Source organism: Leuresthes tenuis, unplaced genomic scaffold, assembly GCF_036924035.1.
Source record: "Leuresthes tenuis unplaced genomic scaffold, fLeuTen1.0.hap1 SCAF_9, whole genome shotgun sequence".
NCBI lineage: Eukaryota > Metazoa > Chordata > Actinopteri > Atheriniformes > Atherinopsidae > Leuresthes > Leuresthes tenuis.
The window spans coordinates 1464773-1723534 of record NW_027325363.1 but is presented as its reverse complement, the minus strand read 5'-3'; the positions used below and the strand labels follow the sequence as shown (position 1 = coordinate 1723534).

The following is a 258762-nucleotide window of genomic DNA, read 5'->3' as shown; positions in this document are numbered from 1 at the left end:
TCCGCTGCTCTCCCCCATCTGATTACTCACTCAGACACCTTCCAGGGGTCATCGGTCCCTACCTGAGCGATGTCGTCCTTGTACAGGCCTCTCTTCAGCCTCACCCAGGACTTGGGCTTCAGGTTGGTCACCTCTTTCACCACCTTCAGCACGTCCGTCATCTCCTTGATGGGAACCATCTGCTGGTTCCAGAAGCCCATCCTCAGGTTGCCGATGCCCTCGATGGCCGACTTCACGTGCGTCTGCTTGTACGACTCCACGTAGATGTAGCCTTTAACGTGGTCGGGCGCCACCACCGACTTGATCTGAAGGGGCTGCGGGACAAGAAGAATACCTCAGGAGTTACTCTGGTCCGATAAACTCTGATCCAACACGAAGAAGCAGCTGATAGGAGTCAGATTTGATCGTCTATACACATATAAAGCTCTTAATGACCGAGCTCCATCACATCTTAAAGATCTCACAGTTGGATATTTCCCCAACAGAGCACTTTGCTCTCTGGCTGCAGGTTTCCTTGTGGTTCCCAGAGTTTCTAAAAGCAGAATGGGAGGCAGAGCCTTCAGTTATCAGGCCCCTAAAAGCAGAATGGGAGGCAGAGCCTTCAGTTATCAGGCCCCTAAAAGCAGAATGGGAGGCAGAGCCTTCAGTTATCAGGCCCCTAAAAGCAGAATGGGAGGCAGAGCCTTCAGTTATCAGGCCCCTAAAAGCAGAATGGGAGGCAGAGCCTTCAGTTATCAGGCCCCTAAAAGCAGAATGGGAGGCAGAGCCTTCAGTTATCAGGCCCCTAAAAGCAGAATGGGAGGCAGAGCCTTCAGTTATCAGGCCCCTAAAAGCAGAATGGGAGGCAGAGCCTTCAGTTATCAGGCCCCTCTCTGTGGAACCAGCTGCCAGTTTGGCTTCAGGAAGCAGACACCCTCTCTACCTTTAAGATCAGGCTGAAACTTTCCTTTCTGATAAAGCTTATAGTTAGGGATGGCTCAGGTGAGCCTGAAACATCCCATAGTTCTGCTGCTATAGGCCCAGCCTGCTGGGGGAGCTCCCATGATGCACCTCTCCTCCCTCCATGTACATATGACATCATCGCTGTCATTAACTTGTGTTTCTCTCTCTCAGCAGGTGTCTCTGGCCTGGTGTTACGCTGCTTGTTGTCCCCTCTTTCCTGTCCTCTCAGCCCCAGCTGGTCCAGGCAGATGGACCCTTCCTGGTTCTGGTTCTGATGGAGGTTTCTTCCTGAGTCTGGTTCTGCCAGAGGTTTCTTCCTGAGTCTGGTTCTGCCAGAGGTTTCTTCCTGAGTCTGGTTCTGCCAGAGGTTTCTTCCTGAGTCTGGTTCTGCCAGAGGTTTCTTCCTGGTTCTGCCAGAGGTTCCTTCCTGGTTTTGGTTCTGCCAGAGGTTTCTTCCTGGTTCTGGTTCTGCCAGAGGTTTCTTCCTGAGTCTGGTTCTGCCAGAGGTTTCTTCCTGGTTCTGGTTCTGCCAGAGGTTTCTTCCTGGTTCTGCCAGAGGTTTCTTCCTGGTTCTGGTTCTGCCAGAGGTTTCTTCCTGGTTCTGGAGAGATTGGACTGAAAGGTTTGGGTCCAATCTGTTGGTTTCCTTAGCTAGGATATTATTTTTGAATTGGCTCCATATGAATTAATTGGATTATTTTGGAATTAATTAATTGGATTTCATTCAGATCTTTGGATTAAAGTGAAGAGGATTCAGACTGAGCTGAAGAGCGCAGATGTTTCAGCTCTTTGGATTAAAGTGAAGAACATTTGAGGCGCAGAACAAAGGAACAGATCCCAGAACAGAGACTGGAAGGGATCACGAAAACAAAGAGCTTTCTCTTACCGTGTCTGTGAACTGGTAGGCGATGAACTTCCTCATCAGAGCGATGGCGGTCGCTCTCTCCTCCCCGATCTGCAGACACCACACATGAGCTACAACTTTCCAGGCGTGTGCACGTGTGTGCGTGCACGTGTGTGTGTGTGAGTGCGTGTACACACCTTGCACTTGACCGTCCACAGATTGGGATCTCTGGGGACAGAAAAGAGAAATCATGCATGTCAGCGGGACGTCTGCAGGCGTCTGGAAGCTGATTGGTGGATGAGTTTCTACATACTTTACACCAGGAAGCAGCTGCTGCTGGGTGATGTCATCAGAAAGCTCGTCTGAGCCTCCGGAGTAACTGCAAACCACAGAAGAAGAAAAGGACAGTCATCTGCTGCTAAAGGAAAGGCTGAAGCCACTTTACTGGTGTTCAGCTGCGTCTTTACGCTGTTTGACTCGTCGTTTGCTGGAATTAACCTCAGATTATCCATTTAAATATCTGAAGAGATAGTTTGACTTACTTCTGTCCAGCCGGGGGTTTGGCATACTTCCTCATGTAGTATTCGCCCAGCGCCTCCTCTCTGGAGTCTCTGCAACACAACACACGGCCAGTCAGCCATTACTGCTCCGATTAAAGGACAAATCATTCGCTTCAGTTTCTCCTCTGATGTCCGAACATCTTTTTTCCAACAGCTTTGTGAAGCAGAGTTCAGACACAGTTCACTGTGAATTATAATCTGTTCAAAGAAAGAAGGCAGCTGCTGGTGGTTTGGATGCTCTCAGCAAAGAAAGTTTGTTTAGAGTTTGTGGGCTCTTCAAATGTTGAAATAAGAACGTTCAAATCAGCCTTAAAGTCCTAAAATCCCAGATGGAGACAGAGCCGGCAAAGCCAAGGCCAGAGAAGTCTGAGGGACGACCGCTCGATTTACAGGTGTGTTTAGAGGTGTGTGTGGTTCCTCAGGTGTGTTTACAGGTGTGTGTGGTTCCTCAGGTGTGTTTACAGGTGTGTTTACAGGTGTGTGTGGTTCCTCAGGTGTGTTCCAGGTGTGTGTGGTTCCTCAGGTGTGTTTACAGGTGTGTTCCAGGTGTGTTTACAGGTGTGTTCCAGGTGTGTTTACAGGTGTGTGAGGTTCCTCAGGTGTGTTTACAGGTGTGTGTGGTTCCTCAGGTGTGTTTACAGGTGTGTGTGTGGCTCCTCAGGTGTGTTTACAGGTGTGTTCCAGGTGTGTTTACAGGTGTGTTTACAGGTGTGTGTGGTTCCTCAGGTGTGTTCCAGGTGTGTGTGGTTCCTCAGGTGTGTTTACAGGTGTGTGTGTGGCTCCTCAGGTGTGTTTACAGGTGTGTTCCAGGTGTGTTTACAGGTGTGTTTACAGGTGTGTTTACAGGTGTGTGTCACTGCTTCATCGGGGCAGGGATCAGACACCTCGGCTTGTTTCTGTCGTTGTTCAACATGAGGAGAGAAGCTGAGCCAGTGAAAGTTCTGGGATCACAGAGGGACCGATAGGCCAAAGAAACACCCTCAAAGGCCCGTCCAACGGATCAGAACCATCTGCAGGAGGCAGGTGTGTCTCTGTCAGAGACGACTATCCACAGAAGACTTCATGAACAGAAACACAGAGGCTACACTGCTACATGCTAACCGCTAGTTAGCCACTGCTACATGCTAACCGCTAGTTAGCCACAGAAACAGGATGGACACGTCACAGTTTGCCAAAAAGTCCTTAAAGGAGCTGCAGAGTTCTGGAAAAAGGTGTTCTGGACAGACCGGACCCAGATGAACCTGCATCAGAGTGATGGCAGGAAGAAAGTGTGGAGACCAACAGGAACCAAGATCCACAGCATAGCAGCTGCTCTGTTGAACACGGTGGGGGGGTGTGATGGCGTGGGCATGTCTGGCTGCCGCAGGTTCTGACTGCCACAGGTTCTGCTGCCACAGGTTCTGGCTGCCACAGGTTCTGGCTGCCGCAGGTTCTGACTGCCACAGGTTCTGCTGCCACAGGTTCTGCTGCCACAGGTTCTGCTGCCACAGGTTCTGGCTGCCACAGGTTCTGGCTGCCACAGGTTCTGACTGCCACAGGTTCTGGCTGCCACAGTTCTGCTGCCACAGGTTCTGGCTGCCGCAGGTTCTGGCTGCCGCAGGCTCTGGCTGCCACAGGTTCTGCTCACTTATCTTCACTGATGATGGAGCTGCTCAATCAACTCTGAGCTGGATAGAAACATCTGATCTGCTCCAGTTCCAGTAAATGCCTCCAAAGCTTCATCCTGCAACCAGATAATGATCCAAACATCCTGCTGAGCAGCACCAGAGTTTCTCAGAGCTGAAACATGGCCGAGCCCGTCAGCTGGGGGCTGAAAAACAACAGTTTCCTTCTGGTGTGTGTTACCTCCAGAGGTTCTGCAGCCGCCTGGATCCGGAGTGATCGTCATCCACAATCATGTGGTCGATGTTGGATACTGAAGGGAGGAAGGTGGGTGTTGTGTTAAATTAAATTAAATTCAACTCGATTTTACAATGAAAATGAACAGAGAAGAACAAGTCTTACCTTCAGCCTCCTCTGCTCAGGACCAACCAGACAAGAGAAGAAGAGGAGAGCGCGGCGAGGAAAGAGGAAGGACAAAAGAGTAAAAAGAAAGTACAGAAGAAGGGGCGAGAAATCAGATTCCAAAGCAAAGGAGGCAAAAGGAGATAGAGCAGAGGTGAAGAGCATCATGATCACATGGGAGCAGAGTCAAGCAGCAACAACACAAAGCATGATGGGAGAAAGAACAAAAAAACAAGGTGATTAATGGTGACTGTGCAGCACGGAGAAGCATGGAGGCAGTGACGGGTCAGTGTGGTCGTACAGTAGAAACAGAACTCCGCTCGCCATCATCGGTGCCACAAAATACCACAAAACACTGCATTTAAGAAGCAGAGATCCTACTTTTACTCATGTTTCTGACCAATAATACAAGTTTAAAGAGGATTAAAAAAAGATAAGAAATAAGAAGACAGACGTTATTTTGTTTGGCATCTGCTCAAAGACTCCAACACAACAAAACCAGGCCACTGTTACCACGAACTGGACTCTAACTGGACTCTAACTGGCTGGAACTGGACTCTAACTGGCTGGAACTGGCTGGAACTGGCTGGAACTGGCTGGAACTGGCTGGAACTGGTATCTAACTGGCTGGAACTGGACTCTAACTGGCTGGAACTGGACTCTAACTGGCTGGAACTGGACTCTAACTGGCTGGAACTGGCTGGAACTGGACTCTAACTTGCAGGAACTGGATTCTAACTGGCTGGAATTGGCTGGAACTGGACTCTAACTGGCAGGAACTGGACTCTAACCGGCTGGAACTGGACTCTAACCGGCTGGAACTGGACTCTAACCGGCTGGAACTGGACTCTAACCGGCTGGAACTGGACTCTAACTGGCCGGAACTGGACTCTAACTGGCTGGAACTGGACTCTAACTGGCTGGAACTGGACTCTAACTGGCTGGAACTGGACCCTAACTGGCAGGAACTGGACTCTAACTGGCTGGAACTGGACTCTAACTGGCTGGAACTGGACTCTAACTGGCTGGAACTGGACTCTAACTGGCTGGAACTGGACTCTAACTTGCAGGAACTGGACTCTAACTGGCTGGAACTGGACTCTAACTGGCTGGAACTGGACTCTAACTGGCTGGAACTGGACTCTAACTGGCTGGAACTGGACTCTAACTGGCTGGAACTGGACCCTAACTGGCAGGAACTGGACTCTAACTGGCTGGAACTGGACTCTAACTGGCTGGAACTGGACTCTAACTGGCTGGAACTGGACTCTAACTTGCAGGAACTGGATTCTAACTGGCTGGAATTGGCTGGAACTGGACTCTAACTGGCTGGAACTGGACCCTAACTGGCTGGAACTGGACTCTAACCGGCTGGAACTGGACTCTAACTGGCTGGAACTGGTATCTAACTGGCTGGAACTGGTATCTAACTGGCTGGAACTGGACTCTAACTGGCTGGAACTGGACTCTAACTGGCTGGAACTGGTATCTAACTGGCTGGAACTGGACTCTAACTGGCTGGAACTGGTATCTAACTGGCTGGAACTGGACTCTAACCGGCTGGAACTGGACTCTAACTGGCTGGAACTGGATTCTAACCGGCTGGAATCGGCCCGTTTGTCTGAAGCGATCCGAGACGCTTCATCGATAAAACCGAACTGTGTTGCGTTTGCAGATCTTTGAGCTACCAGCCTCCACGTCTGCATCGTGCTGCCTTCACTGACCCTCTGAAGTAGGAAATAAGATAATAATAAAGCTCTGCTGGAGACAGCGAGTGCACGAGTCCACATTTCAAAGTATGAAAATTATCCTGGAAACCAGCGTTTTTCCCTACTCATCCACACCGGAAACAACTAGCTTTTAACCCTGTTCTTCATCTCATTATATCATCATCTGTTCTGATGGTTCTAGATGCATTTATCGGGTTTATTGATGCTCGTTCCACACGTTGTGTTGACTTCAGAAGATTTAATTGGTCTGAGTTTTACTTGATGAACAACAGGAAGCAGGTTAGAATCAGATGTGAAGCAGGACATGAACAAACATGCAGCTTCTTTTGTATGTGGAGCTTTGAGCCTGGATTTCTTTTGTTTCTACTGTACATCCACCCTCAGTGAGGCTGTGCACCATCATCATCATCATATAGAAGCTCCGCCCACGTGTTAGTGTCCAGACTAGAACTGCGACACGCAGTCGCTCATCGGCAGCAGACTCAGGCAAATGATCACACTTGGTTCTCTGAGCGTGGCGTCACTTCCACCAACACAAGCTCTGATTCTCTGCAGCTTCCACTCTGTTCTCAGCCGAAAGTGCTTCTTATCGGGTTGAATTAGCTCAGTCACACCTGGGTTTATTTGCACTTCACTGCTTTTTAAGTTTTTTTTCCGTTCATGGAGCCAATAATGGATTTGCCTTCGGTGCTTCCTCACAGTTCATTGCACACACAGAGATACGGCTGGGCTGAGATGAGGTGGGTTAAAACAGTTACCAAATGGATGGGACTCATGTTCCATTTGCTCTACATGGATATCAATGACAACATCAGAGCAGGAGAGTATCTGGAGGAGAATTACCGTTAACTGGAGACCACATGCACGACAGCGAGGGACGCCGTGAGACAGAGAGAGTTCAGTCAGAACAGAGGCGTCGCATCACAGCAGGAAGCTCTAACACACTCTTCAAACATCTCACACATCAGTTTCACCTCCCGGCTGCAGAGAAGCTGTTTCCATGAGCTTTTAAACATCCCAACAATCAAAGTCTGAGCTGCCGGCCGTCGCACGCGCAGCTGAACGTAGCTTCTTACAGATGGAAGACTGGTGAAAGTGTTCGGGGATGAAATCGAATAAAACGCTTCAACTGCCAGGTTTCACGCATCAGGACATAAATGATCAGGTTGTAAAGGAGCTACGGGAGTTAAGGACGACCTGCTCTCAGCAGTTCCTGCACACCGGGCCGTTTGGCCCGTTAATGCAACGCTTTCTTCTGCCTTTGCGTGACATTTAGAGCTACATTCAGCACTCAGTGACAGGAGGAGACCCTCCACCTTCTGTGCTGATATCTGAACGCCGTAGAAACGACACGGCGTGCTGTTAATAATCACGCCAGGAGAACACCTCACGTTTCCTCGCTCTTAAACACACCGACAGCGTTCTTCTGGACTGATCTGAGACCTGATATTCAACCCCGAGGTTAACTTCGGCGTGGCGCTGCACATTTAATCGTACTTTTATCTTCATCTTGACTTTGACTTCCTTCAACTGCACAACAAGATCGCCTGATTTATAAAACAATCACAGCCCAGCGGAGGCAGAAAAGCTCGTCCCGGGTTCAGAAACTCTTTGGGTTCAGGGCGAGTGACGTGAACCGGGAACAGAGCGTAAGCAGAGAGAGCTGCAGACTTACTGAAGCATCTGAAACGGTTTAAAGCACCTTGAATGGTGGCCTTGTGTACAAATTGTGCTCGACAAATAAGCTTGCCTTGTCTAATGGTCCAACATCAACCAGCACCAACTCTGTTTCCTGTTTGAGTCACTTAACAGGGTCCAGTTGGTCTTTTCTCAGAGCTGCTGTGAATTTATGGAAACTAATTTGGATGAGAGAGCAGCAGCAACACGGATAAAAGACGAACCCTAACCCAGAGTTTACAGAAAGGTGGAATAAATCATTGTATTAAAGCATTTCTTCACCTCAGTTTTACAGCCTGAAGCAGCGACTGCTCAGAGCGGAAACTAAACTTCTGGAAAGTTTAAACATAAGCTGCATTTTATCAGATTTCTGGGCTCTTAAATCGACTTCCCGACACGCACAAAGTGACCCGGCCCATTAATCTGCAGAAAACACACCAGAAAAACACAAAGTTTGTTTGTTAACCTGAGTGATGAAGCTGAATGATAAGTGGGCCGAGTCACTCTGTGCAGGAGGCTCTTAAAGCCCTGCAGCTCCTGAAGCTGACCACACATTAAGCAACATTTTCTCTGTCCATAAACAGCTCAAACAGTCCTGCAGAAAACTGCAGCAAAGACTGTGGTCCTCACTGAATTTAACCCTCAGGAAAAGAAGCAGAATGTCCTGAAGATGCGGCTTTTATTGGAAAGCAACACAAAGAGCTTCAGTTCTGACTGTCAGGTCCTCTTAAACCAGCGTGGAGTCCATTACTTCATCATGTCCTGATGTGTAAAACCTGAGAAAGTGCTCTTTATTTAACCAGATCTAACTTTAACACTTTTCCTAAAAGGCTCCCGTTAATCCAAGCTGCTAAAAGTTCCTTTAACCGTACTCAGAGCGCTACGTTTGGCTGAATTACTCAAAAACAGGATTTACTGGTACAAAAGCTTTTACTCTTCAGTCAGTTGGGTCTTAAACACAGCAAAGACTAAGTCAGCCTCACCTTTCTCCAGAATATCCTCGGCTCCTTCCTCCCACTGCTCATCCTCATCATCCTCGTCGTCCACATCTGCACAGAGACACAGAGGAAGAGGTTAAAGCTCCATCCTTCCCCGAACAGCGGCAGCCGGGTGCAGGAAAAGTCGTCCCGTCGCACCGGCTTCATCCAGGATGAAGCCTCCGTGTCTCGGTTTCTTCCTGGGACGATCGTCGTCATCGTCCTCTTCCTCCTCCTCATCATACTCCTCCTCGTCCTCCAGGTCCTCGCCCTCTTCTTCTGCCACTTTGTCGCTGCCCACAGGGCTTCCCGTCTCCTCCTGGCGTCACGACAAAAAGTTACTTTCTCTGATGTTGCATTAGATCCAGAACAAAGCATAAAACGTCCTAATTTTGATCAAAAAGCACCTCACACACACACATTTGAGCAGAAATCACACGTCATCAGATCCAACAGAATTTAACAGCACATCGGAGGAAAAGTTAGACAAACGTGTTCAAGCGGGAGCACAAATAATTAGTTTAACAGCCTTTTCTGGTTAAAAATATTGTCTTAAACCCAAGAAAACAAGTTTTGGTTTTAGCAAACTTATATTTATGTACAAGAAACGGTTGATTCGTCCGAATAATGTTTTATATGTCTGGTAAAATATGTCTTTATCATTCCAAACTGAGTTTTAATGTGGTGGAAAACTAAGTTTTCATCACAGGAGACTGGGAGAGACTCCTTATGGGAGGATTTAAAACCACACTGAGTCAGGACTTATTTTAAATAGCTGCTCAATCCAACTGTTGTTGTTGTTTTCCTTTTGAGTGCCACACAGATTTCCATCATTGTGATGTCATCACCTGATGAAAAAGCAGCATATGTCAGTCTAAAGCTAACTGCTGCTTTTAGCATTAACGTCCTTCCTCTCAGAAACAGTTTCCCTAACAGTCAACAGTTGAACTTATTCTGTAAATATGAGCTTTTTGTGAAAAGGTGACTTTTTGGAAAGGGCGCAGAAGTCGTGTTTGACGTCATCTGAGTTTATTCCAAAACGGAAGTCGGGAATCCCCACTTCAAATTAAACGCACTATCTCCTTCAAGTGTGCGTAGAAGTATTTTTCATCAACTCCTTCATCAATGCTACATTTCTCTTGGCAGTTTGATCTGCATGATAATCAGTAACACTGTCTATCTGGCTGGTTAGCACACCAAGCTAGCGGTTAGCATACCTCATTCTCCACCTCCTCGGCCTCGCTGCTTCGCTCACTCTGGTTATCAGAGAAGTCGCTGTCCTCGCTGTCAGACATCTCGACACTGTGGACAGACTGCAGCAACGAACGTGTTATTAAAACACCCGAATAACGTTTTACTCCCACGTGTAGCTTCCAGAAGCTAAGCTAGCAGCTCTGCAGCATCTTGCCACAACAATCAAAGCGGCCTAGCCAGGCATGCTAATCTGGTTAGCATAGATGTGGCGATTCTAATAGCTACAAAACAGCTCCAGTAAAAGGTTAGCTGGTTATCTCAGTGACTGCTACTTACCTTTCCCGAACACCTACGGTGGGTTTTATCCAGTTAGTTATATACAGATCTGAATATCAGCTTATTTTGATAATACCACACGTACTCTCTTAAAACCGCGAGATTTCGATGAACTGCGCAAAAGATCGCGGGTTTTGGGCTGTAGATAGGCCAACAGAAAGACTTGTCACTCTACTTTTTTTTGTAAGCCCTTTAACTTTACCGCGATTACGTTAGTTTATTAATTTATTGACTATTTTGTAACTATTTGTTGAGGATAAGCTCTAAAAATCTAAGCTTTGTTATGAAATCGGAGAAATCAGGAATTGTGGCTTTAAATATGCCGCCAGTTTTCGATGCACAGTATACTAAGGATCTGTCCCACTTTAAAGGAATTAGTTTAATTACCAGTAGTATTTCAGAAGCATATGCAAAACGTGGCAAATGAAAATAAAGAAATGCAAGAATACTTATGGGAACTGACGAGATATAATTAAAATTCATATACCTTTTTATAAATAAAATAAATGTTTCACGGCATTTAAAACTCTTAATATTAAATCAAATTTACTAATTACTTATGACGAAATTTCTTAGGTTAGTAAAATAATCAATAAGATATTTAATTAATGTTCTAAATCTCAATAATCCAAAAAACAAGGAGTGATTCCTCTTTCTTGCATCATATCTCTTTACGTCGCAACGCCACTACGCATTTACGTCACTCTCACAGCAGCCAATCATGTGCCGCGGTTCAAGGAGAGTCACAGTGCGCATGTTGACGCTGCTTACGGTTTGAAAAACACTAGGATAAACCCTCCATACTGTTTCTCCTTCGTGTGTTGGGCTCTTTACTTTTATTACTGGAGATGAACAGCGTCGGGGAGGCCTGCACCGACCTGAAGCGGGAGTACGATCAGTGCTTCAACCGCTGGTTCGCCGAGAAATTCCTGAAGGGAGACCGCAGCGGCGATCCGTGCACGGAGACCTTCCGGAAGTACCAGAACTGCGTGCAGAAGGCCATCAAGGAGAAGGACATCCCGATCGACGGAGTGGAGTTCATGGGGCCCAACAAGGACAAGCCCGAGAGCTGATGGTGGAGGGGTCACGTCTATTTACCTGTCCTGTCACACTAACCTGGAGTCGATGAGGCCCATTGAGCATGCGCAGAAGTAGAGAAGCTGCTGCTGTGATTGGGAGGAGACAGGTGTCAACTTGTGCTGAACAGAGACAGTGAACGAACAGAACTGCTGTGTTTGGTCTTGGCTTTGTTTTACAATCTGCTGCTTCTGTTTGTGAACTTAAGCGTCACATTTAGCCCCCCCCCAGGGACCCCAAATCCATCAACCGGCTCCTGCAGGGTCTTTGCAAAGTCCTCCGCTGCAACATGAGAGATGTTTTAGGGGGTCAGTCCGCGGGCGTGTGCGTTTCAGCGTCACTTTCAGCTCCATCGTGAGGTGTCGCAGGCCTTTTTTTTCCTCTTGCTCTTTGAGTTGTTTTGTTATTTTTGAAGCCGTCGATGCACGTGGTCGCACAAAAGCACGATCACGAGTCATCTAACTTTTACTTTTCTAGATTTTGCAGAAGAACTGGTTTGGTTTTCTTCGTGCCAAACAACCAGAACATTACATCACCTGCGAGATGTCGACCAGCAAAGATCCAGAACCAGAAGAAGCTCAAGAAGCTGAGCAAAGGGATGCTGCTTCCACTCAATTATGTGTCCAATTCTTTAAAAATGTTATTTATTTCCTATGATTTAAACTCTTTTTTTTAAAGCTTTTGAAGGGTGTGAGTTTGCTGATATCTCATACACTGAAAGATGAATGAACTCATCAAAGAAAATGATTGTCAGACATGTTTTAAGTGAACATAAAGTAATAAGTTAACTATGAAGAGATGTAGGTGCTAAAAGAGGCTGATTTCTGTCCCTGTGGAGCTGAAAATAAAAGAAGAAAGTGGCTCGTTCTGATCAATTTCATTCCTAATTAATGTAATTTCCTTTAACATCTTTTATTTTGTTTAATTTCTTCATGGAGTAAGATTTGTTTTTTATTGAAGCAGCTCTCAGGTCAAAGGTCCATTTTAGTTTAGTTTTCTATTAATTATTTTATTGGTGCTAATAATTTAATCAAAAATCTGACAAAAACAGCTGCTAATTTCAGACAGCTGGTTATAGAAAAGGGTTCTAAATGACCAGCATGAAGGTGGCTGTTAAAGGTGAAGGAGTTAAAACTGAAGATCAAATCAAATTCACATGAAAATCACAGAAAACCGATCACATCCAGGGAGACTCCTGCATGGAAAGACTCAGCAAAGATCGGGCGCTCTGCACACGCTTCACAACTCCAGAGATAACACAGACTGGTCTCCTAACTGGTTTCCTAACTGCTCTCCTAACTGGTTTCCTAACTGGTTTCCTAACTGGTTTCCTAACTGCTCTCCTAACTGGTCTCCTAACTGGTTTCCTAACTGCTCTCCTAACTGGTTTCCTAACTGGTCTCCTAACTGGTTTCCTAACTGGTTTCCTAACTGCTCTCCTAACTGGTTTCCTAACTGGTTTCCTAACTGGTTTCCTAACTGGTCTCCTAACTGGTTTCCTAACTGCTCTCCTAACTGGTTTCCTAACTGTTCTCCTACCTGGTTTCCTAACTGGTTTCCTAACTGGTCTCCTAACTGGTTTCTTAACTGGTCTCCTAACTGCTCTCCTAACTGGCTTCCTAACTGGTCTCCTAACTGGTCTCTTAACTGGTTTCCTAACTGGTCTCCTAACTGGCTTCCTAACTGGCCTCCTAACTGGTCTCCTACCTGCTCTCCTAACTGGTCTCCTAACTGGTCTCCTAACTGGTTTCCTAACTGGTCTCCTAACTGGTCTCTTAACTGGTTTCCTAACTGGTCTCCTAACTGGTTTCCTAACTGGTCTCCTAACTGCTCTCCTAACTGGCTTCCTAACTGGTCTCCTAACTGGTCTCTTAACTGGTTTCCTAACTGGTTTCCTAACTGGTCTCCTAACTGGCCTCCTAACTGGTCTCCTACCTGCTCTCCTAACTGGTTTCCTAACTGGTCTCCTAACTGCTCTCCTAACTGGCTTCCTAACTGCTCTCCTAACTGGTCTCTTAACTGGTTTCCTAACTGGTCTCCTAACTGGTTTCCTAACTGGTCTCCTAACTGCTCTCCTAACTTCTCTCCTAACTGGTTTCCTAACTGGTCTCCTAACTGCTCTCCTAACTGGCTTCCTAACTGGTCTCTTAACTGGTTTCCTAACTGGTCTCCTAACTGGTCTCCTAACTGGTTTCCTAACTGGTCTCCTAACTGGTTTCCTAACTGGTTTCCTAACTGGTTTCCTAACTGGTCTCCTAACTGGTCTCCTAACTGGTCTCCTAACTGGTTTCCTAACTGGTTTCCTAACTGCTCTCCTAACTGGTTTCCTAACCGGTCTCCTAACTGGTTTCCTAACTGGTCTCCTAACTGGTTTCCTAACCGGTCTCCTAACTGGTTTCCTAACTGGTCTCCTAACTGCTCTCCTAACTGGTTTCCTAACTGGTCTCCTAACTGGTTTCCTAACTTCTTTCCTAACTGGTCTCCAGCCTGTGAAACCTCTGCAGATGGTCCAGAACGCGGCGGTGCGTCTGGTCTTGGATCAGCCTAAAAGAACACGTCCCCCCTCTGTTCATTGAGCTCCTCTGGCTGCCCTTAGCCGCCCGCATCAGATCCAAGTCCCTGATGTTAGCTACAAAGAGCTTAATGGAACGGCTCCATCTACTTGAATGCTCCTGCAAAGGCTTCTGTCCCAACTGGGTCCCTCCGTTGGTCCCAGGATTGTCGTCTAGCAGCTCCTACACCACGCCTAAGACAATCCAAACTCTGTTCATGTGTCGTCCCACGATGGTGGAATGACCTACCGAGCGCTACCAGAACAGGGGCGTCCCTGTCTATCTTCAAGAAGCTCCTGAAAACCCAGCTCTTCAGAGAGCATCTCCTATCCCAGCACTTACCTTGTACTTCCCTCCCCCCTCTATCTCTGCACTTTATCTTTCTGCACTTCCTTCTATGCCTGCACCCTATCTCTGCTCTGTCCCCTCTGACAGAGTCGGACTCCTGGGTTCCTTCTATGGAGCTTATTGTTAGCTTTTTATAAAGCTGTTATATCTTAATTTGTAAGTCTCTTTGGATAAAAGTGTCTGATGAATACAGAAATATAAACTCTATGCTTGACCGAATAGTTCATAACACATTTTTCTGCAGTTATTTCAGTTTTACTCTGACTTTAAGGTCAATATTGAGAATCCTGGCACCCAAAAGAAAAGTAGGACCCGAAAATTAGCCAAAATTCTACAAGAAAAGGTCACATTTTGTCTAAAAATGGATTTGTCAACCAACATTTCACAATGATGTGGTTGATGATGCCCCTTTGTGACAACATCTGCACTTAAATTAACCAAATAACTGCTAAAACGTGAATAATAAAGTCTTTCTGCTCTTCCTTCTATGCCTGCACCCTATCTCTACTCTGTCCCCTCTGACAGAGTCGGACTCCTGGGTTCCTTCTATGTAGCTTATTGTTAGCTTTTTATAAAGCTGTTATATCTTCATTTGTAAGTCGCTTTGGATAAAAGCTTCTGATAAATACAGAAACATCATACCTGATTTTTATCCATTAGTCATGTTTCTGCTGTCCTTAGCATGGTAACAATGTAATGGTAACAATTTCTCAGCCAATTTTCATTAATTGGACTCATTTGGAATTGAATGCATTTGATTTGGTTGGAGTATGATCGTATTACAATGACTTATAGCTGTTATATCTTCTTTTGTAAGTCGCTTTGGATAAATACAGAAACATAACAAAAGATGCCAGTAAGAACAAAGAATGATGCGAATCCTCATGCTAACGACCCGCTGGCCCAACGCTTCAGGTTATTCTGAGTCTCAGAGGAGCTGTGGATCCTGTAAACATTCAAATACACAAGTTAGAAAAAACCCTCGACCGATAGCTTTAGCTTTTAGCCACAGCTGTGATTCAAAAGGACATTTAATCCTGTTGCAACAGGAGAACATCTACAGACGCTGTGGTGCAATCAGACTCAGTTCTCAGGAAGCTTTTACAGGGTGGAAAGTCGGAGGCTTGAGTCATGAGACGTTTCCTCTGAGAGCAGACAGCGGTGACCTCTCCGACTGCAGCTGTTATTCATGCTTAAAGGATTTTCTGTCAGCCACAGCTTCCCCTGCTTCCTGTCTGGAAGTGACAGCAGCGCACGTGTTGACTGAAAACGCAGAATGAGCCACTGAACGACTCAATTAGCATGAAACAAGACGAAATGTTTGATTTTGATGGGAGACATACCGCCTTAAAACAGCCATACCGCCTTAAAACAGCCTGGACTGAGTTCTGTGACCACCATCAGATATTTGGACTATTTCTGTCTGTTTAGTTAAAAAATCCATCCAAAAAAATCCCTCTTCTTTACAGACTGTGACACAGACTCCTCCTCTTTCCAGTCCCTCCTGCAACTAAAATCTAATTAAATTTCTCACTTTTGGACCTATAATAAGACTCGATCCTTGCTTTTATCTCCTCTTTACTCAGACTTATTGAAGTGTTTTAACTCAACTTATGCTGTTTGTTCATCTTTGTAAACTCTATATTTTTAACTGTGTTTTTATTTTAAAGTTACTATTTCAACATGAGCTATTTTATCGTATTTTATTAGGCTTTTTCTTAAAGTTATACGCTGTTTATTTTTCTATCTTTGTATCTTTGTGGCTCGGTGCTCACACCGATGGACAATTTAGAGTCATCAGATAACCTAACAGGCGTGTTTTTGGGGGGTGGGACGACGCCGGAGAACCGGAGAGAACCGGAGAGAACCCGGAGAGAACCGGAGAGAACCGGAGAGAACCGGAGAGAACCCGGGGAGAACCGGAGAGAACCGGAGAGAACCCAGAGAGAACCCGGGGAGAACCGGAGAGAACCGGAGAGAACCCAGGGAGAACCGGAGAGAACCGGAGAGAACCAGAGAGAACCCGGGGAGAACCGGAGAGAACCGGAGAGAACCGGAGAGAACCCAGGGAGAACCGGAGAGAACCGGAGAGAACCGGAGAGAACCCAGGGAGAACCCGGGGAGACCCGGGGAGAACCGGAGAGAACCGGAGAGAACCGGAGAGAACCCGGGGAGAACCGGAGAGAACCGGAGAGAACCGGAGAGAACCCAGGGAGAACCGGAGAGAACCGGAGAGAACCGGAGAGAACCCGGAGAGAACCCAGGGAGAACCGGAGAGAACCCGGGGAGAACCGGAGAGAACCCGGGGAGAACCGGAGAGAACCGGAGAGAACCCGGAGAGAACCCAGGGAGAACCGGAGAGAACCCGGGGAGAACCGGAGAGAACCGGAGAGAACCTGAGAGAACCCGGGGAGAACCGGAGAGAACCGGAGAGAACCGGAGAGAACCCAGGGAGAACCGGAGAGAACCGGAGAGAACCGGAAAGAACCCGGAGAGAACCCAGGGAGAACCGGAGAGAACCCGGGGAGAACCGGAGAGAACCGGAGAGAACCGGAGAGAACCCGGGGAGAACCGGAGAGAACCGGAGAGAACCCGGGGAGAACCGGAGAGAACCCAGAGAGAACCCGGGGAGAACCGGAGAGAACCGGAGAGAACCGGAGAGAACCCGGGGAGAACCGGAGAGAACCGGAGAGAACCGGAGAGAACCGGAGAGAACCCGGGGAGAACCGGAGAGAACCCGGGGAGAACCGGAGAGAACCGGAGAGAACCCGGGGAGAACCGGAGAGAACCCAGAGAGAACCCGGGGAGAACCGGAGAGAACCGGAGAGAACCGGAGAGAACCCGGGGAGAACCGGAGAGAACCGGAGAGAACCAGAGAGAACCGGAGAGAACCGGAGAGAACATGAGCAGGAGAACATGAGCAGAGATCAGACTAATATCTGAGTAATTCTGCAGATGTTCAGTGGATATTCCTGCTGCTCTGACTCTGCTCACGCTGTAAATCTCTCATTTCCCCTGCTTGATAAGCTGATGTGTTGGCAGCCCTGTAGCGCCACAGTGTTTATTAACGGCACAACAGGTCGACTCTTTGGTAATACATCATGTTGGAGGATGTTGGCTGCTTTTTAAAGGCTTATGTAAATATTTGAGAATCACAGATTATTCCAAACATGCTGTTTGGACCGGAGGCCGTCGGATCATGCAACCTCCCCAGACTGTTCCAGGCTGTTTCAGACTGTTTCAGGCTGTTCCAGGCTGTTCCAGGCTGTTTCAGACTGTTCCAGACTGTTTCAGGCTGTTCCAGGCTGTTTCAGGCTGTTCCAGACTGTTCCAGGCTGTTCCAGGCTGTTCCAGGCTGTTCCAGGCTGTTCCAGGCTGTTTCAGACTGTTTCAGGCTGTTCCAGACTGTTCCAGGCTGTTTCAGACTGTTTCAGGCTGTTCCAGGCTGTTCCAGGCTGTTTCAGACTGTTCCAGACTGTTTCAGGCTGTTCCAGGCTGTTTCAGGCTGTTCCAGACTGTTCCAGGCTGTTCCAGACTGTTCCAGACTGTTCCAGGCTGTTCCAGGCTGTTCCAGAAGCCTCGGAGCTGAAGCCTTGGAGCCTCGGAGCTGAAGCCTCGGAGCTGAAGCCTTGGAGCCTCGGAGCTGAAGCCTCGAAGCTGAAGCCTCGGAGCTGAAGCCTTGGAGCCTCGGAGCTGAAGCCTCGGAGCTGAAGCCTCGGAGCTGAAGCCTCGGAGCTGAAGCCTCGAAGCTGAAGCCTCGGAGCTGAAGCCTCGGAGCTGAAGCCTCGGAGCTGAGGCCTCGGAGCTGAAGCCTCGGAGCTGAAGCCTCGGAGCTGAAGCCTTGGAGCCTCGGAGCTGAAGCCTTGGAGCCTCGGAGCTGAAGCCTCGGAGCTGAAGCCTCGGAGCTGAAGCCTCGAAGCTGAAGCCTCGAAGCTGAAGCCTCGGAGCTGAGGCCTCGGAGCTGAAGCCTCGGAGCTGAAGCCTCGGAGCTGAAGCCTCGGAGCTGAAGCCTCGGAGCTGAAGCCTCGGAGCTGAAGCCTCGAAGCTGAAGCCTCGGAGCTGAGGCCTCGGAGCTGAAGCCTCGGAGCTGAAGCCTCGAAGCTGAAGCCTCGGAGCTGAAGCCTCGGAGCTGAAGCCTCGGAGCTGAAGCCTCGGAGCTGAAGCCTCGGAGCTGAGGCCTCGGAGCTGAGGCCTCGGAGCTGAAGCCTCGGAGCTGAAGCCTCGGAGCCTCGGAGCTGAAGCCTCGGAGCTGAAGCCTCGGAGCTGAAGCCTCGGAGCCTCGGAGCTGAAGCCTCGGAGCCTTGGAGCTGAAGCCTCGGAGCTGAAGCCTCGGAGCCTCGGAGCTGAGGCCTCGGAGCTGAGGCCTCGGAGCTGAGGCCTCGGAGCTGAAGCCTCGGAGCTGAAGCCTCGGAGCTGAGGCCTCGGAGCTGAAGCCTCGGAGCTGAGGCCTCGGAGCTGAAGCCTCGGAGCTGAAGCCTCGGAGCCTCGGAGCTGAGGCCTCGGAGCTGAGGCCTCGGAGCCTCGGAGCTGAGGCTTCGGCGGTTTTATTCTCGTTAGGTTCTGTAGCTTTACTCCACCCTGTCTCTTGACACATTTGGTGGCTTCAGATGGTGTCTTTTGTTCATCAGTAATACAACAAAACCCTGAAAAAAAACTTAAAGCCCAGATTAAGACTCACTGTACAATTATTCGTACTGAAGCAAACCCAAATGGAGCAGAAGGTAACCTGCAAACAGCCCATTTACTCTACTTTACTTTGTATTAGCTTCACTTCAGTAAAATATGAACCAAGAATGGACACACTACTGGTATCACTCTTGCATTTTTTAATTTGAAATGATGTATTAAAGTTTTCTCTTTGCTGAGACTGAATCTCTACATCCTGGTGTGCACTGTGCACTGTTAAATGTTAAATGTCACCAACAAATGCAGGAAGGGAGTCACTTTAATCACAGCAAGCAGCTGATCTGACAGATATTTTCTAAATAAATCCTACATCACCAGCATGATCCTTTGAGATCAGCCACAAACAGGCTCTGGAGACGATTGGTTCCCACACACATTTAACACACTGGAAATATTAAATCAGACTTTTATTTAATTAAGTACACATGGAAGTCAACCCATGATATGCATATTAAGCTGAGGCTCCATCCGTCACACGTCTGCATGTTGTGCTCCATCCATTTCATGGGGCAACAGGTTTAAATTATCCTCAGAATATGGTATTTAGTGCCACCAAAGAGCAGAATCAACCTGACCTCCAAGGCTGGGTAACCTCATGAGCATAAAAAACAGAAAAAGGGATTTAACAGGAACAAATATTCATTTTACCTTTTGGTCAAGCTCAAATGAACTGAACTTCATGTGTTAAAACTGCTTAATCTTACAGTCAGACTGTGGTCAGTTCGGATTACAAGCCTCCATCGACATGCAGGCGCTCTGTTCCCTCCTTTGCACACCTCCATATTATCCTTCCAGCTGTGATTGAACACCACTGAGATGCTCAGGCGTCAAATGTTCCCAAAGAGAAAAGCAGGCCACGAAGTTTCCACGAGAAGTCCTTCAACAATACTGCGAGTTCACCATGTTGAGCGTCGACAGGAGATCTGCGAGGAATGTTGTCACGTTGTTCTCCGTGAAAAGTTCACACTGACGACACTCTGATTCCTTCTGTGGAGAGAGACAGAAACACAGACATGTCACAGATACATGCTGACATTAACAGATCCTGATGGAGCAGAACATCAGAGGTCCTGATCCAGCCCTCAGTTCAGAGCTGACGTGTGCAGCATCCACATTTACGCCGATAATCACGTCTTTAGGGTCCTAGGCTGTTCCTACGGGAGTCTGATGCCGGTCAATAAATCAGAATCGAGCATTAAGACCTGCAGTGTGAATGTGAGTAAAACTGGGAAATAATGAAACCATAGAAACGACCACGAAGAAGCAAATCAAGACCAGGCAAATTATTTCAACCAAACACTCAAAACCCAAGAATCCAAACCAGAAAACAATGGAATCCAAAGTGCAAAAGATCCACAAATCCCACCATAAACTGAAATTAAATAACAGCCTTCACGCTGTTGCTGGGATGTTTCATGGTTCACCAACACATTTTTCATTTTTATTGCTGCCATCTTGCCTCACAAGAGTTGCCCAATTCCACAGGAGATGTGTGAGCTTGTTCCTCACAGTCCGTTTTAAAGTTTGATGACTCATTTGTCTCCCAGGATGTTGTTTTAATACAGAGTTCCAGCTGTTATTTTGTCCCATTCTTCCTGCAAACAGGTCTGAATACCAATAATGACCAAATTACACCAAATAATGTCCGAATTACACCAAATAATGACCGAATTACACCAAATAATGATCAAAATATACCAAATAATGACCGAATTACACCAAATAATGACCAAATTACACCAAATAATGATGAAAATATACCAAATAATGACCGAATTACACCAAATAATGATCAAATATATCAAATAATGACCAAATATACCAAATAATGATCAAATATACCAAATAATGACCGAATTACACCAAATAATGACCAAATTACACCAAATAATGATCAAAATATACCAAATAATGACCGAATTACACCAAATAATGACCAAATTACACCAAATAATGATCAAAATATACCAAATAATGACCAAATTACACCAAATAATGTCCGAAATATACCAAATAATGACCAAATTACACCAAATAATGATCAAAATATACCAAATAATGACCGAATTACACCAAATAATGATCAAATATACCAAATAATGATCAAATATACCAAATAATGACCAAATATACCAAATAATGACCAAACACTTTGTTTCCTTCTGCCGTTAAAGCCGCTCTGACTCTGAGGAAACCAGGTGATGCAGAGTTCCAGCTGTTATTTTGTCCCATTCCTCCTTAAACAGGTCTTAAGGTGTGCAGCAGTGCGGGGGGGTGGTTGTTTCTCTGCTGGGGACAGGTCAGGACTGCAGGCAGCCAGTCCAGCACCCGTACCTCTTCTTCCTCAGCCAGGCCTTTGGACTGTGGCAGAATGTGGTTTTCCATGGTCTGCTTGAACAATGCTGGGACGTCCCAGGAAAAGATGTGGCCTTGAAGGCAGCATATGTTGCTGTAAAATCTCAGTGAGCTTTTCTGCATTAATGCTGCCGTCACAGAAGTGGAAATGAGCTTTGCCCCCTGATCCAACCCCATACCATCACAGAGCCTGGCTGCAGGGACTGGTTGCTGACAGCAGGCTGGATGCTGCTTTTGCTCTTTGCTCCATTTCTTCCAACAAAGATGTGGAATACTGATGGGTCTGACCACAGCACACGTTTCCACCGTGTGACGGTCCATCCCAGACGCCTCCGAGCCCAGAGAAGTGGACGAAAGATAAATCAAATCCAGACTGAGAGCCAGATAATCCTGAGTAATGACGCCTGATTCCCACTGACTGGATCGGTGTATCTTAAATCAAAGTCAAAGCGAACTTTATTGTCAATCAAGCTTTGCAACAGTACATTGCAAGCAGACTGAAATTTCGTTTATCAAACTCCAAATGAGTTAAAATTTGACATACAACTAAGACATAACTGTATTGAGACTTACACTAGACCATAAAGTGCAGTTGATATCAGTAAACGGTAACATATAACAAGCAGCAGAAGGCCCTGTGGGGATACATTCTAGACTGTCAGTGTTTCAAGAGTCCATTTAGGTCATAAGGTCATGCCCTCAGGAGTGAGTTCAGCAGTCTGATGGCCTGTGGGGAGAAGCTGTTGCTGAGTCTGGTGGTTCTACAGCGCATGCTGAGACCGGCTCTCCTCATCCTGCGCAGAAGGTGGAGACGTTGCTGTGCTTTTTCGGTGGTCCATGTCAGGTCAATTGGTTAATGAACTGACCTCATATTGTTTAACCACTTGCTTCCTCTGAGTGTTTTGCAGATGAAGTAGGAGGTTTCTGCAGATGGACGTAGAACTTTGACTGATATGTGAACATCCTCCTCTGAACACGAACTCTGAACCATCAGAATCTAGAAGCTTGAAATTCATTGTGTTCTGTTGATACTCAGCGCCGTGAGGTTCCACTTACATTTGATTTTTAGATCCTCATGATCTAAGATAATAGCCAAAAAGAGTCTCCAGTCTCCAGATTCTACAGTTTCCAGAGTCTCCAGTTCCATAGTTTCCAGAGTCTCCAGATTCCACAGTTTCCAGAGTCTCCAGTTCCACAGTTTCCAGAGTCTCGAGATTCCACAGTTTCCAGAGTCTCCAGTTCCATAGTTTCCAGAGTCTCCAGTTCCATAGTTTCCAGAGTCTCCAGATTCCACAGTTTCCAGAGTCTCCAGTTCCATAGTTTCCAGAGTCTCCAGTTCCATAGTTTCCAGAGTCTCCAGATTCCACAGTTTCCAGAGTCTCCAGTTCCATAGTTTCCAGAGTCTCCAGTTCCATAGTTTCCAGAGTCTCCAGATTCCACAGTTTCCAGAGTCTCCAGATTCCACAGTTTCCAGGGTCTCCAGTTCCATAGTTTCCAGAGTCTCCAGTTCCATAGTTTCCAGAGTCTCCAGATTCCACAGTTTCCAGAGTCTCCAGATTCCACAGTTTCCAGGGTCTCCAGTTCCATAGTTTCCAGAGTCTCCAGTTCCATAGTTTCCAGAGTCTCCAGATTCCACAGTTTCCAGAGTCTCCAGATCCACAGTTTCCAGAGTCTCCAGATTTCCACAGTTTCCAGAGTCTCCAGTTCCATAGTTTCCAGAGTCTCCAGTTCCACAGTTTCCAGAGTCTCCAGATTCTACAGTTTCCAGAGTCTCGAGATTCCACAGTTTCCACAGTCTCTGGTTTCCACAATTTCCAGAGTCTCCAGTTCCACAGTTTCCAGAGTCTCCAGTTTCACAGTTTCCAGAGTCTCCGGTTTCCACAGTTTCCAGAGTCTCCAGTTTCACAGTTTCCAGAGTCTCCAGTTTCACAGTTTCCAGAGTCTCCAGATTCCACAGTTTCCAGAGTCTCCGGTTTCCACAGTTTCCAGAGTCTCCAGTTCCATAGTTTCCAGAGTCTCCAGTTTGACAGTTTCCAGAGTCTCCAAATTCCACAGTTTCCAGAGTCTCCAGATTCCAGAGTCTCCATATTACAGGGATATTGCATGTTATCTGGGATATGACGTAAAATCTGGGAAGACTGGAAACAGCTGGTGAGTCACACCAGTTTAATCCCTGCAGGCCAGACGATACCAAACAAGGTTGAGCAACATTCATTCAACTTTACTCACGTTTTGGAATTCAAAGCTTCAAAATAACAACAAGAAGATAAAAGACACAAACTAGAGCCCTTTCAGCCCAACTGTTGGAGCAGGCGTCCCATGTGCTGAGGAACAGTCGTTTCCCGACACAGCTGGCACAGGCTGGGGCCTCTAAACTACATGTGTTCCCCACTCTCTGCCCCCTCTTTTACAGATTATAACCGTTTAGAAAAGCAGCGTTTCCTGCGTGACTCATGAAAAAGTGAATTGCAGCTGTGTGGTGTGTGTCTAATTTAAATAAGCTTACCCCCATCGTGTAATTTAGAGTCAGTCATGGGAAATCAGACCGATTTTCAACGATAAAAGTGATCGTTTATGAGTTCAAGTGAGATTTTCAAACTGCTGCTGCTGAAATGTGCTCGATAAAACCATAGCATGTGCCGGCTGTTCACACCAAGAATGCCAATGGGAAAATAATAATGTAGTCATTAAGAAGTTGAGCTGAGTCACTGTTTCCATTCAGGACAGAACAAGTAATATTCAAAGCAGCACTTCAATAGAGCTGCATGATCCTACATGGTTAAAACTGGCACCTTCTGCAAGTAATTACAGGCTAAACAGTCACGGATGCAGCTCTGAACATGGCGCCGTGTCAGTGCAGCATTTCAGTGCATGTCGAGTTTCAGAACCAATTTAATCTTGATAAAACCCCCCAAATTCTGACTCCTGAAGGCATTTTTAAGCAGTCAATTGTTCAGCCGACCTGATGTTGTCTGAGCCTTTCAGGGCACCAGGGAAGCTGGAAGATGATCTTTCCAGAGTCTCCAGTTTCCAGAGTCTCCAGTTTCACAGTTTCCAGAGTCTCCAGTTTCACAGTTTCCAGAGTCTCCAGTTCCATAGTTTCCAGAGTCTCCAGATTCCACAGTTTCCAGAGTCTCCAGTTCCACAGTTTCCAGAGTCTCCAGTTCCATAGTTTCCAGAGTCTCCAGTTCCACAGTTTCCAGAGTCTCCAGATTCCACAGTTTCCAGAGTCTCCAGTTCCACAGTTTCCACAGTCTCCGGTTTCCACAGTTTCCAGAGTCTCCAGTTCCATAGTTTCCAGAGTCTCCAGTTCCATAGTTTCCAGAGTCTCCAGTTTCACAGTTTCCAGAGTCTCCAGATTCCACAGTTTCCAGAGTCTCCGGTTTCCACAGTTTCCAGAGTCTCCAGTTCCATAGTTTCCAGAGTCTCCAGTTTCACAGTTTCCAGAGTCTCCAGATTCCACAGTTTCCAGAGTCTCCGGTTTCCACAGTTTCCAGAGTCTCCAGTTCCATAATTTCCAGAGTCTCCAGTTCCATAGTTTCCAGAGTCTCCAGTTCCATCGTTTCCAGAGTCTCCAGTTCCACAGTTTCCAGAGTCTCCAGATTCCACAGTTGCCAGAGTCTCCAGATTCCATAGTTTCCAGAGTCTCCAGTTCCACAGTTTCCAGAGTCTCCAGTTCCACAGTTTCCAGAGTCTCCAGTTCCACAGTTTCCAGAGTCTCCAGTTTCCACAATTTCCAGAGTCTCCAGATTCCACAGTTTCCAGAGTCTCCAGTTCCACAGTTTCCAGAGTCTCCGGTTTCCACAGTTTCCAGAGTCTCCAAATTCCACAGTTTCCAGAGTCTCCAGTTCCACAGTTTCCAGAGTCTCCAGTTCCACAGTTTCCAGAGTCTCCAGTTCCATAGTTTCCAGAGTCTCCAGTTCCACAGTTTCCAGAGTCTCCAGTTCCATAGTTTCCAGAGTCTCCAGTTCCACAGTTTCCAGAGTCTCCAGTTCCACAGTTTCCAGAGTCTCCAGTTCCACAGTTTCCAGAGTCTCCAGTTTCCACAATTTCCAGAGTCTCCAGATTCCACAGTTTCCAGAGTCTCCAGTTCCACAGTTTCCAGAGTCTCCGGTTTCCACAGTTTCCAGAGTCTCCAAATTCCACAGTTTCCAGAGTCTCCAGTTCCACAGTTTCCAGAGTCTCCAGTTCCACAGTTTCCAGAGTCTCCAGTTCCATAGTTTCCAGAGTCTCCAGTTTCACAGTTTCCAGAGTCTCCAGATTCCAAAAGTCTCCAAAATTCTGACTCCTAAAGACATTTTTAAGCAATCGATTGTTCAGCCGACCTGATGTTGTCTGAGCCTTTCAGGGCACCTTGGAAGCTGGAAGATAATCTTACAGCTGCTTAGTTCCTGGTTAACATGCAGAAACTTGTGATATATTACACTGTGTTATCTGTTTGAAGGTCCCATGGTTTTCTGGATTATTTGCAGTGTTAAAATCATGTATTGCTGCCTTAAATATTAAGGTGTCAAACTTCTGCTCTGCAACTTTTCACTCACACGTCACAGTGATTGAAAAGTTATCCCGTTATAAATGTGTTTTTTGTTGTGAGTTGACCCTTCTCAGCTCCCCAAAGACCCAGAGAGACTGAAGCTAAAGGTCGAGGCTGTTCCAACACAAAAAGAGCACGAGTCTGAGCCTGAATCTGAGACGTAGGACTGCATTTTAGTCCAAACATCGAACAGGTACTGCTGGATCTCACGTGTTGTCACGCTTGAAAACGTAGTGTTTCTTAGAGCCTTTTCTTGTTTATGTGTCGTAGCTTCCCCTGAGTCCCCTTCAGCCAGATCCTCTTGGTCTCGGGAGGAGGTTTCCCCCAAGTTCAACTTCTCCCTCGCTCTGAGGCAGCTCATTTTTTGGACTCATGAAGCGTGTACAGCTAATCTAGAGTTACCCACCGAAGATTCAGAATCATGTCAATTGCTCTCTTTTTCCCCCCGTTTAATTTCTCAATTGATTTTATGTCCATGTGACATTATTGTGGTTATTAACTTGTGTTTCCCTGTTCCAGCAGGTATCCTTTGAATGGTGTTATGGTGTTTTTCCCCCCTCTTTTCCCTCTTTTCGGATGGACACCCTTCCTGGTTCTGGTTCTGCCAGAGGTTTCTTCCTGGTTCTGCCAGAGGTTTCTTCCTGGTTCTGGTTCTGCCAGAGGTTTCCTCCTGGTTCTGGTTCTGCCAGAGGTTCCTTCCTGGTTCTGGTTCTGCCAGAGGTTTCTTCCTGGTTCTGGTTCTGCCAGAGGTTTCTTCCTGGTTCTGGTTCTGCCAGAGGTTTCTTCCTGGTTCTGGTTCTGCCAGAGGTTTCTTCCTGTTAAAGGGAGTCGTTCCTTTCCACAGTCCCTCAGGCTCAGGACGGGAGATTGGACTGAAGACAAGTTTCGGTCCAATCTGTTGGTTTCCTTAGCTCGGATATTATTTTTGAATTGGCTCCATATGAATTAATTGGATTCTGATTACAATGAATTGAATTCCAATTGGCTTGAATTGGACTTTATTACTTAAGTTCCTTGAGATGATAATTGTTGTAATCTGGCGCTTTATAAATAAAACTGAATTGAATGTCCTTTCACAAAGAGAAACAGAGAAAGAGGAATTGTTGGTACAGATGTGTGTTGCTTCCTGCTCACCTGGTTGATCAGCGACGCCAGTTTCTTCAGCTGGACATTCACTTTCCTGGTTAAAAAGCGTTTGAGGCCGCTGAGCTCCAGCTCCTCGGTGAGGACTTGGATTTCAGCTGCATAACATTTCAGGGTGGAGACGGGGCAGTTCTGGTGGAGGTGGAGAAAGAGAAAAGGGTGTGACGGCACATTCTCTTTTAGCATCACCGGCTAAGTGTTGCTAACAGCTTGAATCAAGGAAAACACAAATTTATGACAGATACTTGGATACTTTTCTGTATCCAACCCTCTCTGGTCTCATATAAAATAAATAACCAGAACCGCACTCAACAGATCTGAGCTCCAAGAGTGAAGGAACCATATCAGCTCTGTTAGACTTTTTATTGACCATAAATAAATGTCACAATGCTACAACAGACAGGCCTTGTCTGCTTTCGAACAGCTGGGTGGCAACACCCATTCCAACATTCAAACGTCCCAGGTGAGTCCCTTCTTTCTGTTCATGCAATTTAAATGTTTAACACATGTTTACAGATAAGCGTTATTAAAGACACAAAGTCTGGGCAACTGGAGGAGGAGAAGCAGACCGCGGTGGTTTTTAATCACACACTCCAATGCCACTTGTTTCAACTTTCAACTAATCCAGGAAAAAAAGGCTTACAAACATGGACCGAAACGGCTCCATAACACGCACAAGAATCCAAAAGAAACGAAAGTTAACTAAAAGAAAGCAACTAAACAGCATGAAGTGGTCAAAATCGGTTTTACGCATGCCTATGTGCGTCTGGCACATGCGTCTTCGGGCTCTCCCACGTTGGTTTGTGGATGAAAGCTATATGTTCAGCTGTAAAAACAATCTCTACATGACATTTACTCCCAGGTGTGACCAGTTAGGTCCTTAAGATATCAACAGGCTGTATAAAGCTGTGTGTTTGTGCCAAATGCGCAAAGCCCATCCGCGCGATTGGAGCGATTACTCATAAATCACGTGAATAACATGAATAAACGTTTTTACTGCATTTTGTTGTGTTTTATACGTTCTATGCTGTCATTTCTCTCCTCTCCTATTGGCAAGGCAAGGCAGAGTGCTCGCAACTGTGTCCTGTGCAGTAGCCGTGATATCTGTAATTGCAATTATTACTTTTGCATATGATGACAGCGGGCAAAAGACGCATGGGCTCTGTGGAGAGCTCCGCTCCTGCTGGCTGCTGACAGCTCACTGACACTGTATTTCTGCTTAATCAGTTTCAGCCAGAGTTACATTAATATCTGTATTTTTATATTTGACATTTCAGGGGATTTTGATAATAGATTATTAAAGTTTGTTTGCGAGGCTGATATGCCGGCGCAAATACGCGCGCCGGCATATCAGCCTTCATTAGTGTAAAATGTTTTAGGTAAATAGGCTATTAAAAGGAACTGTCGGAATGGCGGTATGTTAAAAAAAAAAAAAAAACATACCGCCATACCGACCATAGGAGGAAAAAAGTGTCGGAATGGCGGGACGTTTAATAAAAAATTAAGTGTCGCCATTCCGACAATTGGAGGCCAATGTCGGAATGGCAGCATGTAACCCGAACAGCTAAGCTATTGCATAGAAATCCTACAATCAGATCCATATTTTGAGACAACAGGCTGCAGAGTTATTCTGTCGCAACTCCATCTAATATGAGCTGGAACTCGCTCGAGTCCTGGAGCACATTTGGCCGCTGTCCAGCTTCCCATTGAGGAATATGAGCTTCATCACACCAGCAAGCAGGAAGTTCAAAGCTGCGGCCCACCCTCCCAGGCTGTTAAAGGCTTTCATCATTCATCCTTTCGAGGCACGTGTTCGGATGCATTTCACCCTTAAGCTGAATACTTGACTAAACTGCCTTCAAACTTCATCGCCTCGGTTTGCCTGCCTGAACGTGCACACTTTGTAGTTTTATTGAGGGGATAAAGCAGCTGGCGAGCTTTGCTCCTTTGCCCGTGAGTGTGTAAACTGCAGATAATAGAGAGGAGATAATCTGTGGATAAGTGAAAACACACTCACCTCATAGTCCTGAATGGTGGGAGTGTAGAGTCTGCAGTCCATCAGCCTCTGTGGACAAACGCAAAGTTAGCTCCGCAGATGATGCTAATCAGCAGCTGCCTGGGATCCAGGCTCAGGGACAACACTTTTTCACATGTCTGCACTGTGTGAGTGTTACTTCTACATCAAACTTTTACATCTAGCATTAATATTTGCACACATTCAGGTTCCTGAGAAGATAAATGCCGCCCTGATATTTCTTCTTTCACTTCCAGGTGGTTGATATGGTAAAAAATGACAGTAAATTACAGTAAAAAGATTCGACATGATGAATTTCATCTATTGAATAGGAATTCTGCTGGTTTTTGTACTGCTGAACATGAAAATAACGCCGTAAACTAACACAATGCCACAGGTTTTCAATGGTGACTCACATTTAATAAGTGATTTTACTGTTACATGTCATTTTCTTGTTGTTTTTGGCACTTTTTCCTTATATATTATCTTCCTTTTGTTGTTTCTGTTGCTGTTTTACACAGAACAGACCTCTTGGCTACGTTTAAGTCTCAAAAACAACATGGATTTGCATCAAAATTTCCCTTTTTCAGATATATAATAATAATATTTGCACACATTCAGGTTCCTGAGAAGATAAATGCCGCCCTGACATTTCTTCTTTCACCTCCAGGTGGTTGATATGGTAAAAAATTACAGTAAATTACAGTAAAAATATTCGACATGATGAATTTCATCTATTGAATAGGAATTCTGCTGGTTTTTCTACTACTGAACATGAAAATAACGCCGTAAACTAACACAATGCCACAGGTTTTCAATGTTGATCACATTTAATAAGTGATTTTACTGTTACATGTAATTTTCTTGTTGTTTTTGGCACTTTTTCCTTATATATTATCTTGCTTTTGTTGTTTCTGTTGCTGTTTTACATAGAACAGACCTCTTGGCTACGTTTAAGTCTCAAAAACAACATGGATTTGCATCAAAATTTCCCTTTTTCAGATATATAATAATAATATTTGCACACATTCAGGTTCCTGAGAAGATAAATGCCGCCCTGACATTTCTTCTTTCACCTCCAGGTGGTTGGTAAAAAATTACAGTAAATTACAGTAAAAAGATTCGACATGATGAATTTCATCTATTGAATATGAATTCTGCTGGTTTTTGTACTACTGAACATGAAAATAACGCCGTAAACTAACACAATGCCACAGGTTTTCAATGGTGACTCACATTTAATAAGTGATTTTACTGTTACATGTAATTTTCTTGTTGTTTTTGGCACTTTTTCCTTATATATTATCTTGCTTTTGTTGTTTCTGTTGCTGTTTTACACAGAACAGACCTCTTGGCTACGTTTAAGTCTCAAAAACAACATGGATTTGCATCAAAATTTCCCTTTTTCAGATATATAATAATAATATTTGCACACATTCAGGTTCCTGAGAAGATAAATGCCGCCCTGACATTTCTTCTTTCACCTCCAGGTGGTTGATATGGTAAAAAATTACAGTAAATTACAGTAAAAATATTCGACATGATGAATTTCATCTATTGAATAGGAATTCTGCTGGTTTTTCTACTACTGAACATGAAAATAACGCCGTAAACTAACACAATGCCACAGGTTTTCAATGTTGATCACATTTAATAAGTGATTTTACTGTTACATGTAATTTTCTTGTTGTTTTTGGCACTTTTTCCTTATATATTATCTTGCTTTTGTTGTTTCTGTTGCTGTTTTACATAGAACAGACCTCTTGGCTACGTTTAAGTCTCAAAAACAACATGGATTTGCATCAAAATTTCCCTTTTTCAGATATATAATAATAATATTTGCACACATTCAGGTTCCTGAGAAGATAAATGCCGCCCTGACATTTCTTCTTTCACCTCCAGGTGGTTGGTAAAAAATTACAGTAAATTACAGTAAAAAGATTCGACATGATGAATTTCATCTATTGAATAGGAATTCTGCTGGTTTTTGTACTGCTGAACATGAAAATAACGCCGTAAACTAACACAATGCCACAGGTTTTCAATGGTGACTCACATTTAATAAGTGATTTTACTGTTACATGTCATTTTCTTGTTGTTTTTGGCACTTTTTCCTTATATATTATCTTCCTTTTGTTGTTTCTGTTGCTGTTTTACACAGAACAGACCTCTTGGCTACGTTTAAGTCTCAAAAACAACATGGATTTGCATCAAAATTTCCCTTTTTCAGATATATAATAATAATATTTGCACACATTCAGGTTCCTGAGAAGATAAATGCCGCCCTGACATTTCTTCTTTCACCTCCAGGTGGTTGATATGGTAAAAAATTACAGTAAATTACAGTAAAAATATTCGACATGATGAATTTCATCTATTGAATAGGAATTCTGCTGGTTTTTCTACTACTGAACATGAAAATAACGCCGTAAACTAACACAATGCCACAGGTTTTCAATGTTGATCACATTTAATAAGTGATTTTACTGTTACATGTAATTTTCTTGTTGTTTTTGGCACTTTTTCCTTATATATTATCTTGCTTTTGTTGTTTCTGTTGCTGTTTTACATAGAACAGACCTCTTGGCTACGTTTAAGTCTCAAAAACAACATGGATTTGCATCAAAATTTCCCTTTTTCAGATATATAATAATAATATTTGCACACATTCAGGTTCCTGAGAAGATAAATGCCGCCCTGACATTTCTTCTTTCACCTCCAGGTGGTTGGTAAAAAATTACAGTAAATTACAGTAAAAAGATTCGACATGATGAATTTCATCTATTGAATATGAATTCTGCTGGTTTTTGTACTACTGAACATGAAAATAACGCCGTAAACTAACACAATGCCACAGGTTTTCAATGGTGACTCACATTTAATAAGTGATTTTACTGTTACATGTAATTTTCTTGTTGTTTTTGGCACTTTTTCCTTATATATTATCTTGCTTTTGTTGTTTCTGTTGCTGTTTTACACAGAACAGACCTCTTGGCTACGTTTAAGTCTCAAAAACAACATGGATTTGCATCAAAATTTCCCTTTTTCAGATATATAATAATAATATTTGCACACATTCAGGTTCCTGAGAAGATAAATGCCGCCCTGACATTTCTTCTTTCACCTCCAGGTGGTTGATATGGTAAAAAATTACAGTAAATTACAGTAAAAAGATTCGACATGATGAATTTCATCTATTGAATAGGAATTCTGCTGGTTTTTCTACTACTGAACATGAAAATAACGCCGTAAACTAACACAATGCCACAGGTTTTCAATGTTGATCACATTTAATAAGTGATTTTACTGTTACATGTAATTTTCTTGTTGTTTTTGGCACTTTTTCCTTATATATTATCTTGCTTTTGTTGTTTCTGTTGCTGTTTTACATAGAACAGACCTCTTGGCTACGTTTAAGTCTCAAAAACAACATGGATTTGCATCAAAATTTCCCTTTTTCAGATATATAATAATAATATTTGCACACATTCAGGTTCCTGAGAAGATAAATGCCGCCCTGACATTTCTTCTTTCACCTCCAGGTGGTTGGTAAAAAATTACAGTAAATTACAGTAAAAAGATTCGACATGATGAATTTCATCTATTGAATATGAATTCTGCTGGTTTTTGTACTACTGAACATGAAAATAACGCCGTAAACTAACACAATGCCACAGGTTTTCAATGGTGACTCACATTTAATAAGTGATTTTACTGTTACATGTAATTTTCTTGTTGTTTTTGGCACTTTTTCCTTATATATTATCTTGCTTTTGTTGTTTCTGTTGCTGTTTTACACAGAACAGACCTCTTGGCTACGTTTAAGTCTCAAAAACAACATGGATTTGCATCAAAATTTCCCTTTTTCAGATATATAATAATAATATTTGCACACATTCAGGTTCCTGAGAAGATAAATGCCGTCCTGACATTTCTTCTTTCACCTCCAGGTGGTTGATATGGTAAAAAATTACAGTAAATTACAGTAAAAAGATTCGACATGATGAATTTCATCTATTGAATAGGAATTCTGCTGGTTTTTGTACTACTGAACATGAAAATAACGCCGTAAACTAACACAATGCCACAGGTTTTCAATGTTGATCACATTTAATAAGTGATTTTACTGTTACATGTGATTTTATTGTTGTTTTTGGCACTTTTTCCTTATATATTATCTTGCTTTTTTGTTTCTGTTGCTGTTTTACACAGAACAGACCTCTTGGCTACGTTTAAGTCTCAAAAACAACATGGATTTGCATCAAAATTTCCCTTTTTCAGATATATAATAATAATATTTGCACACATTCAGGTTCCTGAGAAGATAAATGCCGCCCTGACATTTCTTCTTTCACCTCCAGGTGGTTGATATGGTAAAAAATTACAGTAAATTACAGTAAAAACATTCGACATGATGAATTTCATCTATTGAATATGAATTCTGCTGGTTTTTGTACTGCTGAACATGAAAATAACGCCGTAAACTAACACAATGCCACAGGTTTTCAATGGTGACTCACATTTAATAAGTGATTTTACTGTTACATGTAATTTTCTTGTTGTTTTTGGCACTTTTTCCTTATATATTATCTTGCTTTTGTTGTTTCTGTTGCTGTTTTACACAGAACAGACCTCTTGGCTACGTTTAAGTCTCAGAAACAACATGGATTGCATCAAAATGTACTTTTTTCAGATCACTAGTTGCTGACTTCTGCCCCCTCGGCTAAACTCCCAAAACGAACCACACGTCCTATTCAAATCCATTACTTTAAACATCCTTCTGGACAGCATGAAAAATAAATAGATGTCATCTTTCTCAGCTCAAATGCATAGTTCTCTGAAGCATGACGGGTGGCTGGCCCACAATTATCGAGCCCAAAAGCCTTCATGTTAACGACATTATAGCGATTTCAATTAAAAATGAGAAAGAAACATTGCTGTGATCCATTGTAGAGGAAGCAGGGAAATGTTCAGAGACAAATGAATGATGGTAGGAAGATGTTTTAATCAAATAAATGAGGAAGAACAGGAAGAACAGGAAGTCTAAAGAGCCAAAAGAAAGAAAAACAAGAGGGAAGAGATGGCAACGGAGTAGAAAAGGGCCGAGGTGAGCAGAGGCAGCAGGTGAGTGATTAAGAAGAGGAAGGCCAACATCCAGGGGTGTCCAAACTAAACCAAAGAGCGGAAACAACACGTCTTACACAGAGGCTGCAAACTAAAACAGACACAACCTGAACTCCAACAGAACAGAACCAAATCAAGAGCAACTGAACCTGAGCGTTGCACAGAGACTAAAAGGCAAAGAATAAATCAGACCAAACTAAAACCCCAGAAACACAGCAAGAACCCACAAATCTGAGATTTTTGGTGATGGAATTACATTCAAAATAGGAGGTAAAAAGCTTTGAAAACTGTACAAAAACCAAACTGCTTCAATAATGGTTTGACTTTACCTCACATTTAAATCACAATATTATGTGTTTTATCAGTGCTATAAGGACAGTTTATTAGTGCTATAAGGACAGTTTATTCTTTAAATATCAGTCAATATTGTTTAACTGCAGCACCACTGAAGTATTAAAGTTTCTTTGGTGCCTAAATTGAATTTTCGGTCCGTTTGTACCGCCGCAGCTTCACCGTTAATATTCGTTAATATTCGATAATATTCGTTGATATTCGTTGACATTCGTTAATATTCGTTAATATTCGTTAATATTCATTGATATTCGTTGATATTCGTTAATATTCGTTGATATTCGTTAATATTCGTCGATATTCGTTAATATTCGTTGATATTCGTTGATATTCGTTAATATTCGTTGATATTCGTTAATATTCGTGGATATTCCTTGATATTCCTTGATATTCGTTAATATTCGTTAATATTCGTTAATATTCGTCGATATTCGTTAATATTCGTTGATATTCGTTAATATTCGTTGATATTCGTTAATATTCCTTGTGCTCCCTGTTGTTGGACCAGGCTGCAGATCCGGAAACATGGGCTGAGTTTAACTCTCCACCCCTGTCCACATACAGAACAATGAAGCCATTTTGTTGGAAGTTTTAGCTCTGCAAACTGCACCAAAAGCAGCGCACCATCAGCTGTACGGTGCACGGGTCAACAGGGAGGATGCATCGGTGCAGATATGGAGCTATGGATATGGAACATTCACAGCTCATTACCGGCATTTTCTTACACATTCACATTATCCTGTGAGCAAGAACTCCTCCTCCGATGTCTCAGCTGTCGTTTTCTGTGTGAGATTTATGAGGTTTTTAGTGGGATATGAACTGGATAAGTTGTAGTGTGGCTTTCTTTTTGGGTATTACCGAACCCAACATGGTGCAGGCCATGGTCATCTCCCACCTTGACTCCTGCAACGCTCTCCTAACTGGTTTCCTAACTGGTTTCCTAACTGGTCTCCTAACTGGTTTCCTAACTGGTCTCCTAACTTGTCTCCTAACTGGTTTCCTAACTACTTTCCTAACTGGTCTCCTAACTGGTCTCCTAATTGGCTTCCTAACTGGCCTCCTAACTGCTCTCCTAACTGGTCTCCTAACTGGTTTCCTAACTGGTCTTCTAACTGGTTTCCTAACTGGTTTCCTAACTGGTCTCCTAACTGGTTTCCTAACTGGTCTCCTAACTGGTTTCCTAACTGGTCTCCTAACTGGTTTCCTAACTGGTCTCCTAACTGGTCTCCTAACTGGTTTCCTAACTGGTCTCCTAACTGGTTTCCTAACTGGTCTCCTAACTGGTCTCCTAACTGGTTTCCTAACTGGTTTCCTAACTGGTCTCCAGCCTGTGAAACCTCTGCAGATGGTCCAGAACGCGGCGGTGCGTCTGGTCTTGGATCAGCCTAAAAGAACACGCCCCCCCTCTGTTCATTGAGCTCCTCTGGCTGCCCTTAGCATCAGATCCAAGTCCCTGATGTTAGCTACAAAGAGCTTAATGGAACGGCTCCATCTACTTGAAGGCTCTTGTAAAGGCTTCTGTCCCAACTGGGTCCCTCCGTTGGTCCCAGGATTGTCGTCTAGCAGCTCCTACACCACGCCTAAGACAATCCAAACTCTGTTCATGTGTCGTCCCACGATGGTGGAATGACCTACCGAGCGCTACCAGAACAGGGGCGTCCCTGTCTATCTTCAAGAAGCTCCTGAAAACCCAGCTCTTCAGAGAGCATCTCCTATCCCAGCACTTACCTTGTACTTCCCTCCCCCCTCTATCTCTGCACTTTATCTTTCTGCACTTCCTTCTATGCCTGCACCCTATCTCTACTCTGTCCCCTCTGACAGAGTCGGACTCCTGGGTTCCTTCTATGTAGCTTATTGTTAGCTTTTTATAAAGCTGTTATATCTTCATTTGTAAGTCGCTTTGGATAAAAGCGTCTGATAAATACAGAAACATATTTGCCTTAAAACTACACATTGGCTCTAAGAATAGCTGTTTTCCAACCGTTGCTGTCATCGTCTCTGGGTTTTCTGATCTCTGTTTTGGGGTTTGGTCCTCATGTCCCTCAACGCTGGCCCTGGGGGCCACTGCCTTCCTCGCAATATGTTAGAGGCGCCCTGCTTCAACACACCTGACTCAAATGAATGGGTCATTAAAGGGGCCTGCAGAGGCCGTTTGGGGCTGCAGTTAAGAAACACTTTCTCCTGATCAGTGTTTTAATCCTGTCTTGGGGTTTTTCTTTGTCCTCTGCCACATTGGTGTCTTTCTAAGCTTCTGTTCTTGTCCCTTCATGTTGGATTGTGTAACTTGAATTCCTGCAACTTACCCACGTTACACACCTGGGCTGTATGGTTAACAGTGCTGCAGCCTTTTTATCGGTGCTGTACTAGAAAAAGAAGCAGCGACCCCCTAAATCTGCTCAATCGTCCTTATTCCCTCTGCACTGAGCTGTAATGGCTTTATGGGTTTTTCCCTGATAGAATTTTATCAATTAGAGATAAAACCCATTTTCTAATGCAGCAGTGGGCATAATCCTAAAGTCTGTTGCTATGACATTAGAAAGTAACAAAAGGCATTATTGAGACCGTTTCTGTCCCCTCAGTCTGACCGAATGAATGCAAACAGTCAGGGTTCCTCAACCATCAGCAAGTTAAAGATGTTCCACCCCTTATCAGTGCCTTTGGCCTCAAACAGATCAGCTTGTCTTCATCAGCTGGGTCTGAATCAAAGGCCTTTAAGCTGCTGTCTTTCAACCATTCCTGAAAAAGCCAACTCTTCGTTTTAGCCAGTTACAGACCAATCTCCAACCTGATTTTTGTCTCAAAGATCATTGAAAAGGTTGTTTTAAATCAACTGATAATCCATCCATCTGCTCTCTCATGCTTGGCTGTGGCTGGGTTCTGGGTCTGAGGTGGGCGGAGCCTGCATTGCTCCTCCACCACACCTGTTCCTGATAGGAGCTGCAGGAGCAGCCAGTCCATGACAGATCCTCCCACTGAGTGGTAAATCGGTCTCTATATGATTCTTCGTATAATTCTCCAAGTGTCTCTGACAACTCCCTTTTCCTCTGGCGTCTACCTGCCTCGCCTGCTCCTCCCTCGTCCTGGTTTCCCTGCACCTGTCTCACCTGCTCTTCCCTCGTCCTGGTTTCCCTGCACCTGCCTCACCTGCTCGTCCTGGTTTCCCTGCACCTGTCTCACCTGCTCTTCCCTCGTCCTGGTTTCCCTGCACCTGTCTCACCTGCTCGTCCTGGTTTCCCTGCACCTGTCTCACCTGCTCGTCCTGGTTTCCCTGCACCTGCCTCACCTGCTCGTCCTGGTTTCCCTGCATCTGCCTCACCTGCTCTTCCTGGTTTCCCTGCACCTGTCTCACCTGCTCTTCCCTCGTCCTGGTTTCCCTGCACCTGTCTCACCTGCTCGTTCTGGTTTCCCTGCACCTGTCTCACCTGCTCGTCCTGGTTTCCCTGCACCTGTCTCACCTGCTCGTCCTGGTTTCCCTGCACCTGCCTCACCTGCTCTTCCCTCGTCCTGGTTTCCCTGCACCTGCCTCACCTGCTCGTTCTGGTTTCCCTGCACCTGTCTCACCTGCTCTTCCCTCGTCCTGGTTTCCCTGCACCTGCCTCACCTGCTCGTTCTGGTTTCCCTGCACCTGTCTCACCTGCTCTTCCCTCGTCCTGGTTTCCCTGCACCTGTCTCACCTGCTCGTCCTGGTTTCCCTGCACCTGTCTCACCTGCTCGTCCTGGTTTCCCTGCACCTGCCTCACCTGCTCGTCCTGGTTTCCCTGCACCTGCCTCACCTGCTCTTCCTGGTTTCCCTGCACCTGTCTCACCTGCTCTTCCCTCGTCCTGGTTTCCCTGCACCTGTCTCACCTGCTCGTCCTGGTTTCCCTGCACCTGTCTCACCTGCTTGTCCTGGTTTCCCTGCACCTGCCTCACCTGCTCGTCCTGGTTTCCTTGCACCTGCCTCACCTGCTCGTCCTGGTTTCCCTGCACCTGTCTCACCTGCTCGTCCTGGTTTCCCTGCACCTGCCTCACCTGCTCGTCCTGGTTTCCTTGCACCTGCCTCACCTGCTCGTCCTGGTTTCCCTGCACCTGTCTCACCTGCTCTTCCCTCGTCCTGGTTTCCCTGCACCTGTCTCACCTGCTCGTCCTGGTTTCCCTGCACCTGCCTCACCTGCTCGTCCTGGTTTCCCTGCACCTGTCTCACCTGCTCGTCCTGGTTTCCCTGCACCTGCCTCACCTTATCCTGGACGTCCCAGCCAGCCATCATCTACAGCCGACCTGCTCGCCTCGGATCCAAAGCGCTCTTCCCTCATTCCTCCATCTCATAAATAAGGACTTTTCACTCCCTTTGGATTATTCAGCTACATTACGGAGGATCGCTCTGACCCTCCACCTGCAGAATCCAACAGTGCCTGGATCCGACTGAGCCACCGCCAAAGTTAATAAACCTTTTCCCTTTGTGTCCTATTCAGTCTGCTTTTGAGTCCGGCTTGTGCTCACGCTGTGACAAACTGTGGTTTCTAAAATATCGCTAAGTAAATCAGGAGGGAGAGCTTCACTCACATCATCTGACGGTCTTAACTTTTACATTTACCTGCTGTTTAAACTATATTAGTACTTCATGAATACTGCTTCTGTAAGTATTTTTTTTCAAAAGCACTTTGTTATACTAAATAAATACAGTCGAGGTGATTTTTATCTGAGTTGAGGCAGAACAATAAAGAATTAGTTCAGTAAAACTTCAGTGTTGTGGAGAGCGCTCTTAATAAAGTGTTCCCATCTGGAAACAGGAAACTTGTGCTGCCATGTTCTTTTTAGAGAGAAGAGGCTTTCTCCTGCAGCCCTTCCAAACAAGCCGTCCTTGTTCAGTCTTTTTCTAACTGTGCTGTCATGACCTTTAACCTTTAACATGCTAACTGAGGCCTGTAGAGTCTGAGATGTAGCTCTGGGCTTTTTCACCTTGGGGTGACCTTTAACCTTTAACATGCTAACTGAGGCCTGTAGAGTCTGAGATGTAGCTCTGGGCTTTTTCACCTTGGGGTGACCTTTAACCTTTAACATGCTAACTGAGGCCTGTAGAGTCTGAGATGTAGCTCTGGGCTTTTTCACCTTGGGGTGACCTTTAACCTTTAACATGCTAACTGAGGCCTGTAGAGTCTGAGATGTAGCTCTGGGCTTCTTCACCTTGGGGTGACCTTTAACCTTTAGCATGCTAACTGAGGCCTGTAGAGTCTGAGATGTAGCTCTGGGCTTCTTCACCTTGGGGTGACCTTTAACCTTTAGCATGCTAACTGAGGCCTGTAGAGTCTGAGATGTAGCTCTGGGCTTCTTCACCTTGGGGTGACCTTTAGCATGCTAACTGAGGCCTGTAGAGTCTGAGATGTAGCTCTGGGCTTTTTCACCTTGGGGTGACCTTTAACCTTTAACATGCTAACTGAGGCCTGTAGAGTCTGAGATGTAGCTCTGGGCTTCTTCACCTTGGGGTGACCTTTAACCTTTAACATGCTAACTGAGGCCTGTAGAGTCTGAGATGTAGCTCTGGGCTTCTTCACCTTGGGGTGACCTTTAACCTTTAGCATGCTAACTGAGGCCTGTAGAGTCTGAGATGTAGCTCTGGGCTTCTTCACCTTGGGGTGACCTTTAGCATGCTAACTGAGGCCTGTAGAGTCTGAGATGTAGCTCTGGGCTTTTTCACCTTGGGGTGACCTTTAACCTTTAACATGCTAACTGAGGCCTGTAGAGTCTGAGATGTAGCTCTGGGCTTCTTCACCTTGGGGTGACCTTTAACCTTTAGCATGCTAACTGAGGCCTGTAGAGTCTGAGATGTAGCTCTGGGCTTTTTCACCTTGGGGTGACCTTTAACCTTTAGCATGCTAACTGAGGCCTGTAGGGTCTGAGATGTAGCTCTGGGCTTCTTCACCTTGGGGTGACCTTTAACCTTTAGCATGCTAACTGAGGCCTGTAGAGTCTGAGATGTAGCTCTGGGCTTCTTCACCTTGGGGTGACCTTTAACCTTTAACATGCTAACTGAGGCCTGTAGAGTCTGAGATGTAGCTCTGGGCTTCTTCACCTTGGGGTGAACTTGCTGGGACGTCCACTCCTGGGAAGATTGACAGCTGTCCTGAATGTTTTCCACTTGTGAATAATCTTTCTCTCTGTAGAATGATGGACTCCAGATAGTCTGGAAATGGCCTTATAACCCTTCCCAGACTGATGGGCAGCAGCAGCTGCTTCTCTGAGATCATTGCTGGTGTCTTTCCTCCTTGGCATCGTGTTAAACTGACAGAACTCCTGCTTTTATAGAGCTGCTCACACTGACTGAGGATCAGTTAATCAGAGCATTGATCAGCAGCTCCTGGCTGCTTTTTACTGTGGAAGCAATGAGGGTTCACTTAGTTTTTCACTCACCGCTTCTGTGTTTTGTTCAATAAATAATGTAAAAGTCTCAACTTTCCACTTGATCTTAACTATAAACTGATGTCTCTCCAGGAGTTAAAGTCGGTTTTTTTTTGCTGTGTTAAGGAATTATGTTTTAGCTTCTCCAAAGATATCATGTTACTGCTACTGCTTCTGCGTGTCTTTCAGATTAAGAAGCACAACAACACTCAATAAGAACCAAAGCGATGATTAAAACTCGTACCTCAGCAGCGGCTTTGTCCCGGAGCAGCTTCACTCGCAGGATGATGTCTTGGGAGCAGGGTTTTTGCAGTGGAACCGCGAGGAGGCACACAGAAAACACAACCACACTCACGAGAGCTGACCCCCCTCTCAGCATGGCACGAGCAGCAAAACCATCATCTGTGTCACATTATCCTTTGCAGACATCCTCAGCAGCGTCCACGGCTCATAGCTCGTGTGAAACGGCACGAGGGCTGGGAGGTTTGCACAATCAGAGGTCCGGGTGTGAAGCTTCACATCTGCATGGTTCTGTAATCCTGCAAGGTGCCAGATCCAGACCAACTGAGGGGTTCTTCAGCCACAGCTGGACAAAAGACAAAGCAGATCAGTTTATTCTCATCGAAATACGCCAAAGTGGCTGCAAAAGTCATCAAAAAGTTCAACTTCAGAACCTCCAGAGGGAAATAAGAAGCTGAATCCCGGAGGGAGAAAACTAAAATCCATGAGAGAAACCACTAATTATCCTTGAGTTCCAGTTAATTCGTTTGAGAAGCAGACGCATGGCAGCTGATGCCTCCCCCGTGCACGTGGGACTCGTGCACTCAGTGTGCAGCAGCAGACAACCGCTCTCATTTTCACTCTCATTCCACTGTCACTTTTCTTTTTCTGCTGCTGCAACCTCCCCCTGCTCGCTCCTCCCATTCCTCCTGCTCCTCCTCCCGGGAGTACGGGGGTTTGCCTTCAGTTACGTCACTTCTCAACAATTTCCTTCAGCCTCGAACTTTTGATTTCAGCGTCTCGGTTTCCTTCGAAGCACGGCCCTCAGATTCTGGATGTTGGCGTTCAGTGAAGGAAAAGCCATACACCTCGTTAATCTCATTTAGTCAGGCACTATAGAGCTGTCCAAATAAGGTTCTTATCAAAGAACAACAAGCGAGTGACAGAGAGTTACTCAGCATCCTCTCGCTGATAACAGAGGCTCAGTCTGGTTTGCATTTAACTGCATTTACTGAAAGCAGAGCAGCACACATCCATCCATCAACTTCAAATCAATGAATCAAGTTTTCCCTCCTTTTGCTTCCTTCTTTGTTCACCTACTCTGAGCTTCCTTCTTCCTCCAGTCCAAAGACGTCTCGTGGCCTTGACTGCAGTCATCCACACCCTCAGTCTTCCTTTATGTTGTAACTCCATGTTAAACCAGCATTTTTACACCGTTATCTCATAGTTATGGTTTGTGAAACGGCCATTTCTGTTTCCTACTCCTGTTGTTTTTCACAGAAAAACAGACTTTGATTCACAGCTGGACTCACAGCTGGACGAGCTACCGGGAACATTTGGTTCTGGAACAAGTTCGTGGTTTAAAAATATACTTTTATGACTTTTTCACCTTCCTTCGGTTGATAGAGGTCATCCATAAAACAATTTACCTCTCACCCTCAGTTCAGTCCAAATGTTCAGTAATAAACTTCACTGATTTATGGGTCTTATCTTGTGCAATTGATCAATAAAAACCTTCTTATCAACATCTTTAAGGCGGTTCACGGACCAGACTGGAGTCAGTTCAGTTCAAGTCAAGAAGAAATTATCAAGAAATGATGTTGCTGCAGCTTAAATGATCATTAAAGATATATTATAGCTGGACAACAAAAGGAAATAAAATACAAATCAGCTGAAAAACTAAAGAGACCTGCAGCACATCCCACTTTGTAATGTTTCCTTCTGCCAACACTCCCTCGTCCTTTACACTGAAACTCCTCCAGGTTCCCTGAATGCTTTCATGATATTCTGCTCTGTAGAGGCAGAAATATGCAGATCCCTTCCAGTCTTTCTCTCAGGAACTTTGTTTTAAACACAAACTGGAGCTCCTCTGAACATCTTTGCTGCTCAGACTGTCATGGAGGCTGATTTAGATGCATAATGACTGTAGTCTGTCTTTGAAATGATGAATATGTCTGCTTCAAATAGCATAATTAGATATTCCTTTCTTTTTAATGGTCATAAATCACACCACAACAGCTGTTATAAACAGCAACATAGTGCTTGTGTTTCCACTTCACTTCAAAACCAGAAAGATAAATCAAATCCAGACTGAGAGCCAGAAAATCCAGAGTAATGACGCCTGATTCCCACTGATTGGATCGCTGTTGTTTAACTGAACTAACCTCATGTTGCTTAAGCACTTGCTAAATTGAGTGATTTGCTAAATATGCAGATCCCTTCCAGTCTTTCTCTGAGGAACATTGTTTTAAACACAAACTGGAGCTCCTCTGAACATCTTTGCTGCTCAGAGACTCTGTGATGGAGGCTGATTTAGGACCAGATCAGGGTTAAAATCCCACTAAACTGCCCCCGTCTCAGCCTATTTTAAAATGTGTTACAGGCCTGAAATGATTGGATATGAATAAATTAGAACAACAATTTTTTTCAAAGTTTGATCAAGAAAATAAAAAGTTAAATACAGAACATTTTTTAATGTTTAACTGAGATGACATTTGGTTCAGTCTGAACTATTCTGCATACCCCCACAACAGTCCCTACATCCCTGCAGCTACTGCTCGCAAAACATGGTGAACAAAGTACAGAAATAGGCTCAAAATATTCTCTATTCATCCAACGACACATCTGCTAAATCCAAATCTGTTAATTTACCTTAAAAAAAACACCACATTTGCATTAAAGAAAGCAAAATAAATGCTCTTACCCAGAGAAAATCCAGCCAGGAGGCAGACATACACCTTTAATGTTGAAGAGTCGGTGTTTACCGAGTTCAAACCAAAACTGAAAGTGAATAAATGGCTTCAGAGATAAGCTAGCATCCCACAGTTCAGATTGGGTCTGTACCAACGCCGCCTTCGACCCACCTTAACACAGTCTGAAGTTACCTGACAGGATGTGCGTGTTGCCCGGCTCGCTGGGTGTGGTTTCTCAAGGGAAACGGATCAAAAATAGCATGTGTAAGGTGACATGCTGGCTGTTGGTCAAAGATAACAATCAGTCACTGGTTTCTTTAGAGACTTCAGAGGACTGCTGATTAATCTTCGCCCACAGGAATGTTTTTCTCAGTTTCTTTACATACCTTTAGGTTTTTGGACTTTGTTTTAAACAAAGCTGCAATGGAATCAGCTGCTGAGTTCATTTTAGTTGATGTCTAGACTCTATTTTGAAGGTGAGCCATGGAAGGTTTGTTCATCACTTGGATTTTGTCAGGAAGAGACAAGCAGGAGCTTCCATTTTAAGAAGCTATTATGGCAACAATTACGCCTCCTTCCTGTTCGGCCTTTAAAGTGATTTGAGACTTTAAAATCCTGATTTCAAGAGAACTTTCTAATCGATTCCTCTATCTGATAACTTCTGATCAGAGATTAAGTTTATACCCTAATTGGGGCTCTGGTTACCATGGTGACCAGCATTTTCAGACGGACATACAGTTAGCAGACAGAGGCAGAAATAGAGCTTCAAACAAACACTCACTGTGTGAAAAAGATCCGTTTTTATGACGGTGGTGTATCATCCCACAGCTGTAGATGGAGCCGAAGAGCGAAAAAACAGCCAAAGTCTCCAGTTCTACCGAATTCAAAGAGAACTCGGGCATAATGGGAATAGACTGGAATCTGTGTGGGTGCGTTTTTAGGGTGAGTTACGGTAATACGGGAAAAAGACAAAGGCGTCGATGTTTGGATGAATAAATCCCTTATGAAGGGGAGAAATTAAGAGCATAAAAGCGGTTTGAAACATGTATTCTGGATATGTTAAATGGTCAAAGTTCAGAGCATGTGGAATAAATGCAGCCAAACCGCAACAATCTGTGGAAAACTCCCCAAAAGAATCATGTAACTGAAACTGTGATTGTATAGTCACCTACGGGGCTCCATATCTCCTCTCTTTTTTGGATAAATTGCAAGAAAAAGCCACCCCACCCTAAACACACACAGTGAAAACAACTGCTTCTGCACCAAAGTTTTATTTTACGGAATGAGGATTTATTTATATTTCCCTTTTTTTTAACCAGTACTCAAACACATGATCTATCAGGTTTGTTACCAGCGCCCTGCAGAAACCTCACGTCTCACTCAGGGTCATTTTTGTGTTAAATATTACATAATTTTTTTAATTCAATACAAAGATTTATATAAACAGATTTATATTTGCTTATATTTCTTGACTTTCTGTCCCCCAGAGCACCGTCTAAGCCAAAGATGTCCAAAGTCAGTCCTCGAGGGCCGCTGTCCTGCAGGTTTTAGATGTTTCCCTGCTTCAAAACACCTTAAATGGATTAAATGGATCTCTTCAAAAGATCGTTAAGTCCTGCAGCAGCCTGCTAATGATGCATTGATCTGAATCAGCCCTCGAGGACCGGATGTGGACATCCTAAGCTGTGGATGTCGTAAAACTAACCTTTAACAGTGCGTTTTACTTTGATGGGAATGACAACATGTGAATATTTGGGTAAAATCTGTTTAAACTGATCTGTTGATGCACAACAGATCAGAGTGACGACAGAGACCGAGGTTCCTGGAAGACACCTACGTTAGCAGATTGTGTAAAGTACATAAATACGTACAGAAGCACAGCAACAGAAACATGTAGATACCTGCTTTGCCTGAAGTTAAAAGAAAACCTACCAGACACGTCATTTTAAACCAACACACGCACATACACACAGGAAGCATGAACCCAGGAGCTGAGGACACTGTGCAAAAAATACCAACTTTAAGGATATTAAGTGCCGAAAGGGAATAACGTCATAAATAAAAATAAACTAAAAAAAAAAAAGAATAAACATGGTTAAACAGATGTAGATTACAAAGAACCACAGTTAAACACTGGCCTCACACAGCCTGACACAGAATATCTTAAAAAACAATAGTAATACATTACATAACTGCATACAGCACTGGTTTGATACAGGACCTCCAACACGTCTTTGTTCCCAAGATCACAATCTTTAGATAAGTTCTTTAAATGCTAAGTCATTGCATCTACAGATAAAGTCCAACTTACAACCTTTAGATCGTCCTCACGCCCAGCTGTGGACACTCAGGATTCAGGGGTGGGACTGTCGTCTGGGATCACAGCTGAGGGATTTCTTTTTCTTTCTGTTTGTCTTCACACATTTTTAACATCAGGATTTTTACTGAAGGAAACATTCAAGCCCAAAAGAGTCTTATTTTTGTACTTGGCTCCTGTTTAAAGTGTCACTTGGTGTATTTAACATCATGTGGCATTTAAAAAGGGTGTTTAAAACCTGCTTTTACCTTCCACCAAAGATGTCAACCAATGAGTAAATGACTGATTTGGGCTTTACAGAAAATCCAATTCAAGCTCTCAGGCATTGGATTTATTTTTACTGTTTTATATACATTAATTATCTTTCTTTTATTCTAAGTGGAGCTTTATCTTCGGCTCTAAATGCTTGTTGAGTTTTAGTCTCGGTTATTGTGACAGTTGTACAGTTGTTGAGGTCTTGTGGGATTTGTAAAGCCATTTATTAAAAGCAGGGTGGCCTTAAACATTCACCAGACGCTGGAGCAGAGGATGCTTCAAGCCCCATGTTGGTAGAATTCCTTAAAAAAGATCAACCCTGCAGTTTGCATCATCCCAACATTTAGGGACCTTCGTGTCAATGTCACATTGGGCTGAAAACGCTTCACGTGTCCATCAGATGTGAGCTTTTTCACACGTGGAAGCAGGCCGTGCTTTTCCTTTAGAGAGTCCTTTAGAGAAACATCTCATCTTTTATCCACCCTGCCCTTTTGTCCACTCTTGTCTTGTGAACCGCTGACTCTTCCCTTTATAGCCTCTGGCAGCTCTGAGGAACAGGTGAAAGTCCGTTGACGCTCACTCTCCTTGCCATCTGCCCTTGTCCTGGTCCCTCAGCTCCAGCCCCACCCTGCAGGGTTTGGGTGAGGCTAACTTGGGCGGTGCTGAAGGAGGTTATTCGTCCACTTCCTGCAATCTGAAGGTTCACCGTGGTGGCGTAACTGGCCTTCTGGGTCCCCTGTTTGGTGGGAGATGAAAGGGAAAAGGGTGGAGGGGATGACCTTGAGGGTGGAGGGGAAGGCATTGACAGTGCAGGAGGTGTTGTGGTGACCTGAGGCTGTCTCTGGATTTGGTATTGGAGGTTATGGTGCTGGTAGGGGGCAGGTGGAGGGGAGGTTATTCCTGAGGTGGAGAAAATCAGACATGAGGAGGAGAGGTTTGGCTCATGGGAGGGCCGGGCTACGTAGGTACAGATGAGTTGGCTGCGACATGTACCCTCCTCCAGCTCTGGGTCCCCCCACTCAGAGAGGCTGTCTGATGGAGCAGGAGAGGTGAGGTGGGAGTGAGGAGACATGGGAACAGGAGAGGTGACGATGATGGTGGAAGTAGCACTTGTTTCGGGGCTATCAGATCCATTATATTTGCTTGAAAGCTCTCGTACGTCTGGCCAGGGCACACTGGTGAAATGCTGCCCACCAAGGGTACCCTTGCTCTGGGTAAACCTGCTCGGCGAGAGCGGGGACTGAGGCCCGGCTCGAGGGCTGAGACAGGATGGGGAGCTGCTGTCCGAGGACCACCCGCTCCTCGGACTAATCGGACAGGATTCCTGCTGATCAAAGGATCCTCGGGAACTACCACCAAAGCCGAGGGATCTTCGATTGCTGTTAGCCCAAGAACGGCGCAGTCCACTGGCATCAGTCCGGGCCGGACTGGAAGGTCCGTCTGCCAGGCTTGAGGAGAAGGACCTACGGAGGGTTTGGGAAGCAGGAGCACAGGATCCTGAAAGAGAACTATTCCCAGGGACAAAAGAGGAGGACGAAGAAGTGGGGAAAGAGGAAGTTGGTGAGCCTAAAGTGGACGAAAAATAAGGAGAGGAGGAAGTATATCGAGGGTTTCTAGGCTGAGGTACTGCAACATTATTTGTCCAAACTGACACCCCAATGGGAGGAGGGGAGAGGATCCGAGGGCTCACGCATGAAGAAGAATTCCCAAATGCTGAACTTGCAGAAGAGGCCCTTGGCATCTCCAAACTGAGACCAAGAGGGTTGTGGGAACTTGCACCTGCAACCCTCGTGCCACGAGGGTGAGGGGGTTTGTTCGCCATGGGGGAGGAGTAGTTATGTTGCGGAGGTGGAGAGCAGAGGCGGATCAGTGATGCAGGGGTCGGGGAAGGAGACGGCGACTGAACTCGTGAGCTGGGTTCAGATGCAGAAAAAGGCTGAGCTACACGGTTGTGTGATCCTGACCAAACAGAGTTATAGGTTGGGTGTGTTACTGTGGCGTTCGTGTTGCCGTTAACTACAGACGCCCTCTGTGGAGACCAACTGCCATCACCAACAGCACCACTGGTGTTATCCACATGGCCGACCGCTGCGGACAGTCCGGCTGCATTGTTGTTGTTTCTGTTTGCATTGTATGGCGAGTCGGTTTTGGCGTGAAGGAATGAGGGACGAGGGGAGGAGGAGGGAAAGTGAGGAGGCTGATGATGGGCCGGACTCATAGATGGGGAGGGAGAGCGCTGGGAAAGAGAGGGGCATTGGGACAGCGTGGGGGACGGAGAAGGACACGAGGACCGGAGGGTGGACGGCGGACATCTTGGTTGTTGGTACCCAGTCTTAGTGCAACCTAACTGGTCATAGGCAGGTGTGACGTTGCATTTCTGACCTGGAGGGAGTTTAGGAGATGGGGAGCGCCGTCGCAGGTGAGGAGTGGAAGAAGGGCTTTGGTTGACTGTGTTTGTGGGGGAGGCTGGTTGCCGCACAGTGTTGTTCTTAGCCATACTCTGACTGATGGACTGGCTGATGCAGGAGGCCGCTAAAGATCTGGTGAAAGCAGAGGAGACGGTGGTAGGGGAGGAACATGGAGGAGAGCGGATGGATGGTGCAGGGGAGGAAGGCGGGCCTGCTCTTGATGATGAAGGTCTTCCAGACGAAGAGTAGGAGGGAGGTGTTGGGGAGGAGGCTGGTGGGGCTCTCATGGAGGAGGGAGTTGGGGAAAGGCAGGAAAGAGCCATGGAAGTGCTGTTCGGGGTGGTGACAGGTGACAATAGAGGGGTGGGAGAGGATGCAGGGATGACCCTGAAGGGTGAGGAGCAGGGAGGTGCTTGGACTGAGGAGGTGGGGGCAGCTCGAAGAGGAGAAGGGGAGCGGTGTGTGAGGCTGGGTTTGAAGGCTGAGGGGACAGATGTCCTGGAGACAGATGGGCTGTTGGGGGATCCTGAGGCCCGCTCCGCTGGCTTCCTGGAAATGACAGAAACACACATTTATGTTTCTGTATTCATCAGATGCTTTTATCCAAAGCGACTTACAAATGAAGATATAACAGCTTTATAAAAAGCTAACAAAAAGCTAACAATAAGCTAACAAAAAGCTAACAATAAGCTCCATAGAAGGAACCCAGGAGTCCGACTCTGTCAGAGGGGACAGAGTAGAGATAGGGTGCAGGCATAGAAGGAAGAGCAGAAAGATAAAGGGCAGAGATAGAGGGGGGAGGGAAGTACAAGGTAAGTGCTGGGATAGGAGATGCTCTCTGAAGAGCTGGGTTTTCAGGAGCTTCTTGAAGATAGACAGGGACGCCCCTGTTCTGGTAGCGCTCGGTAGGTCATTCCACCATCGTGGGACGACACATGAACAGAGTTTGGATTGTCTTAGGCGTGGTGTAGGAGCTGCTAGACGACAATCCTGGGACCAACGGAGGGACCCAGTTGGGACAGAAGCCTTTGCAAGAGCCTTCAAGTAGATGGAGCCGCTCCATTAAGCTCTTTGTAGCTAACATCAGGGACTTGAACCTGATGCAGGCGGCTAAGGGCAGCCAGAGGAGCTCAATGAACAGAGGGGGGACGTGTTCTTTTAGGCTGATCCAAGACCAGACGCACCGCCGCGTTCTGGACCATCTGCAGAGGTTTCACAGGCTGGAGACCAGTTAGGAAACCAGTTAGGAAACCAGTTAGGAGACCAGTTAGGAGACCAGTTAGGAGACCAGTTAGGAAACCAGTTAGGAGACCAGTTAGGAGACCAGTTAGGAGACCAGTTAGGAGAGCAGTTAGGAGAGCAGTTAGGAGACCAGTTAGGAAACCAGTTAGGAGACCAGTTAGGAGAGCAGTTAGGAGAGCAGTTAGGAGAGCAGTTAGGAAACCAGTTAGGAAACCAGTTAGGAAACCAGTTAGGAGACCAGTTAGGAAACCAGTTAGGAGAGCAGTTAGGAGAGCAGTTAGGAAACCAGTTAGGAAACCAGTTAGGAAACCAGTTAGGAGACCAGTTAGGAGACCAGTTAGGAGACCAGTTAGGAAACCAGTTAGGAGACCAGTTAGGAGACCAGTTAGGAGAGCGTTGCAGGAGTCAAGGTGGGAGACCAGTTAGGAGACCAGTTAGGAGACCAGTTAGGAAACCAGTTAGGAGACCAGTTAGGAGACCAGTTAGGAGAGCGTTGCAGGAGTCAAGGTGGGAGATGACCATGGTCTGCACCAGGAGCTGGGGGGCATGTTGGGTCAGGTAGGGTCTGATCTTTCTTAGTAATGCAGTTACTAATAAACATTTAAAAAGGTTCTGACTTATTATCCAGTATCTGTGACAATTGGGTGATTAGTTGGACAAGTTTTACTATTATCTAAGCTTAAGATAACTTCCTGTTTTAACATGTTTTCACCTGCAGACTGACTGACATCACATTATATCTAAAGGAGTTTTCCGTCAGGTTCACAGGCTACAACAACCAGTGTTGCTACAGAGCCAGCTGTGCATGAGCCTGCTGAGGATCTGCTGTTTGCACATCCTGTGCAAGCTCATGTGTAAGAATATAAACTGTGTTCTGGATGGTTCTGACTAGATTTAAAGTGTCAGCTTTCAAAAAAGGCTCAAATCAATCAAAAAAGGCTCAAATCAATCAAAAAAGGCTCAAATCAATCAAAAAAGGCTCAAATCACTCAAAAAAGGCTCAAATCAATCAAAAAAGGCTCAAATCAATCAAAAAAGGCTCAAATCAATCAAAAAAGGCTCAAATCACTCAAAAAAGGCTCAAATCAATCAAAAAAGGCTCAAATCACTCAAAAAAGGCTCAAATCAATCAAAAAAGGCTCAAATCAATCAAAAAAGGCTCAAATCAATCAAAAAAGGCTCAAATCACTCAAAAAAGGCTCAAATCAATCAAAAAAGGCTCAAATCAATCAAAAAAGGCTCAAATCAATCAAAAAAGGCTCAAATCAATCAAAAAAGGCTCAAATCAATCAAAAAAGGCTCAAATCAATCAAAAAAGGCTCAAATCAATCAAAAAAGGCTCAAATCAATCAAAAAAGGCTCAAATCAATCTATTTCTTTGGATGTAGAAGCAGAAGAAACCCAGATCGCTCAGGAGGAAGGATACTGAAATGGAAACTATTTGCATCTTTTTTTAATTTCCATCCAAAAAAAGAGAGTACAAAGGTTTTCGAGTACAAAGGTTTTCGAGTGCATGTGTTCTGAAACGAGTCCGTTTGTCTCCTGCTCAGTGACTCACCAATTCCAGCAAGGTTCTGAAGAACATAAAATATCGCCACAGCATATTAGAGAAAAATTAGGCCTCAAAAAGGCATCAAAAGGCCAGGAGATTCTTCCAAGAATCAGTTCCAGCACCAGCATGAGTCACCAGCGGGAGCGAGGGAAAGAAGTTGGTATTTCTGGGGTTTTGAGTGAATGTGGAGGAGCTGGAGTTGTCAACAATTCAGCTCGTTTACATCACTATCTTCTTTTTTTGAGCTTGGAAATAAACCTTGAAGAGAGGACTGTCTGTCTTCATGTCCTGGATTTGGGTTGTTTCATTCCCTCCCAGAGAAAGGGGAATGAGTAACACTTTAATCTGTCTGAATGTCTGTGGCTGGTCACTTGTATAAGCAGACGGTCATAAAGGAAGAATTAGAAAACTAAACAGAAATCTATCACAGCTGTGAGTTTTCCGTCAGTCACACCTTTGAAAAAGCAGCAAAAACTCAACTCAGGGATTATTGCTAAAGCCAGATTTGCTGCTGGCATCAAGCCAAAACCATTTAGGAAAAAAGGAACCATATGGTTTTAGTTTTGGTTCCAAATGCAGTGAAGATGAAGACTTCTAAAGTTTGTCTTGAACTTTTAAACTTTGAAGTTGATGAAACCTGTCAGGGCTGGTTTGAGTTGAATTGAGTGTTGAACATCTGCTTTTTTAATTAGTGGTTAAACATTTTTCAGAATCTATGAATTCATCCTTTGTCACAGACAGGTTTAGAGACATAATTTAATGCAGTGCATGCATCTGTGTTCCTTTCTCATAGATATTCGTCATCTCGCCTCTTTATTTTCACGTCTGTCCTCATCTCTTCTCACATCTTGATGAAAGAGGCTTTGACTCAAGGGGAGGAATAAAGGATGGGTGGGCTGGAGCCTATCCCAGCTGTCCCAGCTAATGTTAACAGCTAAAGTTAACAGCTAATGTTAACAGCTAAAGTTAACAGCTAAAGTTAACAGCTAATGTTAACACTAATGTTAACAGCTAATGTTAACAGCTAATGTTAACACTAATGTTAACAGCTAAAGTTAACAGCTAATGTTAACAGCTAAAGTTAACAGCTAATGTTAACAGCTAATGTTAACAGCTAATGTTAACAGCTAATGTTAACACTAATGTTAACAGCTAAAGTTAACAGCTAATGTTAACAGCTAATGTTAACACTAATGTTAACAGCTAAAGTTAACAGCTAATGTTAACAGCTAATGTTAACAGCTAATGTTAACACTAATGTTAACAGCTAATGTTAACAGCTAAAGTTAACAGCTAATGTTAACAGCTAAAGTTAACACTAATGTTAACAGCTAAAGTTAACAGCTAATGTTAACAGCTAATGTTAACAGCTAATGTTAACAGCTAAAGTTAACACTAATGTTAACAGCTAAAGTTAACAGCTAATGTTAACAGCTAATGTTAACAGCTAATGTTAACACTAATGTTAACAGCTAAAGTTAACAGCTAATGTTAACAGCTAAAGTTAACAGCTAATGTTAACAGCTAATGTTAACAGCTAATGTTAACAGCTAATGTTAACACTAATGTTAACAGCTAAAGTTAACAGCTAATGTTAACAGCTAAAGTTAACAGCTAATGTTAACAGCTAATGTTAACAGCTAAAGTTAACAGCTAATGTTAACAGCTAAAGTTAACAGCTAATGTTAACAGCTAAAGTTAACAGCTAATGTTAACAGCTAATGTTAACAGCTAATGCGTGTATTCACAGCTGTAATTGTGCTTTTTTGGACATTTCACTGGACCTTTTTGATTGTGATTTTTTCCCAGGATGATTTCTTCATGATCAATGTTTTAATCATTTGTTTGATTTTTCCTGTTTTAAAAGGATTCTGCGGGTACAGCTAACATGCGTTCTGACCGCCCAGTACCTGTGGTCGCGTCCAGCGGCGCTGTTGGCGCTCCAGGAGTCAGACGAGGCCCGTTTGCTCCGAGCGGTCGGAAGGTCCGTTGGCCTCTGGCTGGTGAACGTTGGGAGACAGTCTATGAACTGGGGCTGAGTGGGTTCTGAGCTCTGAGCTGATGACCACGGATTGGCTGCCGCCTCGTCTCGGGCTCTCAGATCCTGCGGCGTCTCTGTCCGACACCAAGCCTGTGAAGGGTCAAAGGTCACGTGCAGGGGCGGACTCAGCGAAGGCGGGACGATAAGCTCTGCTTCTGGCTCCTCTGCACACATCAATCCCAGGACTTTGTTCTCACTCGACGGCTCATGGCTCTTCGGCCTTCCAGAGGTCCCCAGCACCGTGCCCCCCCCCTCCGCCAGGTGGAGGGTTTGCTCCCCACTCAGCTGTGGGTGAGACATCGGGGGGGTTTGGTACACTGCTGGAGAGGTTACCATCGTCACCACTGGCTCCCTTGGTGCATCTTCTGACCCTGAACAAACACTCTCATCTTTGTTTAAAACATCCTTGTCACCACTTTGTCCCGTGGAGATGTATTTCTGTTCATATTGAGCAGCTGGTGAGCCCTGGTTGTATTTGTCCTCTTCCTCTTCTCTGGAAACCTTCAACTGTTGGAAGCATTGAGTAGACACACTTGGCAGGTTGCTGCTGTTTACAGATATAAAGTCCTCTCTGGCTGAGGGAACAAATTGTTTGGCGTCCGGCTCCATTCTGCAGATAAAGAATTAATCAGAAGTCAGAGTAAATCTACAAATAGCTATAAATATATATACAAACATATACAGTATAAGCAAACATTGCAGGCTGTTACAGTCTGTGCTGCCAACTGGAAAAATGCCATATTTATACCTCTGCTGTGACATTTCAGTGGTCGGATAAACATCTGGTGCTTCGCCTCTCATGGGAGAAAACTCCCTGAACTCTGAGTCTCTACAATCCAGTGCAACTGTTGATGCTGAGGGGCTGTTACTGCTGGAAGGACTGGATCCCTGAGGTTCAGGCGGTGCTGCGATTTGAAGAGTGGACTCTGAAGAAGCTGAGTAGTCCGACTGGTCCTGATTGAGAGAGGGATTTCTCTGCAGAGATGCTGGACTTCCTCCAGATGTGGACTTTTCACTAAAACTGTCCACACTTAAGTCTCTGTCTTTGGACAAGGCAGAGATGAAGTCTCTGGGCCTGGAGAGGGTAAATCCATTCATCTGATAGTGATCAAACAGCTGGGGCAACGCCACTTTATCTTGTAAATCTAGAATGAAAGCAACAAACAATGGTTAAAAACCACCAAAAACTAATATGTTAGTCTGGCTTGACTGTGGTTTGGTTAAAGTCCCACTCCAGCTGTCTGTGTTCCACAAAGTTTTCCCACAAAAAAAGACCCAGATTACTTAAAATGGGTTGATGGTATGGCTACATAGTCAGGTGACCTGTCCCCGGTCAAAGCTGTCCCCGAAAATGTCCCCGATTTTGACACTGAATGGGGGGAAATGTGCGCAGACTCAAAGTAACGCCGATTATTACGGGAGCCATTGAACGCATCGCCAGAGACGGCGTCATATGACGCAAAGACGCAGCAGCGTCAACAGCAACAATCAGAGGCGGGAAAAAGCAATGAAAAGGAGACCAGCGGCCGCGATAAATAGTATGTTGTGTATTAACTTATTTATTTAGTGTGAACTGGCTGTAGACTTGGCTGTGAGTGTGAATATCTGTCATTAGTGAAGCTATAACGTCAACATTAGCTTAACTATTAGCTAAATATTGAATTAAACATTAGCTTAATTTATTAGCATGAGATTACCAGGTGATGACATGTTTGTGAACTGGCTGTAGACTTGGCTGTAAGTGTGAATATCTGTCATTAGTGAAGCTATAACGTCAACATTAGCTTAACTATTAGCTAAATATTAAATTAAATATTAGCTTAACTTATTAGCATGAGATTACCAGCTGATGACATGTTTGTGAACTGGCAGCAGACTTGGCTGTGAGTGTGAATATCTGTCATTTGTGAAGCTATAACGTCAACATTAGCTTAACTATTAGCTAAATATTGAATTAAATATTAGCTTAACTTATTAGCATGAGATTACCAGGTGATGACATGTTTGTGAACTGGCTGTAGACTTGGCTGTAAGTGTGAATATCTGTCATTAGTGAAGCTATAACGTCAACATTAGCTTAACTATTAGCTAAATATTAAATTAAATATTAGCTTAACTTATTAGCATGAGATTACCAGCTGATGACATGTTTGTGAACTGGCAGCAGACTTGGCTGTGAGTGTGAATATCTGTCATTTGTGAAGCTATAACGTCAACATTAGCTTAACTATTAGCTAAATATTAAATTAAATATTAGCTTATCTTATTAGCATGAGATTACCAGGTGATGACATGTTTGTGAACTGGCAGCAGACTTGGCTGTGAGTGTGAATATCTGTCATTAGTGAAGCTATAACGTCAACATTAGCTTAACTATTAGCTAAATATTGAATTAAATATTAGCTTAACTTATTAGCATGAGATTACCAGCTGATGACATGTTTGTGAAGTGATGTAATATTAAAGTAAGTATGACTGTTTTTCTGAATTGAAGACCTTACATAACATTATAAAAGTCAGTGAACATTAACATTATGACAGTTTTCATATCTCATTAGTGAAGCTGTAACGTTAACATTAGCATGAGATTAGCAGGTGATGTTCTGCTCTTATTCTACTCAGGCTCCTGAGGTGGATGAATGAGGAGAAAACTGTCACTAATTTTTTGATTGCTACCTTTTGTGTAATAAAAGCTGGTTAAGAAAAAGTACTTTTACCTGTTTTTCATTTCATAATGATAATGTTTGATGGTTTTTCACCAGTGGAATGAAAATGTCCCCGATTTTCATTTAAAAAATCTGGTCACCTCACAACATAGTTCTGCAAACCCCCCCCCCCACCCCTTCCTGCGACCCCGCCAACGCTCCCCTGGCGAGGCGCTTCAGAGCCCCGTGTTTACTCTGATGGTGCTAAGCAACAATAAAGTCTGCACACCAGAGACAGATTCTTACTGAGCTGCATCAGAGAAGCTGATGTGTTCAACCTGCCAGCAAGAGTGCATTTCTGATTTAAAGTGTTTAAAGTGACAGAAAATGAAGTCATCATTTGGAGATTTCCCTTTGCGTGACATGTCTGCTGTTCGTGTTTATAGCAGATGCTTCTATCCAAAGCGACTTACACTGATAGGCAGGTAGGGGGGTCTTGCCTGAGGACCCCTACTGGAGAAAGTACCTGGATTTGATGGATTTGAACCCAGATCTCCCACATGAAAGGTGGCAATCTTGCTGCTACACTATCCAGTAAGTTTGTGCGTTTCGTGGCGGCTGCAGCAGCCGTAGATGCTAGCAGTTGCCTGGGATAAAAACCTTTTTTTTTATTGAGCTAACTCCACATTTCATCAGTTCCTCACAGCACATGGCTGTAAAAAAGCCACTTCCCCAGCAGGCAGAGGTGGTTCCTGCGGTCTTTAAGGGGAACATATGGCTGATCTGACCTCACCCTAAACTGGTGCTCAGATGTTTCAAAGCTGCAGGATCGTGACATAGAAACATGTTAACAAGCTTAGAAGCTAGTGGAGGGGAACTTTAAAAAAGGAGAAGTCGTACCGTCTGTGAGGCTCGCTGCCCTCTTCATGCTCCCCTCCTCCTGAATCCCTCGGGACATCTGGGCCATGGTTTGGATCTGGTAAACCCTGCCTGATTGCTGCCTGGTTTGGCCCTCGGCTTTGGTCTGAGAGGGAGTTTTAGCTCCCCATGGCATGTCTGACTGACCGGTTTCCGTTTGATGTAATTGGGTCTGTGTTTGCCTCTGAGCATTAACCTGCGTCTGGCTCTGAGCTGAAGGTCCAGACGGCCTGGCTGTGACCCATGACTGGTTCCGTACAGTGCTGGCCCGTTTCTGATGCAGCGGCATCTTCATGGTGCTGGCTTTGGCGCTGTACATCTGGGCCAGTGTTTGGACCTTGCTTAAAATACGCTCTGAGTTCTCAATAAGGACAGAGTCCACCACTGGGTTTGCCTCAAATAAGCCGATACCAGCCACATCGGATGCCATGCCTTCAAACAAAACCCGGTTAGCGGTGACAATCCTGGAGTGGCGGGACCATCGACCCACTCTGATCTGACTGGGAAGGCCCTCCAGGTTGCCGCTGGTGTTGGCCGGCTCTCTGTTTGTGGTTCTTGACCAGGTGGCCTGGGCTTTGGTCGGTTTGTCGTTTTGACTTTGTTCTGCAGAGGGTTCTGTGTTTGGTTCTGTTTGGTTAGGCTCAGGCCCTGTGGCAACAGCATGGCTGCTTTGGCCTTCTCCCGTGCTTTTGGACACGAACCGATCTTCGTCTTCCTGTGAAATTCCATCTCGCTCCCCAGTAAATTCAACGCCTGCCTCCCCCTGCTCTCCTTGCTCCATAGATCCTTTGCAGATGTTCCCGTTTTTTTCCTGGACCTCAGGCTCCTCTTCAACCAGTCTGTTTGGATTAGATTGCAGGATTGCATCTGCTTTGGCTGGAGACTCCTCGTCTGGCGCCTCTTCAAGGACCGGAGGCTCAGTTGGATCCTCTGCTTCCAACCCCAGCGAGCGTTTTGCTTCATCACTCTCTCCATCACTTTCTGCATTTGGTGCAAGGGAAGCTGATGAAGTGAAAGGACCTGGGGGGGAACAGGACTCCCTGCCTTCAGGCTTGCTTTGGTCGCTCTCTGGCTCCCCCTGGTGTCCACCCACGGTGAAGCGCGACACTGAGTCTTTCACCAAGCCTGACGGGATTTGGGTGAAGCTGTTTCTCCTTCTCGGCAGCGCTCCCTCTGCCAGGTCTTCCTCCTCCTCGGACTCTTCCTCCTCTGCCTCTGCCGCTGCCTCGTAGTAACTCCTGATCTTTTCGATGATCTTCTTGTCTCTCTTGGTGAGGTGAGACCTTCTTGTTGGCGGCTGGCGTCTCTGGTTGGGGGCATGAGGAGGATCTGGGTTTCGGGGGGGGCTGGCGGCCTCTGTGTTCGCCTCTTCTTTGCTGGTTTCTGTCTGTTCCTCTGCTGAAAATGATGGAGGAAGAGTTGATGTTGGGGATGGACTCTGCTCATCCTCCTCATCAGAGGCTTTCTTCTCACCTTCTTCCTTTTCAGCCATTTCTTCTTCTCCTGGAGCCTTTTCCTCTGGACTCGTTGGATCCAGAACTTCATTTGTTCTGGTCTGACTTTGACTCGGTCCACTCTGGAGGCTGTCCTCCATCTCTGCTGCCCTCTGCTCATGTGTTGGGGGCGTTTGTTCTGGGCTGGAGGCGACTGGGGGCAGTGGGCAGGTAAAGTTCGGCTGCTCTGTCGGCGCCTCGTTCTCCTCGGGTTTGTCCTGGATCTGCTCCTGGAAGACAAAGTGAGAAAGTGTTTAAAAAGGACTCGATGGCAGTGACAGACGTACAGGGCAGGCGGCGTCTGCTGACCGTTGTGTTGGCATGGATGGCGGTGAGTCCCTCCCTGGCTCTGCTCTGGTTGATGAACTCCAGGATCTCCTCTGTGATGGACAGAGTGGGAGGAGGGCTGAGGTGGGACAGCTCCTCTTCGTCCTCTTCCTCCTCAAGTCAACAAAATGCAAAACACTTGATTTTAAAGTTCTGATGCCGGTCCATCAGAGGATAGACTTTAAGGTTCTGATGCCGGTCCATCAGAGGATAGACTTTAAGGTTCTGATGCTGGTCCATCAGAGGATAGACTTTAAAGTTCTGCTGCCGGTCCATCAGAGGATAGACTTTAAAGTTCTGATGCCGGTCCATCAGAGGATAGACTTTAAGGTTCTGATGCCGGTCCATCAGAGGATAGACTTTAAAGTTCTGATGCCGGTCCATCAGAGGATAGACCTTAAAGTTCTGATGCTGGTCCATCAGAGGATAGACTTTAAAGTTCTGCTGCCGGTCCATCAGAGGATAGACTTTAAAGTTCTGATGCCGGTCCATCAGAGGATAGACTTTAAAGTTCTGATGCCGGTCCATCAGAGGATAGACTTTAAGGTTCTGATGCTGCTCCATCAGAGGATAGACTTTAAGGTTCTGATGCCGGTCCATCAGAGGATAGACTTTAAGGTTCTGATGCCGGTCCATCAGAGGATAGACCTTAAAGTTCTGATGCTGGTCCATCAGAGGATAGACTTTAAAGTTCTGCTGCCGGTCCATCAGAGGATAGACTTTAAAGTTCTGATGCCGGTCCATCAGAGGATAGACTTTAAAGTTCTGATGCCGGTCCATCAGAGGATAGACTTTAAGGTTCTGATGCCGGTCCATCAGAGGATAGACTTTAAGGTTCTGATGCCGGTCCATCAGAGGATAGACCTTAAAGTTCTGATGCTGGTCCATCAGAGGATAGACTTTAAGGTTCTGATGCCGGTCCATCAGAGGATAGACTTTAAAGTTCTGATGCTGGTCCATCAGAGGATAGACTTTAAAGTTCTGATGCCGGTCCATCAGAGGATAGACTTTAAAGTTCTGATGCCGGTCCATCAGAGGATAGACTTTAAAGTTCTGATGCTGGTCCATCAGAGGATAGACTTTAAAGTTCTGATGCCGGTCCATCAGAGGATAGACTTTAAGGTTCTGATGCTGGTCCATCAGAGGATAGACTTTAAAGTTCTGCTGCCGGTCCATCAGAGGATAGACTTTAAAGTTCTGATGCCGGTCCATCAGAGGATAGACTTTAAGGTTCTGATGCTGGTCCATCAGAGGATAGACTTTAAAGTTCTGCTGCCGGTCCATCAGAGGATAGACTTTAAAGTTCTGATGCCGGTCCATCAGAGGATAGACTTTAAAGTTCTGCTGCCGGTCCATCAGAGGATAGACTTTAAAGTTCTGATGCTGCTCCATCAGAGGATAGACTTTAAGGTTCTGATGCCGGTCCATCAGAGGATAGACTTTAAAGTTCTGATGCCGGTCCATCAGAGGATAGACTTTAAGGTTCTGATGCCGGTCCATCAGAGGATAGACTTTAAGGTTCTGATGCCGGTCCATCAGAGGATAGACTTTAAGGTTCTGCTGCAGGTCCATCAGAGGATAGACTTTAAAGTTCTGATGCCGGTCCATCAGAGGATAGACTTTAAGGTTCTGATGCCGGTCCATCAGAGGATAGACTTTAAAGTTCTGATGCCGGTCCATCAGAGGATAGACTTTAAGGTTCTGATGCCGGTCCATCAGAGGATAGACTTTAAAGTTCTGCTGCCGGTCCATCAGAGGATAGACTTTAAAGTTCTGATGCCGGTCCATCAGAGGATAGACTTTAAAGTTCTGCTGCCGGTCCATCAGAGGATAGACTTTAAAGTTCTGATGCTGCTCCATCAGAGGATAGACTTTAAGGTTCTGATGCCGGTCCATCAGAGGATAGACTTTAAAGTTCTGCTGCTGGTCCATCAGAGGATAGACTTTAAAGTTCTGATGCTGGTCCATCAGAGGATAGACTTTAAGGTTCTGATGCCGGTCCATCAGAGGATAGACTTTAAGGTTCTGATGCCGGTCCATCAGAGGATAGACTTTAAAGTTCTGATGCCGGTCCATCAGAGGATAGACTTTAAAGTTCTGATGCCGGTCCATCAGAGGATAGACTTTAAGGTTCTGATGCCGGTCCATCAGAGGATAGACTTTAAGGTTCTGATGCCGGTCCATCAGAGGATAGACTTTAAGGTTCTGATGCCGGTCCATCAGAGGATAGACTTTAAGGTTCTGATGCCGGTCCATCAGAGGATAGACTTTAAAGTTCTGATGCCGGTCCATCAGAGGATAGACTTTAAGGTTCTGATGCCGGTCCATCAGAGGATAGACTTTAAGGTTCTGATGCCGGTCCATCAGAGGATAGACTTTAAGGTTCTGATGCCGGTCCATCAGAGGATAGACTTTAAAGTTCTGATGCCGGTCCATCAGAGGATAGACTTTAAGGTTCTGATGCCGGTCCATCAGAGGATAGACTTTAAGGTTCTGATGCCGGTCCATCAGAGGATAGACTTTAAAGTTCTGATGCCGGTCCATCAGAGGATAGACTTTAAAGTTCTGATGCCGGTCCATCAGAGGATAGACTTTAAGGTTCTGATGCCGGTCCATCAGAGGATAGACTTTAAGGTTCTGATGCCGGTCCATCAGAGGATAGACTTTAAGGTTCTGATGCCGGTCCATCAGAGGATAGACTTTAAAGTTCTGATGCCGGTCCATCAGAGGATAGACTTTAAAGTTCTGATGCCTGTCCATCAGAGGATAGACTTTAAGGTTCTGATGCCGGTCCATCAGAGGATAGACTTTAAAGTTCTGATGCCGGTCCATCAGAGGATAGACTTTAAAGTTCTGATGCCGGTCCATCAGAGGATAGACTTTAAAGTTCTGATGCCGGTCCATCAGAGGATAGACTTTAAGGTTCTGATGCCGGTCCATCAGAGGATAGACTTTAAAGTTCTGCTGCTGGTCCATCAGAGGATAGACTTTAAAGTTCTGATGCTGGTCCATAAAGCTCTGAATGGACCAAAATACCTCAGTGACCTCCTGACCCACTATGAACCTCCCAGACCCCTCAGGTCATCTGGATCCGGTTCTTTATCAGTTCCCAGAGTCAGAACCAGACCTGGAGAAGCTGCATTCAGCTTCTATGCTCCACATGTCTGGAACAAACTCCCAGAAAGCCTCAGATCAGCTGAAACTCTCAGGATTTAAGTCCAGGTTGAAGAAACATCTATTTTCAGCTGCTTTGGAATAAGCTGCAGTTTCATATTTTAACTCCTGATTTTATCTATTGTTCTTATTTCTTTAATTTGTTTAAATTTTAAATCCTGCTTTTTATTTCTTCTGTTTTAATGTATCTGTAAATCACTTTGTTGTTGAATTGTACAAATAAACTTGCACTTATGAGGATTAGAAATGGACTGAGACTTGATTTTACAGGTTTATCCTACAGTTTGAGTCTTTTTATCTTCCATATATATAATTCATTTTCTGATTTTAGGAAGTATTACGGAGGGTTCACCATCCTCTCGTCAAACTTTAACCTTCGGCTTCTTGCATTCTGCAGCCTTTGACAGTGAATTACCTCCGTCTGCAGGTGTGTTCGCAGCCTCGGCTCGCGCCGCTCAGCCTCCACCTCGATGACGGAGGACGCCAGCGTGCTGCTGCTGCCGGCCGAGCCCAGACTGTCGCCGTGGCAGAGCTCGCCCTCGCTGCCCGCCTGCTGTCAAAGAGCAATGTTTCAGGAAAGCTTCTCTAACCAAAGTACAGCTGCACCTCTCTCTATAAATGACAGATCAATATGATCATTAAACGCATTACGGTGTAAATAAAGAATGTGTTCTTCATGTTTTTTAAGCGCTTTCGTCCATTACTTTGAATTTTAGGAGGAAAAAAAGGAGAAATAAGGTGTTGGTTGCACTGAAATGTCAATGAACTGATGAGTTAATGACGAGGAAACAGAAGATGAGCAGAGAAATCCTCTTACTTTCAGAGCTGCCGGACCGTCCAAGCGGTGGAAAAGAGTCGAAGACACATGAAGAGCAGAGAAACAGAGAAGTTAAGTGATGCTTTGCTGCTTGGCGTCCAAACAACCATGAAGAAAAAACTGCTGCCAGAAACAACAACAAGCAGAGCTGAGGCGCTTTCATTTCTGAGCGCTGCTGTAAATAAAAGGCTTTCCTTTGACATTTACATCATTTTATAATTATTCAGCCTTTGTCTCACTTTCCAGATGGATTCTTTATTGATCCCGAAGGAAATACAAGCATTTCACTGCCTAAACACACACCAAAACTCCTATTGGCTCGTTCAGTTCCAAGGTTTTAATGAGACAACACAATAAATGATCCTCTGATCCTCAGCAGATGTTGAAGCTCAGTAACTCCAACCTCACATGATCAACAACACGACACATCACACTATTCACTGAACAAGAAGGGAGACAAAACACAGGAGCACTGAGCGAGAAACTAAGTGAACCCCTGATCCAGCAGCACCTGGCTGCTCCTTACCGTCTCAATTCCTGTGGAAGCAGTGGGGGTTCACTTAGTTTTTCTAAGTTTTTCTAAGCAGCAGTGTGATATTTCATGTATTCTTCTCAGTTCCTGTGGAAGCAGCCAGGGTTCACTTAGTTTTTCTAAGTTTTTTTAGTATTTCATGTATTCATCTTAGTTCCTGTGGAAACAGCTGGGGTTCACTTAGTTTTTCTAAGTTTTTCTAAGCAGCAGTGTGATATTTCATGTATTCTTCTTAGTTCCTGTGGAAGCAGTGAGGGTTCACTTAGTTTTTCTAAGTTTTTCGAAGCAGCAGTGTGATATTTCATGTATTCTTCTTAATTCCTGTGGAAGCAGCCAGGGTTCACTTAGTTTTTCTAAGTTTTTCTAAGCAGCAGTGTGATATTTCATGTATTCTTCTTAGTTCCTGTGGAAGCAGCCAGGGTTCACTTAGTTTTTCTATGTTTTTGGAAGCAGCAGTGTGATATTTCATGTATTCTTCTTAATTCCTGTGGAAGCAGCCAGGGTTCACTTAGTTTTTCCAAGTTTTTCGAAGCAGCAGTGTGATATTTCATGTATTCTTCTTAGTTCCTGTGGAAGCAGCGGGGGTTCACTTAGTTTTTCTAAGCAGCAGTGTGATATTTCATGTATTCTTCTTAATTCCTGTGGAAGCAGCGGGGGTTCACTTAGTTTTTCTAAGTTTTTCGAAGCGGCAGTGTGATATATCATGTATTCTTCTTAATTCCTGTGGAAGCAGCGGGGGTTCACTTAGTTTTTCCAAGTTTTTCGAAGCAGCAGTGTGATATTTCATGTATTCTTCTCAGTTCCTGTGGAAGCAGCCAGGGTTCACTTAGTTTTTCTAAGTTTTTCTAAGCAGCAGTGTGATATTTCATGTATTCTTCTTAGTTCCTGTGGAAGCAGCCAGGGTTCACTTAGTTTTTCTATGTTTTTGGAAGCAGCAGTGTGATATTTCATGTATTCTTCTTAATTCCTGTGGAAGCAGCCAGGGTTCACTTAGTTTTTCCAAGTTTTTCGAAGCAGCAGTGTGATATTTCATGTATTCTTCTTAATTCCTGTGGAAGCAGCGGGGGTTCACTTAGTTTTTCTAAGCAGCAGTGTGATATTTCATGTATTCTTCTTAGTTCCTATGGAAGCAGCGGGGGTTCACTTAGTTTTTCTAAGCAGCAGTGTGATATTTCATGTATTCTTCTTAATTCCTGTGGAAGCAGCGGGGGTTCACTTAGTTTTTCTAAGTTTTTCGAAGCGGCAGTGTGATATTTCATGTATTCTTCTTAATTCCTGTGGAAGCAGCGGGGGTTCACTTAGTTTTTCCAAGTTTTTCGAAGCAGCAGTGTGATATTTCATGTATTCTTCTCAGTTCCTGTGGAAGCAGCCAGGGTTCACTTAGTTTTTCTAAGTTTTTCTAAGCAGCAGTGTGATATTTCATGTATTCTTCTGAGTTCCTGTGGAAGCAGCGGGGGTTCACTTAGTTTTTCAAAGCAGCAGTGTGATATTTCATGTATTCTTCTCAGTTCCTGTGGAAGCAGCCAGGGTTCACTTAGTTTTTCTAAGCAGCAGTGTGATATTTCATGTATTCTTCTTAATTCCTGTGGAAGCAGCCAGGGTTCACTTAGTTTTTCTAAGTTTTTCTAAGCAGCAGTGTGATATTTCATGTATTCTTCTTAATTCCTGTGGAAGCAGCGGGGGTTCACTTAGTTTTTCTAAGCAGCAGTGTGATATTTCATGTATTCTTCTTAGTTCCTGTGGAAGCAGCGGGGGTTCACTTAGTTTTTCTAAGCAGCAGTGTGATATTTCATGTATTCTTCTTAGTTCCTGTGGAAGCAGCGGGGGTTCACTTAGTTTTTCTAAGTTTTTCGAAGCGGCAGTGTGATATTTCATGTATTCTTCTTAATTCCTGTGGAAGCAGCGGGGGTTCACTTAGTTTTTCCAAGTTTTTCGAAGCAGCAGTGTGATATTTCATGTATTCTTCTCAGTTCCTGTGGAAGCAGCCAGGGTTCACTTAGTTTTTCTATGTTTTTCTAAGCAGCAGTGTGATATTTCATGTATTCTTCTCAGTTCTTGTGGAAGCAGCGGGGGTTCACTTAGTTTTTCTAAGCAGCAGTGTGATATTTCATGTATTCTTCTTAATTCCTGTGGAAGCAGCCAGGGTTCACTTAGTTTTTCTAAGTTTTTCTAAGCAGCAGTGTGATATTTCATGTATTCTTCTTAATTCCTGTGGAAGCAGTGAGGGTTCACTTAGTTTTTCTTAGTTTTTCTAAGCAGCAGTGTGATATTTCATGTATTCTTCTCAGTTCTTGTGGAAGCAGCGGGGGTTCACTTAGTTTTTCTAAGCAGCAGTGTGATATTTCATGTATTCTTCTTAATTCCTGTGGAAGCAGCCAGGGTTCACTTAGTTTTTCTAAGTTTTTCTAAGCAGCAGTGTGATATTTCATGTATTCTTCTTAATTCCTGTGGAAGCAGCCAGGGTTCACTTAGTTTTTCTAAGTTTTTCGAAGCAGCAGTGTGATATTTCATGTATTCTTCTCAGTTCCTGTGGAAGCAGCGAGGGTTCACTTAGTTTTTCAATGTTTTTCAAAGCAGCAGTGTGATATTTCATGTATTCTTCTTAATTCCTGTGGAAGCAGCCAGGGTTCACTTAGTTTTTCTAAGTTTTTCTAAGCAGCAGTGTGATATTTCATGTATTCTTCTCAGTTCCTGTGGAAGCAGCCAGGGTTCACTTAGTTTTTCTAAGTTTTTCAAAGCTGCAGTGTGATATTTCATGTATTCTTCTTAATTCCTGTGGAAGCAGCAGGGGTTCACTTAGTTTTTCCAAGTTTTTGGAAGCAGCAGTGTGATATTTCATGTATTCTTCTTAATTCCTGTGGAAGCAGCGGGGGTTCACTTAGTTTTTCTAAGCAGCAGTGTGATATTTCATGTATTCTTCTCAGTTCCTGTGGAAGCAGCGGGGGTTCACTTAGTTTTTCTACGTTTTTCGAAGCAGCAGTGTGATATTTCATGTATTCTTCTTAATTCCTATGGAAGCAGCGGGGGTTCACTTAGTTTTTCTAAGCAGCAGTGTGATATTTCATGTATTCTTCTTAATTCCTGTGGAAGCAGCCAGGGTTCACTTAGTTTTTCTAAGCAGCAGTGTGATATTTCATGTATTCTTCTCAGTTCCTGTGGAAGCAGTGAGGGTTCACTTAGTTTTTCTTAGTTTTTCTAAGCAGCAGTGTGATATTTCATGTATTCTTCTCAGTTCCTGTGGAAGCAGCGGGGGTTCACTTAGTTTTTCTAAGCGGCAGTGTGATATTTCATATTCTTAGTATTGACACACAGCAGCCATCAGAGTTCCAGAACTTGAGCACCAACAGCGTTATTTCTGGAGCAGTGGCGCCACCTGCTGGCGGTTCATGGGAAGAGCAGAAATTCACTCACCGTTGGGATGAAACGCCGCCTCGATGTCTTTAGCAGGAGCTGGAAAAGAAGGATAAAGCACCAGGATTACCCGACACGACCTTACAAAGCTCCACAACACTTTTATTTCACGGAAAACAACGTTTTCGCTGCTTTTTGCACCATTTTTGACATCCCTGATGTGTCTCAGGTGTCTGGTTTCTGTGCTGTTTTCAGGAATCTGCTCCTTCTCTGTCCTAAAAAGGAAAATGCTCTCGTTCTTGTGAGCCTTCTTAAGCTGCTTGAGCTTAACCTCTGGGTGTCTGAGGCTGTTTTTGGCTTCTTCTCTGTACCTGACTGCCTCCTGGTGCGCCTGCCCGGCAGGTTTCCCTCCAGCAGCAGCGGCAGACTCTTCCTGGACTTCTCAGGTGTGTAGAGCAGCAGTTCTGGAGGTTCTGGAGGTAAATGCATTGAGGAGATTAATGACTGGATGTGCCACAGCTTCCTCCAGCTAAACAAAACTGAGATAAACTAAGAGAAACGACTGAAAATCACCACAGAGCTTCAGTCTATAAACCTAAAAACTACCAACAGAAACTTCAGGCTTTAAACACTTTATTCAGCTCTGACCTGACTGACGCCTGCCTCGGTGATAGCCGTGAATGTCGTCCGGTCGCAGAGAGGCAGACGACCTCCTCGGGTGGTCCTGGTCCAACTGAGGAGCTGAAACACAGGAAGTGATGTCATCCACCTGCGAGTGCTCAGAACAGCCAATCACAGCGGATTCACTCAGGCATAGAAAGGGTTCAGCTGAAGTGTGTGTGCATGTAAACTCACACTGACAGAAGGTGTCTCCTAGGACTTGTCTCGCCTGGAAAGAAAGAAATCATTATTAAGACCTCATTATCTGCTGAGTCAGACCTCATTATCAGCTGAGTCAGACCTCATTATCTGCTGAGTCATACCTCATTATCTGCTGAGTCAGACCTCATTATCTGCTGTGAGTCAGACCTCATTATCAGCTGTGAGTCAGACCTCATTATCTGCTGAGTCAGACCTCATTATCTGCTGAGTCAGACCTCATTATCTGCTGAGTCAGACCTCATTATCTGCTGCTGAGTCAGACCTCATTATCTGCTGAGTCAGACCTCATTATCTGCTGAGTCAGACCTCATTATCAGCTGAGTCAGACCTCATTATCTGCTGAGTCAGAACTCATTATCTGCTGAGTCAGACCTCATTATCTGCTGAGTCAGACCTCATTATCTGCTGAGTCAGAACTCATTATCTGCTGAGTCAGACCTCATTATCTGCTGAGTCAGACCTCATTATCTGCTGAGTCAGACCTCATTATCTGCTGTGTCAGACCTCATTATCTGCTGAGTCAGAACTCATTATCTGCTGAGTCAGACCTCATTATCTGCTGAGTCAGACCTCATTATCTGCTGTGAATCAGACCTCATTATCTGCTGAGTCAGACCTCATTATCTGCTGAGTCAGACCTCATTATCTGCTGAGTCAGACCTCATTATCTGCTGAGTCAGACCTCATTATCTGCTGAGTCAGACCTCATTATCTGCTGAGTCAGACCTCATTATCTGCTGAGTCAGACCTCATTATCTGCTGAGTCAGACCTCATTATCTGCTAAGTCAGACCTCATTATCTGCTGAGTCAGACCTCATTATCTGCTGAGTCAGACCTCATTATCTGCTAAGTCAGACCTCATTATCTGCTGAGTCAGACCTCATTATCTGCTAAGTCAGACCTCATTATCTGCTGTGAGTCAGACCTCATTATCAGCTGAGTCAGACCTCATTATCAGCTGAGTCAGACCTCATTATCAGCTGAGTCAGACCTCATTATCTGCTGAGTAAGACCTCATTATCTGCTGAGTCAGACCTCATTATCTGCTGAGTCAGACCTCATTATCAGCTGAGTCAGACCTCATTATCTGCTGAGTCAGACCTCATTATCTTTTGAGTCATATCTCATTATCTTTTGAGTCAGACCTCATTATCTGCTGAGTCAGACCTCATTATCTGCTGAGTCAGACCTCATTATCTGCTGAGTCATATCTCATTATCTTTTGAGTCATATCTCATTATCTGCTGAGTCAGACCTCATTATCTGCTGAGTCAGACCTCATTATCTGCTGTGAGTCAGACCTCATTATCTGCTGAGTCAGAACTCATTATCTGCTGAGTCAGACCTCATTATCTGCTGAGTCAGACCTCATTATCTGCTGAGTCAGACCTCATTATCTGCTGAGTCAGACCTCAATATCTGCTAAGTCAGACCTCATTATCTGCTGAGTCAGACCTCATTATCTGCTGAGTCAGACCTCATTATCTGCTAAGTCAGACCTCATTATCTGCTGAGTCAGACCTCATTATCTGCTAAGTCAGACCTCATTATCTGCTGTGAGTCAGACCTCATTATCTGCTGTGAGTCAGACCTCATTATCTGCTGTGAGTCAGACCTCATTATCTGCTGAGTCAGACCTCATTATCAGCTGAGTCAGACCTCATTATCTGCTGAGTCAGACCTCATTATCTGCTGTGAATCAGACCTCTTTATCTGCTGTGAATCAGACCTCATTATCAGCTGAGTCAGACCTCATTATCTGCTGAGTCAGACCTCATTATCTGCTGCTGAGTCAGACCTCATTATCTGCTGAGTCAGACCTCATTATCTGCTGAGTCAGACCTCATTATCTGCTGCTGAGTCAGACCTCATTATCTGCTGAGTCAGACCTCATTATCTGCTGCTGAGTCAGACCTCATTATCTGCTGAGTCAGACCTCATTATCTGCTGAGTCAGACCTCATTATCTGCTGCTGAGTCAGACCTCATTATCTGCTGAGTCAGACCTCATTATCTGCTGTGAGTCAGACCTCATTATCTGCTGAGTCAGACCTCATTATCAGCTGAGTCAGACCTCATTATCAGCTGAGTCAGACCTCATTATCTGCTGTGAATCAGACCTCATTATCAGCTGAGTCAGACCTCATTATCTGCTGAGTCAGACCTCATTATCTGCTGAGTCAGACCTCATTATCTGCTGAGTCAGACCTCATTATCTGCTGAGTCAGACCTCATTATCTGCTGAGTCAGAACTCATTATCTGCTGAGTCAGACCTCATTATCTGCTGAGTCAGACCTCATTATCTGCTGTGAGTCAGACCTCATTATCTGCTGAGTCAGACCTCATTATCTGCTGAGTCAGAACTAATTATCTGCTGAGTCAGACCTCATTATCTGCTGAGTCAGACCTCATTATCTGCTGTGAATCAGACCTCATTATCTGCCGAATCAGACCTCATTATCTGCTGCTGAGTCAGACCTCATTATCAGCTGAGTCAGACCTCATTATCAGCTGAGTCAGACCTCATTATCTGCTGAGTCAGACCTCATTATCAGCTGAGTCAGACCTCATTATCTGCTGAGTCAGACCTCATTATCAGCTGAGTCAGACCTCATTATCAGCTGAGTCAGACCTCATTATCTGCTGTGAATCAGACCTCATTATCTGCTGAGAGTCAGACCTCATTATCTGCTGAATCAGACCTCATTATCTGCTGAGTCAGACCTCATTATCTGCTGAGTCAGACCTCATTATCTGCTGAGTCAGACCTCATTATCTGCTGAGTCAGACCTCATTATCTGCTAGGTCAGACCTCATTATCTGCTGAGTCAGACCTCATTATCTGCTGAGTCAGACCTCATTATCAGCTGAGTCAGACCTCATTATCAGCCGAGTCAGACCTCATTATCTGCTGAGTCAGACCTCATTATCAGCTGAGTCAGACCTCATTATCAGCTGAGTCAGACCTCATTATCTGCTGAGTCAGACCTCATTATCAGCTGAGTCAGACCTCATTATCTGCTGAGTCAGACCTCATTATCTGCTGAGTCAGACCTCATTATCAGCCGAGTCAGACCTCATTATCAGCCGAGTCAGACCTCATTATCTGCCGAGTCAGACCTCATTATCTGCTGCTGAGTCAGACCTCATTATCTGCTAAGTCAGACCTCATTATCTGCTGCTGAGTCAGACCTCATTATCAGCCGAGTCAGACCTCATTATCTGCTGAATCAGACCTCATTATCTGCTGAGTCAGACCTCATTATCTGCTGAGTCATACCTCATTATCTGCTGAGTCAGACCTCATTATCTGCTGAGTCAGACCTCATTATCTGCTAGGTCAGACCTCATTATCAGCTAAGTCAGACCTCATTATCTGCTGAGTCAGACCTCATTATCTGCTGAGTCAGACCTCATTATCTGCTGAGTCAGACCTCATTATCTGCTGAGTCAGACCTCATTATCTGCTGAGTCAGACCTCATTATCTGCTGAGTCAGACCTCATTATCTGCTGTGAATCAGACCTCATTATCAGCTGAGTCAGACCTCATTATCTGCTGAGTCAGACCTCATTATCTGCTGAGTCAGACCTCATTATCTGCTGAGTCAGAACTCATTATCTGCTGTGAATCAGACCTCATTATCAGCTGTGAATCAGACCTCATTATCTGCTGTGAATCAGACCTCATTATCTGCTGAGTCAGACCTCATTATCTGCTGAGTCAGACCTCATTATCTGCTGCTGAGTCAGACCTCATTATCAGCTGAGTCAGACCTCATTATCTGCTGAGGAAGTAGTTGCAGTGATCGACTGAAACATGGTCAAACATGAATGTAAATACAGTAAATAAGGCAGAAACCGTTTTAAATCTGCAGTAATGAGTTTGTGTCAGCAGGTGGCAGCAAAGACCGACACAAACCTGCTGAACAACCACAGTTAAATACTTCTTTCCTCACGTTCTTCTCCAAGCAGAATACATGCACTTACTCTCTGGTATTCTGGCTTCTACTAATATCCCAGCAGCTCTTTCAAAGGCTACAGCTACCGCAAAAGTGATGCTTTTCGAACATGGTTCCACTATTACGGCTTTTTCTGTGTTCAGATTCAGTTCAGTTTTGTTTACAAGGTGATTCCCAAAGAGCTATTAGCTGAAAACTTGGCATATCTCAGCATGGTGTGCAGTGTGTCCTTAAAACATTTGAGGAAACTGGACAAGTGGAGGACAAAAGAAGAAGTGTCAGGCCTAAAAAACTATCTCCAGCAGATGAACAGGATCTGAAAGTGATGTCCTTAAGAAAGAGGAAAAAATCCAGCTGTGACCTGACAGGACCTGAGAGATGCATCTGGACCTTCAGCTGATCCATCTACTGTTGGCCCAAGCCTCATCAGAAATGGTCTCCATGGAAGGGTGGCTGTCAAGAAGCCGTTCTTAAGGAAGGGAAACAGGGAGAAAAGGCTGAGCTGTGCCAAATGACACAAGAAGTGGACTGAAAATCAGTGGCAACAGGTCTTATGGAGGGATGAATCCTCCCCAGAGCCCGGACCTCAACATTATTGAAGCAGTGTGGGATCATCTGACAGAGAACGGAACAAAAGGCAGCCCACATCCAAAGAAGAGCTTTGGGATGTCCTTCAAGAAGCCTGGAGAACTATTCCTGAAGACTCCTTAAAGAAATGACAGAAAGCTTGTCTCAGAGGGTTCAGGCTGTGTTGGAGAATAAAGGAGCTCAGACCAGAGATTCACTTTAAAGCTGCTCAGAACTGAGAAAAAACTCTGGTTCTGCCTCAGATTCTGGGTTTATGTTCATGTTTGATCATGTTTCAGTGAATCTCTGCAGCTGCTTCCTGTTTCTATGGAGAAATATAAAGAAAAAACAAATGGTTGCTCAAAGCTTCGAGCTGTCACTCACCATATATCTATCCATCCATATATCTATCCATCCATCCATCCATCCATCCTTATATCCATATATCTATCCATCCATATATCTATCCATCCATCCATATATCTATCCATATATCTATCCATCCATCCATCAATCCATCCATCAATCCATCTATCCATCCATCCATCCATCCTTATATCCATCCATCCATCAATCCATCCATCCATCCATCCATCCATATATCTATCCATCAATCCATCCATCCATCCTTATATCCATATATCTATCCATCCATCCATCTATCCATCCATCCATCAATCCATCCATCCATCCATCCATCCATCCATCAATCCATCCATCCATCCTTATATCCATATATCTATCCATCCATCCATCTATCCATCCATCCATCAATCCATCCATCCATCTATCCATCCATCCATCCTTATATCCATATATCTATCCATCCATATATCAATCCATCCATCCATCTATCCATCCATCCATCCTTATATCCATATATCTATCCATCCATATATCTATCCATCCATCCATCTATCCATCCATCCATCAATCCATCCATCCATCCATCCATCCATATATCTATCCATATATCTATCCATCCATATATCTATCCATCCATATATCTATCCATCCATCCATCAATCCATCCATCAATCCATCCATCCATCCATCCATCCATCTATCCATCCATCCATCAATCCATCCATCTATCCATCCATCCATCAATCCATCCATCAATCCATCCATCCATCAATCCATCCATCCATCCTTATATCCATATATCTATCCATCCATCCATCTATCCATCCATCCATCAATCCATCCATCAATCCATCCATCCATCTATCCATCCATCCATCCTTATATCCATATATCTATCCATCCATATATCAATCCATCCATCCATCTATCCATCCATCCATCCTTATATCCATATATCTATCCATCCATATATCTATCCATCCATCCATCTATCCATCCATCCATCAATCCATCCATCCATCCATCCATCCATATATCTATCCATATATCTATCCATCCATATATCTATCCATCCATATATCTATCCATCCATCCATCTATCCATCCATCTATCCATCCATCCATCAATCCATCCATCTATCCATCCATCCATCAATCCATCCATCAATCCATCCATCCATCAATCCATCCATCCATCCTTATATCCATATATCTATCCATCCATCCATCTATCCATCCATCCATCAATCCATCCATCAATCCATCCATCCATCTATCCATCCATCCATCCTTATATCCATATATCTATCCATCCATATATCAATCCATCCATCCATCTATCCATCCATCCATCCTTATATCCATATATCTATCCATCCATATATCTATCCATCCATCCATCTATCCATCCATCCATCAATCCATCCATCCATCCATCCATCCATATATCTATCCATATATCTATCCATCCATATATCTATCCATCCATATATCTATCCATCCATCCATCTATCCATCCATCTATCCATCCATCCATCAATCCATCCATCTATCCATCCATCCATCAATCCATCCATCAATCCATCCATCCATCAATCCATCCATCCATCCTTATATCCATATATCTATCCATCCATCCATCTATCCATCCATCCATCAATCCATCCATCAATCCATCCATCCATCTATCCATCCATCCATCCTTATATCCATATATCTATCCATCCATATATCAATCCATCCATCCATCTATCCATCCATCCATCCTTATATCCATATATCTATCCATCCATATATCTATCCATCCATCCATCTATCCATCCATCCATCAATCCATCCATCCATCCATCCATCCATATATCTATCCATATATCTATCCATCCATATATCTGAATTCTTTCATCTTCAGGTGTCCTTCTTTCCCTTCTTTCCCTCCTTTTTCTCATCCCTCTTTACCTTCTGTGGGAGTGAAGCCGGATGATTCTCGACGATCAGCCTTTTGAGGTAGTGCACCCACAGCCGCTTCTCCTCCTGGTTCTTCGTCTGCAGTGATAAAAGGATTAAAGACGGGGAAAGCAGCAACGTGGCGCATCAGTGTGGAGCGGCTGGACGCCGGCGCTCACCTGGACGACGTGCTGCTGTTTGGGGATGGTGTGGTCCGACACCCTGAAGCACAGCGGGTCCTTCAGAGCCTCCACCAGCAGCAGATTACAGCACTGGGATGGGAAAAAGGCAGAAACACAGGAGATTACAACGTGCAGATTCCTTCAAAGCATGAGTTCTGCTGCTTCCTGTGAAGGTAAAAGATGATAAAAACCTTCCTGAGAGAAGCTTTTAGAGCAGGACTGAAGGTAAAAGATGATAAAAACCTTCCTGTGAGAAGCTTTTAGAGCAGGACTGAAGGTAAAAGATGATAAAAACCTTCCTGAGAGAAGCTTTTAGAGCAGGACTGAAGGTAAAAGATGATAAAAACCTTCCTGTGAGAAGCTTTTAGAGCAGGACTGAAGGTAAAAGATGATAAAAACCTTCCTGAGAGAAGCTTTCAGAGCAGGACTGAAGGTAAAAGATGATAAAAACCTTCCTGTGAGAAGCTTTTAGAGCAGGACTGAAGGTAAAAGATGATAAAAACCTTCCTGTGAGAAGCTTTTAGAGCAGGACTGAAGGTAAAAGATGATAAAAACCTTCCTGTGAGAAGCTTTTAGAGCAGGACTGAAGGTAAAAGATGATAAAAACCTTCCTGAGAGAAGCTTTTAGAGCAGGACTGAAGGTAAAAGATGATAAAAACCTTCCTGTGAGAAGCTTTTAGAGCAGGACTGAAGGTAAAAGATGATAAAAACCTTCCTGAGAGAAGCTTTTAGAGCAGGACTGAAGGTAAAAGATGATAAAAACCTTCCTGAGAGAAGCTTTTAGAGCAGGACTGAAGGTAAAAGATGATAAAAACCTTCCTGAGAGAAGCTTTTAGAGCAGGACTGAAGGTAAAAGATGATAAAAACCTTCCTGTGAGAAGCTTTTAGAGCAGGACTGAAGGTAAAAGATGATAAAAACCTTCCTGAGAGAAGCTTTTAGAGCAGGACTGAAGGTAAAAGATGATAAAAACCTTCCTGAGAGAAGCTTTTAGAGCAGGACTGAAGGTAAAAGATGATAAAAACCTTCCTGAGAGAAGCTTTTAGAGCAGGACTGAAGGTAAAAGATGATAAAAACCTTCCTGTGAGAAGCTTTTAGAGCAGGACTGAAGGTAAAAGATGATAAAAACCTTCCTGAGAGAAGCTTTTAGAGCAGGACTGAAGGTAAAAGATGATAAAAACCTTCCTGAGAGAAGCTTTTAGAGCAGGGCTGAAGGTAAAAGATGATAAAAACCTTCCTGAGAGAAGCTTTTAGAGCAGGACTGAAGGTAAAAGATGATAAAAACCTTCCTGAGAGAAGCTTTCAGAGCAGGACTGAAGGTAAAAGATGATAAAAACCTTCCTGAGAGAAGCTTTCAGAGCAGGACTGAAGGTAAAAGATGATAAAAACCTTCCTGAGAGAAGCTTTTAGAGCAGGACTGAAGGTAAAAGATGATAAAAACCTTCCTGTGAGAAGCTTTTAGAGCAGGACTGAAGGTAAAAGATGATAAAAACCTTCCTGAGAGAAGCTTTTAGAGCAGGACTGAAGGTAAAAGATGATAAAAACCTTCCTGTGAGAAGCTTTTAGAGCAGAACTGAAGGTAAAAGATGATAAAAACCTTCCTGTGAGAAGCTTTTAGAGCAGGACTGAAGGTAAAAGATGATAAAAACCTTCCTGAGAGAAGCTTTTAGAGCAGGACTGAAGGTAAAAGATGATAAAAACCTTCCTGTGAGAAGCTTTTAGAGCAGGACTGAAGGTAAAAGATGATAAAAACCTTCCTGTGAGAAGCTTTTAGAGCAGGACTGAAGGTAAAAGATGATAAAAACCTTCCTGTGAGAAGCTTTTAGAGCAGGACTGAAGGTAAAAGATGATAAAAACCTTCCTGAGAGAAGCTTTCAGAGCAGGACTGAAGGTAAAAGATGATAAAAAGCTTCCTGTGAGAAGCTTTTAGAGCAGGACTGAAGGTAAAAGATGATAAAAACCTTCCTGAGAGAAGCTTTTAGAGCAGGACTGAAGGTAAAAGATGATAAAAACCTTCCTGTGAGAAGCTTTTAGAGCAGAACTGAAGGTAAAAGATGATAAAAACCTTCCTGTGAGAAGCTTTTAGAGCAGGACTGAAGGTAAAAGATGATAAAAACCTTCCTGTGAGAAGCTTTTAGAGCAGGACTGAAGGTAAAAGATGATAAAAACCTTCCTGAGAGAAGCTTTTAGAGCAGAACTGAAGGTAAAAGATGATAAAAACCTTCCTGAGAGAAGCTTTCAGAGCATAACTGAAGGTAAAAGATGATAAAAACCTTCCTGAGAGAAGCTTTCAGAGCAGGACTGAAGGTAAAAGATGATAAAAACCTTCCTGTGAGAAGCTTTTAGAGCAGGACTGAAGGTAAAAGATGATAAAAACCTTCCTGAGAGAAGCTTTTAGAGCAGAACTGAAGGTAAAAGATGATAAAAACCTTCCTGTGAGAAGCTTTTAGAGCAGAACTGAAGGTAAAAGATGATAAAAACCTTCCTGAGAGAAGCTTTCAGAGCAGGACTGAAGGTAAAAGATGATAAAAACCTTCCTGTGAGAAGCTTTTAGAGCAGAACTGAAGGTAAAAGATGATAAAAACCTTCCTGAGAGAAGCTTTCAGAGCAGGACTGAAGGTAAAAGATGATAAAAACCTTCCTGTGAGAAGCTTTTAGAGCAGAACTGAAGGTAAAAGATGATAAAAACCTTCCTGAGAGAAGCTTTTAGAGCAGGACTGAAGGTAAAAGATGATAAAAACCTTCCTGTGAGAAGCTTTTAGAGCAGGACTGAAGGTAAAAGATGATAAAAACCTTCCTGTGAGAAGCTTTTAGAGCAGGACTGAAGGTAAAAGATGATAAAAACCTTCCTGAGAGAAGCTTTTAGAGCAGGACTGAAGGTAAAAGATGATAAAAACCTTCCTGAGAGAAGCTTTTAGAGCAGGACTGAAGGTAAAAGATGATAAAAACCTTCCTGAGAGAAGCTTTTAGAGCAGGACTGAAGGTAAAAGATGATAAAAACCTTCCTGTGAGAAGCTTTTAGAGCAGAACTGAAGGTAAAAGATGATAAAAACCTTCCTGAGAGAAGCTTTTAGAGCAGGACTGAAGGTAAAAGATGATAAAAACCTTCCTGTGAGAAGCTTTTAGAGCAGGACTGAAGGTAAAAGATGATAAAAACCTTCCTGTGAGAAGCTTTTAGAGCAGGACTGAAGGTAAAAGATGATAAAAACCTTCCTGAGAGAAGCTTTTAGAGCAGGACTGAAGGTAAAAGATGATAAAAACCTTCCTGAGAGAAGCTTTTAGAGCAGGACTGAAGGTAAAAGATGATAAAAACCTTCCTGTGAGAAGCTTTTAGAGCAGGACTGAAGGTAAAAGATGATAAAAACCTTCCTGAGAGAAGCTTTTAGAGCAGGACTGAAGGTAAAAGATGATAAAAACCTTCCTGAGAGAAGCTTTTAGAGCAGAACTGAAGGTAAAAGATGATAAAAACCTTCCTGAGAGAAGCTTTCAGAGCAGGACTGAAGGTAAAAGATGATAAAAACCTTCCTGTGAGAAGCTTTTAGAGCAGGACTGAAGGTAAAAGATGATAAAAACCTTCCTGTGAGAAGCTTTTAGAGCAGGACTGAAGGTAAAAGATGATAAAAACCTTCCTGTGAGAAGCTTTTAGAGCAGGACTGAAGGTAAAAGATGAAAAACCTTCCTGAGAGAAGCTTTTAGAGCAGGACTGAAGGTAAAAGATGATAAAAACCTTCCTGTGAGAAGCTTTTGGAGCAGGACTGAAGGTAAAAGATGATAAAAACCTTCCTGAGAGAAGCTTTTGGAGCAGGACTGAAGGTAAAAGATGATAAAAACCTTCCTGAGAGAAGCTTTTAGAGCAGGACTGAAGGTAAAAGATGATAAAAACCTTCCTGAGAGAAGCTTTTAGAGCAGGACTGAAGGTAAAAGATGATAAAAACCTTCCTGAGAGAAGCTTTTAGAGCAGGACTGAAGGTAAAAGATGATAAAAACCTTCCTGAGAGAAGCTTTTAGAGCAGGACTGAAGGTAAAAGATGATAAAAACCTTCCTGTGAGAAGCTTTTAGAGCAGGACTGAAGGTAAAAGATGATAAAAACCTTCCTGAGAGAAGCTTTTAGAGCAGGACTGAAGGTAAAAGATGATAAAAACCTTCCTGTGAGAAGCTTTTAGAGCAGGACTGAAGGTAAAAGATGATAAAAACCTTCCTGAGAGAAGCTTTCAGAGCAGGACTGAAGGTAAAAGATGATAAAAACCTTCCTGTGAGAAGCTTTTAGAGCAGGACTGAAGGTAAAAGATGAAAAACCTTCCTGAGAGAAGCTTTTGGAGCAGGACTGAAGGTAAAAGATGATAAAAACCTTCCTGAGAGAAGCTTTTGGAGCAGGACTGAAGGTAAAAGATGATAAAAACCTTCCTGAGAGAAGCTTTTAGAGCAGGACTGAAGGTAAAAGATGATAAAAACCTTCCTGAGAGAAGCTTTTAGAGCAGGACTGAAGGTAAAAGATGATAAAAACCTTCCTGAGAGAAGCTTTTAGAGCAGGACTGAAGGTAAAAGATGATAAAAACCTTCCTGAGAGAAGCTTTTAGAGCAGGACTGAAGGTAAAAGATGATAAAAACCTTCCTGAGAGAAGCTTTTAGAGCAGGACTGAAGGTAAAAGATGATAAAAACCTTCCTGAGAGAAGCTTTTAGAGCAGGACTGAAGGTAAAAGATGATAAAAACCTTCCTGAGAGAAGCTTTTAGAGCAGGACTGAAGGTAAAAGATGATAAAAACCTTCCTGTGAGAAGCTTTTAGAGCAGGACTGAAGGTAAAAGATGATAAAAACCTTCCTGAGAGAAGCTTTTAGAGCAGGACTGAAGGTAAAAGATGATAAAAACCTTCCTGAGAGAAGCTTTTAGAGCAGGACTGAAGGTAAAAGATGATAAAAACCTTCCTGAGAGAAGCTTTTAGAGCAGGACTGAAGGTAAAAGATGATAAAAACCTTCCTGTGAGAAGCTTTTAGAGCAGGACTGAAGGTAAAAGATGATAAAAACCTTCCTGAGAGAAGCTTTTAGAGCAGGACTGAAGGTAAAAGATGATAAAAACCTTCCTGAGAGAAGCTTTTAGAGCAGGACTGAAGGTAAAAGATGATAAAAACCTTCCTGAGAGAAGCTTTTAGAGCAGGACTGAAGGTAAAAGATGATAAAAACCTTCCTGTGAGAAGCTTTTAGAGCAGAACTGAAGGTAAAAGATGATAAAAACCTTCCTGAGAGAAGCTTTTAGAGCAGGACTGAAGGTAAAAGATGATAAAAACCTTCCTGTGAGAAGCTTTCAGAGCAGGACTGAAGGTAAAAGATGATAAAAACCTTCCTGAGAGAAGCTTTTAGAGCAGGACTGAAGGTAAAAGATGATAAAAACCTTCCTGAGAGAAGCTTTTAGAGCAGGACTGAAGGTAAAAGATGATAAAAACCTTCCTGAGAGAAGCTTTTAGAGCAGGACTGAAGGTAAAAGATGATAAAAACCTTCCTGAGAGAAGCTTTTAGAGCAGGACTGAAGGTAAAAGATGATAAAAACCTTCCTGTGAGAAGCTTTTAGAGCAGAACTGAAGGTAAAAGATGATAAAAACCTTCCTGAGAGAAGCTTTTAGAGCAGGACTGAAGGTAAAAGATGATAAAAACCTTCCTGTGAGAAGCTTTTAGAGCAGAACTGAAGGTAAAAGATGATAAAAACCTTCCTGAGAGAAGCTTTTAGAGCAGGACTGAAGGTAAAAGATGATAAAAACCTTCCTGTGAGAAGCTTTCAGAGCAGGACTGAAGGTAAAAGATGATAAAAACCTTCCTGAGAGAAGCTTTTAGAGCAGGACTGAAGGTAAAAGATGATAAAAACCTTCCTGTGAGAAGCTTTTAGAGCAGGACTGAAGGTAAAAGATGATAAAAACCTTCCTGTGAGAAGCTTTTAGAGCAGGACTGAAGGTAAAAGATGATAAAAACCTTCCTGAGAGAAGCTTTTAGAGCAGGACTGAAGGTAAAAGATGATAAAAACCTTCCTGTGAGAAGCTTTTAGAGCAGGGCTGAAGGTAAAAGATGATAAAAACCTTCCTGAGAGAAGCTTTTAGAGCAGGACTGAAGGTAAAAGATGATAAAAACCTTCCTGTGAGAAGCTTTTAGAGCAGGACTGAAGGTAAAAGATGATAAAAACCTTCCTGAGAGAAGCTTTCAGAGCAGGACTGAAGGTAAAAGATGATAAAAACCTTCCTGAGAGAAGCTTTTAGAGCAGGACTGAAGGTAAAAGATGATAAAAACCTTCCTGTGAGAAGCTTTTAGAGCAGGACTGAAGGTAAAAGATGATAAAAACCTTCCTGAGAGAAGCTTTTAGAGCAGGACTGAAGGTAAAAGATGATAAAAACCTTCCTGAGAGAAGCTTTCAGAGCAGGACTGAAGGTAAAAGATGATAAAAACCTTCCTGAGAGAAGCTTTTAGAGCAGGACTGAAGGTAAAAGATGATAAAAACCTTCCTGAGAGAAGCTTTTAGAGCAGGACTGAAGGTAAAAGATGATAAAAACCTTCCTGTGAGAAGCTTTCAGAGCAGGACTGAAGGTAAAAGATGATAAAAACCTGCCTGTGAGAAGCTTTTAGAGCAGGACTGAAGGTAAAAGATGATAAAAACCTTCCTGTGAGAAGCTTTTAGAGCAGGACTGAAGGTAAAAGATGATAAAAACCTTCCTGAGAGAAGCTTTTAGAGCAGAACTGAAGGTAAAAGATGATAAAAACCTTCCTGAGAGAAGCTTTCAGAGCAGAACTGAAGGTAAAAGATGATAAAAACCTTCCTGAGAGAAGCTTTCAGAGCAGGACTGAAGGTAAAAGATGATAAAAACCTTCCTGTGAGAAGCTTTTAGAGCAGGACTGAAGGTAAAAGATGATAAAAACCTTCCCGAGAGAAGCTTTTAGAGCAGAACTGAAGGTAAAAGATGATAAAAACCTTCCTGTGAGAAGCTTTTAGAGCAGAACTGAAGGTAAAAGATGATAAAAACCTTCCTGAGAGAAGCTTTTAGAGCAGGACTGAAGGTAAAAGATGATAAAAACCTTCCTGAGAGAAGCTTTTAGAGCAGGACTGAAGGTAAAAGATGATAAAAACCTTCCTGAGAGAAGCTTTTAGAGCAGAACTGAAGGTAAAAGATGATAAAAACCTTCCTGAGAGAAGCTTTCAGAGCAGGACTGAAGGTAAAAGATGATAAAAACCTTCCTGTGAGAAGCTTTTAGAGCAGAACTGAAGGTAAAAGATGATAAAAACCTTCCTGAGAGAAGCTTTTAGAGCAGGACTGAAGGTAAAAGATGATAAAAACCTTCCTGAGAGAAGCTTTTAGAGCAGGACTGAAGGTAAAAGATGATAAAAACCTTCCTGTGAGAAGCTTTTAGAGCAGGACTGAAGGTAAAAGATGATAAAAACCTTCCTGTGAGAAGCTTTTAGAGCAGGACTGAAGGTAAAAGATGATAAAAACCTTCCTGAGAGAAGCTTTCAGAGCAGGACTGAAGGTAAAAGATGATAAAAACCTTCCTGTGAGAAGCTTTTAGAGCAGGACTGAAGGTAAAAGATGATAAAAACCTTCCTGTGAGAAGCTTTTAGAGCAGGACTGAAGGTAAAAGATGATAAAAACCTTCCTGAGAGAAGCTTTTAGAGCAGGACTGAAGGTAAAAGATGATAAAAACCTTCCTGAGAGAAGCTTTTAGAGCAGGACTGAAGGTAAAAGATGATAAAAACCTTCCTGTGAGAAGCTTTTAGAGCAGGACTGAAGGTAAAAGATGATAAAAACCTTCCTGAGAGAAGCTTTCAGAGCAGGACTGAAGGTAAAAGATGATAAAAACCTTCCTGAGAGAAGCTTTTAGAGCAGGACTGAAGGTAAAAGATGATAAAAACCTTCCTGTGAGAAGCTTTTAGAGCAGGACTGAAGGTAAAAGATGATAAAAACCTTCCTGTGAGAAGCTTTCAGAGCAGGACTGAAGGTAAAAGATGATAAAAACCTTCCTGTGAGAAGCTTTTAGAGCAGGACTGAAGGTAAAAGATGATAAAAACCTTCCTGAGAGAAGCTTTTAGAGCAGGACTGAAGGTAAAAGATGATAAAAACCTTCCTGAGAGAAGCTTTTAGAGCAGGACTGAAGGTAAAAGATGATAAAAACCTTCCTGAGAGAAGCTTTTAGAGCAGGACTGAAGGTAAAAGATGATAAAAACCTTCCTGTGAGAAGCTTTTAGAGCAGAACTGAAGGTAAAAGATGATAAAAACCTTCCTGAGAGAAGCTTTTAGAGCAGGACTGAAGGTAAAAGATGATAAAAACCTTCCTGTGAGAAGCTTTTAGAGCAGGACTGAAGGTAAAAGATGATAAAAACCTTCCTGTGAGAAGCTTTTAGAGCAGGACTGAAGGTAAAAGATGATAAAAACCTTCCTGAGAGAAGCTTTTAGAGCAGGACTGAAGGTAAAAGATGATAAAAACCTTCCTGAGAGAAGCTTTTAGAGCAGGACTGAAGGTAAAAGATGATAAAAACCTTCCTGAGAGAAGCTTTTAGAGCAGGACTGAAGGTAAAAGATGATAAAAACCTTCCTGAGAGAAGCTTTTAGAGCAGGACTGAAGGTAAAAGATGATAAAAACCTTCCTGAGAGAAGCTTTTAGAGCAGGACTGAAGGTAAAAGATGATAAAAACCTTCCTGTGAGAAGCTTTTAGAGCAGGACTGAAGGTAAAAGATGATAAAAACCTTCCTGTGAGAAGCTTTTAGAGCAGGACTGAAGGTAAAAGATGATAAAAACCTTCCTGTGAGAAGCTTTTAGAGCAGGACTGAAGGTAAAAGATGATAAAAACCTTCCTGTGAGAAGCTTTTAGAGCAGGACTGAAGGTAAAAGATGATAAAAACCTTCCTGTGAGAAGCTTTTAGAGCAGGACTGAAGGTAAAAGATGATAAAAACCTTCCTGTGAGAAGCTTTTAGAGCAGGACTGAAGGTAAAAGATGAAAAACCTTCCTGAGAGAAGCTTTTGGAGCAGGACTGAAGGTAAAAGATGATAAAAACCTTCCTGAGAGAAGCTTTTAGAGCAGGACTGAAGGTAAAAGATGATAAAAACCTTCCTGAGAGAAGCTTTTAGAGCAGGACTGAAGGTAAAAGATGATAAAAACCTTCCTGAGAGAAGCTTTTAGAGCAGGACTGAAGGTAAAAGATGATAAAAACCTTCCTGTGAGAAGCTTTTAGAGCAGGACTGAAGGTAAAAGATGATAAAAACCTTCCTGAGAGAAGCTTTTAGAGCAGGACTGAAGGTAAAAGATGATAAAAACCTTCCTGTGAGAAGCTTTTAGAGCAGGACTGAAGGTAAAAGATGAAAAACCTTCCTGAGAGAAGCTTTTGGAGCAGGACTGAAGGTAAAAGATGATAAAAACCTTCCTGAGAGAAGCTTTTGGAGCAGGACTGAAGGTAAAAGATGATAAAAACCTTCCTGAGAGAAGCTTTTAGAGCAGGACTGAAGGTAAAAGATGATAAAAACCTTCCTGAGAGAAGCTTTTAGAGCAGGACTGAAGGTAAAAGATGATAAAAACCTTCCTGTGAGAAGCTTTTAGAGCAGGACTGAAGGTAAAAGATGATAAAAACCTTCCTGAGAGAAGCTTTTAGAGCAGGACTGAAGGTAAAAGATGATAAAAACCTTCCTGTGAGAAGCTTTTAGAGCAGGACTGAAGGTAAAAGATGATAAAAACCTTCCTGAGAGAAGCTTTTAGAGCAGGACTGAAGGTAAAAGATGATAAAAACCTTCCTGTGAGAAGCTTTTAGAGCAGGACTGAAGGTAAAAGATGATAAAAACCTTCCTGTGAGAAGCTTTTAGAGCAGGACTGAAGGTAAAAGATGATAAAAACCTTCCTGTGAGAAGCTTTTAGAGCAGGACTGAAGGTAAAAGATGATAAAAACCTTCCTGTGAGAAGCTTTTAGAGCAGGACTGAAGGTAAAAGATGATAAAAACCTTCCTGTGAGAAGCTTTTAGAGCAGGACTGAAGGTAAAAGATGATAAAAACCTTCCTGTGAGAAGCTTTTAGAGCAGGACTGAAGGTAAAAGATGATAAAAACCTTCCTGTGAGAAGCTTTTAGAGCAGGACTGAAGGTAAAAGATGAAAAACCTTCCTGAGAGAAGCTTTTGGAGCAGGACTGAAGGTAAAAGATGATAAAAACCTTCCTGAGAGAAGCTTTTAGAGCAGGACTGAAGGTAAAAGATGATAAAAACCTTCCTGTGAGAAGCTTTTAGAGCAGGACTGAAGGTAAAAGATGATAAAAACCTTCCTGAGAGAAGCTTTTAGAGCAGGACTGAAGGTAAAAGATGATAAAAACCTTCCTGAGAGAAGCTTTTAGAGCAGGACTGAAGGTAAAAGATGATAAAAACCTTCCTGTGAGAAGCTTTTAGAGCAGGACTGAAGGTAAAAGATGATAAAAACCTTCCTGAGAGAAGCTTTTAGAGCAGGACTGAAGGTAAAAGATGATAAAAACCTTCCTGTGAGAAGCTTTTAGAGCAGGACTGAAGGTAAAAGATGATAAAAACCTTCCTGAGAGAAGCTTTTAGAGCAGGACTGAAGGTAAAAGATGATAAAAACCTTCCTGTGAGAAGCTTTTAGAGCAGGACTGAAGGTAAAAGATGAAAAACCTTCCTGAGAGAAGCTTTTGGAGCAGGACTGAAGGTAAAAGATGATAAAAACCTTCCTGAGAGAAGCTTTTGGAGCAGGACTGAAGGTAAAAGATGATAAAAACCTTCCTGTGAGAAGCTTTCAGAGCAGGACTGAAGGTAAAAGATGATAAAAACCTTCCTGTGAGAAGCTTTTAGAGCAGGACTGAAGGTAAAAGATGATAAAAACCTTCCTGAGAGAAGCTTTTAGAGCAGGACTGAAGGTAAAAGATGATAAAAACCTTCCTGAGAGAAGCTTTTAGAGCAGGACTGAAGGTAAAAGATGATAAAAACCTTCCTGAGAGAAGCTTTTAGAGCAGGACTGAAGGTAAAAGATGATAAAAACCTTCCTGTGAGAAGCTTTTAGAGCAGGACTGAAGGTAAAAGATGATAAAAACCTTCCTGAGAGAAGCTTTTAGAGCAGGACTGAAGGTAAAAGATGATAAAAACCTTCCTGAGAGAAGCTTTTAGAGCAGGACTGAAGGTAAAAGATGATAAAAACCTTCCTGTGAGAAGCTTTCAGAGCAGGACTGAAGGTAAAAGATGATAAAAACCTTCCTGAGAGAAGCTTTTAGAGCAGGACTGAAGGTAAAAGATGATAAAAACCTTCCTGTGAGAAGCTTTTAGAGCAGGACTGAAGGTAAAAGATGATAAAAACCTTCCTGAGAGAAGCTTTTAGAGCAGGACTGAAGGTAAAAGATGATAAAAACCTTCCTGAGAGAAGCTTTTAGAGCAGGACTGAAGGTAAAAGATGATAAAAACCTTCCTGAGAGAAGCTTTCAGAGCAGGACTGAAGGTAAAAGATGATAAAAACCTTCCTGAGAGAAGCTTTTAGAGCAGGACTGAAGGTAAAAGATGATAAAAACCTTCCTGAGAGAAGCTTTCAGAGCAGGACTGAAGGTAAAAGACGTCTTTTCCTTACGAATATGTGCGTGCTGTAGACGAACAGCTCCAGCCTCTTCTTGGCGATCAGCAGCATCTTGTCGAACAGGAAGAAAGCCCTCTCCTTCTTCACTCTGTGGACCTTAAAGGAACCCTCCAGAACCAGTTCTCCGAACCCGCTGAGGTCCGGCCCGCTCCAGTTCACCAGCAGAGACTCAATTTCCTGCAGAGATGTGGGTACAGGTCAGAAGTTCCTGGATAAACCTTCATTTAAAGGTGTTTTCAGAGCTCAGATGATGAGTTTACATAAAAATGCTGCAGAAAGGTTCATTATGGCAGGAAGAGCTCTTTATAAATAAGAAATAAGAGCAACATAAAGATGCTTTATCAGTCAAACAGGATGTGGAGCCAGAGAGCTGCTCTCTGATTGGCTGAGATTAGGTTTAATTTATCACTTAAACTCCAATTACATCCAGCTGCATTTAAATCTATCATTTTATCTATCTATCCATCCATCTATCCATCCATCTATCCATCCATCTATCATCCATCCATCCATCCATCCATCTATCCATCCATCTATCCATCCATCTATCCATCCATCTATCATCCATCCATCCATCCATCCATCCATCCATCATCCATCCATCCATCTATCCATCCATCTATCATCCATCCATCCATCATCCATCCATCCATCCATCCATCCATCCATCCATCCATCCATCCATCCATCATCCATCCATCATCCATCCATCCATCCATCCATCCATCCATCCATCCATCCATCCATCCATCCATCCATCCATCATCCATCCATCATCCATCCATCCATCCATCATCCATCCATCCATCCATCATCCATCCATCCATCCATCATCCATCCATCATCCATCCATCATCCATCCATCCATCCATCTATCTATCCATCTATCCATCCATCTATCCATCCATCCATCCATCATCCATCCATCCATCCATCCATCCATCCATCCATCCATATATTCATCCATCCATCCATCCATCCATCCATCCATCCATCCATCTATCCATCCATCCATCTATCTATCCATCCATCCATCCATCATCCATCCATCTATCCATCCATCCATCTATCCATCCACCATCCATCCATCATCCATCCATCTATCCATCCATCCATCCACCATCCATCCATCCATCTATCATCCATCCATCCATCCATCCATCCATCCATCATCCATCCATCCATCTATCCATCCATCTATCATCCATCCATCCATCATCCATCCATCCATCCATCCATCCATCCATCCATCCATCCATCCATCCATCCATCCATCCATCATCCATCCATCATCCATCCATCCATCCATCTATCCATCCATCCATCTATCCATCTATCCATCCATCTATCCATCCATCCATCCATCATCCATCCATCCATCCATCCATCCATCCATCCATATATCCATCCATCCATCCATCCATCCATCCATCCATCCATCCATCCATCCATCCATCTATCCATCCATCTATCTATCCATCCATCCATCCATCCATCCATCATCCATCCATCCATCTATCCATCCACCATCCATCCATCATCCATCCATCTATCCATCCATCCATCCACCATCCATCCATCCATCTATCATCTATCCATCCATCCATCCATCCATCCATCCATCTATCATCTATCCATCCATCCATCCATCCATCATCCATCCATCAATCCATCTATCATCCATCTATCCATCATCCATCCATCCATCTATCATCCATCTATCAATCATCCATCCATCCATCCATCTATCATCTATCCATCCATCCATCCATCATCTATCCATCATCCATCCATCTATCATCCATCTATCCATCATCCATCCATCCATCATCCATCTATCCATCCATCCATCCATCCATCATCCATCTATCCATCCATCCATCCATCTATCATCTATCCATCCACCCATCCATCCATATATCCATCCATCCATCCATCCATCCATCCATCTATCCATCCATCCATCTATCTATCCATCCATCCATCATCCATCCATCTATCCATCCATCCATCCACCATCCATCCATCCATCTATCATCTATCCATCCATCCATCCATCCATCCATCCATCCATCCATCCATCCATCTATCATCTATCCATCCATCCATCATCCATCCATCCATCCATCTATCATCTATCCATCCATCCATCCATCCATCCATCATCCATCCATCATCTATCCATCATCCATCCATCTATCATCCATCTATCCATCTATCATCCATCTATCCATCACCCATCCATCCATCTATCATCCATCTATCCATCATCCATCCATCCATCCATCTATCATCTATCCATCCATCCATCCATCCATCCATCATCCATCCATCATCTATCCATCATCCATCCATCTATCATCCATCTATCCATCTATCATCCATCTATCCATCATCCATCCATCCATCTATCATCCATCTATCCATCATCCATCCATCCATCCATCTATCATCTATCCATCCATCCATCCATCCATCCATCATCCATCCATCATCTATCCATCATCCATCCATCTATCATCCATCTATCCATCTATCATCCATCTATCCATCATCCATCCATCCATCTATCATCCATCTATCATCCATCCATCCATCCATCCATCATCCATCTATCCATCCATCCATCCATCATCCATCTATCCATCCATCCATCCATCTATCCATCCATCCATCCATCCATCATCCATCCATCCATCCATCTTATGTGACATCAGGTCTCAGAACCAGCAGGTCCAGGAGTTAAACCCATCCATCCCTCTTCAGCTCCCCCCAGGAGGATTTGGATACATTATCCCTGCAGTGGGTTCTGGTTCTGACCCGGGCCTCCTCCCAGGAGGCATCCTAACCAGAGGAACCACCTCAGCTGACTCCTTTCTTGCTACATTTGTTTCTATTCTGTGTGTTTCAGAAAGTATCAGCGAAGTCTTTCAGGAACAAATGGACCAAAGGAAACAGGATTCGGTGCGTTTTGATGAAGATTCTCTGAAGCTTGATGGAAAACGTCCTTTTGACAGAAATTAATCTACATGTTGGATTCTTCTGGACTTGGAGCTGAATTTCTGACTTTCTGACTCTGCCTGAGATGGAGAAGGTGTCCCCTAAATGGTTAAGACTCCTTCTCTGCCGATGCTGAATGCTGTCGGTGTTTGCAGCTGTCAGCAGTGAGTTCTGGTTCTGACTCAAACTGACGATATGATTCAGTCTGTGCACAGATGAAGGTTTAAAACGCTCTCAGAGACATTAAATGTGCCTCAGAATGATTCTGAGCATCCGTTTGACACAGTGTTTGACTCCTCCCGGTTCCCCCGCATCGCCCCACAGAGGGAGTAAAACCAGTTAATAACATGTTCCTGTGCATGTGAACATGTGTCGGGGGATGTGTGGAAAGCAGAGTTTGGCACCTGAAGGTCGCCTGGTTGACCTCTGGGTGCCTGAGGGTCACTTCAGGAGGTCAGGAAACCTCCGTGGACCCAGCACAGGGCTGAGAATGTGTCCTGAGAGAGGCTGTGTGAACACCTAAAACATCTGTATGACGGAAGAGCTCATTCTCCTGTTTGCTGTCAACATCTGCAGCTTGTTACCGTCTCAGCCTCTGATTCTCATTCTGGAAAGTGATCAAACTGAACTTCTCAGGCTCATGGGGGGGCTTTGATGTGACTGACAGCTGGGCTGTGAAAGTAAAACTGGACTCGGTCTGCTAATGAAACCCAACGAACCCTGATATCACGATAGGAGCAGCCAGCTGGAACGGTTTCAGCTGCATCAGCATCAATTCTACACGACTGTTTGTGCGAATTAGAGAATGGTTCTGGATTAAAGTGTTATAGTCTTTAATTTAATGGAAAAACCCAACAAGAGAAGTAATCCCTATTAAATAACAGCATTTATATCTAATTTAATCCACTTCAACTTGTTTGTTGAGATATGCTGACATCTAGTGGCAGAAACTGTGAACTGCAACCAGCTCAATACGTCACACTTCCTCTTCGCTTTGGCCTTATATTTAAGATGAACAATTCTGTTTATCGTCACGTTGCTGTGCATTAGGACCAAACATCTCCACTTTGCTCTGGTCTGTCCAAAGGACATTGTTCCAGAAGTCTTGAGCTTTGTTCAGATGCAGCTTTGCAAACCTAAGCTGTGCTGCCATGTTCTTTTTAGAGAGAAGAGGCTTTCTCCTGCAGCCCTTCCAAACAAGCCATCCTTGTTCAGTCTTTTTCTAACTGTGCTGTCATGACCTTTAACCTCTAACATGCTAACTGAGGCCTGTAGAGTCTGAGATGTATCTCTGGGCTTTTTCACCTTGGGGTGACCTTTAACCTTTAACATGCTAACTGAGGCCCGTAGAGTCTGAGATGTAGCTCTGGGCTTTTTCACCTTGGGGTGACCTTTAACCTTTAGCATGCTAACTGAGGCCCGTAGAGTCTGAGATGTAGCTCTGGGCTTTGATAAGATGAGACCTTTAACCTTTAACCTTTAACATGCTAACTGAGGCCCGTAGAGTCTGAGATGTAGCTCTGGGCTTTTTCACCTTGGGGTGACCTTTAACCTTTAACATGCTAACTGAGGCCCGTAGAGTCTGAGATGTAGCTCTGGGCTTTGATAAGATGAGACCTTTAACCTTTAACCTTTAACATGCTAACTGAGGCCCGTAGAGTCTGAGATGTAGCTCTGGGCTTCTTCACCTTGGGGTGACCTTTAACCTTTAACATGCTAACTGAGGCCTGTAGAGTCTGAGATGTAGCTCTGGGCTTTTTCACCTTGGGGTGACCTTTAACCTTTAACATGCTAACTGAGGCCTGTAGAGTCTGAGATGTAGCTCTGGGCTTTTTCACCTTGGGGTGACCTTTAACCTTTAACATGCTAACTGAGGCCTGTAGAGTCTGAGATGTAGCTCTGGGCTTCTTCACCTTGGGGTGACCTTTAACCTTTAACATGCTAACTGAGGCCTGTAGAGTCTGAGATGTAGCTCTGGGCTTCTTCACCTTGGGGTGACCTTTAACCTTTAACATGCTAACTGAGGCCTGTGGAGTCTGAGATGTAGCTCTGGGCTTTTTCACCTTGGGGTGACCTTTAACCTTTAGCATGCTAACTGAGGCCTGTAGAGTCTGAGATATAGCTCTGGGCTTCTTCACCTTGGGGTGACCTTTAACCTTTAACATGCTAACTGAGGCCTGTAGAGTCTGAGATGTAGCTCTGGGCTTCTTCACCTTGGGGTGACCTTTAACCTTTAACATGCTAACTGAGGCCTGTGGAGTCTGAGATGTAGCTCTGGGCTTTTTCACCTTGGGGTGACCTTTAACCTTTAGCATGCTAACTGAGGCCTGTAGAGTCTGAGATGTAGCTCTGGGCTTCTTCACCTTGGGGTGACCTTTAACCTGCTAACTGAGGCCTGTAGAGTCTGAGATGTAGCTCTGGGCTTTTTCACCTTGGGGTGACCTTTAACCTTTAACATGCTAACTGAGGCCTGTAGAGTCTGAGATGTATGACCTTTAACCTTTAATATGCTAACTGAGGCCTGTAGAGTCTGAGATGTAGCTCTGGGCTTCTTCACCTTGGGGTGACCTTTAACCTTTAACATGCTAACTGAGGCCTGTAGAGTCTAAGATGTAGCTCTGGGCTTCTTCACCTTGGGGTGAACTTGCTGGGACGTCCACTCCTGGGAAGATTGACAGCTGTCCTGAATGTTTTCCACTTGTGAATAATCTTTCTCTCTGTAGAATGATGGACTCCAGATAGTCTGGAAATGGCCTTATAACCCTTCCCAGACTGATGGGCAGCAGCAGCTGCTTCTCTGAGATCAGTGCTGGTGTCTTTCCTCCTTGGCATCGTGTTAAACTGACAGAACTTCTGCTTTTATAGAGCTGCTCACACTGACTGAGGATCAGTTAATCAGAGCATTGATCAGCAGCTGCTGGCTGCTTTTAATTCCTGTGGAAGCAGGAAGGGTTCACTTAGTTTTTCCCTTTTGTTATGTCTCAGTTTCTGTTCCATAAATAATGACACGGTGTGATATGTCATGTGTTGTTGTTCATCTGAGGTTGTTTTCACCTCTTTTCACCACCTGATGGGGACCAGATGCTTTTTAATTGTGTCCTGATGTGTTAAACCTTTAAATCTTTCAGTTTCACTGTTTCACAGCTGCTTCACCTGCAGCCGCACGGCGTGCTCCTGTTTCCTCTTCATGTCGTTGATGTACCAAGCCACCGCCGTCATGGTGATGATGGCGTCCTCCACGACCTCATATCCGGGGTCGCTCTTATCAAAGTGCTTCGAAAGCTCCTGAAACAGCAAAAGCAAAACTTCAGGAAGCCGGCGCACACGAGACAATTAGAAAAATACAAAATAAATGCGTGGAAAGAGTGGAAATATGTCTGAGAGTTCCAGATGTTTCAGTATAAATGTCCTCATTTGTTGAAAGACTGAAAAATATGGAAAAAGTCAGACAGATGAGGGCTATTATTTACCATCACTTTTATTACAGCAAGAAAGTCAGCTTTAATATCATGAACTTTACCCCGTAAGTGGCTTTTTGGTTGATAAATTCTTCCTTTTCTCGACTGTCTGACAGCAGCAGCTCATCGGAGGAAAGGTTTGTGGTGACCAAGCCAACTGTGGGGAATTAATCTCCCGTATTAAAACATGTCCAAAGCCTTCAACCAAAGAGCAAAACGAGGGATTCGACAGCAGAGAGCAGTCTGAGCGGCTCACGCAGCAGTTAATCACAGATGACTGCAGCGGGACCAGCTGAGAATTATGGGAAATTCCCAGAACAGATCCAAACACATGTTTGACCAGTGTTTAAACTGGCCACCGTCGAGCAGAGCAAACATCAGAGAACAAAGGGCAGGCTTTCCCCTTTTTCATCATCCTCTCAGAGGTGGGCTTGGACCAGAACCAGACGGGACGGTTTACTGGGACGGGCTGCATTCACACAACTCAGCGGTTGTGTGAAAGTTGGGGCTCCAGGTGACAGCTGGCCCCCGTTAGAGAAAGAGTTCGGGGTGCAAATGCAAAAGCAGGGAGCAAACTCATGCCACCGCTTTGGAAAAGCTCTGCGGTGCTGATGAAATTAGTAAAAAAAAAGTCCCCATAGAGAACAAAACGAGGGAAAGCGCTCCCTCTTTGGAGCCCTGCAGCTCAGACAGACTTTACAGTGGAAACAAGTCACAGGAAGTCAGACTTTTACTGACTGAACCTGTGTTTCTGTCTTTTATGGCTTCTACACGGTCCCTGTTGCTCCATTTTGGTTTTAAACTACTTTCACACTTATAATTATTAAAGATACATCTTTGTCCTTCAGTGTCTGTTTGTTAAGTCTGTCTGTGTCCCCCCAGAACCTGAAAAAAGGCGGGAATCACCATAGCAACCAGTAAAAAGGCGGGAATCACCATAGCAACCAGTGACTGTTCCATCATGGAACCCCAGTATAACTGTCATTTCTGATCAGAACTTATCAAACAGGAGGTTCTGTAGAACTCAGGAAGTCCAACAGGAAGTATTCAGACAGAATATGATCAGCACATTGTTAAAGACCTGATTAAACTTTTCTGACTGAAGACTTCTTCTGTTGTCGGCTGATTTCCCAGCATGCATTTCACTCCGAGTGAACAAGTCTGAAGACGACAGAAACTTTATTTCCTATGAAGTTAAGTCGGGCTCGGTTCTGGCCTCTTTAACCTCATACCAGTGAGAACAAAGTGCAGCGCGATGAAGGCTGGAATTAAAATCTGTTTTCTGTTTTTTTTAACCATCTCTCGTGCAAAGTGACTCTGACAGCTGCTTTTAGTTCAAGTTCAAACGAATAACCGACTCTTTAAACCCAGAAAAGAAAAGATTTTCTCGAGTTCACTGAACCATACTCAGATGGTTTAACATTTTCTGCTTCAGTTAACTGATGTTTACAAGGCAGCACTTTGGTAATAGTCCAGAAAAGATGGTCCCTTTATGATTTTCTACAATATTTCATGCTTAGCATAAACTGTTACTCAGCATTAAGGTCATAAAGCTCCAGCTCCATGTTCTGGTGACATGTATGAGAGCTCATGAGTCTCATTTAGGGCACCGTCAGCCACTTCTGGACCTGATTAACCAAGGAGCTCGAAATAAAACTGTTTGTTTGAGAGGTTTACTGGAGGACAACCAAAAAAAGAGAAAAACAACCGGCCAGAAATCAATGGTCTCTTGTAAGAGGAGCAGCTGCAGAGGTCAAAAACAAGTTAAGAAATAAGACATCACCTGTGGATTTAACTAAAAAAGGCCTCCACACAACCCATGTGTCACAGTCACAGAGCTCCAAAGAACACAACTGATTTTATTCAAGCCCCAGTTGACAAAAAACCCAGAGGAGCCAGATCTGGGGTGGTCTTTCTAATCAAACCTTCTGATCAGCTGCTCATCACTCCACCACAACCAGCTCAGCTAAATGCATCCAACACATCTCTGAGTTGCATCTTTTCTTCTGTTATCTGTAAATTCTGCACGTGGACCTCCAAAGGTAACGCCTCCCGGTGATAAATGAGACTCCTGCTCTGCTGCTCCATGCATCCATCGTCCCTCAGGGCCTCGGTTCTGCTTTTATTGGTCCTGATGAGAGTCAAACCCGACATCCGATGTGGATGAGGGCACATGTGGGACGCAGTAAAAGAGCCGACACGCTGAGCTCTCGCTGCAGGACTCTCAGCGGAGGAAATGATTTACTGCTGCACGCTGTCAGCCAAACGCTCTGTTTGCTGACAGGAAACAGATCTGTTGCCTGGAGACCAGAGCTTTAAGAGGACAAATCAGCTTCCTGGAACAAACAGATCGCACGTATCCGAGGTGTTATTTGTAGTATCGGGTGGTTAGAATTAAGGGTTTACTGCTGGTAAAATAGTGTTCTGGTTGCAATGATGACTCATTAAGTAGGTACTTCGGATGTCGTATTTGTATGGTATTTAGCCGCAGTATTTGAGACACCACATGTAGACTCTGAGGAGTTTGGTGTGCTCACATACAGCCTGACATACTACAAATGTAACTTGTGAGTATTTCAGGTACTACATTGAGTACGGCATTAAAAGTTTCGCATTAATTAGTATATGAAGTAATTTCTTTCATGCTTTCAGATGTACTGGCTGGTTTTTACTCAATACATGTGGAGTTGAGTAATTTTCACCAAAGTAGCAGATTGTATCTGAGACTCTGTGAGAGAAAGGATCCACAGTACAAAGCAGTACTTGTAGCGCATCGTATTTCGAGTTCAATATGTAGTAGACACATCATTTCAGGCAATAAGTGCAGAAGATGTGTGTATTTTAAGACCTTGGAGTATCACCTGTAGCAGAATGTAGTATTTAAGGCTTTTCTGACAGTAGAAGGCAGAATTTGATAGTATTTGATATTTTACCTGTATTAGCAGACAGTATTTGAGGCTCTACATGTTGCAGAAGGCAGTATTGGACCATATCTGGAGTCTCACCTGTAGTAGCAGGTGGTATTTGAGGCTCTATACATTGCAGAAGGCAGTATTGGACCATATCTGGGGTCTCACCTGTAGTAGCAGGTGGTATTTGAGGCTCTATACGTTGCAGAAGGCAGTATTGGACCATATCTGGAGTCTCACCTGTAGCAGCAGGTGGTATTTGAGGCTCTATACATTGCAGAAGGCAGTATTGGACCATATCTGGAGTCTCACCTGTAGTAGCAGGTGGTATTTGAGGCTCTATACGTTGCAGAAGGCAGTATTAGACCATATCTGGAGTCTCACCTGTAGTAGCAGGTGGTATTTGAGGCTCTATACATTGCAGAAGGCAGTATTGGACCATATCTGGAGTCTCACCTGTAGTAGCAGGTGGTATTTGAGGCTCTATACATTGCAGAAGGCAGTATTGGACCATATCTGGAGTCTCACCTGTAGTAGCAGGTGGTATTTGAGGCTCTATACGTTGCAGAAGGCAGTATTGGACCATATCTGGGGTCTCACCTGTAGTAGCAGGTGGTATTTGAGGCTCTACATGTTGCAGAAGGCAGTATTGGACCATATCTGGGGTCTCACCTGTAGTAGCAGGTGGTATTTGAGGCTCTATATGTTGCAGAAGGCAGTATTGGACCATATCTGGGGTCTCACCTGTAGTAGCAGGTGGTATTTGATGCTCTACATGTGGCAGAAGACAGTATTGGACCATATCTGGAGTCTCACCTGTAGTAGCAGGTGGTATTTGAGGCTCTACACGATGCAGAAGGCAGTATTGGACCATATCTGGAGTCTCACCTGTAGTAGCAGGTGGTATTTGAGGCTCTACATGTTGCAGAAGGCAGTATTGGACCATATCTAGAGTCTCACCTGTAGTAGCAGGTGGTATTTGAGGCTCTACATGTTGCAGAAGGCAGTATTGGACCATATCTGGAGTCTCACCTGTAGTAGCAGGTGGTATTTGAGGCTCTACATGTTGCAGAAGGCAGTATTGGACCATATCTGGAGTCTAACATGTAGCAGCAGGTGGTATTTGAGGCTCTATACGTTGCAGAAGGCAGTATTGGACCATATCTGGGGTCTCACCTGTAGTAGCAGGTGGTATTTGAGGCTCTACATGTTGCAGAAGGCAGTATTGGACCATATCTGGGGTCTCACCTGTAGTAGCAGGTGGTATTTGAGGCTCTACATGTTGCAGAAGGCAGTATTGGACCATATCTGGGGTCTCACCTGTAGTAGCAGGTGGTATTTGAGGATCCTCTGCACCGGTTTGAGCAGGTACGTCTCCAGAGGTAAAGAGTGGCTCAGAGTCGTCTGTCTCTCCTGGAAGAAACGAACCAGACTTTCGTTTTTCATGCACTCCCTCAGTACAGCCACCGAACTGTGGGGGGAGACAGAGGGATAGAGATGGTTAGAAGCCTGAATTATCGTGGAAAAATGTTCTTCAATGTCACCAACTTCTTTTGTTACTGGTCAGGAAGTGAAATTACAACTATGGAGGAAGGCTGATGGCTGGAGGTGGGAAGGAGTCCAGCTGTCGACTCTGCTGACAGACACAAAGGCAGCAGGAGTGAAATTTAATCAGGAGAGATGGGGAACAAAGGCAGAAACTGGAGTGGAGGACATGCAGGCGATGATGGAGCAGCAGGAGGTGAGATGGGAGGTCTTCAACTCGAACATTTATCAGAGGAAGAGGCGAAGAAAGGATGGAGGGATGGGAGGAAGGAAGAGACAGATGGAGGAGATTATGAAGGGAAGACTGCACAGCTGTTTGGAGCTTTAACAACATTCAGATTATAGAAGAAGACGCAGATAAATCTAAGAGGTTTGGAGAAAGTTAAAATGGATCCTGTTCACTAACATTCAGCACAAAGAATCAACAAAGAGACGCAATGTTAGCATAAAGTAAAGGGAGGAAGAGAAGAGGACAAAGAGGAGGCTCGAGAGGTGAAGGGGGACGCTGGAGGTGGTGAAAGGAGATGATGGAGGACAGAGGAGACTCCTCAGCTGTTGAATCCTCTGACAAACATCCATCACAACATGAAGCCAAAGAATCTTGGACAGCGGTGACGAGGCTGGAAGGAAGAGAAGGCAGCACACAGGAGAGATGAGGGGTGGGTAGAGGATGGGGGGGAAGGAGGTCAAGGTAACCATGGGGATACAGAGGAGACAAGGCTCTTTTCTCCAGATAGACGTTAATCACAGGAAGGAGTTGAGGAATTCAGAGCTGCAGTCGGTAATATCTTCCACAGACACCGCTGATGTGTTCAGCAGTGAGTCTCACAGATACAGACGCTGGGTTCATCCTGCAGCACCAAACATCCAGGAAGGACCGCTTCTGACCACTCATTTAGGATCAAAACTCCCGAGACTCCAGGAAATAAATTCAGTCGGATCTTTGGCGTGAACACCAACTCAATTCAGTTTATCTATTAACAAAAGTTCGACCGAAGCAGATCAGTCAGATCCTGTGAGAATCTAATCCAGTTTAATACGATTCATAAGAACAAGAAACCAGATCCTGAGCATCAACAGTTACTTTTAAAGGGTTTAAATCAGACTATCCTCATAGTTTTATCATCATTTCTTTATCCATCCTTTTTCTTTTCACTTTGGTGGAGGGGCAGCTGTTTTTCACATGCTTGACTTGAACGTCTCATCCAACCTGTCGGGAGGCAAAGTATCCGTAGGTAGTGTTACTAAGAAGTTGCAAAGGAGAGTTTGGATCATCCTTTCCAGGAGCTGCTGGTTTGGTTTGTGCAAAGATGTTAAATCTTAGCTTTAAATTCTCAGCCCTGCACATCCGAACGGTTGCAGCTTGCATTTGATCAAAGGGTTGAAACTCCTCAGAGGACCAACTCTGCAGAGGTTGATGACACGAACAATGAAATCATCGGGTATTCTTTGCTTATGCCACCCCTCCTGCACTGCTGTCTGAAGGTGACGCTGGCAGGACATGTCACAACGGGGGCCAATCCTCCACAGAGCTGCAGAAATGAAGCTGTAATCTGTCATCTCACACAAACTCTCCAGCCTCACACCAACACTCACGTCTGCATGAAGAATGCAAAGCATATGGCCAATATGAGAAATGTACATTCCTAAAACCGTAGCTTGGAGAGATTCCCACCTTTTAAAAAACACCCAAAGCCTCGGTGCAGCTGAAGCTCACCTCAGCCACATATTCTCCGAGTGCCTCTTTCAGCTCATTCTTTGTCTATAAAGTAATGCTAAATTCTCCAAACCTTTGTGGTCGGCGCTGCCTCCATATTCCAATAAACTGCAGATAATTACAGCTGCATGCGAGGGCCTGAATTCATCTCCACCAATCAGAGGTAACGCGACACCGGGCTGCATTCTGAACCACCACTCAAAGCCCGATTAGCCTCCTCAACTCCACTTTTCCCTGAAGGTTTTGTTTGCATTTGCAGAAAGTGGTTTCTTCGTCCAGATGACTTTTCCACTTTGTGTCAGCAGCAGATAGACTTCATCTTCCAACACTTCTCAGTCTGTATGTATCTTATTAATCAAATGTGTGGAACGTATATCTTATGGCAGGTTAACGAGACGCCTCACCAGCAAATTCAGAGCTCAATTACAATAATAAAGAGTGGAATAAAGAGTGGAACTCTGCTCTGGGAGGAGATCTTAGGGAAACTGTAACAAATATCCCAATGACTGAGTTATACACAGATATCTATGCTATGAGGTATAAACTGTGCACGAAGACGGAAAATTATGGGCATTTTACAGGGAGTGTGACATCATCGCGCTCTAACCTGCACATTCTGTCGAAAAATCCCAGAAAAACTCATGAAACTTCAGCTGTGATTGTGTTAAACTCAGAAAGCAGGAGTCCCGTTCAGAAGGATGCCTCAAATGTAAAGTCTGTCTGAGCTGCCGGCCTCCGCAGAGGCCTGACTTTTCTCTTTTGTTTTAGCTCAATCTCATTGTTCTTTGTGGGGAAATTATTCACGCTTTTAAGCAGTTTCGCAACCAAAAGTCAGAGCACGCGACTCCCGATCGAACTGCATGATTTTACAGATTTTATGTATATTTTCTCAAAGCCGGAGGAGAAAATGTGCTCAGAAGTGTGTCTGTGTGATAATTACATGCTCATATTGTTAGGAATCAACTCAAATAAGGACTCAAACATAAAAATGAGCATAAAACGGGGAAATAGCTAATCCTTGGAAGTCCAAACAGGTTCTATAATAGTCAAGCTTTGAAGAGATTAAAGGGATTTTGGAACTGACTCCCAACAACTTTCCACCAGCTTTAGGAACAGATCAAATGAATCATTCAAACTTCCCGTGGAGATAAGATGGGAGTGGTTTTAATGTCGACTCTATCCTAGCAAACAGAACGTTTTCGGACCGGTTCTGAGCTTTACTTCACCTGTTTTAGCCGTTCGATCTGTTTCAGAAGAGATGTTTGTGAGATCCTGAAGTGATGCAGTTGAACGAAGCAGAGTGGGGCTTTCTGGACAGGTTGCACCAATAATCCCGGCCATGTAGGATCTGACATGAAGCCAGTAACCTGCTGTGTGACTCTGATATACCATGGAAGAGAAATGACCCCCCAGCCTCCCTCCCGCTACAGCTCATCAATTCACAGCATCACAAACTGCACTTCCATCCAAGTGGAGTTTAGCAGAATAAATGACCTCAGCATCTGTCTCAGGCCTCCCCCAGGACCGACCCGCTGAGATCAGGTCCACCACTGTAAATGTCTCTCTAACAGCAGCCTGTTTCGTGATGCATTACGCCGACACAAAGCGCCGGGACAGCTCTGAAAGCAAGAATTCTCCCAGCTCTTCTGCTGGTAATTTCAGATGGCAGAGGGGCTGCATTCCTGGAGTTCGTCTCTCGCTGTACGCAGGATAACAAACCAAACATAGACTCTCATCTCGTGTTCCCAGCGGGGCGACACGGAGTTCACAAACCTGCAACCCAGCAGATTTCCCTCCAAGCCTGACCCAGAGCCTCAGTGGAAAAATGCACCGAGCTCTTCTGCTAGTTGCATTACTGTCTGACTGTGGGCTGCCTTGGAATGGCACACATGGCATCCTCTGAGTGCTAAAGACCAACACCGACTCCTTATAAGCTGCTTTCAGTGATTCCCCCCCATCAGAGAGTTATTCACCACCTCATGTATCCTGTGAAATGGACTCAAACCAAATACTGACCACTTTTAACCCGATTTCAGACCAGAGAACCACAGATATGTGGAATCCTTTCATCCCCAGGTGCTCTCGCTCGGGTCCATGAAACATAACAAGGTATCCAGGTTCAGGAGACATCACCTGGTCTCACTGTGTGAAATAAGAAAGTCAGGAAAAGGAGGTCTGAGTGTGGCGGACGTAACAAATGTTCCAGCTGGAATAACAAAACCCAGCAGTGTGGAACACTGAGAAATAAAGGGATAACAAGGCAAAGAGAGGAAGCACAGCTACGAACCTACACAAAGACAGCAAAGAATAAACAAGATAAGCAGCGAGATGAATGAGGCCAAACACCCGACATGGAGCTGCTCCGGTGTCGGTGGAAACAGCAGCCTGGAGGCTAAGGGATGACTGGCTGAAGAATGTAGCTAAAGAAACAAAAAGCACGGCTGAGCCATGAGCTAAAGCCGGAAAACAAAAGACTAAATAACAGAACAAGCAGACCAGAGAGGACCTGAGGACGGGTGGCGAGGATCCGACAAAGACTGAGATGAACAGAGACGTTCTGCGAGGAATTAAAGAGGAAGTGACTGCAGCTGATGGACTGGAGACAGGTGTGAAAGGGACCAGGGGAGCATCCAGAGGTAATGACAAGCCTCTGAGGACAGGACACTACAGGAAAAGAAAGCACTGAGAAACAATCCAGACAGAGTCAAGGCTAAGAACCCAAAGTACAGAAACCATGGATACCGACGGGAGTACAGGTGAAGATCCGCAGACCAGCATCTGTCCAGGAAGACGGATCATTTCTATTCTGCCTGCCTGAAGCCTAACCTCAGCAGAGACAGACAGGTTGTAAAGCAGCTTAATACGCCAGATACAGCTGTTCCCTCTCAATCTGCCGCCAACACTCAGTCCAATGGACTCGGTTCAGGCCGATCAGTCTGATCCCTGTTCTTTAAAACTACCCGGTCATCGGATTATCCTCCTCCCCATCCCCACCTGTCTCTGAGGAGCCTCACCAGAGGCTTCTACCTCCACCAGGGTCCCTCCTCAGGGGTTCGTACCCTAAATCTGGGGTTAGGATTACAGCCAAGACATCAATAATAAGCTTAATCTGAACACATCTGTAGCAGTTTTATTAGTAGACTGTTCGAGGCTCCGCAGCAGAGACCAAAAGGAGCGTTTTTTCCTGGAAAAACACGGGACTGACAGGCTAAATGCTCTGCCTCGTCTATGTTTGGTCAAAATATTGAACAATAGTGATTTTTATCCAAAAATCTAACAGTGTTGAAAGTAAATTCATGTTTCTGAGGCTGAGTTCCAGTTTCCATCCAATCCCATGGCTCCGGGGACAGTTTCGCTTCTTTCTCAAGCTGTAGAGAATGTGGATTACATAACGTCTCTGCTCCAATGCTGATGTTTTCTGGGGGCTTTTTGTGCGGTGGAACAGTCTGCGGTCATTAAATTTGGGGGTTTTCTACCACTTACAGGCAGTAACCCGAGTACTTTGATACCTTTCATGACATCACGTGCAGTCACTCTCTGCCCAAGACTGAAAACATGACAAAGACACCAGAAAAGCACCAAAACAAGAAGCAAAACCTAAAGAAAACCTGAGTTTGGAGGTTTGTGAACCTCTGTGCTTCAGGCTGAGGGGTGTGGGGGGGGCATGAAGCAGCACAACATGAGGCCTGACCGGATCCAGCAGAAGAAGCAGCACTAACAGCAGCTCTGAAGCAGTCCACCCACTTCTTTTTACTGGCGTTTAACGGGGCTTTAAGGAGGCGGCGGGCGGAGAACAGCCATCTGAGCGGGGTGAAGACGGGTCGACTTTCACTCCCGTGGCTGCAGAGGTTAACATGTAAGGCCGGTGGTGACAGAGTAGAGATAGGGAGCATTTATAGAGGGAGGTACAGGGTAGGAGATGCTCTCTGAAGAGAATGAATATTACATTTCAAATCAGTTTTATCTATCAAGTGTAATTTGATGAATGTAATCTCAAGGCACTTATAGGATTCAGTCCAATTCAAGCCAATTATAAGTCATTGTAATGCGATCATATTAAAACCAAATCAAATACATTCAACTCCAAATGAGTCCAATTAATGAAAATTGGCTGAGAAATTGAAATTCCAACGTTTCTCCCGACAAAGTTGGTTTGGTGTCATCTGTTTCAGGGCAGCAGGAAGTAAGTTATAAGATAGGATAAACTCACATTGCTACCATGCTAAGGACAGCAGAAACATGACTAACGGATAAAAATCAGGTTTGATGTTTCTGTTTCTGTATTTATCAGACGCTTTTATCCAAAGAGACTTACAAATGAAGATATAACAGCTTTATAAAAAGCTAACAATAAACTACATAGAAGGAACCCAGGAGTCCGACTCTGTCAGAGGGGACAGAGTAGAGATAGGGTGCAGGCATAGAAGGAAGTGCAGAAAGACTTTATTATTCACGTTTTAGCAGTTATTTGGTTAATTTAAGTGCAGATGTTGTCATAAAGGCGCATCTTCAACCACATCATTGTGAAATGTTGGTTGACAAATCCATTTTTAGACAAAATGTGACCTTTTCTTGTAGAATTTTGGCTAATTTTCGGGTCCTACTTCCACCGAGGATTTTCTTTTGGGTGCCAGGATTCTCAATATTGACCTTAAAGTCAGAGTAAAACTGAAATAACTGCAGAACAATGTGTTATGAACTATTCGGTCAAGCATAGAGTTTATATTTCTGTATTCATCAGACGCTTTTATCCAAAGCGACTTACAAATGAAGATATAACAGCTTTATAAAAGCTAACAATAAGCTCCATAGAAGGAACCCAGGAGTCCGACTCTGTCAGAGGGGACAGAGTAGAGATAGGGTGCAGGCATAGAAGGAAGAGCAGAAAGATAAAGTGCAGAGATAGAGGGGGGAGGGAAGCACAAGGTAAGTGCTGGGATAGGAGATGCTCTCTGAAGAGCTGGGTTTTCAGGAGCTTCTTGAAGATAGACAGGGACGCCCCTGTTCTGGTAGCGCTCGGTAGGTCATTCCACCATCGTGGGACGACACATGAACAGAGTTTGGATTGTCTTAGGCGTGGTGTAGGAGCTGCTAGACGACAATCCTGGGACCAACGGAGGGACCCAGTTGGGACAGAAGCCTTTGCAAGAGCATTCAAGTAGATGGAGCCGTTCCATTAAGCTCTTTGTAGCTAACATCAGGGACTTGGATCTGATGCTAAGGGCAGCCAGAGGAGCTCAATGAACAGAGGGGGGGCGTGTTCTTTTAGGCTGATCCAAGACCAGACGCACCGCCGCGTTCTGGACCATCTGCAGAGGTTTCACAGGCTGGAGACCAGTTAGGAGACCAGTTAGGAGACCAGTTAGGAGACCAGTTAGGAGACCAGTTAGGAAACCAGTTAGGAGACCAGTTAGGAGACCAGTTAGGAAACCAGTTAGGAGACCAGTTAGGAAACCAGTTAGGAGACCAGTTAGGAGAGCAGTTAGGAAACCAGTTAGGAAACCAGTTAGGAAACCAGTTAGGAGACCAGTTAGGAGACCAGTTAGGAAACCAGTTAGGAAACCAGTTAGGAGACCAGTTAGGAAACCAGTTAGGAAACCAGTTAGGAAACCAGTTAGGAGACCAGTTAGGAGAGCAGTTAGGAAACCAGTTAGGAGAGCAGTTAGGAAACCAGTTAGGAGACCAGTTAGGGAACCAGTTAGGAAACCAGTTAGGAGACCAGTTAGGAGAGCAGTTAGGAGAGCAGTTAGGAGAGCAGGGACTTGAACCTGATGCTAAGGGCAGCCAGAGGAGCTCAATGAACAGAGGGGGGACGATGTGGGCGAACCCAGTCAGGCCAAACGTGTCTTCCAGCTCCGAGCGGTTGGTGCAGTTCATACTGCTCAGCTCTCCTGGAGCTGGTTTAACAGCAGAGCCGTGGTGCTGTAAGACGAGCAGGAAGCAGCTGCTCAGGCTGAAATAAGTAAGAAGATGTCGCCTGGCTGGCAGCTCAGGCTGGTCCACAGCGTGATGTTGATAGGAAGCTGGCCGGTTCCTCGTGCTGGAGGCCACACAGACAGCAGAGTTTCTGAGTGTTGTTTCTACTTTCTTTATTTCACTTCATGTATAAATGATGTCCTGTTTACTGATAATGGTTCTGAGTAGGACCTGTAGCACTCTTTTTCTGGTAGAATTAAGGAGTAGTGGCCTTCTGGCCCTTCAACTGAGGACCACTTCAATGGTGCATTTACCACTTTTCCCCCTGCTTACCGTGAGTTTTACTAATTACTAATTAGTGCAACACTGGGAGGCTTTCAGTGGACTCCATGACGATTAAAAAGATTAACAGCCAATCAAAATGCAGCCTGAATCAGCTGTTCCAGTTAAATTACTATTTCACTCTCAATATTCCTGCTGCTTCCTCTTGAAATGAATCTACTTTGTCTGCTAGTAAACTCATTCGGGTCAAAGGAAGAAGTTATTCACGCTTCCTCCTCCTTTCTCTCCATGTTGAGCCCACTTTGCCTCCTGGACGTCTCCTCTTCAGCTCTTCGGGATTATCCCAGACATCACTTGGGCTTTGATTGCTCCAACATGCAAACAAACCTTTCAGTTTACGAGGAGATGTTCATGAAACCATCTTATTGACACCTGGAATGACCAAAGCTGTGGTCACATAATGGAGAACAACTGGTTCCTGGATCTTTCTCAGGAGGTTTGGTGACTCCAATTCTGAGTTTGCTACATCGGTTCATGTAAAAATCCGAGTTGGAAGCAGAACAAATGTACATCTGTGAGAGCTGGATGAGCTACAGCTCCAGCTCAGAGCTCTTCTTCTGCTCCATAAAGCAAACCTCTCGGCACAGTTTAACTGCTCTGTGTGTTTCTACTAAAACACATTCACTCTCGCCATAAACCAGACGCTTCACACATGCTCGCTCGCCATCGGACCGAACCCCAGAGTCCGTTTATCAAGAACAGAGGAGAGAAAAATGTGGAGTTTCTCACTGAGGCTTTACAGCGGAGTCAGCAGCCAAATCACTCAACGACCACAAATCTAAACCAGCACAGGAACGCTGGAGAGTCCAGGGTTCGGTGCGAGGGAGGAAAAACGATGGGATCCTTCTTATTCCCAGGGTTCATCCTCCAGAGAGCTGAGGGGTTAAATTACCTGTGCATGTAACAGCCAGGCGTGTGCACGTGAGCATGCACGACGTAGAAAAACCATCCTGCAGCGAGCCCTCGAGTTTTTGGAGGCGGGGCCAGCGTCTGATTGGTCCAGTTCAGAAACTTGGTCATTAGAAGACGTCTCAGTCGAGCTGCTTTTGGTTTTATGCACAAACAGGAAGTGATTTATTGTGTTGCTGATGAGGAATTAATCAGAGTCTCTCAGGCTGCAGGTTTCCTTGTGGTTCCCAGAGTTTCTAAAAGCAGAACGGGAGGCAGAGCCTTCAGTTATCAGGCCCCCAAAAGCAGAACGGGAGGCAGAGCCTTCAGTTATCAGGCCCCTAAAAGCAGAATGGGAGGCAGAGCCTTCAGTTATCAGGCCCCCAAAAGCAGAACGGGAGGCAGAGCCTTCAGTTATCAGGCCCCTAAAAGCAGAATGGGAGGCAGAGCCTTCAGTTATCAGGCCCCCAAAAGCAGAACGGGAGGCAGAGCCTTCAGTTATCAGGCCCCTAAAAGCAGAATGGGAGGCAGAGCCTTCAGTTATCAGGCCCCTAAAAGCAGAATGGGAGACAGAGCCTTCAGTTATCAGGCCCCTAAAAGCAGAATGGGAGGCAGAGCCTTCAGTTATCAGGCCCCTAAAAGCAGAATGGGAGGCAGAGCCTTCAGTTATCAGGCCCCTAAAAGCAGAATGGGAGGCAGAGCCTTCAGTTATCAGGCCCCTAAAAGCAGAATGGGAGGCAGAGCCTTCAGTTATCAGGCCCCTAAAAGCAGAATGGGAGGCAGAGCCTTCAGTTATCAGGCCCCTAAAAGCAGAATGGGAGGCAGAGCCTTCAGTTATCAGGCCCCTAAAAGCAGAATGGGAGGCAGAGCCTTCAGTTATCAGGCCCCTAAAAGCAGAATGGGAGGCAGAGCCTTCAGTTATCAGGCCCCTAAAAGCAGAATGGGAGGCAGAGCCTTCAGTTATCAGGCCCCTAAAAGCAGAACGGGAGGCAGAGCCTTCAGTTATCAGGCCCCTAAAAGCAGAATGGGAGGCAGAGCCTTCAGTTATCAGGCCCCTAAAAGCAGAATGGGAGGCAGAGCCTTCAGTTATCAGGCCCCTAAAAGCAGAATGGGAGGCAGAGCCTTCAGTTATCAGGCCCCTAAAAGCAGAATGGGAGGCAGAGCCTTCAGTTATCAGGCCCCTAAAAGCAGAACGGGAGGCAGAGCCTTCAGTTATCAGGCCCCTAAAAGCAGAACGGGAGGCAGAGCCTTCAGTTATCAGGCCCCTAAAAGCAGAATGGGAGGCAGAGCCTTCAGTTATCAGGCCCCTAAAAGCAGAATGGGAGGCAGAGCCTTCAGTTATCAGGCCCCTAAAAGCAGAATGGGAGGCAGAGCCTTCAGTTATCAGGCCCCTAAAAGCAGAATGGGAGGCAGACCCTTCAGTTATCAGGCCCCTAAAAGCAGAATGGGAGGCAGAGCCTTCAGTTATCAGGCCCCTAAAGGCAGAATGGGAGGCAGAGCCTTCAGTTATCAGGCCCCTAAAAGCAGAATGGGAGGCAGACCCTTCAGTTATCAGGCCCCTAAAAGCAGAATGGGAGGCAGAGCCTTCAGTTATCAGGCCCCTCTCTGTGGAACCAGCTGCCAGTTTGGCTTCAGGAAGCAGACACCCTCTCTACCTTTAAGATCAGGCTGAAACTTTCCTTTCTGATAAAGCTTATAGTTAGGGATGGCTCAGGTGAGCCTGAAACATCCCATAGTTCTGCTGCTATAGGCCCAGTCTGCTGGGGGAGCTCCCATGATGCACCTCTCCTCCCTCCATGTACAGATGACATCATTGCTGTCATTAACTTGTGTTTCTCTCTCTCAGAAGGTGTCTCTGGCCTGGTGTTACGCTACTTGTTGTCCCCTCTTTCCTGTCCTCTCAGCCCCAGCTGGTCCAGGCAGATGGACCCTTCCTGGTTCTGGTTCTGATGGAGGTTTCTTCCTGTTAAATGGGAGTTTTTTCTCTCCACAGTTTCTCCCAAATCTTCTGAACTGCTGAGATTCTCTTTCCTCCATGTTTTCTCATCACACTTTACAAAGCAAAACTGAACAGAACGAAAGGCAAAACAAGTGCTAATACGACATAATAATCACCAATACTTCAAGCTTTTATGCAACCTCAGGGCACTAAACACAGAAAGAAACCCAAATATACATGTTTCTCCTGCAGAAAGTATCAGTGGGAGGTGTGGGATCACTTACTTTGGGTAGTTCATGCAGTAAAGTGTGTAGATGTCAAAGGCTTCACTCTGAAAAAGAGACCAAACCCGAGTTAGAGACCAAAGGCAGCTACAGGAGGAACAAATTAAATCCTGAACAGGTCGATTCCGTCTTGTGCTTCAGGCCTTAAAGTTTAGCTGTGGACACATAAGTTCAGGTCATATTGGGAAACTCTGCGTGTTAAATGCAGGCGCAGCTCTTATTTTGAAGGACTAAATCTTGCATCTGTCAAAGTAAAGGCTGGAGCAGCCGCTGGTCTGTGGAGTCACCTTCTTTCCATAAGAGTAAAATAAAAGCCTGATATATAACTAATATAGTTCTGTGTTTGTCTTTAAGCCTCCAGAAATGTAACGAGGAACATTTAAAGGGAAAAGTCTGGCTTTATGAGCACAGGGATGTGTAATTTTGGTGAATTTCTCAGGAAGGAACAAAGTAACGTAACTAATCAGTAAATATCAGCTGTGAGTCACACGGGAGGCTTTGATCTTTCTCTTAAATGCTGCCTGGCTGTTATTAAGTGGATCAGAGTCACAGGAAGAGGTCTCAGATTCATAAAGTAGCTGCTCCTCGTCCCCTCACTTCACTTCCTGTGAGTCTATCAGGTGGTCTGAGAGAAAGACCACATTATGTGCTCACGCCCAAAGTCTTAAAATAACTGGGAATCTCCAGAAGTGTAATCTAATGTCCAAAGCTGAGCAGCAGACAGGAAGTTCAGATCAGCTGAGCTGGAACAAACCCGCTGAGCAGCAGATAAAGTGTGAAAAAGGCTTCATTTAAAGGTGTTTTCAGAGCTCAGATGATGAGTTTACATAAAAATGCTGCAGAAAGGTTCATTATGGCAGGAAGAGCTCTTTATAAATAAGAAATAAGAGCAACATAAAGATGCTTTATCAGGCAAACAGGATGTGGAGCCAGAGAGCTGCTCTCTGATTGGCTGAGATTAGGTTTCATTTATCACCTAAACTCCAATTACATCCAGCTGCATTTAAATCTATCATTTTATCTATCCATCCATCCATCCATCTATCATCCATCCATCCATCTATCCATCCATCCATCATCCATCCATCTATCATCCATCCATCCATCCATCCATCATCCATCCATCTATCATCCATCCATCCATTCATCTATCCATCCATCCATCCATCCATCATCCATCCATCCATCTATCATCCATCCATCCATCCATCCATCCATCTATCATCCATCCATCCATTCATCTATCCATCCATCCATCATCCATCCATCTATCATCCATCCATCCATCCATCTATCCATCCATCCATCCATCCATCTATCCATCCATCCATCCATCCATCCATCCATCCATCATCCATCCACCATCCATCCATATATCCATCCATCCATCCATCCATCCATCCATTCATCTATCCATCCATCCATCATCCATCCATCCATCCATCCATCCATCCATCCATCCATCCATCCATCCATCCATCTATCCATCCATTCATCTATCCATCCATCCATCCATCCATCCATCCATCCATCCATCCATCCATCCATCCATCCATCCATCTATCCATCCATCATCCATCCATCCATCCATCCATCCATCCATCCATCCATCCATCCATATATCCATCCATCCATCCATCCATCCATCCATCCATCCATCCATCTATCCATCCATCCATCCATCCATCTATCCATCCATCATCCATCCACCATCCATCCATCCATCCATCCATCCATCTATCCATCCATCATCCATCCACCATCCATCCATCTATCCATCCATCCATCCATCATCCATCCATCCATCCATCCATCCATCCATCCATCCATCCATCCATCCATCCATATATCCATCCATCCATCCATCTATCCATCCATCTATCCATCCATCATCCATCCATCCATCCATCCATCCATATATCCATCCATCCATCCATCCATCCATCCATCCATCCATATATCCATCCATCCATCCATCCATCCATCCATCTATCCATCCATCTATCCATCCATCATCCATCCATCCATCCATCCATCCATCCATATATCCATCCATCCATCCATCCATCCATCCATCTATCCATCCATCCATCCATCATCCATCCATCCATCCATCCATCCATCATCCATCCATCATCCATCCATCCATCATCCATCCATCATCCATCCATCCATCCATCCATCTATCCATCCATCCATCCATCCATCCATCCAGCTGGTTTACTGGGTGTTTCGGGTGCTTCCTGTCAGCTGATGACCTCACACACGGCGTGCTGTACTCACCCTTTCCACGAAGCACTCTGCGATGGCGGCAGCGTGAGGACAGCGCTCTAAATCCTCCAGGAGATCACTGAGGACAGAAACAAATGCAGGAGTTTTAACGAGAGCTGACAAACTCCCACCCCAGCAGCAACACTGGCCAAGCCCCAGAACTAATATTTAGGAACCTGGCTGCAGGGGTTTGCTCCCACTCACACCAGAGAATTAATGATGCCGGGTTTATCTCCGAGGAGCGCAGGAAGCTTCTTCCAAAACAAACCTCAGAGCTGTTTCACAGCTTGGGCCCCATCAAATAAAGTTGATTAAGTCCTTCTGCGTAAGATTCAGTCATGTGGCGCCACAACAAGGAAGCTTTTTGTACGAAAGAGGAATCAAAGTGGTGTCACATGAGATATCTGAAGAGATTCAGGGGGAAACAGAAAGTGTCCCTTCGCTCTCATTCATTCATCTTTGAATGAATGACTGAGAGCCCTGAAGGTTTTAAATCTGAACACGAGTCGGTCCCTCAGAGTTTGTTGAGTCCCAGCCGCTGTAAACACAATCCTGTTGTCATGACAGCAGGGTCAGGGTGTTTAACAGAAGGTTAGTGACACTAAACTGACTCCAGAGCAGCTGGCAGACCTTCAGCCTGAAATCTGTTCCCCCATCACCCCCTTACTTTCTTATCCTTCCATTTCAAGCCTTGCCTCTTTCCTGTGGTACCCACTCTTTATCAAACACACATCTGCTTAAGAATAACCACAGAAGAAGAGCAGGAACCCTCCAGCAGGACACAGCAGAGCAGGTGGAGTTTCACTTTAAAGTCCTTTAACTGAACATGTTTGATCACTTCTGAAACCTCTGGTTCCATTAAATGGCCGAGTCGAGCTATAACAGAGGGAGAGTTGGTCAGAAACAAGAGATCCGAAGGTTCCCTAAAGGGGAAACCAGTCTGCAGCAGCTCAGTCTAACTAAGCAGCAGCTCTGAAACCAACCGTTTGGGTTTGGGTCTGCAGAGAAAAGCAAAGCAGTCAGAAGAAGGCCAGGATAGCTGTGTTTCCTCACATTACCCCGTCTTTCCTCTGCTTGGTACATGAATTCAGGCCTCTCTGAGTGAGCGTTATCGCCTCAGAGAGGCGTTCACGAGCAGCTGGGCTGCTCAGCTCTGATTGTTCTGCTGAAGGTGGAGAAGGTGACACACCGACTCCTCCTCGCTCTGCTCTCTGAGATGAGGTCAGCAGGAACGTAAGCTCGGCTCGGCTGTCAACATATCAGGTATGCGTGTAATTTATGTGCAGCTATTTATTTCATAATGTTGTAATTTTGCAAAGGATCCCTGAGAGATTTCTCTGACTCATGGCTGTTTAAAACCTGCTGGCAGCCAATCTGTAAGAAAAACCCGCTGAGTTATGATGAAAATATCAAGCAAGTTGTTGCAAAACAGGAAACTTATTGTTCAGCCTGCTTTCACTCGTTAGAGAGCAAGGTCATTATTTCAAACAGACAGCAGGGTGAGAGCCCTCAGACTCCCAGAGGAAGGATAATTATAAGACTTTTTATTTCCACAGCGCCTTCACAGACACTTTTATTTTACTTGGATTCCAGCAGAATTGAGGCGATTGTGGACAGAAAATTGCTCATTTTTTAGGGTTTATTGAGAGGCCTTGTCTTAATGAAAATGCTGCTGCTATGGTCCAGTCTGGACAAAAGTTTGCATTTGTCAGGTCAGAGAGGAGGTTTTGGATCTGGGGAAGAGGAAGATGCAACACGAGGTTTGAGTTATTAAGGGAGTCATTGCAAAACGCTGAGAAACACTGAGCACACATTACAATTCTGCTGAAAAATTTGGCCCGTAATTTGTTCCACAGCTTTAAGAAAACACATATAAGAACACGTAAAAACATGCAGCTCAATCAGGAATGTGTGTTATGAGTTTTGGCAGAGATTCATTGTACAGTGTTTATGAAATCTGCAACAAAAAAAAAAAAAAAGGGGGAAATTTCCCAATACAGACAAATGGAATTTTACCCAAAAAGTGAGGAAACGCAGCCCTCTTTGGACTCGTAGTTCAGATAAACTTTACAGTAGAAACATCATTCAAAGTTCAAGCAGGTCACAACATGTTGGACTCTTTATGGCTGAATCTGTATTTTTATATCTTTTACGGTTTCTTTACAATCGCAGTTTAAGTTCAAAAGAATGTTCAGATTAATGCTGTAAATAACTAAATTTAGACACTGAATCAGTCTCTAAGCTGAAAAAACACTGTTGAATACAGATTGTTACTGAATAAATCAAAGATAAAACATTAACGCTTATTGAAGTTTACCTGTGGTGTTCCCCAGGGCTCAACCCCGGGCCCACTGATGCTTGTTTAAGGTATAAATGTTTGTTCCGTTTGGTCAAACCAACACAATAACACAAAATGTTGGACTCTTTATGGCTGAATCTGTATTTTTATATATTTTATGGTTTCTTTACAATCGCAGTTTATGTTCCAAAGAATGTTCAGATTAATGCTGTAAATAACTAAATTAGACACTCGAAGCTGAAAAAACACTGTTGAATACAGATTGTTACTGAATAAATCAAAGATAAAACATTAACGCTTATTGAAGTTTACCTGTGGTGTTCCCCAGGGCTCAACCCCGGGCCCACTGATGCTTATTTAAGGTATAAATGTTTGTTCTGTTTGGTCAAACCAACACAATAACACAAAATGTTGGACTCTTTATGGCTGAATCTGTATTTTTATATCTTTTACGGTTTCTTTACAATCGCAGTTTATGTTCCAAAGAATGTTCAGATTAACTAAATTTAGACACTGAATCAGTCTCGAAGCTGAAAAAACACTGTTGAATACAGATTGTTACTGAATAAATCAAAGATAAAACATCAACACTTATTGAAGTTTACCTGTGGTGTTCCCCAGGGCTCAACCCCGGGCCCACTGATGCTTGTTTAAGGTATAAATGTTTGTTCCGTTTGGTCAAACCAACACAATAACACAAAATGTTGGACTCTTTATGGCTGAATCTGTATTTTTATATATTTTATGGTTTCTTTACAATCGCAGTTTATGTTCCAAAGAATGTTCAGATTAATGCTGTAAATAACTAAATTTAGACACTGAATCAGTCTCGAAGCTGAAAAAACACTGTTGAATATAGATTGTTACTGAATAAATCAAAGATAAAACATCAACACTTACTGAAGTTTACCTGTGGTGTTCCCCAGGGCTCAACCCCGGGCCCACTGATGCTTATTTAATGTATAAATGTTTGTTCTATTTGCAGACGATTTAAAACAATTCTTTGGTCAAACCAACACATTTTTAAATTATCTCAATTCTTCAAAACATTTAGAAGAGTATAAAAAACAGAACTTGAGAGAGGTTAGCATTACTGTTGAGCTATCATTGATTAGTTACCTTTCTGATAACCACTGCAAAAGGAAAGCAACATTTTACATCAGGTAGGACTAAAGATCGATCGATGAATCGTGAGGGAAGAAGATTCTTAAAAAAATCACATTTTACATCAAACTTACATGAACAAAAAGTAAGAAATGTGCATTTTTGAAGGTGAAGTGAAGCTTTTTTTAAGTTTAGCATGTTCAGACACTCGGTTTTAAAAGAATTTCAAGGATATTATTGCTTTTAATGTGTTTCTGATTAGTTTTACTTCCTGTTTTATCTCCAAACTGTGTCTGAAGTCTCTTCTGTCCATTCTACTGAGTTTTGTTTACGTCTCATCTAGCTTATCGAGCTTAAATCTACCGAATTTTATCTGTATTCCAGTGTGTCTGGATCGATTAGAACTGACTTATTATCTGAGTATGTCGAGTCTTAAATTTGACTCTAAGCAAAGCACAAGGCTGATTATTTGAAGATGCATTTAGAACATATATTAAAATATATATATATATATATATATGTAGTAGAAATATATAATATATATACACTACATAAGTATATGTAGTAGAAAGAAAAAGGAACCGACGAGAGGAAACCAGAAGAAGATTATTATGCAATTAATCACGAGTTAACGATGGACAATAATCACGATTAAATACTTTAATCGATGACCGGCTCAAATATGTATCTAAATATCAATATATATATATATATATATATATGCTCCCAGGTTTGTTGGATTTCTTTTTTGGACTTTTGGACTCGGGGCCTGTGCAGCACCTTTAATAAGTGTTGAGTTTATTCTTTTAGGGGACACCATCCATTCATTTTCTATGTGGGGGTTGTAACCTCTCCACCATCTGGCGAGAGGCAGGTTTGACGGGTCATTAGTACATGTTCACTTCTCCGGTCAATTTCGAACCGCAGACTCCCCCAACGTGTGTTTTTGGACTGTGGGAAGAAGCCGAAGTACCAGGAGAAGACGATCCAAACTCCCCACAGAAAGAACCCAGCAGAGATTAGACCAGGAAGCTTCCAGCTGTGAGGAGACATCCTCTCATCCCACATCTCACACTGACAGGGAACTGAAACTGGGAGAAGTTTACATTCTATACAGCAGACCTGAAAGAAATCAGCCACTGGAGGTTTATCCAGTGAGGATGAAGCAGTTAAAATGCACAGAAAAACTCAGGTTTGCTCCTGCAAACACTCTGAAATCATAGTTTCCAGCAGTGATGCTGTCCATCAGATCTGTTCTGAGCAACTTTACAACCAAATGAAACTAAACTTAACCAGTTAACAAAAGAAAAGTGCTACCAAGCAACTGGTTAATGTGGCTGCAGGAGAAAGTGTGCAAAGACTTGTTTTCGTACAAGAACAAGAGTCTCTGCGTGCTGTAAATGCACTTCAGTAGGATTTATTGCATTTTGACAGGAGGAAAAATAAACTGTGAAACTGTGAAGAATCTGTGACCTTTTGGTGTTTGGCTTCACATGTCTTCATCTCTAAGATCAGAGCTGAATACATTTCATGAAAGTGCTGGGAAGTGATGCCCTGAGTGGGTTATTTCCCAGGAGTTTTACAGAAAACACAGCGACCTCTGACCTCTGAGGACTTCAGCGGGACTCGGTTTTAACTTCCTGGAGCTGAAGTTTGTTGTTAAATGTGATCAACACGCGAGGAAACAGTGGAGCTGCTGCAGCCTCGGTCATTTCAGAGCAGGAATTTTACTGCTAAACATATTTTAAATGACATCAGACGGCTGATTTATGTGAATCATTAAAACTGAGCTGCTCGGTCTGCGAATGAGGGAGTCGGGGGGGGGAAATCCACACATGTGACGAGGTTTACTGCGGATCATAAAGGCCGGGAGGAGAGGAAGCAAGGATAGGACGCAAGGAGATAAGGAGGGGAGAGAAGGAGAGGAGAGGACAGGAAACAGGGTCAAAGGGAGAAAACAAGGAAAAGATGGAGACAAAACATGAAAGAAGAAACGAGTAAAGGAGAAGCTGGAAAAGGACACAAAGAAACACTGAAGGAAACAAGAAGGACAGCAAAAAAAGGTTAAAGATGAAAACAAGAAGAGGACATAATGACAGGAGAGGAAAAAAGGTGGGAGAACAAGATGAAAAAGAAGGAGAAGAGAGAAAAAGGGTGAAAGAGAAAGAAAAGGAGGAGCTGAAACAAAAATGAAATTATTCAAAAATTAGAAGTAGAAAGAAAAAGGAACCGAGGAGAGGAAACCAGAAGAAGAAACCAGAAGAAGAGACTGAACGAGGAGAGGAAACCAGAAGAAGAAACTGAACGAGGAGAGAAAACCAGAAGAAGAAACCAGAAGAGGAAACTGAACGAGGAGAGGAAACCAGAAGAAGAAACCAGAAGAAGAAACTGAACGAGGAGAGAAAACCAGAAGAAACCAGAAGAGGAAACTGAACGAGGAGAGGAAACAGAAGAAGAAACTGAACGAGGAGAAGAAACCAGAAGAAGAAACTGAACGAGGAGAGAAAACCAGAAGAAGAAACCAGAAGAAGAAACTGAACGAGGAGAGAAAACCAGAAGAAGAAACCAGAAGAGGAAACTGAACGAGGAGAGGAAACAGAAGAAGAAACTGAACGAGGAGAAGAAACCAGAAGAAGAAACTGAACGAGGAGAGGAAACCAGAAGAAGAAACCAGAAGAAGAAACTGAACGAGGAGAGGAAACCAGAAGAAGAAACTGAACAAGGAGAGGAAACCAGAAGAAGAAACTGAACAAGGAGAGGAAACCAGAAGAAGAAACTGAACGAGGAGGGGAAACCAGAAGAAGAAACTGAACAAGGAGAGAAAACCAGAAGAAGAAACCAGAAGAAGAAACTGAACGAGGAGAGAAAACCAGAAGAAGAAACCAGAAGAGGAAACTGAACGAGGAGAGGAAACAGAAGAAGAAACTGAACGAGGAGAGGAAACCAGAAGAAGAAACTGAACAAGGAGAAGAAACCAGAAGAAGAAACTGAACGAGGAGAGGAAACCAGAAGAAGAAACTGAACGAGGAGAGGAAACCAGAAGAAGAAACTGAACGAGGAGAGGAAACCAGAAGAAGAAACTGAACGAGGAGAGGAAACAGAAGAAGAAACCAGAAGAAGAGACTGAAAGAGGAGAGGAAACCAGAAGAAGAAACCAGAAGAAGAGCCTGAAAGAGGAGAGGAAACCAGAAGAAGAAACTGAACAAGGAGAAGAAACCAGAAGAAGAAACTGAACGAGGAGAGGAAACCAGAAGAAGAAACTGAACGAGGAGAGGAAAACAGAAGAAGAAACCAGAAGAAGAAACCAGAAGAAGAAACCAGAAGAAGAAACTGAACGAGGAGAGGAAACCAGAAGAAGAAACCAGAAGAAGAAACCAGAAGAAGAAACTGAACGAGGAAAGAAAACCAGAAGAAGAAACCAGAAGAAGAAACTGAACGAGGAGAGGAAACAGAAGAAGAAACCAGAAGAAGAGCCTGAAAGAGGAGAGGAAACAGAAGAAAACTGGGAGAAAATGTTCTTATGGATGTTCGACACTAACTGATGACCGTCTTTATTCCACAGAACAAAAAGAAACTGCATATCTGCATATCACAGAAGAAGACTTAATGGCCTGAAGTGATTTGAAGGCTGAGCTGCTGTGAACAAAAAGCCGAAGACAGAGAGACGGCTGAAGAGGAGACATGAGGTTTGCTTCCTGACCGCCTTCTCTGAATCTGGACGACGCATCACACGAAGCGACGCCGCTGCATTCTTCCATAACAAGCTCCATCAAATCTGTCATTAACACAAACACATGTTTGTACACAAAGATGGACGCCCCCCTCCTCTTCCTCCTCCTCCTGCTCTCCTCTGGCGTCAGGCCTCATTTCGTGGCATTGTTAGTGGGGTTTGTGGGCGAGGAAGAGGGAGTTCTGGGTGTTTTTCTTCTTTATAATGGAGGAGGATGCCAGAATTCAAACATGTTAATCTGACCAAGAACAAACAAAAGGAGACAGAACTGAGCAGCTAATAACTGACAGAGAGCTTGTTTTTTGCTGGATTTATTCCTAGAAAAGGTGAATTATTCCAGAGGTTAACACAGAGAATCAGGACATGTCCTGCATGCCTGCTGCTCTTTAGCCAGCTGAGTTCATCCTGATGTGGGCGCATGAAAGCAGTGTCTTAACCCCTGAGAGACGGTCACAGGATCAACTTATCACCCTGAAAGCAGCCCGAGTCTCGCCTCATGAAGTCATGAGAGAATCCATCTCTCCATCAGTGCCGTCCCTGCAGGAAGCGGTGCACCTTTGTCACTTCCTGGTTGGGTTTAGGGACCAGCATTAGCTGCTTAGAGTCACCCAGCTTAGAGTTACACCTCTGAACATGCAGCTGTTTGCATCTGCCTGCACGGACATGTGATCCACGGCCATTTTTATGAGGAAAATCATAGGAATCTCACATATTTCACACAGCAGTAAAGGAGATTTGGTGCAGATTGGATGTAAGATGTGGCCGATAAATTAACTTCCTGTTTCATGGCGCAGAATCAGAGTTTGAGGGGCCGCCACATGCACGCCCATCAGCGAAAAAACTCAAGCTTTTGGTAACTTTTAAACACAAATCTTAAGAGTATTTGGACCAGTTTCCAGACCTTTATGATGAAATGTGTCGGAGGAGCTTGTTTAAATGTAACGTGTGCAACTTTTAACCAAAATGGCCGACGTCCTGTTGGGTTTAGGCCACACCCCCAAGAGGCTTTTTCGTCTGTCCTGGGATGTTCTGTCCATATACCCATTTTCACGGATGTCGGTGAAAGCAGCCAGAGGGGCTGCGGCTGAGGACTCATTTAGCCCCGCCCACTTCTGAGATAGAGACAAAGGGACAGAAGAAGAAGAGTTGCCTCAGTTCCTGAGCTTTTCCAGCTCATTTGATGGTGTGTTTTCAGGCTGTTTCCCACCTGGCTTCAGACATCTCGTCCACGTTAATCGAAGCTGAATTCTCCTCAGGAGCTGAACACGTTTTACCTTCACCTCACTTCTTTTCTCAGGACTTTTCTGCTAAATACACAAACCAAGCTCGACCCAGCGTGACCCCGGCGACCCACAAAGCCAAACCCCGGGCTGACCGCCCCTCTGCGGGCTGGGGCCAAACCAAACAAGGGGTCCGGCTCTGTTTTCCGTCCTCCCACAAAGAGAGACGGCTGTTCAACGGAGTGATTAACGGCAGCTGACTGCGTGGCATCTGAGATATGCTGCCGAACCAAACTGATGATGGAGGCTGAAGAGGAGGGAGATAAGGAGAGAACACAAAGCAGCAGAGATGGAAGCAGAGAGGGAGGCGTTTGGCTGAGTCAAACAGAGCCAAGAAGCAGATTTATCTCAACTCTTTCTGAGCTGCTTGTGTGGTCAGAACAAGTGTTAAACAATCCAAAACCTGAGGCCTGAACATGTGAAGACTGAACCAGAACAACACCAGAGACCTTCTTTCAGTCCTCAGGTCATAGTAAGAATCATCTGTTCGTCACCAGCTGTTAAAATCCTCAACAACACGAGAGAAATCACACCGAGACATAATTTACTGAACAGAAACTGAGACAAAACACAGCAGCAGTGAGCGAGAAACTAAGTGAACCCCTGATCCAGCAGCTTCAGCAGCAGTGAGTGAGAAACTAAGTGAATCACACTTCCTCTTTGCTTTGGCCTTATATTTAAGATGTATAATTCTGTTTATCGTCACGTGCTGCTGTGCATTAGGACCAAACATCTCCACTTTGCTCTGGTCTGTGCAAAGGACATTGTTCCAGAAGTCTTGAGCTTTGTTCAGATGCAGCTTTGCAAACCTAAGCTGTGCTGCCATGTTCTTTTTAGAGAGAAGAGGCTTTCTCCTGCAGCCCTTCCAAACAAGCCATCCTTGTTCAGCCTTTTTCTAACCGTGCTGTCATGACCTTTAACCTTTAGCATGCTAACTGAGGCCTGTAGAGTCTGAGATGTAGCTCTGGGCTTTTTCACCTTGGGGTGACCTTTAACCTTTAACATCCTAACTGAGGCCTGTAGAGTCTGAGATGTAGCTCTTGGCTTCTTCACCTTGGGGTGACCTTTAACCTTTAGCATGCTAACTGAGGCCTGGAGAGTCTGAGATGTAGCTCTGGGCTTTTTCACCTTGGGGTGACCTTTAACCTTTAACATGCTAACTGAGGCCTGTAGAGTCTGAGATGTAGCTCTGGGCTTTTTCACCTTGGGGTGACCTTTAACCTTTAACATGCTAACTGAGGCCTGTAGAGTCTGAGATGTAGCTCTGGGCTTCTTCACCTTGGGGTGACCTTTAACCTTTAGCATGCTAACTGAGGCCTGTAGAGTCTGAGATGTAGCTCTGGGCTTCTTCACCTTGGGGTGACCTTTAACCTTTAACATGCTAACTGAGGCCTGTAGAGTCTGAGATGTAGCTCTGGGCTTCTTCACCTTGGGGTGACCTTTAACCTTTAACATGCTAACTGAGGCCTGGAGAGTCTGAGATGTAGCTCTGGGCTTTTTCACCTTGGGGTGACCTTTAACCTTTAGCATGCTAACTGAGGCCTGTAGAGTCTGAGATGTAGCTCTGGGCTTCTTCACCTTGGGGTGAACTTGCTGGGACGTCCACTCCTGGGAAGATTGACAGCTGTCCTGAATGTTTTCCACTTGTGAATAATCTTTCTCTCTGTAGAATGATGGACTCCAGATAGTCTGGAAATGGCCTTATAACCCTTCCCAGACTGATGGGCAGCAGCAGCTGCTTCTCTGAGATCATTGCTGGTGTCTTTCCTCCTTGGCATCATGTTAAACTGACAGAACTCCTGCTTTTATAGAGCTGCTCACACTGACTGAGGATCAGTTAATCAGAGCATTGATCAGCAGCTCCTGGCTGCTTCTTACCCTCTTAGTTCCTGAGGGTTCACTTAGTTTTTGTTCAGTAAATAATGACACAGTGTGAGATGTTATGAGTTCATCTTGTTTTAACACCTGATGAGGACCAGATGATTCTTATTATGTCCTGATGCATGAAACTTCAGAAATGAGAGAAGTTAAACTTTAATTTGTTGTGCAACTTTCACTTCTTCAGCCAAGATTCATTTTCATTGTTTTATTATTCAAACCGTGACTGTTCAGACTTCAGTTCAGGTTCCACAGAGACGCTGAAACGCCACATGCTTGTTTACACTTTATCTAAACCGCCATCTTTCCCGAACCTTTAGTCGACCAAACCACAGACTCCTAAACTTTCCACCCAAACCATAAATATCTCCACCTCTGGACAAACTCTGTCTCCATGATCTCACGTGTGACTGTTCTGGGATTCAACACAAACTCTTTGAACATTCAGATGACTCATGTTGGGCTTTTTATCTTTTCAGAGACTGTTTGGGTTCGGTTAGCAGGAACGTTTCGGACCAAACCTTCAGCAGAACATCACAAGCTGATGGAGGAGCTGAAAGATGAAACCGATCAAACTGAGGCGCTTCTTTGGTCGTTCAAACCCCAGAAGACAAAGACCTGCTCACATCATGGACCTGCATTAGTTACAGGCCTCTCTTTAGCAGCTAACATGGCTAACTATCCAAGACAAACATTTATCTAATATTCTAACACACCATAAAGGCTGAAGGTTCGACTTCTCAGAGGGTTTCTTCAGAGGCGACATACTAAGCTTTTACTTTTCCTTTTCTCTTCCAGGGTTTAAGGGGCTGTTTTAATCAAAGGTCTGAACGGGTGAAAGGGATTAATCCTGGAATCTCATTATTTACTGATGAGATGATTACTTCCACCAACAGGATTATGTGGCTGTTAGTTCAACTCAAAAAGGTTTTAGACGGATTTGTGTGAAAATCGGATTTAAAGTCGATCCAGATTGTTTACTCCACCTTGGTGGAGGTTCTCCGACTGCTTTTGCTTCTTCTGTTTTGAAGACAAGAGGAAGGAAAGCAGCTTTTTTATTCCCTGCGCACACTTTATCCCTTTTAGGTATGCGGGGGGCTGGATCCCATCCCAGCTGACACAAGGTCAGAGGTCACCAGTCCATCACAGGGCTGACAGAGACAAACAGGCTCACCCTCAGACCTCCAGTTGACTTAAAATCAGTAATAACCTCACATACTGTGGGAGGAAGCAAAGCCAAGACCCCAGATAGGGTTCGAAAGTGAGGAGACGCCACTTTGAATCCCTGTGCTGTCCCATTAATACAAGCAGGAGCACGACTAAAGCTTCAGTTTCTGCACTTTCCCATGTTAGAGATGTGTTTTTCAGCACAAGAAACAGCAGAAACTCTAAAGAGATGTGAGTATCTTCCCTGAGAAACAGCAGAAACTCTACAGAGATGAGAGTATCTTCCCTTAGAAACAGCAGAAACTCTAAAGAGATGAGAGTATCTTCCCTTAGAAACAGCAGAAACTCTAAAGAGATGAGAGTATCTTCCCTGAGAAACTAAAGAGATGAGAGTATCTTCCCTTAGAAACTAAAGAGATGAGAGTATCTTCCCTTAGAAACTAAAGAGATGAGAGTATCTTCCCTTAGAAACAGCAGAAACTCTACAGAGATGAGAGTATCTTCCCTTAGAAACAGCAGAAACTCTACAGAGATGAGAGTATCTTCCCTTAGAAACAGCAGAAACTCTAAAGAGATGAGAGTATCTTCCCTGAGAAACAGCAGAAACTCTAAAGAGATGAGAGTATCTTCCCTTAGAAACAGCAGAAACTCTAAAGAGATGTGAGTATCTTCCCTTAGAAACTCTAAAGAGATGAGAGTATCTTCCCTTAGAAACAGCAGAAACTCTAAAGAGATGAGAGTATCTTCCCTTAGAAACAGCAGAAACCCTAAAAAGATGAGAGTATCTTCCCTTAGAAACAGCAGAAACTCTACAGAGATGAGAGTATCTTCCCTTAGAAACAGCAGAAACTCTAAAGAGATGAGAGTATCTTCCCTTAGAAACAGCAGAAACTCTAAAGAGATGAGAGTATCTTCCCTTAGAAACAGCAGAAACTCTAAAGAGATGAGAGTATCTTCCCTTAGAAACAGCAGAAACTCTAAAGAGATGAGAGTATCTTCCCTTAGAAACAGCAGAAACTCTACAGAGATGAGAGTATCTTCCCTTAGAAACAGCAGAAACTCTAAAGAGATGAGAGTATCTTCCCTTAGAAACAGCAGAAACTCTACAGAGATGAGAGTATCTTCCCTGAGGAAATATTTCAGGACATTCTTCTCTGCCAGGGAGGCAGTTTTCTTTCTTCCAACCTGTAATTATTGTCAGCGGCTGAGCTGAGCGCGCTGCCGGCCTCAGGTGCGTTTGATTCACGGCCCGTCAGAGGTGGAGACAGCCGGGACGCTGCTGCTCAGGTGGAGAGTCCCGACAGGTGTTTTTCAGTCCGTTTGGACTCACTTTGAGCCTCAGAGCGGCCTTCAAACATCAATAAGGAGGTGCAGTCGGAGCAGGGCGGGATGCTGGCTCATGTCCATCTCTTTAATTACACTTTAACAGCCCTGAAACAGCCTCTAATCACTCACTCCTGCTCGTATAATGGGATTCTACTATCAGCCGAGGGGGAAACAGAGTCGAGGATAAATCAGCAGAGCTGCAAAACATGCAGAAAAGTCCAAGTGTAAAAGGACTTTAACTGTTTAAACGCTCACTTTATCTGAGTTTTACGTCTTTTTCAGAGCGTTGAGCCTCAGCTGATGAAATGACTGCCACCTGTTCTCCCAAAGGTTTCAGGAAGCTCGGCCATCAGAAGTGTAACTCAGACTAAGAGCTTTCAAATAAGCTCGAGTCAGATGACCAACAAACAGCGTGAAACACCACCAGAACCAGTAACTCGCCCATTATTCGAGCTGCTCTGACAGCTGGAGCCATGAGATGGATCTCAGCCTGACTTCTATCTGCTGCCTCATTCGCAGAAACGTCTCCTTCATTTTGAGCCATTTCCTGTGTTTTTGTGAAGAGTTAAAAACTTCATGAGATCAGAGATCAAGAATCAAGACCAAAACTCGTTCTGTTGTCTAATAAACTGAAGAAAACACTGAGAAACTGATGATATCAGGAGGAAAACTGTGATGTGTGGAAACTGCAGGAAGAAAACAGTCAAACAGGAGGAAAAGAAGGAAAACATGCAGCAAAGACAAGACTAAACCAGGAGATATTAACCCATTAATCCTGCTTTCTGCAGGATCCGTCCTGCATCCCGAACACAGACATGACACCGATGCATACTCTGAGAATCAGACCAAGAATCAGGGATAAAGCATCGCTGGATGGATGCTTTGGAGATAAATCTGCAGCCTTAAGGCTTCTTTTCTTTAGTTTAACTTGATCTTTTCAGTCATACGATGTGTGACACGTTAGATCATCTTCTTCTGATCTGAGGTCGGTTCATGGAGCCGACAGGTCCAGGAGTTAAGCCCCGCCCCCTCTGAAGGAACTCATTTCAGCCGCTTGTATCCAGGACCTCATTCTTTGGGTCAGAACCCAGATCTGTGAGCTCAGGTGAGGGTTGGAACAAAGATGGAGCAGGAACCTGAAAGCTTCTCCTTCCGGCTCAGCTTCACCAAACGGACCGGAGCAGCGCCCTCATTACTGCTGACGAAGCCCCGATCCGTCTGTCCACCTCTGATCCAACTCACCATCACTCAGAACCAGGTCCAGAGATGCTGAAACTGCTCCAGCTGAGGCAGAGACTCATCCCGACCCAGAGGTTCAGAACCAGAACCAGAGCAGCTGAAACTGCTCCAGCTGAGGCAGAGACTCAGCCCGACCCGGAGGATCAGAACCAGGTCCAGAGATGCTGAAACTGCTCCAGCTGAGACTCAGCCCGACCTGGAGGGAGGTCCAGCTTGCATTAAAGGCCCTACCTCCAGTAGGGGTCCCTTGGCAAGATCCCTTTACCCTAAATGCAGACTGGATGGTCAAACTCCCACGAAGCCCTCAGTAACTCAAACTCAGAGTTTAGATGTCAGCTGACGCACTGCTGAGCCTCTCAGAAAAGGCTCTTTAGAGGAAATGATACCCGACTCACGATTAAAGAAGAAAACACCTACAAATGACATGCATTTAGTTTCCCTGAGAGCTGCAGACCACCCTGCAGCCTCAGGTCAACCAATGAACCTCTGGTGTCTGTAATGTGCACGTTCTCCATGAAAACATACCTGAGTTTAGCACTGAGGAGGCCCGGTGGAGGTGCTGTAATCACCTCTCATGGCTGCTGCTTCCAGTCGCCACGGCAACCGATTATCAGTCTCATTTCAGTCGTCAGAGACAAACGTCTTTCTCTGAACCGACTCGGTGATTTTCAGGTCAAACAACTTCAGACTTGTTGCTCTCCGCAGTTATGCAGCAATAAAAGTTTATTTAGACTCAAACCACATCTGGATCTGGATCTGGATTCATCTCCGAGCAGCGAATCTGTCCCGACTGGTCTTAAATGCTCGCTCTCTCATTTCTACTCCCTTTAAAAGTATGATAATGACACAAAGCCGGTGCAGCGACAGCCACAGACGGTGCACGCTCTCAGAGGTCCGTGCAGATGAACTGAAACTGGGTTGGACCACAGCCGCATCCTCCCTGCTGGAGGACTTTTCATCAGCTCAGTTACACAGAGAACGGCTCAGGTTAAATCCACCCACTAAGACTTTAAGGCCTATTTTAAGCTGGTGTAACTGCAAACTTCCCCACGATTTCACCTCAGTTCAGTTTCAGAGGAAACTGACTGATGAGGAGCAGCAGCTCGATGAATAAAACCCAACTTTAAGGTTACAGAACGTCCAATAACACACATCTAACTCTGATTATACTTCATTATGAGTGGTCTGTGCTGGATCATGCATGTTGTGCACATTCCTTTTATCTGAGCTGGAGGAAAGGCCTTTAAACACGCTGCTTCTGCTGTGAATCGGCTGCAGAATCACCTGAATCTAAGAGCCGGCTGTAAAAGCTCTGATTGAACATCCTGCTCCTGTGATGGTTGAATATTCGGAGCTTTCGAACTTCTCTGGTTCTGCTTATTTGTGGGTTGCTTTTGCTGGAGAATGTGGGTGTTGTTGGCCTGACTCGATCTTGGAAAAGGGATTTTTAATCTGTTTGGTTAAGTTAGAACACAAACTCTAGAACAAAATCTCTAGAATCTGGAGAAAACCTTTGCTACAAATACGCCAAAATCTTACAAACAGACAAGCAGCTGCAGGAATTCCCAACACACCAACCCAGAAAGGTCCTGCAGATAACAGCTGAAGCGTTTCCAGGAACACAAACAGCGTCGTAAGTCTTCTGAATGATGAACACGAGCTGAATGTTGTCTTTACCTCAGCCAATAACCAGAAGAATGTGTTTGTTTTCGTGGACTTCAAAGAGCTGCAGGAGGCCTAAGACGAGGTTTCAGGTTTTAGGTCAGCAGTCTGAGGAATGGATGATGTCACCGAAGCTGCTCCAAACCATAAACAAGCCCCGCCGTGTTTGTGTGACATCATGAGGCCGGCGACCCGCTGGTTAGTGCGAGGACGTCAAAGTTCAAACCTTCAATCACCGCAGACAGGAAACAAAGACAGAGAGTCTGAAGAATCAGAGGAGAGGAAAGAGCAGAGCTCTCATCAGTTCATGAGTGATGACATCACTTATCAGCCCCACTCGGCTGCTGCTTGGCCCAGTGCACCATGGGAAAACAGCGGCGATGACTTGTCCAACATCCCCGGAGACTTCCCTGGGTGAGAATGAGCAGAATGTGTGCGTTTCACTTCCTGTTCACTCAGTGAAAGTTAATAAAGATAAAAATGAGCAGCCTGACGGGGGAAGGTAAGGAGCTGATTCGAGTTTCCAGGCTGCAGCAGAAGAAAGCAGCAGAGATGATGGATTACTTGGGATCTGCGGTTCAACCAATCATTTGCACCCTGGGAGGAAACCTGAGGACAAAGGTTTAGATAATGCAGGAAGACCTTCTGCACAGATACAATGAGAACCTGGAGCAGTTCCTCAGCCACCCTCTGAACCTGTAAACCAAGGCCAAACACATGTTGACCCCCGATAGGGACGGGCTTCTCTTCCATCCCATGATTCCTCATTTCTCTACGTCTCACCTGTGACACTTTGAAGTGAAAAAATACATGTTTGGTTCCAGTTAATGTAGCAGGTTCGGGTTAGAAAACAGGTTTTAGACGTTTTTAGCTGCTTCAACACACCTGATTCAGATGAAATGAATCTCTTCGAAAGATTGTTAAGTTCTGCACAAGTCTGCTGATGATGCATTGATCTGATTCAGGTGTTTTGGAGCAGAGAAACATCCAAAACCTGCAGGGAAACATCTAAAACCTGCAGGACAGCGGCCCTCGAGGACCGGAGTTGGACATCCCTGCTGTAAACCAAGGCCAAACACATGTTGACCTCCGATAGGGAGGGAGCGACGGGCTTCTCTTCCATCCCATGATTCCTCATTTCTCTACATCTCACCTGTGAGACTTTGAAGTAAAAAAAATACACGTTTGGTTCCAGTTAATGTAGCAGGTTGGAAACAAGCTGCAGTCTCGTCAGTATTCTACATCTCTGGATGTTCCTGTGTGATGACGTCCACTTTCCACGCTTTGGTGGCTTTTAGTTGACCACAAACACTCATAAGAAGGTTGGAGGAGATGCTGGAAGCTGCTGAATGTGCAGCACAACACTCCTCCTGCACAAAGTTAGGATATCATCTGAAAACCAGGATTTATTCTCTGTTCTTTATGTGCCTTTTTGTTTCTTGTCTTTAATGATTTGCTTTGGTTGCTGTTGGTTTATATCAGGGATGTCAAACTCCGGTCCTGGAGGGCCGCTGTCCTGCAGGTTTTAGACGTTTTAGCTGCTTCAAAACACCTGATTCAGATGAAATGGATCCCTTCAAAAGATTGTTAAGTTCTGCACAAGTCTGCTGATGATGCATTGATCTGATTCAGGTGTGTTGGAGCAGAGAAACATCTAAAACCTGCAGGACAGCGGCCCTCCAGGACCGGAGTTTGACATCCCCGATATAAACCAAGGCCAAACACATGTTGACCTCCGATAGGGAGGGAGCGACGGGCTTCTCTTCCATCCCATGATTCCTCATTTCTCTACGTCTCACCTGTGAACTGTGACACTTTGAAGTGAAAAAATACATGTTTGGTTCCAGTTAATGTAGCAGGTTCGGGTTAGAAAACAGGGTATATGTGGGTTGCTTTGTGCCATTAACGCTGCTCAGAACTAAACCACAGCTTAGGAAGAGGTTGCACCTCCACACAGACTGTAACTCCAGTACTGGGCGGGGCTAACGGACGCCTCATGGACCCGGTAGTAGTAGTAAGATCAAAGGAAACAGAGGCTTGGATTCATCTGCAGTCACTTATAAACACTCCTCTCGGTTATTCTGTTTCTAATCAGTTCTAATTAGCAGAAAAATCCTGTGTTCAAGCTTCCTGACGGCAGCAAAATGGGCATAAAGACAAGGAGCTGCAGGAAAATAAGAAAACTCTGATCTGTCTGCTCTACAGCGATCAGCCACAACATTAAAACCACTGACAGGCACAGTGAGAGACACTGTTCAGCTTCTATCAAAGCCGGGCATCCGGATGTTGCTTTGTCAGGTTCTTTAGCAGGTCGGACACATCCAATCCTGGAACTAATGCAGGATCTCTGCTCTGCTCTGTGATAGGCTGCCAGGGTCCAGGGTGTCCTACCTCCTGACCAATGGCAGCAGGGACAGGCTCCCATCTTACAGCTGAACAGCAGCAAAACAATCCTGAAACTAACAGCTCCAGAACATCCTGAGATGATGAGGAGGACCTACTCAACTAATGTCATGGCTGTTATGTCCAGAAATCCAAAGTACACCAAGAGGAGTCACAAACACAGTTCAAAAGAGGGACCAAGAGCGATTCAGACCTCGATGGAGTCACCTTATTGTAAAGGGAAACCGAGGCACCCACTAGCTTTGGATCCTGGGGCTCATTCAGGCTGAAGAAGCAGCAGAAGCCTCTCACAGGGAAGATACTGGCCCTCCTGGACCTGCTGCCTCTGCAGCCTGACCTCAGATACTCAGAAGGAAATAGATGGAAGTTACTGCAGCAAAAACCCAGAAGAGGCTGTGCACCAGCAGGGTCCCGGGCTGAAATCTCAGCTGGAACCCGGCTCCCTGCCACCAGTCAAACCCATGCATGTTGGGATGGTTGTTTGTCCCGTTTGTCCCTGCTCTGTGATGGGCTGCCAGGGTCCAGGGTGTCCTTCCTCCTGACCAATGGCAGCAGGGATCGGCTCCCATCTTACAGCTGAACAGCAGCAAAACAATCAGAGATTAACGCTTTATTGCTGTAAATCTCTAAAGAAAGACTCCCTGGTTCTGCTGTAGATCCACCATCATCATTCCTGCTAATGTGGAAGTATCTGAGCAGAACGGCTTCTCTCTGCTTCACATTTCTGCAGCCGTCGATGCCAAAGAACGCCTCATTCAGAGATTCCACCGCATTTTTAAGAGAATTTAATGGTCTTTGATTGAAAACAGGCTGTAAAACCTCAGGAAAAGTCCGCCATCGGATCGTTTTTGCTTATTGATTTATGATTTACTGACGCACACTCAGCAGTTGAGCTCCTAATAAAGCTCTTTATCCACCTACTGCCACAGACACACAAACAGCTGAGTGGTGTCATGTTTGAACTATGCCGGATGATGTAGCCTCTCTGGCCTTGTTATGTCTACCCGTCTGGTTCTGCATGCTTACGTGTGTCCTTATAAACTCATTAACATCATCAGCTAAAATCCAATTTGCTGCATAGCTGCTGTAACACAGACACAAATAAGGGCCGCTCTCCCTCGCTCTCATACAATATTTCCCATGAGAACCGGCGGCAGGAAGCCGGAATGGAATGAAGACTGTGTGTGTGCACGTGTGTGTGCACGTGTGTGTGCTGGCTGTTTGAGTGTGTGCGTGACATTGTTTCTCAGGGCGTGTGCACGCTGGAGCAGACACAAAGAAAGCGAAGTGTGAAAACAGGGAGGAGGGCGGTGACATATTTCAACAGCTTCCTTCCCAGGCTTCACTTTCTGGGAGCCGTGCACGTCTTCAGTCCTCGGTGTGCAGGGTTCGCTTTTGATTGACAAACTGATGCTTATTTGCTTGATATTTATTCCTGCCTTTGTGTGTGTGAGGGGGGGGGGGGGATAAGCCTCTCCTAAACAAGATGAAGTGATGAAGAATGTCCGAGTTTTGCAGGAGTCAAACAAACCGGCCAAAAAAAAAAAGGTTTTTTAACCTAAGAAGGAAACTCTGACCTTCAGAGTTCAAGTTTTATGAGCTAGCATAACAAACGTAGCATTTTCTGCAGCTATAACTCACACTGCACTGAATATTCAAACCAGAAGGAGGGAGTTTTACCTTTAAAATGAATATAATTCCATCAAAAAGAAACTAAATATCCTCCGAGCATCTTTTTACAAGGAGAGTAAACCACAGAGCTAACTCTCCGAATCGATGTTCTAACAAACATCCACCGACATTTGGACACTGTTCAAACGGAGATAGCAGGGATGGAGGGGTCAGTGCATGAGCTTTGGATGAAAAGGGTGGAAAGGAAGGACAAAGCCAAGTCCCACAGCCTTCATTTTCAGAGGTGCAATGCCTCTTTATTGCAGGCATCAAGAGATTCTGGTCATTTTACTCTTCAAACAAGGCGTTGGAGAGAAAACCAAGAATAAAGAACAGGTGAGGCCACCGGGAGGAATTAGAATTGGGAGTTCCTCAGGGAGTAGTCTTGGTGCCTCTTCACTTATTTACATTCAGAAGAACAGTATTCAGCAAACACTCTGGTTCACTGTTATTTCCAGATTATGGAGTAGCAGAGCATCTTTATCATTGATTTGTGGTTGTTTTAAGAGCCAGTTGCCATGGTCTAACGAACAGTGAATGGAAACAACTTTGCAAATCACTTCTGACCTGTTCCGATCAATAAACTCTTCTTCCTGGATATGATTTATTATCGTAGATATTCCCAGAAATTAAAGTCATCCCTGAAGAAGAGGTCACTTCATTTTCTTCCACCACAGTTGTTGTTTTTCTACTACTTCTCCTATTGAATTACAACCACAAATGACTATAGATGTCCCCCCCCCCCCCCCCCCCTGGTGACACAAACCATCAACAGAAATGTCTTATTCGTGTTTATTTTTTCAGCCAATTTGCTTGACTCTTGAATTCCAACCCGGTTCCTGACTTTTGAACATTACATATAAACCATCCAAACCACCCGACATGGTCAGCCATATACAAACCACTGGATTCAGCTTTCCAGCCACAGTTCAAACACACAGCTCATCCTCAGATACTTCCTTCTTCGGCCTGTAAAACCATTCAGACCGCAGCAGCGAGCACGTGAACACGGAGCAAAGGCTGCTCAACCAAACCAGCGTGACAAAGAAACCGGCACGCAAACGAAGCCGGGTGGAATATCCATCAACATTCCCGCTCCGTAAGAATTAGATTTGGTCTTATGAGCTCAGCAGCTGGTGTCCACCTACAGCCCTGACAAAAACTCAAGGGTTTAAATCACGGAATCGTACTGGTGGGATTCAAACCAGCAGCTGCAATCTGCAATGTTTCAGCTTGTCGCTCAGGCTGCTGGGCTTGAAATGCAAAGATAAGACAACACTGAGCAGCTAGAGCCTAAATGAGTTGCTAAAAGACCACCAGCAGCCCTCACTGAAACATCTCCTTCTTTATTCACCGATAGCAGAGGATAAATCAAACTTAAACAGACTCAGACACTTTGAAACATGAGTACATTTGGAACAGCGAAGCTTGACGAACAGCGAGGAGGAAGAGCAGCTGGTGACTCACCTGTTGAACTCGTAGATGTCCTCTATGTTGCAGAACAGAGTGCTGACCTGCTCCGGTTTCAGCGGCAGGGCGCCGCAGTCGATGATGCAGCCCAGGTAGTCCTGCAGGTAGACACAGAGAAGCTGTCAGGCACCACAGCAGCTTGAAATCAAAGTTTCCACCTGAACTGTTCACGCTCTTCCACACCGTGGTGAGCTCTGTTCGTGTGGTTATTTAAGACTCTGCCACAGCAGGTGTTTGACTAATAGGGAATGTCTGTGGAGCAGGAAAAGTAAAAGAAACATCTGTTTGGAAACTTTGGATGGTTCAGAAACTGGTGCGTCTGCTGCCTGAGACGCTGATTGAGTGAAAACTTTGAGCCAGAATATAAAACCAGCTTCAAACTCGACTCTGGACCTCCTCAGGTCCCAACAACACAGTCTCCAGGTGTGAGGATCGGATAGCTTGATGTCATGTTTCCCCTCCATCAATCGTAGCAATGTTTGTGCCTGCTGTAAGAAAATGAGTTCACGTATTGTTAATGCTGGCATCCGGCCTGTCACCTCGAGCTCAGCTGACACATCACACCTCTCAGACTGCAGCTAACAGTGTGAACTGAAGCTAACAGTGTGAACTGCAGCTAACGGTGTGAACTGCAGCTAACGGTGTGAACTGGAGCTAACGGTGTGAACTGGAGCTAACGGTGTGAACTGCAGCTAACGGTGTGAACTGCAGCTAACAGTGTGAACTGAAGCTAACAGTGTGAACTGAAGCTAACAGTGTGAACTGTAGCTAACAGTGTGAACTGAAGCTAACAGTGTGAACTGAAGCTAACAGTGTGAACTGAAGCTAACAGTGTGAACTGCAGCTAACGGTGTGAACTGCAGCTAACGGTGTGAACTGCAGCTAACGGTGTGAACTGAAGCTAACAGTGTGAACTGGAGCTAACGGTGTGAACTGGAGCTAACGGTGTGAACTGCAGCTAACGGTGTGAACTGAAGCTAACAGTGTGAACTGAAGCTAACAGTGTGAACTGCAGCTAACAGTGTGAACTGCAGCTAACAGTGTGAACAGGAAACCACCTGCACTTCAGGGCCGAGCCCAGCAGCAGCAGCAGGAACACAGAAGATAAAAACAAACAGGAAATAAAGAAGATGACCACAGATGGGGGGTTGTGGTGCATCTTCAGTCACTGTCGACCTGTCATAAAACATAAAGCCCAGTTTTTGCTGCGCTCACTGACCTGTTTTGGCATTAGTCAAAGTTGTCAATGACAAACGACTTAACAAAGATGCTGGTAAAGCATCGGTGCTCGTGTTGTTGGACCTTAGTGCAGAATTTAACACGGTGGATCACCGCGACTCGACTTACTCGAGCGACTAGAGACCTGGGCTGGCCTCTCTGGTGCTGTTCTCAAGTGGCTAGCTTCCTACCTCTATGACAGGAGTTTCTATGTGGGAAAATGTACCTCAGCACCTATTTCTCTACCATGTGGAGTCCCCCAGGGTTCAATTCTGGGTCCACTTTTTAACCTTTTTAACCTCCCACTTGGACAAATTTTAAAGAATAATCATATCTGGACTGGATAGTGTAGTGGTATGATTGCCACCTTTCATGTGGGAGATCTGGGTTCAAATCCCCTGCATGAAAGGTATTGCCTCCAGTAGGGGTCCTTAGGCAAGACCCCCTTAACCTATCTGCCTACCTGTAAGTCGCTTTGGATAAAAGCATCTGCTAAATGCATAAACAAAACAAGTGGCTAGCTTCCTACCTCCATGACAGGATTTTCTATGTTACAGTGGGAAAACGTACCTCAGCACCTACATCTCTACCATGTGGAGTCCCCCAGGGTTCAATTCTGGGTCCACTTCTTTTTAACATTTTTAACCTATATATAAGAATAATCATATCTCCTATCATAGCTACGCTGATGACACGCAAGTCTATCTGGCCTGGTCACCTCATGACTATGACCCCCTTGAATCTCTTTGTAACTGCACTGAGCAAATTAATCACTGGTTGTCACACAACTTCCTCCAATTAAACAAAGACAAGACCGAAATAATCATCTTTGGTAAAAAAAAAAAAAGAGGAAAAGTATAGGATTGCCACCGTTCTCGAAAAGAAAGAACCTAATACTGTCAGGAACGGTGGAGACCCAGGTAGGACCCAGATGCAGCTCTTTGGATTCACAAACAAGGTTTATTCCAAAAAAAACAGGGAGCAAAAGGCAAGAACGGAAAGAGCGGCAGATTCAAAAATACTTAAACAATGGCAAAAAAAACAAGACTATGAAAAACAAAACAAGACTATGATTAACTGTGGCTATGAATAAATAACTATGAACAGGACTATGATAACAAGGCTATGGCTAAGGCTAAGGCTAAGGCTATGGCTATGGCTAAGGCTAAGGCTACGGCTGTGGCTATGGCTAAGGCTAAGGCTATGGCTAAGGCTGTGGCTATGGCTGTGGCTAAGGCTAAGGCTAAGGCTAAGGCTAAGGCTATGGCTATGGCTAAGGCTATGGCTATGGCTAAGGCTATGGCTAAGGCTAAGGCTATGGCTAAGGCTATGGCTATGAGGCAGGAAACCAGACTTATCTTCAGTGACTGCGGCATGAAGGGTTGGTGAGGATTCTGCAGTTAAATGTGGCTATGAATAAATAACTATGAACAGGACTATGATAACAAGACTATGGCTACATAACCAGGAGACTAAATACTGTGGAGGGAGTGATTAGTGAATGAGGTGCAGCTGTGAGCAATGAAGCAGGTGATGTGAGTGAAACTAGGTGGAAAAACATGACCAGAACAGAACCTGAATCTAACATAAACTGTGACAGAAAACCTAAACTGTGACAAATACAAAGGATATGGTTAGAAATCTCACCATCTAAATATTAACAGTCACCTGAAAGCAATAACTAAGTCTGGATTCTACCATCTTAAAAACATCGCCAGGCTTTGGGGGTTTATGTCCGAAGATGACCTTGAGAAATGAGTTCATGCTTTTATTTCTCATAGGGTCGACTTCTGTAAAGACTCTTAAACAGCTCCAAATGACACAAAATGCAGCAGAAAGAATACTGACAAGAACAAAACGAACAAAGCACAGAACTCCCACATTGAAATCCCTCCACTGGCTTCCAGTGAGCTACAGGATTGGTTTTAAATCACTTAATGGGAAAGGGCCGAGGTATCTAACAGATCTGTTTCAGCATATAAACCAACCAGATCAAAAGCTCATTGTAGACAAACCCCTGGTGAGTGCTGAACCTGGTGAGGCAGCAAAGCTGTTTTAGTTATCTAGCTGTTTTAACTATTTAACCTCTGGAACCAACTCCCAGGAAGTCTCTTGTTTTAAATCTGATCTTTTTTCAGACACTTTCTGGCTTTTATGGCTTTTTTTCTTTGTTTCCAACGTTTTATCTTGTATTATGTTTATATTTTCATGCTTTTATTGACTGTTTTTCTATGTTTTAGTTATCTTTTAACTATTTAACCTCTGGAACCAACTCCCAGGAAGTCTCTTGTTTTAAATCTAAACTTTTTTCAGACACTTTCTGGCTTTTATGGCTTTTTTTCTTTGTTTCCAACGTTTTATCTTGTATTATGTTTATATTTTCATGCTTTTATTGACTGTTTTTCTATGTTTTAGTTATCTTTTAACTATTTAACCTCTGGAACCAACTCCCAGGAAGTCTCTTGTTTTAAATCTAAACTTTTTTCAGACGCTTTCTGGCTTTTATGGCTTTTTTTCTTTGTTTCCAACGTTTTCTCTTGTATTATGTTTATATTTTCATGCTTTTATTGACTGTTTTTCTATGTTTTAGTTATCTTTTAACAATTTAACCTCTGGAACCAACTCCCAGGAAGTCTCTTGTTTTAAATCTAAACTTTTTTCAGACACTTTCTGGCTTTTATGGCTTTTTTTCTTTGTTTCCAACGTTTTCTCTTGTATTATGTTTATATTTTCATGCTTTTATTGACTGTTTTTCTATGTTTTAGTTATCTTTTAACTATTTAACCTCTGGAACCAACTCCCAGGAAGTCTCTTGTTTTAAATCTAAACTTTTTTCAGACACTTTCTGGCTTTTATGGCTTTTTTTCTTTGTTTCCAACGTTTTCTCTTGTATTATGTTTATATTTTCATGCTTTTATTGACTGTTTTTCTATGTTTTAGTTATCTTTTAACTATTTAACCTCTGGAACCAACTCCCAGGAAGTCTCTTGTTTTAAATCTTTTTTCAGACGCTTTCTGGCTTTTTTTCTTTGTTTCCAACGTTTTATCTTGTATTATGTTTATATTTTCATGCTTTTATTGACTGTTTTTCTATGTTTTAGTTATCTTTTAACTATTTAACCTCTGGAACCAACTCCCAGGAAGTCTCTTGTTTTAAATCTAAACTTTTTTCAGACACTTTCTGGCTTTTATGGCTTTTTTTCTTTGTTTCCAACGTTTTCTCTTGTATTATGTTTATATTTTCATGCTTTTATTGACTGTTTTTCTATGTTTTAGTTATCTTTTAACTATTTAACCTCTGGAACCAACTCCCAGGAAGTCTCTTGTTTTAAATCTTTTTTCAGACGCTTTCTGGCTTTTTTTCTTTGTTTCCAACGTTTTATCTTGTATTATGTTTATATTTTCATGCTTTTATTGACTGTTTTTCTATGTTTTAGTTATCTTTTAACTATTTAACCTCTGGAACCAACTCCCAGGAAGTCTCTTGTTTTAAATCTAAACTATTTTCAGACGCTTTCTGGCTTTTTTTCTTTGTTTCCAATGTTTTATCTTGTATTATGTTTATATTTTCATGCTTTTATTGACTGTTTTTCTATGTTTTAGTTATCTTTTAACTATTTAACCTCTGGAACCAACTCCCAGGAAGTCTCTTGTTTTAAATCTAAACTTTTTTCAGACGCTTTCTGGCTTTTTTTCTTTGTTTCCAACGTTTTCTCTTGTATTATGTTTATGTTTTCATGCTTTTATTGACTGTTTTTCTATGTTTTAGTTATCTTTTAACTATTTAACCTCTGGAACCAACTCCCAGGAAGTCTCTTGTCTTAAATCTAAACTTTTTTCAGACACTTTCTGGCTTTTATGGCTTTTTTTCTTTGTTTCCAACGTTTTCTCTTGTATTATGTTTATGTTTTCATGCTTTTATTGACTGTTTTTCTATGTTTTAGTTATCTTTTAACTATTTAACCTCTGGAACCAACTCCCAGGAAGTCTCTTGTTTTAAATCTAAACTTTTTTCAGACGCTTTCTGGCTTTTTTTCTTTGTTTCCAACGTTTTATCTTGTATTATGTTTATATTTTCATGCTTTTATTGACTGTTTTTCTATGTTTTAGTTATCTTTTAACTATTTAACCTCTGGAACCAACTCCCAGGAAGTCTCTTGTTTTAAATCTAAACTTTTTTCAGACGCTTTCTGGCTTTTATGGCTTTTTTTCTTTGTTTCCAACGTTTTATCTTGTATTATGTTTACGTTTTCATGCTTTTATTGACTGTTTTTCTATGTTTTAGTTATCTTTTAACTATTTAACCTCTGGAACCAACTCCCAGGAAGTCTCTTGTTTTAAATCGAAACTTTTTTCAGACGCTTTCTGGCTTTTTTTCTTTGTTTCCAACGTTTTATCTTGTATTATGTTTATATTTTCATGCTTTTATTGACTGTTTTTCTATGTTTTAGTTATCTTTTAACTATTTAACCTCTGGAACCAACTCCCAGGAAGTCTCTTGTTTTAAATCGAAACTTTTTTCAGACGCTTTCTGGCTTTTTTTCTTTGTTTCCAACGTTTTATCTTGTATTATGTTTATATTTTCATGCTTTTATTGACTGTTTTTCTATGTTTTAGTTATCTTTTAACTATTTAACCTCTGGAACCAACTCCCAGGAAGTCTCTTGTTTTAAATCTAAACTTTTTTCAGACGCTTTCTGGCTTTTATGGCTTTTTTTCTTTGTTTCCAACGTTTTATCTTGTATTATGTTTATGTTTTCATGCTTTTATTGACTGTTTTTCTATGTTTTAGTTATCTTTTAACTATTTAACCTCTGGAACCAACTCCCCGAAAGTCTCTTGTTTTAAATCTAAACTTTTTTCAGACGCTTTCTGGCTTTTATGGCTTTTTTTCTTTGTTTCCAACGTTTTATCTTGTATTATGTTTATATTTTCATGCTTTTATTGACTGTTTTTCTATGTTTTAGTTATCTTTTAACTATTTAACCTCTGGAACCAACTCCCCGAAAGTCTCTTGTTTTAAATCTAAACTTTTTTCAGACGCTTTCTGGCTTTTATGGCTTTTTTTCTTTGTTTCCAACGTTTTATCTTGTATTATGTTTATATTTTCATGCTTTTATTGACTGTTTTTCTATGTTTTAGTTATCTTTTAACTATTTAACCTCTGGAACCAACTCCCAGGAAGTCTCTTGTTTTAAATCTAAACTTTTTTCAGACGCTTTCTGGCTTTTATGGCTTTTTTTCTTTGTTTCCAACGTTTTATCTTGTATTATGTTTATATTTTCATGCTTTTATTGACTGTTTTTCTATGTTTTAGTTATCTTTTAACTATTTAACCTCTGGAACCAACTCCCAGGAAGTCTCTTGTTTTAAATCTAAACTTTTTTCAGACGCTTTCTGGCTTTTTTTCTTTGTTTCCAACGTTTTCTCTTGTATTATGTTTATATTTTCATGCTTTTATTGACTGTTTTTCTATGTTTTAGTTATCTTTTAACTATTTAACCTCTGGAACCAACTCCCAGGAAGTCTCTTGTTTTAAATCTAAACTTTTTTCAGACACTTTCTGGCTTTTATGGCTTTTTTTCTTTGTTTCCAACGTTTTATCTTGTATTATGTTTATGTTGTCATGCTTTTATTGACTGTTTTTCTATGTTTTAGTTATCTTTTAACTATTTAACCTCTGGAACCAACTCCCCGAAAGTCTCTTGTTTTAAATCTAAACTTTTTTCAGACACTTTCTGGCTTTTATGGCTTTTTTTCTTTGTTTCCAACGTTTTCTCTTGTATTATGTTTATGTTTTCATGCTTTTATTGACTGTTTTTCTATGTTTTAGTTATCTTTTAACCATTTAACCTCTGGAACCAACTCCCAGGAAGTCTCTTGTTTTAAATCTAAACTTTTTTCAGACGCTTTCTGGCTTTTATGGCTTTTTTTCTTTGTTTCCAACGTTTTATCTTGTATTATGTTTATATTTTCATGCTTTTATTGACTGTTTTTCTATGTTTTAGTTATCTTTTAACTATTTAACCTCTGGAACCAACTCCCAGGAAGTCTCTTGTTTTAAATCTAAACTTTTTTCAGACGCTTTCTGGCTTTTTTTCTTTGTTTCCAACGTTTTATCTTGTATTATGTTTATATTTTCATGCTTTTATTGACTGTTTTTCTATGTTTTAGATATCTTTTAACTATTTAACCTCTGGAACCAACTCCCAGGAAGTCTCTTGTTTTAAATCTAAACTATTTTCAGACGCTTTCTGGCTTTTTTCCTTTGTTTCCAACGTTTTATCTTGTATTATGTTTATATTTTCATGCTTTTATTGACTGTTTTTCTATGTTTTAGTTATCTTTTAACTATTTAACCTCTGGAACCAACTCCCAGGAAGTCTCTTGTTTTAAATCTAAACTTTTTTCAGATGCTTTCTGGCTTTTTTTCCTTTGTTTCCAACGTTTTCTCTTGTATTATGTTTATATTTTCATGCTTTTATTGACTGTTTTTATGCCTCTCTGTGTTTTAGTTATCTTTTAACTATTTACTTACTTCTTTTATTTACTTATTTCTTTTCTTTCTTTTTTTACTTTTAAAGACCATCATGCACTGACTGACTGCATATTTGTGTGAATCTCTGTATGAAGCACTTTGAATTGCATAAATAAACTGCCTTGCCTTAAAATGTGCAGAATTCGATGAGGTTTCAGTGACATAACTGAAGGTGAGAGACACTTGATTAAATCTCTGTGTTTGTTTCACTATTCTGGTGCACAGCGTGCCGCTTCCTGAACATCTACAGCACCTGACGATTCTTCTCGGAAGAGTCGATTTGGTTTCACACGTCTTTAAAAATCACATCGAGCTGAAACTGGCACTGCTTTGAGTCGCATTTTATTCTGATTTGGTGAAAAAATGTGCCTCCTCTAAAAGGAAAAACTGACCTTCTTTGTTTTTATTTTAAGCCACTCTGCAAACTTGATTGAGATGGATAATTACTGTAACTTCTGTCATAAGACAGCTGATGTAAGAGAGCAGAGGGGGACTTTTTCAGCTTTTAACACATTTAAAATGATTTGTACGACCACTTTGGAGGTTTTTATATCCAGCTGTAGATTCAAAGTAATAAACAGGCCCTTTTCTGAGCCTCGTGAGATGATGCCTGTCAGCTCCAGCTGGGTTTAAACGAGCCGATCTGCATCTTAATTCCACTGTTCTTTCTCATTTTATCCTTTATTTCTCCAATAGGCTGAAAAAAGTTGTTTTTTTTACCTTCTGCACACCCTGACAGAGAATCATCAATACTGACCGTCTTATTCACAGCAGACTGAAGCACTATGTGGGCATTAAATAAAGGGCCTGCTGGACGTTTTCTCATCATCATCAGCTCCACACACATGTGGCGCAACAAGGAAAACTACAACCTCTCTGCAGGCCTGCCTTTTTCTCAACCTGAATTAGTAAAAACAGAACAGTGGTCCTTTTCAAACCCTCTGACCTACACTCCAGGCCTTTGGAAAGTGTTGAAGCACCATGACAGCAGCTTCTGGAAGCTGTTCAAATGAATCATTCATCATCCTCTAAGGACTCGGCAGACATGCCGACCCCATCTGACCCCAGAAGGGTTAAAAGCAACATCCAAATGTTGTGGTTCCACATCAAAAACTAAAAAAAATGCTGCAACTTTGTTTTTGGGACTCAGTTCCCTACGGAGGTGCAGCTTTTATCTTAAGATGATGTCATCTAAAAGATCCTGACATTAACGCTCACTCCGAGACAAGAGATGTCAAAGCTTCATACTGCTGATATGTTTAAGAACTGGTTCCAGCAAACCGTCAGCATCAGGAGAAAAGAGTCCGTGGTTAGCATTAGAAAACAACACAAAGTTATAGGTTACACACTGTCATGAGCAGACAACAGGCTGGGCTGTGGAACTACTGCATTTCCAAGAGGTTGGGAGTTGAATCCCTCCTGCATGGAAACACTCAGTTGCTCCTAGCTGCCCTGTTCCTGCTCCAAAGCTCCATCTTTCTGCATCTTTTACAAAAAAACAGTAAAGCGTTTATTAATCCATCTGAATTCCCAATAAAGCTGCTTTGTTTTGTCAGAAACTGGGACAGAAAATCAGCCCCATTAAGATCACGCGTCAGCTCACTGAAAGCATTTCCAGACGGTCGCTCTGCTCTAATAAAAAGTTAACAACTTGACAACAAAAGTTAGAAATATTAATTCATGGTAAAAAGATGGCTGACGGGGAAAATGATGCCGACATGGAACAGAATCAGGTAACGTAAAAAAGTTCAGTTCAGTTGAATTTATGACATTTTAATTTATGCAAAATGTTAAATGACTGTTCATGCATTTCTATTTATGAGACTTTCATTTTTAAGAAAGATTTTTCAGGATCAAGAGGGTGGCTCTGTTTTATTTCAGTTAAATCACAGCAAATGTCATCTAAAGGAACTTTAAAGACGCAGTCCAGTTCAAGCCAATTATCATCCAATACGATGATAATCAGTCAAATCAGAGTTTATTCATAATGGGATAAGGATGGTGGAAAAGTCAACTCAACTGTGTTCAGTATGTATGTAACATACATACATACTGTTTCAAGTGTTTCAACTGGATTAAAACATGGAAAAAAGTGAAATATCAGAAAGATCAAAGTCAAAATCCTCTGGATCTGCACAGTGAGAACAACAGCTTTATGTTTCAGACTTTAATCTCCATCCATTCTGCTGACTTTACAGGTTTGAGAGGAAGAGCTGTTGCTGCACATCCACATGCTAATGAACATGCACCAGCTAATGAACATCCACCTGCTAATGAACATGCACCAAAATCTGTCTCATAAATAGAAATGCATGAACAGTCATTTAACATTTTGCATAAATTAAAATGTCCACAGTTGCCACAGGCACGCTCAGGACGGGAGATTGGACTGAAGACACATTTCGGTGCAATCTGTTGGTTTCCTTAGCTAGGATATTAATTTTTTGAATTAGCTCTATATGAATTAATTGGATTATGATTACAATGAATTGAATTCCAATTGGCTTGAATTGGACTATATTATTTAAGTGCCTTGAGATGATAATTGTTGTAATCTGGCGCTTTATAAATAAAACTGAATTGAATTGAATTGAATTAATGAACATCTACCAGCTAATGAACATCCACCAGCTAATGAACATCCACCTGCTAATGAACATCCACCAGCTAATGAACATCCACCTGCTAATGAACATGCACATGCTAATGAACATCCACCAGCTAATGAACATCTACCAGCTAATGAACATCCACCAGCTAATGAACATCTACCAGCTAATGAACATCCACCAGCTAATGAACATGCACCTGCTAATGAACATCTACCAGCTAATGAACATCCACCAGCTAATGAACATCCACCTGCTAATGAACATCTACCAGCTAATGAACATGCACATGCTAATGAACATCCACCTGCTAATGAACATCCACCTGCTAATGAACATGCACATGCTAATGAACATCCACCAGCTAATGAACATCTACCAGCTAATGAACATCCACCAGCTAATGAACATCTACCAGCTAATGAACATCCACCTGCTAATGAACATGCACATTCTAATGAACATCCACCCAGCTAATGAACATCCACCTGCTAATGAACATGCACCTGCTAATGAACATCCACCAGCTAATGAACATCCACCTGCTAATGAACATACACAGGCCAATTAGCATCCACCTGCTAATTAACATCCACCTCCTAATTAACATGCACCTGCTAATGAACATCCACCAGCTAATGAACATCCACCTGCTAATGAACATCCACCAGCTAATGAACATGCACCTGCTAATGAACATCCACCTGCTAATGAACATACACCTGCTAATGAACATACACCTGCTAATGAACATCCACCTGCTAATGAACATCCACCTCCTAATGAACATGCACATGCTAATGAACATGCACATGCTAATGAACATCTACCAGCTAATGAACATGCACATGCTAATGAACATGCTAATGAACATCCACCAGCTAATGAACATCTACCAGCTAATGAACATCCACCTGCTAATGAACATGCACATGCTAATGAACATGCACATGCTAATGAACATCTACCAGCTAATGAACATGCACATGCTAATGAACATGCTAATGAACATCCACCAGCTAATGAACATCTACCAGCTAATGAACATCCACCTGCTAATGAACATGCACATTCTAATGAACATCCACCTGCTAATGAACATCCACCAGCTAATGAACATCCACCTGCTAATGAACATCCACCTGCTAATGAACATCCACCAGCTAATGAACATCCACCTGCTAATTAACATCCACAGGCCAATTAGCATCCACCTGCTAATTAACATCCACCTCCTAATTAACATGCACCTGCTAATGAACATCCACCAGCTAATGAACATCCACCTGCTAATGAACATGCACCAGCTAATGAACATCCACCTGCTAATGAACATCCACCTGCTAATGAACATACACCTGCTAATGAACATCCACCTGCTAATGAACATCCACCTCCTAATGAACATGCACATGCTAATGAACATGCACATGCTAATGAACATCTACCAGCTAATGAACATGCACCAGCTAATGAACATGCACATGCTAATGAACATGCACATGCTAATGAACATCTACCAGCTAATGAACATCCACCTGCTAATGAACATGCACATGCTAATGAACATGCACATGCTAATGAACATGCTAATGAACATCTACCAGCTAATTAACATCCACCAGCTAATGAACATCCACCTGCTAATGAACATGCACATGCTAATGAACATGCTAATGAACATCTACCAGCTAATTAACATCCACCAGCTAATGAACATCCACCTGCTAATTAACATCCACCTGCTAATGAACATACATATGCTAATGAACACACATATGCTAATTAACATCCACATGCTAATGAACATGCTAATGAACATCCACCCAGCTAATCAACATGCACCTACTGGTTTGTTTAATCACTTTATGCACACACTGCATTCTTCAGTAGTGCTGGAAACACGATGGAAACTTAATCCACCATCCAAATCTGTCAGAGATCAAATGAGGTCACTTCCTGTTGCTGATCCTATTCAGATTACGACGCAGTCAGCGGCGAGAGACAATGGCGCAGAGAGCGGGAGAGAGAGTGCAGTAGGAGGATAAGTTTATCAGTAACACACACACCGACCCAGACAGAAGTCCAGACACAAAAACACACAGGAAAGCTGCCAGAGAAAGAGTTTGGAGAGAAAAGATGGACGGAACAGAAATTAAGTGTGAGAAGCAGCTCGCCACATCGAGTCCAAGTTCCCAAACTGGACTCCATGACGTCCTTCTGCAGCGCTGCCAGCAGGAATTACTTTATAATACAACCCAGGAAGACAGAGGGTTCAATCTGCTCCAACTCCTGATTCAGTTTAATGGGAAATTATTCATGCAGCAGCCAGCGCTCCTGAAAGGTTTCTGAAGACATCTTTTCTTACATCACAAAGATCCGGTGCCACCAATTATCTTCAGAAGTCACCAAATGAATTCAGTTAAGTCCACCTGTGCGTAATCTAAGTGTCAGATGATGTCAGTACTGAGCAGAAACGATCGAGGCTCAGGTCAGGGATACAGATTAGGAGTTTAAAAGAAGATTAAAAACCCTCAGAGCAGCATTAAATGCTCCAAACAAACCAAAATAAGGACTCGCTACCAAAACTAGGAAACTTACAGACCAGAAAAGACAGAGATAAATGAAAAATCTGGAAGCATCTCCCAGGATTGGTCAGATTAACTCAACTTTTGAACCAGCACAAACCAACTGCTCCAACAACATCAACTGCATGATGCTGGACTGGGAGATTAATCAGAACCGAAGGAATAACAGATGTTCCTAAAGCATCCTGCTGAAGCAGCACTTCAAGAGGAAGCATCTAAACGTCTCAGAATGGCCTCAGGCTGACAAAGAATCCGTGTTGGGACTTTACGATTGTTTTAAACCAGCTATGTACATTCAGCCTGAAGGAGCTGCAGCAGTTCTGTGTTGAGCGTTGGACCAAAACCCGACAGAGATGTGCCAAACACATTTAGATATATCTTCAGAGACCTGGAGGCGTAATTCATTCGGACTTTGACTCGTTGTTATGAGCCAGTTATTTATTGTTCTACATTGATGCAGCAGATTGAAGTCTTTCTTTGGATCAAAAAATCTGATTTATGAAACATTTTTCTGTGCTGGTTTGGATGCTGGAATGACTTCTGCTGGGAACTCAGACACATTTTACTTCTGTTATGATGCGTAACCATGGCAACGGCAGAGTTGTTAACCTGTCGAAGCAGCTACCTGGGCTTTCCAAAATCCAACGAATGCCTGGAGTGAGACCCCAAATCAAGATGAGCTGAAGAGGAGACGTCTGGGATGCAGAGCAGCAACAAAATGGAGGAAAAGGAGGAAGTTTAAAGCATTTCTTCCTTTAATCATCAGGGGAAATGTGAGATCTCTGGTGGATAAAACGGACGAGCTTGGAGCCCTGATGAGGACACAGCAGGAATATCAGGCAGAGACCTGGCTGCAGGAACAGCTCTAACAGCTCTCTGCTCAGCTTTAAGACTATCCGGGCAGACAGAGACTGCAGACAGAGCGCTAACAGTAAAGGAGGAGGATCACAGAGCTGGTTAACAACAGATGGTGGAACCCTGGACCTGGCTGCAGGAACAACTCTAACAGCTCTCTGCTCAGCTTTAGGACTATCCGGGCAGACAGAGACTGCAGACAGAGCGCTAACAGTAAAGGAGGAGGATCACAGAGCTGGTTAACAACAGATGGTGGAATCCTGGACCTGGCTGCAGGAACAACTCTAACAGCTCTCTGCTCAGCTTTAAGACTATCCGGGCAGACAGAGACTGCAGACAGAGCGCTAACAGTAAAGGAGGAGGATCACAGAGCTGGTTAACAACAGATGGTGGAATCCTGGACCTGGCTCCAGGAACAACTCTAACAGCTCTCTGCTCAGCTTTAAGACTATCCGGGCAGACAGAGACTGCAGACAGAGCGCTAACAGTAAAGGAGGAGGATCACAGACCTGGTTAACAACAGCTCTAACAGCTCTCTGCCACAAGTCTCTCTGCTACACTTCAACTTTGATCTTTTTTACTTCATTTTGTTGTCCAACTACAACAAAAACATCTGCAACAACGATCTGTACTGCATATAATTATGGATTAATAAACTGAATTTAGTCTCAAACTCACAGTTTTCATCAGAGGTAAGTGCAGACTTGGATAGAAACACAGAGACGGAGTGAACCTCAAAACTTTCCCAAGTTTGTTGAGCTTCTGGTGACTGAAACTGGGGGAAATATAGCCTCTGGCTTCAGGGTTTCTGTCATCTTCCCTCACACTGAACCTTAACCAGGTGCTGCCTGAACAAGCTGAAGAATACTGGAGTCAAAACGATATTTTATTGGACAAAAATGTGTTTAAGGCAAACATTTAACTGATAAGGTCACATTATTTGCTGCTGCACTTTAGTCGTATAAAAATACGATGAAGGCTGCAAACATAAATGATGTGAGATTCTTTCTCCGGTCCAAAACTCTGAATGTGTATAATGAGGCATATAATGAGAGGCCTCGACCACATTCATCACCTTTTAAAGGCAACAGGAAACGCTCTGACTGGAGAGCATGGAGGAGGAGATGAGTGAAAAATGAAACAGCTCAGCGGGGGAATGAGGAGAAGAAGACAGCAGGAATGAGGAAGACGCTTCAGGCTTCGGTTTGAAAGCTTTTACTAAAGCAAACAGCAGGATGAAGGGCAGGCAAAATAAATAAGATAAAACGGATGAAGCCCAAAATCACAAACTCTGACAGTAAAATTAGAGGTTCTGACTCGGTTGTTTAACCTCACTGATGTGACGGGATGATGGACAAAAAGTCCTGCCAGATAAAACGAGCCACATGAGGACATCAGTGGTCCAACTCGTGTAAAATTCACATAACTCAGCATGACGAAAGAAAACTTAACGAAAGGCTTCATCTGTTATTTTATCTCAGAAACTCACTTCAGCAGCAAAGTTCTCCCACAGAAGCTCCCGAACTACCTGGAACCAGGTCTCCACTGACGTTTTAACATGAAAAGGTGGGAGCAAATAGTAAAAAACTCAAAAAGTTGGGTACACCAGATTCCCAGAGAGGAAGTCTGCTCCTCTTTAAGAGAATAAAGATGATTTCCATTTTATTACGACTGTAAATCATAATAATAAAAAAAGAACTCTTTAATTTTCTCCCTGTAAATGTCCTCCACAGTTGTTGTTTTTTCCCTTCTTTGAGGTTTGCTTCCTGTTAAGACGACGACTTCTTCTACTGAATTGCAACTGACGGCGCAGCCTGCAGCGCCCCCTCTGGTGACTCCACACAGCCGAGTTTATCCTGTCGGATTCACATTTCCTGTGTGTCGCTTTTCAGAAGCTCACCTCAGACTTAGACTATGACATCACCGTGACAAACAGACATCACGTGCACGCCCACGCAGCATCTCATTGGCTTAACCAGAAGGAGCCTCACTGCCGGCCAATCAGAGCAGAGTGCTGACTGAAAGAGACGGGAGCTAAAACAAAGCGTTTCAGGCGCTCAGTATGAGAAAAGTGCATGTTTTTTTTTAAACTTTGAAGCATCAACGCCTCCTTTATTAAACTTTTAAACGCCTCCTTTTTTAAACTTTTAAACGCCTCCTTTATTTAACTTTTAAACGCCTCCTTTTTTAAACTTTTAAACGCCTCCTTTTTTAAACTTTTAAACGCCTCCTTTGTTAAACTTTTAAACGCCTCCTTTATTTAACTTTTAAACGCCTCCTTTATTTAACTTTTAAACGCCTCCTTTTTTAAACTTTTAAACGCCTCCTTTTTTAAACTTTTAAACGCCTCCTTTATTAAACTTTTTTAAACTTTTAAACGCCTCCTTTTTTAAACTTTTAAACGCCTCCTTTATTAAACTTTTTTAAACTTTTAAACGCCTCCTTTATTAAACTGTTAAACGCCTCCTTTTTTAAACTTTTTTAAACTTTTAAACGCCTCCTTTATTAAACTTTTAAACGCCTCCTTTATTAAACTTTTAAACGCCTCCTTTATTAAACTTTTAAACGCCTCCTTTTTTAAACTTTTAAACGCCTCCTTTGTTAAACTTTTAAACGCCTCCTTTATTAAACTTTTTTAAACTTTTAAACGCCTCCTTTTTTAAACTTTTAAACGCCTCCTTTATTTAACTTTTAAACGCCTCCTTTATTAAACTTTTTTAAACTTTTAAACGCCTCCTTTATTAAACTTTTAAACGCCTCCTTTTTTAAACTTTTTTAAACTTTTAAACGCCTCCTTTATTAAACTTTTAAACGCCTCCTTTATTAAACTTTTAAACGCCTCCTTTATCAAACTTTTAAACGCCTCCTTTATTAAACTTTTTTAAACTTTTAAACGCCTCCTTTATTAAACTTTTAAACGCCTCCTTTATTAAACTTTTAAACGCCTCCTTTATTAAACTTTTTTAAACTTTTAAACGCCTCCTTTATTAAACTTTTAAACGCCTCCTTTTTTAAACTTTTAAACGCCTCCTTTATTAAACTTTTAAACGCCTCCTTTATTAAACTTTGTTAAACTTTTAAACGCCTCCTTTATTAAACTTTTTTAAACTTTTAAACGCCTCCTTTATTAAACTTTTAAACGCCTCCTTTATTAAACTTTTAAACGCCTCCTTTATTAAACTTTTTTAAACTTTTAAACGCCTCCTTTTTTAAACTTTTAAACGCCTCCTTTATTAAACTTTTTTAAACTTTTAAACGCCTCCTTTATTAAACTTTTAAACGCCTCCTTTATTAAACTTTTAAACGCCTCCTTTATTAAACTTTTTTAAACTTTTAAACGCCTCCTTTATTAAACTTTTTTAAACTTTTAAACGCCTCCTTTATTAAACTTTTTTAAACTTTTAAACGCCTCCTTTTTTAAACTTTATTTAACTTTTAAACGCCTCCTTTATTAAACTTTTAAACGCCTCCTTTGTTAAACTTTTAAACGCCTCCTTTGTTAAACTTTTAAACGCCTCCTTTATTAAACTTTTTTAAACTTTTAAACGCCTCCTTTTTTAAACTTTTAAACGCCTCCTTTATTAAACTTTATTAAACTTTTAAACGCCTCCTTTATTAAACTTTTAAACGCCTCCTTTGTTAAACTTTTTTAAACTTTTAAACGCTTCCTTTATTAAACTTTGTTAAACTTTTAAACGCCTCCTTTATTTAACTTTTAAACGCCTCCTTTTTTAAACTTTTAAACGCCTCCTTTATTAAACTTTTAAACGCCTCCTTTATTAAACTTTTTTAAACTTTTAAACGCCTCCTTTTTTAAACTTTTAAACGCCTCCTTTGTTAAACTTTTAAACGACTCCTTTATTAAACTTTTTTAAACTTTTAAACGCCTCCTTTATTAAACTTTTTTACACTTTTAAACGCTTCCTTTATTAAACTTTGTTAAACTTTTAAACGCCTCCTTTATTTAACTTTTAAACGCCTCCTTTTTTAAACTTTTAAACGCCTCCTTTATTAAACTTTTTTAAACTTTTAAACGCCTCCTTTGTTAAACTTTTAAACGCCTCCTTTATTAAACTTTTAAACGCCTCCTTTATTAAACTTTTAAACGCCTCCTTTATTAAACTTTTAAACGCCTCCTTTATTTAACTTTTAAACGCCTCCTTTATTAAACTTTTTTAAACTTTTAAACGCCTCCTTTATTAAACTTTTAAACGCCTTCTTTATCTAACTTTTAAACGCCTCCTTTATTAAACTTTATTAAACTTTTAAACGCCTCCTTTGTTAAACTTTTAAACGCCTCCTTTATTAAACTTTTTTAAACTTTTAAACACCTCCTTTTTTAAACTTTTAAACGCCTCCTTTTTTAAACTTTTAAACGCCTCCTTTATTAAACTTTATTAAACTTTTAAACGCCTCCTTTATTAAACTTTATTAAACTTTTAAACGCCTCCTTTATTTAACTTTTAAACGCCTCCTTTGTTAAACTTTTAAACGCCTCCTTTATTAAACTTTTAAACGCCTCCGTTGTTAAACTTTTAAACGCCTCCTTTGTTAAACTTTTTTAAACTTTTAAACGCCTCCTTTATTAAACTTTATTAAACTTTTAAACGCCTCCTTTATTAAACTTTTAAACGCCTCCTTTATTAAACTTTTAAACGCCTCCTTTATTAAACTTTTAAACGCCTCCTTTATTAAACTTTTTTAAACTTTTAAACGCCTCCTTTGTTAAGCTTTTAAACGCAGAAAGGCAGCAGACTGTTATAACCCATTCAGCCACTTGAGTAACAGGAAACAGGAGACAATCTCTCCATCCTCTTTCCTTTCCAGTTCCTCAAATCTTCCTGAAATTCACAAACATTTTCTCCTCTCCTTCACATTCCTCTTGGCCTTGTTGCTCTTTTCTCATCTTCTTCCCATTGCTCAGCCTTCTCTCTTTCCACTGTCTCCTCACACCTTTAAAATGAACCATCCCTCTCTTTCTCTCGGTAACCAGATGCCTTTTTCCTCCTGTTTCCTCCACATCTTTACCCCCTTCCCCCTCTACCCCTGGATTTCTGCCCTCCTCTTCTGTTTCCTGTCCCACTTGGCTGCAGGTCAGCAGTGCAATCCCCTCACATTCACTCCACAACTTCGTTTTCTCTCCAGAAAAGACCGAGTTTGAAGAACTGATTTCTCCACTTTGCTTTCGCTGAGCTCAGCAGTTTCTCTTGAAAAGAGGCAGCTGGTTGGAGAGGATGGTTTTTATTTGGTAGAAGTGGACAAGAAGAGTTGAACCAGGTGGAGTGATCTCAGGCTGCTGGCAGCAGAGTTTCTGAGAAATGTTTCTTAAAAAGAAAAATGAGTCTGTAGGAGAGCTGCTTTCGCCCATTCATTCTTTTCCTCTTTCTGCATGTCTGCATTGTTATTGTTCTCACACACACACACAGGCCTTATATGGCAGCCGTTTCAGATTCCAAGTGAGCGTGACATCATGCAGCCTCAATCAAAACCAGACTTCAGCGAAACCTCGAACACAAAGAGCAGCAGGAATGAAGGCTTGCTTTGCAGGAGACACCCATCATCCATCTATCCTACCTCCTCTCGATCAGGAGAGACCAATTTTTGCTTTGACTCTTCAAACTGAACGATTTTAACAGCAGAATGTAATCAGTGGACTTTTGCTGCTCAGAAAGAGCAAACTTTCTCTTCTTTTTACTGTTAGAACGGTTTCAACACTGTTTTTTCTTTAGCTGTGATTGTGAAGCTGGATTTAACCATAAAGTGAGAAAAAGTCCTGATCCAGACCTCATTTCTTTATATTTCTGCATAAAAACCAAAAAGCCTCACATGAAGTTTGTTTCCACTGATGTTGACAAGCTGGAAAACTTTGAAAGTTTTACATCTGATACCAAATTCATCTTTTCTTAAATATATCAAACAAGTTAAAATCTTCCTACAGTTACAGAAGAGTAAAAAAAACTTCTATTTTCTTTATATTTCTGCATAAAAACAGGAAGCAGCTGCAGAGATTCACTGAAACATGTTCAAACCTGAACATAAACCCAGAATCTGAGGCAGAACCAGAGTTTTTCTCAGTTCTCAGCAGCTTTAAAGTGAATATCTGGTCTGAGCTCCTTTATTCTCCAACACAGCCTGAACCCTCTGAGACAAGCTTTCTGTCATTTCTTTAAGGAGTCTTCAGGAATAGTTCTCCAGGCTTCTTGAAGGACATCCCAAAGCTCTTCTTTGGATGTGGGCTGCCTTTTGTTCCGTTCTCTGTCAGATGATCCCACACTGCTTCAATAATGTTGAGGTCCGGGCTCTGGGGAGGATTCATCCCTCCATAAGACCTGTTGCCACTGATTTTCAGTCCACTTCTTGTGTCATTTGGCACAGCTCAGCCTTTTCTCCCTGTTTCCCTTCCTTAAGAACGGCTTCTTGACAGCCACCCTTCCATGGAGCCCATTTCTGATGAGGCTTGGGCCAACAGTAGATGGATCAGCTGAAGGTCCAGATGCATCTCTCAGGTCCTGTCAGGTCACAGCTGGATTTTTTCCTCTTTCTTAAGGACATCACTTTCAGATCCTGTTCATCTGCTGGAGATAGTTTTTTAGGCCTGACACTTCTTCTTTTGTCCTCCACTTGTCCAGTTTCCTCAAATGTTTTAAGGACACACTGCACACCATGCTGAGATATGCCAAGTTTTCAGCTAATAGCTCTTTGGGAATCACCTTGTTGCTGCAGAAATCCTATTTTCTGTCTGTCAAACGGTCTTTGCTGGATTTTTTCCTCTTTCTTAAGGGGATAAATGCTGATAACACATTTAGTGTACTCCTGTTGCATTGTGGGGCATTCACCTGGGACTTTAAAGCTTTCTGTCGTGTAATAAATGAACTTCTTGATAGAATTTGCTGACTCGGTTTGTGAGTGTTTAATCCATCGCTGGTCCAGGTGCAGCAGAGCAGCCAGGTGATGTGTGCGTGCCTCCAGCTGTCTGATTGGAGTGTGAAACATCCTTTTGAAGTAAAAGAGAGAATTTACTGCTGCTTTCATCCTCTGCCATCACACACTCTGAGAGCTCGGCTGTCATCAGCTTTATCAGCCGTCTGTCAGGTTCTTCCCTGCTGAGGACAAACCTCCTGCTCTGCCTCTCATCACCACATCATTCCTCCTTTGTTGCTTAATCCGTCCTGACTCCAGTTTACGTCCACATCCAGAGGTCACTTTCACAGTCACATGACTCAAAGCAGTTCATTAGAGTTTACAGACCCTGAAAGGCAGATTTGAACCTCTTTCTGCATGTTACTGTTCTCACACACAGGCCTTATATGGATGTGGATGTCTTTCATAGTTAGTAATCCTGCAGCTGTATAATTAACCTTCAGGGATTTGTTGAATTGATTAATTGAATTGAATAGATATTTACATAAAGCCACAGAGTTGATGGGTTGCTTCATGTGGATTTTACAGTAGGGAGAGCGTTCAGTGTCAAATTAAGACGATAAAGTTGCAGATGATGAAAGAAAAGAGCAGAACTGCTTCAAAGCAAAGTTTGATTTAGGCTTCGACTCTGGAGGGACTCGAACCCACAACCTTTGAATATCTTCCACATCAGCATTCTAGAAGTCCAACGCGCTCTCCGTTGCGCCACAGAGCCGCTTTCTGGGTCAGTTTTCAGTATTATTCCCATTCCAGGGGCAGTATTCCAGTTAAATGGAGCAGTTTACGCTGAACTGTGCCTCTCCCCAGCTGTCCATGTGACCACAGCCTGCTGTCCAGCCCTGGATGCATGTAAACCGCTCTGATGAAGGCCTAAAATACCCGCTGGTGATTTTTTTAATGCATATTTTAATATTTCAACGATATTAACGGGAGAAAAAAATTAATTAGCCAAATTATTTGTATTTGTTTCCAACATTGGCCCACAGTCTCACAGCCGATGCATCTTTAATGTGAACAGAAACGGGAAAATGTTGCCACAATACAAAAAATAAGACGAACAAAACATGTGGAGCTGCAGAAGAAGGACCACAGAGCCACTTTCTGGGTCAGTTTTCAGTATTATAAGCAACAGAAACAGCAGCCCAACCCACTGATGGAGACCTCTGAAGGTTCCTACCTTCCTCTCTGCTACACTTATTATCCGTCTGTAACAACAGCTGATCTTTAATAATAATTAATACTGCAGTGAGATAATTTCCATTCCACTTTCAGTCTTTAAGGGTTGCTGTGTGGAGCCACAGAGGGTGGAGGTGTGAGGAGGCCAGATGCAGGTAAATAGGCCCAAAAGCTCTTCACAACACACGTTATGTTGTTTGTTGACCTCTTTATGGGCAACAGCTGCAACATGATTGGCTGCCTGGTTCTGCAAATGAAGGCCTTAAAATAAAACTCAAAGCAGCCACCATCAGGGTTTCCGTTGCTGATGGCCTGACAGGTTGCAGCGTAAAGTTTCCGCAGATTCAGCCAGACGGAGCTGATCTTTTCTGGCATCAAACGTGGTACAGCGTAGATTCAGATTCAAGATCAAGAGCTGCAATATCCTGAGATCACTGCCATTCAAAAGGAGAAAATACGGTAAATGCATGTTGGAAGGAACCAATCAGGTGGTGTTAAACTGCTGCTGCTTTCCAGCGAGTTTAAACAACTGAAGGACTCATAAAAGTGATGAAAAAGATAAGAAAAACATCTTTTATCACACTGGCATTAAAACCTTTGGACTTCTGAACAGTGGGAGTGGATATCAGGGAGTAGAGAGCGCTATAAAGCCTTTAGGTGTAAAATAACAGTAGAATAGGGGCAATGTTTCCATTTATTAACAAAAGTAAGTCGTTTAATTTCTGTTTCTTTTATGTCATAATTCTACGAATCCCTACAAATTAGAGAAAACACGTTTAAATCTCAGGAGACGCCATGACCTCACTGCATCGTACAGAAATGACTGATGTTTCAGAGTGGTAACACAGATAAGTAGTTCGGTTTATTTCTGAGTTTCAAGCCCGAGTTTCCCTGACAATAAACCACCAGTTTACATTTCCTGACATGTGTGGGATCACGATCAGTCAGAGTGGGCGGAGCCTGTTGGGCGTAAACGTGCCCGAGCTGCGAATCTACAGTAAGATGCTGCTTTAAATAACTGTAAATGTGCAGCATTTCCTTCCAGTGTGGGTGTTTAAACTGATCAAAAAAGACATGATCCACCTCCACAGTGCAGTGGGACAGTGTTCCTCAGTGTCATAATATCATAATATCCCCTGCATTAAAGGTATTACCTGCAGTAGGGGTCCTTAGGCAAGACCCCCCACCCTATCTGCCTACCTGTAAGTTGCTAAATGCATAAACATGAACATAATATGAGTGAATATTAATCAACACCACTTTAAACGCTGCGTCAGATCATTAAACTTCAGAAAAACAGGAGCTCTGAGCTCATTTTCTCCTGCAGCTGGACTGTTCTGAGACCCAACATTGACTCCAGGTTCTTTAAAGATGGCGACCACAACATTTGAGCTGGTCTGGTCCTTAACCCCGCCCCCAATGTTCATAGACAATGATAATTGTTTTTATGTTTTTAATTGGTTTCAAAAAAGACATGATCCACCTCCACAGTGCAGTGGGACAGTGTTCCTCAGTGTCATAATATCATAATATCCCCTGCATGAAAGGTATTACCTGCAGTAGGGGTCCTTAGGCAAGACCCCCTTACCCTACCTGCCTACCTGTAAGTTGCTTTGGATAAAAGCATCTGCTAAATGCTTAAACAGAAATATGTTAGGTTAACTGGTGACTCTGAATTGACCCTAGGTGTGTTTTACGTTTATAGCATCAATGGATATAGCATCAAAGCTAATATCAAAGCTAACAAAAAGCTACATAGAAGGAAACCACCAGTCAGGCTCTGTCAGAGGTGAAAGGGACAGAGAGGGAGGTACAGGGCTGGAGATGCTCTCTGGGGAGCTGGATGCATAAACATGAACATAATATGAGTGAATATCAATCAACACTGCTTTAAACAGTCGGTGAACGCTGCGTCTTTAGAAAAACAGGAGCTCTGAGCTCATTTTCTTCTGCAGCTGGACTGTTCTGAGACCCAACATTGACTCCAGATTCTTTAAAGATGGCGACCACAACATTTGAGCTGGTCTGGTCCTTAACCCCGCCCCCAATGTTCATAGACAGTGATAATTGTTTTTATGTTTTTAATTGGTTTTAATTGGTTCTAAGTTCTCAGTCCGGCCCAAAACCAGGATTGGACCCACCTGGGTAGAACTCCCCCCCCCCCCCCCCCCCCCCCGAATGTCTCCAGCTGGGATAGCCTCCTACGTCCCTAAGCTTTCTGTTTACCAGGAACTTTACCACGCTTTACAGTTTCTTACCTCCACGATGCTCTTCAGGTCTCTGACGTAGGCTTGTTCCGTCTCTACTATCTCCAGAACGACTCTCTCCAGCCGTGAAAGCTGTCTGGGTGTGGCCCCCGCTGTCGCCGCCACCGGATTGGCTGCATGCCCATTGGGGGCGTGGCTTCTTACTGTCGCCTTGGCAGCACCGACCCCGCCTCCTCCGCCTGGTACTCCGCCTCCTTGTGGCGTGACGAGGGGAGTGAGGTCCAGGCTGATGTCGGAGCCGTTCCTCTTTGGCGTGGAGGACGATGAGGAGGCGTTGTAAGTTGGCACGGCGCCGTACGGAAGAGAGGAGGAAGAGGAGGAGGAAGATGAGGAGGAGTGGGAGGCATCTTGCAGGGAGACTGAGGAGGTGGAGGAGGAGAGGGACAGGGATGAGGGGCGTTCTCCATCCGAGCAGACGGTGTTGACAGAGGTGCAGGACGAGGACGACGCTCCTCGCTCGCCAGATGACATCATCCTACCCACAATCCCACTCAGAGACGACACCGAGGAGGGACGCTTGGTGGCTGCAGAGAGACGGAGATGCATGAGTTAGTCCATCAGCTGCTTTTATCCAGTGAAAGTATCACAAAAACTTAAAGAAAACTATTTATTTCAGTCTCAGGATGAAGGAGGTCGAAGCATTCGCAATAAAAAGCTGAAACACAACAGCCCCAACCATCAGAAACCAATCAATAACCATCAGAAACCAATCAGTAACCATCAGAAACCAATCAGTAACCATCAGAAACCAATCAATAACCATGAGAAACCAATCAATAATCATCAGAAACCAATCAATAACCATCAGAAACCAATCAATAACCATCAGAAACCAATCAATAACCATCAGAAACCAATCAGTAACCATCAGAAACCAATCAATAACCATGAGAAACCAATCAATAACCATCAGAAACCAATCAATAACCATCAGAAACCAATCAATAACCATGAGAAACCAATCAATAACCATCAGAAACCAATCAATAACCATGAGAAACCAATCAATAACCATCAGAAACTAATCAGTAACCATCAGAAACCAATCAATAACCATGAGAAACCAATCAATAACCATCAGAAACCAATCAGTAACCATCAGAAACCAATCAATAACCATCAGAAACCAATCAGTAACCATCAGAAACCAATCAATAACCATCAGAAACCAATCAATAACCATGAGAAACCAATCAATAACCATCAGAAACCAATCAGTAACCATCAGAAATCAATCAGCAACCATCAGAAACCAATCAATAACCATCAGAAACCAATCAATAACCATCAGAAACCAATCAATAACCATCAGAAACCAATCAATAACCATCAGAAACCAATCAGTAACCATCAGAAACCAATCAGCAACCATCAGAAACCAATCAACAACCATCAGAAACCAATCAATTACCATCAGAAACCAATCAGTAACCATCAGAAACCAATCAATAACCATCAGAAACCAATCAATAACCATCAGAAACCAATCAGTAACCATCAGAAACCAATCAATAACCATCAGAAACCAATCAATAACCATCAGAAACCAATCAACAACCATCAGAAACCAATCAATAACCATCAGAAACCAATCAATCAGTTTTTCTTGGATTTTTGCTCATATTGTGTCTCTATGGGCAGTTTTTGTCAGATTTTTGCTAATATCGTGTCTCTATGGGCAGTTTTTGTCCAATTTTTGCTCATATTGTGTCTCTATGGGCAGTTTTTGTTGGATTTTTGGTTGTATCTTCTCTCTGTGGGCAGTTTTTGTTGGATTTCTGCTCATATCGTGTCTCTATGGGCAGTTTTTCTTGGATTTTTGGTCGTATTTCCCTCTCTTCGATTATTTTCTCACACATTTGTGGACAAACTGGGGATCTCTGCCCATCTTTGCTGCTCAAAGATGTTATATGATACAGCTCTATAACTTTTGTTTTGTCCCACAGTCATGAAACCAGACTCCCCCACCGTGACCATGGTAAGATTTCGAAAAGGCTTCCATCTTTCAGCCGAGCTTCATGTGAGACAGAAATCTAAAATCCTGCTTCATCCAGTTTCCAGTCAGAAAACAACACACCTGCCCTGACTCAGAGCCTCACTGAGATGGAGAATCAATCAATAAATGAGTCCTACTGCCTTCAGTCTGCATCTGTTCACTGATGCTTTCAGATAAAAACCAGCCAGACGATCCACACCAACACACTCCGACACAAGAGCTAAACACCGAGCCGACATCTGTGCTGACGAAATGTTTCACCAAAGCTGCTGACAGAAAAAGAAGCTGTTTACCTTCCCGGGAGACCGTTACCCGACAGGAAGCAGCAGCGAAACGGTTTCTGATCAGTGAATTAAACCGTAAACCTGCCGCCTGTCAGTGTAAACAGGAAGTGTGCACAGCAGAGCATCTCTTCAACCCTACGCTCTTCCTCTTTCTGTCATCTTCCTTTTTCGCTCTTTGCTTTTCCCTTCAGTGCAAATTCCACTTTAAGGTATGTTTGTATCCTGTTGAAGGAGCAGATCGAGGCCCTGACACCCATCCAGAGTCCAATGATGGACTTGGTACCTGGAGCAAGCTTCAAAGACCCACATTTGATCACTTTTTAAGCACTTTGCAGATTCAGGAACCTGCTGAAAGTTATTTTGTAATATTTCTGTATGAAAGAAAACCACGTTTCATGAAACCTGAACCAAAAAGATGCTGCAAGCAGATGTTGTGCTGCAAGATGAGAAGTTCTGATGGGAAACTGGTGGTGAACCTGCTGCTGACATGTTGCTTGGTTACCTGAAAACACATTTATATTTATCAATGAGTTTAAACTACAGGGAATCCATGTGGACGTCACAGCTGGGCTCCACCAGCTCTACCTGTAAAAGAAGCTAATAAAAGTTGTTTATCTCTGACAAAAGGTTTCTACCAATTTCGTGTTTTTGTCGGATTTTTGGTTGTATCTCCTCTCTGTGGGCAGATTTTCTTGGATTTTTGGTCATATCGTGTCTCTGTGGGCAGTTTTTCTTGGATTTTTGGTCATATTGTGTCTGTGGACAGTTTTTGTCCGATTTTTGGTTGTATCGTGTCTCTATGGACAGTTTTTGTCCGATTTTTGGTCATATCGTGTCTCTATGTACAGTTTTTCTTGGATTTTTGGTTGTATCTCGTCTCTATGGGCAGTTTTTGTCAGATTTTTGGTCATATCGTGTCTCTATGGGCAGTTTCTGTTGGATTTTTGCTCATATCGTGTCTCTATGGGCAGTTTTTGTCAGATTTTTGGTCGTATTTCCCTCTCTTCGATTATTTTCTCACACATTTGTGGACAAACTGTGGATCTCTGCCCATCTTTGCTGCTCAAAGATGTTATATGATACAGCTCTATAACTTTTGTTTTGTCCCACAGTCATGAAACCAGACTCCCCCACCGTGACCTTGGTAAGATTTCGAAAAGGCTTCCATCTTTCAGCCGAGCTTCATGTGAGACAGAAATCTAAAATCCTGCTTCATCCAGTTTCCAGTCAGAAAACAACACACCTGCCCCGACTCAGAGCCTCACTGAGATGGAGAAGTAGTTAAAGCTCATTAGTGTTTAAATTCCAGACTTGCTGGCAGGAGGAGTTTCCACACAGTGTTAAATGAGAGTGTTTTCCCGTCTCTGTTAGCTGATGTTGGAACCTGCTCAGCTTCATAACACGACTGCAGGTTCTTACAGGAATACAGTTCACAGCTGCCAGTCCTGTTGTAAAGCCGTAAAGACTTTAAAGCTTTGTTTTACTTCATTCCACATGTTTAGTTTGGAAAAAAACACCTTTTATAGAAAGGAAAACAGACCTCAAACAAAGAAGTTAAAACAGCACGAGTTCATAAAACTCATGATCCGATTTTCTTCTTATGAGGATATGTTAGATTTTACTTTGACCTGATGATGGAGACACAGATTCTCCACATCAGCTTCTTCTGGCCTTATGAATGAATGTTTGAAACTGTGGAAAACCCACATCCCTGCAGATGTTAGAAAGTCAGGGGATTGAAAGCTGAAGCTGAGGCTCGTGTTGCTGGTGAGAAACTTAGGGATTGAATTTATTGGGCTGAACAGCTGCAGCAGGTCAAAATGAACTAATTAACTCACCTGAAAGACAAGCTGCTGATTACTGTATGTCAGTCGCTTGTGAACTTATTCTCCACAGCTGGAAATGAGCTGAAACATTCTGCATTGTGTGATTTCTGGGTCAAAGACTATGATAGAAAACAAATAAACTAAACAGAGCAAAGAATAAACCAGAATATGAAGCTCAAAGACTCCAAATACTAAGAAGAAAGCTAGGAAACATAAATCTATGATTAAACCAAATCAAAAATCACAAACTAAAGCAGAAAATCCACAAACCTAAAGATGGAATAACTGTGATAAACACACAGATCGATTTAAAGTCTGAATGAAGCCAAAATCACAGGAAACACGTCATTAAACACAGTTTAAGTCAGATAAGTTTCATTATGATGGTGAGGATTCACTCAGATTTAACGCTGCTTCAGAGTCTGAATGCGTTATCAGCTCAAAACCTCTGGTTAACTTTCCCTCTGCAGGACCAAACGCAAAAATACGGAATCGACAGAAAAAGAAGCTGATTCAAAGCGTTTTTACGTTGATGAAAAAGCAGTCAAATAAAACTGAAACTTCCACAGGGCTTAAGCAATAATAATAACCCCTCTTCTGTCATCTGCTCATTTAACAGACTTATTACCAGGTAACTGGTTGGGAAATCACAAGAAATTAGCTTAAACCTGTAGTTTGAGCCCTTCAACATCCGCTCTATCATTCTTATTGACTCCACTCTGTCACCAAAGATTAGTGGAAGTGAACCTAACCGAACCCGACCCATTTGGGCTTAAATAACACAGTATTTATACATATAATATTATATATTATTATAACATAATATAATATAATATAATATAATATAATATAATATAATATAATATAATATAATATAATATAATATAACATAATATAACATAATATAATATAATATAATATAATATAATATAATATAATATAATATAATATAATATAATATAACATAATATAATATAATATAATATAATATAATCCATAATTATAATATTATATTATATATATATATATATATGTTAAGTGTGCATCATCAACAATAAAAGCTCCCTAATTCTTTCTTTTAGACATTTATTGACACTTTATGATATAAAACTAATTTCCAAGCTGTTTTTTGGTGGTTCTGTGATTCTTAAAACTTTCCTTTGTTGCGTCCAAAGTCCAAAGGAACCAGTTCACATTAACAGACCCAGTAAATAATGCATAAATAATGCGTTTCAGCTCTTTTGTCTTGAGCAGCAAAGGAAGAAAAAGGAAAACTAAACGATCACAACTCATCAGTTTCACCTCAAACCCATCGGATCGTTAAACAGAAAAATTTAACTAATTTAAATTTAAACTCTATCAGAGAGGTGTAGCAGAGACATTACTCACAGTTTTCACGGTTTCTGTGTGTGTTTCTGAGTGTGCGTGGTCCACATGCTGCATCAACTGTCAGATTACTGATGAAGTCTGAGTCACAGACTGAAAATACTGCCTCTCATCGTGATGGATTTCCTGTTTTTGGCTTTGTATGGGTGTGTGTTTGTTCTTATGAGGACCGCATGTCCTCATAAGACGGTCTTCTCTGCTTCTTCAGGTAGACTCAGCTTCAGGTTAGGAACAGCAATCACAGCGCTGTGGTCCTCACAAGCAGAGAACAAATCTCTGAGTGTGTGTGTTTATCTGTCTTAAAACGCAGGATGTGGTTTTTTCGAGCCCTCGCCTCGATACTAAGACACACACTCACACCTTTCTGTGCTTCTGTCTTTGTGACGCGGCGCTCTGAACTAAACCTGCTTCAAACGCGAGCTGGAAAACCAAAACCGAGCCCTCAAACAGAAGCTCGGTCCGATCTGCAAGAGACATCCTCACGTTTAAAGCTGAAATAAGTCCTCACAAAGGCAGACACCCATGTAAAGTTCAGACTGAGGCCCCGTCAGAACTGGATTTCAGAGAATATTTCAATGTTTCAGCTGTCGGTCGGTGATTTTAACTCCTACAGCTACAATTAGCTCGAATTCTTCTTTAAATTTAAAGGGAACATGCAGAGAAATCTCTTTTTCTGTGTGTCTTTGGGTGTCTGAAGAGACTGCCGGTTTAAAACTCTGAGTCAGCCTCAGAGAATGTGTCGTTCGGATGCTTCTTCATCTTCAGCCACAACATTACATCACGCTGCATTCATGGAGAAAGGCAAAGTCAGAAATCTGGGGGTTTTTTTGTTGTTTTTTTGCATTATTCTCATCAAAAGTAAAAAAAAACAACTAAAGAAGAAGCAGGACTTTCTTTAGTATTTCATGGAAGTGCAGCTTCGTCGATGTTTTCTCTCCCAGACAGAGGTTAGAAAGACTGAGATCCCATTTGAATGCAGCATCGTTTCGTTTCCATGTGGACGACACACAGATTTACATGCTAATGCTAAAGCTAATGCTAATGCTAATGAGACCCGATGACCCAACTGCAGTCAAGGGAAAACCACAAAGGTCGTAATGTGTTTCCTGGGTAACTGAGTGTCATTTGCATGGCAGCAGAAAGTTAACGGGATCCCTGCCCCTCCTTAAACCGGCTGCTGTGAACAGAGCTGTACAGGCAAAGGAAAGGAGCTGTGGGATTGTCTCCGCTTCGTATTTTGACCAGTTTCATATTTCATCCATCACAAGTTCAGGATAAACATCAGCTGAGCTTTTGTTTATTCTCTTTGGGCTCCAAATTCAGCTCAGATCTCTTTACACTTACAAAATGAGCTGAATGAGTTGTTAGCAGCTCCTGTTTTAATGTGTTGATGACATAATCTGTTCTCTTTGCTTCATGTCAGATGTTCCTAAACGTCTGTCACACTTCTTTCAGAACCAATACTACGACCAAACACCAAACACAATAATCTTTCTCTCTGTAGAATGATGGACTCCAGATAGACTGCAAGGTGCCCAGGTCCTGTGGCTGCAGAACCAGCCCAGATCATCAGCCCTCCACCACCGTGCTTGACAGCTGGTATGAGGTGTTTGTGCTGATATGCTGTGTTTGGTTTCCTCCAAACGTGCTGCTGTGCATTAGGACCAAACATCTCCACTTTGCTCTGGTCTGTCCAAAGGACATTGTTCCAGAAGTCTTGAGCTTTGTTCAGATGCAGCTTTGCAAACCTAAGCTGTGCTGCCATGTTCTTTTTAGAGAGAAGAGGCTTTCTCCTGCAGCCCTTCCAAACAAGCCATCCTTGTTCAGTCTTTTTCTAACTGTGCTGTCATGACCTTTAACCTTTAGCATGCTAACTGAGGCCTGTAGAGTCTGAGATGTAGCTCTGGGCTTTTTCACCTTGGGGTGACCTTTAACCTTTAACATGCTAACTGAGGCCTGTAGAGTCTGAGATGTATGACCTTTAACCTTTAACATGCTAACTGAGGCCTGTAGAGTCTGAGATGTAGCTCTGGGCTTTTTCACCTTGGGGTGACCTTTAACCTTTAGCATGCTAACTGAGGCCTGTAGAGTCTGAGATGTAGCTCTGGGCTTCTTCACCTTGGGGTGACCTTTAACCTTTAGCATGCTAACTGAGGCCTGTAGAGTCTGAGATGTAGCTCTGGGCTTCTTCACCTTGGGGTGAACTTGCTGGGACGTCCACTCCTGGGAAGATTGACAGCTGTCCTGAATGTTTTCCACTTGTGAATAATCTTTCTCTCTGTAGAACGATGGACTCCAGATAGTCTGGAAATGGCCTTATAACCCTTCCCAGACTGATGGGCAGCAGCAGCTGCTTCTCTGAGATCATTGCTGGTGTCTTTCCTCCTTGGCATCGTGTTAAACTGACAGAACTCCTGCTTTTATAGAGCTGCTCACACTGACTGAGGATCAGTTAATCAGAACTGTTGGCTGAACCAGACACAAACATCCTCTCTGAGACTAAAGACTGTTTCCAACTACATTCTGGTTCTTCGAGGAACTTATTAATCATTTCCCACCTCTGCCGGACATCCTCAAACACAACACAGCACACTCATTCTTATTCCCAGCTCAGCAACACAAACCCCAACCCTAAATATCTCCATCTTCATTCCTCATGTGTTACATAACGGTCAGTGGAGCTGGAACTGTGGCAGTCTGGGAGCTAGCATCATTAGCACAGAGCTAAATGTGCAGATGGAACATATAAAGAGAAACCAGACAGCTATGAGTAGCATTTATCATTTACCTGAAGGGAAAAGTTCTTTCCTTTGGATGGAAAATCCAAAACAATGCATGATATCCAAAGTTTTTTTATAGAATTTCATTTAAAAGGGACCCGTGTTCAATATTAACCATAAAAGTCGCCATTTAAGCTGATTTACAGCCACCTGGTTACAGCAATGTAACATTAACACACAACCGAGTTTTATTCTTAAAGCTGCCGACAGAACTCTTTAAGATCAAGAAAAGACTTTTCATATTTAACTATTTCATAGACAAAGAAACGAAAATGTTTAGTTTGAAAAATCATTTTCTGTACTCACTTCCTGCTATTCAGGGCTGCAGGAGCCTCTCCCAGCTGCCACCGGCTGCAGGATACGTCCCGGTGAGGTCACCGATCCATCCCAGAGACAAGCAAGCGTGCAAATCATACGATTTAAAGCCACCAAACAAGCTGACGTGCACGTGTTTGGACGGCTGGAGGAAGCCGAACTCAAGCCAGAAGGCTTTCTGCCATTAACTGGTCATCAGTGAAGTGAGTCTGATGAACGAGAAGAAGTCTCGCCTCAGAGGACTCGCCTGCTTGGTGTCTTTTTGTTCCAATAACACACAGTTTGGCCTCCAGGCAGAAAGCTGCGAATGCCATTTTGAGGTGGAATTTCCCTTTAAACACACGCTATGAAACTCTGAGGTGGAGTGGATTCCAGAGTGTGTGTGATTACAGTAATAAGAGAGCAGCCGCCGGCTGTCATTAAGCGTTCGAAACACGCTTCGTTCGGCTTCTGAAGTTTCTGAGAACTCAACAGACTGCAGCTCGTGAGCCCGAGCAGACGATTAAAGTTTTAAACTAATGTTTTATCCGTGAAACTCCAGATGTGTGGCGGAGCAACACAACAAAGCAGAGAACACGGAGCTCTTAAAACTCACCACCATCCTTTCTTCATTTGACAAATCGTACATCATTTCACAGCAAATATTGTCATGCTCCAGAGTGAGACCGGTTCTAAGACTCCAGAAGCACACATTTCAGTCTAATAACACGTTTCTGCTCTTCGTTTTTCCTGAAAGAGTCTGAAAAACCAAACGCTTCCAAGCTTTTAGCTGAAAAAGAGGCCAGCTGTTTCTACAGAACTCTGCTGCGTGCACGTTTCGTGCAGAAGTCCGTGCACGTGGGACATGCCGCTGGAAAGCTGAGATTGTTATGATTCCATTGATCCAAACCATGTTATGATCTGATGGGAGCAGCAACTGAAACAAAATAACCCAACTGAGACGCCTGAAGATCGATAGAAATCATTCCTTAAATTTATTCCCACAGATCCTTTGGACTGTATTAATCATATCAGGATGGATGGATGGATGATGGATGGAAGGATGGATGGATGGATGATGGATAGATGATGGATGGATGATGGATGGATGGATGATGGATAGATAGATGGATGGATGATGGATGATGGATGGATGGAAGGATGGATGATGGATGGATGGATGGATGATGGATGGATGATGGATGGATGGATGAATGGAAGGAAGGATGGATGGATAGATAGATAGATGAATGACGAATCCTAAAATCACATCTTAATTCAAAATGGCCGACTTTATATTTGATAGTCATTGAGTGGAACCAGGATATGGAGAACTGAAACTGCCGTAATCTGAGGTAAATAGAAAATGTATAAATGACAAAAATAAATAAGTTGAAATGATTTATGCAGAAATCATGGTATAGAATGTGAAACACGTACAGTTTCTGCTTTAATGTTAAACTCTATTTATTCTTCCACTGAGTGTTTTCTATTTTATTTATATTTATTATTGGAATGCATTTAATTTATTTCTTTGTTTTTTCTTACTCCTGCATTTATTTTCCTTTTACTTTCCTTTATATCGTACTGATCTATGTTTCCTACCAAATTATTTATTTCTTTATTTTATTTTTTATTTCACCTTCTAATTTTTGTAATTTATTTTCTTTATTGATGTATTTACTTCATTATTTCCCCTTTGCATTTTCCCTTATTTATTTCCCTTATTTCCATGTTTTCTGTCGCCGTTTTTACATCCCTGAATGCATTTGTGTTTAAATTTCTCCATTTATACACAGTCTGCTTCAGTTCAGTTCACTTCTTTCATTGATTTGAATCTAAACACAAAATTATTGGACGTTGAGAACAAAAATCTAAACTAATTCAAAATGGCCGACTTTATATTTGATAGTCATTGAGTGGAACCAGGATATGGAGGATATGGAGGACATGGAGGGTATGGAGAACTGAAACTGCCGTAATCTGAGGTAAATAGAAAATAAATAAATAAGTTTAAATGATTTATGCAAAAATCATGGTATATAATGTATATAGAATGTGAAACACATACAATTTCTGTTAAACTAATAATGTTAATGTTTTCTATTTTATTTATATTTATTATTGGAATGCATTTAATTTATTTCTTTGTTTTTTCTTATATTTATTTTTCTTTTACTTTCCTTTAGATCATACTGATCTATGTTTCCCTCCAAATTATTTATTTCTTTATTTTATTTTTTATTTCACCTTCTAATTTTTGTAATTTATTTTCTTTATTGATAATGAAGTAAATCATTATTTACACTTTGCATTTTCCCCGTATTTATTTCCCTTATTTCCATGTTTTCTGTCGCCGTTTTTACACACTGAATGCATTTCTGTTTAAATTTATCCGTTTATACACAGTTTGCTTCAGTTCAGTTCACTTCTTTCATTGATTTGAATCTAAACACAGACGTTGAGAACAAAAATCTGAACTAAAGACGGGAAAAAATGTTCAGATCGAGCGTGAAAGTGAAGTCTGCAGCAGAAGCCAATGACATGTCGACAAGACAAAGACAGGAAGCGAGTTCTCTCACATCATCATTCATGATACAAACATCTGATGTCACGGCCCACCCACGTGACCTCTGACCTCTGACACACGGCTTCCTCGTGTTTACATTCATTCCTCGTGTGATAAGTGAACTCAACAGTCTGCTAACTCCACATCTGACAGCTGACCCCCAACTCTGCATTCCAGCCTTTGGTTTCACCTCATTTCCTCCCAAACCAGCTCCTTTACTTCTATAACCAGACGATACTTTTCCTAAAGTTACTCGATTCTTATCCCAGTCAGTTTTCAGTTCATTTTTTACATTTCTCTCCATTGACTGATCTCTTATGATCAACAGATACACTCAGAGCCTTTTGAAGGCCATGTTTTCAATGGATTTACCACCAGATGTAAAAGTTTAATCATCACTGACTGTAAACAAGCTAAAAAAAAACTAAACTTCATTTTTAACTCAGAATAGTGTCTAAAATATAAAGTGAAACTATATAAAAAACTGTCATCAGCATAAAGGTGTATTTTTGTTGAAAATTTCCCATTAAAGTCATTTACAGAACTGCACAAAACTCTGATCCAGACCTAATTTCTTTATATTTATCCATAAAAACAGGAAGCAGCTGCAGAGATTCACTGAAACATGATCAAACATGAACATAAACCCAGAATCTGAGGCAGAACCAGAGTTTTTTATCAGTTCTCAGCAGCTTTAAAGTGAATATCTGGTCTGAGCTCCTTTATTCTCCAACACAGCCTGAACCCTCTGAGACCAGCTTTCTGTCATTTCTTTAAGGAGTCTTCAGGAATAGTTCTCCAGGCTTCTTGAAGGACATCCCAAAGCTCTTCTTTGGATGTGGGCTGCCTTTTGTTCCGTTCTCTGTCAGATGATCCCACACTGCTTCAATAATGTTGAGGTCCGGGCTCTGGGGAGGATTCATCCCTCCATAAGACCTGTTGCCACTGATTTTCAGTCCACTTCTTGTGTCATTTGGCACAGCTCAGCCTTTTCTCCCTGTTTCCCTTCCTTAAGAACGGCTTCTTGACAGCCACCCTTCCATGGAGACCATTTCTGATGAGGCTTGGGCCAACAGTAGATGGATCAGCTGAAGGTCCAGATGCATCTCTCAGGTCCTGTCAGGTCACAGCTGGATTTTTTCCTCTTTCTTAAGGACATCACTTTCAGATCCTGTTCATCTGCTGGAGATAGTTTTTTAGGCCTGACACTTCTTCTTTTGTCCTCCACTTGTCCAGTTTCCTCAAATGTTTTAAGGACACACTGCACACCATGCTGAGATATGCCAAGTTTTCAGCTAATAGCTCTTTGGGAATCACCTTGTTGCTGCAGAAATCCTATTTTCTGTCTGTCAAACTGTGTTTTCTTTGCTGTTTTTCATAGATGCAGCTAAAGAAATGGGAACAAATGATGTGTCTTTGTGACAAAGTGCCTAAAGATCCAGTTTAAAATGGCTTCTTTGCTAAGTTGTCTGTTCTGTGTCGACACAACACTGGTTCATCCCTTGAGTTAGGAGCCTTTTTCCTGCCTGAATGGGTCAAAGGTCAGAGTTAAGTGGCTGAACAAAGAAAAAACACATTCCTCTGAAAATGCTCAGGAACAAGGACTGAAGATGAGGGGAAAAGCAGAAAATATCCAAAGAAAAACTCTGAAAGAGCTTCAGAAAGCTGCAGAACTATTGATCAGGACACTTTAAAGGTTTCAGAAAGCTGCAGAACTGTTGATCAGGACACTTTAAAGGTTTCAGAAAGCTGCAGAACTGTTGATCAGGACACTTTAAAGGTTACAGAAAGCTGCAGAACTGTTGATCAGGACACTTTAAAGGTTACAGAAAGCTGCAGAACTGTTGATCAGGACACTTTAAAGGTTTCAGAAAGCTGCAGAACTGTTGATCAGGACACTTTAAAGGTTTCAGAAAGCTGCAGAACTATTGATCAGGACACTTTAAATGTTTCAGAAAGCTGCAGAACTATTGATCAGGACACTTTAAAGGTTTCAGAAAGCTGCAGAACTGTTGATCAGGACACTTTAAAGGTTTCAGAAAGCTGCAGAACTATTGATCAGGACACTTTAAATGTTTCAGAAAGCTGCAGAACTATTGATCAGGACACTTTAAAGGTTTCAGAAAGCTGCAGAACTATTGATCAGGACACTTTAAATGTTACAGAAAGCTGCAGAACTGTTGATCAGGACACTTTAAAGGTTACAGAAAGCTGCAGAACTGTTGATCAGGACACTTTAAAGGTTTCAGAAAGCTGCAGAACTATTGATCAGGACACTTTAAATGTTACAGAAAGCTGCAGAACTGTTGATCAGGACACTTTAAAGGTTACAGAAAGCTGCAGAACTGTTGATCAGGACACTTTAAAGGTTTCAGAAAGCTGCAGAACTATTGATCAGGACACTTTAAAGGTTACAGAAAGCTGCAGAACTGTTGATCAGGACACTTTAAAGGTTTCAGAAAGCTGCAGAACTGTTGATCAGGACACTTTAAAGGTCACAGAAAGCTGCAGAACTGTTGATCAGGACACTTTAAAGGTTTCAGAAAGCTGCAGAACTGTTGATCAGGACACTTTAAAGGTTTCAGAAAGCTGCAGAACTGTTGATCAGGACACTTTAAAGGTTACAGAAAGCTGCAGAACTGTTGATCAGGACACTTTAAAGGTGTCAGAAAGCTGCAGAACTGTTGATCAGGACACTTTAAAGGTTTCAGAAAGCTGCAGAACTGTTGATCAGGACACTTTAAAGGTGTCAGAAAGCTGCAGAACTGTTGATCAGGACACTTTAAAGGTTACAGAAAGCTGCAGAACTGTTGATCAGGACACTTTAAAGGTCACAGAAAGCTGCAGAACTGTGGATCAGGACACTTTAAAGGTTTCAGAAAGCTGCAGAACTGTTGATCAGGACACTTTAAAGGTTACAGAAAGCTGCAGAACTGTTGATCAGGACACTTTAAAGGTCACAGAAAGCTGCAGAACTGTTGATCAGGACACTTTAAAGGTTACAGAAAGCTGCAGAACTGTTGATCAGGACACTTTAAAGGTGTCAGAAAGCTGCAGAACTATTGATCAGGACACTTTAAAGGTTACAGAAAGCTGCAGAACTGTTGATCAGGACACTTTAAAGGTCACAGAAAGCTGCAGAACTGTGGATCAGGACACTTTAAAGGTTTCAGAAAGCTGCAGAACTGTTGATCAGGACACTTTAAAGGTTACAGAAAGCTGCAGAACTGTTGATCAGGACACTTTAAAGGTTTCAGAAAGCTGCAGAACTATTGATCAGGACACTTTAAAGGCTTCAGAAAGCTGCAGAACTGTTGATCAGGACACTTTAAAGGTTTCAGGAAGTCCGGCTCGTTAGATGGAAGCAGAAAGAAATTACAGGTGACTTCAGACTTTTGTGAGTCTCAAATAAAAAAACATTTGGGATCAAATGAGAAGATGCTTCAGATCATTGCCTTTCACAACTTTTCGGACACCAGATCTCTGAGATCCTCGACTGTTATACTGAGATGCTGTGAAACAAGCCAAAAGGCACACAATCTTTTTTAAATTCAAGGTTATATCTAACTTCCAGGCCTAAGATGTCGGACTCGAACACCCTCTGACCCACATTTGGTTGGTTGGGATCCGCTGGGCCCAGCCGGACGGTTCTTTGTGGAGCTGCCTTCAGCCTCCATGTTTCTTTCTTCTTCCAGTCTAACTTTAATCATTTCTGGTTATCAGATGAAATAAAAGCAGGGAGACTTCAGAAACCAGCCAATCACAGACGGGACCGTTCCCCTCCCTCCTTCTCTTCCTCCGCTCTGTTTCTATTCCATCGTTCCTCCTTATCTTGGGCGTTCTCTCTATTTTCTGCCTCCTTCTTTTCTATGGTTATAATCAGCAGATCTGCTGTGGCCTTTTATGGTGCGTGTGTTTGCAGCAGAAACATTGTTCAGAGCTGCACTTTATCGCCACAAACCGAGCAGCTTCCTGTGTGTTACTGTGTGGGATCTGTGTTCAGCATGACTGCAGCATCCAGCGCTGTGTTCACAGACTGTTTGTGTTTCTGCAGGAAAGTGCTCTGCTGCGTTTCTACGTGTTTGTATGTGTGATGCTAACTATGGAAGCCAATATAACAGCAGAGTGGCGGCTGTGTGTAATTACACCTCATTACTGAGCCTGTGCATATATAAATATATATATATTTATATATATATGTGTGTGTGTGGGGCTCTCAGCCCTCACGGGCCTCTCTGCTCTGGTGACAGGAAGTCACAGCTCACAGGGAAAGTCGAGCCAGACTCAAAACGCTGAAATAAATCTGCTCAAAGTGAGTCTCAGTGGCAGCAGCTTCGTGGGAAAATCACAGCTTCTAACTGCTGTACAAATGAACCACTTCTGTTCTTCTTCTGATAGCAGAAACATCCTCCTTGTCGACTCTGGTGGGACTTGAACCCATAACCTTTGAATACCTTGAATAACATGCATCTGAGGAGTTTTATCTGCTCAGAAAAGCACAATAAGAAGCTTAGGAAGTATAAGCTGGGCAAAAATAAATGATTTTATCGATTAGTTCGACTTTGTGTTTCAGGACAGTTTCTTTTAAAGAAATGGGGAAAATGCCCACTCCCTCCAGCTGTTTGGAGCTGGGCTGGTTCTCCAGAGTCGGACCTGTTTCTTTCATATGAAGGTCAAGCAAACTAAAATATTAACCACAAACAGAGACAAGTAGAAAGAGGTGGTACAACAAAGATATTCAAAGCCACAATAAAAACAAAGTGACCACGAAACATCGTGTTCTAACAGCACCAAAACACCAAAGGCCCCACAGTGACTGTTAAAACCTGCCGTTAATCCTGAGTCTGCTCTAAAAAATGTTTGATTCTCTGTCCTCCAGCAGACTGCTTCAGAGACTATTTCAGATTAAATCTGCATGATTCCCGACCTATGACCTGACTGATGACAGCTGAACCTGAATCCCAAGAAAACTGTAGCAAACATCTTAGCTTTAGCTTTAGCTTTAGCTAACAGAACCACATACAGCTGTGTACAGTGTTTTAGGACAGTTTCCTTTAAAGAAATGGGGAAAAGGCCCACTCCCTCCAGCTGTTTGGAGCTGGGCTGGTTCTCCAGAGTCAGACCTGGAACAAACCAGAGTTTGTTCAAAGCTTCTTGATTTATTTCAGCGTCTCAGACGGAGGCTTCCAGCCCAGAGTGTTTTATCCTCACTCCCAGATGCTGCAGAGCGCCACAAACGTGTCCGTATGACAGAAGGCGAGCCGGTGGGAGGAGCCTACGATGCAGTACCTCTACCTGTACCTGCAGAGAACTCATTACAGCCGACTTAAGGCCCCCCCGCCTCCCTTTTACCTGTGTTACTGGGCGATCTCTGGCTGCCACGCCGTGACCCCTCAGGCATGGTGTGATGATGTCACAGGAAGCAGAAACCTGGTAAAGATCAGGAGAAAACCTGGTTAGCGTCTGCTGTCACCTCACATTTCACGTGTCATCCTTGCAAACAACCCCTCAGCGCTGCCTTTCTTCTTCTTTTGTCAAAAATGCTGCAGAAGTGGTGCAAACGGACGCAGAAAAGCAGGATAAAACATCCACATCTGGGTGTTTTTCAGAGGACTGGACTCCTCTTTTGTGTAAAAGCGTGAGCACATATGTAACGTCTGGCTGGAAGACAAGAATGTGCTCTCTTCATATTACCCTGTGCATGTGTGTGAGTGCATGTGGAGAGTCAGCCAGCCCCATTGATACAGTTACACAGGTTGACCCAGTTCATTCATTGTACATAAACAAGTGTTTCTGCAGCTGTCTGCTGGAATACTGCTGGATGTATGTCAGGGGCATGAGAAAAGGGGGGAGTCAGGTCTCTCTGATTGTTCGTAATGGGAACCAGATGCAGAGGAACACTACAGGTTGCTGGGTGACATCTACAGATTCTCGACATGCGATTGGTTTCTGGACTTGATGTCAAAGATGTGATCCAAACTAAATAGTGATGAGATCCGAATAGGCGCATTCATGTTCACACGACTCAATCCTTCCTCCTCAGCTCTGCTATTCCTATCGTAAATCTGTTTTAAAGAGCCTTCTGGGTAGAAACTGCTCCAAAAAGGGCAGGTAACTGGATACAGAATCTGCCTATCAAAGTCATGAATGGGCTTCAACCAATCTGAGGAACCAAGTGCAGTTAGGAGCTGGTATTTCTGAATAAAAGCTGCAGGTACAGAGCTGCGATTGGATAGAGCCTGGCTAGAGCCTGGATAGGGCCTGGATAGGGCCTGGCTAGAGCCTGGCTAGAGCCTGGATAGAGCCTGGATAAACCCTGCCCAGAGCCTGGCTAGAGCCTGGCTAGAGCCTGGATAGAGCCTAGCTAGAGCCTGGCTAGAGCCTGGCTAGAGCCTGGATAGAGCCTGGATAGACCCTGCCCAGAGCCTGGATAGAGCCTGGATAGAGCCTGGCTATAGCCTGGATAGAGCCTGGATAGAGCCTGGCTAGAGCCTGGATGGGGCCTGGATAGAGCCTGGATGGGGCCTGGCTAGAGCCTGGATAGGGCCTGGATAGAGCCTGGATAGAGCATGGATAGAGCCTGGATAGGGCCTGGATAGAGCCTGGATGGGGCCTGGCTAGAGCCTGGATAGGGCCTGGATAGAGCCTGGATAGAGCATGGATAGAGCCTGGATAGAGCCTGGACAGAGCCTGGCTAGAGCCTGGATGGAGCCAGTCAAAGAAACCTGCAAAACCCACCTGTTAAAGGCTCTGTGGCGCATTGGACTTCTTGTTAGTTTAGCTATTCAAAGGTTGTGGGTCTGACTGGTGGAGAAAGAGGTGTCCAAAAAAAAGGGAAACTCAGTGCAAAGGGGCTGAAACTGGGGGAACTTTCTGAAACTTGGATTAAAAATAAGTTTGCTTCACATTGCAGAGAAAATCCCCGAGAGAACGTTGAGCCGGAGGCAGCACAGAGAGCTGGATCAGCTCCAACACTGCGGTTAATCAAACGTTTCAGGGAGGTTAAACACAGACGTGCCGCCATGTTTGCATCACCTCTGAGGCGCTAACTGTCTTCCATTTCCTGGTGACATTCAGGCGAGCTTTCAGAGGACGAGTCCGCTTGTCACAGCAGGAAAAACTCGCTCTCATGGCTTCATGGATTAATGGAAGTAAAGATGTGCAGAGTTTCGGTAAAAAGTAGGAAAGACAACATCTGTGGCTCTGAGACACAACAGCAAGCATGTTGGACTCCTCATAAACCTCAAAGGTTGTGGGTTCAAGTCCCACTGGAGTCAAGCTTTAAACTGAAAGCTTTTGTATGAAGTCATACTATCACCACCTGACCTTGTTCCACCATTATTTAAGGGAGCTTCCCTCCCAAGGTAATGAATTCAGAGACCGATTCACTACCATCTTAAAAAAGCATGTGTTAAATATTTATAGGAGGAGTTACATGTGTTCGGGGGGGCTGAGTAAAAGCAGAGATTCTCCACCCTTTCCCATTTATTTGGATGTTGTTGGAACATATCGACTGTAAGGTCAAACTCTAAGACCACCTGGAATCTCTGAACTAAACGAAGTCACATAACAACTTCGTATTTTTTGTATTGTGGCAACATTTTCCCGTTTCTGTTCACATTAAAGATGCATCGGCTGTGAGACCGTGGGCCAATGTTGGAAACAAATACAAATAATTTGGCTAATAACCAATACCGGGTTGTTTTTGCTATTTTTTCTTCCGTTAATATCGTTGAAATATTAAAATATGCATTAAGAAAATCACCAGCGGGTATTTTAGGCCTTCATCAGAGCGGTTTACATGCATCCAGGGCTGGACAGCAGGCTGTGGTCACATGGACAGCTGAGGAGAGGCACAGTTCAGAGTAAACTGCTCCATTTAACTGGAATACAGCCCCTGGAATGGGAATAATACTGAAAACTGACCCAGAAAGCGGCTCTGTGGCGCAACGGAGAGCGCGTTGGACTTCTAGAATGCTGATGTGGAAGATATTCAAAGGTTGTGGGTTCGAGTCCCTCCAGAGTCAAAGCCCAAATCAAACTTTGCTTTGAAGCAGTTCTGCTCTTTTCTTTCATCATCTGCAACTTTATCGTCTTAATTTGACACTGAACGCTCTCCCTACTGTAAAATCCACATGAAGCACCCCATCAACTCTGTGGCTTTATGTAAATATCTATTCAATTCAATTAATCAACAAATCCCTGAAGGTTAATTATATAGCTGCAGGATTAATAACTATGAAAGACATATTATTGTTATAGATAGATAACAAAATGAAGTATGAATTTAGAAAGCTGTAGCAGAGAGGAAGGTGTGGTAGGAACCTTCAGAGGTCTCCATCAGTGGGTTGGGCTGCTGTTTCTGTTGCTTAGCAACAGCTCAGCTGATGATGTCACACGCAGCGTCAGCAGGTAACTCAGGTGAACTCTCAGCAGACAACATGGACAGAAACTCACAGCCAGCAGTTCAACATCTGGGCTGCAGAGACGCTCCAGGATTCCACCATCTGTTGTTAACCAGCTCTATGATCCTCCTCCTTTACTGTTAGCGCTCTGTCTGCAGTCTCTGTCTGCCCGGATAGTCTTAAAGCTGAGCAGAGAGCTGTTAGAGTTGTTCCTGCAGCCAGGTCCAGGATTCCACCATCTGTTGTTAACCAGCTCTGTGATCCTCCTCCTTTACTGTTAGCGCTCTGTCTGCAGTCTCTGTCTGCCCGGATAGTCTTAAAGCTGAGCAGAGAGCTGTTAGAGTTGTTCCTGCAGCCAGGTCCAGGATTCCACCATCTGTTGTTAACCAGCTCTGTGATCCTCCTCCTTTACTGTTAGCGCTCTGTCTGCAGTCTCTGTCTGCCCGGATAGTCTTAAAGCTGAGCAGAGAGCTGTTAGAGTTGTTCCTGCAGCCAGGTCCAGGATTCCACCATCTGTTGTTAACCAGCTCTGTGATCCTCCTCCTTTACTGTTAGCGCTCTGTCTGCAGTCTCTGTCTGCCCGGATAGTCTTAAAGCTGAGCAGAGAGCTGTTAGAGTTGTTCCTGCAGCCAGGTCCAGGATTCCACCATCTGTTGTTAACCAGCTCTGTGATCCTCCTCCTTTACTGTTAGCGCTCTGTCTGCAGTCTCTGTCTGCCCGGATAGTCTTAAAGCTGAGCAGAGAGCTGTTAGAGTTGTTCCTGCAGCCAGGTCCAGGATTCCACCATCTGTTCTTAACCAGCTCTGTGATCCTCCTCCTTTACTGTTAGCGCTCTGTCTGCAGTCTCTGTCTGCCCGGATAGTCTTAAAGCTGAGCAGAGAGCTGTTAGAGTTGTTCCTGCAGCCAGGTCCAGGATTCCACCATCTGTTGTTAACCAGCTCTGTGATCCTCCTCCTTTACTGTTAGCGCTCTGTCTGCAGTCTCTGTCTGCCCGGATAGTCTTAAAGCTGAGCAGAGAGCTGTTAGAGTTGTTCCTGCAGCCAGGTCCAGGATTCCACCATCTGTTGTTAACCAGCTCTGTGATCCTCCTCCTTTACTGTTAGCGCTCTGTCTGCAGTCTCTGTCTGCCCGGATAGTCTTAAAGCTGAGCAGAGAGCTGTTAGAGTTGTTCCTGCAGCCAGGTCCAGGATTCCACCATCTGTTGTTAACCAGCTCTGTGATCCTCCTCCTTTACTGTTAGCGCTCTGTCTGCAGTCTCTGTCTGCCCGGATAGTCTTAAAGCTGAGCAGAGAGCTGTTAGAGTTGTTCCTGCAGCCAGGTCCAGGATTCCACCATCTGTTGTTAACCAGCTCTGTGATCCTCCTCCTTTACTGTTAGCGCTCTGTCTGCAGTCTCTGTCTGCCCGGATAGTCTTAAAGCTGAGCAGAGAGCTGTTAGAGCTGTTCCTGCAGCCAGGTCCAGGATTCCACCATCTGTTGTTAACCAGCTCCGTGATCCTCCTCCTTTACTGTTAGCGCTCTGTCTGCAGTCTCTGTCTGCCCGGATAGTCTTAAAGCTGAGCAGAGAGCTGTTAGAGTTGTTCCTGCAGCCAGGTCCAGGATTCCACCATCTGTTGTTAACCAGCTCTGTGATCCTCCTCCTTTACTGTTAGCGCTCTGTCTGCAGTCTCTGTCTGCCCGGATAGTCTTAAAGCTGAGCAGAGAGCTGTTAGAGTTGTTCCTGCAGCCAGGTCCAGGATTCCACCATCTGTTGTTAACCATCTCTGTGATCCTCCTCCTTTACTGTTAGCGCTCTGTCTGCAGTCTCTGTCTGCCCGGATAGTCTTAAAGCTGAGCAGAGAGCTGTTAGAGTTGTTCCTGCAGCCAGGTCCAGGATTCCACCATCTGTTGTTAACCAGCTCTATGATCCTCCTCCTTTACTGTTAGCGCTCTGTCTGCAGTCTCTGTCTGCCCGGATAGTCTTAAAGCTGAGCAGAGAGCTGTTAGAGTTGTTCCTGCAGCCAGGTCCAGGATTCCACCATCTGTTGTTAACCATCTCTGTGATCCTCCTCCTTTACTGTTAGCGCTCTGTCTGCAGTCTCTGTCTGCCCGGATAGTCTTAAAGCTGAGCAGAGAGCTGTTAGAGTTGTTCCTGCAGCCAGGTCCAGGATTCCACCATCTGTTGTTAACCAGCTCTGTGATCCTCCTCCTTTACTGTTAGCGCTCTGTCTGCAGTCTCTGTCTGCCCGGATAGTCTTAAAGCTGAGCAGAGAGCTGTTAGAGCTGTTCCTGCAGCCAGGTCCAGGATTCCACCATCTGTTGTTAACCAGCTCTGTGATCATCCTCCTTTACTGTTAGCGCTCTGTCTGCAGTCTCTGTCTGCCCGGATAGTCTTAGAGCTGAGCAGAGAGCTGTTAGAGTTGTTCCTGCAGCCAGGTCCAGGATTCCACCATCTGTTGTTAACCAGCTCTGTGATCCTCCTCCTTTACTGTTAGCGCTCTGTCTGCAGTCTCTGTCTGCCCGGATAGTCTTAGAGCTGAGCAGAGAGCTGTTAGAGTTGTTCCTGCAGCCAGGTCCAGGATTCCACCATCTGTTGTTAACCAGCTCTGTGATCCTCCTCCTTTACTGTTAGCGCTCTGTCTGCAGTCTCTGTCTGCCCGGATAGTCTTAAAGCTGAGCAGAGAGCTGTTAGAGTTGTTCCTGGAGCCAGGTCCAGGATTCCACCATCTGTTGTTAACCAGCTCTGTGATCCTCCTCCTTTACTGTTAGCGCTCTGTCTGCAGTCTCTGTCTGCCCGGATAGTCTTAAAGCTGAGCAGAGAGCTGTTAGAGTTGTTCCTGCAGCCAGGTCCAGGATTCCACCATCTGTTGTTAACCAGCTCTGTGATCCTCCTCCTTTACTGTTAGCGCTCTGTCTGCAGTCTCTGTCTGCCCGGATAGTCTTAAAGCTGAGCAGAGAGCTGTTAGAGTTGTTCCTGCAGCCAGGTCCAGGATTCCACCATCTGTTGTTAACCAGCTCTGTGATCCTCCTCCTTTACTGTTAGCGCTCTGTCTGCAGTCTCTGTCTGCCCGGATAGTCTTAAAGCTGAGCAGAGAGCTGTTAGAGTTGTTCCTGCAGCCAGGTCCAGGATTCCACCATCTGTTGTTAACCAGCTCTGTGATCCTCCTCCTTTACTGTTAGCGCTCTGTCTGCAGTCTCTGTCTGCCCGGATAGTCTTAAAGCTGAGCAGAGAGCTGTTAGAGTTGTTCCTGCAGCCAGGTCCAGGATTCCACCATCTGTTGTTAACCAGCTCTGTGATCCTCCTCCTTTACTGTTAGCGCTCTGTCTGCAGTCTCTGTCTGCCCGGATAGTCTTAAAGCTGAGCAGAGAGCTGTTAGAGTTGTTCCTGCAGCCAGGTCCAGGATTCCACCATCTGTTGTTAACCAGCTCTGTGATCCTCCTCCTTTACTGTTAGCGCTCTGTCTGCAGTCTCTGTCTGCCCGGATAGTCTTAAAGCTGAGCAGAGAGCTGTTAGAGTTGTTCCTGCAGCCAGGTCCAGGATTCCACCATCTGTTGTTAACCAGCTCTGTGATCCTCCTCCTTTACTGTTAGCGCTCTGTCTGCAGTCTCTGTCTGCCCGGATAGTCTTAAAGCTGAGCAGAGAGCTGTTAGAGTTGTTCCTGCAGCCAGGTCCAGGATTCCACCATCTGTTGTTAACCAGCTCTGTGATCCTCCTCCTTTACTGTTAGCGCTCTGTCTGCAGTCTCTGTCTGCCCGGATAGTCTTAAAGCTGAGCAGAGAGCTGTTAGAGTTGTTCCTGCAGCCAGGTCCAGGATTCCACCATCTGTTGTTAACCAGCTCTGTGATCCTCCTCCTTTACTGTTAGCGCTCTGTCTGCAGTCTCTGTCTGCCCGGATAGTCTTAAAGCTGAGCAGAGAGCTGTTAGAGTTGTTCCTGCAGCCAGGTCCAGGATTCCACCATCTGTTGTTAACCATCTCTGTGATCCTCCTCCTTTACTGTTAGCGCTCTGTCTGCAGTCTCTGTCTGCCCGGATAGTCTTAAAGCTGAGCAGAGAGCTGTTAGAGTTGTTCCTGCAGCCAGGTCCAGGATTCCACCATCTGTTGTTAACCAGCTCTGTGATCCTCCTCCTTTACTGTTAGCGCTCTGTCTGCAGTCTCTGTCTGCCCGGATAGTCTTAAAGCTGAGCAGAGAGCTGTTAGAGTTGTTCCTGCAGCCAGGTCCAGGATTCCACCATCTGTTGTTAACCATCTCTGTGATCCTCCTCCTTTACTGTTAGCGCTCTGTCTGCAGTCTCTGTCTGCCCGGATAGTCTTAAAGCTGAGCAGAGAGCTGTTAGAGCTGTTCCTGCAGCCAGGTCCAGGATTCCACCATCTGTTGTTAACCAGCTCTGTGATCCTCCTCCTTTACTGTTAGCGCTCTGTCTGCAGTCTCTGTCTGCCCGGATAGTCTTAAAGCTGAGCAGAGAGCTGTTAGAGCTGTTCCTGCAGCCAGGTCCAGGATTCCACCATCTGTTGTTAACCAGCTCTGTGATCATCCTCCTTTACTGTTAGCGCTCTGTCTGCAGTCTCTGTCTGCCCGGATAGTCTTAGAGCTGAGCAGAGAGCTGTTAGAGTTGTTCCTGCAGCCAGGTCCAGGATTCCACCATCTGTTGTTAACCAGCTCTGTGATCCTCCTCCTTTACTGTTAGCGCTCTGTCTGCAGTCTCTGTCTGCCCGGATAGTCTTAGAGCTGAGCAGAGAGCTGTTAGAGTTGTTCCTGCAGCCAGGTCCAGGATTCCACCATCTGTTGTTAACCAGCTCTGTGATCCTCCTCCTTTACTGTTAGCGCTCTGTCTGCAGTCTCTGTCTGCCCGGATAGTCTTAAAGCTGAGCAGAGAGCTGTTAGAGTTGTTCCTGGAGCCAGGTCCAGGATTCCACCATCTGTTGTTAACCAGCTCTGTGATCCTCCTCCTTTACTGTTAGCGCTCTGTCTGCAGTCTCTGTCTGCCCGGATAGTCTTAAAGCTGAGCAGAGAGCTGTTAGAGTTGTTCCTGCAGCCAGGTCCAGGATTCCACCATCTGTTGTTAACCAGCTCTGTGATCCTCCTCCTTTACTGTTAGCGCTCTGTCTGCAGTCTCTGTCTGCCCGGATAGTCTTAAAGCTGAGCAGAGAGCTGTTAGAGTTGTTCCTGCAGCCAGGTCCAGGATTCCACCATCTGTTGTTAACCAGCTCTGTGATCCTCCTCCTTTACTGTTAGCGCTCTGTCTGCAGTCTCTGTCTGCCCGGATAGTCTTAAAGCTGAGCAGAGAGCTGTTAGAGTTGTTCCTGCAGCCAGGTCCAGGATTCCACCATCTGTTGTTAACCAGCTCTGTGATCCTCCTCCTTTACTGTTAGCGCTCTGTCTGCAGTCTCTGTCTGCCCGGATAGTCTTAAAGCTGAGCAGAGAGCTGTTAGAGTTGTTCCTGCAGCCAGGTCCAGGATTCCACCATCTGTTGTTAACCAGCTCTGTGATCCTCCTCCTTTACTGTTAGCGCTCTGTCTGCAGTCTCTGTCTGCCCGGATAGTCTTAAAGCTGAGCAGAGAGCTGTTAGAGTTGTTCCTGCAGCCAGGTCCAGGATTCCACCATCTGTTGTTAACCAGCTCTGTGATCCTCCTCCTTTACTGTTAGCGCTCTGTCTGCAGTCTCTGTCTGCCCGGATAGTCTTAAAGCTGAGCAGAGAGCTGTTAGAGTTGTTCCTGCAGCCAGGTCCAGGATTCCACCATCTGTTGTTAACCAGCTCTGTGATCCTCCTCCTTTACTGTTAGCGCTCTGTCTGCAGTCTCTGTCTGCCCGGATAGTCTTAAAGCTGAGCAGAGAGCTGTTAGAGCTGTTCCTGCAGCCAGGCCTGATATTCCTGCTGTGTCCTCATCAGGGCTCCGAGCTCGTCCATTTTATCCACCAGAGATCTCACATTTCTCCTGATGATTAAAGGAAGAAATGCTTTAAACTTCCTCCTTTTTCTCTGTTTTGTTCCTGTTCCCCAACTTTTCTTAGTTTAGGGTCTTATTCCAGGCATTAGTTGGGCTTTGGAAAGCTCAGTTTTCGCTCAAAGCCAGGAAACGTCTTGCTGCTCCCACCTTTCTACCTCTTATTGTTTACGGTAATAATAAGGTTCCCAAAAGGCTGTAAACCTCACTGCACTTTGTCCTCTCTGGGTAACTTTCCATCATCATCCATTCGCAGACTTTGCACTCATATCATGTTATTATTATCCAGCCAACAGATAGTCTTTTGTTACCTTTAGTGTTCTCTCAGGCATTTTCTTGTTCTGCCCCTTTGACTTGGAGGATCTGAAGCTGTCCTGTTTGATCACAATAAGGAATTTTAAACATATTTTAGGGAAAATAGAAAAAGCATCACTGGACGTCCTTTCAGCTTTTATTCCGTGAGATTCGATGATGTTATTATCTGTATAAATCAAGGTTAAATGAGGTAAAATAAGATAAAAGCCGCTGTTTCTTTCATGTGAAGGTCAAGCAAACTAAAATATGAACCACAAACAGAGACAAGTAGAAAGAGGTGGTACAATAAAGATATTCAAAGCCACAATAAAACCAAAGTGACCACGAAACATCGTGTTCTCACTGCACCAAAACACCAAAGGCCCCACAGTGACTGTTAAAACCTGCCTTTAAGTCTGCTCTAAAAAATGTTTGATTCTCTGTCCTCCAGCAGACTGCTTCAGAGACTATTTCAGATTAAATCTGCATGATTCCTGACCTTTGACCTGACTGATGACAGCTGAATCTGAACCCAAGAAAACTGTAATGAACATCTTAGCTTTAGCTTTAGCTAACAGAACCAAAGAAACCGGATGGATGCCAACAGATGAAGGCGTCTGCCTCACAGCTAAACAAACGGGATAAACTGTCAGCCAACGTCTTACAGAATCAGATGCAGATTTCCTTCCTCATGATGCATCTTTATTGGATGAAGGTCTGCAGCAGGAGACTTTCCAGTCATCCCTTTATGAACCGCAGCCTGATTTAAAATAAAAGGTTTTCTTTGGACGTTTCCAACCTGGGAGGCTCAGAGCAGCTCATTATGATGAGATTTACATTAAAACATCATTAATACTTTCACTCTCTGCAGCCTCCAGAATCAGACATCCTGACAAAAACCACAAGGTCTGTGTATTTCTATTTTTTACCATTCGACCTCTTTATCCTGTTCAGGGGGGTAATCCATCCCAGCTGCCCTGAGAGGCAGGGTCCATGTTGGAGACGTCACCATCCATCTCAGGATGTCAGCCTGTGAGAATCAGCTGTGAGAATCAGCTGTGATTGCTTCCAGCATAAGATGACCTACAGAGATCGACTCTGGTGGGACTCGAACCCACAACCTTTGAATTCCTTCTCTTCTAGAAGTCCAACACGCTGTCCTTTGCGCCACAGAGCCTCAAACTTCTCTGTCAGCTCAGAGATAAAAACGACGGGAACTCTCACACCTTCACACCTTCAGGCTGTATCCTGACAGCATGTTTTAATCTGATGGTCCCTGAATCATCTGAAGTGACTCTGAGTTTTAAATCTCTGCTTTCACTCTGCTGAACATGGCCGGTACAGCCTGGCTCCATCATCCAACTGGAAACAGCTCATTCCAGGACAGAAGAGCTCAGTTTTAAGGTGGATGTTAGTCTTTTAAAGACCAACAACAGGTTCTCATGCATTTAAATGATTTAATGTCATTTTACACCATTAAAATAACAGAACAGTGTGGTGCAACGTCTCCTCCCATCACACACCATCAGTTACTGTGCACACCGCCAAAGGTTGGGGAAAGGGGAGCGAACAGGGCGTCGTTTCCCCGAAACACGTAAATACGACGCACAAAAGTGCAAGAAAGTTCTGCAATAACACGTCAGATGACCTGGTTATGAGTGTAAGTCGCTTTGGATTAAAGCCTCGGACAAATACAAGAAAAAGAAAGTTGGGGAGCAACTTTAGAGAAAGAAACTTCATCTTATTTTCAACTATTTCAGCATCTGAAAAGAAGTTTTCACCTTAAAATCACCTTAAATGTAATCTTTATTGATTTCTGTTGGGAGGTTTTGATTATAATCCCCAAAAAGGGAGCAAAACTCACATGTTTTTAATATATCTGTCAGCGTTTAAGAGCCTCACTAAGAAGACATCACCTGCCGAGGTATTTCCAGGTGCATCCGCTTCACACACACCTCACGTGTTTTTGATGCTGTATCTGGTTGCCAGGACAACCTGACACACATCAGCGACATCATATTTCACAGGCTGCAGCCGTTTGACGCTGAAAACAGCCTCAGTTCAGTTTAAGAGTGGAACCAGAACTTCCAGGTTCTGTTCCAACGTTCAAAACCAAACCAAGTTCAGAGCTTTCTCCAGTTGGACATTCTTAAAGCAGCAGAATATCAACTCAAACACGTCATAAAACAAATAAAAAAAACTAGATTTAGATGTGACTGTGACCTGGGATGTACATCGCATCTCACTTTATGACAGCTGGGACCGACTGCCGCCCCTCTGGACGAACTCCTTTCAGACCGAGAACACGACCACCAGCCAGAATGAGCTCATCTGGCTCCTTGTAATTCTGTGAAATTAGTCTCCTTCCAGAATCAGTCAGTTTTTTTATCTTAACACAGCCTCCAGATGGAAAAATGATTGATATGTTTCAGCTGGCAACAAGTCATCCAACCTGAACTGATGCGGCTTCTCTTTCCTGGTCTGAAGACGCTTCCTGTGGTCGTGGAAAGCTCTAAGCTCTGCTTCAGGAGAAAGCTCTCGCTCTGCTTCAGGAGAAAGCTCTAAGCTCTGCTTCAGGAGAAAGCTCTCGCTCTGCTTCAGGAGAAAGCTCTAAGCTCTGCTTCAGGAGAAAGCTCTAAGCTCTCGCTCTGCTTCAGGAGAAAGCTCTCGCTCTGCTTCAGGAGAAAGCTCTAAGCTCTGCTTCAGGAGAAAGCTCTAAGCTCTCGCCCTGCTTCAGGAGAAAGCTCTAAGCTCTCGCTCTGCTTCAGGAGAAAGCTCTCGCTCTGCTTCAGGAGAAAGCTCTCGCTCTGCTTCAGGAGAAAGCTCTCCCTCTTCTTCAGGAGAAAGCTCTAAGCTCTGCTTCAGGAGAAAGCTCTCGCTCTGCTTCAGGAGAAAGCTCTCGCTCTGCTTCAGGAGAAAGCTCTAAGCTCTGCTTCAGGAGAAAGCTCTCGCTCTGCTTCAGGAGAAAGCTCTAAGCTCTGCTTCAGGAGAAAGCTCTAAGCTCTGCTTCAGGAGAAAGCTCTAAGCTCTGCTTCAGGAGAAAGCTCTAAGCTCTGCTTCAGGAGAAAGCTCTAAGCTCTGCTTCAGGAGAAAGCTCTAAGCTCTGCTTCAGGAGAAAGCTCTAAGCTCTGCTTCAGGAGAAAGCTCTCGCTCTGCTTCAGGAGAAAGCTCTCGCTCTGCTTCAGGAGAAAGCTCTAAGCTCTGCTTCAGGAGAAAGCTCTCGCCCTGCTTCAGGAGGGTCAGGTTGTCGGTGTGTAGCTCAGGAGATGGTTGAAGCAGGTGGAACTGCATTAGCAACACATCATTCGGCTGCCACTGCAGGATACGATCAGTCCGTAAACCTCCACCAACAACATCTTCTCTGAGCCAAGATGGTGCAATGATCATCTGGACTAAATCTCCATTTAAAACCACTGCTTTATGGTTCATTATAAAACCTCTCTGCCTGGGTTTCCTCCATCTGAGCATGCTCAGTTCAGGTTGCTCTCTTCCAGTTTCATTTGGCTCTTTGAAAATAATTAAAATATCTTTTAATCTCCCCAGATTATCCTGTGTTAAAGTGACTCCGAGTGGCTCAAAGGACAACGTATTGGACTTGTAATAAGCAGTAATTACCTCTTAGGTAAGTAAGTGCTTAAAATGTTCGCTTCAGTCACTGTGAAAACAGAAATAATTCAGCCCGGTGAGGAAGGTTGGAGTCTGAGGCCCAAAGTGTCTGATAATCGACAGGTTAGGGAGTTTAAAGCTGCTGTGAAATGAAACATCATGCCTTCCTTCTCTGTTATTTATTGTGTTTGGGTTCAAGCACACGGGCTGGAAAAGTAAAAGAGAGAAAATAGAGATTGATTGCAGTAATTCTGGAGAATAATCTGAATTATTAGTCACACTTGTTCTATAATGAGCTTGTAGGTCTGAAACATGAGAACCAGAGCCTGGGAACCACAGTATGTGTGTGTTTACATTTCTCTGCTTCGAGGGGCTTCATGTTTATATGACATCCCTCCTCCTGGACTTCAGCCCTCAGCTTTGCCTTCCAGGTGACGAGACCGGTGACACCCACAGAGAAACAGAGAAACAGCCAGATGTGCATTAAGTTCAGTGGAACTATCCTCTGAGACAAGCTTTCTGTCATTTCTTTAAGGAGTCTTCAGGAATAGTTCTCCAGGCTTCTTGAAGGACATCCCAAAGCTCTTCTTTGGATGTGGGCTGCCTTTTGTTCCGTTCTCTGTCAGATGATCCCACACTGCTTCAATAATGTTGAGGTCCGGGCTCTGGGGAGGATTCATCCCTCCATAAGACCTGTTGCCACTGATTTTCAGTCCACTTCTTGTGTCATTTGGCACAGCTCAGCCTTTTCTCCCTGTTTCCCTTCCTTAAGAACGGCTTCTTGACAGCCACCCTTCCATGGAGACCATTTCTGATGAGGCTTGGGCCAACAGTAGATGGATCAGCTGAAGGTCCAGATGCATCTCTCAGGTCCTGTCAGGTCACAGCTGGATTTTTTCCTCTTTCTTAAGGACATCACTTTCAGATCCTGTTCATCTGCTGTAGATAGTTTTTTAGGCCTGACACTTCTTCTTCTGTCCTCCACTTGTCCAGTTTCCTCAAATGTTTTAAGGACACACTGCACACCATGCTGAGATATGCCAAGTTTTCAGCTAATAGCTCTTTGGGAATCACCTTGTTGCTGCAGAAATCCTATTTTCTGTCTGTCAAACTGTGTTTTCTTTGCTGTTTTTCATAGATGCAGCTAAAGAAATGGGAACAAATGATGTGTCTTTGTGACAAAGAGCCTAAAGATCCAGTTTAAAATGGCTTCTTTGCTAAGTTGTCTGTTCTGTGTCGACACAACACTGGTTCATCCCTTGAGTTAGGAGCCTTTTTTCTGCCTGAATGGGTCAAAGGTCAGAGTTAAGCGGCTGAACAAAGAAAAAACACCGGAAATGCTCAGGAACAAGGACTGAAGATGAGGGAAAAAGCAGAAAATGTCCAAAGAAAAACTGTGAAAGAGCTTCAGAAAGCTGCAGAACTGTTGATCAGGACACTTTAAAGGTTACAGAAAGCTGCAGAACTGTTGATCAGGACACTTTAAAGGTTTCAGAAAGCTGCAGAACTATTGATCAGGACACTTTAAAGGTTACAGAAAGCTGCAGAACTGTTGATCAGGACACTTTAAAGGTTTCAGAAAGCTGCAGAACTGTTGATCAGGACACTTTAAAGGTTTCAGAAAGCTGCAGAACTGTTGATCAGGACACTTTAAAGGTTACAGAAAGCTGCAGAACTGTTGATCAGGACACTTTAAAGGTTTCAGAAAGCTGCAGAACTGTTGATCAGGACACTTTAAAGGTTTCAGAAAGCTGCAGAACTGTTGATCAGGACACTTTAAAGGTTTCAGAAAGCTGCAGAACTGTTGATCAGGACACTTTAAAGCTTCAGAAAGCTGCAGAACTATTGATCAGGACACTTTAAAGGTTTCAGAAAGCTGCAGAACTGTTGATCAGGACACTTTAAAGGTTTCAGAAAGCTGCAGAACTATTGATCAGGACACTTTAAAGGTTACAGGAAGTCTGGCAGAAATGAAGCTGGATCAGGACTTAGATGGAAGCAGAAATAAATTCCAGTTTCCTCAAATGTTTTTTAACATGCACTCGTATAGCTGAAATACCCTGAACCTAAAGTTGATGATGAAACCTGTTCAGTAAACTTGTTTTCTTCTGAAGAATCAATAAAAATGCAACATAATCAATTCCCATCTCCAATCTTATCGTTAAACATCAAGACTGTGAAGTGGCTGACGCCTAAAGAGGAAAACACAACCAGACGTAACTCCTCACACTTCAGAAATACTGAATTTAGGAAGTAAACATGAACAAAAGAGGCTGCTGCCCACTTTTCCTGTTCCAGCCGAGGCCTCGCTGACCCAGAGAGGGAAACACGCTCTTATTGGTCCAGGCTAAACAAACACTGACTCTGGACGTAAATGTTAAAGAGAAGAGACACACAGGCGCCTTCGCTCTCCCGTGAGTGTGCTGTCATCTCATGAATAATTCACATGATTCATGGAAGAAGTCACAAACTAACTCAATAAGGCTTGAATTAAAGCGAGAGGAGGAAGATCAGAGCTGGGTGTGAACATTTAAACAACTAATTCACTCAAATCAAGCCTAAAACACGCTGGTTTGAAAGCATCCAACCAACTGATTGCATTGGCTTCGTTCTTTGCATTTATGATGAAATCAGTCAGTTTGTCACAGCTGGATCGTGCTAATCATCCTCAAGCTAACATCAACGCTGTTGAAAAGTTCCCAGCAGGTAAATAGCTGGAGATTGTTGTAGTTAAAGGCGCTTTAAGGAGCTTTAAGGCGCTTTAAGGAGCTTTAAGGAGCTTTAAGGCGCTTTAAGGAGCTTTAAGGAGCTTTAAGGCGCTTTAAGGAGCTTTAAGGCGCTTTAAGGCGCTGTAAGGAGCTTTAAGGCGCTTTAAGGCACTTTAAGGAGCTTTAAGGAGCTGTAAGGAGCTTTAAGGAGCTTTAAGGCGCTTTAAGGAGCTTTAAGGAGTTTTAAGGCGCTTTAAGGAGCTTTAAGGAGCTGTAAGGAGCTTTAAGGCGCTTTAAGGAGCTTTAAGGAGCTTTAAGGCGCTTTAAGGAGCTTTAAGGCGCTTTAAGGAGCTTTAAGGAGCTGTAAGGAGTGCTGTTATTATTAGTTTTGGCTTCGTTCTTTGCATTTATGATGAAATCAGTCAGTTTGTCACAGCTGGATCGTGCTAATCATCCTCAAGCTAACATCAACACTGTTGAAAAGTTCCCAGCAGGTAAATAGCTGGAGATTGTTGCAGTTAAAGGAGCTTTAAGGCGCTTTAAGGAGCTGTAAGGAGCTGTAAGGAGCTGTAAGGAGCTGTAAGGAGCTGTAAGGAGCTGTAAGGAGCTGTAAGGAGCTGTAAGGAGCTGTAAGGAGCTTTAAGGAGCTTTAAGGAGCTATAAGGAGCTTTAAGGAGCTATAAGGAGCTTTAAGGACCTGTAAGGAGCTGTAAGGAGCTTTAAGGAGCTTTAAGGAGCTATAAGGAGCTTTAAGGAGCTTTAAGGAGCTTTAAGGAGTTTTAAGGAGCTGTAAGGAGCTTTAAGGAGCTTTAAGGAGCTTTAAGGAGCTTTAAGGCGCTTTAAGGAGCTTTAAGGAGCTTTAAGGAGCTGTAAGGAGCTTTAAGGCGCTGTAAGGAGCTGTAAGGAGTGCTGTTATTATTAGTTTTGTGCTAATCATCCTCAAGCTAACATCAACACTGTTGAAAAGTTCCCAGCAGGTAAATAGCTGGAGATTGTTGTAGTTTAAGGAGCTATAAGGAGCTTTAAGGCGCTTTAAGGAGCTTTAAGGAGCTTTAAGGAGCTTTAAGGAGCTGTAAGGAGCTTTAAGGCGCTTTAAGGCGCTTTAAGGAGCTTTAAGGCGCTTTAAGGAGCTTTAAGGAGTTTTAAGGAGCTGTAAGGAGCTGTAAGGAGCTTTAAGGCGCTTTAAGGAGCTTTAAGGAGCTTTAAGGAGCTGTAAGGAGCTGTAAGGAGTGCTGTTATTATTAGTTTTGGCTTCATTCTTTGCATTTATGATGAAATCAGTCAGTTTGTCACAGCTGGATCGTGCTAATCATCCTCAAGCTAACATCAACGCTGTTGAAAAGTTCCCAGCAGGTAAATAGCTGGAGATTGTTGTAGTTAAAGGAGCTTTAAGGCGCTTTATGGCGCTTTAAGGAGCTTTAAGGAGCTTTAAGGCGCTTTAAGGCGCTTTAAGGCACTTTAAGGAGCTTTAAGGAGTTTTAAGGAGCTTTAAGGAGCTTTAAGGCGCTATAAGGAGCTTTAAGGCGCTGTAAGGAGCTTTAAGGAGCTTTAAGGAGCTTTAAGGAGCTTTAAGGAGCTGTAAGGAGCTTTAAGGACCTGTAAGGAGCTGTAAGGAGCTTTAAGGACCTGTAAGGAGCGCTGTTATTATTAGTTTTTGCTTCATTCTTTGCATTTATGATGAAATCAGTCAGTTTGTCACAGCTGGATCGTGCTAATCATCCTCAAGCTAACATCAACGCTGTTGAAAAGTTCCCAGCAGGTAAATAGCTGGAGATTGTTGTAGTTAAAGGAGCTTTAAGGCGCTTTATGGCGCTTTAAGGAGCTTTAAGGAGCTTTAAGGCGCTTTAAGGCGCTTTAAGGCACTTTAAGGAGCTTTAAGGAGTTTTAAGGAGCTTTAAGGAGCTTTAAGGCGCTATAAGGAGCTTTAAGGCGCTGTAAGGAGCTTTAAGGAGCTTTAAGGAGCTTTAAGGAGCTTTAAGGACCTGTAAGGAGCTGTAAGGAGCTTTAAGGACCTGTAAGGAGCTTTAAGAAGCTTTAAGGAGCTTTAAGGAGCTTTAAGGAGTGCTGTTATTATTAGTTTTTGCTTCATTCTTTGCATTTATGATGAAATCAGTCAGTTTGTCACAGCTGGATCGTGCTAATCATCCTCAAGCTAACATCAACACTGTTGAAAAGTTCCCAGCAGGTAAATAGCTGGAGATTGTTGTAGTTTAAGGAGCTTTAAGGAGCTTTATGGTGCTTTAAGGAGCTTTAAGGACCTGTAAGGAGCTGTAAGGACCTGTAAGGAGCGCTGTTATTATTAGTTTTTGCTTCATTCTTTGCATTTATGATGAAATCAGTCAGTTTGTCACAGCTGGATCGTGCTAATCATCCTCAAGCTAACATCAACACTGTTGAAAAGTTCCCAGCAGGTAAATAGCTGGAGACTGTTGTAGTTTAAGGAGCTTTAAGGTGCTTTAAGGAGCTTTAAGGCGCTTTAAGGCGCTTTAAGGCTTTAATATTCGGGTTTGTTGAAGGTTGAAGGGTGTTGTTTCAGTCTCTGGATGGGGCTGGAAAAGCTTTACATCCACATGAAGCCTCTATGACCGACAAAACTTCAATTAGTTGCAAATGAGAACAATCGCAAACTGCCATAAAATGGAGGAAAAGCTCCTGAAAAAGCCATCAATGCTGTAAAAAGATACATTTTAACTCAAACTACGGTATTTTACTAAACCTAACCAAGTAGTTTTAGTGTGAAAACAGCAGGGTCTCCGGGTATTATTGATTACCATCCAGAAGGTGTGGATAAGAAAAGGTAAACAGAAATGATAAATTCACTCTCTCTGAAGGAGGTTTTTCCTTTTAATTGAAGACGTGACTCACCAGCTGTTTCCGGTCTGAGCGATAAACTCTCAGATATGAGATAAAATCCCACAGTTTCCCACCACAGGTGCTGTTGCTTTTCCTACTAAAAAGCTACTTCTTCTACTGAATTATAACCACCAGCCACAGAGCCTTTACCGCCCCCCTCTGGTGACACGACACAGCCGAGTTTATTCACCTGAAACCATCAGTGGAAACGCAGGATTTGTTTTCTGCTACTTTTCAGAACACAGCTTCAGTTTAGCTTTGCTAGTGAATGGAAACCTGATTAATAAGATCAGTTAACAGCTGCTTAATTGATCCTCTTGGCGTTGTAGCTCATCAGTGCAAAGGATAGTGTGTTGGACTTCAAGCTAACGTCTCCACAAAGATGTTCAAAGGTTGTGGGTTCGAGTCCCACCAGAATCAATCCTCAGGTGGGCTTTTAATAAGGTACATTTTAACAATAAATCGAATTAATAGGTTATTAAAAGACAAAGTAAAAGAGTAGCTTCAACAGCATTGTGTGTCATGGAGGTGAAAAGTTTCTCTGAAGGAAAACATTTAAAATAACAGTGTTTTACTGAACCTAACCAAGTACCACGAAGCCGTTTTTCACTGAAAAGACGTCATAAAAGTATCTAAATCAGTCATTCAGGTGAAAATGAAGCTATAATTGGTATTAAAGTCAGAGTTTTGTTGATCAGATCTTTACATTTCACACATACTCATGACCTTCAGATTTCCAACAGCTTAACTTCTGCCAGAGATCTCACATTTCCCCTGATGATCAAGGGACAAAATGGTTTGAACTTCCTCCTTTTCCTCCATTTTGATCCTGCTCGGCCTCTTTCCTCTTCTTATTCCAGGCATTAAGGCTTTGGAAAGCTCGGTTATAATAACAGTTACCAGCAGAAGTCCTTCCAGCAGTGAAACATCCAAACCAGCACAGAAATCTGCGTTTTTACAGAAAAAAGCTGAAGAAGAAGCAGAGAAAGGCTCAGAATCTCAGAGGCTCCTAGTCTGTTGCTCAGGGCTTCAAAGTGGCCTTAATATTTCATATTAAACCTAAACATGCACTTTCACACGCTTCCTCTTTCTGTCTCAGAGCAGTGCATGTAAATTGTCAAAATGGCTGCCATGTGGCACAAAGAACTACAAGTTGGCCTCATTAATGTCTACTTCCCTGCAGCCTTATTAATAACAACACCTGCTGATGATCAAGGGACAAAATGGTTTAAACTTCCTCCTTTTCCTCCATCTTGATCCTGCTCGGCCTCTTTCCTCTTCTTATTCCAGGCATTAAGGCTTTGGAAAGCTCGGTTATAATAACAGTTACCAGCAGAAGTCCTTCTGGCAGTAAAACATCCAAACCAGCACAGAAATCTGCATTTTTACAGAAAAAAGCTGAAGAAGAAGCAGAGAAAGACTCAGAGGCTCCTCATCTGTTGCTCAGGGCAATGAGCTGAAAGTGAGGCTTCAAAGTGGCCTTCATATTTCATATTAAACCTAAACATGCACTTTCACACGCTTCCTCTTTCTGTCTCAGAGCAGTGCATGTAAATTGTCAAAATGGCTGCCATGTGGCACAAAGAACTACAAGTTGGCCTCATTAATGTCTACTTCCCTGCAGCCTTATTAATAACAACACCTGCTGATGATCAAGGGACAAAATGGTTTGAACTTCCTCCTCTTCCTCCATTTTGATCCTGCTCGGCCTCTTTCCTCTTCTTATTCCAGGCATTAAGGCTTTGGAAAGCTCGGTTATAATATAATATGTATATATAATATATAATATAGTTATAACAGCTACCAGCAGAAGTCCTTCCAGCAGTAAAACATCCAAACCAGCACAGAAATCTGCGTTTTTACAGAAAAAAGCTGAAGAAGAAGCAGAGAAAGACTCAGAGGCTCCTCATCTGTTGCTCAGGGCAATGAGCTGATAGTGAGGCTTCAAAGGGGCCTTCATATTTCATATTAAACCTAAACATGCACTTTCACACGCTTCCTCTTTCTGTCTCAGAGCAGTGCATGTAAATTGTCAAAATGGCTGCCATGTGGCACAAAGAACTACAAGTTGGCCTCATTAATGTCTACTTCCCTGCAGCCTTATTCATAACAACACCTGCTGATGATCAAGGGACAAAATGGTTTGAACTTCCTCCTTTTCCTCCATCTTGATCCTGCTCGGCCTCTTTCCTCTTCTTATTCCAGGCATTAAGGCTTTGGAAAGCTCGGTTATAATAACAGTTACCAGCAGAAGTCCTTCTGGCAGTAAAACATCCAAACTAGAACAGAAATCTGCGTTTTTACAGAAAAAAGCTGAAGAAGAAGCAGAGAAAGACTCAGAATCTCAGAGGCTCCTTGTCTGTTGCTCAGGGCTTCAAAGTGGCCTTAATATTTCATATTAAACCTAAACATGAAATGATTCACATGCTTCCTCTTTCTGTCTCAGAGCAGTGCATGTAAATTGTCAAAATGGCTGCCATGTGGCACAAAGAACTACAAGTTGGCCTCATTAATGTCTACTTCCCTGCAGCCTTATTAATAACAAAACCTGCTGATGATCAAGGGACAAAATGGTTTGAACTTCCTCCTCTTCCTCCATTTTGATCCTGCTCGGCCTCTTTCCTCTTCTTATTCCAGGCATTAAGGCTTTGGAAAGCTCGGTTATAATAACAGCTACCAGCAGAAGTCCTTCCAGCAGTAAAACATCCAAACCAGCACAGCGTTTTTACAGAAAAAAGCTGAAGAAGAAGCAGAGAAAGACTCAGAGGCTCCTCATCTGTTGCTCAGGGCAATGAGCTGAAAGTGAGGCTTCAAAGTGGCCTTAATATTTCATATTAAACCTAAACATGCACTTTCACAGCTTCCTCTTTCTGTCTCAGAGCACAAACACATTCCCTCCATCCCAGTATGTAGGCCAGGGCGCCGTGTGCGGTCTCACCGAGTTTCTCTCCACAGAAGCAGGCGAGGACTTCTGCCTCAGACACACAATGGAAGCACACCGCCGTCCTGCTGTTCCTTTTGTGCTCCTCAAAAACAGCCTCAGAGGCTGACAGTTGGTGGCGTTCACGTCTGACCACAGCTGAGGAGGCGACTCGCAGCTGCTGTTCACGTTAAGCTGCATCCAGACACTTTCCCTTTCAACACGGACTCCCAGCTAACTGCAGGCTCTGTGCACAGTGGATTTAAACAGGAAACAGTCAGAGGTTGTGGGTTTGACTCCCACCAGAGTGGACCTTTAATAATGAAGCGTGATGGAAGGCCAGAAGGCTTTTAGGTGGGTGCCTTGACCGAAGCCTCTCCTCATATCTGCCGTGTTAATCTGCTGATAATAAAGTCTAAAAGTCGATCAGATATCTGTGCTTTTTTGTTCCTGTTTCATTCCAAACAGAAGAAGAAGGTTTTAAAGGTGACTTTGCTGTTCTCCTCCCCGTGTTTTTTTTAATCTAAATGAGGTTCTTTAGTTTGACTTGTTGGTCCGATCTGTTTGAAATGATCAGATTCACTTCCCAGTTGAACTCAGATGAGATGGATACCTTCTGCACGGCGCTGGGATTGCAACAGATACGAGGTTATGCAACACAAGAAGAGTGATTTAAAAACACAGCGGGGAAACTGATCCAAAAGGAAACATAAAGTCTGAGGGAAACTGTCTGACCTTTGACCTCGCAGCTAAATCTGGACGACTCCTCTGCTTCATCTATTTCAGCCTCAGTTTATTCCAGTTGTGCTGAGACTGAGAGGTGGAAACAGGATGAAAACACCTTTTACAAACCCTGAACTCAGTGACTGGAGGAGGATTACTGAGATAATCTGCTTACAATCAGAGTTTGATTCAGAGCTTCTCTGCGTCCACACAGTCATCAGGTGATCCTAAGAGCTGGAATCAGGGCAGCTGGACTTCTTCTTGGATCTTGAAGATGTTTCATCCAAAAGGCTGAGAACGGCGTCCACTTCTCTGGGCTCGGAGGCGTCTGGGATGGACCGTCACACGGTGGAAACGTGTGCTGTGGTCAGACCCATCAGTATTCCACATCTTTGCTGGAAGAAATGGAGCAAAGAGCAAAAGCAGCATCCAGCCTGCTGTCAGCAACCAGTCCCTGCAGCCAGGCTCTGTGATGGTATGGGGTTGGATCAGGGGGCAAAGCTCATTTCCACTTCTGTGACGGCAGCATTAATGCAGAAAAGTTCCCTGAGATTTTACAGCAACATATGCTGCCTTCAAGGCCACATCTTTTCCTGGGACGTCCCAGCATTGTTCAAGCAGACCATGGAAAACCACATTCTGCCACATTCCAAAGGCCTGGCTGAGGAAGAAGAGGTACGGGTGCTGGACTGGCTGCCTGCAGTCCTGACCTGTCCCCAGCAGAGAAACAACCACCCCCCCGCACTGCTGCACACCTTAAGACCTGTTTAAGGAGGAATGGGACAAAATAACAGCTGGAACTCTGCATCACCTGGTTTCCTCAGAGTCAGAGCGGCTTTAAGTGTTGGCAGAAGGAAACAAAGTGGGAAAAGGTTCACTGACTTTATGGGATGCTGCAGGTCTGAGGTGTAGAAATGATGTTTGTTAACAGATTAAATGAAGCTGAACAGGAAATCTGTTGAGTTCAGACTGTCTGACAGGAAGTAAAAGTAAGAGAAAACATCAAAATAACTGCTTTTGCAGAAAACTATCCCAAGTTTTTCCAATTTGTGGCTGTAAAAGTTATTCTAAGCCTTTTAAGAAGGTTATAACATGTAAAACTGATCAGTTTAGTCTGTTTATGGGGTTGACAGAATGAGAAAAGGCTGAAAATCAACACATACAACCACCCCCCCGCACTGCTGCACACCTTAGGACCTGTTTAAGGAAGAATGGGACAAAATAACAGCTGGAACTCTGCATCACCTGGTTTCCTCAGAGTCAGAACGGCTTTAAGTGTTGGCAGAAGGAAACAAAGTGGGAAAAGATTCACTGTTTTCTGATCTTTTATGGGATGTTGCAGGTCTGAGGTGTAAAAATGATGTTTGTTAACAGATGAAATGAAGCTGAACAGGAAATCTGTTGAGTTCAGACTGTCTGACAGGAAGTAAAAGTAAGAGAAAACATCAAAATAACTGTTTTCTTCATCTGTTTTTGCAGAAAACTATCCCAAGTTTTTCCAATTTGTGGCTGTAAAAGTTATTCTAAGCCTTTTAGGAATGTTATAACATGTAAAACTGATCAGTTTAGTCTGTTTATGGGGTTGACAGAATGAGTAAAGGCTGAAAATCAACACATACAACCACCCCCCCGCACTGCTGCACACCTTAAGACCTGTTTAAGGAAGAATGGGACAAAATAACAGCTGGAACTCTGCATCACCTGGTTTCCTCAGAGTCAGAACGGCTTTAAGTGTTGGCAGAAGGAAAGGTTAAGTAAGTAAATGAAGATTGTTTTTGCCCTGAAAACAAAATACAGAAAAAAATGTAACGAAATAATCAAAAATTGTTCTACAGTTCACAGAAACGTCTCAGTTCCATTAAACTGGAGCAAAGAACAACAAAAAAAAGTAAAAATAGAGCGTCTACAATCCTTTATTCTTCTGTGTTCTTTTTATTTCTGCTCCATTGTCCTGTGTTGAATTGTGGGAAGCTGTGTCGTCTCAGTGGACAGTTGCAGCATCAAAATGAGACTCCGTGAATGTGTCATCAGGCTGTAAAACTGTGGAAATTCCCTCGATGCATCCACTCACCTTTTGAGTGACTAATAACATGCAGATAAGGAGTGACTGTGTTATTAGAGGTAAAAGACAGACTGACAGAGGCTGGAAATAGTGATTCATGGTGGCAGACACCTGGTTTCAGCTCATTCTTTAGTCAAAAACATGACTTATTTAGCTAAAAATGTGGATATTTTCAGCTTCTTCAATGCACGCAGGTTCCAGCTCACTGCTTGAATCCTCTCCTCTGTTTGCAGATGGTTGTAAAACATAAAAGACTTTTTTTGGTACCGCACCAAGGCCAAAAACAAGCATGTGTCTGTATGTGGAAGCCAGCTGCTGATGTCACTCCTGATGGTGGCGAGGCGAGACGATTCGTCTGCTCGATCGGCTCAGCTGTTCCTTCAGTGATGTCCACACAGAAACCGGTCTTACATGAGCCACCAGAGCTACACTGTGTGGGACTCTGCTTCTAAAAGCTTTGGTGTTGAAGCTATCAAACCAGCCTGAATTATACCTTCAACCCCGTCAGGATCTAAATGTTTCCTCACAGGAGGAAAGTCGATCTCTTGGTTCTTTTCCCACACACGTCTGAATAAAAGGCTTGGAGAAGTTGGGAGAAACTCTGATGAGGAGTAAAACTAACAGCTACTGAGAAGGTGGACGCCATTCAAGCTAATGCTAAGCTGCAGCTTTTTACAATGCATCAGCTCAACATGTCCTAAACTCCACAGAAAACCTTCGAAGGTTGTGGGTTCAGGTCCCGCCAGAGTTTTTTTAAATGTTGTAAAACACCCAAGCAGGAGGGATTGAACCCACAAACTTTAAATCACTTCTCCTCAAATCAACTAGAAACAAAGGTCCTATTGACACCACCAATGACAAATTTCGGCATGGTTGTGGGGCTCAAACCCATAACCAACCACTGTTTGAGTCTTTTACTGAATCCAAAGCACTTAGCATCGTTCACATTTGCAGATGTGAGCATGACAACAACATTTGTGCAACTAAAGCTCTAAACAGTCGACTCTGGTGGGACTCGAACCCACAACCTTTGAATAGCTACATTCTTTCTTAGAAGTCCAACGCGCTGTCCATTGCGCCACAGAGTCTTCGCACAGCAAAAAACTATGTTTTTTGAAGAGCTGTCGCTGGAGGGATTGAACCCACAAACTAATGCTAAGCTGCAGCTTTTTACAATGCATCAGCTCAACATGTCCTAAACTCCACAGAAAACCTTCGAAGGTTGTGGGTTCAGGTCCCGCCAGAGTCTTTTAAATGTTGTAAAACGCCCAAGCAGGAGGGATTGAACCCACAAACTTTAAATCACTTCTCCTCAGATCAACCAGAAACAAAGCTCCTGTTCACGCAACCAATGAGCAATTTCCCATGTTTGCTAACTTTTGATTTTGTGGGGCTCAAACCCATAACCAACCACTGTTTGAGTATTTTACTGAATCCAGAGCACTGACCATCGTTCACATTTGCAGATGTGAGCATGACAACAACATTTGTGCAACTAAAGCTCTACACAGTCGATTCTGGTGGGACTCGAACCCACAACCTTTAAATCACTTCTCCTCAAATCAACTAGAAACAAAGGTCCTATTGACACCACCAATGACAAATTTCGGCATGGTTGTGGGGCTCAAACCCATAACCAACCACTGTTTGAGTCATTTAATAAATTCAGAGCACTTACCATTGTTCACATTTGCAGATGTGAGCATGACAACAACATTTGTGCAACTAAAGCTCTAAATAGTCGACTCTGGTGGGACTCGAACCCACAACCTTTGAATAGCTACATTCTTTCTTAGAAGTCCAACGCGCTGTCCATTGCGCCACAGAGCCTTCGCACAGCAAAAAACTATGTTTTTTGAAGAGCTGACGCTGGAGGGATTGAACCCACAAACTTTGAATCACTTCTCCTCAAATCAAGCTCCTGTTCACGCAAACAATGAGCAATTTCCCATGTTTGCTAACTTTTGATTTTGTGGGGCTCAAACCCACAACCAACCACTGTTTGAGTCTTTTACTGAATCCAGAGCACTTAGCATCGTTCACATTTGCAGATGTGAGCATGACAACAACATTTGTGCAACTAAAGCTCTAAATAATCGACTCTGGTGGGACTCGAACCCACAACCTTTGAATACCTACAATCTTTCTTAGAAGTCCAACGCGCTGTCCATTGCGCCACAGAGCCTGAAAATCTCATACGAATTCGTGTTGTTATGATCAAGTCTGCAGGGAAGTACACATCCATGAGGCCAAGTTGTAGTTCTTTGTGCCGCATGGCAGCCATTTTGACCATTTACATGCACTCCCCCAACCACTGGAGGTCCCACTCTTGTGTGTGAAACTTTCGTTGTGTTAATAAAGCTTTCCTGCATCCAGATGCATGTACTGAACACATGTATTTACTGCCTGTATTTGTGCACTTATTTAAATGTGCGCTCTGAGGTCAGAAACACTGTGGTATACATCTGTCGCCTGAGCCACACAAACACACACCCAGCTATGCGTCACAGCAGAGCCTGTGTCTAACCTCAGAGGATGCTAAATTGTCAGAATAATTATCATAACCGGCAAACATTGGTAACCCAGGAAACTCTCCTCCCACATCCCATAATTACCCTGCATGGGCTCAATACTGACACTGCTTCCAAATAGTTGAGATGGTTGGGGTGCGTTTGATTTCTGTTGCCTGTGGAATCAATGGCTCCTTGTTTCTTGATGCTGTTACATGTGACCCAGCTGAAGTTACTGAGCATGTACATGTTTGGATAATCTGTGCTGCCTGCTTCTGACTTGATATGAAAAGTCTGAATCCTACACTTCCCACTTAATAGCTGCTTGTCTGCAACTTTGAATCACTTCTTTATCTTCCCTTGAGGTACAACACAAAGAGCCACATGTTGTGAGCTTTTGCAGCATTTCCATCACAGAGAAGAAAGCTTTGCATGAGGGCATATCTTTGTAATGGGCCTTTCTCTAAATATCAACTCTGGTGGGCCTCAAACCCACAAGAAATTTGCTGTCCACTATGTCACACTGAGCCACGTCTTTGGTTATGTTTGGTTTCTCAAAGACAGGCTCTGAACTGAAAGGAATAAACTTTGCTGAATGTGAGCAAAGTTGACTTCACACCAGAAGCCTAAGAGCTGACTCTGGTGGGATTTGGTGTTTCAGTTCAGTGAAACCTGCTAAATCGAGAGCACGAATCATTGTTCACATTTGCAGATGCGAGCATGATAACAACTTCACACATTTGTGCAACTAAAGCTCTACACAGTCGATTCTGGTGGGACTCAAACCCACAACCTTTAAATCACTTCTCCTCAAATCAACTAGAAACAAAGGTCCTATTGACACCACCAATGACAAATTTCGGCATGGTTGTGGGGCTCAAACCCACAACCAACCACTGTTTGAGTCATTTAATAAATCCAGAGCACTGACCATTGTTGACATTTGCAGATTTGAGTATGACAACAACATTTGTGCAACTAAAGCTCTAAAGAGTCGACTCTGGTGGGACTCGAACCCACAACCTTTGAATAGCTACATTCTTTCTTAGAAGTCCAACGCGCTGTCCATTGCGCCACAGAGCCTTATCACAGCAGAAAACTATGTTTTTTGAAGAGCTGACGCTGGAGGGATTGAACCCACAAACTTTAAATCACTTCTCCTCAAATCAACCAGAAACAAAGCTCCTGCTCACGCAACCAATGAGCAATTTCCCATGTTTGCTAACTTTTGATTTTGTGGGTCTCAAACCCATAACCAACCACTGTTTGAGTATTTTACTGAATCCAAAGCACTTAGCATCGTTCACATTTTCAGATGTGAGCATGACAACAACATTTGTGCAACTAAAGCTCTAAATAATCGACTCTGGTGGGACTCGAACCCACAACCTTTGAATAGCTACATTCTTTCTTAGAAGTCCAACGCGCTGTCCATTGCGCCACAGAGCCTGAAAATCTCATACGAATTCATCAGAAATCATTGAAAATATTGGTACAGCTTGATATCGTCTGCACAGATGTGACATGAGAAGACATGAAAAACTGATGACCAGGCCCAAGGAGCTGGTGTATTTAGCAAAGAGAAAGGGGTCCCAGTACCAGGCCCTGGGGCATCCCACATCAGGAAGTTCAGTGAAACCAACTAAATCCAGAGCACGAACCATTGTTCACATGTGACAACAACTTCACACATTTGTGCAACTAAAGCTCTACACAGTCGATTCTGGTGGGACTCAAACCCACAACCTTGAATGACTATGTTCTTTCTTAGAAGTCCAACACGCCACCCATTGCGCCACAGAACCCGACCACAGTGGAAAACTATGGTTTTTGAGGAGCTGACGCTGGAGGGATTGAACCCACAAACTTTAAATCACTTCTCCTCAAATCAACTAGAAACAAAGGTCCTATTGACACGACCAATGACAAATTGGGGCTCAAACCCATAACCAACAACTGTTTGAGTCATTTAATAAATCCAGAGCACTTACCATTGTTCACATTTGCAGATGTGAGCATGACAACAACATTTGTGCAACTAAAGCTCTAAACGGTTGACTCTGGTGGGACTCGAACCCACAACCTTTGAATACCTACAATCTTTCTTAGAAGTCCAACGCGCTGTCCATTGCGCCACAGAGCCTGAAAATCTCATATGAATTCATCAGAAATCATTGAAAATATTGGTACAGCTTGATATCGTCTGCACAGATGTGACATGAGAAGACATGAAAAACTGATGACCAGGCCCAAGGAGCTGGTGTATTTAGCAAAGAGAAAGGGGTCCCAGTACCAGGCCCTGGGGCATCTCACAATCAGGAAGATTCACTCATCAACGAGGTTCAAGTTGTCGATTAGTTAAAAGTAGTTAGTTATAAAGTTTATGAACATAAATAAATGTTTGCATGAACAGAGTTCATCCAAACTGGAATTCTACAGTTTCATTTGAACTTAAAAGCAACAACATCCAACTTCAAATTAAACAAAGAGCTTTTACATATTCAAGAAGAAGTCCAAAGAGTTGTCCATTAGGCCACAGAGCCTCAAACTAAGGGATGAACAGGATACTTTCTGTGGAGATCTCACCTCAGAGGTTATGGTTCTTGCTTTTTGATGTGTGACTAACAATGATGACAGAGATCTTATCTTGTTTGAACTCATTGTAAAGGATGCTTCTTTCCTCCAACTTCTCTATATTTCCATCCCTGGTCCCTCATTGTTCTCCTTTTTGTCCAGTCCTCAGCTTTCTTTTTTATTTAAAGCTACAAAACCTGCCTTACTTTGGTCAACATGACTCTGCTTTAACCTGGAAGGTGTTGGTCACTTCCTGTGAAATGAGGAATGCAGTGAATGCAACAAAAAGAAACCTGGAGATGCTCAAGACTCTGAAATTCACTTCATTTTGATGAAAAATGTAAAAAAGAAGCTGTTTTGTAACGACTACATTTCCCAGAAGTCACCGGGTGATGTATGAACACAGTCCAGATCAATATATCATTAAATTAGATCCCAAAGGAGGCGGAGACTAAAGAAATCTGACAGAATTAACTCATTATAATCATTCATAAACTAAAGATGTTTCTGTTTCTGACATTTTCTATAAAGAGTCTTTCTACTGAGGCCTTAACAGACCTCATAAGCCACAGAAATGACGACACGCGGTGGTGTGAGTGTTGATATCGGTGCCTCAGCTGTAATCTGCCTGCCGGCACATTAGAGTTTTTCTCAGCTGCTAATCGATGCAGCGTTTCAGAATAAGCTCCACAGCCTTCAGTCTTCTTCCTGCCTCACAACAGGCAGTTCTTCATTGATCCGGCACCAGAGATTTAAAGATCTCAGACTCAGTGTTGGGAGTTCTGTGATCCGTCCGAGGCGCTCAGCTCAGAGACAGAAAGCAGGCGAACGAGAGGAAACGTATTTTCTGTGGAAAACACGCAGCTTTTTTTCTGAGTCTCTTTGTCTCCCACCATCTTGCTGACATTTTTTGATGTGAGTGTGAAGTTTGTTGTGAGAAGAAGTGTGTGAAAGATGAGAAAGAGAGAGAGAACAGATCAGCTTCATGGTGTCTCTGATTCCTCCTTTATGTTTACATCAGTTTCGTGTGATTTGGACACATTTAGATGTGAAAAACAAAAAAAAAGAGGAAAGAAAACGTCATGTGACCCAACTTTTTGGGAAGAAAATTACTGACTAATCTGTCAATCCAGGTAACTCCAGAGGAGTAAGTAAAGGTCAAAATAGCGCCCCCTGCAGGCCGCGATGCGTGTTTTACTGGAGAGCTGCTGATGCAGCCTGGTGGCAGAGCTCGTGGGGTCACTGAAGGGTTCAACCTCTGGGGCGCAGGAAAGGGTTCAGTTACAACGAGGGGCTTAAATGTGAGCATTTCTTTTGTTTCATCAGATGACGTCACCCGCAGAGTGACCGGAAGCTGCGTCATCAATCAGCTAATAACCGATAATCGGTTAATAAGGAGCAGCAGCTGAGCCGTGATGATCGTTACAGTGACACAGTTATTAGGAGAGAGGCTGTTGGTCTATATAGCTGCAGCTTTAGGGCACGCGCGCGTGTAAAAGTGTGAGTTCGAGATTAAAGAAGCTCGTTGATGATCAGCATCGACACGAAAGTTTTTTCAACTTTCACCATAAGCGCTGCTTCTTTTGTCTTTTTTTGTGTTTTTTAGATGTATTTTTCTGTATTAAACTAAAAACTCACAGAAACAGACGTGCACGTAAGAGTGTGAGGGATGTGCGCGTACCTCGGTGCCGGAGGGGAGAGGAGACATGAACGTCCAGCAGCCGGCTTCTATCCGTCTTTCTCCAGCGGCCGGTCCGGACGCATTTAAGTAAAAAGAACTCCGGGCTCTCAGCTGCTGCTCTTCCTCACTCTTCCTCACGCTTAAACCGTATTTCCACCAGATGAAAACACACAGTCAGTCCTCCGGTTCGTCCACTGGCCAACTTTTACGCACAAACGGCAGAAAAGTCTCCATCCACATGTGTCCGGCTCCACATGTGTCCGCCGCGTTCAGAATCAGAGTTTAAAGAAGAAGCGGAGCAGAAAATTCACATTCGGGGCGTTTAGGAAGTCCGTGTCCCGGTGAAAGATCTGCTTCTGGGGCTTTTGGAGATGAGCTCCGGGCGGCGGAGAGTCGGCGCGACCCCGTTCACTGCAGCAGGGGAGGAGAGGAGGAGGAGGAGGAGGAGGAGGAGGAGGAGGAGGAGGAGGAGGAAGGAGGTCCGAAAGTCATCAGAGGGAAAGAAAGAAAACTTCTGACAAACGTCAGGCTGTTTGAAAACAGTTTCACCCTGAAATCCCTTTTTAGTTCCACAAGTTTCAACCAAAGAAGCAGATTCTGAGCAGAATTCAGCTTTTATTCACACATCAAGTCTCTGACAGACTCTGTCCGTGAAAATATGATCAAGCACAGGGGAAACTGATGCATGGCAATTAGCTCCGAACATGCAAATGATCAGAGAAAAAAGAGAGAAAAAAGAGAGAAAAAACAACTAAAGTCTCAAAAACAAGCAAAATGAGACCAAATTTGACCAAAGATTCATCAACTGATCACAAAGAGACTCAAAAGAACCAAAATCCGTGGATTAATGGATGGAGGGAAGGAAGGAAGGAGGGATAGATGGAGGGAAGGAACGATGGAGGGATGGAAGGATGGATAGAGGGAAGGAAGGATGGATGGATAGATGGAGGGATGGATGGATGGATAGATGGAGGGAAGGAAGGATGGATGGAAGGAGGGAAGGATGGATGGAAGGATGGATAGATGATGGAAGGATGGATGGATGGATAGAGGGAAGGATGGATGGATGGATGGACGGAAGGATGGATGGATGGATAGAGGGAAGGAAGGATGGAGGGAAGGATGGATGGATGGAGGGAAGGAAGGATGGATGGAGGGAAGGAAGGATAGATGATGGATAGATGGATGGATGGATAGAGGGAAGGAAGGATGGATGATGGATAGATGGATGGATGGATATATAGAAGGAAGGATAGAGGGAAGGAAGGATGGATGGATAGAGGGAAGGATGGATGGAGAAAAAAGGGAATTGTGTAAATTTATCATTTCTAATTCCAATAAAAGGTGAATGAAACTCTTTTATTGTGTTTTTCCCGTTTGTTTGAAATGGGGCCAGAGAGGAGCCGGAGTTCCTGCTCAGGCTGCTGCTGGGAGTCTAAACTCTGTCCTTTTGTTTCAGGACGACCTCCTGACCTCTGCTGATGAGGCCAGACTCACTCAAACAGAGGCTGGAGGGGAACTGCTGGGAGGAAATGTCCAGAATAACCCTGAGGGCCCGGAGCTGTGTTTACCCCCGAGTGTTTTACTGTTCACACCTTCTTACATCTGTCTCTGTTTGCCCAGTTTAAAGCTCTGACTCGTCCACATGGGTGAACTGGCTGCTCAGACAGGCTGAAGAATGTCCTTTTTCTTTGTTGCTGCCACCTGATCACATGTGAGAGGACAGTTTTTGTCAGTTTTTGTCTGATTTTGTGTCTTTGTGGTCAGTTTTCGTCTGATTTCGTGTCTCTGTTGTCAGTTTTCGTCTGATTTTTAGTCACATTGTCTCTGTGGTCAGTTTTCGTCTAATTTTGTGTCTTTGTGGTCAGTTTTCGTCTGATTTCGTGTCTCTGTGGTCAGTTTTTGTCTGATTTTGTGTCTCCGTGGTCAGTTTTCGTCTAATTTTGTGTCTCTGTGGTCAGTTTTTGTCTGATTTTGTGTCTCTGTGGTCAGTTTTCGTCTGATTTTGTGTCTCTGTGGTCAGTTTTCGTCTGATTTCGTGTCTCTGTGGTCAGTTTTCGTCTGATTTTGAGTCTCTGTGGTCAGTTTTCGTCTGATTTTGAGTCTCTGTGATCAGTTTTCGTCTAATTTTGTGTCTCAGTGGTCAGTTTTTGTCTGATTTTTGGTCACATCGTGTCTCTGTGGTCAGTTTTCGTCTGATTTTTGGTCACATCGTGTCTCTGTGGTCAGGTTTCGTCTGATTTTGTGTCTCTGTGGTCAGTTTTCGTCTGATTTTGAGTCTCTGTGATCAGTTTTCGTCTAATTTTGTGTCTCAGTGGTCAGTTTTTGTCTGATTTTTGGTCACATCGTGTCTCTGTGGTCAGGTTTCGTCTGATTTTGTGTCTCTGTGGTCAGTTTTCGTCTGATTTTGTGTCTCTGTGGTCAGTTTTTGTCTCCATCTCATTTGTAGCCCTGAATGTCCCAACATTTTTGGTTTATTAACAAATCAAATTAAGTTGAGGAGATAAAACATGAAATATCTTAGATATAGAGACACATATTGAAACTTAGTTTCAGACATAGTTTCATGAGACACTTTTGCTTAATTTGAACTGAGAATGTTGGTGTTTCTGAGCTACTAAAATGGTTGTTGAACTTAATAAATGACTTCTGTTTATATTTGTTGATCCGGTAGCTCGAGCGAATGCAACCAAACTTTCCTTCCTGACCACAGATGTTCATGTTCTCAGCCCTCGCCTCACTTTTCTCCCCCACGCCGCATGTTTACTCAGATTTGGCGTCCCAGCAGCTGAGGATCAGACATAAAACCTGCTCTTCAGTTCACACCTGGCCGGTTGCTATGGTGACGACTCTGTTTACAGTGAGTATTTGAGTCATCCAGCAGCCGCTGCGACTCATGATCATAAAACACAAAACCCATAAAACCTGGAAACACACCTCGCAGATCACATGATGCAACAGATTTCAGTTCATCTCCTCACACGTCACAGCTGGGAAAGTTCAGGTGTAACTACAACCATTAAAGGGGGAACTCCGGTGTTTTTAAACCTTATTTCTGGCATGAAATACGTTCATCTGCTCACAGAGAACAGTTTGGTGAAAGTCGGCGTCCTTCTGAAGATATTTAGATAACTGGAGATCCATATAACGGAGTGAACGGGGCTTAGAGGATGCAGCCTCTAAATAAGGCATTATCTGTCTTTATTTCACCAATACTTTAAGAAGAATGAATGAATGAACGTGTGCTATAGCTCTGTTAGCTCATAGCTCTGTTAGCTCAGAGCTCTGTTAGCTCATAGCTGCTGTTAGCTCATAGCTGCTGTTATGTGGCTACTTGCAGCTATAGGAGAGCTAACGGAGGGATTTCTACACAGGCACTCTACTGGGACCACTTCATCCACAGCAAGGCTGCAGTTAGTGTTAGAAAAGTTAAGTTTTATTATTTTTTTTGTTGAGTAAAGATGAGTTTGGGCCTTATTCTGCGTTAGATTCTGGTTCATGTTGAGGTCATTTGTGTTCTTTATGTCCTGTTTGGTTTCTAGCTTTTGTTCAGCTTAAAGTTGTCTTTAGATCCGGTTCGTTTTCATATTTTTATGTTTTACCTGACGAGTCTGTCATAAAACGTCCCTTATTGCCATGTATGCTTACAATAACCTTTTAAGGCACTTCATATAATCCCACGTGTTTCATATCAAACTGAGCAGAATAATCTCTCTCCCACTGAAATGCTAACCAATGCTAACTCTACCTTCATTAATGTTACCGGCCGATGACCCTCAGTACATCTCGATCACGCTTTTTGTCCGTTATTCCTGCCACTTTTCGCTGTCTATCACATGTTCAATCCTCATCTGGTTTTTCCTCCTCAGCTATCGTCCATCTGCCCCCCCCCCGTCGCTGCTCAGCACTCTGCAGCCTCCACGATCCACCAAACCTGTTCTATGTATCAAAAACCTGCCTGATTCAATTCAGTTTTATTTATATGGCGCCGAATCACATTCGATGTCATCTCAAGACACTCCAAAGATTAAATCCAATTCATTAAATTCAAGATTAGTCCAGTTCACATACAGAACCCATTAAAAACAGCTCAGGAAACCAACAGATGAACTGAAACTTCCCTCTGATCCAATCCCCCGTCCTGAGCTGCATGAGGGGAGAAAAAACTCCCTTTTAACAGGAAGAAACCTCCATCAGAACCAGAACCAGGAAGGGTCCATCTGCCTGGACCAGCTGGGGCTGAGAGGACAGGAAAGAGGGGACAACAAGCAGCGTAACACCAGGCCAGAGACACCTGCTGAGAGAGAGAAACACAAGTTAATGACAGCAATGATGTCATCTGTACATGGAGGGAGGAGAGGTGCATCATGGGAGCTCCCCCAGCAGGCTGGGCCTATAGCAGCAGAACTATGGGATGTTTCAGGCTCACCTGAGCCATCCCTAACTATAAGTTTTATCAGAAAGGAAAGTTTCAGCCTGATCTTAAAGGTAGAGAGGGTGTCTGCTTCCTGAAGCCAAACTGGCAGCTGGTTCCACAGAGAGGGGCCTGATAACTGAAGGCTCTGCCTCCCATTCTGCTTTTAGGGGCCTGATAACTGAAGGCTCTGCCTCCCATTCTGCTTTTAGGGGCCTGATAACTGAAGGCTCTGCCTCCCATTCTGCTTTTAGGGGCCTGATAACTGAAGGCTCTGCCTCCCATTCTGCTTTTAGGGGCCTGATAACTGAAGGCTCTGCCTCCCGTTCTGCTTTTAGGGGCCTGATAACTGAAGGCTCTGCCTCCCATTCTGCTTTTAGGGGCCTGATAACTGAAGGCTCTGCCTCCCATTCTGCTTTTAGGGGCCTGATAACTGAAGGCTCTGCCTCCCATTCTGCTTTTAGGGGCCTGATAACTGAAGGCTCTGCCTCCCATTCTGCTTTTAGGGGCCTGATAACTGAAGGCTCTGCCTCCCGTTCTGCTTTTAGGGGCCTGATAACTAAAGGCTCTACCTCCCATTCTGCTTTGAGGGGCCTGATAACTGAAGGCTCTGCCTCCCATTCTGCTTTTAGGGGCCTGATAACTGAAGGCTCTGCCTCCCATTCTGCTTTTAGGGGCCTGATAACTGAAGGCTCTGCCTCCCATTCTGCTTTTAGGGGCCTGATAACTGAAGGCTCTGCCTCCCATTCTGCTTTTAGGGGCCTGATAACTGAAGGCTCTGCCTCCCATTCTGCTTTTAGGCGTCTGGTTACCGTCTGAAAATATGGACACAAGAGCAGGTAGTGAGTCATGAAGTGAGGGGAGAGTCGAAGGCTGCAAGGACGGAGGTTAGGAGATGTTTCCAGGATCAGGGAACGATCCAAGTTAGTTGCAAGGTCCTCACTTGTAGTCCAGAGGGAATCCAGGCTGGAGGGGAGGGGGCCGGCTGTGTAGCAGGCAGGGAGGTGACAAAAGGTGAAAGAGGGGGTCCATCCTGTCGAAACAGGCCCGAGGAAACCAGAACACTAGAGGAGTCTAATGTGAGACTTTGGCAAGAAGTAACTCTCAATGAAAGCCCTGGAGTCAGCCCAAGTACCACCATGAATGTGAGAAAATGTGGAGAAGAATCCTGTGAAGGTGTCCTGATGAGCAGCAGGTGTGATGCAGGAGGAGCCCGGCTCCCAGGAAACCTGCTCTGAGCCATGCCCTGAAAGCTTCATCAGTCCGACGCACCACAGAGCAGCATTCGGGTCTTTATTGGAAGAAAATCAACATTAAATGACGGCTCGTCTCATCGGTTTCTGTTAAACTTTGTGGTGAACTCCCAAAGGTCTGTTTTCCTCTTTTTCAGCCCAATCAAGCTGCAGATGGTGTGGTTTCATGCTGTCTGAACGCCCCGGACGGGCAGCGCCGGCTCGTACCTGCAGCTCCAGTTTGCTCTCAGTTCCTGGTGGAATCTGAGGCAGCTTCTGAGATTTCCTGAGTTCCCCGCATGCAGGATCAGCTGACAGCCTCGCATGAAGTCAGCGGAGCTCCCATTGATATTCCATCTCTAATAAGCGACCACATTTCCACTGCTAATGACACGGCAGCAGCCATGTTGGCTCTGCCTGCCGTCTCATTACAGGATATCTGAGAAAGCAGCGGCGGCGCGGCGGCCCGGCAGAGCCGTGAGCGTCAGTGTGTCTCCGTGTTGGCGGATGACAAACGCATCAGGAGGAAGATCATCGGCTGCAGGAAAACCCACGAGTGCGTGTGAGACAGAAGGTTTTAGAGTGGTGGATATGTGACGGTGCTAAAGCTGCAGGTGGCGTTTAGAAGAAGAAGAAAAAACGGTTTGTTGAACTTTATTCCAATAAAAGAACTCCTTCATCTGAGCTATTTTCTAAAATCTAACTTCAACCTGGAAATTTCAGTCAGTGAAGTCCAACTCCAGCAGCTCTTAATCCATAAAACCTCCATAAAACCACCAGAAAACATCCACAAAACCTCCACAAAACCGCCATAAACCCTCCACAAAACATCCAGAAAACCTCCACAAAACATCCACAAAACCTCCATAAAGCGTCCAGAAAACCTCCACAAAACATCCAGAAAACCTCCACAAAACATCCACAAAACCTCCACAAAACATCCACAAAACCTCCACAAAACATCCACAAAACCTCCATAAACCCTCCACAAAACCTCCATAAAGCGTCCAGAAAACCTCCAGAAAACCTCCAGAAAACATCCAGAAAACCTCCAGAAAACCTCCAGAAAACCTCCAGAAAACATCCAGAAAACATCCACAAAACATCCAGAAAACCTCCAGAAAACCTCCAGAAAACCTCCAGAAAACCTCCAGAAAACATCCAGAAAACCTCCAGAAAACAACCCATAAAATCCTCCAGAAAACAACCCATAAAATCCTCCAGAAAACGCTGAAAACATGGTGGGTGTAAAAAGCACCTGAGAGAGGCGGAGTCTCTCTGATGCGATCTGTGGGGCTTCCTGCTGCTCTGCTTCCTGCCTCCAGCAGCCGGCACCGGGCTGACTGATCCATCCAGGATCAGCATCAGCCACAACACTCAGGGAAGGATTCAGCACCGGTCAGCCTGAGGAACAAAGCAAAGGGAAATGTTCATTCCCAGAGTGATGTCAGAACCCGTTTTCTTTTAGCTTTACACGCCTGAGCCATGTTTCAGAGATGATACTTAAACATGCCAGTGGTCCAGCTCACCTTCAGAGCTGCATCCTCCAACATTATCCCAGCGTTTACTCCCGTCCCAAACTGTCCCATCTGTGGAAGTCTGTCTGTTCTCTCCGGTGTCAGGTGGAAAATGAGCTGAATAAATGTTTTAAAGAAGCTTTAAATGACTCGGAGGGGATATGCTTCGGCTGCTGAATTCTTCTCTTCTGTAGAAGACATTTTTTGCTTTTCATGAGAACTGAAGACATCTGTTCCCCTGTTTATTGCGCTTCAACTGATTAAAATATTAATTCATTTATTAAAATATGAATCTAAAAACTTTTTTCTGGTTAAAACCTTGGGGTGGGAATCGTTAAGAATTTAGCAATTCCGCTTTTATTATCGATATCGCTTATCGATTCGGTTCCTTGTCGATTCTCTTATCGATTCCCGCCCAGTTATATAAAAAACAAATATAGAACAAATGGCTTTAGCTTTAACTTAAAGTATGTGTCACACTTTTGAAAATGATGGGTCAACTCAGCTCCCGTGCAACATTTTTATTTATGCAAAATCACAAACAAGCAGGTTACAGACGCATACTCTGTGAGCTTCATCGTGTTCTGACTACTTCTTCTCCCGTTTAACAGCAGCAGCAACACCTTATATACTATATATAGATACTTCCACAGACTGTGGAAGCCAACACAGGTCCTATTATAACCCAGAACATTACGTTCTCCACATACATCTCTTTCATAAACTGACTGAATCACAAAAATACCTTTTACTGCATGATCAAATCCCATAATGAACTAGTATTATCGTGCTTTTAACAACTTTAACCCTTTTATCAACCACTTCTGAAATGTATTCATCAAACTAAACCCTTTTTAAATAAATTCTTTTTAATATGTCCAATCTTAATTAAATAAACCAAAAGTATTACACTTACATTGATGCTGGTCGAACCCAAAAATATCTGGAGACTGAGTTCATTACCGCGAACTGTAAGTCCGCCATTTTATCTCCACGCTGCAGCAGATCACCTGTGCACGCGCTTACTCCCGCGAACTCACTCCCCAGTTTAATATTAACACACCGTAAAGCACTCATGTTCTATAGCTACTGTTGTCTATCATTTATCTGTTATTTACCACCCAGCTTACCTGGTAAATCACAAACAGCAGGTTACAGAGACTCGCTGTGCTTCATGGTTCTGACTCTTCTTCGGCCGCCGGGGCGTCACCTGCTGCTGCACCTACTCGACTCAGAGCGCCCTCTGCTGGCGAAACGTGTATTACACGTTAAGATATGAACGATAGTTTCTCAAATTGAAAGTGACCTCCAACCTAAAAATAAAATGGGGGGGCTACTGTTTTTATGTATTTTTATCATAGTGCCACCAACATTTTATCTATTTTTAATGTAATTTTCCCTGCCTTCATGAAAGGAGTAGCTACAGGTAAGTGGGAGCCTCTGACCCTGTCTCACCCTCGCAGTCCTCTAAATGTTATCAACTAAATGTCAATATCAGATGGAAATTATTCACCAAGTAGGCTGCTAACATTATTACAATCAACAGGACCTGGAGGTTTTACGTTACTCAACTTTTGAATGCAGGCAAGAGTGACGTCTCTCCTGCTAAAGCTAAAACTGTTCTGCTCAGACTTATGAGAGACGTGCTTGTTTCCTGCCGTTTCCATAGCGACAGTGGCGTGCCAGAGTGAATTAACGTTTTATTTCGACAAATAACCAAAAAACAACAAACAAAATAGTCAAAACGACAAAAAATAAATGAATATGTTCACATAACATGTCTGAAAGGGAGATGGAAGCAGCACAAGCTTATCTAATGCTACCGCTTCTCCTTTCTCAATAATTAAAAATCATCACTGCACGTCATGAATGGACATATTTACAACCAAAGAAAATAAATAGCGTGAATAAATAAGTGAATAAATTATGTGTGAAAACACCTGGTGATGATCAAAGCCCTTCATCCTCCCTGTTATATACATTATATCATCACTTTACAGTGTTAGCCACATTAGCAGGCTAAGTGCACCCATCAGATCTTTACAGTGTTAGCCGCATTAGCAGGCTAAGTGTAACCATCAGATCTTTACAGTGTTAGCCGCATTAGCAGGCTAAGTGTAACCATCAGATCTTTACAGTGTTAGCCGCATTAGCAGGCTAAGTGCACCCATCAGATCTTTACAGTGTTAACCACATTAGCAGGCTAAGTGCACCCATCCTTCCGCTTCAGCATCAACCTGAAAACCATGTCCACACAGACTGGTTAGCTGGTTGAGCTACATTTCAGCGGCTATTTGCTGGCCTTGTCTTCTGTTTGAAAAGGACTCTGCTGCTCACTGAACAACCCGTGGGACATGACAGGATTCAGCAGCATCAGAAGTCATCTTTGGATGTGACGAAGCCCGATGAAGAGGTGAAAAAGAACTGGGATGTTCTCTTAAAGTTGTTGTCGTTGTGAAGGACCTTAAAGCCAGAGAGAGATTTCACCACATGGTTAATAAGCACTGTGAAGGAATGGCGTTCCTGTTCAAACAGCTACCAGCTTCTCCCACCAACAAAAAACCATCAAACATGGAAAGCTGCTGTGTGTGTGGCCTCTAAAAATCTATTTCAATCCAAGCTAATTAGCATAAAGTCAGAAACTTCATAAAGTGTGTCAGAAGAGCCCGTTTGTGTGCTCCTCTTTCATCACAAACCCCCGTAATTCCTCTCCTGATTCTGAATAAAACACAAGTTTATCCCAACAAACGGGACTGTTAGTGTGAACTCTCCCAAAGCTCATAGCCATGATTTAAGTGGTTTAAGATTCAGTGTCCACTGAGCTTTCTGTCAGCAGCTTTCTCACAGTTCGTTTTCCTTCGCCTGAGGTTTGAGTGACTCTTTCACCGCTCGCCTTGATGCACCAACCCTTTAAAATCACAGAGCAGCAATGGATGGAAACTCAAGCTTTGGAAAACCTGCTCCGGTTTGGTTTCTGAGTCGCAGTTGTTGCTCTGCCTGAACAGCTTTCTGCTGAAAGGTGGTGGTTTTATTTGGGTGTGGAGGTGATGAAAAGGTGCATTTTCCCCATCCTGAGCTGCTGTTTCTGCAGATGCTGCCGCTTGTTTGTTCAGCCTCCTGTTTGTTGGAGAAGCTGCAGATTTTATTCATTAAATCAGAATTCAGCTCAGATCATTTTATGGTCTTTAATTAGCAGAGAGGAGGAGAGGCTTTTCTAGCCCTGCTCCTTATTACAGACTGAAGGGGTTTGTGTATGTGTTTGGGTTTGGCCTAATCTCTCTGCATCTCTGCCAATGAGCACTTACAGCTGTGGTATGTGGAGTGTGTGTGTCCTTGTGAGGCCACTTTGAGTTTTAGACCTCAGGACTGAGGACGTTTGGTCGAGTTTTTGCTTCGGGACACATCCTCACAGGGTTCACTCAGTTTGAGAGTTCAGGTTTGACTCAGGTTCGGGTTTAAGTTGGGATGAGGGTGAGGGTCCTCACAAAGGCAGCGGTACCAGCTTGTATGTGTGTGTTTATGACCTAGATGTTGGTCGCGTTGCGGTCTCTGGACCTCGACCAGGCGAGCGAGCCTCAACGCCACAAGCAACGCGCCGGCCAACAGAGAAAGGAGGGGACGGTTAAGCAGACAGCCACCGAAAAGAGTCAGCTTTCAGAAACACTGCTGCTAACACGAGAGAGAAGGAGGAGAAGAGGACAAACGACAGAAAGGAGGACAGAAACCAGAAAGAAAAGGACGAAAATAAAGGAGACGAGATCAGGAAAACATGGAGAAGGAAAGGAGGAGCGACAGAAATGATGCGGAGGGAAAGAAGGACCAAACAAAAGAAGAAATATCAGGTCCATTCTGACCTGAATCAGAACCCAAAGAGGCCCGAAAAGAACATCTGTACACAGAGACCAACAGCTGCTCCATCCACTGGATCATTCAGGACCGACTGGGCTCATGCAATGCATTATGGGTCAGCGTTTACACAGAGACCAACAGCTGCTCCATCCACTGGATCATTCAGGACCGACTGGGCTCATGCAATGCATTATGGGTCAGCGTTTACACAGAGACCAACAGCTGCTCCATCCACTGGATCATTCAGGACCGACTGGGCTCATGCAATGCATTATGGGTCAGCGTTTACACAGAGACCAGCAGCTGCTCCATCCACTGGATCATTCAGGACCGACTGGGCTCATGCAATGCATTATGGGTCAGCGTTTACACAGAGACCAACAGCTGCTCCATCCACTGGATCATTCAGGACCGACTGGGCTCATGCAATGCATTATGGGTCAGCGTTTACACAGAGACCAACAGCTGCTCCATCCACTGGATCATTCAGGACCGACTGGGCTCATGCAATGCATTATGGGTCAGCGTTTACACAGAGACCAACAGCTGCTCCATCCACTGGATCATTCAGGACCGACTGGGCTCATGCAATGCATTATGGGTCAGCGTTTACACAGAGACCAACAGCTGCTCCATGCACTGGATCATTCAGAACCGACTGGGCTCATGCAATGCATTATGGGTCAGCGTTTACACAGAGACCAACAGCTGCTCCATCCACTGGATCATTCAGGACCGACTGGGCTCACGCAATGCATTATGGGTCAGCGTTTACACAGAGACCAACAGCTGCTCCATCCACTGGATCATTCAGGACCGACTGGGCTCATGCAATGCATTATGGGTCAGCGTTTACACAGAGACCAACAGCTGCTCCATCCACTGGATCATTCAGGACCGACTGGGCTCACGCAATGCATTATGGGGCAGCGTTTACACAGAGACCAACAGCTGCTCCATCCACTGGATCATTCAGGACCGACTGGGCTCACGCAATGCATTATGGGTCAGATTCTGAGGTCATGACCCTGCTCTGCACCACGATCCCAAAGGATCAAAGGATCAAAACATGTTCAAACATGAACATAAACCTATATGTGTAGATAAAACATATAAATAATGTATGTCCTTTATATTTAAAGAGCTTTTTTAGATATAAATGTTTAATGTTTCACTTCTGCTGGTGGTTCCTACAGTTACAGAAGAGAAAAAAACTCTGTTTTCTTTATATTTCTGCATTAAAAACAGGAAAAAGCTACAGAGATTCACTGAAACATGTTCAAACATGAACATAAATCTGTATGTGTAGATAAAACATATAAATAATGTATGTCCTTTATATTTAAAGATCTTTTTTGGATATAAACGTTTGATAGTTTCACAAAGAAAGAGAAAAATCATTCTGGGAAACGGAAGCAAAGCCTCACATGAAGTTTGTTTCCACTGATGTTGAAAAGCTGGAAAACTTTGAAAGTTTTGCATCTGATACCAAATTCATCTTTTCTTAAATATATCAAACAAATTAAAATCTTCCTACAGTTACAGAAGAGTAAGAAAAACTCCTGTTTCTTTATATTTCTCCATAAAAACAGGAAGCAGCTGCAGAGATTCATTGAAACATGATAAAACCTGAACATAAACCCAGAATCTGAGGCAGAAACAGAGATTTTATCAGTTCTCAGCAGCTTTAAAGTGAATCTCTGGTCTGAGCTCCTTTATTCTCCAACACAGCCTGAACCCTCTGAGACAAGCTTTCTGTCATTTCTTTAAGGAGTCTTCAGGAATAGTTCTCCAGGCTTCTTGAAGGACATCCCAAAGCTCTTCTTTGGATGTGGGCTGCCTTTTGTTCCGTTCTCTGTCAGATGATCCCACACTGCTTCAATAATGTTGAGGTCCGGGCTCTGGGGAGGATTCATCCCTCCATAAGACCTGTTGCCACTGATTTTCAGTCCACTTCTTGTGTCATTTGGCACAGCTCAGCCTTTTCTCCCTGTTTCCCTTCCTTAAGAACGGCTTCTTGACAGCCACCCTTCCATGGAGCCCATTTCTGATGAGGCTTGGGCCAACAGTAGATGGATCAGCTGAAGGTCCAGATGCATCTCTCAGGTCCTGTCAGGTCACAGCTGGATTTGTATCATTAATCAGTCACATTGATCTCATGCAGGCTCGACTTTTTTCCACATTATTTCTGCACCATTAACTTCTTGATTAATGAGAGCACAATGATCCTGATGAGAAAAAGACATTTTAATGTCTCTGAAGGTGCTGATGACCTCTGAAGAGGTTGAAAGCTTCAAACTGACATGAAGAAACAGAAAAGGTCATGACTTAGAGACTGAGAATCTGCTCGAACAAAAGCTGTGCGAAGAAGAGATAAAAGGAGGAAGGAAGAAGCAAAAAGATGCAACAAAAAAACAGGAAGAGAGGTGAAAGTTTGAAGCAGACGAGGGAAAAGAGACAGAAGATGATAAGAAAACGAAGGAGAAGAAGAGGACAGAAAGAAAGACGTGGAGGCTTGTAGTCTGGGCTGTGTGCGGTTTCTGGCTGGAGTGTGGGTCTTTTTAACAGAAACTAGATGTGAGCCATCATCGTTTCATTGTAATTAGCAGTGTGTGTTTGTGAAGTTCGCCGAGTTCAGTCCTTTTATTGATGGGAAACTGGGTTTACAGGCAGGCTCTCAGAAATACGCAGAAAAGAAGAATAGAAACAAACCAAAACAACAGCGGCAAAATACATCTAAATACACCCAGAAAACCGTCCAGTAAAGATCGCAGCGCGACCCCAGAATGCTCCTTTCAGATCCAGCAGGTTTAAGGGTTGTTGAAGGTGTCATAATTCTGTTTTATTGAAATGATTGTTTTGATTTAAAAGGATGGACCTTTGTCTCTGTTCTATCTAAACATGGCTGCCACCACGAGGCAGAATGCAGATTAAAATCATCACAGAATCCAGGCTGTTGAAACAAACCAAACAACAGCAGCAAAATACATCTAAATACACCCAGAAAACCGTCCAGTAAAGATCGCAGAGCGACCCCAGAATGCTCCTTTCAGATCCAGCAGGTTTAAGGGTTGTTGAAGGTGTCATAATTCTGTTTTATTGAAATGATTGTTTCGATTTAAAAGGATGGACCTTTGTCTCTGTTCTATCTAAACATGGCTGCCACCGCGAGGCAGAATGCAGATTAAAATCATCACAGATTCCAGGCTGTTGAAACAAACCAAACAACAGCAGCAAAATACATCTAAATACACCCAGAAAACCGTCCAGGAACAATCAACCGACCCCAAAATGCCCCAAAAGGTTTAAAGAAAGTTGAACGTATTACGTGTCATAATTCTGTTTAATTGAAATGATTGTTTCGATATAAAAGGATGGACCTTCGTCTCTGTTCTATCTAAACATGGCTGCCACCGCGAGGCAGAATGCAGATTAAAATCATCACAGATTCCAGGCTGTTGAAACAAACCAAACAACAGCAGCAAAATACATCTAAATACACCCAGAAAACCGTCCAGGAACAATCAACCGACCCCAAAATGCCCCAAAAGGTTTAAAGAAAGTTGAACGTATTACGTGTAATTAATTCTGTTTAATTGAAATGATTGTTTCGATTTAAATGGATGGACCTTCGTCTCTGTTCTATCTAAACATGGCTGCCACCACGAGGCAGAATGCAGATTAAAATCATCACAGATTCCAGGCTGTTGAAACAAACCAAACAACAGCAGCAAAATACATCTAAATACACCCAGAAAACCGTCCAGGAACAATCAACCGACCCCAAAATGCCCCAAAAGGTTTAAAGAAAGTTGAACGTATTACGTGTCATAATTCTGTTTAATTGAAATGATTGTTTCGATTTAAAAGGATGGACCTTCGTCTCTGTTCTATCTAAACATGGCTGCCACCACGAGGCAGAATGCAGATTAAAATCATCACAGATTCCAGGCTGTTGGGATCTTTGCATCACACTGAATAATCAGTGGCCCACAGACAACATCTGGCCAGAGGTTCGGTTTCCTGATGCAAGCAGCTCGTCTCTAAGTTTAAGAAGTCTGGAGCCGTCGGCCGCCCTTCAGATCAGGAAGATGAAGAGGATCCCAGTGGATACTCTGGAAGTATTTTGTCCTGCTGAGATGTAAATTACAGTGAAGGCAGAGAGCAGAGAGGCAGCCTTTCAGCTACTGACAAATCCTCAATTTGGGTTTAAAGCCAGTCACCCACCAAACTTTTTAAAGAATCAATGTTCTTTTCAAATGTATTCTTCCATCATTCTTCCATCATATGTTTTCCATCCATCATCTTCCTCTTATCTGAGGTCGGGTCAGAACCAGCAGGTCCAGGAGGGAAACCCATCCATCCCTCTCCAGCTCCTCCTGGGGATCCTGAGGTGTTCCCAGGCCAGATGGGATACATAATCCCTGCAGTGGGTTCTGGTTCTGACCCGGGGCCTCCTCCCAGGAGGCATCCTAACCAGAGGAACCACCTCAGCTGACTACTTTCTATGTGGAGGAGCAGCGGCTCTACTCCGAGCTCCTCCCCCCGGATGGTGGAGCTCCTCCCCCTGGATGGTGGAGCTCCTCCCTCCGGATGATGAAGCTCCTCCCCCCGGATGATGGAGCTCCTCCCCCTATCTCTCAGGCTGAGCCCCGCCCCCCTCTGAAGGAAACTCATTTCAGCCGCTTGTATCCACGACCTCCTTCTTTGGGTCAGAACCCAGATCTGTGAGCACAGGTGAGGGTTGGAACAAAGATGGAGCAGGAACCTGAAAGCTTCTCCTTCCGGCTCAGCTTCACCAAACGGACCGGAGCAGCGCCCTCATTACTGCTGACGAAGCCCCGATCCGTCTGTCCATCTCTGATCCAACTCACCATCACTGAGAACCAGGTCCAGAGGGCTGAAAGAGGCTGAAACTGCTCCAGCTGAGACTCATCCCGACCCAGAGGGAGCTCCAGCTTGCATTAAAGGCCCTACCTCCAGTAGGGGTCCCTAGGCAAGATCCCTTTACCCTAAATGCCCAAATGCATAAATATAAACATATAAAAACATGCAGACTGGATGGTCAAACTCCCACGAAGCCCTCAGCAACTCAAACACAGAGTTTAGATGTCAGCTGACGCACTGCTGAGCCTCTCAGAAAAGGCTCTTTAGAGGAAATGATACCCGACTCACGATTAAAGAAGAAAACACAAATGACATGCATTTAGTTTCCTCCAGAGACTCATCCCGACCCGGAGGTTCAGAACCACAGCCTCAGATCTGGAAGATCTTATAATGTAGAGTAGAGTTTTACCCACAAGCAGTGAACATTTCCACTTAATTTAAAGAGGGAGAACGTTGATCTACGTGGTTTAAGAGCAGAGTTTGTGCATCTACAGTTTCTATAAACTATGTGCAAATGGAAGAGTCGACTCTGGTGGGACTCGAACCCACAACCTTTGAATGCCTTCTTCTGAATTTGACTAGAAGTCCAACGCGCTGTCCATTTGCGCCTCAGAGCCTTGCTGTACCCTGAGGGTATGATTCCCAGAGGACAGGACCCCAAGATACCTAGATCCCAAATTTCCCCCTTTGGTCCAATCCTAAATTTTGAAGGGATGAGGTGCCCCTTTTCTTCTTTTAGTGCAAAAAAGTGGTGTTATCTGTCCATCCAAATGTCCCCAACACCCCAAATGAAGAGCATGATGGCCACTACTCCTCAGTCCTAAAAAGAAAAGGGGCCTTTGATGCACCTTTGCAAATAGGAAACTCATCCAACTTTTCCTGCTTTCATTAGATTTTTGCACAAAGATGTCTTTGAAATTTCTTTTGACTAAGAGGAAATGTTCATTTCTGTATCATTATGATTTATTTCCTCCTTTAGCAGCAGCTAACGCTAACAGCTTAGCTAATGAAGATGACGTACACCAACTTCTAAGGAGTTACTGCTGTTCCTTTCTGAAAGGTGAACATTATTGTTCCCACATTACTTTGTTAGCTGAAGCTAACGCTAACAGCTTAGCTAATGAAGATGACGTACACCAACTTCTAAGGAGTTACTGCTGTTCCTTTCTGAAAGATGAACATTATTGTTCCCACATTACTTTGTTAGCTGAAGCTAACGCTAACAGCTTAGCTAAAGAAGATGAGTTACTGCTGTTCCTTTCTGAAAGATGAACATTATTGTTCCCACATTACTTTGTTAGCTGAAGCTAACGCTAACAGCTTAGCTAATGAAGATGACGTACACCAACTTCTAAGGAGTTACTGCTGCTCCTTTCTGAAAGATGAACATTATTGTTCCCACATTACTTTGTTAGCTGAAGCTAACGCTAACAGCTTAGCTAATGAAGATGACGTACACCAACTTCTAAGGAGTTGCTGCTGTTCCTTTCTGAAAGATGAACATTATTGTTCCCACATTACTTTGTTAGCTGAAGCTAACGCTAACAGCTTAGCTAATGAAGATGACGTACACCAACTTCTAAGGAGTTACTGCTGCTCCTTTCTGAAAGATGAACATTATTGTTCCCACATTACTTTGTAAGCTGAAGCTAACGCTAACAACTTAGCTAATGAAGATGACGTACACCAACTTCTAAGGAGTTGCTGCTGTTCCTTTCTGAAAGATGAACATTATTGTTCCCACATTACTTTGTTAGCTGAAGCTTTCTAGCTGAACGGTTCCGTTCTGTAACTCAGACAACCTGCAGCTGTGTTTAAGGTGTGTTTCCAACACAACACCGGTCCTCTCCTCACTCTCGCTGTGCTAACGTTACATTATCGGCATGTTTCTGATAAAGATGGAGGTCTCCAGATACAATTGTTTAATGAGGTTAATAAATCCAAAATGTTTAAATGCAGTAATTAACGGTTCACATGCATTACTACGAGTTACGCTGTGCACATCTCCGGCTTGGTCCATTACTGCTGATGAGAAAGCATCGTTTGCTAGCATCTGCTGCTAACTTACAGCTAACTGCTAACTTACAACTAACTGCTAACTTACAGCTAACTGCTAATTCACAACTAACTGCTAACTTACAGCTAACTGCTAACTTACAACTAACTGCTAACTTACAGCTAACTGCTAACTCACAACTAACTGCTAACTTACAGCTAACTGCTAATTCACAACTAACTGCTAACTTACAGCTAACTGCTAACTCACAACTAACTGCTAACTTACAGCTAACTGCTAACTCACAACTAACTGCTAACTTACAGCTAACTGCTAATTCACAACTAACTGCTAACTTACAGCTAACTGCTAACTCACAACTAACTGCTAACTTACAGCTAACTGCTAACTTACAGCTAACTGCTAACTCACAACTAACTGCTAACTTACAGCTAACTGCCAACTTACAGCTAACTGCTAACTCACAGCTAACTGCTAACTCACAACTAACTGCTAACTTACAGCTAACTGCTAAATTACAACTAACTGCTAACTTACAGCTAACTTACGGCTAACTGCTAACTTACAGCTAACTGCTAACTTACAGCTAACTGCTAATTCACAACTAACTGCTAACTTACAGCTAACTGCTAACTTACAACTAACTGCTAACTTACAGCTAACTGCTAACTCACAACTAACTGCTAACTTACAGCTAACTGCTAATTCACAACTAACTGCTAACTTACAGCTAACTGCTAACTCACAACTAACTGCTAACTTACAGCTAACTGCTAACTTACAGCTAACTGCTAACTCACAACTAACTGCTAACTTACAGCTAACTGCTAACTTACAACTAACTGCTAACTTACAGCTAACTGCTAATTCACAACTAACTGCTAACTTACAGCTAACTGCTAACTTACAACTAACTGCTAACTTACAGCTAACTGCTAACTCACAACTAACTGCTAACTTACAGCTAACTGCTAATTCACAACTAACTGCTAACTTACAGCTAACTGCTAACTCACAACTAACTGCTAACTTACAGCTAACTGCTAACTTACAGCTAACTGCTAACTCACAACTAACTGCTAACTTACAGCTAACTGCCAACTTACAGCTAACTGCTAACTCACAGCTAACTGCTAACTCACAACTAACTGCTAACTTACAGCTAACTGCTAAATTACAACTAACTGCTAACTTACAGCTAACTTACGGCTAACTGCTAACTTACAGCTAACTGCTAACTTACAGCTAACTGCTAACCTGTTTCCCTCTGGGATAAATACAGTAACTATCTGTATCTATAGAGCTGGAGTGTTTCTGACTGCAGGAACAGCTTCATCATGTCTGTGTTTCTGCATTAAATTACTTTCTGTTTTGTATTTTCTTGAAGCTGCTCGGCTCACTTCATCAGCTGGGTTCTGGCAGGTCGAGGGTTGAGTCGGTGCTGACCTCACCAAAGGGGGGGGGGCTGTTAACACAGAGGGGTCAAAACAGGGCTGAGACAGAGAGCTGCTTAAACTAACCAAAGCCTGTCTCCTACAAACTTCAGGCCTTATTTTACGGCTGAGGATGCCTTTGTTTCTGTACATCTAACTGCTTCCACTGACATCTGTTTTAACTCAAACCTCTCTCGTATTCTCCCTCTTTGCTTCATATTACTTTGCATCCCCTCCCCATCTATGTCCCCACATTTCCTTCCTTTGTACTTTCATTTCTACCATCATCACGATTCTTTCTTTTTACGTACATTTCCACTGTTTTGTCTCTAAACGGGTCCCTTCTTGCTCCTCCTTCCTCCATCTTGTCCACAAGTTCAGAGCCCTGAGGGCATTCACCCTTGGGCTCTGACAAGCTAATAATCAGGAAAACAAGAGGAAGTGACCTCGACCTCTGAGGCTGTGACTCTTCGGCTTCAATAAATAGTCAACTTTGGATGTTTTTGCCTGAGCTTTGAATGCATTTCCAAAGAGTTTCATGTTCATTTATCAACAGTGTGAAAAACTGTCTGCAAATGGGGGTAAAATCAGGACTGATGCGCATCTCCACATCAGTGCAGTTCTAAAAGTGGTGAAAAAGAAGCCAAATTTTCCAACAAATCCCTGCTGACTGAACAGGAGTTACTGGAGGGTCCAGTTTAAAGGAGCACCTGGGTCTCATAAAAGCCTCTGAGAGATGCTCTTTATGTTGAGATGTGAAACTATACGAAGGAAGGACCATCTGCTGTAGATAGTTTTTTAGGCCTGACACTTCTTCTTTTGTCCTCCACTTGTCCAGTTTCCTCAAATGTTTTAAGGACACACTGCACACCATGCTGAGATATGCCAAGTTTTCAGCTAATAGCTCTTTGGGAATCACCTTGTTGCTGCAGAAATCCTATTTTCTGTCTGTCAAACTGTGTTTTCTTTGCTGTTTTTCATAAATGCAGCTAAAGAAATGGGAACAAATGATGTGTCTTTGTGACAGGCTGCTGGTAACAAAGTGCCTAAAGATCCAGTTTAAAATGGCTTCTTTGCTAAGTTGTCTGTTCTGTGTCGACACAACACTGGTTCATCCCTTGAGTTAGGAGCCTTTTTTTCTGCCTGAATGGGTCAAAGGTCAGAGTTAAGTGGCTGAACAAAGAAAAAACACTGAAAATGCTCAGGAACAAGGACTGAAGATGAGGGAAAAAGCAGAAAATGTCCAAAGAAAAACTCTGAAAGCTTCAGAAAGCTGCAGAACTGTTGATCAGGACACTTTAAAGGTTTCAGAAAGCTGCAGAACTGTTGATCAGGACACTTTAAAGGCTTTAGAAAGCTGCAGAACTATTGATCAGGACACTTTAAAGGCTTTAGAAAGCTGCAGAACTATTGATCAGGACACTTTAAAGGTTACAGAAAGCTGCAGAACTATTGATCAGGACACTTTAAAGGTTTCAGAAAGCTGCAGAACTGTTGATCAGGACACTTTAAAGGTTTCAGAAAGCTGCAGAACTGTTTATCAGGACACTTTAAAGGTTTCAGAAAGCTGCAGAACTGTTGATCAGGACACTTTAAAGGCTTCAGAAAGCTGCAGAACTGTTGATCAGGACACTTTAAAGGTTTCAGAAAGCTGCAGAACTGTTGATCAGGACACTTTAAAGGCTTTAGAAAGCTGCAGAACTATTGATCAGGACACTTTAAAGGCTTCAGAAAGCTGCAGAACTGTTGATCAGGACACTTTAAAGGCTTCAGAAAGCTGCAGAACTGTTGATCAGGACACTTTAAAGGTTTCAGAAAGCTGCAGAACTGTTGATCAGGACACTTTAAAGGTTTCAGAAAGCTGCAGAACTGTTGATCAGGACACTTTAAAGGTTTCAGAAAGCTGCAGAACTATTGATCAGGACACTTTAAAGGCTTCAGAAAGCTGCAGAACTGTTGATCAGGACACTTTAAAGGTTACAGAAAGCTGCAGAACTATTGATCAGGACACTTTAAAGGTTTCAGAAAGCTGCAGAACTGTTGATCAGGACACTTTAAAGGTTACAGAAAGCTGCAGAACTGTTGATCAGGACACTTTAAAGGTTTCAGAAAGCTGCAGAACTGTTGATCAGGACACTTTAAAGGTTTCAGAAAGCTGCAGAACTGTTGATCAGGACACTTTAAAGGTTACAGAAAGCTGCAGAACTGTTGATCAGGACACTTTAAAGGTTACAGAAAGCTGCAGAACTGTTGATCAGGACACTTTAAAGGTCACAGAAAGCTGCAGAACTGTTGATCAGGACACTTTAAAGGTTTCAGAAAGCTGCAGAACTATTGATCAGGACACTTTAAAGGTTTCAGAAAGCTGCAGAACTGTTGATCAGGACACTTTAAAGGTTACAGAAAGCTGCAGAACTATTGATCAGGACACTTTAAAGGCTTCAGAAAGCTGCAGAACTGTTGATCAGGACACTTTAAAGGTTACAGAAAGCTGCAGAACTATTGATCAGGACACTTTAAAGGTTTCAGAAAGCTGCAGAACTGTTGATCAGGACACTTTAAAGGTTACAGAAAGCTGCAGAACTGTTGATCAGGACACTTTAAAGGTTTCAGAAAGCTGCAGAACTGTTGATCAGGACACTTTAAAGGTTTCAGAAAGCTGCAGAACTGTTGATCAGGACACTTTAAAGGTTACAGAAAGCTGCAGAACTGTTGATCAGGACACTTTAAAGGTTACAGGAAGCTGCAGAACTATTGATCAGGACACTTTAAAGGTTACAGAAAGCTGCAGAACTATTGATCAGGACACTTTAAAGGTTTCAGAAAGCTGCAGAACTGTTGATCAGGACACTTTAAAGGTTTCAGAAAGCTGCAGAACTGTTGATCAGGACACTTTAAAGGTTTCAGAAAGCTGCAGAACTATTGATCAGGACACTTTAAAGGCTTCAGAAAGCTGCAGAACTGTTGATCAGGACACTTTAAAGGTTACAGAAAGCTGCAGAACTATTGATCAGGACACTTTAAAGGTTTCAGAAAGCTGCAGAACTGTTGATCAGGACACTTTAAAGGTTACAGAAAGCTGCAGAACTGTTGATCAGGACACTTTAAAGGTTTCAGAAAGCTGCAGAACTGTTGATCAGGACACTTTAAAGGTTTCAGAAAGCTGCAGAACTGTTGATCAGGACACTTTAAAGGTTTCAGGAAGCTGCAGAACTATTGATCAGGACACTTTAAAGGTTACAGAAAGCTGCAGAACTGTTGATCAGGACACTTTAAAGGTCACAGAAAGCTGCAGAACTGTTGATCAGGACACTTTAAAGGTTTCAGAAAGCTGCAGAACTATTGATCAGGACACTTTAAAGGTTTCAGAAAGCTGCAGAACTGTTGATCAGGACACTTTAAAGGTTACAGAAAGCTGCAGAACTGTTGATCAGGACACTTTAAAGGTTTCAGAAAGCTGCAGAACTGTTGATCAGGACACTTTAAAGGTTACAGAAAGCTGCAGAACTATTGATCAGGACACTTTAAAGGCTTCAGAAAGCTGCAGAACTGTTGATCAGGACACTTTAAAGGTTACAGAAAGCTGCAGAACTATTGATCAGGACACTTTAAAGGTTTCAGAAAGCTGCAGAACTGTTGATCAGGACACTTTAAAGGTTACAGAAAGCTGCAGAACTGTTGATCAGGACACTTTAAAGGTTTCAGAAAGCTGCAGAACTGTTGATCAGGACACTTTAAAGGTTTCAGAAAGCTGCAGAACTGTTGATCAGGACACTTTAAAGGTTACAGAAAGCTGCAGAACTGTTGATCAGGACACTTTAAAGGTTACAGGAAGCTGCAGAACTATTGATCAGGACACTTTAAAGGTTACAGAAAGCTGCAGAACTGTTGATCAGGACACTTTAAAGGTTTCAGAAAGCTGCAGAACTGTTGATCAGGACACTTTAAAGGTTTCAGAAAGCTGCAGAACTATTGATCAGGACACTTTAAAGGTTACAGAAAGCTGCAGAACTGTTGATCAGGACACTTTAAAGGTTTCAGAAAGCTGCAGAACTGTTGATCAGGACACTTTAAAGGTTTCAGAAAGCTGCAGAACTGTTGATCAGGACACTTTAAAGGTTACAGGAAGCTGCAGAACTATTGATCAGGACACTTTAAAGGTTACAGAAAGCTGCAGAACTGTTGATCAGGACACTTTAAAGGTTTCAGAAAGCTGCAGAACTGTTGATCAGGACACTTTAAAGGTTTCAGAAAGTCTGGCAGCTTGGAAGGAAGCAGAAAGAAATGAGGACGACATGTTGGAGGAACTGTCCAAATTTCTCCTCACAGCCGGCTACAGAAATCTTATGATGGAGATTGTTGCTATTTAAGGAAGTTCAAAAAGAGTTTTCTTACCTCTCTCAGCCTGTTAGTTCATACTCACTGAGTTCAATGAGCACATGAAAAGTCTTTGTCTCTAAACGAGTCTTAGAGGAAGCTCTGATCATTTTTTAATGAACTGTCAGTTCATAAATTCTGGTATTTTGTGTGAAAAATGTGACATATTCATTGAAAACGGTCCAAACCTCTTCAGCTGTGATTTCTGAACGAAACCTAACTGTTTATCAGAGATAATCACATGATGACAGATCAATAGCAGATTTGTGGAGTTTAAATGATGTGTTGAACATTCCTTCCAGACATGTCAGCACAACTCCTGCTTCCTGGCAGTGGTCTTAGAGCAAAGGCACGTTAACTGCTTCGTGTGTTAGAAAGAAAAATGACTTCACGATTAGGCCGGTTTTGTTGAGTCAGCCCCCTTGAGTATGATGTCTTTTTACACCAAAGTGTGAAGTCAGTGTGGGTTAAAACTCTTTTTAATCATGTGTTTGGACAGATAAACACATGTTAGGATTGAGATCTGAGTGCTGAGGACAAAAAGTAATAAGTTGTGGGGTGAGGACATGGCTAAAGGTTGAGTTCAGGGTCAGGGTTGGTTTAAAATGAGACCAAGTTGTGGTCCAACCATACCAAGAAGGAATACCAGTCATTTCTGCAGTGATGGGAACATGGAAAGTCACAGAAAGTCCCGTTTACCATCATCCTGGGTCGTCTCGTCATTGTTCACTTGTTCCAGCCCTGAGGGGAAACACACACCTACTATTACCCCCACAGCAGCACCAGTCATCTTTAACCACGAGTGATTCAACAAAGTAACACGTTTTTATCTCTCTGTGCAGACTCCCTGTGTAACGCTTCCTTCTGCCAACACTTAAAGACGTTCTTAAGGTGTGCAGCAGTGCGGGGGGGTGGTTGTATGTGTTGATTTTCAGCCTTTACTCATTCTGTAAACCCCATAAACAGACTAAACTGATCAGTTTTACATGTTATAACATTCCTAAAAGGCTTAAAATAACTTTTACAGCCACAAATTGGAAAAACTTGGGATAGTTTTCTGCAAAAACAGATGAAGAAAACAGTTAATTTGATGTTTTCTCTTACTTTTACTTCCTGTCAGACAGTCTGACCTCAACATATTTCCTGTTCAGCTTCATTTCATCTGTTAACAAACATCATTTTTACACCTCAGACCTGCAACATCCCATAAAAGATCAGAAAACAGTGAACCTTTTCCCACTTTGTTTCCTTCTGCCAACACTTAAAGCCGTTCTGACTCTGAGGAAACCAGGTGATGCAGAGTTCCAGCTGTTATTTTGTCCCATTCTTCCTGCAAACAGGTCTGAATACCAATAATGACCAAATTACACCAAATAATGACCGAATTACACCAAATAATGACCAAATTACACCAAATAATGACCGAATTACACCAAATAATGACCAAATTACACCAAATAATGTCCGAATTACACCAAATAATGATCAAAATATACCAAATAATGTCCGAATTACACCAAATAATGTCCGAATTACACCAAATAATGATCAAAATATACCAAATAATGTCCGAATTACACCAAATAATGACCGAATTACACCAAATAATGACCAAATTATACCAAATAATGACCAAATATACCAAATAATGACCGAATTACACCAAATAATGACCGAATTATACCAAATAATGACCAAATATACCAAATAATGTCCGAATTATACCAAATAATGATCAAAATATACCAAATAATGTCCGAATTACACCAAATAATGTCCGAATTACACCAAATAATGATCAAAATATACCAAATAATGTCCGACTTACACCAAATAATGACCGAATTACACCAAATAATGACCAAATTATACCAAATAATGACCAAATATACCAAATAATGACCGAATTATACCAAATAATGACCAAATATACCAAATAATGACCAAATATACCAAATAATGACCGAAGTATACCAAATAATGACCAAATATACCAAATAATGACCAAACACTTTGTTTCCTTCTGCCCACACTTAAAGACGTTCTTAAGGTGTGCAGCAGTGCGGGGGGGTGGTTGTATGTGTTGATTTTCAGCCTTTACTCATTCTGTCAACCCCATAAACAGACTAAACTGATCAGTTTTACATGTTATAACATTCCTAAAAGGCTTTAAATAACTTTTACAGCCACAAATTGGAAAAACTTGGGATAGTTTTCTGCAAAAACAGTTATTTTGATGTTTTCTCTGACTTTTACTTCCTGTCAGACAGTCTGAACTCAACAGATTTCCTGTTCAGCTTCATTTAATCTGTTAACAAACATCATTTTTACACCTCAGACCTGCAACATCCCATAAAAGACCAGAAAACAGTGAATCTTTTCCCACTTTGTTTCCTTCTGCCAACACTTAAAGCCGTTCTGACTCTGAGGAAACCAGGTGATGCAGAGTTCCAGCTGTTATTTTGTCCCATTCTTCCTTAAACAGGTCTGAATACCAATAATGACCAAATTACACCAAATAATGTCTGAATTACACCAAATAATGTCCGAATTACACCAACTAATGACCAAATTACACCAAATAATGACCAAATTACACCAAATAATGACCAAATTACACCAAATAATGATCAAAATATACCAAAAAATGACCAAATATACCAAATAATGACCAAATTATACCAAATAATGACCAAATTACACCAAATAATGTCCGAATTACACCAAATAATGTCAGAATTACACCAACTAATGACCAAATTACACCAAATAATGACCAAATTACACCAAATAATGACCAAATTACACCAAATAATGATCAAAATATACCAAAAAATGACCAAATATACCAAATAATGATCAAAATATACCAAAAAATGACCAAATATACCAAATAATGATCAAACTATACCAAATAATGACCAAATTATACCAAATAATGACCAAACACTTTGTGTCCTTCTGCCAGCACTTAAAGCCGTTCTGACTCTGAGGAAACCAGGTGATGCAGAGTTCCCGCTGTTATTTTGTCCCATTCTTCCTTAAACAGGTCTTAAGGTGTGCAGCAGTGCGGGGGGGTGGTTGTTTCTCTGCTGGGGACAGGTCAGGACTGCAGGCAGCCAGTCCAGCACCCGTACCTCTTCTTCCTCAGCCAGGCCTTTGGACTGTGGCAGAATGTGGTTTTCCATGGTCTGCTTGAACAATGCTGGGACGTCCCAGGAAAAGATGTGGCCTTGAAGGCAGCATATGTTGCTGTAAAATCTCAGTGAGCTTTTCTGCATTAATGCTGCCGTCACAGAAGTGGAAATGAGCTTTGCCCCCTGATCCAACCCCATACCATCACAGAGCCTGGCTGCAGGGACTGGCTGCTGACAGCAGGCTGGATGCTGCTTTTGCTCTTTGCTCCATTTCTTCCAGCAAAGATGTGGAATACTGATGGGTCTGACCACAGCACACGTTTCCACCGTGTGACGGTCCATCCCAGACGCCTCCGAGCCCAGAGAAGTGGACGAGGTTAACATCAGGCTTCTTTTCTGCACAGTAAAGCTTGTGAATGGAACTCTGTATTGTGGTGCTTGACAAAGGTTTCCACAGTAATCCCTTGTCCATGTGCTTCTATCAGCTGCTGATGAATGACGGTTCTTGATGCAGCGCCTGAGGGGTCAGAGGTCACGGGGTCCAGCTTAGGTTTGCTCCCTCGTCCTTTACACTGAAACTCCTCCAGATTCCCTGAATGCTTTAATGATATTCTGCTCTGTAGAGGCAGAAATATGCAGATCCCTTCCAGTCTTTCTCTGAGGAACATTGTTTTAAACACTTGATTCAGTCATCATCAGGTCATAAAGCCAACAGCATCCCAGTGACCAAAGCCACCCCAGAGACAGTAATGACAGGGCCAGCTGATGTCCTTACAGCCAGGTAAGCTGTGAGCTGATTGGCTGAGAGGATCCAGCTGGTTAAATATCTTAAGGGCGGCTTCTGAGCAGATTACAGAGCAGCAGCAGGTAACAGGTTTGTGTTGCTGCCTCAGTTCAGAGCAGGATGATCACAAAGCTGCGTCATACCTCCACTCTGCTTATTATTATCATCATTCTCCTCTTCAGGCACACTTTGTCCACTGAAAAACCATCAAAAGATGCTGTGGATCAGAACAGAGACAGGAGGACTCAGGTGTGACGACACTTTAAGATGCCGGGGGTCGTCTTTAAATGGGGCCAGACTCAGACTCTCTGAATCTGGTGACTCACAGCAGCTGGCTGGCTGTTATTCTCTCTGTGGTTTAGCCAGACGGTTTCAGAGGTCAGACGACTGGGTATTCAAGACAAACACTTAAGCATTTTCCATCGCAGAGGTTTAATATTTCTCAGGCTTTTTATAGAAAACAACTGTAAACCTCTCCCTCTGTCTCTAATCTCTCTGTTATCCCGTCATCGTTTTCTCTTTCCCTGCATCTTTCCCTCTTGGTTCACTCTCTCTGTTGCTATCTTTAGCCAGATTTTAATGTCACTCCTCGTCAAGGATTTTAATCTGAGCACTTTCTGGTTCTTAACCCACTTTAAACACCCCAGATTCTTGTTGAAGACATAAAGTAGACCTACAGTTTGATGCTGGAACACTGTAAAGAACAAACATACCAGCCAGCAGGTTAAAGTCAGTCACAACAACACTGATTCATACAAAGAAACACGAACCAGGCTGGTTTCCATTACTTATTGCTGGGTTGAACAGCTCTTTGTGCTCAGGAAGCTTCTTAACTGAGAGAATAAACCCAGAAGCATCCGAGTGGCAGCAGTAATAAGAGCAGGATGCAGCTCGTGGTCAAACCATCCTCCTGGGCTTCTTCTTCGGACGCCTGCATTTAGCAAAATCTGCTAAATTCTACCTAATTTCTTGGAATAAGACTTGAAATCCAGAGGAGTGAAGAGGAGACGTCTGGGATGGAGAGCAGACACAAAATGGAGGAAGAGGAGGAGGAAGTTTAAACCATTTCCTCCTTTAATCATCAGGGGAAATGTGAGATCTCTGGTGGATAAAATGGACGAGCTTGGAGCCCTGATGAGGACTCAGCAGGAATATCAGGAAGAAGAATGTGGGTTTGAGTTGGTCTTTAAAGCTTTAGTTGCACAAATGTTGCTGTCATGCCCGCATCTGCAAATCCGGACAATGGTCAGTGCTCTGGATTTAGTAAAAGACTGGTTGGTTGTGGGTTTGAGCCCCACAAAATCAAAAGTTAGTAAACATGGGAAATTCCTCATTGGTTGTGTGAATAGGACCTTTGTTCCTGGTTGATTTGAGGAGGAGCGATCCAAAGGTTCTAGGTTCAATCCCACCAGAGTCAGCTCTTCAAAAAACATAGTTGCTTTTAAGTTCAAATGAAACTGTAGAATTCCAGTTTGGATGAACTCTGTTCATGCAAACATTTATTTATATTCATAAACTTTATAACTAATTACGTTGAACTAATCGACAACTTGAACCTCGTTGATGATTGAATCTTCCTGATTGTGGGATGCCCCAGGGCTTGGTACTGGGACCCCTTTCTCTTTGCTAAATACACCACCTCCTTGGGCCTGGTCATCAGTTTTTCATGTCTTCTCATGTCACATCTGTGCAGACGATATCAAGATGTACCAATATTTTCGATGATTTCTGATGAATTCGTATGAGATTTTCAGGCTCTGTGGCGCAATGGACAGCGCGTTGGACTTCTAGGAAAGAATGTAGCTATTCAAAGGTTGTGGGTTCGAGTCCCACCAGAGTCGACTCTTTAGAGCTTTAGTTGTTAGTTGCAACTAAATCTACAAATCTGGGAATGGTCAGTGCTCTGGATTCAGTCAAAGACTCAGACAGTGGTTGGTTGTGGGTTTGAGCCCCACAAAATCAAACTTAGTAAACATGGGAAATTGCTCATTGGTGGTGTCAATAGGACCTTTGTTTCTGGTTGATTTCAGGAGAAGTGATTCAAAGGTTCTTGGTTCAATCCCACCAGAGTCAGCTCTTAGACTTCTGCTGTGTCGTCAACTTTGCTCACATTCAGCAAATAATGACTTTTAACTAAGTTTTGGCCTTTTTTTCATAGCCTGTGTTTGAGAAACCATTGGCATATTACTAAAGACGTGGCTCTGTGGTGGAGTGGACGGCACATTTCTTTTGGGTTCAAGGCCCACCAGAGTCGATATTTAGAGACGGCTCTTCAAAAAACACATTTTTCAACTGTATTAAGGCTCTGTGGCGCAATGGACAGCGCGTTGGACTTCTAAGAAAGAATGTAGCTATTCAAAGGATGTGGGTTCGAGTCCCACCAGAGTCGATTATTTAGAGCTTTAGTTGCACAAATGTTGTTGTCATGCTCACATCTGCAAATGTCAACAATGGTCAGCGCTCTGGATTCAGTCAAAGACTCAAATAGTGGTTGGTTATGGGTTTGAGCCCCACAAAATGAAAAGTTAGCAAACATGGGAATTTCCTCATTGGTTGTGTCAATAGGATTCAAAGATTCTGGGTTCAATCCTTCCACTGTCAGCTCTTCAAAAAACATATTTTTCCACTGTGCTAAGGCTCTGTGGCGCAATGGACAGCGCGTTGGACTTCTAAGAAAGAATGTAGCCATTCAAAGGATGTGGGTTCGAGTCCCACCAGAGTCGACTGTGTAGAGCTTTAGTTGCACAAATGTGTGAAGTTGTTCCTTTTAAGTTAAAATGAAACTGTAGAATTCCAGTTTGGATGAACTCAACTTGACAACTTGAACCTCGTTGATGAGTGAATCTTCCTGATTGTGGGATACCCCAGGGCTTGGTACTGGGACCCCTTTCTCTTTGCTAAATACACCAGCTCCTTGGGCCTGGTCATCAGTCTTCTCATGTCAAATCTGAGCAGACGAATTCATGAATTCCTATGAGACTTTCAGGCTCTGTGGCGCAATGGACAGCGCGTTGGACTTCTAAGAAAGAATGTTGCTATTCAAAGGTTGTGGGTTCGAGTCCCACCAGAGTCGATTATTTAGAGCTTTAGTTGCACAAATGTTGTTGTTGTACTCACATCTGCAAATGTCAACGATGGTAAGTGCTCTGGATTCAGTCAAAGACTCAAACAGTGGTTGGTTGTGGGTTTGAGCCCCACAAAATCATAAGTTGCATGACAAGAGAAGTTGAGATTGCACCACGACCTTCAACAGCTTACAGTTTGGGATAAAAAGTGGTTACTGAGTGATGAGGAAAGATGCATCCTTTCTGGTATTACTTAAGACTCAAATATAGCACAAATATAGAGCCACAGAGACATTAAATCGCTGTAAAAAGAGACACAATGGCTGCAAGGGGCCACCATAAATACAGTGCCAACAAAGAGAGAAAACTGCCTAAAAAGGACACAAACTGAACTCATAGAGATGCTAAATCACCCCATTAACCACTCCTACTGATCTCCAACAAACACCGCCGTCATGCTGAAGCTGGCAGACTGTAAACTGTTCACGGAGCAGACAGTGAATCAGAGTTCAGTGAAAAGACGAGACCTCTTAATCAAAAGCAGGACCCTGTCAGCGAGGTCGCTATACCTGTCAGACTGTCTTTATAAATCCTGCAGAAAAAGGTTTTGTCACTTCATTTGAATCCTATTTCTGTCATATTTTAAATCTTTCACCTTGAAGCAGTTGTTCAGTTAGTTTTCAGAGGGTAAGTTGACCCGCCGTCTGTAAATTGGTTATTATCATGTGACCATTAGTTTTCACACTTAATTTCTATGCCCACATTTGTAGGTTTGAAAAAGGAGGAACTGCAAGGAGGGAGTGATAGTAGCTTCAGCTGTTGGTTGGCTTCAGCCCAGCTGCTTTCTGTTTAGTTTTAAGGCAAAGCAAATGTATTCATACAGTCCAATACAACAGGGTTAATCAAAGGGCTTTTGAGGTACAGCACAGTGACCCTTATGAATCATAACGTGGTGCATATGGTGCATAAAAGCAAGCCTGAACCTGAGGACCTGAGAAGATCTGCGATTAAGACCCTGAAAGCTTCGTGAACTTTATAAACTCGAGCACTTTTGGACAGACCAGGAAATACTCTGCTGGAGATAAATGTCTGGAGCAGCTTTTCTAAATCACTGCTGACACATTAGTCCTTTAATCCTGGAAATATTCTCCAGGTGACAGCCGGCTGGCTGCACAAGTGACTGCTGGAGTTCAGGTCTGAGTCCATAATAACAGATTTCTGCTCTGGTTTGGGGTTTTTAACATCACATTCACAGAGTTCTTCTTTGGCTCCAGAGACAATGAGCTCGGTTTGTCTTTGTTTAACTGAAGGAAACTCTGGAGGATCCACTTGTTTATTTGTTCGAGGCTCTTAATGAGCATTTGTGAAGGATTATAATCTCCAGGCAACATGGGGATGTCGCTCTGTGTGGTAACTGTGAGCCATAAAAGATGAGAACTATCAGCTTCAGACTAATTCATTTATTTATCCTACTTCAGTGTCAGTTTTATGCAGCAATCTTTCAGTTTTGGGGAATATTTTAAGTAGGTTTTAAGTTAAATTATCTTTAAAATCTCTCATGGGGCTGATTTAGATTCAATGCGATGGTCAGTCTACTAATCTGGGTCAAACTGAGCCACTTAATGTATAAATATATCAGATAAATGAGTCAAACAAAGGCTCATATGAGTAAAACTTCCTCTAATTATCTTGATCCTAGTTAAAAACATGATTATCGTCCTTAAACATCTAAAGATGCTGTGATTAAATGAGTGAATCTTCCTGATTGTGGGATTCCCCAGGGCTTGGTACTGGGACCCATACACCACCTCCTTGGGCCTGGTCATCAGTTTTTCATGTCTTCTCATGTCAAATCTGTGCAGACGATATCAAGCTGTACCGATATTTTCAATGATTTCTGATGAATTCCCATGAGACTTTCAGAGACATTCAAAGGTTGTGGGTTCAAGTCCCACCAGAGTTGACTATTTAGAGCTTTAGTTGCACAAATGTTGTTGCCATGCTCACATCTGCTAAGACGAACAATGGTTCGTGCTCTGGATTTAGTAGATTTCACTGAACTGAACCACCAAATCCCACCAGAGTCAGCTCTTAGACTTCTGGTGTGTCGTCAACTTTGTTCACATTTAGCCAAGTTTAGCTCTTAGACTAATTTGAAGTTGGATGTTGTTGCTTTTAAGTTCAAATGAAACTGTAGAATTCCAGTTTGGATGAACTTTGTTCATGCAAACATTTGCATGAACAAAACTTCCTCTAATTATCTTGATCCCAGTTAAAAACGTGATTATGGTCCTTAAACATCTAAAGATGCTGTGATTAAATGAGTGAATCTTCCTGATTGTGGGATGCCCCAGGGCTTGTTACTGGGACCCCTTTCTCTTTGCTAAATACACCACCTCCTTGGGCCTGGTCATCAGTTTTTCATGTCTTCTCATGTCAAATCTGTGCAGACGATATCAAGCTGTACCCAACGTTTCAATGATTTCTGATGAATTCCCATGAGACTTTCAGAGACATTCAAAGGTTGTGGATTCGAGTCCCACCAGAGTCGATTATTTAGAGCTTTAGTTGCACAAATGTTGTTATCGAGCTCACATCTGAAAATGTGAACGATGCTAAGTGCTTTGGATTCAGTAAAAGACTGAAACAGTGGTTGGTTGTGGGTTTGAGACCCACAAAATCAAAAGTTAGCAAACATGGGAAATTTCTCATTGGTTGCGTGAACAGGACCTTTGTTTCTGGTTGATTTGAGGAGAAGTGATTTAAAGTTTGTGGGTTCAATCCCTCCAGCGTCAGCTCTTCAAAAAACATAGTTTTCCGCTGTGCTAAGGCTCTGTGGCGCAATGGACAGCGCATTGGACTTCTAAGAAAGAATGTAGCTATTCAAAGGTTGTGGGTTCGAGGCCCACCAGAGTCGACTCTTTAGAGCTTTAGTTGCACAAATGTTGTTGTCATGCTCGCATCTGCAAATGTCAACAATGGTCAGTGCTCTGGATTCAGTAAAAGACTCAAACAGTTGTTGGTTATGGGTTTGAGCCCCACAACCATGCCGAAATTTGTCATTGGTGGTGTCAATAGGACCTTTGTTTCTAGTTGATTTGAGGAGAAGTAATTCAAAGGTTGTGGGTTCCATCCCTCCAAGGTCAGCTCTTCAAAAAACATAATTTTCCACTGTGGTAGGGTTCTGTGGCGCAATGGATGACACGTTGGACTTCTAAGAAAGAATGTAGTCATTCAAAGGTTGTGGGTTTGAGTCCCACCAGAATCGACTGTGTAGAGCTTTAGTTGCACAAATGTGTGAAGTTGTTGTCACATGTGAACAATGGTTCGTGCTCTGGATTTAGTTGGTTTCACTGAACTTCCTGATGTGGGATGCCCCAGGGCCTGGTACTGGGACCCCTTTCTCTTTGCTAAATACACCACCTCCATGGGCCTGGTCATCAGTTTTTCACGTCTTCTCATGTCAAATCTGTGCAGACGATATCAAGCTGTACCAATATTTTCAATGATTTCTGATGAATTCCCATGAGACTTTCAGAGACATTCAAAGGTTGTGGATTCGAGTCCCACCAGAGTCAGCTCTTCGACTTTGGTGTGTCGTCAACTTTGTTCACATTCAGCAAAGTTTAGCTCTTAGACTAATTTGAAGTTGGATATTGTTGCTTTTAAGTTCAAATGAAACTGTAGAATTCCAGTTTGGATTAACTTTGTTCATGCAAACATTTGCATGAACAAAACTTCCTCTAATTATCTTGATCCCAGTTAAAAACGTGATTATGGTCCTTAAACATCTAAAGATGCTGTGATTAAATGACGCAGCTGGAGGAGGAGAGAAGAACGGATGTGTATCAGTGTGTCGGCGAGCTGGATGAAATGTGACTGACCGTGTGTGAAAAAGCAGTCGTGTTTCTGTGTGTTTGTGATGTGATGAGATAGGAGGCCTGTATTTTTTTAAAGCTGTTCCCACGACACCAAACGAACCCTCAGTCCTCCTCTCTCGGGCTATAAATGGATCGTCTGGTGGCGTTTCGGTGACCAGTCAGACTTAAAAAGGACAGAGAGGCAGATGGAGGGAAAAATGACAAGAGCAGCAAAATATTCACCAAACAACAAAAAGCCCCGTTAAAGGAACAGCTTTGGGCAAAAATCCTGACTTTCCAGGGGTGATAATGTGTCTTTATGAAGCTGTAATGACTAATAACTGTCAGAAATGTGTCTAATTACATAAAAAAAGATGTTAACATCCACCTAAAGGTTCATTTCAGGGGGCCAAGATGGAGAAAAGATGGAAAAAAGAAGGCCAATGTTGTCGTTTCCTGACTGCAAACACGATATGATCATTTAATAAATTGGATTATGACTGTATTACAGTGAATTGGCCTGAATTGGACCCTATTATTGAATTTGTTGTGATTTGACGCTTTATATGATCATTTAATAAATTGGATTATGACTGTATTACAGTGAATTGGCCTGAATTGGACGGGATCTTTGAATTTGTTGTGATTTGACGCTTTATATGATCATTTAATAAATTGGATTATGACTGTATTACAGTGAATTGGCCTGAATTGGACGGTATCTTTGAATTTGTTGTGATTTGACGCTTTATATGATCATTTAATAAATTGGATTATGACTGTATTACAGTGAATTGGCCTGAATTGGACGGGATCTTTGAATTTGTTGTGATTTGACGCTTTATATGATCATTTAATAAATTGGATTATGACTGTATTACAGTGAATTGGCCTGAATTGGACTGTATCTTTGAATTTGTTGTGATTTGACGCTTTATATGATCATCTAATAAATTGGATTATGACTGTATTACAGTGAATTGGCCTGAATTGGACGGTATCTTTGAATTTGTTGTGATTTGACGCTTTATATGATCATTTAATAAATTGGATTATGACTGTATTACAGTGAATTGGCCTGAATTGGACGGGATCTTTGAATTTGTTGTGATTTGACGCTTTATATGATCATTTAATAAATTGGATTATGACTGTATTACAGTGAATTGGCCTGAATTGGACTGTATCTTTGAATTTGTTGTGATTTGACGCTTTATATGATCATTTAATAAATTGGATTATGATTGTATTACAGTGAATTGGCCTGAATTGGACGGTATCTTTGAATTTGTTGTGATTTGACGCTTTATATGATCATTTAATAAATTGGATTATGATTGTATTACAGTGAATTGGCCTGAATTGGACTGTATCTTTGAATTTGTTGTGATTTGACGCTTTATATGATCATTTAATAAATTGGATTATGACTGTATTACAGTGAATTGGCCTGAATTGGACGGGATCTTTGAATTTGTTGTGATTTGGCGCTTTATATGATCATTTAATAAATTGGATTATGACTGTATTACAGTGAATTGGCCTGAATTGGACTCTATTATTGAATTTGTTGTGATTTGACGCTTTATATGATAATTTAATAAATTGGATTATGACTGTATTACAGTGAATTGGCCTGAATTGGACTGTATCTTTGAATTTGTTGTGATTTGACGCTTTATATGATCATTTAATAAATTGGATTATGACTGTATTACAGTGAATTGGCCTGAATTGGACGGGATCTTTGAATTTGTTGTGATTTGACGCTTTATATGATCATTTAATAAATTGGATTATGACTGTATTACAGTGAATTGGCCTGAATTGGACTCTATCTTTGAATTTGTTGTGATTTGACGCTTTATATGATCATTTAATAAATTGGATTATGACTGTATTACAGTGAATTGGCCTGAATTGGACGGGATCTTTGAATTTGTGGTGATTTGACGCTTTATATGATCATTTAATAAATTGGATTATGACTGTATTACAGTGAATTGGCCTGAATTGGACTGTATCTTTGAATTTGTTGTGATTTGACGCTTTATATGATCATTTAATAAATTGGATTATGATTGTATTACAGTGAATTGGCCTGAATTGGACGGTATCTTTGAATTTGTTGTGATTTGACGCTTTATATGATCATTTAATAAATTGGATTATGACTGTATTACAGTGAATTGGCCTGAATTGGACGGTATCTTTGAATTTGTTGTGATTTGACGCTTTATATGATCATTTAATAAATTGGATTATGATTGTATTACAGTGAATTGGCCTGAATTGGACTGTATCTTTGAATTTGTTGTGATTTGACGCTTTATATGATCATTTAATAAATTGGATTATGACTGTATTACAGTGAATTGGCCTGAATTGGACTCTATCTTTGAATTTGTTGTGATTTGACGCTTTATATGATCATTTAATAAATTGGATTATGACTGTATTACAGTGAATTGGCCTGAATTGGACGGTACCTTGGAATTTGTTGTGATTTGACGCTTTATAAATAAAGCTGAATTGAACTGAATTGGACGGTATCTTTGAATTTGTTGTGATTTGACGCTTTATATGATCATTTAATAAATTGGATTATGACTGTATTACAGTGAATTGGCCTGAATTGGACTGTATCTTTGAATTTGTTGTGATTTGACGCTTTATATGATCATTTAATAAATTGGATTATGACTGTATTACAGTGAATTGGCCTGAATTGGACTCTATCTTTGAATTTGTTGTGATTTGACGCTTTATATGATCATTTAATAAATTGGATTATGACTGTATTACAGTGAATTGGCCTGAATTGGACGGGATCTTTGAATTTGTTGTGATTTGACGCTTTATATGATCATTTAATAAATTGGATTATGACTGTATTACAGTGAATTGGCCTGAATTGGACTGTATCTTTGAATTTGTTGTGATTTGACGCTTTATATGATCATTTAATAAATTGGATTATGATTGTATTACAGTGAATCGGCCTGAATTGGACTGTATCTTTGAATTTGTTGTGATTTGACACTTTATATGATCATTTAATGAATTGGATTATGATTGTATTACAGTGAATTGGCCTGAATTGGACTGTATCTTTGAATTTGTTGTGATTTGACACTTTATATGATCATTTAATGAATTGGATTATGACTGTATTACAGTGAATTGGCCTGAATTGGACGGGATCTTTGAATTTGTTGTGATTTGACGCTTTATATGATCATTTAATAAATTGGATTATGACTGTATTACAGTGAATTGGCCTGAATTGGACGGGATCTTTGAATTTGTTGTGATTTGACGCTTTATATGATCATTTAATAAATTGGATTATGACTGTATTACAGTGAATTGGCCTGAATTGGACGAGATCTTTGAATTTGTTGTGATTTGACGCTTTATATGATCATTTAATAAATTGGATTATGACTGTATTACAGTGAATTGGCCTGAATCTTTGAATTTGTTGTGATTTGACGCTTTATATGATCATTTAATAAATTGGATTATCACTGTATTACAGTGAATTGGCCTGAATTGGACTTTATCTTTGAATTTGTTGTGATTTGACGCTTTATATGATCATTTAATAAATTGGATTATGACTGTATTACAGTGAATTGGCCTGAATTGGACGGGATCTTTGAATTTGTTGTGATTTGACGCTTTATATGATCATTTAATAAATTGGATTATGATTGTATTACAGTGAATTGGCCTGAATTGGACGGGATCTTTGAATTTGTTGTGATTTGACGCTTTATATGATCATTTAATAAATTGGATTATGACTGTATTACAGTGAATTGGCCTGAATCTTTGAATTTGTTGTGATTTGACGCTTTATATGATCATTTAATAAATTGGATTATGACTGTATTACAGTGAATTGGCCTGAATTGGACTTTATCTTTGAATTTGTTGTGATTTGACGCTTTATATGATCATTTAATAAATTGGATTATGACTGTATTACAGTGAATTGGCCTGAATTGGATGGGATCTTTGAATTTGTTGTGATTTGACGCTTTATATGATCATTTAATAAATTGGATTATGACTGTATTACAGTGAATTGGCTTGAATTGGACGGGATCTTTGAATTTGTTGTGATTTGACGCTTTATATGATCATTTAATAAATTGGATTATGACTGTATTACAGTGAATTGGCCTGAATTGGACTGTATCTTTGAATTTGTTGTGATTTGACGCTTTATAAATAAAGCTGAATTGAACTGAATTGGACGGGATCTTTGAATTTTTTGTGATTTGACGCTTTATAAATAAAGCTGAATTGAACTGAATTGGATCGGTTAGTTGAAACTTGACCGGGAGTCGAGGCTATTTCCCGTATGACTGTGAGACCGGACTGAGCGCGCTCATTAACCAGCCGACTTCCTGTTGGCTTCCTGCACACATGAAAGGGATCAAATCAAATAATCACAAAGCTCCGAATGTTATTGGACCAAAAGCCACTCCTTTTCCAACTATTGTGTGTGTGGAAAAATACTTTCAGGGCCAGTTTGCAATCATGGATAAACATGGAAGTTATGGTATTGTAATGTGGTCAGCCGGCATTGTTTGCTGTGGACAAAAGAGAAGAAGAAGAAGAATATCCTCCATTTCCCCGAGCATGTAAAGGGATTGTTTATCAGTCTTAAAAGACAGCATCAGCCCTTTCTGAGCCTCAGCTTTTGGACGGCTCCATGCAGTCTTAATGATTGTTGTATTTCTCACAGTTGAACCGCCTCACCTCTGCTCCTCCCTGCTGCTCGGATGATGTCAGCGATGGAGGATTGCTGCTCTGTCTTTCTGTCAGGACAGAAAACACAGCTGACTCACTGCACAACCAGCGCTGGATGTGTGTGTTTGGTTCCATATCTGGGAAATGAGCTAATATCGGAGTCTTCAGGGTCTAATTTTAGAGTCGTGTGTTTTATTGCAACACCAAGGACAGCGAATGTCTCACACATACAGCCCAGATGTTTCCTATTGCACGGGTCCACAGAGACTGAAACTGGGCTGCAGCCGGCCAGCTGGGCCTGATCTTCGACACCGAGAACCCGACATGGGAACCACGGCGGAGAGGATTTACATGCCGAGTTCACTGGACTTCTCAAGGTTTATGTTGAAGCTGCTTCACCAAACTGTTCGGCGTCTTTTGAGACTAATTATGCACCAAAAGTAGACCCAGCAGGATACTGAAGGTTTGAGCTGGAAGTGGTTCAAAGTCCCATTTTTACATCGAAAACACATTTACTGAGACATTCGATGTTCTTTAACATCCATCCATCCATCATCCATCATCCATCCAACATCCATCCATCCATCATCCATCATCCATCATCCATCATCCATCCATCCATCCATCATCCATCCATCATCCATCCATCCATCCATCATCCATCCATCATCCATCCATCCATCCATCATCCATCCATCATCCATCCATCATCCATCCATCCATCCATCATCCATCCATCATCCATCCATCCATCCATCCATCCTCCATCCATCCTTCCTTCCATCCATCATCCATCATCCATCCATCCATCATCCATCCATCATCCATCCATCCATCCATCATCCATCCATCATCCATCCATCCATCCATCCATCATCCATCCATCCATCCATCATCCATCCATCCATCCATCCATCCATCCATCCATCATCCATCCATCATCCATCCATCCATCCATCCATCCATCATCCATCCATCATCCATCCATCCATCCATCATCCATCCATCATCCATCCATCCATCCATCATCCATCCATCATCCATCCATCCATCCATCATCCATCCATCATCCATCCATCCATCCATCCATCCTCCATCCATCCTTCCTTCCATCCATCATCCATCATCCATCCATCCATCATCCATCCATCCATCCATCATCCATCATCCATCCATCCTTCCTTCCATCCATCCATCCATCCATCCATCATCCATCCATCATCTTGTCCAGGAGGGAAAGCCCTTCCCAGCCCGGGTCAGATGGGATATATTATCCCTCATTTCAGCCTCTTGTATGATGGAGCTCCTCCCCCTGGATGGTGGAGCTCCTCCTCCTATCTCTCAGGCTGAGCCCCGCCCCCCTCTGAAGGAAACTCATTTCAGCCGCTTGTATCCACGACCTCCTTCTTTGGGTCAGAACCCAGATCTGTGAGCTCAGGTGAGGGTTGGAACAAAGATGGAGCAGGAACCTGAAAGCTTCTCCTTCCGGCTCAGCTTCACCAAACGGACCGGAGCAGCGCCCTCATTACTGCTGACGAAGCCCCGATCCGTCTGTCCATCTCTGATCCAACTCACCATCACTGAGAACCAGGTCCAGAGATGCTGAAACTGCTCCAGCTGAGGCAGAGACTCATCCCGACCCGGAGGTTCAGAACCAGGTCCAGAGATGCTGAAACTGCTCCAGCTGAGGCAGAGACTCATCCCGACCCGGAGGTTCAGAACCACAGCCTCAGATCTGGAGGAGCTGATAATGTAGAGTATCACCCACAAGCAGCGGCCTTTTCTTTAAAGTGGGAGAAGGTTGAAGTTCATCCATAAAGAGCAAAGATTGTGCAAATATAACCATCTTCTATAAACTGTGTGCAAAGAGTCGACTCTGGTGGGACTCGAACCCACAACCTTTGAATGCCTTCTCCTGAACATGACTAGAAGTCCAACGCGCTGTCCATTGCGCTACAGAGCCTTGCTGTACCCTGTTTCTCACCTGAAGCTGCTCATAGTTCCTGGTTCCTATCTGAAGCTGCTCATAGTTCCTGGTTCCTACCTGGACTCTTCATCCTCTGAACCTTGCTGTAGTTCCTGGAACTTTGAGGACCAGAATGGGAGGCAGGGCTCGGCTCATCTCCAGTGGAAACAGGCCTCAGAAACGGTCTCTGCCTTCGAGATGAACATATATCCCACATTTAATGGGAATAAACCTCCTCTGACTGCTCAAACTGGTTGTTTGTGTGTTTTTTTATTATTAAAAGCTCCCTCCAGTCAGATTTTGAGGCCTCTACTCTGTAAAGAAAACTCTTCGGCCTAAAACTGCAGCAGCAGCTGCAGCAGCAGGCGTCTGCTGACCCGATCACACCCTTTAAGAACATAATACGATCATCTCTGCCGGCATCGTCACATACCATTCAGCCAAGCCTCTGCACAACTGTTGGGCTCCTCCAAGCCCCCACAGAGCATTTCTTAAATAGTGTGGCAGGGAGTGTGGCAGAATTCATGACTGCACTCACTCCAAAGTCCTTTCGGGGTAAGACACAGGAGAAGTTTTTCGTAACTTCTTGTTTCGAGTGAAGTGCCTTCAAAGGATTCCAGGGTTGAATATTTCCAATAGTTCATCGTTTATTCACAGTGGTCCTCAAAGCTTGGGTAAATATACGCAGGCTGAGGAAAACGCAAGAAGATTTGGGGAAGGATGCTGTTAGTCAAGAGAAATCCACAAAGTTACTGAGACATAAAATCTTTACTCATTTTCATCATTTTCTGCTGGTTCGATTTATAGAGAGTCGGCCATTTTTTAGCGCTGTTTGAAGTGTTAACAGAAACGTTCACTACTAATAATGAGCTGAATTTCTGTCACGTGGAACACAAAAAGTATTGCACAGAAGATGTACTCCACATGGGTTTAGATAAACCCCTACGCTTAGCAAGCAGAAGCTAGAAGCTAAAGGAACAAGCAAACATTAGCCTAGCAAGCAGAAGCTAGAAGCTAAAGGAACAAGCAAACATTAGCTTAGCAAGCAGAAGCTAGAAGCTAGAAGCTAAAGGAACAAGCAAACATTAGCCTAGCAAGCAGAAGCTAGAAGCTAAAGGAAAAAGCAAACATTAGCTTAGCAAGCAGAAGCTAAAGGAACAAGCAAACATTAGCTTAGCAAGCAGAAGCTAGAAGCTAGAAGCTAAAGGAACAAGCAAACATTAGCTTAGCAAGCAGAAGCTAGAAGCTAAAGGAACAAGCAAACATTAGCTTAGCAAGCAGAAGCTAGAAGCTAAAGGAACAAGCAAACATTAGCTTAGCAAGCAGAAGCTAGAAGCTAAAGGAACAAGCAAACATTAGCTTAGCAAGCAGAAGCTAGAAGCTAGAAGCTAAAGGAACAAGCAAACATTAGCTTAGCAAGCAGAAGCTAAAGGAACAAGCAAACATTAGCTTAGCAAGCAGAAGCTAGAAGCTAGAAGCTAAAGGAACAAGCAAACATTAGCTTAGCAAGCAGAAGCTAGAAGCTAGAAGCTAAAGGAACAAGCAAACATTAGCTTAGCAAGCAGAAGCTAGAAGCTAGAAGCTAAAGGAACAAGCAAACATTAGCTTAGCAAGCAGAAGCTAGAAGCTAGAAGCTAAAGGAACAAGCAAACATTAGCTTAGCAAGCAGAAGCTAGAAGCTAGAAGCTAAAGGAACAAGCAAACATTAGCTTAGCAAGCAGATGCTAGAAGCTAGAAGCTAAAGGAACAAGCAAACATTAGCTTAGCAAGCAGAAGCTAAAAGCTAGAAGATAAAGGAACAAGCAAACATTAGCTTAGCAAGCAGAAGCTAGAAGCTAGAAGCTAAAGGAACAAGCAAACATTAGCTTAGCAAGCAGAAGCTAGAAGCTAAAGGAACAAGCAAACATTAGCTTAGCAAGCAGAAGCTAGAAGCTAAAGGAACAAGCAAACATTAGCTTAGCAAGCAGAAGCTAGAAGCTAAAGGAACAAGCAAACATTAGCTTAGCAAGCAGAAGCTAGAAGCTAAAGGAACAAGCAAACATTAGCTTAGCAAGCAGAAGCTAAAGGAACAAGCAAACATTAGCTTAGCAAGCAGAAGCTAGAAGCTAAAGGAACAAGCAAACATTAGCTTAGCAAGCAGAAGCTAGAAGCTAAAGGAACAAGCAAACATTAGCTTAGCAAGCAGAAGCTAGAAGCGAGAAGCTAAAGGAACAAGCAAACATTAGCTTAGCAAGCAGAAGCTAGAAGCGAGAAGCTAAAGGAACAAGCAAACATTAGCTTAGCAAGCAGAAGCTAGAAGCTAAAGGAACAAGCAAACATTAGCTTAGCAAGCAGAAGCTAGAAGCTAAAGGAACAAGCAAACATTAGCTTAGCAAGCAGAAGCTAGAAGCTAAAGGAACAAGCAAACATTAGCTTAGCAAGCAGAAGCTAGAAGCTAAAGGAACAAGCAAACATTAGCTTAGCAAGCAGAAGCTAAAGGAACAAGCAAACATTAGCTTAGCAAGCAGAAGCTAGAAGCTAAAGGAACAAGCAAACATTAGCTTAGCAAGCAGAAGCTAGAAGCTAAAGGAACAAGCAAACATTAGCTTAGCAAGCAGAAGCTAGAAGCGAGAAGCTAAAGGAACAAGCAAACATTAGCTTAGCAAGCAGAAGCTAGAAGCGAGAAGCTAAAGGAACAAGCAAACATTAGCTTAGCAAGCAGAAGCTAGAAGCTAAAGGAACAAGCAAACATTAGCTTAGCAAGCAGAAGCTAGAAGCGAGAAGCTAAAGGAACAAGCAAACATTAGCTTAGCAAGCAGAAGCTAGAAGCTAAAGGAACAAGCAAACATTAGCTTAGCAAGCAGAAGCTAAAGGAACAAGCAAACATTAGCTTAGCAAGCAGAAGCTAGAAGCGAGAAGCTAAAGGAACAAGCAAACATTAGCTTAGCAAGCAGAAGCTAGAAGCGAGAAGCTAAAGGAACAAGCAAACATTAGCTTAGCAAGCAGAAGCTAGAAGCTAAAGGAACAAGCAAACATTAGCTTAGCAAGCAGAAGCTAGAAGCGAGAAGCTAAAGGAACAAGCAAACATTAGCTTAGCAAGCAGAAGCTAAAGGAACAAGCAAACATTAGCTTAGCAAGCAGAAGCTAGAAGCGAGAAGCTAAAGGAACAAGCAAACATTAGCTTAGCAAGCAGAAGCTAGAAGCTAAAGGAACAAGCAAACATTAGCTTAGCAAGCAGAAGCTAAAGGAACAAGCAAACATTAGCTTAGCAAGCAGAAGCTAGAAGCGAGAAGCTAAAGGAACAAGCAAACATTAGCTTAGCAAGCAGAAGCTAGAAGCGAGAAGCTAAAGGAACAAGCAAACATTAGCTTAGCAAGCAGAAGCTAGAAGCTAAAGGAACAAGCAAACATTAGCTTAGCAAGCAGAAGCTAGAAGCGAGAAGCTAAAGGAACAAGCAAACATTAGCTTAGCAAGCAGAAGCTAGAAGCGAGAAGCTAAAGGAACAAGCAAACATTAGCTTAGCAAGCAGAAGCTAGAAGCTAGAAGCTAAAGGAACAAGGAACACCAGTTATCTAAATATCTTCCGAAGGACGCCGACTTTCACCAAACTGTTCTCAGTGAGCAGATGAACGTATTTGATGCCAGAAATAAGGTTTAAAAACACCGGAGTTGCCCTTTAATGGATTCCTGAGCTGACATTCCTCGCAGGTCAGTGCTGTTTGTGTTCGCTGTGAAACGGAAAGCTTTATTCTTTGTTCTCTGTTTGCAGTCGAACTCCAGCTCTAAATATCATCCTGGGTTCTGCTCTTGGCCTTTGTTTGGATTATATTATCCAATTCTCTCAAAATGTCATTTATATTTGCCTCGGTTTGCTTTCCTTTGAGGGAGATTTCCAGTTTATTACAGCAGAATATCTTATATTTTCTATGATAACTGGTGTAAAAGTTGGAATACAGACTGTAAATATTTAAAAGTATAACCTTTGCTCTGGTTTCATCAGTTCTGAGTCCGTTCTCCGGTGTCTTTTATGTGGTTTGTGGGTTTTCCAGCCTAATCCAATCGACCCGTTTTAATAACCTAATCTGATTATCTTGTTCAGTGTCTCAGGACAGAATTCTTTTGGATAAAAGCTCACTTTGGATTTTTACAGCCTCGTTTTCAGCTGGAATTTTTTTCTCTGCTTCCCAAGATTAAAATAATTACAAACTGCTGCGGTTCATTTTAAACGAGTAATCTCACAATCAGAAGCTTGATCAGCTCCATTAGATCATTGAGCTGTGACTGGACCTTAAAAATGTTGCTTTTATTTCAATAAAGTGTTTAGAAAACTTCTGGAAGAACAAATAGAAATAAATTTATTATCTTTTATTCATTTTCTCAAATTCCTCGAGAGGAACACTCAAAATCTTGTGCGTTTTATTTGATTTAAGACACCTTCGCTCAGGGTATAATTCAAATAAAACACGTCTGTCATCTGTTGTGTGAGTAGAAACCAGATTTAAAAGATTTATTTTGTTCCTTTTCATAACAACAGACCTGATTGTTTTATCCGTTTTCATCCTTTTACGTCGTTAAACCCAACAACAGACACAAATTACTGTCTTCTTGTTTTTATTTAAGCATCCTGCTTTCAAACCAGTGTGATTCTGATACGTTTAAACATCCAAAAGTAATGAGAATATGCTGAAACTGTACAATAAACACTTTTTAAAATAAAGAAACAAACTTGTAACGCCTTTAAATGCTTTTTTTTTCAATTTCTTTACATATTTAACATTTTTTGTGATTATTTACCACAGTATTGTCATTATATTACAAAAACAAACCATTTGAATGAATAGGTTTACGTGTGCATGTGTGAATAAATAAATATGGTCGCATAAAAGGTGGAAAACGCTGTGGGTGTCACTGGTCTCTGCTGCCCCCTGCTGGTTTCATCACAGAACAACAGGCTTAAGTTTACACACCTTTAAATGACCACAAGTGGGTTTAATTTAGTACCTCAGGACACAGAGAATAAGTTTCTGAGGAGCTTTACCAGCAAATCAGGTATTTAATAAAGAAACTGACTGCTGTCAGGAAATCTGTGACCACAAACAAACGTATTTGTAGTTTTTGACCTGTGGTTGGACCTGGGGTTGGACCTGTGGTTGGACCTGGGGTTGGACCTGTGGTTAGACCTGTGGTTGGACCTGTGGTTAGACCTGTGGTTGGACCTGTGGTTAGACCTGTGGTTAGATCTGTGGTTAGACCTGTGGTTGGACCTGTGGTTGGACCTGTGGTTGGACCTGTGGTTGGACCTGTGGTTGGACCTGTGGTTGGACCTGTGGTTAGACCTGTGGTTGGACCTGTGGTTAGACCTGTGGTTGGACCTGTGGTTGGACCTGTGGTTAGACCTGTGGCTGGACCCGTGGTTGGACCCGTGGTTGGACCCGGGGTTGGACCTGTGGTTGGACCTGTGGTTGGACCTGTGGTTGGACCTGTGGTTGGACCTGGGGTTGGACCTGGGGTTGGACCTGCGGTTGGACCTGTGGTTGGACCTGGGGTTGGACCTGGGGTTGGACCTGGGGTTGGACCTGTGGTTAGACTCTGTGGTTGGACCTGTGGTTGGACCTGTGGTTAGACCTGTGGTTGGACCTGTGGTTGGACCTGTGGTTGGACCTGGGGTTGGACCTGGGGTTGGACCTGTGGTTGGACCTGGGGTTGGACCTGGGGTTGGACCTGGGGTTGGACCTGTGGTTAGACTCTGTGGTTGGACCTGTGGTTGGACCTGTGGTTAGACCTGGGGTTGGACCTGGGGTTGGACCTGGGGTTGGACCTGGGGTTGGACCTGTGGTTGGACCTGTGGTTGGACCTGTGGTTAGATCTGTGGTTAGATCTGTGGTTGGACCTGTGGTTGGACCTGTGGTTACACCTGTGGTTGGACCTGTGGTTGGACCTGTGGTTGGACCTGTGGTTGGACCTGTGGTTGGACCTGTGGTTGGACCTGTGGCTGGACCTGTGGTTAGACCTGTGGTTGGACCTGTGGTTGGACCTGTGGTTGGACCTGTGGTTGGACCAGTGGTTGGACCTGTGGTTGGACCTGTGGTTGGACCTGTGGTTGGACCTGTGGTTGGACCTGTGGCTGGACCTGTGGCTGGACCTGTGGCTGGACCTGTGGTTGGACCTGTGGTTGGACCTGTGGTTAGACCTGTGGTTGGACCTGTGGTTAGACCTGGGGTTGGACTCCAGCCTCCTGCTGTTTGCACGCCGTCTGCAGCATCGTTTCCTCTGCAGCACCGACAGTCTGCTTTCTCACGCACGGGATCATCTTCCTGATTACTTCTCTAAACGGAGCGTCCAGGTAGAAGAAGAGCAGCGGGTCGAAGCAGACGTGCACCACGCTCAGCAGCAGCGTCGACTCCTTCCCCAGAAACAGCTGCCTCTTGGTGTGACAGTCCGTGATGTGCTGGGTCTGGGTCAGCGTGTACGGCGTGCGCACAGCGTGGTACGGAACAAAGCTCAGTATGTAGGCCAGCGCCATGGCCGTTATGGTCAGCACCACCCGCCTGGCGTCCACCCGGAGTTTGGGGTCGCTGCGACTGTGCAGGAGCCTTCGGAGAGCCAGACTGCTGAAGATGAGCACGGCGGCGGAGGCGTTGATGAACAGCGCCGTGCAGAGGAAGACGGTCAGGGCGTGCCAGTGGAGGCTGATGCCCTTCTTCAGAGAGGAACACTTGAGGTACTGACGCTCCTAAAGGCGCCATCAGACAGGCGGAAACAAGAAAAACATCATCTATGAGGGGAAATCACAGTTCAAACCAGTTTATACTGAAATAAATGGCGGAAATCTCAGTGTCAACCTTCTCTGAGCCTGTAGAAAAGTAGGTTTATCTCAAAGGTTCATAGGCTTCTGAGCTAAAACTGGGACAAATTTGGTTTATAAGCAGAAAAAAAAATTAAATCTGCAACTTTATCCTCTGATTTTAGAAGATTTAGATGCATTAAAACTTCTTCAGACCCTCAACTTTATCCTCTGATTTTAGAAGATTTAGATGCATTAAAACTTCTTCAGACCCTCAACTTTATCCTCTGATTTTAGAAGATTTAGATGCATTTAAACTTCTTCAGACCCTCCGGTTCCAGGAGAGCGTGAACTCTGGTGAGAAAATACTAATGTGGGGCCGTAACTTTATAATCTGGGCTCTGTAATCGGCTCCAAACCTCAGGGGCAACATTTCAGATCTATGAGGCTGGAGACAAACTGGGAATGGGTCCCAAATGAGTTTAAAAACCATGTGTGAGTGAGTTTAAACGGAGGCTGGAGAGCAGTGATGGGGACACTGGGGGTGCTCCAGTACCTGGACTTGCTGTATGGGCAGAGCCATGTTGGGCACCATGATGAGAAGCAGCAGTATCCAGACGACCAGCGACAGCAGCCAAGCGAATCCGGGTTCCTGCAGCCGCAGAGAGCGCACAGAGTGGCGGTCCTGCAGGAGAACAGAGTCATGAAGCCCACAGAAGCCCACAGAAGCCCACAGAAACCCACAGAAGCCCACAGAAGCCAACAGAAGCCCACAGAAACTAACAGAAACCAACAGAAACCAACAGAAACCCACAGAAGCCCACAGAAACCAACAGAAACCCACAGAAACCCACAGAAACCAACAGAAACCAACAGAAACCCACAGAAGCCCACAGGAACCCACAGAAGCCCACAGGAACCCACAGAAGCCCACAGAAACCAACAGAAACCAACAGAAACCAACAGAAACCAACAGAAACCAACAGGAACCCACAGAAGCCCACAGGAACCCACAGAAGCCCACAGAAACCAACAGAAACCAACAGAAACCAACAGAAACCAACAGAAACCAACAGAAACCAACAGGAACCCACAGAAACCAACGGAAACCAACGGAAACCCACAGAAACCAACAGAAACCAACGGAAACCCACAGAAGCCCACAGAAACCCACAGAAACCAACGGAAACCCACAGAAGCCCACAGAAACCAACGGAAACCAACGGAAACACACAGAAACCAACGGAAACCCACAGAAACCCACAGAAACCAACAGAAACCAACAGAAACCAACGGAAACACACAGAAACCAACAGAAACCCACAGAAGCCCACAGAAGCCCACAGAAGCCCACAGAAACTCACAGAAGCCCACAGAAACCAACAGAAACCAACGGAAACCAACGGAAACCAACGGAAACACACAGAAGCCCACAGAAACCCACAGAAACCCACAGAAACCAACGGAAACCAACGGAAACCAACGGAAACACACAGAAACCAACAGAAACCCACAGAAGCCCACAGAAGCCCACAGAAGCCCACAGAAACTCACAGAAGCCCACAGAAACCAACAGAAACCAACGGAAACCAACGGAAACACACAGAAACCCACAGAAGCCCACAGAAACCCACAGAAACCAACAGAAACCAACGGAAACCAACGGAAACACACAGAAACCAACAGAAACCCACAGAAGCCCACAGAAGCCCACAGAAACCCACAGAAGCCCACAGAAGCCCAGAGAAACCCACAGAAACTCACAGAAGCCCACAGAAGCCCACAGAAACCCACAGAAACTCACAGAAGCCCACAGAAACCCACTGAAACCCACAGAAGCCCACAGAAGCCCAGAGAAACCCACAGAAACTCACAGAAGCCCACAGAAGCCCACAGAAACCCACAGAAACCCACAGAAGCCCACAGGAACCAACAGAAGCCCAGTGAAACCCACAGAAGCCCACAGAAGCACAAAGAAGTCCACAGAAGCCCACAGAAGCCCACAGAAACCCACAGAAGCCCACAGAAGCCCACAGAAACCCACTGAAACCCACTGAAACCCACAGAAACCCACAGAAACCAACGGAAACCAACGGAAACACACAGAAACCCACAGAAACCAACGGAAACCAACGGAAACACACAGAAACCCACAGAAGCCCACAGAAACCAACAGAAACCAACGGAAACCAACGGAAACACACAGAAACCAACAGAAACCAACGGAAACCCACAGAAGCCCACAGAAACCAACGGAAACCAACGGAAACACACAGAAACCAACAGAAACCAACGGAAACCCACAGAAACCAACAGAAATCAACGGAAACCCACAGAAACCAACAGAAACCAACGGAAACCCACAGAAACCAACAGAAACCAACGGAAACCCACAGAAGCCCACAGAAACCAACAGAAATCAACGGAAACCCACAGAAACCAACAGAAACCAACGGAAACCAACGGAAACACACAGAAACCAACAGAAACCAACGGAAACCCACAGAAGCCCACAGAAGCCCACAGAAACCAACAGAAACCAACGGAAACCAACGGAAACCAACGGAAACCCACAGAAACCAACAGAAATCAACGGAAACCCACAGAAACCAACGGAAACCAACGGAAACACACAGAAACCAACAGAAACCAACGGAAACCCACAGAAACCAACGGAAACCCACAGAAACCAACGGAAACCAACGGAAACACACAGAAACCAACAGAAACCAACGGAAACCCACAGAAACCCACAGAAGCCCACAGAAACCAACAGAAACCAACGGAAACCCACAGAAACCCACAGAAACCAACAGAAGCCCACAGAAACCAACAGAAACCCACAGAAACCCACAGAAGCCCACAGAAACCAACAGAAGCCCACAGATTCTGGCTCTGGCCGGCTGGGCAGCCCTACCTGCAGGTAGCGGTCGGTTATGATGAAGGCGAGGAAAGCGATGGACGCATACAGGCTGATGTAGATGGTGACGGCGCTGGCCTGGCAGTGGAAAACCATGAGCTTCCACGGCGCCGCTCCGAGGTCCTTCAGGAGCTTAAAGGGCAGAGCAGCCAGCAGCATGATGTTGGCCACCAGCAGGTTGAGCAGGTAGACGGTGGAGCTCTGCCTCTGGAGACACAGAACCTGGGTTTAGATCATCATCAGATGGAAACAACGCGTTTAAAGGCCTGGGTTTAGTTTTACACCTCAGAGGAGCTCTGTGGGTTCAGTCCTGTTCCATCACACCCACATTCGATGCTTTTACTCCACATTTACTGTCTCTGCCTGTAAATCAAAGGCCACCAGAGCTGAAAACATCTTTAAAGGAGCAGCAGCATCACACGATTTATCCTGTTCAAGCAACACCAGAGAACTTTTTAAACTATGTGCTTCTGACTCAGTTTGAGGGACAACAACCTTTTAAAGCACATCCCAGAAAGTGAAAGTGTCCCAGATCATCTGAGGGCTGAGATACCGCAGTTTACAACTTTGGTTTCCAGCCCTGCACGGCTCCATCCTCTATGCTCACTTCACATCTTTGTGGCCTTCTGGTGGCATCTTTGTGGCCTTCTGGTGGCATCTTTGTGGCCTTCTGGCGGCATCTTTGTGACCTTCTGGCGGCATATTTGTGGCCTTCTGGTGGCATCTTTGTGGCCTTCTGGCGGCATCTTTGTGGCCTTCTGGCGGCATCTTTGTGGCCTTCTGGCGGCATCTTTGTGGCCTTCTGGCGGCATCTTTGTGGCCTTCTGGCGGCATCTTTGTGGCCTTCTGGCGGCATCTTTGTGGCCTTCTGGCGGCATCTTTGTGGCCTTCTGGCGGCATATTTGTGGCCTTCTGGTGGCATCTTTGTGGCCTTCTGGTGGCATCTTTGTGGCCTTCTGGTGGCATCTTTGTGGCCTTCTGGCGGCATATTTGTGGCCTTCTGGTGGCATATTTGTGGCCTTCTGGTGGCATATTTGTGGCCTTCTGGCGGCATATTTGTGGCCTTCTGGCGGCATATTTGTGGCCTTCTGGTGGCATATTTGTGGCCTTCTGGCGGCATATTTGTGGCCTTCTGGCGGCATATTTGTGGCCTCCTGGCGGCATCTTTGTGGCCTTCTGGCGGCATCTTTGTGGCCTTCTGGCGGCATATTTGTGGCCTTCTGGCGGCATATTTGTGGCCTTCTGGCGGCATATTTGTGGCCTTCTGGCGGCATATTTGTGGCCTCCTGGCGGCATCTTTGTGGCCTTCTGGCGGCATATTTGTGGCCTTCTGGCGGCATCTTTGTGGCCTTCTGGGGGCATCTTTGTGGCCTTCTGGCGGCATCTTTGTGGCCTTCTGGCGGCATATTTGTGGCCTTCTGGTGGCATATTTGTGGCCTTCTGGTGGCATCTTTGTGGCCTTCTGGCGGCATCTTTGTGGCCTTCTGGTGGCATATTTGTGGCCTTCTGGTGGCATCTTTGTGGCCTTCTGGTGGCATCTTTGTGGCCTTCTGGTGGCATCTTTGTGGCCTTCTGGCGGCATATTTGTGGCCTTCTGGTGGCATATTTGTGGCCTTCTGGTGGCATATTTGTGGCCTTCTGGTGGCATATTTGTGGCCTTCTGGCGGCATATTTGTGGCCTTCTGGCGGCATATTTGTGGCCTTCTGGCGGCATATTTGTGGCCTTCTGGCGGCATATTTGTGGCCTTCTGGCGGCATATTTGTGGCCTCCTGGCGGCATCTTTGTGGCCTTCTGGCGGCATCTTTGTGGCCTTCTGGTGGCATATTTGTGGCCTTCTGGCGGCATATTTGTGGCCTTCTGGCGGCATATTTGTGGCCTCCTGGCGGCATCTTTGTGGCCTTCTGGCGGCATATTTGTGGCCTTCTGGCGGCATCTTTGTGGCCTTCTGGCGGCATCTTTGTGGCCTTCTGGCGGCATATTTGTGGCCTTCTGGCGGCATCTTTGTGGCCTTCTGGCGGCATCTTTGTGGCCTTCTGGTGGCATCTTTGTGGCCTTCTGGTGGCATATTTGTGGCCTTCTGGTGGCATCTTTGTGGCCTTCTGGCGGCATATCTGTGGCCTTCTGGTGGCATATTTGTGGCCTTCTGGTGGCATCTTTGTGGCCTTCTGGCGGCATATTTGTGGCCTTCTGGTGGCATATTTGTGGCCTTCCGGCGGCATATTTGTGGCCTTCTGGCGGCATATTTGTGGGCTTCTGGCGGCATCTTTGTGGCCTTCTGGTGGCATCTTTGTGGCCTTCTGGTGGCATATTTGTGGGCTTCTGGCGGCATATTTGTGGCCTTCTGGTGGCATCTTTGTGGCCTTCTGGCGGCATATTTGTGGCCTTCTGGTGGCATCTTTGTGGCCTTCTGGTGGCATATTTGTGGGCTTCTGGTGGCATCTTTGTGGCCTTCTGGTGGCATCTTTGTGGCCTTCTGGTGGCATATTTGTGGCCTTCTGGTGGCATATTTGTGGCCTTCTGGTGGCATATTTGTGGCCTTCTGGCGGCATCTTTGTGGCCTTCTGGCGGCATATTTGTTAATAATATATTATAATATATTTCAAATAATGACCGAATTACACCAAATAATGACCGAATTACACCAAATAATGACCAAATATACCAAATAATGACCAAATATACCAAATAATAACCAAATATACAAAATAATGACCAAATTACACCAAATAATGACCAAATTACACCAAATAATGACCAAATTACACCAAATAATGACCAAATTACACCAAATAATGACCGAATTACACCAACTAATGACCAAATTATACCAAATAATGACCGAATGGACATGGATAAAATGACAGAAAAACATGAAAAAGAAAAGAAAGTTGGAGCAGATTTGTTCATAATTCTGTTCATGAACTCAGAAAAGAATGAAAAAGGAGAAAAAGAAAAGAAAACGTGGAAATGTGTTCAGGATCTAGTGTTCACTGCAAGCTGTGGAATCCAAGGAGCAGTGATGTCATCAGTGATGTCATCATATGCAAATTAGGCCATTAAATTTACTGCCTTTCCAAACTTTGGGTAACACTGAACCTTTCTCCCTTTCCAACAGCCGCTCACTAAAGTTTTCTGTGAAAACCTTAAAGGGTTGAGCTCTGCTCCATCACCTTCCTCAGCTCCAGCTGTACCTGAGCTCTGCTCCATCACCTTCCAGCTGTACCTGAGCTCTGCTCCATCACCTTCCTCAGCTCCAGCTGTACCTGAGCTCTGCTCCATCACCTTCCAGCTGTACCTGAGCTCTGCTCCATCACCTTCCAGCTGTACCTGAGCTCTGCTCCATCACCTTCCAGCTGTACCTGAGCTCTGCTCCATCACCTTCCAGCTGTACCTGAGCTCTGCTCCATCACCTTCCTCAGCTCCAGCTGTACCTGAGCTCTGCTCCATCACCTTCCAGCTGTACCTGAGCTCTGCTCCATCACCTTCCAGCTGTACCTGAGCTCTGCTCCATCACCTTCCAGCTGTACCTGAGCTCTGCTCCATCACCTTCCAGCTGTACCTGAGCTCTCCGGCAGATGAAGGCCCACATCGACAGCAGGTTCCCAGGCAGACCCACGATGAGGATGAGGATGTAGAGGACGGCGAAGGGCGCCATCTGGTCGTTGACGATGCACCGGTTCCCCTCCGAAGGCCCCCCAGCGCTCACGTTGTTGGAGGGAAGCATAATGAGGAACTTGGGTGTTCTGCTGAGGGGACGAAATTAATCTGTGCTTAAAGCCTTAAACCACAGAGAAAAAGAAGAATGTGTCAGGATCCAGTTTACCGTGTGCAGAAGCTGCTGCTGGGGTTTGGATTCAGCTTCACCGTCAGGCTGGAAACAGGAAGAGAGGAGAAACAGGGATTCAGTGTTTTTCTCTCTTCAGAAGCACCTCTGACTGCTGCAGGGTGTTCCTTCAACTCTTTAACCTCTTCTTGGCGGCTGGTCTTGGATCAGCCTAAAAGAACACGCCCCCCCTAACTGGTTTCCTAACTGGTCTCCTAACTGGTCTCCTAACTGGTTTCCTAACTGGTCTCCTAACTGGTCTCCTAACTGGTTTCCTAACTGGTCTCCTAACTGGTCTCCTAACTGCTCTCCTAACTGGTTTCCTAACTGGTCTCCTAACTGGTCTCCTAACTGGTTTCCTAACTGCTCTCCTAACTGGTCTCCTAACTGGTCTCCTAACTGGTTTCCTAACTGCTCTCCTAACTGCTCTCCTAACTGGTCTCCTAACTGCTCTCCTAACTGGTTTCCTAACTGGTTTCCTAACTGGTTCCCTAACTGGTCTCCTAACTGGTCTCCTAACTGGTCTCCAAACTGGTCTCCTAACTGGTCTCCTAACTGGTCTCCTAACTGGTCTCCTAACTGGTCTCCTAACTGGTTTCCTAA

The 258762-nt window shown here is 43.5% G+C and overlaps 5 protein-coding genes and 16 non-coding genes across 21 annotated transcripts in view; 7 read left to right on the top strand and 14 right to left on the bottom strand.

Annotated features, from left to right (window-relative positions):
- supt5h (SPT5 homolog, DSIF elongation factor subunit) overlaps window positions 1-10400 on the bottom strand; it is a 28289-nt gene extending 17889 nt beyond the window's left edge. The window contains exons 1-10 of the mRNA XM_072391875.1: window positions 10265-10400; window positions 9952-10047; window positions 8894-9053; window positions 8741-8806; window positions 4192-4261; window positions 2329-2397; window positions 2100-2165; window positions 1984-2014; window positions 1829-1897; window positions 63-314 (exon numbers count right to left, since the gene is read on the bottom strand). Coding sequence (XP_072247976.1) covers window positions 63-314; window positions 1829-1897; window positions 1984-2014; window positions 2100-2165; window positions 2329-2397; window positions 4192-4261; window positions 8741-8806; window positions 8894-9053; window positions 9952-10029 — 861 coding nt within the window. The 5' untranslated portion in view covers window positions 10030-10047; window positions 10265-10400. The remainder of the gene's footprint in view (window positions 1-62; window positions 315-1828; window positions 1898-1983; window positions 2015-2099; window positions 2166-2328; window positions 2398-4191; window positions 4262-8740; window positions 8807-8893; window positions 9054-9951; window positions 10048-10264) is intronic.
- Window positions 10401-10976: 576 nt separating this feature from the next.
- On the top strand, window positions 10977-12200 carry LOC140313670 (TP53-regulated inhibitor of apoptosis 1-like). The gene has a single exon (XM_072391664.1). The coding sequence runs from the start codon at window positions 11113-11115 to the stop codon at window positions 11335-11337; it is 225 nt and encodes a 74-aa protein (XP_072247765.1). The 5' UTR covers window positions 10977-11112; the 3' UTR covers window positions 11338-12200.
- Window positions 12201-19806: 7606 nt separating this feature from the next.
- Window positions 19807-41263, bottom strand: il15l (interleukin 15, like). The gene is made up of 4 exons (XM_072392914.1): window positions 41068-41263; window positions 28977-29024; window positions 26951-27091; window positions 19807-19914 (listed from the first exon to the last, which is right to left on the bottom strand). The coding sequence occupies exons 1-4, from the start codon at window positions 41200-41202 to the stop codon at window positions 19807-19809; spliced, it is 432 nt and encodes a 143-aa protein (XP_072249015.1). The 5' UTR covers window positions 41203-41263.
- Window positions 41264-63296: 22033 nt separating this feature from the next.
- Window positions 63297-203731, bottom strand: plekhg2 (pleckstrin homology domain containing, family G (with RhoGef domain) member 2). Its single transcript, XM_072392580.1, has 16 exons — window positions 203351-203731; window positions 172444-172521; window positions 155948-156480; window positions 131782-131882; window positions 110568-110634; window positions 108285-108331; window positions 96974-97124; window positions 92440-92571; window positions 86281-86463; window positions 74707-74799; window positions 74540-74626; window positions 67663-67696; window positions 67456-67548; window positions 67179-67280; window positions 66868-66906; window positions 63297-63364 (listed from the first exon to the last, which is right to left on the bottom strand). The coding sequence occupies exons 2-16, from the start codon at window positions 172490-172492 to the stop codon at window positions 63297-63299; spliced, it is 1779 nt and encodes a 592-aa protein (XP_072248681.1). The 5' UTR covers window positions 172493-172521; window positions 203351-203731.
- Window positions 153137-153228, bottom strand: trnar-ucu (transfer RNA arginine (anticodon UCU)). Its single transcript is given in 2 exon segments — window positions 153137-153172; window positions 153192-153228. It is a non-coding gene; the product is annotated as a tRNA-Arg (tRNA).
- Window positions 175027-175118, top strand: trnar-ucu (transfer RNA arginine (anticodon UCU)). Its single transcript is given in 2 exon segments — window positions 175027-175063; window positions 175083-175118. It is a non-coding gene; the product is annotated as a tRNA-Arg (tRNA).
- Window positions 182807-182890, bottom strand: trnar-ucu (transfer RNA arginine (anticodon UCU)). Its single transcript is given in 2 exon segments — window positions 182807-182842; window positions 182854-182890. It is a non-coding gene; the product is annotated as a tRNA-Arg (tRNA).
- On the bottom strand, window positions 197586-197673 carry trnar-ucu (transfer RNA arginine (anticodon UCU)). The gene is given in 2 exon segments: window positions 197586-197621; window positions 197637-197673. It is a non-coding gene; the product is annotated as a tRNA-Arg (tRNA).
- Window positions 198328-198415, bottom strand: trnar-ucu (transfer RNA arginine (anticodon UCU)). The gene is given in 2 exon segments: window positions 198328-198363; window positions 198379-198415. It is a non-coding gene; the product is annotated as a tRNA-Arg (tRNA).
- On the bottom strand, window positions 198683-198770 carry trnar-ucu (transfer RNA arginine (anticodon UCU)). The gene is given in 2 exon segments: window positions 198683-198718; window positions 198734-198770. It is a non-coding gene; the product is annotated as a tRNA-Arg (tRNA).
- Window positions 200091-200178, bottom strand: trnar-ucu (transfer RNA arginine (anticodon UCU)). The gene is given in 2 exon segments: window positions 200091-200126; window positions 200142-200178. It is a non-coding gene; the product is annotated as a tRNA-Arg (tRNA).
- trnar-ucu (transfer RNA arginine (anticodon UCU)) lies at window positions 200457-200544 on the bottom strand. The gene is given in 2 exon segments: window positions 200457-200492; window positions 200508-200544. It is a non-coding gene; the product is annotated as a tRNA-Arg (tRNA).
- Window positions 201151-201238, bottom strand: trnar-ucu (transfer RNA arginine (anticodon UCU)). Its single transcript is given in 2 exon segments — window positions 201151-201186; window positions 201202-201238. It is a non-coding gene; the product is annotated as a tRNA-Arg (tRNA).
- A 16042-nt stretch (window positions 203732-219773) lies between the features above and the next one.
- trnar-ucu (transfer RNA arginine (anticodon UCU)) lies at window positions 219774-219866 on the bottom strand. The gene is given in 2 exon segments: window positions 219774-219809; window positions 219829-219866. It is a non-coding gene; the product is annotated as a tRNA-Arg (tRNA).
- A 12884-nt stretch (window positions 219867-232750) lies between these two features.
- Window positions 232751-232838, top strand: trnar-ucu (transfer RNA arginine (anticodon UCU)). The gene is given in 2 exon segments: window positions 232751-232787; window positions 232803-232838. It is a non-coding gene; the product is annotated as a tRNA-Arg (tRNA).
- Window positions 232839-233298: 460 nt separating this feature from the next.
- On the top strand, window positions 233299-233386 carry trnar-ucu (transfer RNA arginine (anticodon UCU)). The gene is given in 2 exon segments: window positions 233299-233335; window positions 233351-233386. It is a non-coding gene; the product is annotated as a tRNA-Arg (tRNA).
- Window positions 233387-233632: 246 nt separating this feature from the next.
- On the top strand, window positions 233633-233720 carry trnar-ucu (transfer RNA arginine (anticodon UCU)). Its single transcript is given in 2 exon segments — window positions 233633-233669; window positions 233685-233720. It is a non-coding gene; the product is annotated as a tRNA-Arg (tRNA).
- A 262-nt stretch (window positions 233721-233982) lies between these two features.
- On the top strand, window positions 233983-234070 carry trnar-ucu (transfer RNA arginine (anticodon UCU)). The gene is given in 2 exon segments: window positions 233983-234019; window positions 234035-234070. It is a non-coding gene; the product is annotated as a tRNA-Arg (tRNA).
- Window positions 234071-236891: 2821 nt separating this feature from the next.
- On the top strand, window positions 236892-236979 carry trnar-ucu (transfer RNA arginine (anticodon UCU)). The gene is given in 2 exon segments: window positions 236892-236928; window positions 236944-236979. It is a non-coding gene; the product is annotated as a tRNA-Arg (tRNA).
- A 7578-nt stretch (window positions 236980-244557) lies between these two features.
- On the bottom strand, window positions 244558-244649 carry trnar-ucu (transfer RNA arginine (anticodon UCU)). Its single transcript is given in 2 exon segments — window positions 244558-244593; window positions 244613-244649. It is a non-coding gene; the product is annotated as a tRNA-Arg (tRNA).
- A 6190-nt stretch (window positions 244650-250839) lies between these two features.
- On the bottom strand, window positions 250840-258084 carry gpr171 (G protein-coupled receptor 171). The gene is made up of 4 exons (XM_072391751.1): window positions 257896-258084; window positions 254333-254542; window positions 251972-252100; window positions 250840-251364 (listed from the first exon to the last, which is right to left on the bottom strand). The coding sequence occupies exons 1-4, from the start codon at window positions 258058-258060 to the stop codon at window positions 250840-250842; spliced, it is 1029 nt and encodes a 342-aa protein (XP_072247852.1). The 5' UTR covers window positions 258061-258084.
- Between the last annotated feature and the right edge of the window lie 678 nt (window positions 258085-258762).

Excerpts from the sequence above, each read along its gene's own strand:
- gpr171 (XM_072391751.1), bottom strand. The coding sequence starts at position 258,060 with ATGCTTCCCTCCAACAACGTGAGCGCTGGGGGGCCTTCGGAGGGGAAC. Across the intron at positions 252,101-254,332 it reads TAACCGACCGCTACCTGCAG|GACCGCCACTCTGTGCGCTC; the intron begins GTAGGGCTGCCC and ends GTTCTCCTGCAG. Across the intron at positions 251,365-251,971 it reads TGCCCATACAGCAAGTCCAG|GAGCGTCAGTACCTCAAGTG; the intron begins GTACTGGAGCAC and ends TGGCGCCTTTAG.
- LOC140313670 (XM_072391664.1), top strand. The coding sequence starts at position 11,113 with ATGAACAGCGTCGGGGAGGCCTGCACCGACCTGAAGCGGGAGTACGAT.
- il15l (XM_072392914.1), bottom strand. The coding sequence starts at position 41,202 with ATGCTGAGAGGGGGGTCAGCTCTCGTGAGTGTGGTTGTGTTTTCTGTG. Across the intron at positions 29,025-41,067 it reads GGGACAAAGCCGCTGCTGAG|AGGCTGATGGACTGCAGACT; the intron begins GTACGAGTTTTA and ends GTTTGTCCACAG. Across the intron at positions 27,092-28,976 it reads CCACCATTCAGGACTATGAG|AACTGCCCCGTCTCCACCCT; the intron begins GTGAGTGTGTTT and ends CACCTCCACCAG.
- plekhg2 (XM_072392580.1), bottom strand. The coding sequence starts at position 172,492 with ATGCCTGAGGGGTCACGGCGTGGCAGCCAGAGATCGCCCAGTAACACA. Across the intron at positions 108,332-110,567 it reads CAGAGTGCTTCGTGGAAAGG|AGTGAAGCCTTTGACATCTA; the intron begins GTGAGTACAGCA and ends TCTCTTTTTCAG. Across the intron at positions 74,627-74,706 it reads AACAGCAGCACGTCGTCCAG|ACGAAGAACCAGGAGGAGAA; the intron begins GTGAGCGCCGGC and ends TTATCACTGCAG.